Source organism: Coturnix japonica, chromosome 13 (assembly GCF_001577835.2).
Source record: "Coturnix japonica isolate 7356 chromosome 13, Coturnix japonica 2.1, whole genome shotgun sequence".
Lineage (NCBI taxonomy): Eukaryota > Metazoa > Chordata > Aves > Galliformes > Phasianidae > Coturnix > Coturnix japonica.
This window is the reverse complement of record NC_029528.1, coordinates 2,277,733-2,561,719: the sequence shown is the minus strand read 5'-3', so window position 1 is coordinate 2,561,719 and position 283,987 is coordinate 2,277,733. Positions and strand designations below refer to the sequence as shown.

Here is a 283,987-nt window from a genome sequence, read left to right as displayed (position 1 = left end):
CTCCACATGCTGTAAGAACTTCATGGAAATGTTTGTGCGCTCTACCTCTTCAAACACAGGTGCCTGGTAATGCCCATCTCTTGCCCCCTGTTTAGCTGCATAAGCATAGGGATGAGTGGTTCTCCCAAGACCAGCCATCCAATAAGAAACCATGAACCAAACTTCACAGAGAATTTAAATTGCAGTTCTTCCATCCTCATTATTTACTGGCAGAATAAGGAATAGCATGCATGTGCAACACAGGTAATAAATCCTTTTACTTAGCACAATCCCCTGCCAAACAAAGCCCCAAAGATCTACAGTGCTTGTGAATAGAGCCGAATGACTGCAAACAGCATTTTAAGTATCTTAACATGTCTCCACTAAAAAATGAGGGACTTTGAGACCTGTGAGTTTGCTCCAAGTAAAATATAGACAACTCTATAAAACACTTCCCACTGCCCATAGCCTGTCACTTGGGCACCCAAAGCATGATGGACCTGCTGATGCAGCACTGAGCCCGGGAATAATGGAGCAACAAGATATCGCCCATCTCTGCTGCATTTGACCCTCTGTTGGCTGTGTAGGTCTTGCCTGGGGGTACCTGCACCACAACACATTGTGCAGACTGCACATGTCAGGTATGGTAAAGTTTATCCCAGCAAAAAGAAAAAAGATTTGAAAGTCTCTCTCACAGAACAGTACAACTGTGCAAATCCTGATCCAAGTCCTCCAGCACAAGCGTCAGCGAGGATTTTTGGGCATGGAAGTGCTATTCCCCATTTGCCATTTAGAGTAAAATGAAAGGAGAGACTGTGATGCAGTGTGTTGCTCATGGATTAATGCAGAGAAAAGTAACTCGTAAAGTAAAAAGGGGGACTTAAAAATAAAATAACTTGACAAGGAAATAGTTGAGCTGTCTAAAATAGACTTATTTATATGTTTTGGCGAAGATCATATTAATTGGGGTTATTATTCACACGGGTCTGGAACTATATAATATTATCCAATAGTACAAAGAATCTGACAGTGAAACATGTCATAGGATACATTGCATTTGCATTTGCCAGACATGGAATCCTATAAATTGTTCTGTCTGATAATGGTCTGCATTTCAATGGACAAGACTTTAAACAATTTGCAGGGGATTATGGATTTCGACATCCAACATCCAGTCACGGTTATTTGTAATCAGATGGTCTAGTGGGAAAGGGAACAAGGCTCTGAGCACAGCCTGGCCTGAGACTCTGGTGAACTTGAGAACCACACCTTCAAAACTTGAACTGTCCTCCGGCACGAGAGCCTCAGCTGCTTGAACCTGCGAAGGAAGGCAGAGCTGATTGTAGCATCTAGGAAGGGACAGCACAGAGATCACGTTGCAAAAAGGCTTCAGAGGTGCAGAGCCCTGGATACAGAATCAACTGCATGCACGGTGCTGTTCCAGAGACAATGGAGATTGAGATTTTATGGCTGTTGCTCATGTTTCCTGTAAAGTTCAAAGCTCAAACAGAGTCTCCCAGAAGGAAGACAGGGGGAATCGCAATGTATTTCCCCTGGGAACTGGAGTCTAAATTGGAAAAAGGATTCAGCAGAGCTACTGTGGAACCAAAGAGCAGCAACAGAAACAGAAATGGAAATGAGCCTTGGGGCATGAGCCCAAACACCCAAAACTCCTGAAAGATTCAGTGAGTTGTGATACAATAGCTACTGCTGCCCTGTTTCCTGCAAGGACAACAGTACATACTGGAAAATAATCAAAAAAGGGAAGGTTTGAGTAATCCAGCACTGGAACCCAATGCTACAGGGTAGGAACCATGTTGTCACGACTCTGCAAGAAGGAAGCTCTCACCTTTCTCCCAGGATATGTCCAAAGCTCCTGGGGAAAAATGGCAGGGAACTCCCTGTTTTGTCTCATGCTTCTTTTGACTTAACCTAGCCTGGGTCTGGTGGACCTGATGGCTCAGCAGGGCTCCAAGGGGTGGTCACAGAGAAGCAGTCTGATGTTGGAGATGCACCAACAGGTTTCCTCAGCAGCCATGCCCAATTTGAGCAGTCCTGAAGTCTTGGTTTCAGGTAGGGAAGGCAGCTCTGGGACTTTAGTTGTGAGTTCAGTTGTGCTGAACTTCTGCTAACCATCATAATTAGGGTTACAGACCGTTGCCAGAGACGTGTGCAAAGAACCCAGTAAAATTCAAGCATGTCAGTCTTGGAATCCTGTCTTGGAGCATTTCAGGAAGAAAAAAAAATGCATTGAATGGAATGAAATGGTAGAAAAGGAGAAAAAAACAGATGTTTCTTTTATGCAAGATCTCTCCACACACTGGGAGCAATCAGCAAAATACCGATGACAAGATGGGTCTGTGTGGAGAGATGTCTTTGGAAATAAGAAGTTCAGCCACCTCTGATTGTCTTTGTTTGGTCCATTGCCTTGGAGCAGTGCAAAAGAGCAGCAGAGCTCTTGAATAGCCTTGAAGATCTTGAATGTCAGCCTGGACACCAAGGTTATGCTCAGTTCTTTCCAAAGTCTCCACAGGATCATAATCCCTTTCCCTTCTTTCTATGGAGAGTGCTGGAAACCACTTATAAAAGCATGTGCTGAATGTGTGTGATCAGACCAGAGCTTTCCAAGTGAACTGCGCGCTGGCAATGGAATCCAGGTTGAGTGCAATGGGAATTGCTCTGCTCCATTTAGTAAGAGTACAAGAACACAGCATCAGTAGTGCAAACAGCTCCACGTCCCGCTGCCAGGAATATCTGCAGGCAAAGGAAAGAAAGGAGAGGCTCAGAAGACTCCAGGAGTGCACTCATGCCCCATGGCATGAGGATATCTGGTTTAATCCATTGAAACGATTCCTTGTGAGTTAAGGGCACTACTGCAGGTTGACCTTCTGCTTCTCCTCAGGATCTTGCTCTATCTGTCTTAAGATACCCCCAGAGGGACCCTGCAAGCCCCACACAGTGCAGAACAGCAGAAGTGAGAGGTTCCCCAGCAGCCAGCAGGTAAAAAGCAGGAGCACCATTGAGATTGCAAGCTGGGGTGTCCATCCACACTCTGTGCTTCCAAAAACTAAATAAATTCATCTCTATAATTTTCATAAACCTGCTTTTTGCTAGCAGTGCTTAATGTTGCTAAAGCCATCTCAGTGCCCTGCTCCAATTGCACCACACACACATCTCCCAAACCTCAGATGTGAGAGCTGATGTCATTCACTGGGACAACTCGGATTTGATTCAAAGCAGGGTTTTGAACGCAGCAATTAGAAGTTAAAATGTACCCTGACAGTTAAAAAGAAAAAAAGAATACTTTTATCATCTGAAAATGAAATTAACCCAGCAGAAGAGGCGCCTGGGAGTATTCTTGTATCACCAGCAGCAGCGTTTTGAAATGGGATACGGCAACATCCATTTTGCTGATGGGCTCCCGAGGCAAAAAGGCAGAAGTGACAGTCTGTGCTCGCCAACCAAACTGAGGGCTCTGCAGGTGTAAAACTGCCCCAGGGAGCTGACACGTCCTCGCCTCCCCACAGCTCCATGGGGCTGACACCAGCACAATTCCTATGGCATCAGTGTAATTCCCCTGATGTCAGTGAGCCTGTGTCAGGATTAAATTAGTATTAGTGATATAAGAATTAAGCCTTGTAGGTTGAGGATTTGGAATTGTTATCTCTGTTCCACCTGCCAGCTCCTAAAGCAGCATAAAAATCAAAATAGTCGAAAAATATGAAATTAATCTTTTTAGCCAAATTTGCCTGAAAATAAGAAGTGTGAATGAGGAGTGCTGTATCTATGAAATGCTTCATGTAGGTCTTCTAAACAGCCATGGAGCTGGAGAAAAGCTTCAGCCCCCACAGACTTCCCCATAACATGGGGTGGCACGGAGGCTTACCTGCCACACTGCAGCCCCTAGAGGTGCCCAGCGGTGCCCCCATCCCCATTGTGTCCCTTCCAACACTCCCCATTCTGGGCGCACACACAGCCTGGAACACAGAGCTCATTTCCAACCTGGCCATAGAACTTCACTTCCTCCTCAGTGCCATAACAGCAAGGCATTCCTCATGGCACACTGCTCTCTGTGTTGTTTGAACATTATGAATTGTCTTCAGTGGCAGTTCTAAATGTTTGGTTGTTTCTTCTCCCAGATAAGACAAACATGTTTGAATGGAGCAAGCCTTGACACTGCACTGAAATAATGAGGGAGCCCTTCAATGCAACACTACAATACGTGTGGGCAAGTTGTTGGGATTGGAACAGTACAAGCTTGTCAGGTCACAGCAAAACTGTTCTTCTTGAAAGAACTGGTACAAAGGAAGAGCAGCATAAAGTATTCTGCTGTGCAAACATGCAGCTGAGCAAAACCTCTGGAAAATCAGGATACACGCAGCATCAAACTATTCTCTACACAAAGCTTGATGGCAATAGAATTCCCCACAAAGAATTAAACCTTTTCCTGCTTTGGGAAAAAATGTGAATTAAGTCCCAAATATCAGCAGATCCAAGTGCATACAATGGAGAGAGGATGAACTGCATGGTGCAGGGCAAGAAAAGCTCCTGAAATTAAGCAAACCCAGTGGTGGCTACTGCAGCAGCCACGCACACAGCATGCAAAAATCTGTGCCTAAATAATGTATATTTAATGTATATTTAGGCACAAATCGGTTATTTTATTTATTTGCTACAGACCACAAACCTGCAATCTACAAACAAAAAGGTCATAGAATAACTTTTGTTAAAATACTCATAGTTACAGCAAATTTAGGCAGCCATATGCTGAGTTACACTGCATACATCTCATGGGACCACAGCAGGGAATACTGCCTGTTTAACCTAGGTGCATTTCCAATAGTGTTAATTTACTAAACTGAAGGAAAGGAAGGTGTGACAGGAGCTCTTCACACTCAGTGTGTGTTGGATTGCCTGTGTGCACAACATGGGCAACCCATTTCACAAAGCATACAGCAGCATGACTCGCTTTGCCAACATAACTCCCAAACTCTGGAATTTCCAGGAGGTGCCAGTTTTGTTCTATGCAAAGAACATTCTGAATGGCAGCATACTTTCTGGGCCTGCCAGCTGAGCTGCCCGCAGCAACAGGTGCACTGCACAGGACTGCCAAGTGTCACTGCCAGCCCTCGAAGTCTGTGCAGCTGTGTCCTGCTCGTGCCCTGCTCCATGGTGACACCTGGTGATGCTGCCCTTGGTGGGGTGGAGAGGTTTGGGTTGGATATTAGGAAATATTTCTCCTTTGAAAGAGCAGTCAGGCACTGGCACAAGCTACCCAGGGGAGGGGGTGAGTCACTGTCCTTAGAGTTGCTCAAGAAACATGGAGATGTGGCACTTGTGTACATGGCTAGTAGACATGGCAGGGAGGGTGATTTTAGAGGTCCTTGCCAACCTTAATGAATCTATGATTCCTATGGCACTGAAAATATGTGTCTGCCTTCTCTAAGAGGGGGCAGGGACAGCTGGAGGTGCCCAGGCTGAGGGCTCCTCACCAACACACTGACATCAGCTGTCCCTTTGGTGGAGGACTGCCCTGAGTCCTTGTTCCCACCACACAGGGCTCCCAGTTGCCTGCTTGCTTTGGTCATGTCATCGCCGCAGGCCCTCTGGGTCAGGGGAAGATGATAGCTGCAACCCAATGCAGCAATAATTAACTGCAGTGCACCCAGGGGGAAATACCATGATGACTGCAATGAGCATCAAGGGCCTGCAGCCTGAGGCAGGCAGCTTGTCAGGAAGGGAGCAGCATCGGCAGGATGTCGGGCTGCCGCTGCCCTCCGCCTGCTGTCAGAAAGCAGCTCTGGGTGTGAATTTACACCACAGCGGTGGGCTGGGGGGCTGAGTTCAGGTTTCAGCTGCTGGGAGGTGTGTGCTGCATCCCTCTGCCCCTCGCAGCATCATCCTGCAGCTGCAGGCAGCGGGCGCAGGTGCTTGTCTGAATGCAGACACCCTCAGGCTCTTCTCCAGCCACCAGCTTTGATAATCCTACAAATAAGCTCTGCAGTTTAACATCTCCTCGTGGTGAGAAAACAAAGGCATGGTGAGACGGGATGTACGCACAGCTCGGCATGTCCCTCTGCCCTGGGAAGGGGAAACTGTGTCTCTTTACTGCCCATGCCCTGGGATGGAGGGTGGGAGCTGAGAAGGGATCTGGGAGAGGAGAAGTAGGATAGGCTGGAAACACAATTGCCCAAACACAGCTATGGCAGTGCTGGGAAGGGGCTGGGAGGAGCACAGAGCTCTGTGATAAGGCAGCAGGACACAGGCTGTGGGCTGAGTTCTAAGGAGAGATTAAAAGCACCAAATATGTGCAGAGATGGCGAAGGGGACATGATAACAGCCTGCAAGTATTTGGAAGCTGTAAACATCAAGGAGGGAGAGGAATTATTTACAGTTCTACATTGGGCATAGCTAAGAGTAATGGGATGAGATTAAGAAAGGAAGGGTTTAGTCTGAACATCAGGAAATATTTCCCAACAACGAGATGCATTAGGCTGCAGAATAATCCTTCCAAGGCAGCCACAGGAGCACAGCAGTTCAGATGGCTACAACTGCCCATGACTAAACCCTGGGCTATGTGCTGCCAGGCGTAATGGAGAATGTAATTCCTACCTCTGGCCTCCAAGGATATTTCCTTTCTGTGTCTACAGAAGGAATATCTTATCGAGCACTACGTGCTTCTAGCATGATGCTCCTTTTGTCATAGACCAAAGCTACTACCAGTTCCCTGCCCTGCCAGGGGGGTCACTGCTGTCAGACTGGGGATGCACTCAGCTCTGTGGGTCTCATCTCTTACCTTCGGGGCACTGCCTTTTCTGCTACACTCCAACTGAAATACTCCAAATACAAGCTGCACTTCAAAAAAGAAAGAAACATAAAAATAAAAAGAGTGGATCTGGGTAATTTTTGCATTGTTTGTAAATTAGATAGAATGAAATGGTGAAATTGAAAAGAAACTGATCCAAATGAAATGCTGAGGGAAATAAAAAGAAAACAAGAAGACAAAGAAGAATGTGAATCTTCCCAGCAAACTCACAGTATCCTTCTTCTTCCATTGCCTGTTTTGTCAAGAGAGCAACAGGGATTGGTCTCAGCTCATCTTCAAAGGTCAGAGCTGGGACATCCTTGTGCCGCACAAACCACTGACCCTACCCAGGAAACCAGATGCATGATCACTTCAATGGGAGAGTTTTCATGCAATCTCGATAGGGAAGAATCAGTCACCAAAAAGAAGAAGGCATCTGGAAGAGCCATTCACCGGGACGTGAGTCACTGCCTTTGCATTGTAATTATGGGATTGGGGATGCTCAGCAGTGTCAGGTGTTAACAGGACTGGAACAATATCACCTTTCAGAGCTATTGTGAAAAACGTTGGGTGCTGGGAGGGCAGCAGGGCTGGGACACATGGGTACAGTGGACAGAGCACTCCCATGTGCCTTTCCTGAGTGCTGGAGAGCCCAAACCACGCGGCTGTACTGCGCTTCTCCTGCAGGTCTGCTTCCTTCCATCGTTACACTGAGATGCCCATGCAATGAGCATCAGGAGAACAGTGAGGAGGGAGAAGTGTCACTGCTGAGAGCTTTGGAGCACCAAAGCTGGGACATTTTGGGAGGAGCAGGACAAGGGCACTCTAATAAATAAAAGGTCTTTAACACAGGATCCCAGGGATAATAATCAATCAAATTCTAAATGTTGCCCAGAGCAGCTCCCTGGGTTATGCACAGTGGGTTCCTTCCTTTGTATGAAATCTTTCATGTGTCCTTATTGCCCATATAGTATTTCACCGTATGTTATACCTTGTGATCTTGGCTTATAATGCACTTTAGAGTTATTATATGTCACACAAAGGTTGGAGATGAAAAAAAGACCAAACCACAGCTCGGCTTAGACACACCACAGCAGGGGTGTGAGTGGTTGCAGGCACTGTGGATTCCCCACCCACACTCTGTAACTGCCAGCAATTGTTCTGCCTGTGTCTTATGACCAGGGCTGCAGGAACACACGGTGACAGGAGCAGAGGTTTCTCATGGTGGATTGCAAGTGTGGCCAAGATGTGGTAAAGTCCACACAGCAGCAGGTGTGCAGATACTGTCTTTGAAGAGCTGAGGCTTTTTGGAGGAAGCATTTCCAACATTTCCTGGGGCCCTAAAGCCAAGCAGGAGGAAGGGGTATGGAAGCAGACTGGTGGGAGCTCCATGCCCAGCTGATCCTACAGCACATCTCCCATCGGACATGAGTCAGAGCCAGGCAGGACACCAGCCCTCGCCAACCAAAGATCCCATCCGGTTTGGAGAAGCCAAGCTCCCAATGTTTACATAAGCGCAAAGCAGAATAAACTCTCATCCTTAAAACTAAACATTGAAATGCACTCGCTAATCCCGAGGCATACAGTAAGCAATTATACAAACACACCTTAAATGTTTTCTGGCAATTTTTGCTGGTCTCCCAGCAGGACGTGTCATCTTTCAAAACATGACAATCAGGCCCCCTCAGGTTGGTGAGGATTGCTCTGCTCTTCTTTGGTGAATGAGGGAATCCCCAGCCAGGTGGACTTCACACAAAACCCCCATGTCTCCAAGCAACATAGAGGCAAAGCCAGCAGTGTGTGCAGGGCAAGCAGGTGGATTATGCCTGCAGGGGTGGAGGGAGAGAGAGGAATTAAGATATCTGACACTCACCTTGTTCTATGATGGTTTTCCCTCATGGGCACGTGTGATCCTTTTTTACAGAGCCTCCACTCTTGCCACACCACTGAATCACTGTTACATTCTGAAAGATTTTTTTTTCTTTTCTAAACCAAAAAACATGGGAGTAGTTCACCGAACTTAATGTCTTGTGGAGTAAAACCACAAAGTTTCATTCAGTCCTCATCTCTAATTATGGTAGACACTAAAAAAATCCCTCAAGAGCCCTGACACACACGGAGCCAGACCAGATCCTCCAAGTTTCCTCCATGCACAAATCCTCTGAATAGCTGATATTAATATATAGTAAATAGTAATTGCAATACTTAACACTTTTCCCCCATAGATCTCACAGTGTTTCACTGGGCTGGATGGATGCCTTTATTCTCTTGCTCACAGGCAAATGAGGACTTCTCTTCCGCGAACGCGTTCCACATGGGTGTGTAATTTTGACCTGGTACCCAGTTCTGGTGATTATCTTGTGATCAGCCCCATGGCTAGGAGGGACTCGGGTTAGTCTTCTGATGTAGATGATCCCATTGGGAAAGCAAAAATGCTAAGGGTATTTTGAATATATGCACAACGACAATTCATTGGTTTTCAAAACATGTCTGCACTCAAGCTCATTCACTTGAGATCCATGGATGCTTTCTCATTGCTGCAAGCATTTTTGGTTCAGTTCCACCATGTTTCAGCAGGACAGATCTCAGCCCTTTAATACCTTTAGACTTTATGTCTCTCTGCAGCTTCTTGCAAAGAGGTGTTCTGTGCACACTGGTGTTTCTGTGCAGGGGCAGCAAGGAGAGGATGCAGGAGGCAGAGCAGGGGACAAAGGCATGGCAGCTCAAGGCCAACACAGGGCAGCCTTTCCCCGAGCAACCCCTCTTCAGTTTAATCCATCCCCACAATTAAGAGGTAATGACTCTGGTGGGAAAATGTAACAAAATATTAAGCCATCAGTTCTCATTTGTATGAGGCCTCACGGATGAAGCGGTGTAACTGCTGCCAAATAAATCCTTGTCTTCTTGCCCCACCCAGACCAGATTGCTCACCTCTAAAAATTAGCTCCTGGCACCCATGTGTAGGGCAGAGGTAAGTTTCAGATGGTCACATGGCACTTAAATGGTTTTAGAACAACTGTAGAAGTCATTAATGGTAACGGATACAGCAGTGATGGTGCATGGAGATGGTCCCACTGGCAAGAGTTGAGGCAATTCTGCTCCTCTCTGCTTTCCTGCCCCCTGTCCCAGCTCAAAGCCTCCCCAGTGGGAGGAACAAAGGAAATATTCAGTGATAGGTCTCCCAAGATGGCACTTCTACGATCTCAGTTGCCACTCAGAAGTGAGAACGTAGTTACCCTTAAATGTATGTTTGGTCACTCCCTGCTAACGCCAAACCATGGTGGTGATGGTTGGACAGATGATCTTAATGATTCCATGGATCCAAATGTTTCTCAGCTAGTAGTGGAATTGAGTGCAGTGTCCCTTTTCCCACCAAGGCCTACAAAGCTGAAGCAATTTCCAAGGGCTCACAGGTGGCCCATGAAGACTCAGCACTGCACCCTGAAAGCATGTGAGCCACAATGTTGCTGTGCTGGCAAAGCACGGCCAAGCAATACACAGCACATCTGGAGCCAAAGGTAATGATACATTTTGAGAACATGGGGTACATGTTATCCTTAAGGCATACATGTCATTTATCAGCTTCCCCCAAAATCTATAGTGCATGAAATATAACTGCAGCAGAGATACTTGGATCAACATGTAGACCTTAAGTAACTTTTCACTAATGCTAAAATCCCCCAGATCCTGTTCTTTGGCAGCAGTAAGTGCTCAGACAGATCTCTAGTAAGTCATTAAACGTGTTGCAACTTAACTGGCAAGTAAACAGCTGACCACAAGCTGCAGAGTCAAAACTACTGCTCGTGCAAAGTGGAGAGATACAATTAGAGATGCACACTGACGTGTTGCATTGATTGAGATCAACCCCTGTTGACATCCCCACTGTGTAAGGAAACATCTCCAAATGTAACTCCCAAAGAATAACAGGCGGTTTTATTGGAGTCAATGTGGCCATCCCAGTTGTCACAAAAAGGGCTATAATTATTTTTAAAGGCCTAAGAGAATTAAACTAAGCCTTACCACCCTCCACAAAACTTTGTTTGTTTGTGTTTGTTTGTTGTGGGTGATCCCTGCTTTGCAGCTTGTTAGCGGCGTGTCACCAGGGGATAAACACAACCACACACAAAATCTCTTTCCCCAACCTCTTCTTCAAAGTCTTGCACGCTCTGCCCACTGCTGTTAACTGGTGATGTACACGACTGCTGCAGCTTTTGTTGTTCTTCAATAAATGTCACCATTAATAGTTGGGAACGCATAAAATATTGAGCTTATTTATTACTTAAAGATGACAGTGATGGTAAGTTTTATGACTGAAAGGAGCGAAGGAGTTTCCTCACCACAGAAAGTACTTTCTGTGCTCCAGCTCTCCACCAAGATCAGAATGCACCACTCATTTTGTCCAGGAAGAAACCAGGTCTATCATCATTGCTTCAGAGCACTGGAGCAGCTCTGCCCTTTCCTTCGCTGGCAGGGATGGGGGTGGCCCTGGGTCTCATCCCACTGCTCTCCATCATAAATCTGGGGAGGGGAGAACGCTTTCCATCTTATTTCATCAGGGAATAGGAGAGGAGTGAAGTGCTGGAAATATGACCAGCTTTGAATGGATGATCTTGCAGGTCTGACTCACAGCAGTCCCCTAGCAGAGTGAATGGGAGGGCTGCTGGACTAGGATTGAAAGGGAAAAATTCGGTATTGAGTGCCTTCCCCCCATATGGTTAGGTCTGACTTGGGAAGGACAACATTTTCCAAACAATTTGTCATTTTATTTTCTTCTGAGCTCTCCTTTCCATTTGGCTCCAAAGCAAATGTGCGTGCACAGAAAGAATCTTATTCCTTTACAATCTGCCTCTTCTGGGAAGTTTAGAAATGTTAGAATCATGTTCCAAACATCCCCGTTTCTCCCAGAGAAGCTGTGCAGCCTCCTAGACACTATTCCAAAGATGCACTAACAGGGAACAAGCAGTTTTGGAGAGCCATCTTTGCTATATTTGGAAATGAAGAGAATTTAATGAACGTTTGTGATGATGAAAGTAAGCACTTACAAGGGGTTCCTTTGTTTGCATAGGAGCAATTTGTACCACCACGCTTGGTTTTGAAAACCGTCCTTTAGAAAACAGCATGGGTTGGTCTGGAGACCATCTGATGCTCTTTTGGCCTGCAGCAGCAGTTCACCTGGCAATAAGGTGCCCAGCAGCAGATGAACCTTCCCATCAGCCTCCAGCAACCCAGTGTGACCCCCAGCATCCACCCCCATGTATTTTCAGCATCTGAATCCACCTGATGTTTTCACTAGGTAGGAACCTTGTGATGGCCATCTTTTAAACCCACAGACACAGTAATTCATTCATACATCTTCTGATCAAGCATAGAAGAAATGACAAGCCTTGGGCGCCTGCAGATTGATGCTTGCAGGTACCTTATTTCAGGTACCACATTCCAGGGCTCACTCCCACGTCTTGCCTCAAAGGTACATGTATTTTCTAGTGCCTGGAGCCTGCTGCTAGTGCATGGCCAGAGGCATCTCAGCCCTGCTGACCTATCTGAGCCTCATTCTATCTCCATGGGGGCTCAGCCATGCTCCCAGCCTGCTCATATCCAGCAAGGATCATCTCCTAGCCAAGGAGGCATGGGATCTCTTTACAACATGTTCATCTGCATAATCTGTTTGTTACAGGGAAAGGAACCCAGCAGCCCTGACCTGTGCCGAATGTGGGTAGGAAGTCTTTACCTTTCGGCATTTTCACCCATCCATAGCCACCACTGAAAACCTTGTGGCCATTCAGTACCCTAAAGGAGTTTCCTCAGCTCCCACTGGAAGACCTGGGCAAAGCCTTTCCCAGTGCCAGCCTTCCGCCAAGCCTCCCTGACCCTGCACTGGGAACACTGGGACCATCTGAAAAGGGGCATGGGGGCATCTCACCCACACTGCTCAGACACTAAGACAGCCGGGGAAGCTCCCTCCATCCTCGAAATGTAAACATCTGCTGGAGAAAGACTTATTCTCCTAATAACACATCATTAAACATTGATTTAAAGACAATCGTCTTCCCTCTCTTTAATTTCACAGCACCTTTAAAACAGCTGTTAGGCTGCAGCGGGGACGATCAGCCCAACAGGAAATGCATTGTTAGCTCCTCACATTAAAACAGTAGAATGCATTAATTTATGAGCTCCTACTCGCTCTCCAAACGTTTTATTATGTTAATATCACCTTGATGTGCTGGTAGGCCCCAGTGCCAAAGCCTCTTTCACACAGTGTGTGCCATCCTAAATTACAGGCTGGGCGCCTTCTGGAACTGCCTTTGGAAAACTGGAGTAAACCAGCAAGCACTAAAGTTAATATTATCTTACAGACTAACAACCAGCTAATGCTCGACATGTGAATCCCATTTACTTCTTCTCTCTATAACAAATGGCAAGTGTGGGACCGGACTGTTCCTGATTTTATGCTATTTATCTTTCTGATCCATTCCATATTCGTTGTCCTTGGTTTTCGGCTGTGTCTATGGGCCGGGTGTGTGTGCATGTGTATCCCTCTGTCCCTAGCAAAGCACAAGCCATATCCCCAATGCAGTGCTTGCCTGGTCCTTGCATAATTGGATGCTGCTCTCTTCAGAATGACCCGTTAGGCTCCCCAAAGCCGAAAAGGGGGGCACATATTGGCGGCAAAGCATCTGAAACTTCAAAACTTTCCCTTGGAAAATTAAAATGGGTAAAGGATTTGGGGAGGGATGTAGGGCTGCTGGGGCAGCACAGTGTTCCAGACCCATGCAACTCATCTTTGCAGCCCTGTGGCCTCTCTCCAGTCCCTGCTCCAGCTCTGTTTGCTGCCTCACCTCCATACCAAACACTGCAGCAGTAGCGTTTCTTCAGGGCTTCTCTCTGGGGGGAAAATTAAAAAAAAAAAAAAAAAGAAAGGAGGGAAAAAAAAAGTGGCCCTTGCTTTCCCTGCCCCCTCAGCCGAAGAAAACCAGCCGGGAGGAAATGAAGAGGGCAGGGGCCGTGGAACCCTAAGCACGGAGCCGCCCGGGGAGCAGCACCGAGCCGCCGGCTTTGGGGAGGGGGGGCCCGACCCGGGATGCTGCTGCCTCGGGACGGAGATGCCGGACCCGGAGCTGCGGGTTCCGCCGTTCTCCCGGTGCGGCCGGCCCTGCCCCCGGCCCTCCCCCGTGTGCGGCACCCTGGGACGGGGCTGACGTCAGGAGGAGACGGGGAAATCTCCGAAGAAAACCCTGGAGCGGCGGGCAGGGCGCGCACAGCGCCCGCCGGGCCCGGCACCCCGCAGCGCCCGGTAAGTGCCCCGGGACGGCCCCACGCGTGTCCCCGCTCTCCCGACCCTCCCCACGCGTGTCTCCCTGCTTCCCGCACGGGCGGCCCCGCGCTCCCCGTCCCGCCCCTCCGCGTGTGCTACGCGCCGCGTCCCCCCCAACGCTTGTCCCTCGGGTCGCGTCCCGGCCTCGTTTCCCCTCCTCCGAAGGTGCGGAGCGGTGCGGGGCACTGCGCGGTTCGGACCGGCAAACAAAGCGGGGCCGGGCCGGGCCGCAGGGTGGGGTGGGGGTCTGCGCCCCTCACCTCTCCGCGTCGCCGCTCGCCCCGCAGCACGGCGCCCCGCACACTGCCGCGGCCCCTGGCATCGCTCTAGCGCGTAAATTCTTTTCAGGGCCTCTGCGCTTCGTCAGCACTGACAAACACGCATGGAAACGCAATTCCAAAGGGGTTACCTCACTTTATTTCAGATTTTTGTCGTCGTCGTTGTTGTTGTGTTATTATTATTTTACCGTAAGCGCGCCGTTTTCAACCCCGAGCTCTTCTTCCGAGCAGCGCGGAACAGCGAGGAGCAAAGCACGGCCCCTACTATAGGATGGGGAGGCCGGATCGGGGTCCCGGGGGTGTCCTGCAATGGCAGCGCGGAGGAGCTGAGCCAGGACAGGTGGAGGGATGGGATGCGCTGGGGGCTGCGGGGGGCTCAGCCGGGGCTGCACGGCCGTGGAAGAGACGCGGGTGGAGAGAGCCAGGGCTGCCGTTCAATTAATTATCTGCTTGGGAAAAGAATATTCTTCCGTTCCCCTGCTTTTTTTTTTTTTTTTTTCTTTGCGAGTATGTTGTTGTTATTATTATTACTATTATTACTATTATTACTATTATTATTATTATTATTTACTTTCTGATTGAAAAGAATGAGCACACCTTCAGGAACCGCCGCTCTCCAGCAATGTCCCGCAACTCCGCTCCATCCAACGGGGGCGAAATTCTCGGAGCGGAGGAAAAAGGCTTTTTTTCTCGTGTTAACTCCGTCGAATGTACATGCGGAGTTTCCTCCCCCTCCTCCCCCCCCACCCCCCGACGGTGCCTTTGGAAGAATTTTCAGGTGTCACATAAAAAATCGTCCCTACGAGCGTTTTCTGTCCTTTCTTCCTTATTCCTTAACTTTTGCCAACCTCGCTGTAAGCGAACACAAACGCCGAGACGCGAATTGAACACACACACAAAAAAAAAAGAAGAAAAAATACATTGCGGGTAGTGAGGACCGAGACGCCGTTTGCTTCTTTCCTCACAGCCTTAAATACGTAGTTTCTGCCTCCCAAAACAAGGGGTGCGTTCCCTGCTCCTCTGAGCTAAAACCCGCCTTTCCAAATAATTGCTGAGAGCTGCTTCTCTTGGAGAACGTCCCCAAAATCCTTCTGGTGCCTGAAATATGGGCCGAGTGCTGGACATCCAAAACCGGAGCGGTGGCACCGTTCCCCGGACGCGGTTTAGTCGAACGAATCCCTGAGCAGGGCAGAGATTTCCCCCCGACGGCCGCCGTCGAACGGCCCGAGCTTCTCCTTTACTACTGGTTTTATTGCTGGAGCAGATTTCATTGTGAAATCATGTATTTGCCGGGCTCTGTCCTCTTACCAGGTGGAGAGAAGAGCGCGTTCCTCGGAGAAAATCACTGCGGGTTGAACGGTGCGTTATTTCCCCCCCTCGTCCCGAACAGCCCGCATAGATGCTGCTTTTAAATAACAAAAGGGGAGGAGAAAACATTCTCTAGTAAAGCCGAATTCCTTCGTTAGACCGCCTCCTAAACGTGCTAATAAAACTAATTCGTTTTATTTGCCCTGAACTTTTATATCTTGCCCCGTGCGCTGATTAGCGCAGCCCTCTGGAAGGCGGTGGTGTTCTCCTATCTCTCGCTCAGATGTGCCCGTTAAGATACGGCCGTTCCCACAATGAAACTGGAAAGAAAATTGTCCCCGCTCCTGATCGCGGGGCAGCGCTGAGCCTTTGTGGGAGGAAAAATAAGAAGAAGGGGGAAATAAAAGGGGGGAGAGGGAGGGGAGAGAAAGAAAAGAAAATAGAAGGGTGCTGAATGCACACAAAGGTGAATTGTTTCGCCGACTTTGCTTTTAAGGCAGGAAGCGTGTGGCCCTGCAGAGATTCACGGCTGTTCTGAGAACATTAAAGCGCGTTATTAGAATATTTCAGCGCTCCAGGAAATGTTCTGTTTAGGGGAAATGCGTTTCCCCCATCCAAATGCTGCAGCAATTAAGAGGTTGCTCGTCCGAAACAAGGTGAGGGAAACCCACAAAGAAACATAGCATCGTTGGTACCAAACGCAGCCCCTTTTCCTGCAGAAGAACGATCTCAGTAAAACGCTAAAGGAGTGTCCGGTCTTTAGATTACCCTGCACCAGAGGCATCTTTTTTAGTCCACAAACCAAACACATTTCGGACCTAAAGATGCATAGAGTAACATGAGCAGGCTGCCTTGCAAGAGCGGTGCCCCTTCCTCCATCAATTAATAAGAAAAGCATGTTCCCTCTGCTCGGAGAAGGAATTGTGGGACTATATGGCACTTTCCCCCTTTCTTTCCTCTCCCCACCGAAAGAAGCAGCCCCCGCACCCCGAGCTGTCCATCCTCTGGCCGTGGCATTGCTGATCCCACTCTGTTCAGGCTGCGGACAACCAGGACTAAACCTGAGAGGCTGCTGACAGCGGTTTCAGGTTTACTCAGAGTGTGGCTGTGTGCTCGTGGTCTGAGGGACGCGGAGAGGGCCACGGAGCAGAGCCAGAGTGGGGCTGTGCCGAAAGGCACATGGGAAAAACGGAGTTATCCCAGGAGATGGTTTAATTTTCGGGACAGGAGGGCCGAGGAGAATCCCCCACCCCGTTTGCTTCCAGCTGCAGAAACCCGAATAGGAAAACCCTTTCTCCTCCCGTCATTCGCCGCGTTTTAAGAAAGCCTTGGGGTATCATTTGTATCTGTCAGAAAACATTAAGCCTTCAACTTTTTCATCCCGACTTTTTGGAAGCGCTGCCGTTGGCCGCCTGCGCCTGGGGCAGCCCCGGGCCGGTGGGGGTCCAAGTGCAGAGGGGCTCCGAGAGGCACCGAGATGCGCCTGTTGTCACGGGCCGAATGCCACCAAAACATTCCGTTTCCCCCTCCCTGAAAAGGAAAAAAGAAAAAAGCCAATCAATTTCCCCCCGAAAACTGTGCTTTCCCCACTGGGTTTAATAGCGGTGGGGCAGGGCCGGCCAGCCCGAGGTGAGCGCGGAGCCCCGCGGACAAATCTCGGGGAGTAACGGGGGGCTTCGGGAGGCTCCGGGAGGCCGGGGGTGGAGGGGACGGCCGGGGGAACCCTGAGCGCCCGCGGAGCCAGAGATTGGCCGTGCCGGGGAGAGACGGGGATTGCAGATCCAAAAGGGGCTGATTTCGTTTTGCTCAGCTTCTTAGGAAAATTGCTCTCCTGGCTGAGTAGAGGAGGACAGGCCGGCTAGGAGCCAGCGTAATTTTCCACCTTCCTACCCTGAGCGATTTAACATGCTCTCTCGGCTGGGTTTCTTCCCCCTCTCCACTTCCCTCTGCCCGCTCCTGGGCACCCGAGGGGGACCCGGTTCGGACGGGGTGGCCGCAGAGCTTTCCGTGTCGGAGCTCGTTTCGTGCTCTCCGTTTTTTGGGGACTGCTCGGCTTCCCCTTAGAGCCGTGCTGGCGGGGGTGTTCTCAGCCCCAACAAGACGGTACTGGGCTTTTCCTTGCTCTGGGGCGTACACTCGGGTTTCTAGTTGGCTCTGTTAGGGTGATGCTGCTTGGGGCAGGACACACAGGACTTAGCACCGACGAACACCACCCCCGTTACACCGCGACAGCGAACTCCGTCCCACCGGCGCGGTCCGAGCTCCGCGGGGCACCGCGCAATCCGCGCATGCTGTGCGCATCTCCTCTGCTTGCTTGCTCCCAACCCCCGTGGGTATCCGTGGACCAGAACCACGCAGCAAAGGCTGGAGACACGGGCTGGAGGCTAATAATCGCTCATCTACTCTTGCTGGGGGCATTTTCACTGTCAGGGAGCTTTAAAAATGCCCCTGTCACAGCGCAGCCGGCTATGCACACAGAGGAGCTGTGCGCTTCCAGCGGCTGTCACTTCCCTGTCGCTGTCTCCTGCTACAGCCAGTGGCGGTGGCCCTTCACCACCCCCCGCACCTTCAGCCGGGCACTTTTGGGAGGGTTTTATTGTTGACGTTGTTTTCCTGCAGTCAACTCCCTTCCACGGGGCTTCGGGAAGGGTCGCCAGGTGAAGGTTGGCTGGTTTGCCTTGGCTTTGCTTGGGCTTGTTTTGACTGACTTTGCTTTGGATGAGTTTGGTTTGGTTTGGTTTGGTTTGGTTTGGTTTGGTTTGGTTTGGTTTGGTTTGGTTTGGTTTGGTTTGGTTTGGTTTGGCTTGGCTTGGCTTGGCTTGGTTTGGTTGAATTGGTTTGAGTTGGTTTGGGTTGGCTGGGCTTGGATTGGTTTGGATTGGGTTGGGTAGGGTTTGCTTTGGCTAGGGAACGTCTCCCTTATCCTGCTGCTATTTTTATTGTTATGCATTTGTTTGTTTGTCTATGTGTTTATTTTGGGAGGGCTTCACTCTCCTCTCGCCCAGAGGTGCACATGGGAGGAGACCCTTTCATTTTCATAACGATTCCCAATAATTTATAGACTGAATCTGAGTCCATACAATGCTAATAAATCTGAAGAGGAAAAGCTGGCGGAGACTTCTTAACTTCGCTGCCTGATATACGGCCCAGGTGGTTTTGTGTTGGCTACAAAAGCGGCCGCCAGCCGGGGGTGGGAGCTCCTTTCCAAAAGGAGGAAAGCTCCTGCAGGGTCTCTGGCTCGAGGCTCGTCCCGGGTCTATGGGGAGGGACTGTGGGCCCCTTCGAGACCACTGGGTGCTTCTCCAGTTCGGTCCTTCCTCATCCTCTTCTTAACGGAGTTACCACTGGCGTGGCCAACTCTGGTTTATTCATAAGAGCCGCGGCTCGTTGTTGCATTATTTATGGCAGGAGGAAAGGAGAGGTGTATTTGCGGCCCTGTATCCCTCGGTCGGGGGAGTCCCGGCTGCGTGGGCCCCGGGTCTGGCTCGGGCGGGCGCTGCGAGGAATTTTCCCAAGCCACACCACCACGGCCCCCAGCTCCAGTTCTCCTCGGCCCTTCCCACGCCCACGAGGGTCACGGCTCCCTCAGGGGGTGTCCCCGCGGGGTTGGGTGGGAGGCTGCCCCGTGGCTGCGGCCTCGCTTCCCTTCCTCCAGCATCAAAAGATGCAGGGCGTTACGTCAGGGGAAACGGGGCATGACGTCAAGCAGGGATGGCCGTGACGTCACACCTAGGGGAGAGGGATGCAGAGAAGGAATGTCCCCGGTGCCCCGAAACGGAGATGGCCTGGGTGGAGAAAGAGAAAAATGCAAATGTGGGGAGGACCGGTTTGTCCCGACAATATGTTGTCCCTACTAGAAAAGGTGGAGATATCACTGTGGGACAGGAGCCCTCCCAGCTCCTAAAGAGCAGAGCAAGAGGGTGCCCTGAGACCCACGTACGATATGCATAAGACATACATAAGGGATATGTATGGCATATATAAGACAAAATACATACATCTCCCGGTGTGATACTCTGGATCCGTATACAGGTGTGCAGTAAATGGCTTGGGCACGGATATACATGGAGAGAAAGGCAGGAACCCGGGCAAGGCACGGAGCTCTTCCCCTCCCCCCCTCCTGCCATGCTCATGCCCCAGGGGCACCCTCGGAGCTATCCCAGGAAAAGCTGCTGTGTCCTGGCTGAGCCTTTCCCTGAGCCCAGGGATCCTAGAACGAATTTTGAAGATGTATTTTATGGAGCAGAACAAAAAGTGAAAATTGGGCTGAGGATAAAAAAAGGAAAAAAAGAAAAAGAAAAAATGAAGGAAAAAAGAAAAAAAAAAGGAAAGAAAAGAAAAAAAAAAAAGAAAAGAAAAATTAAAAAAAAGAAGGAAAAAAATCCCGCCTCCGGTTTTCAAGCTGCTGTGAGCAGAGGGTTTAAAATAGCCAGAGCGGAGCAGCCGGGCTGCTGGCAGCCGCCCTCCAACACAGCAACCCTGGCTCCAGCCGAGAGCCCCCGGAGAGCTGCCCGGAGCTGCCCCTCTTCCGGCCCCGCAGAAATTCAAATAATAATAATAATTGAAAAAGAAAGAAAAAAGAAAGAAAAGAGGGGACCGTGAAGCGGATCGGCTGCGGCCCTGAGAAAGAAAGAAAATGGATAGAGACCTGAGTGTGACAGCACCTACCTGTGCACACCCTGAGCTGCAAAAAGGCTTTGGAGATCAGAGGTGCAGGGCCGGACGCATCAGCCCCGTGAGGGAGGAAAAAAAGCCCGCACTGCAGCATTGCTTCACTCCACTTTCCATAAAACAGTTCAAAAGTTCTCTCCCACATCTTTACTTGATTTGAAAGCAAAATAGAGTGTCAGGATGGATCAGTTAAAGTGAGCCGAGAAAATAAAGAGGAGAGAAGCTCCGTTCCCCGGGCAGAGCGCAGCCGAGGTCCCCTCGCATCCCCTCGCCCCGTCCCCCAGAGCAGCGCTGCGAAAAGGGGAAAAAAAAAAAAAGAATAAAGAAGTGTTAGAAAGGGATCAAACCGACTCAGACACAAATCCCTGGAGGCCGTTCCCAGGGCAACCCCCGCAGCTCGGAGGGATCCGTTCCTCGCGGGACTCGAACTCGCCGTGGGGTCGTTGCGCGGGGTGCGCAGGTTGCTTGGTAGGGAGGCGGGGGGGGAAGAAGGGGGGATGCGCGCGGAGATGCGCACGGGCGCAACCTGCGAGGGAAGAAGGGAGGCCCAGGGTGCTGCCAACCCCCCCTTACCCCCCCCCCCCCGGAGGCTGAGGGCAGGCAGAGGAGGAGGAGGGGCCGAGCCGCCTTCCGCACGGCTGGGAATGATTTTCCACCTTTCCATTCGTTATGAAATATTTTTGATACCTCGGAGAGGTATTTGGGGGAGGCGTTGGGGGGAGGCGGAGGGGGGGGGGAGCTGGGGGAGCACCCTCAGAGCTGCATCTCTCTCACGAGGGGGTCGGGAGGGGGGAAAGGGTGCGGGGCGGCCGGGCAAAAAGCGCGCAACTTCGGCGGGGAGCGAGCAAGCAGGTCCGCCCGCGCGGCCGGGCTGGGCGAGCGCTAGATGGGAGTGATGCATTAGCGAGACGGGGAGGTTTTAACCTTCAGGGGGAGGAGCCCCGTTTAACTACAGGCATTTGTTCTAGGGCAGGTCACTTTAATCTCTTTAGCTTTAAACTGTCCAACTCGCAACTCGCGTTTCTCTATAAGGGATCTTTACCACTTTCCTGCCTATGCGGCCGGACTGCCGTGCTTCTCCCCGCGCAGAGCCCGGCGGCTTCCAGGCGCTGCCCAGATCTCTTCTTCCGACACCCTTAAAATAATACTGTTAGTAATAAGTGGATTTGCTTTTTGTTTTTTGTTGTGTTGTTTTTTTTTCCCTTAAAGAAAAAAAAAAAAAAGGGAGAAAGAAAAAAAAAAAAAAGAAAAAGAAAAAGAAAAAAAAAACCTCCTTGTTCCTTTCTGTGTGGAATAAACACCTGCAAACTCCCCCAGGCAGCCCGGCGCCCCCGCCATGGATTCCTTTAAAGGTGGAATGAATTTGGAGAGACTGCCCGAGAGCTTGAGACCCCAACCCTCCCATGACATGGCTTCCAGCTTCCATTTGCAAAGATCCTCGGAGCCCAGAGACCCGATCGAGAACTCGGCCAGTGAATCCTCCGACACGGAGGTGCCAGGTAAACCCCCCCCCCGCGGCCCCGGCCCGCTCCCCCCGCGCCTCCCCCTTCCTCTCCGCGCTTTCCCTCCGCGGTGCCGCGCAGCAGCGAGCGGCGGTGCGGGCCGGGGGGCGGCTGTCCCCGCTGTCCCCGCTGTCCCCATCCCCTCCGAACCCCAGGAAGGGGTGAGAGGGACCCGCTCGGAGCGGCTGTCACCCGCGGAGAGGACACGCGTGGCCTCCGAGCCCCATCCTGGAGCTGCTTTAATTTCGTTTCTCTTTTCCCATCTTTTTCTTTCTTTCTATCTTTCTTTTTCTTTCTTTCTTTCTTTCTTTCTTTCTTTCTTTCTTTCTTTCTTTCTTTCTTTCTTTCTTTCTTTCTCTTCTCTCTTCTTTTCTTCTTCTCCCCTTCCCGCTTCTCTTCTCCTTCTTTTTGTCTTTTCCTCTCCCCTTCCTTTCCTTCCTTCCTTCCTTTCCTTCTTTCCCCTTCCTTCTTCCCTTTTCTCTTTCCTTTCTTCTTTTTCTCCTCTTCCTTTTTTTTCCCCCTTCCCCCCTTCCCCGCTTCTCTTCACCCCCTTCTCTCTTCTCTTTTCTTCTTCTTTCTTCTCTCCTCCCCCCCTCACCCCCTCTTCTTTTTCCTTCCTCCTTCCCTTTCCTCTTCCCCCCTTCCCCTCTCCTTTCCTTTCTCTTTTTTCTTTCCCTTCCTTTTTTTTCCCTCCTTCCTTTTTTCTTCTTTCCCTCCTTCCTCTCTCTTCCCCCTTCTTTCCCCCTCTTCCTCTCTTTTCTTTTTCCTTTCCTTCTTTCCCCTGGCCCCTCTTCTTCCCCTCCCTCTTTCTTCTTCCCACCCTCTCCCTCTTCCCACCCTTCCCCGGCCCTTTCTTCCTTTCCTTCCCTTTCTCTTCTTCCCCTCTCTTTCTTTTACTCTTTCTTTCCTTTCCCCTTTCCCTCTTTCCTTTTCTGTTTCTCTTCTTACTTTTCTTCCCTCCTTTTCTCTTCCTTCTTTCTCTTTCTTTTCTTCTTTTCCTTCTTTTCTTTCTTCTTTTTCTCTTTCTCTCTTCTCTTTCTTCTTCTTTCTTCTTCTTTCTTTCTTTCTTTCTTTCTTAGTTATTGAAGCAGCTATTAATTAATCGCTCTGAAGGGAAGGGTGCTTTTCGAGGAGAGCGCTGTTGGCAGATATTTGTGAATTATGTCAGTTCTGACCGGGTTTATTTTGAAGCTCGGCCGGTGCGACATGGAAAAAGATTTTACTGTCTGGGGAGGGGGGTGGGGGGAAAGAGGGAGAAAATACATGTAAAATAAGAAGTCCCTCGCAGAACGGAGGGAGCGTTGGGATTTGCGCGGGACTGAGCATTTTGCGGAGCTCTCCGCGCCCTGACCTTCGTGTGCGAGGGCTGCAGGGAAAGCTGTGGTTTCCCAGTTCGTATTTTGATTGTGGTAGCAACATTTCCAGGGTGACAAGGGAAGCTGGGAGAGGGAAACAAAAGCTGCAGGAAGGAGCCCGGTGGCCGTTCTGCGTTTCTCGGCAGGAGTTTCTCTCTCGTTTCACTTAATATTATTTTCTTAAATGATGTTGCTGCTCGTGTCGGTGGTAGCAGGTCCCGCCGCTGCAGCACGAGGCAGGGCCGAGCGGCACACGGCGATACGCAGCGCTGCGCTCCGCTCGGCAAACAGTGAGGGACGCCGGCGTCTGGAAGGGACTCCGAGATTAGAGGGGATTATTGGAGATTAGAGAGGGAGATTTGCTCCATTTTACCGTACCCCTCTATGTGACCCCTCGGTGCGGGGCAGGGCTGAAGACCTGCTGCTTTTTTCTTTTCTTTTTTTTTTTTTTTTTTTAATCTACGAGGAGCTACAAAATACCTTTCGCATTTTCTTTCTTTCTTTCTTTTTCTTATTTATTTATTTTTAATGAGGGAAAGGAAAATAATAATAATAATAATAAGGCGCAAATGCCAATTGAACCAAAAGCTCTCCCTGTTTTGAAATGGCACCGAGGCCGATCTAAGGGCCGGGTTTCAGCTGAAATCACGGCGGGGCTGAACGCGGGGCCGCGGCCTCAGCACTTCGCTCCACGCACCCACCCGGGATACCCCGCACAGCCGGCGGGCCCGCGAATGGGGACGGCGGCCCCGGGAGGGCAGTGAGGAAGGGAGGGTTTTGCTCTGTTTGCTCGGTGGTCCAGCGACCGGGGCAGCTCTGGGGCTGCTGCAGGCCTTGTTTGCTCTGCAAACCACTTAACGCCAGGAGAGGCCATCCGAGCTGCGATCGGCCCTTTCACCGCGTTGGGGTCTCCGTAGAAGTTCTCTCTCCCTCCTTTTTATTCCGGAGGGCTCCCAGAGCGAAGGGTGACTTTTCAAGGCCGAGTCCCCCGACCCCCCCCCCCAACCCCGTCAGCCGCACGCAGCCCACGATTCTGTTTAACCTCGCAGGGATTAGGGCTGCAGAAATGCCTCCTCACCGCCTCCGCCTGAGCCTGCGGGAAAGGCGCCCAGCTCAGCCCGGGGGGAGCGGACGGGCTGCGCACCCGCGCAGTTCCCCTTGGGGCAAAGGTGCTCGCATCCCGCAGCGGCGCTGCGCAAAGCCCCGGCCCCCCCCAGACCCCCGTCCCCGGGCCCACATCGAGCTGCTTTCAGGCCTCGCTGTGCCGTTCCGACACGGCCGAACCGGAGTTCGGAAAGAACCGAGGAGTGTGTTCCGAATGGTTCTGTCACCCGCAGCAGCGAGGCCAGGAGGGATTCCCGCATTCCTGTTTCTATAGTGCACAAATCCCGGTCGCCAAAACGCGACTGAGATTTTTGTTGTCTCTGTTGTTTGTGCTTCTTTCGAAAGTAGTTTTTTTTTTCTTTCTTTCTGCAGAGAGCTTTGCTCGGCCCGGGGTTAAAATAAACAGTCAGGTCCTAAAAGCAGCAAAAGAAGGGAAAGGAAAAAAAGAGAGAGAGAGAAAGAAAACAAAACAACAACAACAAAAAGTGGGGGAGTAAAGAGGGAGGGCGACTTTTGCAATTAATTGCTGCGGGTTTTACACCCCTGCCCTTCCAAAGTTTCCTGTCGCGGCCGAACACAACAAAGAAAACGGAGCAAAGATCGCGCCTTAGGTTTAAAGGAGTAAAAGAAAAACTCATGGGCCGCAGTGAGGGCGATGCCGCTGTTATAATCTGCTCCCCTCGATCCTTTTCGCCACTCAGTTCGAGCCATGCGGGTCCCTCGGTCTCCCCGGGCCGGGCCGGGCTGCTCTCGGTGCTGCGGTTTCGGTCCCCGTGGGTACCCCAAGCGCGGCTGCAGTGGGGCGGGCAGGGCCGGGGGTGAGGGGGTGGGGGGGGCTGCCTTTGTGTGCGTCTATTTGGGTGTGAAACAAACAAACAAACAAAAGAAAAAATGTATGAGAAAAAAATATATATATATAAATATGCCCAACCCCAACATCCCACCGTAGAAAAAGAGAGAAGCGGAGAGCAGAAAAACGAGGACGGGGCCGCCGACGACCCGGCAAAGAAGAAGAAGCAGCGGAGACAGCGGACCCACTTCACCAGCCAGCAGCTGCAGGAACTCGAGGCCACTTTCCAGCGGAACCGCTACCCCGACATGAGCATGAGGGAGGAGATCGCCGTGTGGACGAACCTCACCGAGCCCCGAGTCCGGGTAAGCTGGGTGCTGCGGGGCTCTGCTGGTCCGGGGGGAGCTGAGGGAAACGGCCCCTTTTGGGAGAGGGGCCGCGAACAGAGCCCGGCCTCTGTGGGATTGGTTTTGGTTGTTCAGATCGGTGTAGTGAGGTTGGAGAGGAGAAAATCAGCTCCTGGCTGCGGAGGTGAATTAGGGCTGTGCCGGGCCTTAAAAATGGAGCGGTGGGACCGGGCCGAGCCCGGGATGGAGCCGGTTTGTGGGGTGAGACCCCTCGGCTTGATCCAAACCCTCGGGCCCTTCGCATCGCTCCAGTTACCCCCATAATCCTGTTAATAACGAGGACCCCGTCCCCAGTAAACCACCGCTCCGCGGCTCCTCGGGATGGTGGCTCAGCCCTCGGGATCCGCGCGGAGAGGTGCGGAGCTGCCGCGCATCCCCCGCGGGGACAGCGCCGGGGGTGGCTCCGCTGTTCTCGGGACTGCGAGCAAAGCGAAGGACGGGGGCTGGGGGGAGACTGCCCTCCAAAGTCAATAAGCGCTGTGGACACATTCCTGTAAGACGAAGGCGCTGGGTCTTTCCACGGCTCCGAGAAGAGCCGATGCCATCCCGGAGTATATATAGCCTCGGCGGTTATTTAGAGAGAGATTTACGTGCTGCATAGCGCTGCAATGAACAACCAAAGCGGAACGGCTCGGGCCGTATCGATCCGCAGCAGTTTTTCCCACCTCCCCTCGCCTTTTCCTCCCGAGATTTTTCCCCCGCGTGGTTTCGGTACCGCTGAGTCCACACACGGACGGAGCAGAAATCTGGGAGAGAAAAAAAGGGAGTTTGAGAGTCACCCCTCAGCCCCTCAGAGCCCTTTCTGGTAATTAAACTCCAAATGATCCAATCGGATAGCAAACAATTCCGTTTAAAATCTTCCGTGAGTAAACACGCTCTGCATCCGAATGCATTGTACTAATTGCGTTTAAAACAAAACAAAACAAAGCCCGAGAGGAGACCGAACGGCATTAATATTGCTGGAATATTTCAGGAAGCAAATAAAACTAATATACGAGTGGCCATTAACATCATTTCGTTCTCCCTCTGTGTGGAGATGTTTTGGTTTGATGTTCTGAGATTGCAGATTGCAAATCTAACCTTAATTTGCTGTGAGGGCCTTCCTTTAAAATGTCTAGGAGCCATAATTAAAACTATTACCCTCATTTTCAGGAAATTCCTGTCTGGAAGCACCTTCCGAGGAGTATATTACAGGTTTTGAAAACGTTGCCTTTCGTTTCCTCTTCGTATTTAATACTGGATTCTTTTTATTATTGTTATTTTTTCAATTGACTCCGCCATCCCTTCTTCCCTCGCAGTTTTTTCCATCCCTATGAGCGCTGGTGTAAGAACGTTGCGCCATCGCTGAGCGGGGAGGGGAGGGCAGGGGCGCTGCGAGGAGCGCAGCCTCCGCGGGGCTGAGCGCAGTGAGGAGGGGGCGGCGGAGGAGGCTGGAAACGGAGCGCGGTGCTGCCGGGTTTAACCCGGGGATAGAATTTGGGAGCCGGGCGGCCCCTTCCTGCCCCGGCTCATGGATCCCATCGCGGGGGGCTCAAAGCCTTTCCAAAAAGAAAAGAAAAAGTAAATAAAATAGGAGAGAGCCTGGATCGGTTTTTTGCATCAAACACCAGGAGCGGCCCCTGCTCCTCTGTTCCCCAGTCAGGGCTGTAAATTCTCATTAGATATAAAGGCAGAGGCTGCATCCATCCAAGGGCCATGCAGGGACTGATTTTTTTTATTTTTTTTTTTTTTAAACCTAAACATACTAATCCAATCCCCTTTTTTATGATCTGTAACAGGGGACTTTTATTACACAGCATTAGCATTCGGAAACACGGCGGAGCCGGGGCGAGCCGGCCCTAATCAGAGCTGGCCGTGCCTTCTCCCCATGGCGAGGGGAGAGGGGCGGAGGGGGATGCGGACACCCGAGCAGCCCCGCTCGCAGATGCCGCTGAATATCGGCTGCGAGCGGAGATGCGCGGACAGGGAGCAGAGGGGCAGGGATCGATGGGACCGGGAGAGGTGGGACTGGGAGCGACTGGGGCCGTGCCCGAGCGTGGGGAGGTGGGGGACTGAGGGGGTGAGGGGGTGTCGGGAGCGTCTGAGCGCTACTTGCGCGCCTCTGCGCGGCCGGGAGCGCATCGTGCGCGGCGGGGCAGCTCTGACCGTGGCCTGTCCCTCCCTCAGGTTTGGTTCAAGAACCGCCGAGCCAAGTGGAGAAAGCGGGAGCGGAACCAGCAGATGGACCTGTGCAAGAACGGCTACGTGCCGCAGTTCAGCGGGCTGATGCAGCCCTACGACGACATGTACGCCGGGTACCCCTACAACAACTGGGCCACCAAAAGCCTCACCCCGGCGCCGCTCTCCACCAAGAGCTTCACCTTCTTCAACTCCATGAGCCCCCTCTCCTCGCAGTCCATGTTCTCGGCTCCCAGCAGCATCTCCTCCATGAACATGCCCTCCGGGATGGGCCACTCGGCCGTGCCGGGCATGGCCAACTCCGGCCTCAACAACATCAACAACATCAGCGGCTCCTCGCTCAACTCGGCCATGTCGTCACCCGCTTGTCCCTATGGGCCGCCGGGCTCTCCCTACAGCGTGTACCGGGACACTTGTAACTCGAGCTTGGCCAGCCTGAGACTCAAAGCCAAGCAGCACTCCAGCTTTGGTTACGCCAGTGTGCAGAGCCCCGGCTCCAGCCTAAACGCCTGTCAGTACAACAGTTGACGGACTTGACACGAACCACCTCCGACGAACAGCGCCGACAAAGCAAAACAAAAAAAAAAAACAAAACAAGAAAAAAAAACAAAAAAAAAAAAACAAAAAAAAGAAGAAAAAAATACAAAATAAAGCAGAAACAAAGCGACGTTAAACGGAAATGAATATATATATATATATGTGTGTGTGTGTGTGTATGTAGGAACCCGATGATGTGTAAAAGCAAAACCCGAGCAAGTGAGAGAGGGAAAGAAACAGCACAAAAAGGGGGGGGGGGGGGGGAGGGAAGGCAAAATCATAATGATAATAACGATGATAATAAAACAAAACCCGAAAGCTCTGCGGACTTCGATTGTCTAAAAAACCACCACCAACAAAAATGAGAATAAATAAGAATAAATAAATAGAAAAAGAGATCCGACGACACAACCAACAAAAGCAGCGCTTTAAAAACGAATAAGCCAATAGTAACCATTAAAAAAGCAAACCACCAAAATAATAATAATTAAAAATAATAATTAAAAAAATAATAATTAAAAAAAAAAAAGGGAAACGGACCAGAAAACTTTTTGCAAGAGACACCGAAATCTGGTACATGGATGAGTTGCAATTTTTCTCTGGATGATGCGGGTTGTATGTGTTTACTTGAACTTGCACAGGAGGTGGTAAGGCGGCCGCTCCCCGCGGCACAGCGGCCATTGGGGGCGGCCCGGGGGGAGCGCTGGGGGCGGCGGCGGCCGCGGGCGCACGAGGGTGGGGTATGGGGGGGAGGTAGGGGGGAGGATGGGGGGAGTTCGGGTGATGTTTACCACTGAGAAACGGAATCGCAGTCCAAAAAAGGGGGATGGGGGGAGGGGGAACAAAAAGGAAAAGAAATAACAAAAAGAAAAAAAATTAAAAAGATTTTTAAAAAATAAATTTAAAAAAAAATAAAAGAAAAAAGGGAGGGGAGAAAAAAAAAAAGATATAATTCGCAGAGTCGGTTCTGCGGGGGGAAATGGTTAAAATATTAGGTATAATAATGACAAGGGTCAACCACTTATATAAGGTTATATTTATATCTGCCGTTACGTTGTGCCGGCTCATTGTCCTTGGCCGTTGAATAAACTGTTTTTAAAATGCATGATTCTTGATGTTTTTTTCTTTAGTTGGAAGCTATAATCCAGTCATTCCCGATCCTAAGCAGCTCCAGGTTCCTACCTCTTCGTCCTTTCCAAACGACTGCAGTATCCCCGGGCGTGAGAGCGCAGACACCCTCCAGCGATGCGAAAACTCTCCAGCGTTTTCCCCATCCAAAACTCTTATCCTGATAATGAAATTATCACCCGTCTTTATTTAATCGCAGGGTTCCAGTCTTCTTTTATTATTATTTTTTTTTTCTCTTAAAATAATAATAATAAAGAACTTTAAGAGAATCTAAAGGAAAAAAGGCCAAAAATGGTCTGTTATGAAGCGAATCCAGATACTGCATCTCTGCTTGAGAACGGTGAGCTTCGGAGTCCGGAAGGGTTGCATGGCAAAGCCGAAAGCGTTCCTCGCTTTTCTAACAGTGAAAGGAAAACCAAGGAACCAAAAAACAACCCCAAAAGAGAAATCTTAAGGTGTTCTTATCTTAAGGAGTTCTTATGTAAATGTAGATAACTTTAACAAGTGCTTGTTGGCGAAAAAAGAAAGAAAAAAAAGGGGAAAAAAAAGGAACTGATAAATATGATCTTTATTAACACGCATACCAAACGCATATGAAGTTTAATTGCAGGCATATTTGTTGCTTCTCTTTTTGTTGTCGGTACTTCTTATTACCTGTAGATGACAAAGAAACGTAATATAAAATGCACACGGTACTTCTTTCCCAGTGTATTTCACACCTGTGGTAACGTTACGCTGGATGTTTCAGTTATGCTGTTGTGGATACGGATGCGGTATATATATTGTTTTATAAGTTATGTTTTGTGATTTTATTATTATTAAGTCCTTTTTTTTTTTCCTTCCAAAATTAAGAGCATGGGAATAATAATATTAATAATAATAATAATAATAAACAAACAAACAAACAAAAAAACCAAAAACGGTGAAACGAAATGTAGAAATGCCTTTAATGTTGTTTTCTGGGGTTTGAGACATGGACTGCTTGAAAGCAAAGGAGATTTCCTCCACCCCCCCTCCCCCCCTCCCTGCCCAGTGGTGGTATTTCGGGGGGGTCCCTCCGCTTCCTCCCGTAACTCCGCCGTCCCCACGACCCCCATCCCCGCCCCCGGCCCCGGGGAGGGCACACAGCCCTGCGGCCCCCGGGTGCAGCCCGGCCAGAGCCCCCCCCCCCAGCTTTACGGCGTCCTATCGCCGCTGCTCCGGTGGGGCAGTGGATGCCGCGTGGATTTCTGCTCCTCCGCTATAATAACCCCGAGCTCTGGGAGAGGTTCGTTTTTCCCCCCTCAAAAGAGTCAATCCTCGTCCTGAGAGGAACCCCCCCTCCGTGTAGCACAGCCCCGGGGCCCATCGATCCCTCTGAACCGTTCCTTCCGTTTTACTAAGGTGTTTTTCTCCCATATTTCTCGGATTTCCCAGATATTCTCAATTTAAGGTTTATTCGATGCCTTTCTTTTTTCTTCCCCCCAGCACCCCCCTTCGAACCCAAGTTGCCCCAAGCCCCACTCGCTGATATCACACCCGTTGTCGTTCCGATGAGATTTTGCCGAAAACGCCATCATTTCGCCAAAACGATCCGAGAATTCCTCTGTCCCAAAGCCGCTCCTGGTGCAGGGAGATGTGAGCTGCAGCCTGGCCCTGCCGAGCCCCGCGGGGTCCTCTGGCATCAGAGGGACACTGGGGGGACACTGAGCCCCGGCCCGAGCCCCTGGGTCTTCCTGAGCCCTCAGAGCCCCGGAGTTGGGGAGGCGGAGGGTTGGGGGGGAGGGCACCGGGCGGGGAGCTCACATTGTCCGTTATTGTAGCTGCACGAGCACGCACATCAGGTCAGGAAAATTCCTGCTTTTCCCGTCCTCTTTCCTGGGGGGGTTTATCTGAAAGCCCTCCGCTGTTATTTCAGCCTGGATTGGCTGCGTTGGTTTTTCTCCTGTTCCTGGAGGCAGCACCGTTAGCCCTAAATCAGGGCAGCAGCTACGGTGCTCGTGTTCAGCCCTAATTCTGCTGCCAGAGCCCCAAAGCCCCCCAAAATGCAGCTTGTGTGTGAAAGCCAGCGGCTACTGGGGTCTCTGCAACCACCATCAGCATCTTCCCCCCACTGCCATGTGCCAGGGGAAGCTCACCCACCACTGTGGGGGGGAAATGTGGGTTTCTTGACCCTTTTATGGCTTAGAGAAAGGAAAATTCCAAGTAGACATTGAGCAGAAAGCACCTCCTACAACATCCCCGTACATTTTTATGGATGTCCTGCTTCCAGCAGACTCCAGGTCTCCCCCACAGTGGTTACAATCAAATTAATGGGGAGATTTGGTGGGTTCGAAGCATGAGACCTCCTGTCCAAGCACAACTTCCTTAGGGATGTCCTCAGAGGACACCTCTGTCACAACCCAGGTGTGTGCCCAGCCCTGGGGGGGACATCATTACATGGTCTCTGAGCCCCCAGAGGGCTGCCCCCTATACATGACTCCCCGCCCCACTGCTCTTTGAGTGCTGGTTTTCAATCTCCCCTCACCGAAGCCATGTTGTCACACACCAGAAGTGATGCTTTTCTCACCCTGCACATTCCTACAAGTGGTTTCCAGCGTGGGAAGCTCATGCAAGGATTGCTGAGGCTGCGTCAGTCCATCCCCAGTGGGTCTCTGCCTTTGGCCGTGCTGTACTGAGCCCCAGAGCTCTACCCACTGCCTGCAGCCTCATGTGCTGAGGCGAGCGGATGCTTGGAGCCCGAGAAAGAGCTGAATCAAGTTTTCCATTCGTTCTGTGCGTGCTGGCTCACCTATTAGCATTCCCAAGGCCAAGCAGCCTGGGGAGTGCTCCACATACCTACCTGGGCCATGGCTTGGCGTGGGAGCCCTGCATGTGCTGAGTGGTCCCAAAGGCTGTTATGCTGCAGAGGCTCCTATTGCACAGCCCAGATGAAGTCCACAAAGCCCCAGCGCCTAAGACTGCGCTGTTCATTCCAGATTAAATGTCTTCTAATAAAAAGCTGTGGTCAGTTTAACTCTGTGCTGCATACTTCTCTTTATCTGTGGCCTGGAACTCAGCAAAGTATGCAAAGTCCCATTTAAATTAATGGGATGCTTCAGTACTGATTTTAATGGGATTTTGAATAATAAAAATAACACTTAGAAATGCCCTAACATTTTGTTGCAAACTCTCAACAAAAGTTGCTGGGACTGGGATCATAAAGTGCAGGCTTGACTTGGAACCTCTGAAGGTTTTGTCATTAACTTCAGTGGCACCATTTCAGGCCTTATTATTTTAGTTTACCAGTGTGGAAGTAAAAATTACTTTACCAATTAAAAAGGATCTGTGACAGCTTTTCCGATCCAGTCTGGCGACTTGTAGGTGGACATTCGGTTTGCTGTTTTCCAACCAGCCAAGGTGCTCATGCTCACAAAGTGCAGGATGACAGAGGATAAATAAAAGTAGGAGCTGCACATTCGTTTTGCTAAATGGGTTCGCCCGTCAAACAATGCGAAGTTGTTACTTGCAAGAAATACCTCCGATTCCTTCTTTTCATCTAACCGAGGGAACAGCTTTCTGCTCACCCCCATAGAAAACAGTAAAAGCCTCCTTCAAAGTGAAATATGTTTTAATTAACAGAGCTGCAGAGTAAAATCCACGCAGCTCTCCTCCGCTGCAGCTCGCCGTTGTGCGGCTCCCATTAACAAGCTGCAGGCTTCGCGCTGCGCCAAACTGATTAACAGGAGGGCTGCGGGCAGATTTCCTATCAAAAATGCCTCAGCAGCAGCCAGCCCGTGCTTCTTTGTTGCTGTTGTTGTTGTTACAGGAAAGAATCATTTGTTTATCCCCCAGCTCTGATTTCTCTAATGAAGGAAGCACGGGCACGGTTTGAAGAAAAGAACACGCCAACGAATGAAAAAAGGAAATTAAAGTTAAATTAAAAGGGGGGAGGGGGAGAAGAAAAAAGAAACTAATGAAAGAACATATGCACTTGGATTTTTTTCCTTCTTCAGCCAAGCGATTTCTTGCAAGAAGGCAGCAAACACCGCCGGGGCTCGGTGAGAGGCGAACCGATTTGCTCCCAACTCTTCCCAGGGGATCGGCGGAGCTGAGCAGACGCGCTGTGCCCACGGGCGAACCACAGGGATGTAAATGAGCCGCCCAGCAGCAGCTCCTCCCGACACCTCTGCAGGCGCAGCAGCGGCACCGCAGCACGGGGAGCTGCGCCCGACCCGCGCTCCTCATTCGTGTCCCGCATCGCAGCTTCAGGGCTTCCAAAAAACATCGCTGTGTTAATATGCAAGAAACAAAAATCTGACTTGGTGCGAGCGGGGACAAAGTAGCTGCCGTCCCACAGGAGCACCAAGTAATTTATTTTACAGGCTTCAAAGTGATACATGCCCGGGTATAGGAGATTAGCAGTGGGATTTTCAAAAGCCCTATGTGAGTGAGGAGCAGATTTTCAAAAATGATTCAGTGAATCAGTCCTGGTGTGAGATTTTCCTAGCAGTGAGTTAGGCACCTGGGATTTAGACACTAAGAGTGAGACTTTTAGAGGGATTTAGATGTCTGAAGATACAGCTGAGCGCACAGTGGGATCTTTATAAGCACCCAGTGCTGTGTGAATCTGAGGTGCCGTGCTGGTTGGATAACTGTGGGAACCCTGAAACCCTCCAGCGCTTCCCATGCGCATCCGGCATCCCATCAGCATCCAGTCGGGGGGGCTGTGGGCAGTGTTGGCCCCACAGAGGGCAGCAGGGCTGTCACAGCCCCATGTCCCTGCCCACGCCATCTGCTCGCTCCTCAGCACAGAGATGCTGCACAAACAGCATCACTGATGGAGCCCTGCTCACTGCCTGGCTTGGGTGCAGCATCCCCTGGAAGCAGGAAAATGAGAAGGGAATGCCAGTGTCAGGGAGGGTGTGCAGAGTTTGAGGAAACCCCATTGCTCTTTGTGGCAGGGAAGCAGGCTCACAACTCTCCCTGCACCTCACAGCACTTTGCTGGGTTGGATCCTGACCTCTGAAAGCTCAGCCTCACACCTGGCCCAGCTCACAGCCCCCACTGTGTCCCTGGTTGGCAGAGTGACTGCAGATGTGGTCCCAAAGCACACTTTGGAGGAAAGGTGAAGGGAGCTTTTGCTGACTGAGCAAGTTTCCGTCCCTGGTGCACCCTTCCAGGCCCCTCTGAGCTGCCTTTCCTCCCCAGGATCTGTCCATCCCATGCACTGATCTATACCTCCTCCCGGGGTGGACACCTCCATCCGAACACCTCTCTGCTGGTCACATTTGCAGGGGTCATCATTTGACTAAAAAGCAGAAACTGCTGCTCTGCAGCCCCATCTGCTCTCCTGACCCAAACCCAGGCTGTTACCTGTGCCTGACAACATCCATTGCTATTTATTTCCCAGCTGTGTGCTCACCTGTGAGACAGTTCCCCCCTCCTTCCTCACCTGCCTGCCCCTGGCTCCCCTGTGCCCACCTGCCCATGTGATGTGGCTGCCCGGGGCCATGCTCATAGCTTTATTTCTAACAGTTCTGTATCAGCTAAAGGCAAAATGTGCTATATATCGCTCCCTGCTCCTCTAAGGCACAGGGTTAAATTTAAGCTGGGGTAGGGCTGAGGCACTCAGAGGGGTCAGGGTTTGTTTAGAGTCAGGGCTGAGGTTGGTTTAGAGTTAGGGGTGGGGTTGGTTCTGTACTGAGGATTATGTCTGGGCTCAGGCTGAGCTAAGAGGGGACATATTAGCTTTAGGATAGACTGTGGTCAGTGGTAGCTCTTGGCTTGGGTTGGGGTGAGGATTTGGGATGAGGTTGGGTTGTGGGTTAATACTGTGCTCTTAGACTGCTAGGGGTTAGGGTTAGGTTAGGTTTATCGTTGCAATAGGACAAGATTTAAGGTTAGGGTTACATTTGTGTCAGCACTGAAAATTAGTTAGTTTTCGAATTGGGTGAGTACTCAGATCTCAGCATTCATCATGCGAGTTCTCTGTTTATTTCTTGTGCAAACAGCTCTTTCTCTCCCTTAGGACTGCAGACCATCTATTTCTCCCTCCTACACATCCACACATATAGGTGTTTATATTGGAGTTTCAGAACTCTTAGCAATCTGTTTGCCCCGTATATTCTCATTTACCTGACCTCTCTGCCTATCCTGCTTACATTCATGTCTCACACATTCAGTCTACTAACCCTCATCCTCTCTTATAACACTAATGTATTCGCCACTTCTGCTCTTGCCTGTCATGCCTGAGACAGCAAAGCAACTAATGCCATGATTAACTGATCCTTTTTGCAGTCTGTGCTATTACATACTCATTACACTAATGTCTGTGACTACTTACCTATCTCATCCATCTCATGCAAATTCTAATTCATCTCTCTGGATTTCCATAGCATACAGCAAATGATATATTTTTGTCTTCCTCCTTGTTCCATCCATATTCATCTCTTTGCTCACCCATACCACTCTCCTGAGCTTCCTGGTACCTACTCATCTCTATGTGCACCCACCTACTCCACCATCCATCATCCTGTCCAGGATTTACTCCCTTATTTAACATCCCTCTAATTCGCACCCTAATTTCACAACACTCCCAGCTCATGAATACTCCTCTGTCTCTTTCTGTACCCATACCCAGTCTGACCTGTTAGCTCCCTAATTGTTCTAAGCTTGTTTTTTTTTCAGCATAATCTCTTCACTTTGTATGCATTTTATATGTAATCTATTTACTCTGTGCCCATTTTACCTGACTCTTCCTTAAGTACTTTCTTGCCTTTTCCCATATCCACTTTTCTCTCGCATCTGCACACTTTATCTTTTCTGTGTCAGCCCAATGCTTCCTTTGCTCATCTGTCTTCTGCATCTCCTTTTTTCCCCTCCTCTGTCTACAAAGATTCACAGGCAGTCTGACTGACCAGCTACCCTCATACGGGAATTACTCATCTGTTACCCTATTAACTACTCATCTATTAACTCTGCTATTGCTCTTCTACTATCTGTCCACATTCCCCATAACCGATGCCCTATTCACCCTATCAGTTCACATTTTCTGCCTGTATTAGTCACACATTTATTCCATCATTCCAGAAGCCTTCCATCTCTTTTCCCAAACAACACGTGTTCTGTCTGCCATAAACCTGTCCATCTCAATCTAATCTCTTTCTCTTTTGGCCTTTAATTTATTAATCTGCCCTCTACACATTTATCTGATCAATCTTTCTAACCCGTGAAAGCTCAGTTAGTAATCCCTTTACTCTTTACCCATCTACCCATCCTTCCATCCAATTTTTACACAGCTGACCTAACCTCAGACTGCTCTCAGTATTTAAGGGGATCATCTTTTTGTCCACAATTCAGTTCCCACATTACATCTATTTGGGTCACTGCTGCTCATGTCACTTATATTTAATTTAGCTGAGAACATCTCTACATCTCTTCACCTAAACTATTTATTGATACACCTATCAATTCCTGCCTCCATTTGTTCCCCATCCCCTGCTAAGTTTTCTATTCTATCTCTGCTTATTATAGCTGTGTACATGTAACACCTATGTACTTGCAAAAGTCCATACTCCTTTATTTATTCTGTCCACGTTGCTCCTACTCAGCCTAACTTCCCAGCCACCCAGTAGTTACCTATGTTACCTACCCAGCCTACCTTTGTCTCATCCACACTTATCTAGTTCACGCCTGTTGAACAAGCTGATATGAGGTATATAGACACCTATTTGCACATTTTAACATGGCAATAAGGATTAAGTATACTGCAACCCATCCTGTGCATATTTATCTGTCTAACTAACTTCTGCCTTATTCTAAGCCATACTAAGTTTAATCTATACTATATAACAGATCATTCTTTCTCTCCATTTTTCCCTCTACAGTCCTCCCATACCAAATTCTACATTTTAACATATTTTTTATGGCAAATACAGCCACTGCCTCTTCTGGCTGTATATTCAGCCCAGAGATGCGCATAGCAGCCCATCAGCCCACTCTGACCTCAATCCACTGCCTATCTACCCAGCTCCTATCCAGACTTTCCACCCACTTGGGACTTGCTTTAACACCACCTATCCCACATCTATTCCAGATATTTTCTTATCCAATGAGTCCACAGTCACCAGGCCAAACCCCTGGGTAGGCTGTCTGTTCCATGTCAAATACATTCATTTTCCTTCTGTCGTTACACTGTTTGCATTAATATGGAATTACCCACCCTTTGCATAGACCCTCTATGTGTCTATACAACTATACCCTTTAATATAGTTCACCCATCTCCCACGTACTTTTCTGTATACCTTTACCCATTTATTCCCATACTGTTATCTAACTTGTCCATCAGTTTACATCATAAACTCCAGAAGCCAATCCAAGTGGCCATTCAGCCCATGTGTCCAACACACTCTCCCTCATTATACGAGAGGCAATTCTGTTCAAAGTAACCTTTAGCAATAATGCTCTTATCACTCACTCCTGGTGACCCAGCCTTGCATCAGACCAATAGGTTCAGGGATACGGAGAGCAAGGACAGGTATTATCAGAGTAAAACATCATGCAGTTCCATGCACCTCCAAGGAGAAATGCACCAGCTGCACGCAAATAGAAGTTTGCTCCTTGCACAGTGTGGGGGGTCAAGAATGCTATGTCGATAAGCCGGAGAAAAGTGGATGTTAGAAAGAGACAAAATAATCCTCTCTGTGAAATCCACGTCTGAGGTATACGTGATTTTCATGACATGGGACTCGCTTTGCCTGTTCTATGTGCTAACAGGGTGCGGGAGCTGTATGGGTGTTCTGTAGGTACATCATCTGTCATGGCATCTATCAGGATGAGGAAAGGGCTATCAGAAATTCCCACGTGAGCTTTTCATTCTCTTGTTACAGATCTGACTTCCTAATTTCTACTGCTACTCCAAACCTTCCCCTGACTACATAAACCTACACCTGCTCCAAGCAGAGTTCTGCCCTGCAAAATAGACACCACTGCCCTACCTCCCCCTTCTACCATTGATTCCTTCCTGCTAAACTCTGGATCCCAACTTGGGTCCAAACACGAGCCTCCAAGGGTGAACCTTCATGTCTGAGGGGGTGAAAACCTTTGAACCTCTGCGTTTGGAAGTGTTCAGACCCAGGAATTCGAGTTATCGGGATGCTGAGCCACACAATTTGGCTTTGAGTGCTTTGCTGTTACTTTATCTATTCTTAATTACCCTCCAAAATGCAAACTGCATCACTTTGTGCCAAATAATGTTGGGATCAGGGAATCACCAAGTAGCAAAGAGAGACCAAAGCAAGCAGCGAAGCACACCCAGGTGCTGTGGAGAGCCCAGTGGTGTTTGCTGCGTCCTTGCAAGGCACACACCGAGGGCAGGAGTCGGGAAACTCTTAGGAAAGTGTCATAAATACCTCCCGATATTCCCCCAGATAGCAGAGAGCGAACAGGCGCTGCTGGCCGCAATCACAGCCCCGGTAAGAAATTGTTTGTCTTGGTCTTTGTATCGGTAAATGCCCAACCCAAAGGCACTGATAAAAGCAGACACTAGTTAAAAAAAAAAATAGAAAAAACAATCCAGAGACAAGGTCTCCTCGGGCCCCCAATCAACAACAAAAAGGCAGCAACCAGACAGCCATTTAGTGAGCATCTCAAAGCTATCTCCCGTCTGCTGGAGGGGCTTTAAAGACATCAGATTTGTGTGTTTGGCTCAAGCCAAGCGAATTGGAGTCTAAAGCTTTTCCTTGAATTCAAGGCTGTGTTTACTGCAGTCAGGGCGAGGGAAGGAGGCAACCCCAAAGCCCTCCCTCCTCCTCTTCCCCCACCCTGCAAGCCCCAGGCTTGAAACTTGATTTAAAAAAAAAAATACAAGATTGAATTTCAGTTTGCAGGATTAGGGAGACGACTTTTAGGGGCTGCTTGTTGGAAAAAAAGCAAAGCAAAGCAGCTGGGAGGGATTAGGCTGAGCTGGCGTCTGCACTTTCAACTGATTCAATTTTGCTCCACAAGACATTGTATCTGAGCCTTTCTGGAGACTATTCAAAGCAAATCATTTTCATTTTACCATTTGGTAAGTGATCAGAGTCTATTTTTAGTGTCTTGGAAGCGTCGGGATTTTTCTCTCTCCTTTTTCTTTTCTTTCTCTCTTTCTTTCTACTGTTTTTTTGCCTCTTTCCCTTTTCTTCCACAACTGAATATCTGTATTTGGGGTATCAAGAACAGGCATGTTTTGAGGGAATGTATACCCCAGCCAGCAGCAGCTTCCATTTACCCAGAAAAAAATGGCACCAGAGAGAGCTGGAGGCTGACAGGTCCCTCCATCCACTATCAGCCAACCCAGGCTCTGCACCAGTTGGGGTTTTCCAGGTAATTCCTTACCATCTCAGCAAATGGAGCCCATTGCACTCAGGTCCCGCAGAGCAGAGTTGTGGGTCCCTGTGGGATGTGGGCTGTGAGCACTGAGGGTCCCCGCTGCCATTTCTCCTGTAGATCCTCTCTCTCACAGTGGTTCATTTGCTGACCCTGTAACGGTTTGTACAGACTGTGTTGTCTTTGCTATGTTTGCCCTTGGAAAAAACAACACAGAAAGCAGAGAATCTTAAAAATAAGGAAAGAAAGGAGGGGAAAAAAGGAAGAAAAATGTCTGTTGAATACTTGGAGGAATAGGGGAGAGGAAATGCTTTTCCTTACAGTTTAAATGTATGTTCCCACATTTTCCTTTTTCTTACATTTCACTTCTCTGAGCACTGAATGTTTGTGCAGCATTATTTTTATTGTTAGTTTTCTGCTTTCTTTACCTTCTCGGTCCTGATGTTCTGGTGCATTGCTCCACAGAGCAGAGGGGCACACAGCAAAGGTCCCCCAGCATCATCCTCCAGTCCTCTCCTTGGACTTTGGGTTCCCTCCCCAAAATTACTGCCTGAAAAAGGCTCTTGCAAGCATTTGTTGGAAGCATTTCTCTTGATACTCTATGCCATGGATTAATTGTGTATCTTAAGGGCAAGTTATTTATTCTCTTTGCATCTCCCCTTCTATAAAATGCCCATAGCATGGAACAGAAGATGATAAAACATGGGGTGTTTTCCTCCTTAGATTGCAAAAATTGCTCTGAGAAAACTTGAGTGCTTCTGCTGCTCCCTCACTGAGAGACAGCAGATGAAGGATGCAATATCACTGCATTTCCACATCAAAACGCCAACCCTTGGATGGAGTCCTCTAGGATGAATGATCTCCCCTTTTCTCTTTTTCAGGAGGTGCTTTTCCTATTAGGGATCTCTAATAGTGCTGGATTTGTGCAGCAGCCCACAGACTGCATCCCAAGCAGAGCAGGTGAGTTTATTTGCTTTAATCTGTCCGCAAAATTGAATAGGCATCGTCCATTCTGATGAGCAACAGGGAGGAAGGCATCAAACCACTGCCTCTGTGCTGGGAGAGGGCAATGCAGGAAGTCCTGAAGGCACAGGATCCAAAGCTGGAGCAGCCTTGCTGTAAGAAGGAACCTTAGGTGGGATGGCAGAATGTGCTGTTCCTTAAACACAGCAAACAGCCCTGTCCTGGCTGTGCTGGGCTGAGTGTGCAGCCTGGCAAAAGCAGAGCCAGGCAGCAAGAGCTGCTAGCTATTGTAATAGCAACAATTATTTATTCACAAGCTGGAGCAAAGAGGAATCTGCAAGGAGGGGGAGAGAATGGGGGAGTAAAACACAACCTGATCTTGTAAAAGAACGCCTTAAAAAGTACCACGCATGAAGGTCCTTGCACAAGTCTTTCATTTATCAGTCTGCAGTTGGAAGAGGAGAATGCAATAAGTGCGTGGCACACGGGGTAGGAAGGTCTTGTAATAAAAAAGAATGGGTCTGAACAAAGAAAAAGGTTCTGCTAAACTGATGGTGGCAGATGGCATCGGTCCCACCATGTTCCCTTTCAGTTGCGGGAAAATATAGTAAAGCAATTTAATGAAAACGCTTAAATAAGCAAACAGTGCAGTTAATTGAACCCATATGCATTAGGAAGGAAATCTAAAGTATACTGATTCATTAAGTTTTATATAACTGTAAACCCCCAGAACCTAGGAAAGAGTAAGAAGCCATGATGAAGTGCCAACTAGAAGGAGACCTTCCACCAAACTTCGCTCCAATCTGTTTTGTTATGACAAGAACAAGTGGTTTTAACAAGTATGCCATAAATCAGGGGCGCGCGCTCCAGCCCGGAGCCTTCCAGGTACAAACTCACATTCCTTTTCTTCTGGTGGGGTTTTTTATTTTCCAAGACAGAAAAAAAAACATGGAATTTGGATGCTGCCATCTGCAAATAGGCAGCGGAGGGCTGGTCCTTGAGGTCAGTATTAATAGTTCTGTTCAACACAACTCACAGCAGAATCCACATGATGCTGTCTGCATCTCATCTGATTGAAGGTCCACAGCACATCACACTTGGCTTTGTTCTGTAAGACAAAACCCTTTTCTTCAGTGACCATACCCCTCTAACCATGACTTTTTGGGCTGCTGTAGATGGAAAGCATGGGCTGGGAAAGGCACGGCTGTTTTGTTCCAGAGTGCTCCCACTGTACCTTCAGTCTAATAGCTGTCCAGAAGTGTCTTGGGGAGGAAGGAACATCGTCACCACTGGGTGGATGATGGTAACAAAGGCAGAATTTCATCTACAAATCAAAACTTTGGAAACGTTTGGTTCTAGGTTCTCCCTTTGTGGTTTGAGTCTGCAGGTGCCAATGTTGTTTCCCTTTCTTGCTGAGCTCTCATTGGCCCATGGAAACAGATTTGTTCAGCTTTCACAGCAACCCTGCTTGCTGCAAACAAAAACCTACAGGCAACTGACAGATTTGCTCCCAAGGCACACAAAGGACACAAGCTGGGAGTCAGGGCTTGCAGGGGAGCTGATTTGAAGAGGGGGTGAGCAGGAGGGGAAGCTCTCAGCCTCAGATCACTGTAACTGGAGGTGAAGGTTCCCTGCAGCAAAGAAAAGTCCAGTACAGCACCCAGGTTTGCTCAGGAGGTCACTAACAAACCTTGAAGACAAAAAGGTCTTTTCTATTCCTACCTGACTGCCCATATACACTACTTGGTGAACAGGGGCTGTAGTGAGAGAAAAGGCCACAAAAAACTGAAAATGTAGGTTTTCATGCAGTAGGGTTGGCTAAGGAGCCTAAACAGCTGCACAGTGCACCTTTTGGTTCTTAGGATTCAAACAAGCAGCCGACCTAATAATAAAGCACAAAGTCAACGAGAGTCTTAAACAAACACACTTCTGAAATATATCTTGATTAAAAAAATAAATAAATCCATAAAGATAAAGGCAGAGAAGAGTACAAGGGTGATGGTTTCTGCATGCAGGCACTGAGGGACTCTAAGGGGAAAAGAAACAGCAGTAGGTAAATACAGCCATCCCTGTTCATGTTTCCTGGATGTCAGGCACGGTTAATGTTAGGGAGACAGAGGGAGAGTTGAAGTATTGGCCCCAATTCAACAAAGCACTTAAGCATGAGCTTAACTCTAAGTACGTACTTAAGTTCCTCCTTATATAGCAGAACATATGTTAACGCCCCGCGTAAGTGCATGCTTAAAGTTAAGTGTCTGCTTAAGAGCTTTGTTGAATCAAGGCTGGTGTTTACTTCTAACAATTGATGTCTCCTGGAATATCCACATTTCTGGTTGCAAACCTGACACATCTGTTTTCTCTTAGCATTATTAATAGAGTCATTCTTTAAAAAAAACACCCGACAACACAACCCTTAAAAAGCTGCGATCGCTGCACTCAGGAGAGCAAATGACCAACAAGACCCAGCCACTTCCCTGGGCATCCCTATGGGCTACGCTTCCTGTTTGTTCCAGGGCACCTAAGGGGAAGCAATGAGTTGCAAAATGACTGGAGTCATCAAATCATCTGAATTTAGCTTGATAAGGAAAATAAGTGATACCAGTTTTAAGAAATTTTGAATATTTAAAGGTTGCTGGTGTGTAAACTCGTGTTGTGGTTTGGGTTAGGGTTAGTTAAGGCTTGTCGCAGCTGAAGCTCAGATAAATTGTAAACCAATATGTGATTTGTAACATAAGAGAGCATTGAATTACTGTATGCAAGCAAATATCATGTATCTAAAATTCTTCTCTTAAGTAGAATAGGTACCTTAGGAAAATCCTGAGTTATGATAGACTCTCGGAATTCAGCTTACCACCACCAATGCAAGACATCATGCAGACATAGAGATAATTCACAGCTTGTGTTCTTTTCAAAGCCACTTGCCCACTGCCGACAGGATCAGCCCCATGGAATCCCACTTGTGCAGTCCCACTGGGATGTGCTCAGGGGCAGCAGAGCCAGGTAAGGCACAGAGCAGTGTTTTGTGGCTCTATTCATCCATTACCTTTTTTTTTTATCATTCATTTTTGAGTGGTTTGGGGGCATCTCTCCTGCATCCCGCTACTCTTGGGAAGCAAGGCTCCATCCCTCCATTGGATGCGGATCCAAACCAGCCTTCCCAGCCCTGCCAGGCGGTTTCCCAGCAATGCTGGAAACTCAGACCACAATAGAAGGAAATCACTAAAGCTCAATTGCTCCAAGTAAGTCCTCAGCAGGGTTTGACTGGTAAATATTTAACAAGGAGAACTCCCTATCCTCTCCTGGTACGTATTAAACTAATACATTTATTTTAACAAGGGAAATGGTTTCCCCAAGCTCCTGCTCAATTTGAGCCCTTGACTTCTACAAAAGCCTAAGTAAGGTAGGCTTCCTGGGGCTCAGTAATTCACTGGGACTAAACGAGAGATGGCTCCGAGCCACGAACCAGGAGCACGGAGGTGACAGGACCTCCCCAGGGCTGGGAAGAGCTCGGTGATGGGCTCCCATCCCACCCATCTCCAGATAGGTCCCATCCCCACTTTGAGACATCCCTGCTGCTGCCATCTTCCCACTGCTTCAGCCATCCCATGGAGCAGGTTGCTCATAACCCATACACAAGGTTTTTTTTGTGCTGGAAACGGTCCCACATCTGCAGGTGGGTTTGGGGGCTGCTTTGAGGGGTGAGGCTGTGGGCAGGGATGTGATGCTGCCACAGTGCAGAGCCAAGCACAGCAGCAGCCATGAGGATCCAAGGCTGCAGGAGGTTCTCCTGTTCTCTTGCTCATCTTTTTTCAGCCTTGCCCTCAAGGAAACAAAAAGCTCAGAAAGCACCTCCCAGTTTTGCATCTATCTTTGCTCAGAGCCGTCTCATGGCTCCAGCACTTTCACTCTGACTCACGGGCAGAAGGGCAGGTTCCAACAGCTGTGGCCGCCTCTGCCAAGGCAATTACAGCTCCTGGCATCATGGTACAAAACTCCATGGGAAATTTTCCACAGCTCAGCATGTCCAGGTTGCCATACATGCATTCCCAGGATGGCAGCAGGCACTTGTTAGGTGGAGATGGAGAAGGTAAGCCCTACTACCTCAAAAAGAGCAGCCTGGTGTCACCAAACACCTTCACAGCCCGTGGAATCAGAGGTTTCCCTGCATTCCCCTGAGTGCTTGTATGCAGAAGATGCCTTGAGCATGGAAACATCCAGCCTTGGTCTGAGCACTTGATGCTTTTTCTGCTGCCATCATGGGCCAGCATCGTGTCTTACCTTTCATCGTCACCAAAAACTAACCCACGAGGCATGTCTCTTCCCCAGGCATTGCAGTTTGCCTTCAGTCCTTCACAACATTTAATAAACCTCTCTCTTGGACATGGAGCATCTGCACACATTTTCTCACCCTCCCAAGCATGCAGAACCCCTATCTTTGTCCCCAGCCCACCCCAGTTTGAAGCAGGCACATGGGTCTCCCCTACTACCACCAATATCAGCAAGAAAATTCTTTCTGCTCTTTCTATTTTTCTAGGGCTGTGATTCTAGAAAGTCTCACAGAAGCTTGGCAGTACAGAAAATAAGAAACAGATTTCCAGTGTTTTGTTTTACCATTTTCTTCCTCGTAGCATCCAAGTGCAGATTCTGAGGACACATAAGGTTTTCCCTCTGTATTGCAGAGCTGTGCCCATAGGTGCCGTGAATGGACACAGTTTTCCAGGCAGGCATCAGAGCAGAGCGTGCCACTTGGACCAGTAGCGTATCACATCAACACAACTGAGTGGACAAGTCTTCATAAGTGCTCAGCTCCTATGGAAAATAGACAAATAGATAGGAAACAAGGCCCCACGGATGGTAAACTATGAAATGTCCAACACAAACACATCCCAAGGGCCAGGGCTGCAGCCAGTTTCTGTGCTGGATTGAGCTTTTGCTTTGCTTCCCATCGCAGTTGTTCCCAGTTACATTGCTCCCATGCGCTCTCATACCTCTTAACACTGGATCTCAGAACTCTGGGACTGGCTCCTCTCGTGCCAACATCAGTCCAAAACAACTCAACCAATTGGAATTATCCCTGAAGCACTGGAAGGCAAGAGAATCATGAACAAAATGATTCATCCTTTAGTGAGGCAGTTACCTCTATTACGACAGAAACCCATTTCTCTGGCCTTTTCTTAGACTCCATCCAGCCAGACTCCATATTTGCTGACTTTGGGGAGGTCCCACTGAGGTCAGACCCCCCTGGGATGGTCTTATAGTGTGGGCAGATGGTGGCAATGGTTCTTGGTCTCGTGACATTGATATGTCAGAGCAGGATGTTACCTGTGATCTCTCATCAAATGCAGCATCCATCTGGAGATTACCTCTTGTGCAGGACTCTACACAGCAGAGCAGTTCTGGAACAAGTTTGGAGACTTTCAAGGAAAATCCCTCTGGGATAGGGTCATCTTGCCAACAAAAGGCTGATTCACAGATGAGATGACTAAGTACACCAAGCATTTCTAGGCCCTGCGTTACTCACAGGTCTTTTATCTGACGCCATGTCCCAGTGCAGCCAAAAGCCACAGTGCAGCCAAGTGACAGCAGAGGAGAGAGATGGTGGGGGAGGCCCCAGGTCCCTCCTCTGTCACCCCATCACCTGCAGCTACTGAGTTCCTTTCCCTACCCACCGAGGCCCCTTCCCTACCCACATCTCTTCAGCTTTGGAGAAAGACATGCTATGAGACCTGGAGGCAGCCAAGAGCAGTCTCTGGTATGTATGCAAAAGCCTCTAAATGTCTTTATCCTCATAAATGGATTTGATTATTTTTTTCTCTTAAATGCAGCATTTCACACATTGCAGATTAGTTTTCAGAATACATCAGAGTCAGTTAATGAGGCAGATTAATCTTACACTTGTTTCAGCTAGAGCCAGAAGTGGCAATAATAGCAGATCCAGCCAGTAAGTAACAGCAGCATGCCTCCAGGCACCCCTGGAATCTCTTGTGTAAGGCTGACTTGCAAAGTAGGCAGCTAAATTGTGTGCTTATGTGTTCTGTAATATTGGCACAAGGCTGTGTACTACACCACGTGGTAATCCCTGAGGATCACAGAGGCAGCACAGAGGCAGTATTTGGACTGGAGAGCTTCAAAGCGGAGTCTGGAGTCTGCAGGAACTGGTGCTGGCATGGTCTTAGTTCCCAGATATTGCTTTCTCCTCAATTCCTGATGCTATTACAGCCACTACTTAACATTGCATGTTAAACAGACAAAATCCCGTTGTGTTATAAGACAAAAGCAACATCAGCCTGCTTAGTAACTTAGGAAGTAATTAAGAGTTGTTTTATAGGTACAGGTTCCCACTGTGCAATAGACCAGTAAAACCCTGTCTGAGTCTTCTGATGGATGCATGCAAGGATGTATGTCATACACGGCCAGGCTTGTGCCACAGGTGTTCCTGTGCCTGCTCATCCTCAGTCAGCAGATGATTGGAGTGGTGATGCATTGGTGATGCAGTGGCACAGACTGCCCAGGGAGTGGGGATTCACCATCCTGGTGGCATTCCAGATTGTAGGAGATGTGGCACCTAGGGACATGATCAGTGGCACAGTGGGGCTGAGGTGGGGTTGGACTTGAAGATCCGAGGGGTCCTTTCCAACCTTAGTGATTACATGATAATGGGATGGAGCTTGTTCCCAAAACACCAGAACAAAGAGCAGTGATGGAACCACTGAAGCACCAGACCCTCCCACCAAGGGACCAGTCCTTGGCCAAGGCAGTGCTGGGGGCTTCAGAACCAACCTCTGCTCACAGTCCAAAGCAGCTTTTTCCCACACCAATTTAAGCCATTCACACGCATCTCTACAAACCCTCACAAGTTTTCGATGCCATGTAAACACAAGTGAACCAGAATCATTCCTTCCATGGCTGTTTAAAATGGGCAGTGCTTTCTCCAAATGGCCCCACGAGCAAAAGGCAGAGGGTGATGCTGGAGCAGCCCCAGCAGTGTGTGATGTTTCACCCCAGCACGGTCCGGGCAGAGCTTTAAGAGGCTCTGAACACAAACAGAGCTACGTTAGCTAAGTCCTGCTCTGAGCAGCTCTGAGCGTTGGAGACATAAACAGATCTCATTTGAGCCAGGCTTAATGTAACTGGGTTTACAGATTTGCAGCGGATGTCGACATACATCAGAGGTGTTGTGTATTTAGTGAGGCAGCGTGGTCCGCCGGCTTCGGATCCACGTCCCAACCCCACTGCTGACCCCCACACCCCACTGTAATCACTGCCCGGCCTTTATCTGCAAAATGGAAAGAGCTGACCTACGTCACAGAGCAAACCTGGAATCAATTAATGTCTAGCCTGCATTTAGGAGAGGCAAAACACTATATAAACATTATGTATCATTTGGCTTCTGAGGAAAAGCCATCGCCTGACAAAAGGGGCCTCTCTTCTATATTATGGAGTCTGGTTCACACCGGTACAGCTATCCTGACTTCTTTGGATTGCTCCTAATTTACACCAGGAGAAGCACACTCATGTACATATACATCAATTTCCCCCATTAATACAGAAAACCTCTTTGCTGAGAACCCCCATCTCATATTCTGCAGCTTGAAGGGCAGCACCGCACCATGGGGTGAGCACATCAGCGAGGCTCAGCCCTGGGCTCTGCTTTCTGACCGCCTGAGAAGAGAACTTGGGTCAGTCCTGGAGAGGAGGAGCTGCTTGCCCAGCTTGGAAGGCTCAGCTTATCACCATATGGCACAGAGGAAGGGGAAGCAGAGCTACAAGGCCCTCAAACTGCATCGTGCCCCCAGCACTGGGTGCTGTCCTGCAGCCCACATCTTTTACACATCGATTACCCGGCCCATCTGAGCCTTTCCTATAAACACAGGGAGGCTCAGGGTTGTTTTGCACATTACACATAAGTTTTATCTTGCCATTAAAATAATGAGAACTGGGATTACTGCCAGCCTGCAACCCACGCTGGGGCTGCCCACTGGGATGCTGCTGCAGATGACCCCAAATGAGCCAGTGATGCTGCTTTGTTGACGTCTCAGTCCTACCCACCTTACAGGGATTTGCTATTGAGATAAGCAAAATTCTTCTAACCTTGGCATTACCAGCTCACAGGACCCATCTCTAGGAGGAGCATTTTCTTCAAACCTGTGTATCAGTGAAATCCTGAGCGATGCACAGGGATGTACACAGGCACTGACCTGGGTTAACCCTAGAGAAAGGGAGAAAAGCCATTTTTAATACCATGTGAGCAAAAGAATCCATCTGGATGCCAAGATGCACATGTAGTATTTTAGGAGGGGTGGATGGTGCAGGAAATCTGTACCTGCACTCCTCCACTTGTCCAGTCCCCTGGAACAAATCCCATATAACTGTCAGAAGGAAGCAGGTTTTGATCTAGTCTCTCCCCCAAAATGGCCACATCGTGTATTATAGCACCACATGTGTTTCCATCATGTTGGGGAAGTTTTAGGAAGTATCCCTCATAAAACTCAAAATTATTACAAACGAGAACATGAAAAACAAATTGAGGAGGATCTGGTGTCGGTGGTTTCTCTCCAGCCCTTTTACAAGCAGCTCCCATTGCAGCTCCAAGCTCCCAGCACTGTGCTACCAGCAGACAGAGCCTCAGCCAAGCAGAGCTTTGCAAACCCAACCTCACCACTGATCCTGTTTGCAGGGCACAGTGCCTCCTCTCTGCCACCCTTGGAGTCGAGTCCCACCATCACAGTCACCATGCCCAGGCACATGATGAGGAGCTGTACCATGACCTGTACACTCTGTGCTATGCAGAGTTCTCCTCCTTCCTTCTCTGATTACTGAATGGGTGGGTATGCACTGAAATAGCTGTGTGGGTTCCTCAAGGACATCGGTTGCCATCCGGCACAAAAGGATCTGCTTTGCTCAGAGCCATTACAATCCACTGCTGTAGCACAGCTCAGCACGCTCTGACTCAGAGCAGCCCAGGGATAGAGGATCTCCTCTGAACGATTTGAACCATAGATGTGATTTAAAGGAGCACTTGGAGGGAAGGCTCTGGGTGGAGACACACCGAGCTTCATGTCTCTCTAGCAGAGGGAGACATTCTATCTCCAACTCATCCAGCAAATGTTCTTTTCTCATCTTTCTCAGTACATCAGTAAGTTCATGATAGAGGAGCTGCAACCTGTAGTGAGAGAAGGGCATGACATAAACATCCTGATAGCAGCTGGGTCTCTTCCAAACATCACACAAGGCAGATGGAGAACAGCACCCTCCTGAAACCCACTGCAAGGAGCAGTGACAAGATCCCACACATTCTGTGTCAGTCCCTTTTCTCTGCAGGACCTCTCTTGCATCCTTCTATTTCCTCCCACAGATCAGATGCAAATGGCAGAAGTGCAGCCTGGGGTTGGGTCAGCAACATGTGTATGTGCACAGTGTGAGATCTTCAGCAGTGCAGCTCATGGGGGAGATGATGTACTAAAGCTCCCAACAGGAACCTGAGTTGAGAGTGGAATGGGACAAAAGGGAACTTAGGCAGGGGCAGATCTGTGATGGATCAGTATCAGTAAGGATGATATGGATCAGGATCAGTATGGAAGCAGCTTTGCTTTCTTCCAGATCAGTCCTCACTGTGAAAAGGCTGCAGGACTCCAGGCCAGACCGCAGCGTTTTTAAACAATAGGTAGCAAGCTGTGATCATAGGCTTGCATTGCATTAAGGTTAACCTAAGACATGTAAAATCCAGCCTTCTCCTTTTGGGGGATTTGTGGGAGGTTTTTCTGGTTACACGCTTTAAGCTGACTGCTCAGGGTGAGTCCTTTCCCTCAACAAGATCCAGAGAAGTCCAATGCTGAGGCCAAGGCCCAGCAAGCCCTGGCTACAGCTGCTTCCCTCCCACCTCCTGGAGCTGAGCAGTGAGGAGTGGGGACTCTGCCAGCAGCGCACTGGTGATGGACTCAAGTCCTGCTCACTTACACCCCCAGCCCCTTCCTGGCACAGCTCTGCAGGTGCTGGGAGGTGATGTCAGCCCTTCTCCAGCGCATGCTGAATGCTGGGACCTTCCCAGGCACCCAGCACAACATCCTCAAAATCACTTCCAAAGAAACAACTCAGGGCATCAATATGTCATCATTCTGTAACTCACACCCAGCATCTCCATCATTACTGACCTCTTCATGTTGTGATCCTGTATGCTCAGGGCTGTCGTGTACAGGTGAGCAAAATGGAAGCTGAAACAAAATTCCTCTGTAATGATGATATCAGAGAGGCACGTCTTCTTTTTGATGTCTTCCACCAACTCATGGAACTCTTCAGACTGAGGGATTTCCTGGTGTGAAAAAGAACAAATCCAGGAGAAGAAAAATAAAGGTTGTTAGCAAGAAGGAGATGACACCAGGTACTGTCACCCTGCCAGCCCCCACTGTGGCTTTGCACCCGAACTGGAGCCACCCACACCTCATCCCTGTGTTCTGGGATAGCAGCCCAGCAGTCCCATAGACCCACTGCCATCCCAGCCTGCATGGCAGCCGTCTGTCCAGGCCTGGACCCAGCAGATCTCTGGCCCAAAGAACAGCCCAGCCATCCTGAACTGATTATTTTCAAATTATATTCGCTAAAAGCAACAAAGAGCAGAAGAGTTGAGGGAAAGAGGGAAGCACGTCGCTCCAATCATTTACATTTCAGTGACAGCTTTATGCACTTATTTCAAGCTGGCTTTGCAGAAGCCCTTTATCAAGCAGTGCAAAGCTCTCCTGTGGGCTCTGCAGTGTGGATCTCGAGCCCATAGTAATGTCTTGGATGCTGTGCTATGCGACCTCCCTTGAGCAGAAAACGAATCCAAGTCACTCCTGGACAGGGCTCTTGGCTGGACATGACCTGAAAGCATTTCTCCTTAACATCTCTTTGAAGTTAAACAAACTCAGACAAAACACATCAAAATCAATTGGGAGTTTTCTGAGACCTTTGCAGTGCTGTAAGCACGGCTGTAGTACATTCAGCTGCACGTGCAATGAACTGACCACACAGGCACAGATTCTGCAGCCTGCACTGGTGTAAAAAACAGAGAGAGGGAAGAAAAAGGACTTACCTTCCTCCACCAAAAAGCACTCATCCGTATCTCTCTCTATTACATTATGCTGAATATCTGCAACTGGGCCCAGAGCAGAGTGCAGCCCACCTGCTGCTCTGTGTCTTTGCTCCCATTTCTCCTCTGCTTTCTCTGGATATTTTGTTTTCTGGCTTAGACTGCAGCCACCCGAGCTGCTCTGCTGCAGTTCTCGTCCTCCTGAGTGAAGCCCTGCCAATGCAAACCACGGGGCTGGGTGAGCTTCTCCCACCCCCACTCCCATGTGCTTCTCTGGCCTTGCTGAAGCTCAGTGTGAACAGATTGAAGAAGACAAAAAAGCCCAGCAAGATGCCATGACGCTGTACAGGAGGCTGTGCTTAAACCCATAACCATTCGTCTTCTCCTGTAACTGCAACCAACCACCAACCTGCGAATGTATTTAGGCAGAGAGTTACTTCCAAACCACAGCATAACTCACCAGTCATATGAAATCTGTCTCTTCTTTTTCTTCCTTTTTGAAAGCTGAGCAGTTTCTCTGTTCCTCAGAGGTCTGGGTTGAAAGCAGAAAAAGAGTTTTGACAGCACAGAACTCATTGCTGTCTGCTTGAGAGATTTTCCCCTCTGAATTTGCAGGGCCAAGTAGGGAAGTTTGTCTATCAAAGCAAATTTTCCCAGGGATCAGGAATATGGAGAGCAGCTCACACTGTCCCTGCTGCAGTCACAGGCTACGTACAGGGCTTCTCCAAAACCCAGAACTGGTAATTTGGCTGATACAGAGTGGAAAATGCTGCAGCTCTGATGGTCATTGAAGTGAAGGCTGAGAGGAAGGAGGAGGAAAACTGGAACCAGTTTGTAGCATCTCTAGATTTGAAATTTCCATGCAATCCATGTCCCAGAATGGCAAACACTGATGTCAGGAAGTACAACAGGAATAGAATCACAGAATCACAGAATGGCCTGGGTTGCAAAGGACCACAGTGATCATCCAGCCCCAACCCCCTGCTGTGTGCAGGGTCACCAACCAGCAGCCCAGGCTGCCCAGAGCCACATCCAGCCTGGCCTTGAATGCCTGCAGGGATGGGGCATCCACAGCCTCCTTGGGCAACCTGTGAATAGAGCACACATCACTCTTTGTAGTGTCCAGACGAAGGACTTGATGAAAGACTGCCAAAGAGAGACTCCAAACCAAACTGGAAGAGCAGCGTGAATCCCAGCATGATGGCACAAGCTCTGGGCAGATGGCAGAGAGCTCCCGGCCCGGTGGGCGCTCACAGGGAACAAAAGCCGCTCAGCGCTGTGAGCAGGAGACATTTTTGCCATGTTATGTCACGGCGTCGGGCAGATCGGGGCTGGGGCACGTGGGGCTGAAAGAAAAACAGCCACCCAGGGCTGAGGTGACGAGAGGACCATAAAATGTTGTGCAGGACCGTCCCGGCGTTCCCATCGCCAGGGCTGAGCCAGGAGCCGGCCCGGAGTCCTCTGAGCTTTTATTAATAAGGAGTTTTGTGGTTCAAAAAGTCCATTTTTATTTTTATTTTCTTTTTATTTTTTCTTCTTCTTCTTTTTTTTTTCTTTTCTCAAGAACAACTCGGTGTTTTTAGAGTTTATTTTGAGATTGAAAGAAAGATGAATGGGGCCTACACTCGAAGAGGGATCGCAGCTAACAGAACGTCTCTGTATGGAATACAACAAGGAAATTATTTCCTCAAGGTGGAAATTTATTGCTCCGAGGTGGAAGGCAGAGTGTTTTAAAGAGGATTTTAATTAATAAAGGGAAACGTGCCAAGAATGTGTTGCATGTTTGAGCTCTCCGCATTAAATACTGCTAACCTGTTGAGGGCTAATTTAGACTTCAATTAATAAATTACTATACACGCAGAGTATAAACAACCTCCCACACCTTCAGCAAAACGCACGGAGGCGGCACTATCACATTCTAAAACAAATTTGGAGCCAAGAGGTGTCGTCTCTTGGAATGCCAAACGCCCAGGGCTCTCCTCTCCAGGTCAGGACATGGAGACAGCGCCCAGAGCCCCCGGGTGGGACAGCACAGGGCATGCATAGCGCCTCTGGAATGGGAAGAGATTGGGAGAGCCTAAAGGATTTTCCCTTTTTTGTATTTTTTTTCCCCAAACAATGCATTCTAGGCCTTCTCACCCATCTCAAGGGATGATTTCCCCCCTCCCTTAGGTGCTAAGAAGTCCCATCGACTCCCAGCAAAACTCGGTGTTGCACTGACCAGATTTTCAAAGGTGTTCGGGCCCTTAAACCTACAGATTTGTGCCAACTGGGATTTTTTTTCAAAGCACCTCAACATTTTAAGCATCTCGGGGGAGAACGGTGCCAAATCTCACCCTACTGATCCCACCCCTGGTCTCTGGATGCAGCATCTCAGGGCTGTGATATCCTCAAATGAATGTGCGCCCCGCAGCTGAGAGCAGCACCCACATCTCCAAACACAAACATCTCCCATTCTGCCACCCACCCTTGTATTCCCATACGGTCAGCCAACCCCTACAGGAGCATCTGATCCACCACAACAAAACCTTGCCTTATTTTGTGCACTTCCACACGCTGTCCCCTCTCCCAGCAACGCAGAATAATTAACATATAAAAGTCTGGTGATAAGTGAAGTTTACGACCCAAACCAGAGGAATGAGGGCTCAGAAGTGAACATTATAAGAGCCCTGTGCCCATAAACATCCCACTTCTGGTGGGCTACCCAGCCAATTAATCACAGGCAGAAATGCTGGCCGAGCATTCATTGCCCACATAAGCTCCTTGCTGAAAAACAAACCTCTGGAGCTGTCAGGAGAATAGTAAGGAGGAGATGGTGTGCTGGAGAGAAAAATACACACAGAGCAAGAATAGGACGTGACCTGTGTTTTACAGGGTTTTTTTGTGTGTCTGCTTTGCTGTAGTAAAAAAGAAAAAAATCCGTCTTCTCAATGGGGAAAGGAGAAACAGGGGAAATAAATGCTGGCCAAGTTACAGGCATCTCAGAAAATCAGGAATTAGCTGCTCTTCACTTTAATTTCTGACTGCTGCAAGCATCAGCCCCTCTCAGGGCAGCAGACCCCAACCCCAGGGGGCACGGTGAGGTGCTGGGGAGCACCCAGTTGGTGGTACTGGACTCAGCTCTGGGTTTTGTGGGGTTCACTTACATAAGGACACCCCAAAAGGAGGAGAATGACCACGGTTTAATCAGAGAGCAGTGCTTTACCTTCATCCCTCGCTGTGACCTTAACGATGTGGATGATCTGGAGCACGTGGGTCACCTCCTGCTGGTTGGAGCCTGTGGGGTGGATGTGCAGGCAGAAGGCAACAAGGAGGATGTCCGAGGTGCCACAACTGCTCTTCCTGCAGCTGATGGGATCCATGCAGAGTTTCATCAAGCGTTCAGTGGTATCAGCAGCAAGGAAGAACGCATCTGCCAGCTGCAGAGAGGAGCTCCCGGTTTCACATTCAATGTCACCAACAACCCGCTCTGACCCCAAGGACCTCTTCAAACCCAGTGACCTCACTTCTCAACGGGGTCCTGGCCACATCCCCACGGATCCCCTTCAGCCCCTGCCCCAGGGATGTGCCCTGTGCTCCCACACCAGCAGCTGCTGGAGCTCTCAGAAACCTCCGCAGCTCATGACAGGGTTTCCTGACGATAGCCAGGCCTGGCTATATATTATGGGGATATATAATTAAGGCGCAGAGGTTTGCATACAGTAGCTGGCTCATGTGAGACAAGGAAATCAGGGTGTGCGACCAAGTGGGATTTTCAATGTGAAAACTGAGTATTAAAAGGGTGCTTAAAACTGACTGTGCCAAACCTGCGGGGGGGGGGGAAAGGGCTACCACGGGGAGGACTGAACAATTGCATTTTGAGAACGATCATTATCGAATTAGCAAAGAGGTTTGAAGCTTGCCCCTGAAATGCATTCCCTGGCACAGTCCCATCACAGCAAAGCCCTGGGTTTCTACAAGCTTTGGATGTGCCACTGCTGGGTGGTCATGGGGACCGTGCCCAGCTGGTGACACGTGGCTACTGCCACGGATGTGCCATCGTCCTGGGGAGGAACGAGGCTGCATCTGTCCCCTCGTGGTGTGCTACCATGTCTCACCATGAAAAGGGCGCTCAGCTTCAGCTGGTAGAAGCAGTTGATCTCCACAGCCTGGAGAGTGGTGTTGGTGGAGGTGATGAGTGGAGGTGATGAGTGCCATCAGCCTTTTGGACTTGGTGCTGTCGAGCAGTTTGCACAGGGAGGCACAGAGCTTGGGATCCCTTCTGCCAGAAACAAGGGGAGAGCTGGAGGGGCTGAGCAACGAGGAGAGTTGAGAACAAGCAGCACCAATGGGCCCAGCTGCCCCCAGAGCTGCTGGATGGGATGAGGTGCCCCTGGCCATCCATCTTGCCTGTGGACATGCTGGGCAGGTGCAGCTGAATCCTGGTTCAGGTTCTCCTCCAGCTGCTGGCCCAGGACCAGCAGCTCCCACAGAAACAGCTTCTGGAGGATGAACCCGACCAACACACACACACTAACTCCAGCCTACAAGGAGCTTGCTCCATGCATACCTGAACTGGAAGAAGTGAGTGTTATCTTGTAGTTACACCACATAGAGAATAGGAGAATTTCATAAGAAAATTGGAGGTGGGTCACCCTCCCTGGGTAAAGCCTGGATGCTCCATTGCACATCATGGCACAGCAGGTGCCGGGATCTGCTGCTTGATGTCATCACTCTGTGAGGTCACCTCCAGCTGAGGAAACCCCACTACTGCAGGATAAACCGAAACTCTGCACTACAACAACAGAGGCTGGTGATTCTTAATTGAGTTTGCATTACTGAGCAGTTTAGGCAAACCATGCCTGTTTTGGCTAAAGATTAATGGAAATTATTGGCAAGGCTGCTTTTAATGCAGCCCTGCAGTAGGGGACAGACCCCAAAGGCACCAACAGCCCTCCCACGGGCTCTGCCTCCACTGGCCACTGGCATGTAAGTGCTTAAGCACTTCTGTGCCTCCATATCTGCCCGAGCCTGAAGCAGGGCTGATACCAGCTCAATGAGTAGCTTCATCACAGCACAGAGCTTCCCCTTGCACTGCTGTAGCTCCGTGTCCTGCAGCCCAGCCTGGCTCTCACAGAGCACTGCTGGCAGCCGTGCCTGGACTGCCTCCAAAGTCCGTTTGCAAGTGAGTTGTCAGCTCCTCACCAAAGGGTCCAACTCTGCAACAGATCTTCAGCACGAGCAGCACTTACATAAACACAGCCTTTGATGTCAGCGGGAGAACTCACATCCATGTTTGCTTTCTGCTGCTTTTTTTTTTCTTGAGAGAAAAGAGAAAGGGAATGAGCAATTGTTAATGGATTTCAATTTGTCAGCATTGCTGTGCCTGCTAGCCTGGCTGCTCCGTGAGCGCTTCTTCCAGGACACACATATGTTTGGCTCATCCTGAGCTGCAGCTTTGCTCAAGCCACGAATATTTGTTGCTTGGCGCAACCAATTGTGAAAAACTGAACCTAGCTCACGCTGAGGATCTCATTAGCTTCAGTTAATTGGCAACTGGCTCATTAACCTGAGGCTGAAAAAGCCAGAGGATGTGCACACACCTACCAGCTCAGAGCTTACAAAATTGATGTTGTAGGCTCAAGGTGCAGAAAGGGACGAGGAGGAGCCCTAGTGCTGGATGGGAGGTCACCTCCTGCTGCACTGGGTGTGCATCCTGCAGTTTACTGGAGCTGGGCTCCCACTCTGGGGATAGGATAACGGACCAGCCCTGTTCCTGAGCAGTCCTTGGGGCTGTCAGGACCTGAGCAGCAATCCCCAGCTAGGAGTGCACTGCAGGCATCCCTCATCCTCTGCATTCCCAGCCCTGTGTGTTTGGCTTTTAATTTCCTGTGGCTGCAGATCAGTGTTGCAGGGACTGCACTTCCCAGTGGCTGCAGGGTGGGTCGGTGGGGAGAGTGTGGTGCTGCTGCCATCAAACCTACCCAAAGAGAAGCTGATCAGCAGGGAAAGCTGTGAGTTGGGCAGTTGCTGGAGCCCACCTGCTGCATGGAGCCGGGCAGCTCCTGAGATGCCATCACCTGGAGAAGCCCCAGTGCTTAGTCCAGCTACTTCTGTTCAGAGCAGAGCCAGTGATGCTCCTTGCAATGCAGCCTCAGGCTGGGATTTCCTGGCTGGGATCCCATACCTGTCACTGAATCCATACTGTATAAATTACCCACAAAGCTCCAGCTTGGTCAGGGAGCCCTGAACAGTGCCCCAGCATCCTGCCCTCACCTACATGGGTGGAGGAGAGCTGAGGGGATGCAGGAGAAGGCAATGGAGCTGGGTGGCTCCGCCTGGCTCCCAGTATGGATTCACAGAACCACAGGATGGGGGTGAGAGACGTTGCAGGGATGAGGAGCTCGCTGGGGGTTCCCCACATAATTGGGCTGCAGCTCAGAAATGCCCCAGTAATAAACAGCTGAACAAGCACTGACCTGGAGAACACACTGCTGTGAGTGTTTTGAAGCCATGCTCCTCCTCTTGGGCTGGTTCTGCTCCTTCCTCAGGCTGGGAGCTGCGACGTATGGTGGCTGCACAGCTCTGTGCCATACGGACAGCGGCGTCCAGGGAGAAATTAGCTGGTGGGGATTTTTTCCTCCGAGTATGTAAATAAATATCAACACTTTAAACCAAAGACCACCCAGCGACTAAATATTATTTATCTTCAAACTAAACAGCTTTGTCACATATGTATAATAATAAAGAAACAAATTACAAAGGAGGAATTTGATTTTATTGGCTTGATGCAAAGCGTTGGCATTCTGTATCAATTTCTAACAGCAGAGTTTGCACCATTCATTGCAGACACCATCCAAACTTTGGGTGAGACTCGTTTCATTCCTCCACCAGGAACTGGAGACATCACAGCCCGACTTGAAGCTGAAATCCACCACTCCAGTGGGGAAAGGCACTATGAAGCAAAGAACATTGGAGCACGTTGCTTGAATCCAGGTCTTCCTTAGGTTTTAATATCAATATCCATCAGCACCAGTAAAGCCCAACACCTCCCATCTTGCCTCCTGCCACCAATTAGCACGTGATACTGCACTTGCTAAGCATTAACAAAAACACCATTCCTATTTTACCGACAGCAGTATCTGCATTTCAGCTACTGGCATTTTGCATCCCAAATAGCTGACAGACCACACACTGCACACACACCCAGAATAGACCCTGGCAGCTGCTGCCCCTCAGTGTATGTCTCAGTTCCCAGCCGTGCCCTCGGTGACCCCCAGCCGCGCTGCAGGCATTTCACAGGGGTCACTCTGCCAGTGCTGCACCCGAGGGGCTCGCAGGGCACACAGGGACTGGCAGCCACAAGAAGGGTGAGCATAGCTCCAGCTGAGCCCAGCTTAGCAAGAATCCTGCTAATGCTGCTTCCCTCACTGCCGGCACCTGGCCAGGCTCCTCTTCCCCTCTTGCAGGTACGAGCAGAGCTAACAGCTCCATCCTCCACCCAGCACTACACCCAGAGTTTTATTAACAGCACCGGGAGCTGAGACCTGGTGCTATTTGCTGAAGCAGCAAGGGGGATATGGAAGTCAGCACTGAAACTGGTGAGCACAGGCTCACAGGAGTCTCTCAGATAAAAGCCTTAAAGACAAACAAAGCTATGCCACTCTTTATAGAATACTTTGTCCCTTCAGGGGGGCTGTGAAATCAGAGTTACAGTGAATGAGGGACACCATTCAAAATACAAGGCAGTGCCTTAAAATGCTGTATACCTGCTTCATACGGAGGCAGCAGCCTTGTCAATGAACTGAGCCAGATTCAAGTCTCTCTTGGTCAGCCCGCCGCAGTCGTGGGAAATGAGGGTGATCTGAACCTGCCAAGAAGGAGCAGCAAGGTGTTACAAGGACGGTGTCCCATGGGGAAGCCATGTCTGCCCACCCACAGCTCCTCCAGGTGTATCTATGGGACAGCATGGATCTGCCAATACTGCAACACAATGCAGTGAGAAGCACCAGGAAATCAAAATGATGGGGAGCAGTGGTTCCCCCCCCCTCACACAGCACCTTTCTTCCAAGGGTTGCAGAGTGCATTCTAACCTCTGTAATAGTAAGACCAGCAGCAGCCAGGCAATGTTATACACAAGTTTTATAAGCTGCTATACTGAGACATGGGCTGGGGATGTTTAACAAATCCCAGTTTAGGCTGCCATCCAGGTACCTGCACGTTGCACAGACAGAAGTGAGAGCTGGTGGGCACTCAGAGGTTCCAGCACAGCCACTCACACAGGCTGCCTACAGAAGAGGTTTAAGGCTTCTGCTCTTAGCTCTCAGCCAGCAAGGCAAAGTGCCAGCCCCAAGCCACACGGCAAGCAGCTGCAAACAGCCGGATGTCTGGTGCCAGCTCACTGCTACCAATCACAGTATCTCTTTAAAGTCCCACATCTCTAGAGAAAGACACATCACCTCCCCATTCCCTCTGCTCCTCCACTGCACACAAACCACAGGAAGGGCACAGAGGACGGGCCAGTGCTTTGGTGTGTGTGTGTGTAACTCAGGCTGGTGGGCACGTTACCTTGCTGTAGACGTTGAACCATTCCGGGTGGTGATTCATCTTCTCTGCCTGTAGAGCAACTCGTGTCATAAATCCAAACGCCTAAGGGAGAAAGAACAGAGAGGAAAGCCTTCCTCCATCTGCTGGGATGTAGATGGCAGATGTTCTGGCAGCTGATCTGCAAGATTCAATCTGAAATCTCAGAACCTGCTGGAGAAATGTTTTTGGTCCTTGAGCCACCAAAGCGCTTCCTGACCTCACTGAAATCCTCCCCTTTGAGTCCTGGTGAATCACTGCTCAGTGTTACTTGCTCCAGGATTCAAAGCTGTTGCACAGGAACAATGATTTTACCCTTGGCACCCAAAAATGGTTTTTAACATCCATCCCAGCAGCCCTCACCCTCACTACATCTTTGCCAATGTGCTGTTTCCATCTAGGGCCCATGCCACAATATTCCCATACTGGACAGATACCATTCGCAGAAACACATCTCCTCACGTAACTATTTTGCTATTTATTTTACTTGGGGGGAGAAAGGAGGCAGGTGGCTTTGCCTCTCTGCTTTATGAGGAAATATTTTACCTTAAGTGAGTTAAAATGGGTTTCCCAATCCTCTGCCCCTATATTCTGCACAGGACTTTCCCCCAGGATGCAGGTTTTATCACGGGCTCAAGAAGAAAATAATAGCATGCCCTTGCCAAAATGCTTAAGAGCAAATCACTGCATTATAAAGAAAATGAGAATGTCCATGTAAATCAAGAATGCAATTATGCAGCAGGGTCCAAAGGGCCTCAGTGCGTGTGCAGAACGCCTCCAAGCCAACGGGCTCTATTCAAGCTGCGCTCCATCCATCAGGGTTGGGACCTAAATTAACATGCAAAGCAAAAGTAACATCCACGGTATAGTCTGGTTTGTATTAGAATGCAACGATCTCGACAAAGGCCTATCTGATTTAGGTAAGTTTTTAGCACTCATTTATGGAAGAGAATGTATATAGCCTGCATTCCACCAAGCGATGGCCGCTTCAAACAAACATGTGGTCAATGAATAACATATAATGGCTGATAATAGTTTCAGTCTTTTTTCCTCTCACAAATTACAAAAACCTTTAAGGAAAAGAAAAAAAAAAACCAGCATCGGTGCCTGGATGAAGTATGACTTTGTTACTCGCTTTGCCAGCCCAATGAATGCAAACGTTATAATCAGAGAAAATCATTCCAATGAGGCTTGTCATTTGGAAATCACCAAACTGTCAGCAATTAAAAAGCTTTTTTCCTTGACCCAAGAGCATTCCAAAATTCGGGAAATCCAACTTCCCTTGAAGCTCTCATTTGGTTTCATTTTCCTCGGAGCGAACAATTACTGTTAAAAGATGGCCCATGTTCCAGCAGCACGCGGTGCACAAAGCGGTACGATGTACATCAGCAACCAAATGCATCTGCATTAAAAGCTCTGAAACACTGCATTCAATAGCTCTGAGACTGCCCAGGGTCACAACAAGAATCAAACGAGACTCTATTAAGATTGAGGTCTTAGGGAATCTATTGACAACCCATACATTTCCACAGCAGCCTATACAGAGAGAAATTAAGACAGCATTGCAACCACTAATGCATTGCCTTTGTAGAAAGAACAGCAGAAAGAAAGCCAGATTAAACCTATGGAAAGCCCCACCAGGGTCTGTGCGTCCATCCAAGCAGCTCTGACATACAGACATACCTGGGTTATTGGGACTGGGGTAGCCCAAAGCCCACAAGGGATTCCCAAGCACACTGTGCACCCACACTCGTGCCCATGCCCCGCTGCTCTCCCTGACTGCAAACTGCTGAAGCCCCTCACTTTTGTGTACCAGCTCGTTTCAGTTACACACAAAATAGAAGCATCTCCCGCTAAGAAAATGAGCTACAGTTCCACCAAGCAATTTCACCAACGCAATCTCCATTACGGTCCTAAATACTTCCTCTGCTAATTAAATGAATTGGAATGCTATTGTTTGGAAATCGCCTTGATATTTGTAGAGCCGTAACCTCTCTTTGAGAAAATACAATTGGCTCTGCTAGGAAAAGATATTTAGACTTGATTAGATATGAAAACACTATTACATAAAATCAGTTTGGACATTTCTTCACGTCTTGAAACTTGATCGGTAATTTGGTCTAATTGGTGATCAAGGAAACTATCTTGTGATCAATTAAAGTAATTACCACATTCCGGCAACACAACCAACCTTAATTTGAGCAGGAGTCTGCACTTCTTCAACTTTAATTAAAAATAATGAAAATTATTAAGCAGTCTGCAGTGCAAGATCATTGCCAAGAGTGCAGCAGTGGGCAGAATCCATCAGCCCAACACACGCTACTGGGTGAAGCTAGGACAGGCTCTCAACGCCGATCGTGACCTTCACTGCACCAACAGCTCTGCAGCCCCTCTGACGTTAATGGGCACGTTTTCACATTTTTCCTTGAAAAACAAAGAGAGGGATGAGAAAGGATGCCTGCGTTTTCTAGAAGCCACAAAGAAAGGAGCCTTTGATATATTAACTATCATCAGATATTCTGGTTTTTCAGAATGAGAGGAAGACATTTCCAACATCAACCTTTCAGGACGTTTTGTCTGAAGTAACACCCGGATACACGGGTTACACCAAGCTTGATGCATCACTCAGGTCCTGGAAGATCACAGAGCCCTGCAGTGAGTCAGAAACAGCACCTAGAAAGATATGAGTGAAGCAACCCCGAGCAGACAGAGAGATCCTTGGGTGTGCCAGTACGTCTCTTCCCTTCATGTCTTTTAAGATCATGAAAGAACTAAAAGCGAAGGGTGCTTCAGATGTAATATCACTTCTAAAATGGTTTTTAAGCCATGCCATTGCATGCCTCTGTGTGATAAAAATCAGAGCTACTCTCAGAAGAACACATTAACCTCATAAAGTTATGAAAGAAAAAATGCTTTGAGAAGTGACAAAACATGCCATCAGAAAATGAGACTTAATGTGACTTTTGTTGCCAGAGAATGGGAAAGGCAGGGCTGGGCGCTGCGCTCTCAGCAGTGGGAGGAAAGCTGAAATTCCATCCACCGCTTCGCGCCGTGCTTAACAGCTTCGGGAGAATCGTGGGATCCTGGGGCTAATCTGCTATTATTCTTCCTTTCACACTTGTTAAGCAAGGAATCAATTCATCTTAACGCTTTTTAAACACGCTGCTTTTGTACGGCTCTTGCCAACATTATCTCGATGAGTTACACTTCAAAGCGGTGCGGGTCGGGGTGTCTCGCTCATACATCACCGAGCGGCGCGTCCCCGATGATGGATCACCGCAGTGCATCTCCTGAGCACAGCAGCTGACATGGCTTGACTCAAAAATGGAGGAACTCAAGAAAAACAGCCGCAAGGCCCAACGACGTGGCCGTACAACAGGCTTTATTTATTTGTTTTAAAGCGCGCGAGTTACAAAGGGAGTTACCGAGGCTTCCTAAATCCTTCAGATGCTCGGCCAAGGAAACCATATGCTAATCGCAAGTACACTAAGGGTTCTGCCTCCCATCTGTCATTATAATGCTGGAGGTAGCATTAACCTTGGCCCTCTGCGGTGTGAAGGCTACCTGTCTTCCCTTCCACATCCACCCGCGCTCCATCAGTGTCATTTATCAGTAAGAAACGAGCAAACAAAACCCATTACAACAGTGTTGTCATACACGGCAAGAGATGACCACTCTCAGGACGCTTGCTTTCCATCCACCCAAGGAAGAACCCTCCCTGTGCACAGCATATAGCACGTGCTCTCCTTTGCAGTTTGACACTTCTAACAACAAACTCGAATCACTGCGGTCCGTTTCCAAACTGGAGCAGCTTTCACACACCCAGCTCATATCACCACCTTCTAGTGAGCAACGGGTCAGCAGAGCAAAGGGAAAGCTCTCTGATATCAAGCTATACTGAGTTACATGCAGCTAGCCCTGAGAATTTAACTCAGCTCACAACAATTGGAGCTGTGCTCCCATGAAAACCCCACGCGTTGTTTCATTTTCATTCTCTTTGTTCCATTAGGAAATACTCCTGTTGTATAATTACGCAAAAATCACCTCACAACAAATAATGCAATCGACGTTTGAGAGGTAAAGGCAACACATGAGGTCTGGCGCTCATTCTGAAAGACACATTTCCACGTTGGGCTCATTGGCACCACTGGGCTGCCAGAACCACCAACAGGGAACCTGGGAAGCAGCGACTGTGCCATGGCCACGTGTCCCATCCCTCCATCCCCCACAGTAAAGGGGAGTGTGGCCGTGGAGCACTACAGACACGCTGGCATGCACTGGGACACCACTGCTGTCCTCATAAAGCAACTCAAAGCTGCATAAAACGAAGCACAACAACCAAAAAACACCATTCAGTACTTCCCTATCTACATGTTTCTGCACTTATAACTCCCACCCCATGTACTGAGCAGCACACATCCCTTACACAAACACGTATCATGCTCTGCTCTTTAAAAGAAGTCGCCTATTTGCATGCATATCGTGGCTGCAAACGCTGCCCTCCAAGTTCCACGCTGCCTATGTGAAAACCTTTACACTGTGCTCCACAAAGAACGCTGTTTCTGTCTCGCAGCACTTGTTTACAATTATGTCGGTGAAGAAACCAGCTAGCCAGCTCTATATCAAACATTTCTGACAGCAAAAGCACAAACACTGATCTATTCTAAGTAGTTTGCCACTCTATGTAATCTTGGAAAAGGCATTCCTGCCTTTGATTCTAAAAATGTTTATACTTCATACATTATGCAAATAGTTTTTATATATTAAGAAATAATGCAAGCAAAGCTCAAGTTAAATTAAATTCTTCAACAATAACCTTGCCAAAGCACTGATTTTCCTATAAAAAAATTATTCCAATTTGTTGATCTTACATTGGATGAAACATACTGTAACAATCTTCATAATTTATGTCCTGTTGGGACACTATGATTTAAAGTAACATAATACAGACCAGCATCACTGCTAATCTAAACCACCTGACCAGATAAACAACAGTTTCCCCTTCTCTCTTCATTGAGGGTATTTCTGTTTATTGTCATATGATTTACCAATTTGAAGAACACGAAGAATAAATGCAGGCAATCAGAGCCGGAGCTCTGAGGCATGGCCTTTATTCCAGGGGCGTTTGCTCATGCAGGTACCGCACAATGTCAAGCGCTGCAGGAGATGACAGACTGTGATTCCAGGAATTCTGTCCACAGGAACGCTGCTGGCTGCATGGGGAGGCTCATGTCCACACAGCGTGACCCAGGTCAGGTGCTGCTCCAGTGGGATGTGATGCCGTGCCATGCCTTGCCATGCTTTGCCATGTCTTGCACACTTTGCCATGCCATGCTTTGCCACGTCTTGCTATGCCACGCTCCAGTAGCCTTGCACTAGGGCTGCTTCCTCCATGCATGGCAGCTGACTTGCTCCTCCTGCTCCGGATTGACTCTTGCATTACACCCACCACATGCACAAGACCTGCACATCCATGACTGCTGGACTTGTTTTTCCTCATATTGGTGATAATACGATACAAAATGTTACATCTATTACCCTCTTCCCCACCACATATTTTACTTTTCCAGCAGCACCAAAGATCATTTTTCCTATTCACGTTTTTATTACAGTAAGTGATTGCACCTGGGCTTCGTGAACAGAAAGCAGATAATACACACAGTGATTCAACGAACAGACTTCACGCCCAAATTAATCACCTAATCCACCAAAAAGATTTATGAACTCGATGGGGTGCAAGCAAGGCGTCTTAAAGCAGCATTCCAACCTCCTCCTGAAGTTGTTCTTTCTTAAACAAAAGGTTCAAAGCTACTTAGACTCGCGGGACTCAATACAACCATATCACAAAGAACACTCATTTGCCTACAGGCACGTAAAATTAATTGCAGTTGTCCACAAAGTCTACTGCAAAACACACAGAAGCCCTATATTTAAAACCCCAGAGCAAGCAGTGACAAGGTCCTATCTCCACCACGGCCATGGCTGGGCTCTTCCCATTGCCTGATCCCACAGCCCTGGGGACTCAGAGTCAGCACAGCCAAGTGACAGGAGTGAACAAATTACAGTTCCTTCAGCATGCTGGGCAAACACAGCCATTGCTTATTCAGCAGTGAGAAGCATTCAGACTGTAGAGATCCCGTGCAGCTCATCACTTGGCCTTTCCTCAATGCCATTCCTTCTTACTCAACAGGGAAAGGGATGGAAAGTAATCACAAGTTCCACAATGGAACTAGAAGGTGGAAGGAATCCTCCAGCTCCAACAAGGAATGTAAAGGTTGCACTTAGGAGGTTTACACCAAATAAAAGGGCTATTTCACAAAACATGGCTTTTTAAAATGAGCTGTTTGCACCCAACCTTGAACCATTAAACAGCACAACGAAGCCCCCATTAACTGAGCACCTGCTAAAGCAATCAGTTACTTAAAATAATAACTCTCTTGGCAGTGCAACTGAGAGAACGAAGATAACAGAACTTGGTGAAATAAATGGTTGGCCCAGCATGAGGATGGAAGGGGCAACGGAATGACCACACAGTGCCCACCCTGAGCACCAACACTCACCTCTGCAGAGCAAAGGGAAACTTGTCCATGCAACGCCTCAACGATGTGTGCCCACATCTTCTTCTATGGAGCTTCAGTGCTTCGTCCCCTGGAAGGCTTATCCAAATTGGTGCAGAAGAAGAGGGAAGTTCATCAACCCATTGCATCACACTTTGGACAGAACAGACCTTGGCCACAGCAGAACTAATATATCCTTTTTCCCCCCCCAGTGCTTTTAACTTGCATGTGAAGGAATGATTTCACTCTGCAGACGCGAAGTTCTCGTGCCATACATACAGCTGATAACATAAGGAGTGCTCAGGCAAAGTTTTCCTTCGTCTTTCAGCCAAGATGACACATATTACCAGTTTAATATACAAAATATTCTCTGCTGAATATCCAAGGGCAAGCAGTCCCTGCCTATGCTAATCCTCTACATCTCTGCTCCTTATGATCCTAAGAAGACATCAAAGAGTGATAAGAAAGGTATCGCCTTGTGATGGATTAAGAGAAGCACCTGCCACTCTTATGACTACACCATCCTTCACTATTCTCTTACCACTGCACTGTGTGCAGGCTTTTTTAAAGCAGAGGACAACAGTTGACACATGCATCTTTTCAGGTAGGACAGAGATTTCAGGTGAACACATTGAACTCAGCACGAGGCCGAACGGGAGCACTGTCAGGCTTCTCACGTATAAGGCACCATAACATTCAACCAGTATTTTGCAGACATGCATTTCAAGTCCAGAAGTGACAAAAGGCTTTGGAAGAACAGTAGGAACAGGCATCTTCTCATGTTTCCCTTTGGGAATTCTCCCATCGTTTGAGAGAGGAAGGTTTTGAGAGGGTCCATGGGTTCTTGCTGCCTTTCTCCTACGTGGTCCTTTCCAACCTCAGCCACCTCATCATTCTGTAAGGGCTCCCCTAGGCAGCCCATCACATCTCCTGCTTTGCTGGATCAGGCAGGCACATGCACAACAGCCAGCAAACACCACTTGGTCACACTTCTTTCAGAACTGCACAAGTGCACGCTGTAGGGAAGCGCATCTGCACAGGTCTGTTTCTATATCAGAGCTTCTGCTGGCTGCAGGCACGCACTGCACACCATGGAACAAAGCCTCTCGCACCTTGGCCATCCACAAGCGTGTATTGGAATGCCCACTGCTACTCTCATCCCAGCACACAGAAAATCACACCTGTAATGAATGAGGAACCTAAGAGCAAATTCCACTTTCCTACAGAGTGATGAATAGGCAATAGCGGATGGTGCTGGTCCAGCCCCACCAAGCCCTTCCAGTCCATGGCCTTCAACACTTCAGCCCAACAAAACTAATGGAAGAAAACACAGAAGTGAACAGAGGGGAGGAGGAGGTTGGGAAGCTGCCCCCCAACCCCACCTGAAGCTGCTCTACAGCTACACTCGCATCACACTGATAAACCGCGGGTCTGCCAGTGGCTTTTCAGAGCAGATGTAACATTTTAGCAAACGTGATTGTTTGTGAAAGAAATAATTCTGATCAAAAAACGAAATGGCAGCCAGCGCGAGCGCTGGGCTTCGTCACTCTAATCCACCCTGACAGGAAGCAGCGAGTGGAGATTCCTACTGTGAGAGCTGCAGATGTGAAAGGTCAGCACCGGCCCGCGACTTCCAACCCGTTAACGTGTAAAGCAGGGTGCATGAAAGGACCCGGCCCGCCGCCGGTGAGCGGATGTCCGCTGAGTGGGGCTGATGGGCTGTTGGCAAGCAATGGTTAATTTTTCAATAGGCAGAGCTGCGGTTTGCTTTCAGTTGATTCTGCCAGCCAGAGTCCATTTGTAATTGCAATTGCAGAGGGTTGTATCCCGAAACGTGGCTTTCCTTCGTGCTCCCTTTTGGAGAAAGTGAGAAAACTGCGAAAGGCGATTTGCAGCTTGGAAACGTAGCCAGGCATTATCCCAAAAGCAAGGGGATGGGAAAGGTTAAACAAGCAATGCACAGAGATGTGCTTTTTGCACCTAATCAGCATCTTTCCAGCACCCCCATAAAAATAAATCTTAATGCACGAGGAATTACAAGACATGAGGATTCGTTAACTGCAAGTAACCCAATATTCTGGCTGAACATCTTTGGAAGAGGCAGCACCAGCATGCTTTGCCTCCCCTCAGAGGTGTGCAGTCGGACCCAGGGAGCAAACACAACCTGCTCACATTTGCTGCCTTTGGGTGCAGCTGTGGTTGGTGCAACGTTTGTTCCCTGTAACCCGCACAGAGGGAGCAGTCATGGCACACACTATGAATGGCTGAAAACAAGGGAGAAGCATTTCTTCTATTCCCAGAGTGCAGGATGGCTTGGGAAACCCAAATGGCATTTTGACAAATTAGTTCTTTTTGCACTTTCGGCTCAATGCCTGAAACAATGGTGTAATAATTTCTATTAAAGCGGTAATGAATCCATCTTTTCAAAGGAAGTGCTTGTACTGGAGGCAGCTGGAGAGCAGCCCAAAGGTCGGCTGGGCAGATGTCAGCATCGAGACACAACAGGTCTGCTCAGCATTGCAAACGCAGTGATGGGAAACACAACAGACAATTACAGGCAGCAAACTAAGGGTTCGTGCCCTGCAGCACAACTTAACTCATCCACAACATGAGCATCCCTAGCTGCAGTTAGCTCCTAAGGACAGGGGACGGCATCAGGCAGCAACACACAGCCGCCATCAGTACTTCCCAGCTTCCAGCACTGAGGATTTCATTTCTGCCTTGATGCAGCCCAATGGCATAGTTCCACCTGCTCTGAAGTACTGCTCATCAGGAGAAAAAACTGCTGGGTAGGTGGAAAGGTCACTGGAAGCAGGATGTGCTGACTGGGGCATCATCACCTCTAATGCCAGGTATAGAAGATGTTAAGATTGTAAATTATATGACTGCTAAGCAGGTAGATAGAGGAATGGATGGAGGGATGGAGGGATAGAGAAATGGAGTGGATGGAGGGATGGATGGAGGAGTGGAGAGATGGATGAAGAAATGGAGGGATGGATGGATGGAGGAGTGGAGGGGTGGATGGATGAAGATATGGAGGGGTGGTTGGATGGATGGGGTCCCAAACCCCCAGCTGGACCCTGACCCACCATCCCAAGGCACAGGTGTTATCCACCAAGTCAGTGAGGATCACAAAGCCCAGGAAGCTGTGCTATTGCAATAACACACACTTACTTCACTCTGTTCCGACACTCACACCGCCTCACTCGCACTATTTTAGCCCACAAGTTAACCTTTGCCAGTCCCAAGAATTTCACTATCAGTTTCTAATAAAAGCAAATGTCAGCAGGCAGATATGCCAGAAATTCATTATTTTCAGATACAAAGATTTTCTCAACTCTATAAAGTCCCTTGTAAATAACCCTGATTTATTGCAAATCAGTTATTGTATTCATAAACGCAAGGAAGTTAGTGAACAACATAACTACCAAAAGAAATACTTTCATAACTCTGCAGGTGCACAAATCATGGCATATGGGAGAGGACTCAAAGGATAATGGAAAATGAAGCAGTTTAGGAAAGAGTATATGAAAAACAGCACCTACCTAGATGGATAAAAAAACCCCATTGAGTCTTTTCATTCAACAGGCGGCCTAGCATGAAAGCCTAGCAGAGGGGGCAAGCAGACAAATGCAACACTAAAAACCAGCAAATTCCACCCAAACAAATGAAAAGGGGCTCGTCTTTTGATTGCCAAAGCTGCCAAGGAGGGGCTGGGGCTGCTCGATCCTCCAGGCTGAGCACCTGAAACCAATCAGTGCCCGGCTGCGTGAAGATTCACACGCGAGGGCTGAATTTGTGGCAAATGGGTTGGTTTCCGATCCTAATGCAGCCAACTTGCTTTATTCTGACCTCCATTTAACAAATCAACTTAATGGGCACTGGGAGTGCTATAAAACTTAACAATGGAGTGATTTTAACTTTTAAAATACAGTTATGAAGCAAAATGTTGGAGAGCTCCTTCAATACTGGAAATCAAATTAAATCTAGACATTTTTTAACAGTCTTGACAGATATAATCCTAGTTACCATGTAAATTTATGGTAAGCTGCTGTGATATTAGCCACAGGTGCTACTTTTAATATATGGCCCGCATCTGGCTGGGAATAACATTTCTCAGAGGACTGAAAATGACCTCACTATCAGACAATGGAGAAGAAAAAACGCAACCCAAAAAACAAGACCTCTGTGGCATATAAAAAGCTGGAGATGTGGCCCACAACCGAATATTTAACATAAAACTCATTTTAACTCTGCAGATTGTAGGTTAAAGGCTATTATGTTTTCAATACGCAGAAGGCGTGGACGTATTTCAGACAAACAGCCAAAAGATTATGTCTGTAAAGAGGCAATGAAACCCACAGCCTAAAAGCAAATGTTATGATCTTTGATCAACACAGAGGACAGAGCAGGAGCGGCAGCAACTCAGCTCTGCAGGTAGCACCAGGCATGCAAAATTGGAGATATGCACTTCCAGAATAGCTCGATGTTTTCTGCACATCTCTACCTAAGTTCTACTTCAAGGCTCCCCTGGTGCAGTCAAACACACGTGCTTCCATTCTCCCCATGCATTGCTCTCCAAAGTGTTTCCGCGCTGTCACCTCCACACAGGCTCATCCCTCACCTGTGTTCTGCATCCCCAAAACAGAAAACACATTGAGAAGTCTTGGAGCATTTGATTTCCTGTCATTTTACACGATGACATCAGAGGTCTCACGGAGACTTCCTATGTTAGATCTGAAAAAAACCAACCCACTAATAGCAACCCAACACGCTTAATTAAAAGCTCACCCTGTAAAAGAGGACAGCTGTAAATACTGAACCTGGCCATCACCAAGCACACCCACCCATGCCATCTCCCAGTGGCATTTTCTGCCTTGGTGTGATAACCAAAGCAAGGGCACTACATTGCCCATTGCCCCCCCAGCCCAACCCAGAGCTGCGATGTCACTGTGGGTCTGGCTTAAGGGACATGCAACCAAAGAGAAGCAAAGAGTGAGATGGGAGAAGACATGGGAGACAGGAGCATGGCAGGGCCAGAGGACCAAGCCCAACCCTGCGGTCTCCCTGGATGCACCTTGGCAGCAGAACCAGGTGTACCCAGCACAACGCAGCACCGTGCAGTGGGTGCCCACAGCACAGAGCAATCACAGAGCTCCCAGCCACAGCTTCAGGCTGCTTTCCAGCCCCTTTCAGAGAGCTGCATCTCCAAAGCCTATTTCCATGAAAATGTATCTTCAGACTAACAAACAGCATCAGCAGTTTCAAGTTCCATGTCACAAAGTAATTCCCTAAGCCAGAAGTGTCATTAGCTTGTCAGCTGTTAAAAAGGCAGCTCGGCTCTGATGGCTTTTAACCAAGCTAATCTCAGCCTGAAAGCTTCAGGAATCCAAATAACTCTCGTTTCACAGAAGTTTCATTTCATCCTCATGCTGAAAATAATATACATAAACCAAGTTCATGTCTACACATTTGCACGACTTTATAATAAAAGTCGTGTTTATATTCTTAACATCTGTTGACATATACAGACTTTGTAAACCTGGCATCGATTTTAAAGCCACAGAACTTTCCATGCATCACGAACATTATCTGTGAGGAGCAATAAAAGAGGCAACGAATCCATTAATCACAGCGATATCATCTGCGAAACGTAAATCTGGAGTACCTTTCATGTCAGCCCTGCTGCCCACAAACACACCTGACTCTGTGCCATCTGCAGGAGGGGGGTCACTGTGGGAATGGCACTTGTAGCGGACACTCACACTGTCAGCACTGCAAACAGAAAATGTGTGAACTGAAATAAAAGAATCTGTACCTCAAAGTTCTTGGTTTTCACTGAGGGATGACTCTCCCAAGCACAAGGCAGGTCCATAGCTTTGGATTTGCCCTTTGTCCCCTAAGTGGCATTTACTTGTAGCTATCAGAAATACAAGCACCAAGAAGCAGAGGTGCATCGCTTTGTTTTGTTGCATTACAGCAAATGCTCCCCTGCAACAGCAGGGCATGCTGTGCCCTCACCAGTAACACAGACATCCTCTGCCACCCCACACAGGGATATTTCACCCACCTTCCAGGACCTGCAGGGGACTCCTGCCCCTGGATGTCCATGTCAGCCCCCTGCCATGGACTCGCCCTGTGCTGTCTGCCACGGCTCTGCCTGCCCCACGTTAACTCTCAGGACTGAAAAGCAGCACCCAGGGCTTGGCATCCTCCATTCCCTCCGCATGCTCTGCTGTTTTCTGACGCTGTAAGAAAACCATCTCATCCCCACAGATGAAACATTAACACATTGCATCTCTCTGACATTGCCCAGAAGGAAAAGCTGCTGGGATCAGCAGGAGCAGCGATGAGGATTCACTGAAGAACCAATCGGCCACTGGCTTCCAGCTGGGAAGGTGAAACACAGCATTTCATTTACCCCACCTAACAAGTTCGGATTCAAACCTGATAGGGCTTGGCCCTACAAAGATACTCCCAAAGCTCCACTTACAAATGGAAATGAAAGCAATTACGTTTCCTCTGCATTAAAAACGGGATGTAGCACTAATTACCTGATTGAAGTTTTTGAAGTTGAACTCTTTGTAGATGGCATCTCTTTCACCCGACTCAGACCAGCCCGAAGCTTTGAGATCCAGCAGAACTTGGTTCCTCTCCTCTGCTGTCAGCCAGTGGGACTGGGAAGACTGTTAAGGCAAAAGCAGAGCACATCACCGCAGCATGGCTCAGCTGTTTGAGTACAACGAGAGAACCACGCCATGAAATCATGGCTACATATTGCAGAGAGGTAAATGCTTAAGATGCAAGAGGTGGAAAATTCACTGTACGGTGCATTCCTTTTTGTAGTTCCTATGACCATCTTTACTCCTGTCATTGAGAACAGCCCAGGAGTGCTGCTTCTATCGGGGCAGTGAAGATGGGATGGATGCCTTTGCACAGTGATGGGCACAGACAGCAGCACACCTGCACCCACACCTCCACCTGAGAGACCCAGATCTCTAACACAAATGAATTTCCTGCTATTCACCTTTGCTGTATGAGTAACAGATTATTTACACAATGCACTGGATGCCCAACTACAGGCTGAAAGGCACAGCGGGGCAATAGCTTCATTGTGAAAGGCAGAAACGAGGGAAGCAGATGGCACTGTATACAGCTTTACCCCTGAGAAAGACGCAGGAGAGAAGAAACTTGCTTGGGAAAGACCTATAAAGACCTACAAAGTGAGCGGGTGATGAATTTGACTCTATATGTGAACAGCCCGGTGTCAGGCTCACACTATGAACTCAGCGCTGAGACGGGAAGCTCTGTCCCTTCGGAGCAATGTTCGGATTGCTGCAGCCCTTACAGCCCCGTTCCACTTGCAGCACAGCAGCCCCGGCCGCCCGCCAGGTGTCGCCGTCCGGCCGAGCAGCGCAGAGCGGAGCGCGGCCCCCCCGGTACGGCACGGCTGGGGCGGACAACGAGACTTCCGCAGCGCTCCGGGAGCGGCGCTTCGCAGGGACAGAGCCGTTCACTGCCGTTATGCACACATAGATATCAACACTGCTACAAGCCATTGCCAGAGAGCTGCTATAGAACCACGGAACCCATCAGGCCGCACGGCTGGCGCTGCAGGGTCAACGCTGACAACCAACAGCAGGCAGCAGGGTAAACGCACGAGGAGCAGCACAACAAACCAGCGCAACGCAGCTGCCGTCGATGGGGCAGGCACGTCAACATCACACGCGCACAGCGCCATTCCTCCCTTACCAATGAGATCACGCACACGAGGCGGCCGCGCCCCCCGCCCCCCGGTCCCGCAGCAGCCCCCCTTCATTCACTTCCCTTCCATTCACTTCCCTTCCTTTCCCCTCTCACCATGGCAGCCCGGCTCCCTCCGCACCGCCCCGCTCCCAGCAGCGCCCGGCGCAGCGCGGCCCCGCCGCCCGGCATGGCTGAGACACGGCCCCGCCTCGGGAGGAGCGGGGGAGGGACCGTGGGGCGGGATGCGGGCATGGAAGGGATCCACGGTGCGAGCTGCAGGTTTGGGTCCATGAAAAATAAACAGGTCAGAGCACTTTAATAAATACTTATTTAGTTCATGTTTCTCCATGTTAGTTTACTCACCACTCTATTTACCTCGGTTCACTTGATATAGTTGGTAAATCAAGCTGATTTTCCATCAACATTATAAATTACAACAAACAAATACAACAGTTCACCCTCGGGTACTTCAAATCCACACAAAATCTGCGTTACACACAGGAAATGGTGTCCCTGTTTCAGCACCTCCAGTCACTCCTGGTGTTCATGCTCCTGCCCTGGGATCAGCCACCGGATGCTCTCAGTCCGAATGGTGGCGTACATGATAAAGCTGGCCACGAAGAGCACGGAAAACACCAGCAGCCAGTCCACTCCTTTTGTCAGGACACTGGGCAGAGGCCCCTTCCAGTCTTCCTCTGTCACAGTCACATCATTTTTAGCTTCTATACCTGGAAAAGAACGTCCTTCATCAGCACCTCTAATGATGGTTCAATACAGAACAGTTCTCTGTGTCTGCAGTTCTGTTCCCCTCCTCAGACCAAGGCACACATACAGGCAGAGCTAAATGTTTGTTGAGGTGGTTCTTAGATTTTAATAGGCTGAGTATATAGTTTGCTTATGGAAGACTGGAAAGCCATCAAGGAACTGCTGTCACCCTGCATGACACTGGCAACAATCTCAAGGTTCCCTTACTCCCAAATGAAAGATCTGGGCATGAAGATGTGCCCAATCCTTCTACCTTAAACCCCACTGTTTCCCTCTACATTGTAAAAGCAGCCCAGTCCATTCCTTGTTTCTCCATGCCTCAAAACTCAGTTCACTCAACAATCTCTGCTGGATCCTCTCAGGGTTTTCATCAAATTCACATTACAAAACAACATAAGAGGAATACATAACAATAATAAGAGGAAAGCTCTTATGGAGCTAAAACCCAACTATATAGATATCAACACTATTGATAATTCAGTGCTGCTTTACATACCTGTTTGATTAAAAATGAAGTCTTTCAGTGTTTCCAGCGTTCTGTCTGTATGATTAAATCTAGCCATAGGTTTAGCACCTTGGAAAAGGAGGATATTGGGTACAGCTACGGTTCCAAACCGAGTTGATAAGCTGGAGAACATAAAGCACATACAAGGCATGAAGGGAAAGAAATCTACTGAAGAAAGGAACAAAGGCAGCCACAGCACAAGTGTCAGCTTCACTAAATGAATCACTTCATAAGAAAATAATAAGCAGCCACTTCTTGCAGTATTAGGGATGCTTATGAATGCTTCATCAATTATGTTGATAACACAACATTCAGCAGTGGATGTTCCCTCTCCATACACACAGTGTTGTATGGATCCAGGTCTTGGTATCCAAGGATATAGAAGGTGAATGAATGATTAGAACTTCTCAGAATCGTGATACCCAAAAGGCAGCTAACAGAACAGCTTCCAGGCCAAGTAATCTACCAACAGAGAACCAACAGAGCAGCATTTCCTTCCTGCTAAGTTGGCAAGAGGAAGAAAATATGGTAAAGCTATAATCAAAAAGAAAACAGGAACAACATCTTATAATAAACAGTTACAAACACACAACTGCTTTTAAAACACAGAACTTGCTGTTGTAAATAAACTGAGACCAGAGCACAAGACCTGTAAGTTACCTGCTATGCTGCGATGCATCCAGTGCCAGGAAGCGAAGAGTGGGAAACGCTCGAGGTAAAGAATTGAAATGAGGAGCCAGGCTTACAGAAAAGCGGCACCACGGAGTATAGAACAGGACCAACGTACAGTCACTGCTGTTTGGGTTTAAGAACTCCATCAGATCCTTAGAGAGAGCAAAACAGACACAGAGAAACATTTAATTAAGTTGTCCTATGTAGGAGTGCATCGCTCAGCAATCATAAAATCATATCATAGAATGGGCTGGGTTGAAAAGGACCATAGTGATCATCATTTAAACCCCCTGCTATGGGCAGGGCAGCCATCCACTAGACCAGGCTATCAATTAGACAGTTGATGGTGTTTATCAAATAGAAACATATTTGTTTAACCCTTTTGAAAGAAATGACATTTCTTTCATTTGAAAGAATTTTTTGTTCTTAAAAAAAATTACTGAAATGAAGAAAAATACAACACAACCCCCCCAGAAAATCCACCATCTCTATCACAAGAGCCATACTAGATACAGTTACTGGTATTGGCTATAAGTACCACAAAACAAACCCAAAGATACAGATCTATACAGCACTAAGGCTGACAGCTCACCACAAGTGCACACATGAGACACACGTACTTGCAGACTGAGCTGTTGTTCCATTTACTCCAGCTCACAATGACGCAATGCACAGCCCTGCTCAAACTTTCCCCATTACACAAAGAAACCCACCACTAGGAGAGTGGTTAGGCCCTGGAACATGCTGCCCAGTGAGGTTGTGGATGCCCCGTCCTTGGAGGTGTTCAAGACCAGGTTGGACGGGGCCATGGGCAACCTGATCTAGTAAAGGTGTATGTTTGGTGGCCCCGCCAGGCAGGGGGGTTGGAACTACATGATCCTTGAGGTCCCTTCCAACCCGGGTCATTCTGTGATTCTGTGAATTCAAGCACTACAAGACACAGACACACACAGACCCAACGCTTCCCACACCCAATACACTCAGAGCTGCACGACGCCGCGGGCCGCTCACCTGGGACACGTTGAGGATCTGCAATGTATAGTTGCCGGTAGCGGTGCCGTTCCTCTCCTCGCAGCTCACCTTGGGGCTCTTCCCGCTCTCGGCGGTGCTGTTGGGCTCCTCTCCCGCTGGCAGCACGGTCTCCAGCACCACGGGAGGAGCCTCGGGCCCGCTCCCATCGCCGCAGTCCCCTCCTCCGGCCGCCGCCTCGCACGCCTCGGCCTCCCGCCCTTCACTCAGCTCTCCCGGTACCGCCGATAGCACCACGTTGTGCTGTCCGGCCGTTCCGCTGCCCAGCATCGCGTCGGCCATCTCCGCCGTCCGGTACCGCACCGCTTCACCGTCCGCACCAGGCTCCGTCACCGCCCCTGAGCCAGGAGGGAGAGATCAGCCCCGGGCCCGGAGAATCCACACCCACCCTCGTCCCAGCCCCAGCCCCAGCCCCAGCCCCGGCCCCGGCCTAACCCTCCGGTAGGGCCCGACACAGCCCGGCCAGCAGCAGCAGCCACCACATCCCACCACAGCTCTGCGTCTCCACGGACAACGGGCACTTCCGCCGGAAGTCCTCAGGCGCTTCCGCTACCGGTGTAATGCGTGCATACGTTAGAGGCGGAAGGAGACGTGCCGCCATTTTGACGCGGCTCCATCGCGTTCTCAGTCGGGATGTGACGCGATTTTGTGTCAGGGCTGCGGCCTGTGCCCAGGAAGGGACAGGACGGGCTGCTGGAGCTCACACAGCACTGCAGGGAACTGTGCCGTTCGAAATCACCACCCAGCCCACTCACTGCCCATATAATCTGTATGAGAATAAATATAGGAGGTACTTTAGGCCTTAAGATATAAAACTGAAGTTTGCATAGAGAACATACCAGAATAGCTGATAGAATAAAAACACACACACAGGGAACCCAAGAGGCTGGGGGGAAACACACCCTCCATTTCCAATTGAGATGTGGCAACCTTAACTTCAAGGCTATTTATTTCTGCTCTAAATAATCAACTAAACCTATATCTGCTCTAAATAAACCTATATCTGCTCTAAATAATCAAACCAGTCCAGCTCCAAAGCACAGCCCAGTGTCACATCAGACACATAAGTGGCATTACCAGGAAGATAAAGCCACCATAAAGCTTCCATTAAGGTCCAACTGGCACAGCTGGCAAACAAACAAACAGTGCTACTGAGCTGTGACCTGGGATAAATGAGCAGCAAAGCAACCTCCAAGGCTGCTAATAAGCCTGTACTGTGTAATTATGAATGTCCTCCATCTCTCACATATTCTTTGTGTGTTTTTAAGTCCACACAAGCATGAACACAGTGTGCTGGAGCCACTCACCTGAGCTTCATAGAAGCAGAGAACAAATCTGATCACCCGATTTTAAGCAACACCTGCACAAGCTGCACCACACACTTAACTACAATTAATTAACTTAACAATTCCTATTTACAGCAGAGATGGGTTCAAGTTATTGCTCTGACATGCTGGCACACACACACACACACACACACACACACACACACACACACACACACAAACCAAAAGCACATATAAAATAATCATTAGGTTTTAAAGTATTAACTTTATTAATAAATATACATCCATATGATGATGTAAATACAGATCATGAACACTACTCCATTCCCATACACATAATTGCACACGAGTAGCTCAAGTTCATGGACATAAAAACATACACAGTATCTAATCAGGCTTTTTACAGCAGAGGACAGGGTGCTGATACTAGATATTGAACAGATTACTGTATTCCCAAAGTAAACCTGTGGAAAAGCAAACGATGAAAGGTTAAAGTATCAGAAAGTGGTTCCAAACTTCAGAATACAGATTTATCTACCTGGAAAAAAAAAAAGTCTTAAAGAGAAAAGTCTAGCCTCTACTAAAGTCATAAATATATTTAAGCGGTGTTAAAATATATGCATTAAAATAGAGAAGAATAAACTTCTTTTGTGGTCAGAAATTAGGTCTGCAGTTCAAAGTATTTATGATTGTTATCACTTGTTTTAACTGTCAACTCTATAGGGATAGCATGAAATGTTATTATACATACAACAAAGAAGAGCAGAGTCTCGGTTAACGAAGCCAGCAGACAAATGACTTCATTTCACTCTGCCTTTTAAAGCTCTTCAAGAAGGGGGAAGGGAGTTTAATTCACATCTGAATTACTGTGTACTGTATGTAGTTCCAAGTAATTCTCTTCATAGACAAATTTCACTGACGAGGTTTGGTTTTGTCCCGACCAAACTCTCAGATCTTTCAGATGAAATGAAAATATATTCCTTCGAAACAGAGATCTTTAATGGCTCTCGATACGGAGTTATTTCGATTGAACTAAATCCAAGACATAAAGAGCGCTGTTTTAACAGCAAGGCTAACAGCTGATCTTAAACACACTGTACTGAATTTCACTGTTAGCCTCTTCTGATGGATGGTATCTGTTGGTTTTTCTTTCCTGCCAAAATATGGTGCTATCATCTTGAATATGTCCAGTGCAAGACTTTATAGTAGCAAAACTATTTGGTTTTAAAGTTTAAGTAAATTTAATCAGAAACAGAAAAGTCGTAACTCTATGTATATTAAACAGTGAACTCGTATAGCATCATCAAAGAGTAATAGCAAGTGAATACATTTCATTCATGTATAAATAAGACGTTAGAAACTTGATAATTAAAAGAGATCATTAAAAAGCAAACTTGACGTGTAGATCTTCTGAACAGTGTTAACACACAACAGTGATCCTAGCTTATGAATAGCTGAATTATGATATAGAATATAAAATAAGCAATTTACCTTACAAGTTATGTTTTCATACTACGGGGGAGGGGGGAAAAGTCCAGTTTTCCCACTGGTACTAGTAAAGTTTAGGCATTAACATGCTGCTTCAGTGTTTATGTGGAAAGAAAAGTGTTGTTGGGTTGTTTGGGTATTTTTTAAAGCACGTATTCTGCACATTATACATAGGCAAAGCAGAAGTATTTGAAAATTCCATTCCTCTTTCACTTCAAATGTCTTCCTTCCTTTTTCTTCCCCTCGCTGCATGGCGCCAGTCGACTACAGTCAGATCTAAATAAAGCAGAATGAGGAAATGCCCAGCAGGACCCTGCTGGTCTCCTTGCCAGATCCCAGGTGCCACGCAGCCCTTTGCAGAACACTTTTCTACTTTATGCTCCTCGTTTCACAATTGACAACATTAATTGCTGTTTTGTTGGTTTGTTTTTTTTAACTGGGATTACATTTCATTTGACATAATTAATAAACACTGTAACGAACAGAAGTTGCTTAGATGATTTCATTATTTCATCAGCATACTTGATTAAAATTCATTATACTAGCGGAACAGTGATACAGCTGCATTATCTCCTGACACACAGCACAGCACCATCGAGTAGATGCACGAGGGAGAAATGGAACAGGAGCAAACCAGATAAACAGAGGAGGTAAGTGGAGTTTCTCCAAGGTACAGTGGTGACATGCAACACGTTCCTTGCCAGCGAGGTGTGACGCTCCTGCAGGTTCTACATTCAGCTGAAGAGGACAGCTTTCCCAGCTGAGTTCAGGTAAGAACTTAAAGCAGTCTTTTGTTGAAAAATCATCTGATTAAAAACAGCCAATACAACACAGATCCTGAGGGTGAATGAACTCACGTTAGCATTTTGCATGTGTCAGAAGTTACATCGCTCTGAGAAATCGCTAGATTTCAGACTTGTGAGTTTGCTGAGGAACAGAACGTATCACTGGATCTCATAGCTTCAGCATGAAGAAACTAGTTTTAGTAGCAGTTTAGCTGCCGTTAATTCAGATATCGCCTAAGGAGCCATCCAGTACAGCTGAGGTTCATTGTCTTAGTTGCCAGTGCATACACAGTTCCCCAAAAACAATTCAACACACCTATCGTAAAGTACAGCATAAAGTCCAGCTCATTATGTGTTAGGCATCACTGGAACACCTGAAGGCTTGCTGCTTTTTTCCTGATAAAAAAGGTATGAAACATGACATCTGTTTCTTAAGTCGTCAGCACTGAAATCAAGAGCTCTCATCAAAATGTCAGCAGGCCAGAATAGCATTTATGTTAACAAAAGTTATCAGTTCAGCATAAGCACTAATTAACCCAATTTCTTTTGCTCCCCAGATCGCCAAGCTTTATATATAACCACCCCCTCCCCAGATGCATGAGCCTACAAATTTATCACCGAGTCACATTTTGCTTCAAACAACTTAAATAGGAACTTTCTTCCAGGTGGAAAAAGAAAAAAAAGAGCTTGGATTCCAGTAAAAATAAATTTAGAACAAACAATATGCAACATTGAGGATTTATATGGATTTTTTTGAAGTCTAGATTAAAGTATGCGCACATTACATGCACACATACGCTCTCTCACACTTAAATTAAGCACATCCAGCTGAAAAATGGGACATTTCTTTTGGAAAGAGGGAAGGCTTAAGTTTGAGTCAAGAAAGGTATTTATAGTCAACCAACAACATTTTTTTTCAGCTTGCATGCATAGATGAATTCCTATGAATTACTTCATCTCTGGGGTCTAGCAGTGCAGTAAACTGCATCCTGTTTGCATCAGCTATACAGTTTGCTTTTATAAATCATGAAAATGGTGTCCTTTGGTAGATACAGAACGTCCCGTAACTTAAATATAGCCTAAGTGTCCGACAATGCAAGAACTGTATTTCCAGGAATATCTGGCAAAACGAAGCCTGAAAACTTGGCAACAGTGTCTATTTAAAAAGTTTAATTTGTAAACATTATAGATTAATACTTTAAAAGCTATTAAACTGTCGCCACCTAAGCAGAGATTTTTAAAGGCAAAAACCAGTGTAAATAGATATTTACAGATTAAGGACGTACTGCTTAATATTAACCAAGTGTGTTACTAGAATGAACAGTACTTAATTTCTTATAAAATATTTCAAAATGTAAAGAACTATCTGTGGTTTGGTAAATATATTTAGGCATTTCTAAATTACATAGCAGGATCCTGTGCCAGCATAACAAAAAGAACAGCTATCACCTAAAGGCAAATTAGCTCGTGTTAATAAGGCGCTGTGACGCTGCAGCGCGCTGTGCCAACGCTCAGCTTTCAGCTCTTATTTTCAAAAATCATTTTTGGAACATGATTTGAAATTGACTTCGTGCTACAGCTCCAGAAATCAACACAGAAACAAAAAGAAAATTGGTGGGTTTTTTGGTTTTTTTTTTTTGGTTGGTTTGTTAAGTTTCTATGGATCTGTCTGAGGTCTGGAGAAGCTCCTGTAGAAATGCAGAACGTAGCTTGCTTTCTATTCCTTTTAAAAACACACAGGAACTCAGAAGGTTGCTGTTTTTACTAGTTAAACAGTCCCAAATAATTTCCTTTTCTTTATCAAGTGTGAACTCATCTGCACCAGTTCCCTATGGTGAGATAGGCCCCACTGGGAGCCAACAACCAGCTAATTCTATCTTCCTTCTTTCAATTACTTAATGCATAACCACAAAACTAGATTTACCCAAAACTGAATGTAAAACTAGGAACACGGATATTACTCAGGTGTAGACACCTCCAGTTCAGCCTTTCTTTTCAATTATGATTTAAAAAACAACAACTAAAAAGACTTTAGAGCAGTGCCCTCTTGACACTGCTTTAAAAGTTACTGAACTGCACCCGTAGACTGTGGCATTATTTGAGTGAAAATAAAATCTAGAAACTCAAACGTATGCAAATGCTACAATAAAATGCAAGAAACATGCCAAAATCCAGAGTAAAGCAGATTAGTAAGCAGTTACTACTTTCTTCCTTTCATTCGTTAGGCTGCTTGAGTTTGCTGCTAGTTTCACCAACAGCATGTACTCCTCTGTTATGCACCATAGGATAAGGAAAAGCTGCACTGCCACAAGTATAACTTAGATTTGCAAACCGGGATTGAGCTTTAATGCTACCTGGAGGTCTGCCTGGGCTGACTTTGTATCCTGCTGCTTTAGTTGTGCCCAAGGGTCTGCCTGGACTTGTCTTAAATCCAGCTGCTTTGGTGGTCCCCAGGGGTCGACCCGTGCTGGTTCGGTACCCTGCTGATTTTGTGGTCCCTGACGGCCTCCCACGTTTACCGGATCGGTTGAGGTTTTTCTTTTTCTTCAGTTCATCTTTTGTTTCTATATTCCTGCCACTCGTGGTCTGCAGGTGGGATTCATTCAGAGCATCTTGTCTCTGGCACACCATCGGTTTGTGGCTCACTGCATGGGTGTATTTACTTTGCTGCGTGGCATACAAGTCAAACTGGTCAGCAGCTCTCACGGTGTCTTCGTTAAGGCAAGAGCTCTTGCCCGTCCCGCAGAACGCTGCATTGCTGCTGGCAACAGGGTGCATCATTTTCTATCAAAAAGAAGAGAGAGAAATCTATGTCAATAAAAACCAACACTGCACTGTTCCACAAGAAAATCTTTCAAGATCTACTTTTATTTTCTAACACAAGTGCAAGCAATTTCCATTTTTTGGTGAACAGCATCAGTGCCAGCAAATTACTTTTTTAGATGAGAAGTATTAATAAGATTTCACCTGAAGGTTTGCATGGTAACCTTTAGTTAAAAGCAACCACTTAAAGGACATGCTATTCAGAAGCACTCAATTAGGGAAGAAGTGCATTAAAGAACTGAACAAGAGCAGTTCAGCCAGAAGATACACAACATCCGCTCACCCACTGCCATTTCAAAGCCCTTCTGACCAAACCTCATCCACCTTCTAGCTGCTATAGATGTAAGATTAGTGGAGATCTGTGAGTAAGGAGAAACACCACACTGTTCTCCTGGTTCAACAGATTCAGGCCAGCAGAGATTGTGCTGTTGTTTTAAAAGCAGCTAATTAATAAAACACTCATCAGTTTTGTTGTTTCTACAGTTATGTAAGAAACACAGAAACAGGTGAGATACTCTGCAAAGACAGTGAGGCCACTGTTGGGAATATAAAGCTACACAAGGGATCCATTACAAAGCAGAAACTTCAGGAGGTTATGAAGGTGACTCCCGTGCATGCTGCTTCATGCTGCCCCAGCTCCAGCAGACAGACAGACAGACAGACGTCCAGCAGGTAGGCACAGCAGCAGCCAACGAGGTGCTCAAAGAGGAACAGGATGACATTTGCACCCATTCAGCCTGTGTAACATTTAACCACGATTAACCCAATCAGCATCCAGCTCTTCAGAGCAATTCTGTGCCCTACAGTCACACCTGGGAAGACAAACATTTCCTGCTGTGGTACATTCTCTAGCAGGTAAGGTCTGGAATATTGATGGTATTTTGCCTCCTGTAGATAAGGAGTATCTCCTAAGGCAAACAAATCTACATTCTACCATTGATCACTGAATTTACCCCACAGTTGCAAGGGTTTCCTCCCAGCCAGAGAAACAGAATACCAGAAGCAGCCTATTTACCCAGGAGAAAACCCCCATGCGTACCCTTCCCTTCTGATTACAAGGGTCACACTCCCTGCTCAGACTCCCATTTACCTTGGCTCCACAAATGCATGTTACAGTGCAAGCATTACTCTTGTGCAAATGTATGAATACGATTTTATGTCAAATAGTGAAACTGGAATAGCACTATAGTCCAAATAATAGTTGGTTCTAGCAGAGATTACCCACATGCTACAATTCTGCACATTGAATGGGGAAACGGTGGAACAAGCATGAAACCACTGTTAGTGCACATGTTGGCTGGCAAGTGGAAAGAAATGAGAATAATTAGCAAGGCTGCCTTTAGCAGAGAACAGGCAGGGTCAGCACACAGTGTCCAGGGCAACCGCGCTCTGCAAACACTGCCTTCAGGTGGAACACATGCATCTGGTCATGGTCTGTGTTACTGCCATTATTAAAGTCATGACAATGTCAAGTAGTTCCCAAAGCTTGTGTTCTGTATTTTCTTTTATTTGAGACATATTTATGAGAAGTTTCCTTTAGAAAAGAGCTCTCTAGTCTACCTTAGTCTGGTGCGGACACTGCCAGCCTCATTTTTCTGTATTCACATTGCAGTAGGGAATGAAAGAATGAAGCAGGCACACTACATGAGTCATCTGTAGAGCAGAAGCAAGTGTTTGGGTGGGGGGGATATAACTGAGGAAAGCATGGTACAAAATCCAAAGCAATGCCAGCTTTAAAATCCCACTCCAGCTGTACTGCACCAGCAAATGCACACAACTCTGTGCCCAAGCATTCTTCAGCAAAACCAGCCTGAAAAGTTCCCAGTGAATCAGAACGTGCTTGTTTTGAGCCCATACTTAAGTATGTAAATAGAAATGTACAAGCTTGTTTAAATCAGTTTTAAATCTTGCTGAACTTCTCAACACAATAGTTAACACCAGGCACTGCAGTAAACTCACTCAGTGGCAATTTGAGAAGGTTTCTACTGGAGGCCATACTGAGTTTTCTGTTTGGATCCTTCTCTATCTAGTAGTCAATTTTCATTCAAATGATGGGGAAAGGAGGAGACAACTGAATAAACTAGCTCTGGAAAGAGGTAGCACAAGAGCTCCACACACAACGAAGCACAGAAGCTGCAATGCTGCTAGGAATGAGGACAGGGACAGGGCCATCTATCTGGGACCTGCAGGTTTTGTTGCTGGGGGGTTCTAACTGTGGCTATAACCCCACCTGTCAGTATACTGCTGCCTTACCACGCTTCTGACCTGGCTCAGCACTAGTGAGGTGAGCGTGAGGTCTGCCTTGGCTCACAGCTCTGTCTGTCAGTGAGGCTGCCTCTAAGCATCTTGTATTTCATGGTCAAACTTGACATTCTTTGCTCTTTTCTGCTGGGAGATGAAACAGAAATCTTATTAAAGCCAATACAGACACAGCAGAAACTTAATAAGTTTCACCTAATTCCTGTGATATTATAACTCTTGGTTAGGCAGAAACAGTGCCTCCCTCTACCGCAAATACAGCACTTTTCCAGCTTAAAGCTGCTGAAATACACCTGGAATCAGGGCCTTTGAACATTGGAAGCTCACCTACAGCTTCTCAAACTATAGCAGGAAAGGTAAACTCCTACTGCCAATACGGAGAATTCTGCTTTTAACGACAGTATATAAAACCCACTCAATTCCCTGCAATAGCTTCAGCAGTGCAGACAGAGCTGCAGGAGACATTATCAGCACATCTTCATCACCACCCAATCCTGCATAGAGCAAACGCACACAAAGTCTGCGACACAGCACTTAGAAACACAAGCATTATTTCTGTGCTAGTAGTCGGGACATCGCTTCTCTCAATTAGAATAGCTGGAATGAAGCACAGGACCAACTCTGTTCGAGCTCCCTGCATAAAGAAGGCTCTGTGCCATATTCAGCAGCACAGGGGCTGCAGGCTCCGTTTGGTTGCAGAGGGCAGTGTGAGAAGCAGACGAGTGTTCAATACATAACCAACGCCTGAAGACAGTCAACCAGTTCCTCCACACTGTGCTTACAAAACACTTTCTAAGCATTCATTGTGTAACACAGCTTTTCTCATCCGTTGACAGCAGGTAAAAACAAACTGAAATGAGCCAAAATATAAAGCTGCTACTTGCAATAATGCAAGGTTGCAAATCGAAATTGCTCCCTGAAATGTTCTCTCTTCTTTCTCCAGTTACTCTTTGTCCAAAAAAGAAGATGGAGAAACAAAGTACTCCCCAAGCAATGCAACACATTAGAAGCACTGCCCCTCCTGGAGCTGGAGGCGTCCTCCCCATCCCCAACCCCCATGTCAGCTCTCAGCTCAGAGGCGCTGCTGCTGCTGTTCAGGCAGTGCAGGTGCAGGGGCACTTTACTGGGGCCCAGACCCATTTCTGTCCTCGATGGCAATAGGTGAAAGCTGCTTTTGCGTGCTAGTAATTCAACATTCACAATATATAATGGAAGGAAATAAGACTTAAGACACTCACATAGGGAAACCGTCCCCTGGAGAGCCCGAATACTGGATGCCTTTGTATCAACACACAGCACAGCACGACGTGACTGCACAGCACAGCAAACAGGGCACCCTCAGGCTCTCCAGCCCCAGAAATAAGCCTGTCCCACCCGAGGGCAGTTTCAGTAGATATCAACACCAGCCAGACTTTTTCCGACAGAAATTAAGATCATGTAACCACGACAATGTGAAAGAGGATGCTCAAACGAGTTAGTACAGCTTCATGAAACCGAGGACCATGTCAGTAATCTAATTAAGTGCACCTCCCATTACGTGGACACAGCTGACGGTTTGGCTTCACACCCAGCAGAAACTACTCCAAACACACGTTTTTTTTTCTGAGCAGGATGATCTGCTGTTTCCTCTTTTTCCTCCCACTCCTTGTACCAACACTAACTGTTGTGCAAGAGCAGGACAAGCCAACATCCAGACCAAAGCCGATCCAATGAGAAAACACAGCGGGTGGCTGGCACTGGGGCAGGAGAGGAAGCACAGATGGACCAAAGCTCTTGGTTAGCCAGAGCCACGTTACCTCACTGTCACCAAATGCTCTGGCTCCTCCATCACCCACCCCAGTTACAACACTGACCAGACCTCACAGGGATGACTTTGTGATGATTCAGCCTAAAAGACCTGAACAAAAGGGTCTGATGAATCCCAAATGCAGCACAGGGACCGGACGATGGGGAAGAGGCAAAGTTGGAGTCAGGGCAGCATGGAACCAAGGCAGCCATGGGGCCAGGCTGTGCCTGAGAAAGTGCAGTTGTGAAACTGCGCCCTGATTATTCTGCGGTTCTGTAATTACCAAATTTCAAAGCGAGCCAGATATGCATATGAATGACAGAGCAGGTGGAGGTGCATGTTTATAAAGAAAGTATCATTAGTGCTTGTAAAGCTGCCTCCTCCTCTAAAGGAGCTGTTCCCAAGAAAAACAGAGGAGATCTCAGCTTGGAGATGGTTATTCATCTCTGCGGGTGTTCTCGCCCACCTCTCCTCTCCCCAGGGAGCAGCTGAGAGGCACGAGGTGCTCATTCATCTCCGTGGGTGTTCTCACCTTCTTCAGCCTCCTCCCACTAAAAGAGTCTAAAGCTTAAGAGAGGGATCAAACACCCCCTAGTCCCAGCGCTGAGCTCCCCATATGCACTTCCATAGGGTTTCTGTGCAGCAGGATTAGCACAGGAGGCTCTGACAACTACCAACATCCCCAGACACAGCACCAGAGCCAACATCCACCCACCTGCTGAGGCTGTGCCACAGTGGGCAAAGGCACAGAGCTGCTCTGGGTGCTCCTAACACTGAGGTGTAAATAGCACAGACAGAAACCGTAGTGTAAGAAAAACTCCACTACTTAAATACTGACATAGGAATACATTGCTAATTAAGAAACGTACTGACCAAGAGTTCCTTGTATTTTGAAAACAAAAACAGAACAACGTCAACAGGAAGAACAGAGATCAAATAACTGCTGCTTTCTTCAGTGACACCCAGAGAGAAACACAAACTGAAGGTGCAACCATCTACTGATCAACTACCCTGGAAGGACTAGGCAGAATTAAAGGCACACGGGGCTATTTACAGGAACACAGCACACACATGTTAGTGCACCAACAAACAGGGATGGGAGGGAAGCAACAGAGCGCTCGGCAGCCCCGAAATGCATGTGAGCAGGATGTGCACGGCTCGCACACCTCAAGGAAACACATCCATCCCCACCGCAACCCCACACGCCGGCTGGTGTAGAGAGAAGCAGAACGATCCCCAGCGGCTGGACACAATACGCGGCCCCGCACCTGGGATGGGGTGAGACCCTTAGGCCGCAGGAGGCGCTTCCCGCAGGGCCGGGTCTCACTGCGGCCCGGCTCCCACCCGCCTCCCCCGCATCCCGCTGCCTCCCCGCTCCGGCGGCGCCGCCTCAGGGCCCTCCCCGCCACAGGCCCAGCCCGGGCCCCGCCGCAGCGCTGCCGCCCGCCCCGCCCGGCCGTGCCGCGGGAGACGCCGCCGAGGCCGAGCGGGCCCCTCTGCCCGGCCCCGAGCAAATCCTGCTCGAGGGCCCCGCGGCGCGGCGACCACCGGGGCCGGCTCCGCACCGCTCCCCTCCCCCGCCGCCTCCATCTTGCCCTCCCGCCGCGAGGAGAAGGGCTCCGGCCCGCACCTACCTGCGGGGATCGGAGCGGCCTGCGGCGCCTGCGAGACTGGGAGCGGCGCGGGGCGGCGGGCGGGAGCGACGGGCCGCCTCCCCACACCCCGCCGGGCGGCTGCAGGGAGCGGCGCTGCGGCGGCGGGAGGGAGCGGGAGGGAGGCACGAGCGCGCTCCCGAGCGGGGCCGCGCCGCGAGACTGCGCGGGGCAGGGCGGGGCGGGGCGGGGCGGGACGAGGAGGAGGAGGAGAAGAGGAGGCGGCCTCGGGGGCGCCCGGCGGCAGCGCCGCCATTTTCTCCCTGAGAGCAGCCCATGTGAGCCCCAGCCCGTGCCCCATTACCACAGCGAGCAGCAAGCAATGCTGCCGCTCGTTATATTTTGCCCTATTTTATCCATCCGCGTTCTTAGGAGTTTATATGAGTGCAGGGGCAGTTGTTAAAAACAAAGCTTTGTACCTTTGAAGGCCATTCGGAGCCCTCACAGAGCTTGTGCGCAGTGCTCCCCACCACCCAACCTGCCACCAGTGAGAGGACACAGTAACACCCATAGGAGGTGTCTCCCTGGGTCTGCAGCACAACCATTGCAGAGTGGGAATCTACTTCCCACTTTCTCTAAGTTATCATTACCAGAAGTACAGTCACAGTATCTGTAAGGTAATGCAATGAAATGCAGCCTCTCCCTACATCTAGACCACAAAATCCCATTCTCCTGCACTGGGCCCCTCTGATGGATCCACATTTTCAAGTCCTGCACAAGTTCCTCCAGTTGCCATCAGTGTCACAGGAGCTCAGAGCTGCCCTCAGCTACAAGCTGTGAGAGTATAGAGCTGTAACTGCTATGCCCAGTGCTCTATTGAAGCACAAGTTACTGGAGCTAAAAGTTCGTTTGTTTGCTAACATACACAGGCAGAGGAAACGTAAGTTTTCATTAAGATGAAGGATTTTCATTCAGTGCAGCATTTCCCATGCTAAGCAGTTGCTTTCAGAGCAGCTGCCCAGTGCTATCTGTTTTTCTGAGAGACATGTATGTGCTGATAAACTTCATACTTAGAATGGTCAAAGTATAGAATAATAACCATGTGCTTCATAGTAAGTTATTAATAGCTGTTCAGCTCACTACAACTAGTAATTCCTGTGATATTACTTACTTTACCTCTGCTTATGCTGATTAGCTTAACAATTTTCTCTCTCTTAGTTTGGATAAAGAAAACTGTTTAAATCTGTTTCAGATGAGAAGTGATGTTTGGGTGGCAATCACTCAGCAATAGCCACTTCTTTTAAAACAATGGATTCTACTGTGGCTAAAAATATCCAAACAAATCTTCCTGTCTACCATCATATAAACACTGCACAGAATGTACATTTTGGGACTAATGGGAGTCCAGCTGGGCACCTTTTATCTTTACATTTTTAGGTTGTTCTCCGCCTCCGCTCCCCCCATGCTGGCACAGTCAGCTGGAAGCCAGAATTTCTTCTGCAAACGCCCAAGCTCTAAGAATACAAACTTGTTTAAGCCGAGACCATATTTGGAAGCGATCTGGGTCAAGAAAAATAATCAAAAGGAAAGTGCATTCCTCGGGCATCACGTGAGGTCAGCGTGCGCGCACACACACGTCCTGCCCTTGGGAAGGGACCGCGCACGACGCTCACCAATAACTCCCTGCGACTACACTTGTGGCAAGGGCTGGGTTTACACCAACACTGACAAGTTGAGACCTCAGTTCAACTCACAGGGCACTAACTTAGAAACAGCTGCATTAAGTTGTACAGCACTGAGTGTGTGCCTGCGACAGAGAATTAGAAATCAATTCTGGCAACCTCAGCGGGCTCCGTTCTTGCAAATAAACATATTTGTTTCTTTAAGCATGGCAGTAGATCTGAAATAACAGCAGTTTCTCGTGAACATAAGCAAAAACTTGTCCGTGACCCAGAACCAAATATTTCTTTACTTACCCACCCAAAATACCACTCCCTGTTTACTCAAGCACTGCAAGCACTACGGTAACTTAGAAAGCCAGGAACGCTGCACCTTGGGTAGGTAACGCAACACAAAAGCAGCTTGTTCTAACAAACAAATACAAGCCCAGCACTCCCCTGTGCTTCCAACAGCTGGGGACAGGAATCCGCCCTGGTCAGATTCCCTGGAAAGCAGTGAAACAGAGATGTTTATAAAGCTGTGCTCCATATCCTTGTGCACATACGGAAATAACCAAGCGCATTCTTTTCCAGTACTTAATTCTCTCTTTTCCCTGTTTTTATTCTCACCTCCACCTTGCATGCTTGTTAATTTGAGAAATTCCTTCTTCTGCCTTATATGCATTTGGCTCCTGCTTCCGTGTGTTCAGACACCTTTAACTGCAACTGAGTCTGATCTGCGTCCTACTGCATTTCTAGCAGAAAATGACAAGCAACAGTTACTACACATATTTTCCTACTCCAACCAGTATAAGGCTAACTCAAAGGAAACGTGGAAGCAAGTTGAGTGCATAAAACAGAAAAGTTATTCAAAAAGACTGTTTCTGAAAAATATACATTGAAATTATTGTTTTATTTTTGCTGGAATTTAAAAAACATAGGAATATTGACATTGCATTTAAAAACCCCAGGAAGGTGAAAGATTAGACATTGTTTGAGCTCTGAAATCGAACAGAGCAAAGCTGGAAATCACAAGGATGTTTCCATCACGCCCTTCTGTTTGTTTGGTTTTGGGAGATACCAATAAATGTACAAACATTCTGAAACAGCATTTTCAGAGAAGCGTCCGACCATCCGAACTTAAAAGTGCTCTTCATTAAATACATCAAAATCTGTTACTCTTCTTGGGGGACGGTGTCGAAAATGAAGCAGTTCCACAAAGAAGCTGTATGAAACGTATCGACATCCACTTTTTAACAGAAACAAACCCGATTTCTGCTTGACGTTTTGAAATGCATGATTGTGTGCTTCTCTTTGTTCTACCCAAGGACTTACTGGATTAACCTTGGCAAGTATTACATGATGGGTGTTTTTGTACTGAATGTATGCTGTTAACATCATCATTACTTCCCTTTCCTGTAGTGAAAGTAAGACACAGTCGTGAGAATAACACAAATGGAAACAGCCTTTTAAATTACCTGCAGATTGGAAACCAAAGTTGTAAATTCATACAGCCACGATGCAGACTGTACCATTTGTCTTCACCAGACTCAAAGCAGTCTATACACAGCTACTTTAAAATGACACCTTGCTTCTCAGCGTGTCGGGTAAGAAAAGCTTTCTACAAAAGTCCTTTTGAAAGTCATCATCTCTAAAGTCGTGCAGCTGCCAGAACAAGATGGTTCAATTACTGCTGTTTATGCTGCAAATAAGTAGAGTCAGGAAAGCTAAAGGGTGAGAGTCCATCATGAATACTAATGATTATGTGGATGAGACCTCAAAACGAAAGAAAGGTCTTGCCTGTCCCAGTAATGTGGTATCCTACTGCCTGCACTGACAGTCCAAATCTGTGGATCCAATTCATAAATATTGTTATCAATTTTTAAACCCATATCCTAACAGTAATAAAGACAACAACCCCCTGGACAATCACATTAAACATATATATAAGAACACTGTAAAAAATGTGACCAAGTCATATATTCATTACAAAAGAGGCTTCTCTCTTTTTTTCCTCCTCACTCCGAGTATTTCTTTTTAAATGAAACAGCTTTTCATTCTTCTGTCAGAGAATGAGAAAAAAAAAAGCAAATCCTAAAATTCTGATGCTTAAAAAAAACAAACAAGGAAACGATTTTCATCCTACAAAACATTTCACTTTACAAAACAGAAAAGGAAAAGAGAAAAAGATCGCTGAAGAGTTATTCTGTTACCTGGGTCATAAGGACAAAATGGGAGACAAAAGGGATGAGTTTAAAACTGGACATCAAGTATTTCCTGATAAAATTCTCTCTGACATTAGAGGGATATTTCTACAATGAATTTCTGTGTGTGGAACCAGCCAGAGAGATGCTATGGATCGATCAGGAGAAAATCCTGCCTTTATTTTGGTGTTTTATCATTATTCCAGTATAAATGGATACGGTGTGAATCCTCCCCATGGTATGAAGCAGGTACATACTAACAATTTCCAACACAAATCCCAGCACTGTTCAATTAGGCTTAACAGCCTGTCAGGAAAATTAAAATCATTTTATTTTATATTCTTTATGGTGTCAAGTCTATAAACTGCACTTTTAAATTAAGTCATGCTTTGCCAAAACTGGCCTGCTTTAAGACTGCTAACCTCAGTGGAAAGAATTAAGATGTCTCAGCAAATATCAATTTTCTGTTAAAAAATGTCCGCAAGACAAAATAAGAAGGAAAAAAAAATCTTAATTTACAATAAGCAGTGTAAACAGCAAAAACAACAGAAGCCACGAAGTCTCACACACCAGCCACCAGCAGACAGATTGCTCCAAGCACTCATAGAACTTTGTATCTTCCTTTGTTGGTTGGTTGGTAGGAATTTTGCTGTAAACAGAGGAGAGAATAAATCACGGTTAAAAGCAAAAACAGAGCAATTAATTGCAATAAAAGCTCACTCATAGTAAATCCACGCAGTCCATTAGCAGCCCTCCTTCCTCGGGAAAATGTTTGTATGCAGAGCTCAACAATTTTGAGAAAAAAAGTAAATCTATAAAGACTCCTTAAAAGGAAAACAGCCAAGGCATTAATGTAACACAGTCGCACTCGGGTTGTTTCAGAGGAAGCCACGGTTTCCCCAGCCATAGAACTCACACCACTATTTGACAAGACAGTATCTTACAGGGGAAAAAAAAGCCGTACTGTAATGCTATGGCAAACCAAATCTCTCAGGACATATAAAGGATTAAAATAAGGGGGATAAATTCTCCTCCCCCCCTGCTTGATGGTGCTGAAACTAGGAAATTAATGAGGAGCTGAGTATTTAGGGAGTATTTAGTCAAATAGCTCTGTTAAGGTGTTATCTCCATCTGGTGGCTGAATAACAGCCATATGTCTGGTTGATTGAACAAAGTAATGTATTTTCTGCACTGGTCAATCTTTTGTTTTTTGAACCTGTACAGGTTCCAGTCCTTGGTATTAATATAAATGTATGCCAGAGCACCAACATTTGTACAGGTCGATTTCCTAACACATTAGCTGAAGCACTCCCTCTCTGCATTCTGAACATTTCACTCACCAATCTAATAAGCTCCTCCTTTATAAGTCGCGTGATTTCTGCCTTTGCTTTCTGTACAGCCAGTTCATTGGCACCTGAAGACAAGAAACAAATGTGAAACAACGTCGGCTATTTTCACAAACGCTGTAAAGCCAAATATCCTCGGCTATTTGTTGATGAAACGCAGTATTGCATAAACTGCCACAACTAGTGACAGTCTGTTCTAAGGAATGTGCTTAAAACAGACAGTTGTTAATTACCATATTCATAAATAAGTGTATAAATACCATATTTATTTAAGAAAGATTCTACTTGATTACCACTAAGTTTGCAAAGTTTCTGTTATAGTAGTTGATGTAATTTCTTATTCTTTTAACAGCCAAAACCCATAAATTCATTTTTTTCTCTTTATTTCATGTGGGCACAAACATCTCTGTGCTTATTTTGATCCCCATAAATGTTTGCTAATGTTCTGCAGCGGGTCAGCCTTTTCAGGAGCAGCATCTCTGTGCTCCCCATCGATCATCTGCCAAAGGGTACTGAGACAAATGAGTTTTCTCTTACTAATTACATTTATCTGTCAAGTAACTACAGCAAGTCTGTAACTGAGCATCCAAAAACTCTGACTATAGAGATTCCATGCCTAATAATGAAAGTGAGTGAGTAGTATATTTCATAGAACTATTTAAAGAATGCTTACTCTCTATAGCCAAATAAATCTTTCGCTCTCCTTCCTTGGGTTCTTTGCCTGGAGGGAAATAAGTTCCTCTGATTGTAATAGCAGCTTCAGAATATTCACTGATTCTCTGTAGTGCTTCTTTAGAGGTAACTTTCCATCTGGCAGTCTGCAAGGGAAAGGATACAGGAGAATCAATAAGAAGAAAAGCATCAACACAACAGCATTTCAAAGCATAGTTGATCTTTTGGACAAACAACAGTACAAGAGCAAGACCCCCTACAGACCTTTAGTTTTACTACAGTGGAAGTTTAAAACCTGTAAATTTTTTTTCCTTACAGTTTTCCAAAACAGCACTGAAGTATTTTATTTAATACTTTTTGCAGGAAGAATAGACCACCAGGGCAAATATTCTGTGTGCTCCCATTGAACAAAAAGGAACGGAATCAGTCATAGACAGTCGTATGGCCTTTCAAATATAACTCTAGACAGTGTCAAAGGTTTGGATATGAGATAAGTCAGTAGCAGAGTGTAAAAAGATTTTTTTATAGTAAGGAATGATTGCTTTGGGGATATTCTCTGTAATACACTGTCCATAAGCTGTAAAGTAACCACAGATATACTGACTTCAACCAGAGTAAGAAATTGTCCAAGCTATACTTGCTAAATAGTGGCCATTAGCAAAATGTTTACTTGCCTGTGGGAAGTCGTTGATCTCTAATTCCTCTTCATATCTCTTAAAAGATTCGTTCTGTCCACCATCCTGTTTCTCTTCCTCCTGCTTCTCTATAGGTACATAATTCAGCTTAGCATTGATTTTTTCAGCCAATTGCTCTGCAATGGTCTTGGCAGATACTGTAGGAGCTTGAATTGTGCCTCCCCTAAGGATAGCGTTTGTAGCCTGTTGCATCACGTCCTGCAAAAACCAACCAATCAAAAACAAAAAAGAAAGAACAGGTTCATGTTGAAAACAATACAGACAAAACAAGTCCCACACAAACCAGCAAGGCTTTCATTAAAGCTTTCTACATATCATAAATGCCCACGTAACAAACACATCTTCAGAATGTCCTTGTGTACAGAAGATCTTAATTCTTTCATATCTTCAGCTCAAAAAAACCTTTGAACATACCAGACCACATTACCCTAAGTCCAAACTGTGCATTATGTGCTTCAGCAGATATTGTTCAGCTCTGCTATGCTGACAAAATCAAATTCATTCACCATTACTGATAAAATGACATAGTTGTTTTTTTTTTTTTGCCAAGGCAGACAGAGCATTTCCACTTCTGTATTAAATTAGCTCAGTTACAGAAACTGTAACTTACAACTGGGACAAGGGTGTAAACGAGCTCCATGATGCAGTATGACATCAGAGAGGAGAAACATCAGAAAACAAAAAACCAAACACTGTACTACTAATAAAAAAAAAGAGTTCTGTAAAAAGCTTACCTTAAAGTGGAAGGGGACAAACACTTGTGCCTCTGCTCCCAGATTCTTCTGGGCATTGATTCTCAAAGCCAATCTTTTAGCAATCTCCAGTTTTTCTGCATTACCAGCTGATGGTGTGGGAGCATTTGACGATCCTGGTGTTCCCATGTCTTTTACTCTTTTCTTTGAATTGAACATGCTTTCAATTTGTTCGTCAATCTGAACAAAATAAATATCATTAAATGGCTGCATTTACCATTAAAAATCATCTTAAAAACAGAAAACACTAAGGGCCATTTAGTTCACATGGTTTACATGTAAATCTTGCATAAATGACGGCAGCACGCTCAGAACTACAGGACAAACTGAACAGATCCATTAATCAGGAAGAAACTTGAACATGGCATTTACTTGCAAGCTCAGAGAAAGGAGTCTAATATTTGGAAAGAAAGACCTAGAAAGGATTTAGAAATAGAAAGAAGCCACTACTGTAAATTTCTTTCAAACATTACATGCAAAACAAACGTTTGTAATTGAGGACAGTTGTAGTTTGAGGCAACAGTTCCGTTTCATCTATGGAAGATTAGCATCAGCATTAACCTCTGTGACATCTGCACCACTACATATTTTAAGTATAAAATACCAGTTGGTTCTGAACAGATTTTCAAGACCTTCATAGGAGAGCTATGCATCTTTTTCTACCAAAGAGCACATACTCATCCACCCATGGAATTTAATTCATTAAATCAGCAGCACAGGACATGTAATAATAAAAGTCCATGCATTCTGCAGCATGCTCTGTAACCTACTGGAAAAAAACAGCACATAAATACACTGGAAATCCTCAAAAAACTTCAGGCACTTACATCAACAGCTGTATCCTCATCATCTGAATCTTGCAAGCCAAGAGCTGCCTTCTGTAGCTTCTTTCTTTCATTAGCCAAGGCCTGTTCTGTTTCATCAAATTTAAAGCCTTTGCCAGAGAATCCACTGCTTTTTTTAATCAGCTTTCCCTCCTAAAATAAAAAGTGTGTTTTCATGTAAAGTTGTAAAATCGGTTTCCAATAGTAATTAGATAACTATGGAAATGTACAAATAATTCAAGTTATTTCTTTAAAAAAGCAAACCCTAGGATGAAATCCCTTCAATGAAGTACAATAAAAACAGCTGTGTTAACTCAGCAGACAAAAGCAACACACTACTGGGATTCTGCACAAAAAGCAACCAAAAATCAAACAACAACAATAACAAAACCCAAAATCTGGACACCTCAGCACACATGTGTGCTCTCAATGAACTCAGCGACGACTCACAATTGTATAGAGTACAACTGGACCCACAGCATACGCATTAAACACAGAGCAAAGCGCACTATGGAATAAAGGATTACTTACAGCCTTCTGTTGCTCTTTGAAGTCAGCCCAGAGCTTCTCTAAATCAGCAGGAATTGGATTCCCAGATAACTCCAAAGCCTTGATGATATCACCAGCATACCGTGCCTGATCCTCGGTAATGAACGTGTATGCAAATCCCTAGTCAAAATTAATTGAAAAGATGGTAAAGAACAACCTGTACAGAAGCTTTACCTCTAACTTTCCTGCCCGTGCCCTTGCACAGATGCTGTAAAAGTAACTGTGGTATTCTTATTGGTTTTTTTTCCAATGTTATTATAGACTGAGTACTGTGATTTCCCAGGCAATTGATACTGAGGTCATCAACCAAGGATAGCAGAAATTGAACTCTTTCCTTTCAATCTTGTCATGGTTGTAAGTTCAGAAAAGAAAACATTTGAAAGTTAGCAGGGCACATTTCCAATGGTGAAAAACACCAAACTTTAAGCCACAAATGGAATTTAAGAGGAAATCCAGATGGCAGAAGAAAATATAAAACTCCAACTTTTGCATTGCTAAAAATTCAGAATGTACTTTATACATCATCTCTCAAAAACTGTAAGGGCACTCTAAAAGAAAACCTTATTCATATCAGTAACAAAATATTCCCTCTGTAGCTACTCTTTGAGAACTCCTTTATCAAGCAGTAAATAAGGCCATTTTTTTCAGTATCAACAACAACAGGCAAGTGATCACACTTACTTTATTTCCAGCTCGTCCAGTTCGGCCTGCTCGGTGCACATAATCTTCATAATGGTTGGGACAACTGTAATTGACCACTAGCATTAGTTGTTTTACATCCAAACCCCTTGCTGCTACAGATGTGGCCACCAGAAGTTTGCAAGTTCCATTCTTGAAATCATTAATTATGCTGTCCCTGTCATACTGATCAATACCTGCAGGAAACCAGACACATTATGAAGCTGGGCCTTGATTCATTTTTATTAACTATCTTCTGATTTCAACTCAGAAGAATTTGTATGTCAGTCAAAATACTCTCCAACTTCAAGCAACTCAAACCCTGTGGAAATAACATTCCCATAATCTTACACTCACAGGCAATATGAATTATCCACAATAATAAAGCTCTTAGTCTATTAGCCACAACAATGAAAACTTCAGTTTTTTCACTATAAATCCTATAAAAAAGTTTTGAAATAAAGATTTTCTCCTTGACTTCATATTTCAACTCAGATCTCATCTGGCAACTTTGTCTGTTTGCTAAAGGCAATGGAACACTAAACAAAATGAGGATAATTTTTCCCTCTTCCAATGCTGCACTACATGTACAGCGATGTTGTACTTACTGGTTACTGAATGTTCAAGAGCACTTACATTTAGACAAATACTCTGTGATGGACAACATCCTACAGAGATGGCCTCTTCTCACTGCTAAACTACTTCCATTCTATTACCTCTTGAGGGTAGAAAAGTGAGACAACAGCTGCTGTTATGGTGGAATTTTAAACAAAATCTCACATAATACCCCCTCAGCTGGTGTTCACTACTCTACATTACGGAGTTATTAATATTTCCTAAGAAGTGTTAACACTCACTTCACAACCCCGTTGTACTGAGACAAGATTTGGTATCTGATGACATCTCAAAGGGAACAAAAGAAAACTATCACGTCTGTTTCAAAATTAATAAACAAATATGTTTCCCCAAGTACAAAGCAAAAGCTGCATATGACAAAATATTCTAACCTGGTACTAGCCAGGCACTAGGCAAGATGCTTTTCTTCCTAACTACTACATATGAACATTCCAGCTTGGTGATCTTGGTGTGAGCCCCTAAAATTGCAGATTACCTCCATGAAGAGACAAGCAGGGGTAAGAAGCTCTCATTAAATCTTTCAACAACCCATCAGCGTGTTCTTGTTTGTCCACAAATATGATAACTGATCCTTTCTCCTGATAGTGTCCCAGTAGCTCTAGTAGCTTTAAGAACTTATTCTCCTCTTCAATCACAATCTGGAAGAAAAAAATAAATAAGGAAAAAGCAAAAAGGATATGAATTGTACCTTCAGACATTAAACACAGTCAGGATAAAAGGCATAAGAATAAAATTATAAAAAAAATCAGGAACAGGAGCTTGCTTGGAAAGCACAGTGCATCCATCACTAGTGGCAGAACTGCACAGCTCAGTGGGGCCAAAACAAGCTAAAAAAAAATTGATCACAATGCAGTTGCAGTTTAATTTGTGTTACCTTTTCAGTTCACGATAACAAAACTCACTGAACGTCTAAAAATAAAAGCTCTTCTTGTACTGCTGGAAATCTTCTGAAAGAAGATATGCAAGGTGGATGTGTGATACTTACAACGTGCTGCTCCACATCAGAACAGACAACACTTCTGCCTCCAACCTGCACTTCTATAGGCTTACTTAGGATTCTCCGAGCTAATGCCTCCATAGCTCTGGGAAAAGTAGCAGAGAACATGACAGTCTGACGGTCAGGCCTGACGTTGTCTACAATGCGCATAACCTGGTTCAAGAGAACATTTCCTGTTAGTAAGTTCTGTAATTGAAATTCATATACATAAAGAGCTGTCTTATTAAATAAGTAAGATATTGTATGGATTACATCGAATACAAAATATTTCTTTGCAGACTTCCTCTTGTGACCTAAGTGAGAGCACTGCAAGACAGGCTGAAGTGAACAGGAAGTTGAGTGGTAACGTGCCACCCTCCAGCAACCCAAAAGAAAACCTGAGAGCTGCTGCAGAAACAGCTCAGGAGACAATGGAATGGTTTTAGTTTTGGAGGACGATACAGCTGAAGAAAAGTGAAAGAGCCCTGGCTGCCCAAAGCTGCCAGCAACTATTGTCTAACATGTCTAATATATATAAAATAGAGAGAAAGTATGTTCTAATTAAGAAAGTATCAAAACTAAAGCGTGAGAATAATGCAATGAAAATGTTAGTTTAAATTGCCATCTATATACAGCACATTCTGTTATTGGTAGTCTAATAATTACATAGCATAGGATACTGCAAAATCCTTCAAGTGAAAAGTAGCAGTTCATGGCATTTAAGCACGTCATCAGTTACCTGAGGTTCAAAACCCATGTCAAACATTCTGTCTGCTTCATCAAGGACAACGTATGTGACTCTGCGGAGATTTGTCACCCGACCTGAGAAAGGAGAGGAAAAAGCACATGGGAAACAAAATCAAATAGAAATTTAGTTTCCCTCAGGAATTTATTTCTATATAGGTATATATGTATATATTTAAATGTTACATATATTCTCACTATCTTCCAAGAAATGCATTAATTACTTTAAGAAAATTCACTAGAAGTGAATTTTAATGTTCTCAATTTAATCTGAAACATTCTGGAAACGTGTAAAGTATGCACTAGGCCCTTTATTTTGTCAAACTCTTCTCTTGCATACCATCATAGGGCCAGAAGAACCTGTAAAATTCAGAAAACTGCCCTCGCCAAAACACATCATAAAACTAAGACTGAGATGAAGCAAGGAGCCACATCAGCCATAATCTGACAGCGCCACCTAGAAAAAAACATATTAGAGATTACAGCGCATGTGTGGAAGGCAAAGTCCAGTGCTAACTGTTGCAGCCTCAGAAAGATTCCTTTTATACATATTATCTGTAATGCTTCCTTGGAGCTAGAAATAACTATTTGAGGGTAATGGGTAATTCTAGTTAACTGCTAATAACACGCATAAAACAGAGCAAGCAGTCTTTTCCAAATGAATACATAAAGATTCAAACCTACCCAGTATCACTACCAGATTTAAAAATAAGAACCACCCCAAACTCTGGGACAGCTGGAAACAAAATGAGCAAGTTGTGTATCTGCGAACATTGGCAGCTGAGGATGAACGGGATAATTAACACCCTTCCCAAACAAATGCCTAAGAGGTTCCCTTTCATCAAAAGGATTTAACTTGAGGATTTAAGAATCACATTCTCAAAGTATATCAATATGTGGACATATTCACTTCCAAACAACTGCACAGTGACACTGCCGAGCGCTCTCAAAATGAAATATATACTTTCATATTCTCTATGACCAAGACTGAGGCTTCTGCCTATCAAACTACAGCAGAATTTGGTCCTTTCAGCTTCAGCAAATTGCAGCTGAAGCTTCCAATTACTTTATGGGGGTGATTTAGCGCTGCATTTTTTAAAAGGAATTCACACTTAAGTAATAAAATACATATTTAATAAAATCTACATTATCTATTTAACACCCTAACACTTCCATCCCCAAATAATAACTTCGTAAATTGACTTGGGAACAGCATTAATGTACCTACCTTTGACGATTTAAGTCTTGGAATCCCAGTTCTATATCTCTTGAAGGTACTTTTTCCACAGAAGTTAAATAATGTCAACAGTTTAGTAGAGGTTTTGATGTGGAATAATTTAATAATAAAACTTTATCTAGCAAGCATGCAATGGTTACACTAGGACAAAACCTCTTAAAGCTGCAGTGTCTCAATTTAAACCAACTTGAATACTGGATGCAAGGTCAGTTCTTTCACAATCACGTAGGGAGGGCTTTTTTGTCTGGTAGTTGGGTTGTTGTTTTTTATTCCAACAGTCAAATACTCTTCAAGTAAAAGCGAGTAACTGCTGAGCTACGCTAACAGTAATGTCAGACCAATGGGCAGACATAGTAAGTAACTGTCGGTTAACTTATCAAAACGACTTGAAGGTAAAAATTTAGAACATCATGTTTTATGTTTAACAAATGTTCTTAGAAACTCTTCAAGAACGCAACACTTCCTGTCCTCCCCCAGAAAAGCCAAGCCAATATATCACTACACCTATTATTAGAGCTGTGTATTGTCAATTGCTAGATAGTGCAGCCTGAAGAGATATAAGAAAATTCCATAAAAGCATCTAGCAAAATACATGATCTTTTGAATTTGTTAGAATTACACAATAAATATAAACAATTCTCCATAGGAAAAGGTTTTCTACTCACCATTGTTAGCTGCTAACATGTCAATCATACGTCCAGGTGTGCAAACAATAATTTCAGCACCTCTTTTGAGTTCAGCTATCTGATTTTAAAAGACAGTAAACTCCATTTAACAAACTATTAGTGTTGGTTTTTTTTAAAAGAACATGTATGACTTCACAAAAAAGCTACATACATTTTCAATGACTTTCGTACTTTTCATTAATGGAAACTGCTTACTCAAAAGACTTTACTTAGCAATTTCCTTAAACTTTTGAATTTCTTTAAATCATAAAAACTGCTTTCCAAAAGAGTGACCTCTGTCAAACTAAGTTACTTTCACTTCAAGAACTTACAGTGGGGATAGGACTTTCACTACAGTTCACAACCTGTGTGAAATACTGTGTGTCATGGAAGTACACATGATCCATTCACAGTGTTTAAAAGCCATGTTCCAATACACACAGGCAACCAAAAGATCAAATTTCCATAAATGTGGAGTAGAAAAATAACCCAGAAATTAATCTCCAAATTACACCGACATGCAGTATTTGGTAATGCAACCAACCAACGCCAACATTCTGGCTCTTGTTTGAGATAACTCCAGAGGGGAATACCCATAAAAATACAGCTTCTCCCTCATTGTCCAACTACCACATCTCAAAAGTAGTTTAATTATCGTTATGCTCGGTGCATATATAAAAAGAAACAGTCTGAAATATTAAAGACCACTTTTCAGAATTTTCAAACATATTGCTACGTTTAGAACTAAGTTACATGCAAACATTTAACCTTTTACATTGGTGCTGTTCATACAGAGAAAGTTCAGAATAAATGTTGCAAACATAATGGAATTTATGGGAAGGAGAACTAACTATATCCACTTCAAAAGTAGCATTGATTAACAAGAAGTCCAACAGCTGTTTGACAAGTAACGTATGTCTAACACATACCTGTTCACTTATTCCTGTTCCTCCATAAACACAGACAACTCGAAGTCCAAGGGTCTTTGAGAACTTCTTGCACTCCTTGGTAATCTGCAAGGCCAACTCACGAGTAGGTGTCATAATGACAGCTGAAATGCAAAGCATATCCATCATATGCTGCAATATAAGGAATGCTGTTATTTAAGCAATAAAAAATAAGCTTTTGTAATGAAGTTCAAAGCATTTGTGTGAAATATATGCAGCTCGCTCCCAAGCGTATTAATATCTATTATTTTAAAGATACAATTTCAAGAAAGAGAGCTATGACAGCATGAGAAAATGTGCTGAAGTTTCAAAATCAATCTAGGCCTCCCTTGCAGAGATACAGATATGCAAGTGCTCTTAATACAGCATTAAATAGCAGAGTGACCACAAGCAACAACAAACAGCATGGTGCTCATTAATGGATTATAGCAACAGCAAGCATTCACTCCCACAAACAAGAGAAAAACTGAAGAACCTTCCAAAGCATAAGAACGAGCTTTTGTTTACTTAAATAGCAATTCTGAAAACAAGAGCTTTGTACCTATGGGACCTTCTCCTTCTTCTAAAGCTCTCTGATCCATAATATGCCTGAACATGGGCAATAGAAAGGCGATAGTTTTTCCACTTCCTGTTTTAGCAATGCCAATCAAGTCGCGACCATTCATAATTGCTGGGATAGCTTGGCTCTGAATGGGCGTGGGTTTCTCATAGCCGTGTCTTAAAGAAGGGGAGAGAAACGTCAAAAAAAGAGATTGTAAGATCAAAATATGATTTGATGGACATATATCACAGTCATGCTAGAAGAAATGTGCACGTTCTTATTTACTTCTAAGCATCGGTGTCACTCTAAAAACATCTTAAAAATGAGCAGTCACATGATACAAATGGCTGAAAGAACAGTTTGTAACAACCGTTTAATACTGACTGCAAAATGACTGAGGACTAAACATGTAACACCAGCAGACATGGACACGTTGCTTTATGCAACAAAGAACGTTTTTCTCACTAACATATGTATGATAGAACAGAGTAGACAAAACCAAGCATGACTTGGGTTGTACATCGCTTGCTTACTTTTTGAGAGCAGTAAGAATCTTCATGGAAATACCACACTGAACCCAGGTCTTTATTGGTTTGGGGCAGCCTTTTCCCTTGACTGTTATTCCCTCCATCTCCAGTCGGTACACATTCACCTCTGAAACAGAGTTTGCATTAGAACAGAGTCAAACATGACATCTGCTACCTTGAGATAGCATGGGGTTATCGGTAATAGGGATCTGACTCATTTTCATTCTGTTGCTCAAAAAGAATCCCCTCTCCCATTCAAATTCTCAACAAAATTACTCCAAAGACTTGAGCTGTACAGCACTTCTTTGCTCCTTCAAGAGCACTCCACACTGAATCAGAATTTGCTACTTCCTTGCACACTAGAATGTGTTCTGCTCATACTTGTACTTACCCTCTTGTGTCATTTTAGCGAGTTCAGGTACTTCAACATAGAAGTTTTTCCTGAAGGGTTCATATTCTATTTTTCCATGATCCACAGGTTCTAGCAGCTTTCTCTGCTTGGTCTGATAGCCAGTCAGGGCAGTCTGAAGATCAACTTCCTCTTCTTCTGAAGAATACTGTATAGATTGTTAAGAGTGTTTAAGTTACTGTGAATGACATTCTGAGATGCTGTTACTTGTTTATACAGAAACTTGACTCAGAAGCAAAAGCTTTTTCTTAGCCCATTAAACTGGATACTGAAAATCTGCTCTCACTGTGAGAGGAGCCCATATCATTTGCTCATCAATTTATTTCATATTTCTTCCAAACCTTAACTTTCACTGTTCCATATCACTTCTATGACTTTATAAATACTAACTAGAACAGTCCCGTCATTCAGAAATAATCATAGCTATACAGTACAAATATTAAGAGAACAGTATTTAAAAAATAATAATTTGAGTGTATAGAATAGCTACTATGCCACTACATGCCACTAATTTGTCAGACACAAAATAAATAAAGAATTATCGTTTAAGAAGAGTTTTGAGACCTGGAACTTACAGTTCATTTGGAATTAAACATATTTATACTTACCTAGAAAAGAAACAGAAATGCAAACCCTCAGAAAACATTTATTTCATATTAGATATGTATTAGAACATGCAGGCTGAGCTGCCACATACATACTCACAAGACACTTCCATTACCTCCATTGCATCTTGATCATTCTCCATGAGTTCCCCTTTCTTCTTTTCTGTCTCTACAACTGCCTTTTTGGTTGTCACCACGGTTACCACTTTGGTAACAGTTGGTCCAGATTTCTGCAAAAAAGAAAAGAAAAAGAAAAAAAGTTAATAGAAATCATTGCATCACTCATAAAAGACATGCTGTATGAAATATACAGAATATTTCTACTTATGAACATATTACACTGTTTTTTCATACATCTCTTGCAGTGAAATTTTATGAGGATATTGCTATCAGCTTATTAATAACATCAGAAAATTCAAGGCAAACAATCACTGAATGGATCTAACCTATTTCTTCCCTTCTTTTTTCCAAAACCATTTCCATACTGAAACACAAAGCTACTTTCAATTTTACCTTTTCGCTCCCACCTCCACCCTTCACACTTCTCATATTGAACTTCTTGACTTCTTCTTTTACTTCTTCCATATAAGCATCCAAAGGATCTAATTCTTCATCTTCAACCTCATTGCCTTCCTTTTCTCCTTCTGCAGTTTCCTCATCATCATCTAATATGATTAAGAAAAACAGGAATAAAACAGAGAGGAAATAACTCTATGTTACATTGTTAGCCTGCCCAAATAATTACTGTCCATTTTTATTACTGTATCATTTTTCTTCATTAAAAAATCTCTCAAATTTGTTAATCTCAACACTACCTTAAAATGTTTGAAGCCGTGACAAGGTTTAGGCTTTGCTATTTCATAGTTCACTTTTTGAAAAGTCTTTAAATGCTTTAAAGATAATAAAAATATTATCAGGAACAAACGTGTTTTAAATGTTACATCTAAAATCAAAATACCATCATCATCTTCCAAACTCCATTTTTTCCCCTGTTTCATCTCCTCAATTTCCTTTTTCAGTTCTCCTATGTTCTCCATTGCCTTCTTGCGTTGCTCTTCCCTCCACTTCTCCACTCTTTCTTTTCGTTTTCTCATTTCTTCTTCCAGTTTGTTCTGATCAAAATTCTATGGCAAGAAACAACCAGTGAAAATTAATGGCCACTGGCATTTGTCTATTCTTCAGTCAAAAAGCCTTTCCAAACAAATGTAACTGAGCACCAAGTTGATCCATGGGCATACAGAAACCTATCACAACAGGAGTAAACAAAAAACACTAAAAGCAGCTACAGTGCTTTAAAATACAAAACTCAGCTGTTTTATTTTTCACAACAGTAGCACGTATACAATTCTGTAAGTAATAATCCTTCAAGAACAACAAAAAAAGGGACCCATCTATGCATGGGGAGCCCTTGCTGACAGCACAGTAGAAACAGAATGTTACTAATGGCAAGAATTGGAAGCACACCCTGTGACAGGAGTTATAGAAGAGAGTGGGACTCATTAACTCAGCAGGGATTTTGGCCAATCCTGAGAATAGTTTTTTTTTTTGTTAATACAGTAATCTATGGCTACCTCAGTTCCTTGTTTATACATTTAAAAGTTAGAAGATTATCCTCAGAGCTCCTACCTCAGTGGCCACAGTAGATGCACCAGCATCTTTATCCTTCTCTTCTTCCTTGTCATCTTTCTCTTTTTTCTTTTCTTTGGAAACTTCCACACCTTCTGTCCTTTCTTTAGATCTTGATCTGAAAGGTAACAGCAAAGATTTCTTAAAACATTTTTTTCTCACGGGGGAATAAACGTGTTGGATAGAAACAAAACCACGAACACACTGAATGGGGCTGTGTTTTCAAACATCTTATGAAGTGCACATTATCTCTTTAGAGAATCTTTCTCTGCTTTATGGAAACATGCCCTACACCTGCCAGAAATGCACAGCCTATTGCAATTCACTCATTCACATGCTCTGGTTCTATTCTCATTTCTTCACAGGGCCAAGCAGCAGCATTTACAGTACAGAACACTCAGTACTGTGGTTCTGTTGTTTATTCTACACCTCCTTGAAGGCAGCACTTTGAAAAAGAGATACTAAAAATGTCCTGTTTCTTCTATTTCTAGGAGAAGGTAAAGTGATCTTGCTTCCTGCTATGGAAGTCTGAATGTTCCTCTGCACACTACTGCCTTAAGGACACTGAAACACCTCTATCTGGGAAAAGCTACTTATAGCAGTACTTATATGTACTTATATATATAGTACTTGTCGTATGCAACATGCAGACTTCCATTTAAAACAAAACCCACTTATCACAGATTTTGTTATCATAACATGTTTCCTATTAAAAAGAAACGTATCTGAACCAAATGTTTGCTAGCTCATAACAATAAATGTAAAATTCACTTTAGCCAATTAAATCTCATTGAGATCACTTCACAGCCCACTGAAAGATTAATTCTAATGCCAGCCATATGATTATCCTGAAAGACTCATTCCAGCTGCTCATAATTTCTGGATTGTTGTCAACCTGCTTGTTCTCTATCCAGACTGCTGTTAGAACTTGTGGATCTACTACTCATCTTACAAAAAACATTCTCACAACAAACAGCATTAGAAATAATTATGCATACCCAGAATAGCATTTACGGCCCCTCAAGTAAGGAATATAAAAATACTTAGTCCTTCAAGGGACATTAAGCGATGGGAAATTACAGTATGCTAGGAAAATTCTCCTTGCTCTATACACAAAATCTTTGGTTGGTTTTGCACAATGATTCCTTCCAATATATCAGTATGTTTACAGTAATGAGTAACTATGATCCGGACTGTAACTACAGAACACAAATACCTGTTTTCTGTCTTCCTGTTCTTGCTTGGACTGGGGGATCGAGACCGTCTGCCTCTGCTTCTGCTCCTGGAGCGCCTTCTCTCTCGGCTTCGTGATCTTCTTCTCTCCCGACTCCGTTCCCTTTCTCTACTTCTTGAACGTCTGCCCCAGAACAAAAGTGTACTTACTCAGCATGTGGCAACAGTGTAATTTTGGCTTTTAAAAGGAATCCAATAATCACCAAGGATCACTAACAGCTTACAAACACCAGCACCAGCAACAAGACATTACTTAATAAGCCAAAATATTAAGTTCTATCATGAGCAACAACAAAGTAAACAGCTGTAGAGGAAGAATATCAGCACTGGATAGCAAGCATTCTTCCCTACTTTGGAGCTCATACCTCTGGCGCTTCCTGTCACGTGAGCGTGACCTCCTCTTGTCCCTGCTGCGCGATCGCTCCCGTCTGCGATCCCGATCTCTGCTCCTGGAGCGTCTGTCCTCACGTTTCCTTTTATCAGATGGAGAACGACTTCTAGAGCGGCTCCCGGAGCGTCCCCGCGACGCAGAGCGCTTCCGATAATGCCTGCGTTGTGAAGTCACAGGATAAAGATAAGCACAAGTTTGAGGACAGTTCGGGAAGTGGGAAGAAGCAGAGAAAGCAAGACCTCAAGTCCCCCATGTCCCTTCCCTTTTGTCACTGCCAACAGAACTGTATTACAACAGTGCTGGCACTAAAAATAATAGAGTTTATTTCAGCACATCGGTATATTTAGGTACCATGTACATTTGGAATCAGTGCAGTAGCAGCGTGACATCTATATCCTGCCTACAGCAGTATGACTGAACGTGGAGAACATCAGTCACTGTCAGATATCTCTGATTTCTTCCCATCTCAGCCCCAAAATGCCATGAGAACTGCTCCCCATTTCCCCCCAAGATTTCTTTTTCTTCCTCTACAACGTGTAACAAATCTGGGCATCTCATTTCAGTCTGATGAGTCCCTACAGCAACTCCAGGACCTACCCTGCCCTTCTCCACCCCCCACTCCCTCTCACTCTCACCATCTTTTAAAGCATTTTGAACACTATAAACCACGTTAGACAGCTGAGTTTGAAACCCCATATTACTTTATTGATTGATTGATTTTAATTGATACAACCCAGTTCACCATGCAGCTGCCCCACAACATAAAGACTTGCAGAAGGGGATGGAGCTTCTAGGAGAGCAAGGGATGCAAGTGGGAGCAGCGGGGGCTGCTTATACAATTAGAGCCCCGTGGCCTGCTTTGACAAACACACTGTGAGTGCTTTCTGCAGACTTTTCTGTTCAGTCCAACCCTAAAGCCCATCTAAAACCACATTATCAGAATGGAAGCTGTACTGAGGTAAGCAAAGGAGTCCTGAGAGATCCAAAGGCAGCACCAGGAGCTGCCAGCAGATTTTGTAGCCTGCAGACTGTTATCAGGCTGTTAACATTGTTTCAGGGTTAAAATCTGATGATAAACTAGTCAGTACAAATGTAACAACAGCATGAGCACACGGCACAGCTGGTTTAAAGCCCAACGGGTGCGAGCAGCTCCACAGCACCCGGCAGCACCGACCGAGACACACAAGGAGCGTGTGATCACATTACTGCTGAATTAGTTAAAACGCCCAGTGAGGTGTTTGTGTCAGCTGCGAGGACAAAAGGTCCAAGATGACGCTGAAACTTGAAGAGATACGTGCCATAAACGCCTCAACAACAGGAATCAAACACTAAAATCCCGATCTCTCGGCCCGGCCGCAGCTGCTCACAGCGGCGCAAGGACCCGCGCGGTCCCTCAGCGCAGCGCAGGCCGCTTCGTGCGGCCTTTGTTCCCACACGCAGCCGCCCGGCCGCTATCGAAGCACCCGCGGGCCCCGGAGCGGGTCGTGCCGCCTGTGTCCCCGTCCGTGTCCCCGCTGCCCTCACCTGGACTCCCGGCCCATGGCGGTTCGGCGGTGCGGGCCCTGCGCTACCACACGGCGGCCATTCGGCGCCTCAGCACCGGAACGACGAGGCGAGGCGGCAGCGCGGCGGGAAGCGGCCTGAACCACTTCCTGCCCGTCACGGCGCCGCAGCGCCCCCTGGCGGCCGGAGGGCGCAGCGCAGTGTGAGCGGGCGGGACAACGCGGAAATAAAACGGGGAAGAAAAGGAAAATAAAGTGTTTGTGGGTCGGGCTGGGTCCGACAGGAGAGATGGGATAAAATAACCCCTGCAGCACCACGTCCTGCTCCAGAGACCTCAGTGAGCACAATGCACGTCACCAGAGCGACATGCACTGCGGCTGTGAAGCACCAAGGTCACACTTGTGTGGTAGGAAACCAAAAGAACCAAAAGCACCAACGCTCCAGAAGCGATTTAACACAGCACGACTTGCTGGGCTGACAGATGATATTCTGACCACAAAGGAAGGGGGTAACAAATTTAATAGAAAACAATCGGTTCAGCAATAGACATTAAACAACATCCATCCACAAAGATAAGTTAAAACGGAATGAAGGAGATTCATTTCTTGGCCTAAGGTGAGGAGTTGCCCAGCAGAAGCCCCAACCAGCCCTTTGCCATCCCTCATAGACAACAGGTCCATGTTCCAGCCCCACCTGGAAGCCCAGCAGCTATTTCAATGTGGTGGGACTCCTGTCCATCTCAGGAGCTTTACTTCTATCTGTGCTAACGGGTTTAAGTCAGAACTTTTTCCAACCCAGCCTCGGACACCTGAAATACAACATTCATTGGAAAATAAAGAAACAAACAACTGTTAAAGTGATACACAGGCCGTCATGCCACAAATGTATCTAACATAAGAGCCTGAAGCCCAGTGCTGGCTATTTGGAATGACACCTCACCAACATCCTTACAATGGAAAACAAGAACATTCATTAACCTGCTCCTTCAGCCAGGACTCACTTATATCTGTTGTTTTTTCAGCTACACGGCTGGACACCCATAGGACAAATACACTTTCTATATGTGGCAGTCAATTAAAAACAGCAGTTTGTTTCTTATTTTACTCTCACGTGTAACGCGTGGGGTTTAAAACAGGGATAGCTAATAGGATTTCATTGGGGCAAAACAGTGAAGGGAATGGTTAGCAACTCAGTTACCATCCACAGATCTGCTGAATCAAAGGCCCTATTGACAGTGCTGGGCTGTAGGACGGTGGCACAGCAGTAGCAGAACTCCTCGGCAATGATGGTTCTGTTTACATGCAACTGGTTGATCGTGAACGTATCGAGATAATGAAGGTCATGTAGGAAAAAACCCGTCATAGGCAGCCCTGCAAAAAGCTATTTTTACATCTAACAAACATCTGACATTGCAGCTCGGTGGCTGCTCTGTCCAACTTCCCCCTCCTGATGTGAGTTGGTATTTCTGGTTTGTTTCCTTGGAAAAACAAGTGCAACAACAGGCTGCTGGGACTCACAGACAAGCTCTATTAGCTATATTCATACTAGATTTATATATATGGCTCTGCTGAAAGCAATTCTCTTTGCTCTCAGCAGAAGGAACAAAGGCAGCTTCGTAAATCTTTATGGAGGTGGGAAGGGCATCACCGCACTAAACAAATCATCCAGCAACACTTGCATTCTATGCTTCACATTTTCAGTGGGCAGACACAGTATTTACATAAACCAAACTAATATGACTGGCAGCCTGGGACCTTGCTGTTCCATCTCCCAGATGACTGGATTTAAGGCTCCTTTCAAGCATTCAAAAACAGGAAAGAACGTTAACTAAGGTTTCAACCTGTCAGATGTTAAAGGTGTACAGACCAGAAAGCTTTAGTGTAAGTATTGCATTGAACTTTACAGCCATCATGGTACTTCAGAGCCAAATAACAGAGCGAGTTCGTGGCAAAAGATAAAAGTAAAGAAATAGACACAGAGGTCTGTGAAAACATCTCCCATTTTGCTGTAGGTGTCCATAGAGCGACTGATCACTTCTGCAGGGATTCCAGACAGTAACAGAGCAGCAGTTAGTACTGTAGTTTTCACCTTCTTCTCACTCTAGAAGGAAAAACAACAGTATGTTAGTTCTTCTGCTACAGTCCAGTTCTGCTTAACATCACAGTTTCACATACCCAGACACCTCCAGATTCACTGGCAAGAACAGCGTGTTTGCACTGGTTCTCTCCAGGACTCACAATACCTTACTTAACCCAGCTACAAATTCAAGCTGTGGAGGATCTGAGGAGCTGAATGAGAAGCTCATTAACAGCAAAAAAACTGCATCATGGGTGTTATGGCAATCCAATCACATGGCAATCCAATCAAGCTGTAAAGCAGAGTTATGGATTGAGGATAAATACAAAGCCTCACGCACTAATATCTCATTTCTAGCTGTCATTCAAACTGGAACACAGAGCCCTTAAAGCCCAAACAACCACCTTATGACCACATCCACAGATTTTGCCCAGGAATCACATATACCCAATGGCTGCTGATAGAGACAACAGTAACCACAGAAGAGTGCTACCCTAGGAGAAAAGCAGAACCATCCTAAAGACATGAAAGATAAACTGGAATTTCACAGTCAGATGCTTTTAGTTATCTTACAGCCAGGTAAGCTGCTAGCCCATGTTTCCACAACAACTCTTAAAACCATTTGGACTAAATGTGGGCATACTGACAGCTGGCATTAGCTATGAGCATTTGATAATTCTCATTTCTAGAGCTCAAAACAGAATAAGAACACTCCCCATGCAACAATACAACCTAAGCAGGGGTTTAAAACATTTGAAGTTAATCTAATTGAGAAAAATTGCTTTACCTTTGGAAAGTACTTGGATAGTCCCATGTAAGCAAGTTGTAGAGTAAGAAATGGTGCAAATATTGACTGACGGAGGAAAAAAGAATATATTAAAGTTCAGAAATAATACATAAGAACACAGAAATTTAATTAACAGCACTACCATTGAATACAGACAAGTGATGTATCACAGGAGCATTGTTCCACCTTGCTTGCTTTCAGTCTTGAAACCTGAAATTGCACGACAGAGCAGTGTGTACTAACAGGCTGAGTGCTCCAGAAGGTGGCAGGCTGCACCAGTCATGCACTTCTGCAAGACGTGCCCGCAGACACCTGCACTACTGAGGGACTATTTTTCCTCAACAGGTTGATAAATGAGCAGGATCTGCACCTCACAGTGCAAGTGTTGTAGCTTTTACTCTGTTATTCTTTCCTAAAGAACAACAGTTGACTCAAACTTGCATAAGACTTAAGCAGTAATAATTATTCTAATGTTGCTTCTCCTCAAAACATTAAGCACCAAAAGCATGCAACTCCCAGCTGTAACTCAGCAGCTGTGCTAGATAATGCAGATTCTGACAGTTATCATCTCAAGGATTGCCAGAGTTGTTTGGTTTGCTTTTTTTCTTATCTTTTACACAGTTGACAGCATTGTAAAGAATGCCTTTAGTTCCCAACCCACTTAGCCCTACATAAACAGCTTTCAAGCCCAGATAAGTAGCGTTTTATATGAGCTGAGTCCTAAGCCTGTCATTAATAAGTCAAACAGAATGGGACTGGTTGCTCCGCTGAACTCACCAAGTACTTGCACACAAAGGCCCTCACTGCAATGGCAAGCAGAGCACATCCCACTAATCGAAATATGCGGAAAGAATCAAACTCCTCCACCGCATTCCCGTTCTCTTGGCTCGGCTTCTCATTCATTAGCTGGTTCCTCAGCTTCAGAGCTTCATCAAACCTGGATAAGTATTGTTCTAATCCATGCCTGGGTGGCCGTGCTGTGGCTTCAGATGGCAGCTCCCCTCTGTTACGGTGCCGGAGCTCACTTGTACCCTCACTGACAAGCTGCGGGGTCTTACTGAACAAGTCCTTCTCCCCTTTGAGGTCTCCCATACTGACTGCATGGTCAGTTGTTCCGGACACACTGGAGACCGAATCACCGAGCACGATTCGTTTTGAAACAGAAGGAAGAGGATGGGAATTCGATTTATCTTGTTCGAGTTTTGATTCTACGTGACTTTCATCATCTAAAGAAGAGAAACAAAAACACCGAGTTACACGCACAGCACTGCATTGCAGAGGTTAATGGCTGGGTACCCAAAGGCCCCGATGGACGGAGGCTCCTCGCTCACTGTGTCAGACACTGAGGGACCGCGCTCAGCGACTTTCTGTCACTGAGGTGAACGGGGCCGGGCCGCGGCCCCACACCTGGCTCAGGGCTCACCCTTGGCTGCCGCGGGCCGGTGGAAGCCCATGATGCGGTTGATCCGCTCCTCAGAGTTCATCAGCAGTTTCCTCCGCCGCAGCTCCGCCCGCCGCTGTGATGCCGACAGCCCCGCGGCAGCGGCGCCCGGCCCGCCGCCCTCCTCCATCCCCGGCACCACAGGCCGCAGCGCCGCACAAAAAGGGGCTGCGCCGCGCATCAACGCGCATGCGCCATCACCGCCCGCTTCCGGGAGCCGAAGCCGGCGGCACCATTTTAAATAATGGCAAAGAGAAGGCAGACAGCCCGCCGCTCTCCCAGCTGTGACGGGGCAGCGCAGTGGAGGACACAGAGCTGTGCCCTCAACAAAGATGGCCGCCGCAGAATCGGAAGTGACGTCAAAAGGCGAGAGGCCCAATCCCCATCAGTCTGACTTGCCACTATCCCATTCTATTCACGCAGTGTGACCCAGCACAGCCCCGCACTCACACCGCTGACAAAGCACTGAGGGACCTGCGTGAGTTCAATTGATTTTATTGAGTAGCCAAATCTGATAAATTAGCACAGATAAAATAAGCATTTGCATGTGTTACAAATGGCTTTTTGTTTTTTACAGGAATAAAAGAGTGAAAATTACAAACTGTAAAAAGGAGGACAAGGAAACCCTGCCTCGAGTCCAGAACAGGGGAAGATCGATCGTCTCAGAGTGAAAGATTTAATAATACAATATTATACACTACTGTACAACGGCACATTGACTAGTGGATGACATCTGTAGGAAACAGAAGCTTAAAATCACATTGAATGGTCCCTTATTTAACAGCCATTTTGCATCTGTTTATTAAATACTGTTAAGAAATTAAACCTAAATAAAAGAATCGTTCTAGTTATTGCAAAAACAACCTACGTGGACTTAAGACTCAAATATATTAAATTAAGAATGAAAGCAAAGTAAAATGGATGGTAACGACGTCGGCTGAACACTAATGGGTCAAATACAGGAATGAGTTTAAAAGAAATTCCTCAACTAGAAAAATAGAATATATTTGCAGTGGGAGTTGTGATGAGATCTAAGAACCAGAGCCACTCCTGCCTGTTTTTATAGTTCATCATCAGCATCATTTTTCCAGTGGTAGGTAAAAGCGAGGCATTGTGGATAGCTGCGTCCATCTGTCCTTATTGACCTTACAGCACAGCAGGCTTTTCCCATTGCCAGGGAATAAACTTCAAGTTCAATACAGAATTAATCTGAAGGTGAAAATCCAAAGTGAAAAAGGCATGTTCTGCTCCAAGAGGGTTCAGCTGAGCCTTGATTATGTTTTGTCTTATAAAACTTAGGGAATCCTACAAGTTAATTGCCACACAGACTGACATCTGTAACTGCTAGTCTGGTGTACATGGAACAGTCCAACATTTATTAGAAAAAAGGAGGGGCTACAATACAGTCATCATAAGCAGATTTGGATGGGCTGTTAAATGCAACGACAGCTCCCAGCATCTGAGTGATAATATACCCCAAATACAAGTTTTAAGTGATAACCTATGCAAGTGCATAGCTTCCATTTAAATTGAGAGACTTCTTTCTCTGGAAAAATAATTATCCGACTGTCTGAACTTAAAAAAACTTGATGCATTCTGACTAGAAACTGTGCAATCATCTGAAAAGCTGTTCAAAAGTAAATACACTCCTGTGTGCTACAGAGACAGCAGACAGGGAAGCTTAAATAGAATGAAAAGACTAACAGAACCTATTCCAGACACTGTTCTGAACTTTACCTTCTTGTGCTCAAATGTCCAATGAAACTCCTCCCCCGAGATAAGGCAACTCCTGACAAGTGTAGCTACAGCCTGCAATGGTAGCAAATGATTAACCTGTATGTCCTCTCACATTCTGTCACAAGATGTAAGCTAACCAGAGCAGTCACAGTACGTGCTTGACCTCTTACAAACATTTTAACTGTTCACATTACTTGCCCCAGAAAGATTCTGCAAGACCTTCATGTTTATCATCATTTAACAACAAGATTTTTCCTTAAGTATGTCTTCCATTTGTCACATCCCTCTCTTTACATTATAGGTGCACAGATACAGTAACAAATACTCTTTATGCCGCTACCAGTGATCTCCAATAGAGTTATTAGTATACTTTTATAAAAAGACAATTTTTTTTGCATATAAATTGTCACTTAAAGTCTGATGTCAGCTTCCACCTGTAGCTCTGGCAGGGATCTGAGAGTACATTTAAAGCTTCCATTTGGTGCATGCTGGCTTTGGATCTAGGTTCATTAAGTAGCTGCAGTAAAAAGAGATTAGGAAACTTCAAGTCTGCCTCAAGCCATAAACAGGTCTTCAAATACAACACTGTCTTTGGAAACATAATTCTCTTCCAATTTTAGAGTCAGAATGTGGGCTCAAAGCATTGTGTTCTATGTGCCATCACACAAACATTGCAGAAGCCTTTTGGGGGCCTTATATTCAGTTAATGTAAACAGGAGCAAAGTATATTAAATAAAAATCTGAGACAACCTTACTTGACCTTCCACTCCCACACCATTCAAAAACTGAAAGTAAAACTATTGTTTTACTAAAGAAAAATCAAAGCTACATAAGTCTACTTTTGCTGCCCACTCAGTCAGACTCGAATGCATCTCACACGAGGAGGGCTTGCTCCTCCATGGTTGTTCTTTTAATATCTGAATACTGACTTCCTAAAAGCTTTCATAAATTAAGCTATCTTGTCTAGGTTAAGCTTACCTTGAGTCCTATTAGCCATAATCCATCCCAAATACTGGATTCTAAGTTTGATAAAGTATTTGTTCGTTTCACAATGAACAGCTGCTTCATTGCTACTTTAAGCATTTCTAAGCTGAACACAGAGACGCTCTGTCTGTGATCACCGGATGCACTTACAAAGAACTTCCCTGCAAATCATGATCAGTATTGTGAGGTTTTATATCTAGCAGCAAAAACAAAAAACAAAAAGCAAAGAGTTACAGAAATATACATTTTGAACAACAAAGAACTCTTTATTTTACAAAATGTCTTCCACCTTTTCAGTATTGCCTTTGTGGATGTACTTCATGCTGCAACTACTTACAGTAAAAACATGATTTGCAGCAAATTAAAGGTGCTCAACCAGTTCCAATAGTTTGATTTTTAAGGTACAATATGTAGTTGCACATTTGATTCTCAGATGTGGTCCTTTATTTGCTTTAGCTTGTTGAAATCACAGTGAGAACCTCTCATCGACTGCCTCCAGCCACAGATTTCATGAAGGTATTACAAACAAGTGTCCTTTACTGCAAAAATCTTTCCGTTATGTGAGCCAAAGGCTAGTGTTTCATTTATTCACTTGCTGCTGTATGTGAAGGAGGAACTCATAGTATGATAAGGCTGATTCAGTTCTGTCTTCAATCATATTCTGCAGAAAGCTTGATTTCAGTGGGCTGTCATCCCTTCAAAATAAAAATAAGCGTTGAAGTTAAATAAATACTCACCAAAATGTTCAGTGCAGTACACTCAGAAGGTTACAGATCAAGTGTAAGGTACTTCCAGAGCTCAAGAACACATGAAAGAAGATCTCAAATAGCCCTTGTGAATAACCCCATCAAATACACTTCCCAGAACTCACTTTGTTCATCTGACAACCTCAAGATTTTTCTATGATGTTTTGCCTTTCTTAATCTGCAGAACTTCTACATCAAAACCAACTCATACCAAGTCATATCCACTGTCAAGGCTGTTAGGTACAGCATTTAACACTGATTATACTTGCATTAAGAAAGTGCAGTACACAATATCCAACTATGTATAGAAAAAGGTCCCAAAGACTTAAAAAAAAAAACAACAAAACAAACCACACTTACTTTATTACATATAGTATAGGAAAGAAAGGTCTCTGTTCTCGCAGCCAAGAAATAAAAGCTATTGTTCGGATGGATTCTGCAGTTTCAAGCTCTGGGAGATGAGTCTAAGATGCAAAGAATATCATTAATACATACAAGATGTTTTTCGGGGAGGCAGTACACGGAACACTTAAAATAGCCCAACCCCACCCTAATCAAATACAAAGAAGCCCCAGACACACATTGTGATGGGTAATTTTACTCTGATCTCTTTTGAAAGGACTTAAAACAGTCAAGGACACTGAAACTACACCTGCAATTGACTACAATAATGTTATGACTGAGTGACTGTCAATACTTGTTTTACTGCAGGGAGAGCAATTGTTATCTATTGCTATATCTAGCAATATTCCCAAACATATCTAGTTCACTGAGTTCTGATAAACGTCATCATTGCCAGTCTTAATGTCCTTTCATAGGAAAATTCAGATTAAATCTTTTGTCTGGAGAAACTCCAAGAGCTAACAATTTTTATTTCCTGGATCCAGATTTACAGTGACTACTAGAGGGCTAATATTTGAACACGGCATTCTAATGCCCATGCAGATGGTATTCTGGCTGCACTATACAAATAGAATACAACAAAGCTAACACGTACCATGTTCTGTGGTATTGAGCCGTAATTTGGAACTCCAAGGACTTGGCTGATGAAGCCCTGCCCACAGCTCTTCCCAATCCACAGAAACATCACCTGAAAGGTAAACAGGAATAACAACCATCTAAAGTGAAACTACACCTCAGCAGCCTAATACAGGTTTTGCGTTCTCAGCAGGAACTCAAGTCAGTATAAATTGGAATACTTAAAATCACCATCATGGTACTTACAGAGCCAGCATCCATAAGGTAAGCACCTTCCCTACTCAATTTCTCCACTGATAGCTGGAGAATGGGTGGCTGAGGTATAGTTCTGTCATTGATGTTAAGAGCTCCCTAAAGAAAGAGAAAAAACACCGTTCACATCTTGATGCATTGATCAGGCACAAGATGATTGTTGATGAACAGGCACAAGAGCAGATAGTTAAATAAGAAAAGAGTATTGAAGTTAGACTGTGTAGTTCCAATAACACTTCAAGTAAGTAATTTACTACTAAACTCGTTAACATTTTGAGAGGTGCACTTCATGTTCACCTTAATCAGCTCTACATGCTGGGAAAATGTGAAACATTTCATTTGAGCAATGTAGCTTAAATGTGGAGGACTTATGACTAGAATTGTCTTTCAGCTTCACTTAATTCAAACCTATGGGATCAGACACAAACAGGCCATGTAACAATGCAAGCGCTCACCTCATCTGTGAGATTATCAACTCTGTACAAACTGGGGTGCGTCATAAGCATGAGGTAAACAAGAGGCTGGTTTTTCACTTGACACATGCTAAAGATGCGCTCATCTAGACGAGCATTTGTCCCAGTTTGAAATGCTTTCTGCAAACAAAAACACATTTAGTTTGACCATTAAAAATTATAACAGACTCCAAGGCAAAGATGTTCATTTACCACCTGTCAGAGTATGTGTTATCTACTTAGATACAATAAGACACCTAAGAGAAAATAAACAGGCTTCATTCTACATTCATCTTTCTAGTCACCAAATTGCAGGGGAAAAAAAATTGATCTGTTACCTTGAGAGAATTTTCTTTGTACAGAAATATTCATAAATCTGTAATATCTCAATATTTCAACAAAAATATCAGAAAGACTGGTTTTATTAAGCAATCCAAATCAAACAACTTCTCAATTTTGAGTCCTATGAAAATGTTGGAAGATGATGTATGCTATTTTGTACCTCAACCACAAGCTCTTTCACTTCGGGTTGACACGCCAAGCACAGACAATCATCCTCCCCTGGCATTGCTTCCTTTGAACTCTTACCTGTTTTAAGAGTGCCAGTACATAAAGTGGGAAGAGCCGCAGTGAACTGGGGGCCATGAGACCAGGCTGCTGAATGCTCAGGACTGATGAACGGTAAGCAGACAAAGAATCTATCACTGCATTGACCAAGGCATCCCGAGCATCACTCAAGGTAGCAGAAACTGATCGATCCACAGCTAAAAAAAAAAACAAAACAAAAGTTACTTTAAATACTTTCGGCCATGATGATAATACACCAGACTACATTTAGGTGATTACATACAGCTTCACTTAAGTATTAAAAACAGAGAGAATCATTCCTTCTAACATTATCATCCAGAGGATCACTGCTGAAAGCTTTAGGGATATCATCCATATACACCCAAACAAGTTCTTTCTGTGCTTACCCATATTGGCTAACAGCCCAGTGATAGCCTGTACATCTGCCCCCAGGTAGACATCACTCAGTGTTGTTACAACAGGTAAGCACATAGTGTGGACACGAATTCTCCTCTCACCTGTAAGAGAATTAAAAACTAGCGAGTCCAAATACTCCAAAAACTTGTTTTTTGAAGCAATTAGAGAACTGCTGCTATTTACTTAGTAACTTTTGCATGCTTGCATAATTGAATTACTTGGATAACTTCCCCATTAACACTACCAGCTGTTCTGTGTTCAACCAAACAGGCAATTCCATTTATCATACAAACAGAGAAAGAGATTGTTTCTAGTAGCTTTTATAAATTGTTAGTTCTCAGTTTCTAGGATTAAGCCCACCTATTCACAGACCAGGGGAAGTTCCTCAGGTAACTTTTTCGTCTGGAAGAAGCAATAGCACCAGCATGCAAGAATATATCACAGCTGTGATGTTGACATAGATGATATATTTGTATAAGTTACTGCAACTAAATTACAGCTTATAATTAATCAAAATGACTTAACTGAATATTGTACCTGAATATAACTACTTTCAGCTCACAATATATAGATACCTTACCTTTGCTGGATGTGTACAGGAGAGCTGACTGAAAAGAAACAACCTGCATATCAGTAAGACTTTCTTCTACTGACATTTGCACAGCATATCCTGCATCTGGGTTTACATTGGGTAATGACAGCAAGTCTGTAGACCGCACAAAGAAGTTCCCATGGAAGGTATGAATGGAAAGACCTGCAAGATAAGCATTAGGTTTAATCACTTTTATTTATAGTCAGATGTGAAATGCAGACACCATTTACAAATCCAACATCACTGCTAGATGGCTTTGTATCAGAGTGTTAAGATCCCTCTCAATAAAATAAAGTGGTAAACATCCCACACAGATGATTAACCAACAGAATCCGCAATGCTTAACAGAAGCCAGGAATTCAGAAATGAAGTTGATGTAGAATAATAGCAAGTCTTTATGCTATAAAAGCAGCCCGCTGTTGAAATAGTGATCTGGCAAGACATCCAGTATTAATACCATCATAAGACGTAATATATTCCAACTTCTAGGTTCCAACTACTGTCTTTAAAATGGTTTAATTCCTGGCACTGGATTTTACTTTTCTTATCTCTGCCTCTTAATAACCACTTAAACTTATACTAGGTCAAAATACCAATCAATCACTCCCAAACAACAGTGAATACTACTCCCCCCATTTGCTCCTGCCCACAGATAAACACATTCAAACCTTTGGTGCATCTTATCCTCATGACAGCTTCAAATCCAATCTTCCTAGTTAAATATCGTTTCAATTCCTTTTGCAATTTCTCCACCTGGACGGGGTTGTGTTTATGATGATAAGACTGGTAGTAATAGACACTACCTGCAGAATATCTTGATATACAACCTGAAACAAAAAGATATAGTGTCAGAGCATCTACAGCTGCTGTTGTTTTTAAATATACCAGAGGAATGTGATATACCCTTTAATTACTACACTGTTCATGTTTGAAAAAAGCTCAGCTGCACAGAGACATGCACACAGAGAGATTCAATTATACATTCAAGTATGTATATAGCCATGGCCTGAAATTAGAGTTACTCAGTCACTTCAAAGTTTGGTTAAATGGAGGGAAAATATTAAAAGTCTGCTCTAACAATAGTTACATCATCTTACAATGATGGTAGAAGGCAGAAAAGGAACATTTCAACCAGGACCACAAAAATCCCTGATCCATCTGATAAGGGACAACGTGAGAACAATGATGCTAAATCACTTAAAGACTGCATTCTACTCACAGTGTTACTGCTCATAAAGGACGAATTTGCATCATGACATGCAAGACTTCCTCAGATCAGGTCCAAATACTAAATGCTAATCTCACTGACAAATACACAGAATCTCTAGAGTTACCTGTCACACAACTTCATACAACGTACCTAGAGAAGCCAAGTCAGAATACTGTCCGCTAAGAAGAAACAAATCCACTGCAACCTGTTGTCCTGAGCAGTCCAAGGCTAACTTCTTGTAAAAATCAGTTGATGGTGTCAGGTGTATGTCCTGCTAACACAAGGGAGTATTACAATATACAAAGGAAAAAAGATTCATATTTCCCTTGCTTATTTTCAGGGACACTAATAATAATTGTTTCTTTATCACTATTTCAATAACATCTTTAAAAGGATGCAATTCAAGAGCCTGTATGTACAGAACAGGGCTGTCAGTTCTCAGCCTTTTTTGCTTTCCTAACCTTTGCAGTTGCTCTTTGGTTTGGTTCTTCTCGAGATTTCAGTGCTCCCATTCCCAAAGATGGTAACTGAGTTTGAAAAACAGAGATTCTACCTCCAGTAGGGGACATCAGTTTAAAGGCTGCCTGTAACGCAGGCCCAAGAGCGCTCTGAGTTTCCAGGGACTTGGTAAACATCTGTGGCAAGCTCTTCAACAGATCCTGAATTAGCTGCAAGTTAGAAAACAAAATTAAGATTAAAATCTTTGGAGTTTCCTTCTTTATCAAGCTTATTACTGACAAATATGTATCAATACTTCCAATATTATAGCAGTAAATTAAATAAATCCCAGCAAAATTCAACTACTGTCTTGTTTTAGATTGTTAAATGCTTAAAGTCAAGCAGAAGTTAAAAGACTTTTCCTGACTTCAAACTTGACATTTAAACTTCAGATATTAAAGAGAACTAAACAAAACCATAAGCTATCAAGCATATCTTGTTACATGAATGCCATTTTTCACCTAATGTAGTTCTTACCTCTTTATTTTCATTTAAATTTACTAGTAAGTTTTCTGGCATTGGTATAAATACATCTAGAAGAAAAAAAAAGGTGTTAACTGTTTTTAATGAGACAGAACAAAGCTTTCCTAAGTTTCATTTCCCAATCATTGTCCCTATTAAGAAAAAGCAAACTGTATCATTGTGTAAATTCATACATTGACCTTTTTCCCCTGATAAGCATACCTGTGGCTAGACTGCCACTTCAGAATAACAGCTGGGAGTGCTGAAGGATAGGAAAATCCATTGAATAAAAATGCATGAGAAGATTTTCAAGAAAACTAACTCTGCTCCTTCACACAAGTAAAAAGTATCTTGAAAATACAAGCAGAACATCACTAAACATCAGTCACTGGGAATTTATACCAATTTACCAGGCATCATCATTTCAGTTTTGATTGTAACAGAAATTTGGGTAGGTATGCAAGTAAAACTAGATGTTAAGAATGCTGTTTTCATGTTTTAAGTCAAAAACAGCCACAACTTGCTCAGATATTCAGAGCTTCATAAAGGAACTACTTACACAGGAGAGAGGATAATGACCTGATCTACCAACTCCCACCATACATATATCGTACTATCAAAAGCAACAGTCATTTGACATACTGAACTGTCATTAATACGTACTAAAGCTATTACTACATACCTTCAATATCTGAAACTATAAGCATCTGAGGCTGAGAAAGACCTTCTTGAAGTCTGTAAAACTGAACAGTGCTGTCAAATGTTATGAATCCTATTCTTGTTCTAGTGTTCCCAGGAAGCCTAAAAAAGTCAGACATATGGTGTTCAATAAGATGAAATCTCATTTCTGCAAGGCTTTTTTATTTCTAAATACATTTCACTGCACCTGTCTAAGGGTGTTAGCAAGTAGCCAGCTTAACAGCTACAGTGCAAACACTGCAGATATGTCAGAGATAAAGTAGCAGGTTGTAGTAGAATCACTTAGTAGACATTCAAGGATTTTTTTTAGAGAGAGTATAAAAAACAGATGAGTAACATTTAGAAAAAGGTTCCCAACCACAGCAATAAGTGCTTGTTTGGTTTGGTTTTGTTGTTTTTAATTTCAATTAAAACCTTATCTTAGAGTCTAGCTTTTTAGAAGAGAAGCCAAAAGAGCACCCAGTGCTAAGACAATTGTCCTACTTAGCACTGGACTTCAAAGACTTCAATTGTAGCACCCTTTAGAATTCCAGTATTGCAATCCTTTCAAAAAGGCACCTGAATTATTCTGAGTTACCTTCCAGTATTTTCCAATGCTGCTCAAGTAGAAAGATGGATACCTACCTATATTTCAGCTTTTATGAAATACAATTCAAAAGACATCATTAATACATGTACTTATTTCAGGAAAGACTTAGACTAAGAAATGCACCTTGAAGTTGCTTTATATACTGATGCAGCTGTGACAGGAAAACAACTACAGCAAACTGCTAGGCAAAAAGCAGTGTCATGTTAATGTCTATCAAGTTCCATGAGAAAAAAAGAGAACATTAAAGACAAAGTTACTTACAAGTCAAGATTGTCCAACAAGGTCTTGCAGACTGTATTCAAGTATCCTGTCTCTATCGCATTATGAGAGACATCAAATACAAAGAGGTACACAGGTGGCTGAGGTGGACGTAGCTAAATAAGGAAAAGATAACCTTTAATTTTCAGGGTGATTTTTATTAGATTGTGATAATTCCACTGCAAGTACAAATGATGCCAAAACTTCTAAATACATTTCAGTTATGTGGTAACTCTGTAATTGTGGTTTCCTTTCAAAAGGCCCACAAACACCTACATGTTCTAAACAGAGAACACTGAGATCATAAATGACAATCTAGTTGAAGTAACACCCAAGGCTTCTTAGATGTACTCCTCGAAGCAGCAGTTACTCTACTGAAATGGAAAGCATCCTCTGTGAAGAGAATGTTTTTGTCCTGACTTCCCCGTGGAAATAAAAAAGGGAGAGAATAAGTAAAAATAAAGTCTCACCATGTATTCAGATGGAGCCATAAATTCAATCGTAGCGTTCTGCACTTCAGGCCTTTTATGAGGTTCTCCATAAACTCTTGTCACAGGATTATACATGAATTCTTCAGGAACTGTGCAAATAAATGAATATATTACTACTCCACAATAGTATTAGTTGTGCTACATTTTAAAATGTCAGCTCATTTCAGCTGGTTGGGCAATGCTTCTTGTAGAACTAGATTAGATGTGGCAGCAACTTTGTCTGCAAGGGTACCATCCAAGACTACTTCAGACTCAGTGCTCATGAAGAATGTTTCTCAAGTCCACAGGGCACAACAGATGATGAGCCAGTAGTACTGAGATGGACAAAAACATGACTGTATCAAAGGATGAGGTACGAAAGGTCAACCACAGCAGTTTAAAGCAAATACATTTCAAACCTACCATCATTCACTCTATAGCACAAGTTGCATTTCCATCTCCTTTGGTCTAGAAAGCTGACAAAAGGATTAATATATGTCCGGCAGGAACGACATCTCACAATAGTACTTGAAGTAACCACTGGCAATTGCTGGAAGAGAAAAGTTTCCTATTTTAGAACACCAACACTACAGCCATTCACATATGATAATAATATACACTGCAGTTCCTGAGCTCTCAAAGCATACTTCTGCCCATTTCTACATCCATGCAGCACCCCTATGAATTTCCTTAATAATAATACCGGACAGAACCCAGCTCTAATATTTTTGGCTTCATATTCTCCTTCAAACCTCTAGAGTGCTAAATTTTACACTGATGAAAGATCAAGATCTACAGCAAATACAGAAATATCAGAAACAACACCACCATATTCGGCAAAATCCCTTCTGTTGAGGAAAATAGCAACATTCAAAAGATGCACTGAAAATTCAAAGACTTCAGTATATCTGAGGACAGCCAAACCCCTTCAACTTTGCTAATGCTTAACTAGCATTAACATCCCAAACCAATGCAGCTGCCATCCTTCTGCAATTCATTCTCCAACTACAGTGATATTTCAGCATTTAAGACTTAAATGTCATACCGATAAGTCTTTGAAAGGATGAAGCAGGAGCCCCAAAGGAAGTTTGGCTTTATTCAGTAAGGCCTGAGTTTGAGGAATGTTAGTCAGGGTACAGCGGAACAACCTACAAAGAAGATAGTTATTTTCAATGACTTTCAGATAATTAAATGGTTATTTCAGTAGAACATAACACCATTCACATTTTCCAGAGCTGGAGATGGTGAACATCCGCTTACAGATAAAATACCCTCTCTCCAACTGTCATTGTTTTGCTTTAGTCCAAGCTTAACCCACAGTACATATTTTGAGCTCTTGCATTACACTGTACACACGTTCTTCATACAGCACTAACGCTAATTTAGTGATTCCAATCAAAGGTTAGCCCAACAATACGCTAAGTTTCACCTAATCTTTACACACAAAGCAGAAAGTTGAACACCTTTTTGAAATGGCTGTATATACCAATCTGAACCAGCAAAGTTTAACACAACTATAAACAACCACACCATTCTAACTTCAGAACTCAGTGGTTCTCACAAACTGCAGATGTACACAATCCTTTTGCAGACCTGGCACAGTTTGTTTGTGTGAGCCACTTCTCAAAGGTGCTACTTCCTTGACCTCTCAGAAAAGGTTTGCAAAGCAGGAGCGCCTGCTCATACGTGGTTTGGTTGGTTTGCTCAGTGAGATTACTCCAACTACCACCTGACAGCCTCTTGTTTGACATTCCATTCACTCCATTCTTTTAAATGGTTACTTTCAGTACAGATGTAAGCTGATTCTGCATTCACAAACTTCTCGATATACTTCACTCGAGTAAGTTCACTTTTATTTCACACCTCCTCAATCACACTCGCTGTCAGCTATATGGCAAAGTTTTTGCATTGTACCTATTGCTTGCAAGGCAGCTATAAATGTTTTCCATTGTATTTTCTACACAATTTCCTGGTGACACAGGTTCAGAAAATGCACTTAGTAGGAGCTAAGAACCCTGACAGAAAGACTGTGAGGGTTATGAGATGCTTGTTATAGATCTGAAGACAGTTATTGAAACATGTCCTAGACAGAAACAAAAATAGCAAGCCATTGAAATTCTGGTGACTGCACCAGAAAAGGGTCAGCTCTGCCAACCGCCTCAATCTTGAAACCAGAAAAAGGAATATGAGTCCACGAAATCTGGCAAACAGTAATGAAGTGTTTCACAGATAGAACTACCCAATGAATCCCATACAATTATCTTTAGATTTCCAATGAAAGGCAACAGCAATTGTATATGCATGCTTTCAGAAGACCAGCAATAGAACACAGCTGCTTAATGCAATGTTACACATTTAAACACCATATTTTGACAACCTCTTAAGGCCTTGCAAACATCTCCCAGATAAATTCTCTAAAAAAATACATTTAAATCTTTCAACTTATAAAAGAGCTTACAAAGAAGCCCCAGCATTTGATACCACATTCAAGGGAACCAATGGCATTGGTTATACTATGATGTGAGAAATTAAGGGAGTTTGAAGACTACAATATCAACAGCTAAAAACCAATTATCAATGAACTTAAAAGCGTAATAAATACATTCTACATCATACCCCTCACTTCAGAGCTTCAACCACTTGCCACTCTTAACACAGTGAAGCCTATTTTCAATCTTTTTCAACTCATGAAGTTAAAAAATATTTAGCAAAGTTACATTTACAACCAGTTATTTACTTCTTTTGATGAATTACAGGAAATGGATAATCTTACTCTGGGTTACAATTGAGCTTCTGGATATCCTCATGCAAGTTTGGGACAGGAGCCTGGAGGATGGTTGTAGGAAGAATATTTCTTTCTTGAAGGAGATTCACAGGTCTTAATCCTTCTTGTTGTAAACTCAGGCTACCCATAGCTGCATTTAAGTGATTAGTGCCTAGGGGAGGCTAAAGTTGATATTTCACAAATTAATACTGATTATTTGGATGAAACACAGTCCACCTAAAAAGCAAGCACTATTCTTTCAAATTTTGTGTTTATTATAATTGCTTTATGTTTAGAAATGATGCTTAAGTTTGTAACACAAAGGAAGTTAACATTATCATATGCATGCCATAAAACTCTTGAAATACAGAAGCCTAGCTGGTAAAAAAATTGGTCAGATTAGCTTGAAAGTAGAGGGTAAAAAAACAACATTTCAGCTGCAATACTAACATAAGGGATGAAAAACATGCCTATGGGATGCTTTAGAAAACTAATAATTTTTGAAGAGTGCTGTTCTAAGCAGATTTAAGACGACAACACTTCAGAAAGAGCTGGCACCACTTTCCCAGACTGCTATCAAAGTGACCAAAAAAGCATAAATTTCTGGCTACATCTGTCGTCTTCAGCAAACTGCATAACAAGCAGTGAACCATAACCCCACAGAGACACAACACAGATCACTACGCTTTTCTTTATTCAAGTGAAACAAGAACTTCACCTGGTGGAAATGTTTTGATCCATCTGGATACTGCAAAGCAGATGCTTGCACTCCTGGTGCTCCAGGTGGAGAAGTATTTTGGTAGCCTGGCGGCAATGCAGGATAAGAATAGCCAACATTTCTATTCACCTTAAGGTTTGCAGGTGCAGAAGGATGTGGGGTTGCTAGAAGCAGGAAAGACATACCTAATGTGAACTGCAGCTTGGTCAACTCATTATCAAAACATTAACAAAAAGAAGGATTTTCTGTTGTTTAATTTCTAAGTGTAAACAATCGACACATGCCATCAATCTTACAAGATACTAACTACTTTATAATTCTTACATGTCAAGGTCAAACTGTCAATGCCTTAAATAATCACACTTAGTTTCATGTCAGACATTAGATAAGACACGTGTGCCTTAACACCTAAACTTTCATCTTTGCCGAACTCTTAGACAAATTATATAATGGAAAGTATTTCTAAATTCCCAAACCTTACCCATGAGGCCACCTCCTTCTATTGCATCATAGCTGTTTTGGACCACAGACCCATCGCCAGCAATAGATGTAGCGTCACCTATTAAGAAAGAGTCCAAGTAAAAGCTTTTAACAAGTTACAAACAAGTTGAAACAAGGTAAGTGAGATGCAATTCTCTTTGCTGAATGTATATTTAGATTAGCATAGTTTTGATCTACCTTTGACTCAGGGCAAAATGATTAAGTATACACCTGCCCCATTTCTCACATGCAGTTCCCCTGCTGACATGACCTCAAAGGACATTCACAAAAACCTACAAGCTTTCTCAGGGAAAACATGTAAAGGTCTACATTATTGGTTGAATGACCTGCTAAGGTTACCTTAGATTAAGTATTCTTCATAAATTCCAAGCTAATAGGCAGCAAAATATCAGGGAACTTCTCTTTCTCATCAGAGGAAGGCTCTGTAAGCTGGCTGCAGTTTCCAAAGACTCTTGGAATTTAGGTACCAAGTTCCCTGATCTATTTTTTCCACTGATATCACATGCAAACATCAAATTCCTTTCACTTTTACACTTAGTCCAACACTATTTACAAAACATCAACAGTTCTAATATGGTCACACAAATTCCACTTGAGATAAAAGCAATGAAATTGAGAGAGTGCCTCCAAAGGACAACCGCGCTGGCTGACACCAACTATCTAGACCAGGTTCTGCTGAGCTCCATACAGCCTGGCCTTGAACACCTGCAGGGATGGGGCACAGCTGCCAAATGCAAATTCAACAAGAAGAGCAAATTGTTTCTTACCTTCTTGATTTGTAGCTGAATGTAGCAGAGATTGTGTATTAGGTGCTCCTGCTGTCACTGTGGATGGCCTAATTAGAGGTGGACCACTAAGGGGAGGAGGTCCCAAAGGTGGCCTTGGGGGAGGGTGGAGAGGTGTTAAAGGCTGAGTCACAGGTGGAGGTACAGATCCTGTAAATAGATTAATTTTTAGTAACCCAACTGAAGAAGACAGAAGACTCTTCTTAAGAAAACACACAGATTGAACTCTAGATAAGTCTCTTTATTTACACGATACACAGCATGAGACAAACCCTAACATGCACGTAGAAGATTTTACACCTTCAGACCGTTTCTGCCATGCTCCCAGCATACTGTGTTCATGTAGCTGTTAACTGTGATCCTTTCAGTTTCAGGGTTTTATTTTTTTCCCCCACAATTCTTGGTAAGGTTTTTAAGAGGTACAGAAAGCACCATGATTTGAATTACAAAGTCTGGACATCACAAAGTTTAGAACAGCCTCAAATCAGACAGCATATAACAGACTAGAAGTGTCTAAAACAGATTGCTTCTGACAGGAAGCTCACCTTCCACTTCAATAACCTGATGCAAAATAGCAACGTACAGATTCTGTGTCTCTAAGAGGCTGCCAAAGGCTGGGAGCACAGGCAGGCAGCTGGCAGACCTTCGTTTGAAGGATGAGCATAATCAGCAGAATGAGCAAAACTCATTTTAAAGGGAGCACCATTCCACTGAAACACTACCAGGGAAATTGCTCAGGAAGATTCATCATCCAGTGGAAATAAGCATTCTATCTCATAAGCCATTTAACAAGATTTCTCATTACTCACCATTTTCACCGCTAACTCTGAATGAACTGTCATACAACTAGCTAGGCATACATCAAGTAATCAGCATCAAGAAAAACATTTAATGAAGCTAATTAAGCATTTCAAAAGATTTACTTTAACATGGAAAATAATTCTATTTCTATGCTTAGTTCCTGCTATCATGCTCAGAAAGTGATTAAAAATAATAGCATACTATAGTTTGGCAAAGTGAAAATTGAGCTTTAAGGTGGGTTCCCCACAATGCAAGGGTGATACAGGTCATATTAAGTAATTATAATTCGTATTAGCAAAACTTTACACTTCAGCACACATGAAGCTAATGCAGAAAGCAGGCTGCAAAAGGACCAATTTTTTGCATCTTTCACTGTCAGAATTCTTTCTGAAGGCTGACAATTCTTATCCAATTGTAAAATCTGAAGTTGTGACGAAGCTTTTCTTTCAACTGGCCTCTATTTCAGCAACACAGGATGCTTCTCAGTTTTCTTACCAGGCTGTGCTCAAGTTGGTTGTCTCATCCATAATGAGGCCATTCTGAGAACTACCATAATCAGTCCATGAACAGAAAAGCTAGTGAGACTGTAAGCTGCAGAAGACCACACTCACTATATGCAGCCAATTATGATCTGGGAAGTCCAGAAGCCCTTGTGTGACTGAAGCACACAAGCACTCCAGCACTCCAAGGAAAAATAAAGAAAGGCAACAGAAACAGCCTTACCCACACACAGCTTCCCAAAACAGAAATTACCTGCTTCAGCCACTCATACAAAATGAAATCCCACACACCAAATTCCCATTCCTTATCCAAAGAAGCCATCCCAATATTTATGATGTACAAATCTTCAAGCGTTGGACAACCCAGTTCCACAAGCGAAAGTCAACTGCAGAGTGAACTCTGTTAACATCACTTTTTTGAAAGGACACAAGCAGGCACTGGCAGTCAATTAAAGAACGGTATCAAAAAGTTATGATTACCTGGCTTCATATAGCTGTTCTGAAGTGAAGGACCTCCTGGAGAAGCAGCATACTGATAACTTCCTGGAGGATTTCCTGATAGCAGTGGTGGAGGCTGAGCAGTCCCTATCCCTGCCACAGGAGCTGAATGGCTTGGCTGAGCAGCAGCTGGGTGGCTCACAGGAGCCTGGCTGTACTGCCAGTTGGGATGCATTGATGGGCTAGCTCCAGGAGGAAAGCCACCAGCAGATGATACAGCAGCTGAGTTTTGCAATGCGGGTGGCAGCACTTGTGGTACAGGACCTGTTTGTTGCACTGGTGACCCAGATAAAGGTGCTGCTGGTGTTCTATTGAGAGTCTGCCCAGGTCCTTGATAACTGTTGTATTGAGAAACATTCTGAGAGCCGCTGTAGTTATACTGTCCAGAAGATGGATGCGGAGGAACCTTTGACGGCGTCTGATGTGAGTATGGTCCTGGAACTGATGGGCTGTATCCCTGGGCATCTGATGAATGCATCATTTGATTTTGAACAGGACCTAGAAGGAAAAAAAACCTTAAGAAGTCTGCATTGCATATCGCTTCTGAAAATAAGACATGACCATGGAATTTTCCTTTTATTTACAGTAACTTTACAACCATACAACCCACAAAGCAAGTGACCAAACAAAATCCATGCCCTTTGCAATTCACACCCAGGGCTATTTCAGAAGCACTCAGAAGGCCATCAGCCATGGAGGCACATGCTTGCACACAGCTGGCAGCAGAACCTGCCCTTACATCCCAGTTTAAGGACCAGCACTGACTGAAACCTCAGCTCACAGCAAAGATGCTAACAGGTTCAAATCAAGTCCCAGTGCTATTTCTCAAGTGACAGAGCTAATCCACAAAAGGTTCTGCAGCTAATTTTAGTAAGAGAGCTTCTCATACATATACAGCTCACATAACCAACTGGTCAGGAGCGTGGACAGAAGGATAATTTATCGTAACACAACTCACCCATCAAGAAAATAAAACTTGATGGGTTAACAGTGCTTCTTATCTACTGGGTGGTACAGCAGAACTAAGCTGTAATTACTTTAAGAAACAAATGAATAAGCTTAACTCAAAACAGTAAACAGCACCGGCAGAGCATCATCAGATGTTTAACACAGTGACACAGAGTCCTGTGAGCTTTCCAGTGTGTTAAGAGCTCCATCAAGGATGCTACCCCAGGTTGTTCATATTGCTGCCACAAAGGAACATTCAGAGGGGAGACATTTCCAAGTGAAATCCTTCCAGCAGAACACACTAGATAACCCATGCCACAGCTAGACACAACATACACACACCAAAGCACTTTCTAGGGCTGTATCATTTATATCAGCCAGTCACACTGCTGCACTCCACCCCTAAGCACAGTCTGAATGTTGGAGGCATTACATGCACACAGTTACATGCCTGAAATCAAGAGATCCCCATCATGATTTTGGCATACAGTTCTTCTTTACTACCCTGTACTACATCCCAGATTTCCAGAATTACTTTTTTTTTTTGGGGGGGGGGGGGGGGGGGGGAGGAAGACCATAGAAAACAAAGGCCAGAAACCACTGCAAGATTCAATACAGGCGATTTCAAAAGCATGCCATGAAGATGAGCATGTGGACGTATATTTTGCATACAGGTAATGGGAACAGTTGCCACCAGTATCACAAAGTTTCATTTAATGTCAAAATAACAACAGCTGGTTCCTTAGCTGTCTTCGCCTACTGGAACGTTCCAGTTACATTTAAAGAGTGGAGGAAGTTCACATTTCCTAGTTAAAATAACTTTGAGCTCAGGCACACATGACAGTAAAATAAGCTAAACACAGAACACATGGAAATACCCGAGTTAGGACAAACACCGTGACTGCCACGCAGCTCATCATTCCCTAGAAAGCCCTGGGGTACAGCTCAGAGACAGCTGTCACCTCCCTGAATGCTACATCTCCATGCTAAGTGCACAGCCAAGGTTCTACAACAGCTCTGGTGACCTCACCCTCACTCTGCCTGTTATTTGTGCATAAACAGCACATACATATTATTCTCCAGCCATTAATCTCAATACGCTATCTGCCGTTCAGTTAGGAAATCCAGTTATAGCTCATTGTCCTTGCAATGCTGCTCATAAATCTTATTAGTTACTAATGCTCTAAAAATTAATGGTAACTAAACAAAAAGCCTGCAAACAAAAATTCCCACAGTTATGACTCACCTTTGAAAATTACCCTGCAGCATATCAGATGGGCTTTCAAAAACTGATTTACAAAATGAATTGTAAATTTAACTTGCTAGCTGTACAAATGACTAAGGTTTCTTATGTAATGCCAGGCCCCCAACTATATCACATGTACATTGATAACGCTGCAGTATGTGATATAAAAGATATTGAACAAATAGTAATTAATTTTATAACTTGATTATTCGCCTTAGGGCATGACTCTGTAGCCTGGTCAAGAATCAAGAGTATTTTGCTGTTTTTCCTGCTTGAGGGATAAGTCTGAGGATAAAGCAATGACACTGAGGTGAAACCCAAAAACAAGGACCTGATGTTTCTGTGGCACTTGGTGATGAATTCCATTTTGGAAGCAGTGTTTTAAATTTCAACTTCTGCCTTCACAAAGTAAAAATGGAAGCACAATGAAAAGCCTCAATAACCAACACCAGTGGAATCCCCCCATAGTCTGCAGACTTACAATGCCATAAGCCAACAAGGAAATCAGTGTGGACTGAGGATCTAAATCACAACAGCAAAGCCACCAACACTGAGGATACAAGAAGAGTTAGTAACACAAGAGAGGCCCCATACTTAACATTAGAAGACAACTCTATGCACACAAATCACATGAAATTTCAAGGGGATTTGGAACAGCACTGGAACACACGTGATTGCTGCTCAGTGGTTTTATAAAAGCTAAGAATGAGCACAGCAGGCTATGGGAGCCACACGGAACCTCCGTATCACTTCTTTCCAGGCCCACCAATGAGCACATTGCTCTCACCAGTCACAGCTCCTCCAGCCCCAGGTAGAGCAGGGCTGAATACACTCAACCACATGGCAAGGACCCCCACCAGCACCCCATTCCACAGGGCCTTACCCACTGCTTCCAAGCACACCCAGAGCAGGCCAAAACCAAAAGCTGCTGAAGCTCTGCATGGCTTCCAAGCACCATGCCAGGATATCAGACTAAGCAACAAATCCTAAAATAATTTCTCCCTCTTGCTATATTTCAGCCCTATTAGCTACACATTACTACTTTGCTTTTCAGTTAAGTGAAAAGAGAATACCAATCCTACAAAAACAACACAAGTGAAGTGGAGGAAGGCTGTTACTAAGCAACCCAATGCTTGCTGCTAAACCATTTCCAGGTCAGCATAGGGTGCTGCTGCTACAGCCATTCACTGCGGGGCCAGCACGCGAGCTCAGGGAGTTACCTGCAAACAGGAAGGTGAGCAACAGGTTGAGAGGAAGAGCTGACACCCATATTACAGTTCATCATCCTGCTGGCAGCTCTCTTTCCTCACTGCCCATTGTAAATAGCGTAACAGCACTCTCAGCATGCCCTAGATTGCTGTTATGGAACGTTATTTTTTTCCTGAGGTAGCCTTGGATCACAGCACCTTCTCAACATATTTTATACATACATGCATATCTGTATACTGTAACTGCTGATTAATTGTATTACCCTGTGCTTGCGCAACTTGAGATTTTATCTCTCTGGTTTTCATACAGCTGTAGCCTGAAATGTCTTCCTGCTACTCCTACCTTGCAAGAACTTGTACTGTGTGCTTAGCCTGACTACATAGCAAACCAGATGATTCCAAATCATCCCACGTGTTTACTCCATTAGCTAACGTTCCTTCTGTACATTCTCTGCTTAGACCATAAGCTCCCCAGAACAGAGGCTCTCTTTTCAGTCTTATGTATCCACAACCCACACTGCTGACCCTGTGAGCAGCCATACAGTTGTTTTTAAGATGACGTTTTGCAGATGACTTTCAGAGGTTATAAGCACTGGGAAAGAAGAGGGGGGTGACAAGTGAAACCATTTAACTACTCAGCCAGAAAGCAGAGAAATCAAAAGATCTTAGTTGCCTTGATGCAGCATAACCGCTAAAACACATAGCTAACCACTTAAGGAATGAAGTTCAGAGGATGCTTTAAGTACATATGAAATCAGAACACACTTCCCAACAGCACAGATTTCCACACATGTAAAGCAGAGACAAGGCTGCTTTTGTGCTTCCTTCTTTGTAGCTTAGAAGGTCAGCCAGCTATTTGGTTTCACTTTCAGCATCTGGCTTCAAAAAGGGATATATTTTGAGTAGAATAAAGCAGTCAAGGCTTTCCCAGACCAGAGTGTACAGAACAAGATAATATTGGCTTTACATGACAGACAAGATAAAACACAGTGAGTGAGTGGCTGCCTGAGCTCAGCAGGGTCCTCCTCCGGGCAATAACCAGTGCCACATGTACAGCTCGGTTCCAAAGGGCCAAGCTCGCTTGGCCATCGCAGTGTTATCACAACCGGGGACACAGCCTAAAGTAATGACTAATACAAACCATTTAGAACAGAACATTTGAAGCTAGAAGAGACCCACAGAGCTTGCTGGGTCCAACCCCCAGCCCCACACAGGACCACCAACAAAAAACACCAAACCCTGTGGCTGTGTCATCAAAATGTTCCTTGAATTGCAGCAGCTCAGGGCTGTGCCCCCTGCCCACGTCCAGCTCCCTATGGTACAGGACGTGTCCCTAACCCCCAGCTGACCCTCCCCTGTCGCAGCTCCATGCCGTTCCTCGGGCCCAATCACTCTTACGAGAGAGCAGACCTCAGCGCTGTCCCTCCACTGCCCGTGAGGAGCTGCAGACAGGCAACACGCCGCACGTTTCACCCAGCTAACACACAGATCTTCCGAGACGCCCTCGTGTCAGTTTACAATGATGTTTGTGTCGCTAAAACAAGTGGGAAGCGGGTCACTTGGCCCCATAACGACTCGTAGACCCGCACCGAGCACACACAGCGCTCCGTGCACCCCGACCCGGGGCCGCTGTGCAAGATGCAGCCGGCCCGTGCCCTGCTATGAGCTCCACACAGCGCGGGCCGCCCGGCGCCCCGGGGACGTGGCAGCACTTAGGGAGGCGCCGGGCGCCCTTAGGCCTCGAGGCGGAAGCCGCACCCCCCGCCTCAGCTCCTCGGCCCCCTCCCGAGCCCCGCGTCCCGCCTCACCGTTGCTGTAGGGCTGCTGCCCCGCGCCGTTCTGACTGCGGTAAGCGGCGGAGCGGGCGGGCTGAGCCATGGCGACACGGAGCAGCGCCGAGCCGGGCCGGGCCGGGCGGGGTTGGGCGCGGGCTCAGCGGAGCCGCCCGATGGAGGCGCCCGGCCCAGCGCGGGGAGAACGGGCGGGGCCTGCACACACCGGAACTACCCGGCTGCGCGCGCATGCGCATTACGTACACGTGGCACTTCCGGAAACGGCAGCGCTGCGGCAGGTGGGCGGGCCGGGCCGGCTTAAAGGGCCGCGTTGAAGTGGAGCAGTGGTGGGAATGGCGCTTGTAACACAGGGGACACGGGTTCGAATCCCCCTGTGGCGCAAGTGGTAGAAGTGCCGCTCTGCTACACAGAGGCTCCAATCCCGGGGTTGGACTCGATGATCTCTAAGGTCCCTTCCAACCCGCACCACACTGTGATACTGTGTGACACTGTGACACTGTGACACTGTGATACTGTGACACTGTGATAGTGTGATACTGTGTGATACTGTGATACTGTGATACTGTGACAGGAGCGGGGCGGGGTCCGGCCGTGCGTGGTACCGTGCGGGAACGCCCCGCACCCACGGGCTGAGCGACGTGTCGGGACAGCCCGGCACCTGTCAGGGCACGGAGCGGGCGTGTGAAATACGGGGTCACTGGTACAAGAACAGCCCGCTGTGAGGGTGCTCCAGCCCGCACCACCGGGACACGCACCGAGTGCGTGACGCTTTCCCGCTGTGATCCGTCCCGTCCAACGCAGCAACCGCGGATAAAAGGTGCAGAACGTGAGGAGACACCGCCTCCATCCGCCGCCGTGACGGGAACGTGGAGCACGCGATGGCCCCGCGCTGTCCCGGAGCCGACACGCGCCGCTCGGCCGGTGGCAGCGGGGGGAGCCGTGGGGCGGAGCTGTGTGTGCGCTGTGCGTGCTGCCACACGGCCGGGCCGGGCCCGGAAGGCGCCGCGCGGGGGCGGAGCGGGGATCGGCCGCGGGGTCGCGCTCGGTGTCGGTGCCGGCGGAGCGGCCGGAGCTGAAGCTCGGCGGTGGTGAGCGGGGAGCCGGGGAGCCGGCGGGGTGAGGCCTCGGTGCCGGTTGCGGCCTGCGGGGCTGCCCCGCGGCGCGATGCGGGCGGTGGTGAGGCCGCGGCCTGCACGGATCGGCGCCGCTTGGACACCGCGGGTTCCGGCCTAGAGCGGCCTGTGCGGGGCGCGCTGCGGGGCGGCCGGGCCCGGAGCGTCGGGACCGAGAGCGGCCGCGGGGACAACGCTTCAGTGCGGCCGGGGCTGAGCCAGGCCGCGGGCGGTGGTGGTGGTGTGGGTAGGGCCGGACGGAGCGGGCTCGGAGGGGTTTGATCCGCGCCGGGTGCCCCCCCGTCAGCTCGGTGTTTCCATCCTCGCAAATACCGCTAAAAATAATAACCCTTGTGGGGAGGAAGTCGGTGAATTTTGCGTTTCTGCCCGATGCTTCCCTGCTGTCGGTTTTGTCCCCGTGCTCCTAGCAACAGAAACACCCATTGTTCTCTTGGTCAGCGATGCTGAGCTGACAGCTCTGAAGGCTGCGATGTGGCACGGTGTGACTCCTTCGGGCTCTCACGGCTGTGTCAGGCTGCTTAGGGTACATTCATCGCTGAATTCTCATCTGGATTTATGTGCCGTTGTCACGTTTCCCGAAGGGAAAACAACCCACAGCCCTCTTGCTTGTAGATAGAATTAGAATTGGTTTCCGCACTATCTGAAACAGCCTATAGCTTCTGAATGCTGTGAGTCAAAATCCCAGTCACCCCTTATGCTCCCTCCCCTCACCTGCCGGCCTGCAAGCATGTGGTTTCATTTCCTTCCCATTTAATTTCCTCCTCTTTTTGCTCACTCTGTGCAGAGCCCCTCTGGAGGCTCAGCCCTCTCTATGGGGGGCTCTGCAGACTCTGATCTCTGGCTCTGAGATACCCAGCCCTGTGCCTCCCATCCGCTTCATGAATCTTTGATGATTATTTGGCAGGTTCTTTTTAGTCCTGTCTCAGATTTCACTTTGGTGTTTGTGATTTCAAAAAGCGTATTGTAATACGATGGACTGACCTGCAAATGCTTTACAACTTTCTCATCTGCTCGTTCGGCACTTTGTAATGGACTGTCAACGTTTGTTCTGAGCATCATTTCTTCAAAAACAGATCGCGATGGATCACCTGGCAGATAAAAAATAATTACATATTCATGCATCAATACATCAATATGTTATTTATTGATGGCATGTTTTTAAAGTAAATACAGAAATCGCTCTAGTGGGCCCCACTTTGAGACTGTGATCAGAGAGCAACTTGTGTAACTTAGACTGCGACTGAAGCACTTACTCAGCTGCTTTTAGGGCCTCATGTGCCTGTTGCAGTGCTGCCTTGACAGATAAACTGTGTACTTTGCAGTTTCAGATGTGCTTTGGATCAATGCTAACTTCAAATATATTGCCTCATAATAAAGGATGCAGTAGAGCTAAGTATATGTCACGCAGTTCATAATCTTTGTTATTCAGCCCATTTGGTAGCAGCACAGTGATTGCTCGTTCTGAAATCTCAGAGATGACTTGCTATCAGAAAACTGATTAAAAAACCCAAAGAAAATCCGCTGTTAGCTCACTTTCAGGCTGTGTTGTCTGATAGAGTGTATTTGATTGAGGCAGCAGACTGTCCTTTTACTCGCTGAACTGGTTATAGAATTCGATTCTTGTTGCTGTGCAGAAATGATTGAGATCGTTCAGATGATCTTAGTTGAAATGACCATTCGGGTGATTGTTTTTAAGATTATAGTTAAAAAAACCCACAAAATGAACACGCTCATAACAGTGGGTTTTAAGCACTGGTTTGCAAATTGTGTTCAGCGAAGCGTCTTCTCGGGGTTCCTCTGGTAGCTCTTGGTGCAGTGATTCCAGCTGCACGCGGTGTGTGGTAGGATGCAATTGGCTGCTGCCTCCTGGTTATTCCGTACAGGGATTGAGAGCTGTATTTACCCTGCTGTCCTTCCTCTCTTATCTGAAGGTTTGCACAGTTGAGAAGTAAGCGTTAGAATTCTGTTTCTGGAATGCAGTCATTAGATTTTAGCCAGGAAAATGCAGATCCAAAGTAGGGGCAAAAATCTTTGCTTCTCATAGGAGAAAAAGAAAACATGGAACAGCTGTGAGCAAGTTTGCTGGCTTATCCCTTATGTCAGCAGCATTTTGCAGAAGATGGGCTGGAGGGGCTCCCCAGGTGACACAAGTGACACTTTGCTTGTGGAATAATGATAGCCAGAGTTGGTAGAGGTGTTTGGAGGTGGCAACCATCTGTTGTTGACTCTAGAAAATTGTTCTCATATTTCTGAGAATCCACAATTGGGGATGATGGTGCTGGCTGTGAACAGTCGGTACCAACAGGTTGGCAGGTGTCCGTAACAATTTCTCCTTGAATCTGGCTCCTCACCACTCGATACTTTCAAGTGAACTCTTGAAATAGTCCTAAGACAGTTTTCACTGCTCTGCTTTAATCACGAGGGGCCGGAAGGTCAGAGTTGATGCGTGCTGCCTGCATGGCCCAGCTGTGCAGCGTGCTGCAGGTTGTTGTGCTTCACTGCGCCCTCAACTGTGTTGGTGTTTTTTCTGTGCGATAAGAGTAGATTTAATATCTCTGTTCAAATAGCCTGAGTGTGCTTGTGCAATTTGCTGTCAATTTCTTTCCCATTTTTAAAGTAGTATTTCCCTTTAAGGGCTGCTGGCTGATACCAAAGCAGGTTCTGGTGTATTTGGAACCTTGCCTTGTTAGAGGTTTCCAGCAGTGAGTGAAGATTTCCTTCTTTCATCCATAAGCTCACAGAAGGAAGTGGTTAATACAACTAAACTCTGTGAGGTTATTCTCACCTCGGTAATCCGAGCGCTGCTCTTGCATCACGCTGTTTGCACTGATTTGTGAGTTACTTGAGCAGATCATTTTCCTAAGCCTCACAGAGGCTTTTCTCACTCGGTGTTTTGTTCAAGCAATAAATAAATCTGCTGACGTGTCCATCCTGCCATATTTGCTTATTCTTGACCTTTGCTTTTTAGACATGTAAGTGACAGTTTCAGCCATGACGTTGTGTAACTGGGTGTTTATGCATTGACAAGCTTATTTGTTGCTTAAAATTTGCAACTGTCCCAGTTGGTCGGCAGGGAAGGGTGGCAGGGTTAGTCACGGGGAAGCCTAACGCTTCGTCATCCTCAATCAGGGAGGACAAGTATGGGCTGAACAGATTTGGTTCCTATGTGAGCAAACATAAATAATGTTTCATCCTCTTTCAGTATTGCTGTGCCGTCCCTGTTGCTGTGCGGAGGAAAACCTCCATGTGTTGTCATGAGTGCGATCAGTGGGACAGATAGATGGATTTGGGTCTGGTGCTGACCTGTAGTTTGAGTGCTCTGTGCTGTGCTTCAGGTTCAGAACTGTCCTGAAGCCATCCTGCAAGCCCCAGCACACAAATACTGTACTGGCACTCAGGGTGTGCTGCCCTCAGCTCAGAGACCTGGGCTCCAACTTCCCCGTCTGTTAGGAGGAATTAAGTACTGCAGCAGGGTTAGCTAGCTAATGCTCCTAAGGAAGCTGCCCTTTGGTCTTGCAAAAGCTTTTTCTGCTAGGTACTAATTTGCTCTGTCCAACTGGTGCTCTCGGTGTGACTACCCTCACTTTAGATAATGAGGAAATTAAGATGGAAGTTAAGAAATTAATTGCTCTTGGCTGCACAGCGAACCTAGTGACAGCATTCTCACACCTGAAAAGGTGCACTTGGTAGTGGTGGTGATGGCTGATCTTAAGGATCTTCTCCAGCCTAAGTGACTCTGTGTGGTCCTGGCCTGCATCTCTCTGTGCTGTATGTATTCTCCAAACTTTCAAGGTATGAGGTGTCTCGGAGGCTGCTGCTGTGGCTGGCTGTGTGCTGCAGGCCCAGCTGGCCGCTTGCTGCCCCCCAGGGGCTGGAATAGTGTTGTTTTTACCATCCTAGAAAGAAGGGGATCTTGCACAGTCCCAGTGTACATCCTGTTGTCAAATGGCATCTGCCCCACAGCTGGTGCCACCCTGAGCAACCTCACCTCAACCCCTCTGTTCCTGAGCCTCGTCCAGAAGAAATGGGGGAGGAATGCGGTGTGCCAGAGTTCTGCTTTGAGATGAGTTTAAATGTTTAAGCTGTAGGTGGTAGAAGTCTGTATAAGACATTATTGGGGGTTGCAGCCATAAGCGATGGATCCAGTGCCATGGACCCATTGCAAGGCAGACAGGCAGGAGGAGTGCAGACAGCAGTGTCCTACCTGTGGAACGTCTCAGGAGTCAACCTGAGTAAGCACCTCACAATGTTCGGTGTGCTGTTCTAACAGAGCATTCTGTTTTCTGTTTATTTCAGACTAAGAAATTCAGCTATGTCCTTCATATTTGATTGGATTTACAGTGGTTTCAGTAGTGTATTACAGTTCTTAGGTAAGTTTTTCCTACTGTTTTTGTATAGCATGTCTACTAACCTACCTTCAAACAGAGGGATTTGATAAAGAATCACATTTGTTTTAGTGTATGTTTGGTATCACTCAAAAATAAGTTCCACATATCAACACTGAGTATTTCTATAATGTGTTCTCCACTCAATCTTACACTAATCCTGTAACCTCCTGAAAATTACTTTTTCTTTCAGGAACATAATAAGCTTGCTTTGTTTTTTAATTACTACATTTAAGCTGGTGTGGTTCAGTTCACTTAGATAGAGCTTCCCCTGATTTTGTTTTTATCTCTGCTTTAAAGAACCGGTTATTTTGGTTGAATTCTTTTGAGCGTAAGGATATAAGGAGAAAAAAAATGGCACAAGAGGAAAGGGAATGTTACGGTACTTAGAAGAGGACCAGAAGTTGCAGATAAAGTAGATAAAAAGGGCAGTTTACAAGTTCCAGGGATTCTAATAAAGTAAATAGAAAGAATTTGTGATTAATGGGTCATGGCAGTCTGTGCCACCTGCATTTTATCAGTTGAAAGTTTAAACTTCTTGGCTTAATGTTAGACCCTTGGCCTGCCATTGAGCTATTAGTCAGTAAAACTTTAACTGAGTTGACTAATCTTTCTTATCTCCTCTTACTTAGCCAAGCAGTGATTGCTGCACGCTAGCTTGCTTTCCTATACCTGCTCATACAAAGTCTAATTCTAGTGAGATGCTGAAGCCTACAGTAGAAAAGAGAATTGCCCTTTACATGTCCCTCTTATTCTAAAAAAAGACATTTTTCATTCTCATGTCCAGTGACAGAGTGGCAAAACATGCAATTATTTTACTATAGTTTAGTGGTGTTTCACTTAACCTGTAAGGTAAGTACAAACTGGAGTTTCTTCTGTGATGTGAGTTTGTATATGGAAATGCTTGTTCAGTTCTTTCCCTATTGACATCAGTACTTTCACCTCTGTCCTGTAGTTTAACAGTTAATGATATTTGGATATTTGAGAAGGTGAGCTGGGAAATAAAGAGTTGTGTTTGAAAAAGAACTATGAAAACACTCTACATTTCTTGTAGTAAAGAAGGTTATTAATGAAATAAGCTGAGGAATATGAAAGATTATTCTTCCTGCAGGTTATGAAGCATGCCCTGGTGGAATGCAATTCCAGAGATTAGCTTAAAGGGGGGGGAAAGGTGAGCAAACAGCAGCAGTGTAAAGGTCAGGCAGATAGAGGCACATGTGACTGTGAATTGCTGCAGCATCCACAGATGGCTGAGGAACCCCCTGTGTAACAGTGCTATTTAAAATCTGACAAGAATAAAGTATGTGCAAGGATAGTGTATTTGATAAAAAGTCACCACCACACTTGATCTCATCAGGCTTGAACTGGGGAGGACCTTTCTCACTAGAAATCTTCCTCAGTACGTTAAGTGCAGCATTTGTACTTTTTAATCAGTATTGTAAATAGTGCAGAAACTGGACAGACCTGTGGCTCTGTAGCAGTTCAGATGTGGCTGCCAAACAGGCAAGGCTGCGTGACCATGGGGAGATGCAGTGGAGCGGAGATCTCAGGGTGATCTGCACCTATGGAAAAAGGGCTCCAGAAACTCAGTTGCTGGGTCATCAGGTACGGAGCAGGACACTGCTCATAATATGACCTTTGAACGTCTCTAGGGCTCTTATTCTTGTGGCATTTGCCACAGCCTTTGGCAGTAGGCAGGATTTTGGGGCATAGTTTGCTGATCAGGGGAGTACATTGTTAAGAGGGAGGATGTGTGGGTAACTTCCATGGTAAAATGTACCTCACAAAGTATTTCTGTGTCATCACTATGGCTGGAAAATAAATCTTTCTTCAGTGCCTGCCACAATACTGTGTCATTATCTAGTTTGGGATTTTTTTTGTCATAACAGGGGGGAGCTGAACAAAACATACACTTTTCCAGATCCAGGATTATTGATATTTTAGAGTCCACTGTTAACACTGTATCATAGACAAGCTTAGGCTGAAGGGGACATTCATTTGGTCAGGGCAGAGCAAGCTACCGTGGCAAGGTTTAGTTGAGTTTTCTTTTAGCTTTGCCCAGATAAAGTAAACGCAAGTATGTGTGACACATGTACATCAGTCATGTGCCTCTCTCCCCAGATGCCACTCAGCATCACATAAGCTGTCTGTAGCAAGCATAGCTGTGATAAGCACATGAGCAAGTATGAATGTGGCTAGTACAAGTAGGAGAGTGCTCACTGATAAAGGGCATCAATAAAGTGCACTGTGGAGCTTGCCAGGCCTGTATTTTGTGCCATGACTGTATGACTTTTCTCCTGGGAGCAAAGTCACCTCTAGTGTTAGAAATAGTGACTGCATGTGGCCACTTTAGTTAGCGATCACACACCCTTTCTCTCTTGACTGTTAGAGCTTTGCCAATAGAAATCTGTAGGACACACATGTAGGAAGGTGTCTTGGTCGTGCTGGTTAGCAGACCACACAGGATCTGAGGGAAGCTTATGCTTAGGAGTGCTAGAATATGCTATTGCTGTCACTCTAAATCTTTGTATTTCACATGTATGTGATGTAGGCTCCTGTTGGGCAGTGCTGCTCGAATAATTCTCCTACTGATAGAACTGATTATTCAGCAGGTTATTCTTTGTTACAGGACTGTACAAGAAATCAGGAAAACTTGTGTTCCTGGGCCTGGATAATGCGGGCAAAACCACACTGCTGCACATGCTCAAAGATGACAGACTGGGACAGCATGTCCCCACACTACACCCCAGTAAGTTAACATTCCTAGTTCCCTTGCTAGGAAGTATTGCAGGAAACCTGATTATACATCACAAAGAATAATGGAATTGAGAAATTCTGAATTGCAGAAGCTGTGAGAAATTGACACTTGATTTGAGAGCATTTGAGAGCAGCTTCTCTGGATAGCTGGAAGGTTAGCATTTACATACACTCTTTGGATTTTCATTGACTCAAAGGTTGCTCTGTGATTGTTACTGTGGTAGCCTTGCAGGAAGAAAAGTTCAACAGAGGTTAAAAGTATGGACTGGTGAAGTCCAAGGAGGAGGTGAGCAATTAAGCAAGGACACAACAAGGAGCGACCTCTGACAGCACTGCATGTGAAATTCCAGCTATGTGGCAAACCAGATGCCAGAGCTACCTGTTGTTTTTGTAATGGGGAGGAATAAATCATATGCAGACAGACATACTCTGGTGTTCTCTTAACACTGTAGATTTTTGACATTTGTTTTAACCACATTCTGTTGTTACACAAATGTTACTGATTTTGAAAAATATTATATTGCTCTGACAAATTTCTTGAAGAAACAAAACTGGAAATAACAAGATAAAGTAAAATCTGTGCCCTGAATAGTCAGGATAATAGATGTAGTGGAATACTGTGTAGTATGTGTATAATGAGATATAATCTTCACAAAGAATATAATTCTGTGTATTTGTAGCTTCAGAAGAGCTGACAATTGCTGGCATGACTTTCACTACTTTTGATCTGGGTGGACATGCTCAAGGTAAGAGAATACATTGACTCATTTAACTGCAGTGAATTCAGGTTGTTTACAGTCAGTTTGCCTCAGATCAGAAATATGACCATACTGCAGAGATCAGCTTCCCACACTCTCTTTGGTAGTGTTAAAAACATTCACTGCTCTGTTCCTGTCTATGCCACATACTGCACTCCCAAATACAATTTAGGCGGGAGCTGCAGTAGAGCAGGATTTTTTGACTGATGGCATTTTGAGGAGGATTAGATAGTTTTTGTTTTAGGACATTGAATTTCTTGTGTATACCTTTAACTTCTGTGCTTTGAACTAAGATTTGTTGATGTCATTCTTGGGGAAGCACAAAAAGGTTCACTACATCAGTGTGTGCATGTGAGATAGAGTGGTGATAACAGTGGAGGGAATTATGCATTTGCTCTGTTATCTTAAGCTCTATGAAACACAGGGTTGCATCCTGAAGACTGATAATATATGCTAAGATTTCAAAAATACATGTGGCTTCTTCATTACTGAGGTGCACTGCTCTAAGTTTGGGGATAATTTCCACTGGTTTTGTTTCATGTCTTCCCTGTAGCTCGCAGAGTGTGGAAAAACTACCTGCCTGCTATTAATGGCATTGTGTTCTTGGTGGACTGCGCAGATCATGAAAGACTGCTTGAATCAAAAGAAGAGCTCGATGTAAGTTTAACTGTGTTTTTGAAAGCCTGGATTCTAATTTCTAAGGAATAAGCTCAAATTCCCTATGTTCAAGAGAGCCCTCCTGGTAATCTAGCAATTTCACCTTTAGCATCTTCATTCCCATCTAGTTGTATTCTGTTAACCTCTTAATCCTATTCATTACTATCTGCACTGAAGGTAGATCAACATTCTGTTCTACCAGTTGAATTTCTATTTCACCATTGTAAGGTGGAATGATACAAAGATGATAACAGATATTCAAAAGGTTATTTATAAGGAAAAACTCACAGATACAGATGCCTTCGCTGGGAAATGCTGAGGCAGTCTCCACCAGGAAGCAGTCTCCAAGAGATGCTGCCTTAATGGTGGTCAGCCCTTAAATGAGGTTTAGAGGAGGTAGAATCGAGCTCCACCCCTTCTGGGAGCACAGCTAAATTACTCTCACCTGTGCTCCCACAGCTGACCCAACACTTGCCTCAGCTGATTAATCAGAGGTTCAGGCTGTGATTACCAATTTCCCATACAACCGTTTATGATGTTTTCTATGTTGTGAATGGGTAATATAATTTCTTTTATCCCAAGCATGTTAAACAACTCCCATCAGTTACTTTCATTGCACCAAATAACAGTGAATTTTGCTACTCTTACTTCTTAGAAAGGCGAAGTTTCACCAAATGACTTAATTCCATTGTTAACATTTTATCTTAATGTAAAACCCTAAATCAAACAATATCCTAAAAAAAACCCTTTAAATCAGACTATATCCTAAAATAATCTCTTTCCCCTTTCTCCTTTCCTTTGTAGTCACTAATGACAGATGAAACTATTGCTAATGTGCCTATCCTAATCCTTGGTAATAAGATTGACAGACCTGAAGCCATCAGTGAAGAGAGGTTACGAGAGATGTTTGGTCTGTATGGCCAGACAACAGGGAAGGTAACGCTCCTTTTTTTTTGTTAGAGCTCTCATGTTTACCCTACAGTTCTGTGTTGATTCTGGTCCACTGAGCTACACAAAATAAATGGTTTTAATTTATAATCTACTTAGTAGGTTTATATGAAATGAATGCCGTGTGTGTTAGAAGCATCTCTACTGCAGCTTCTGTTCATCATTTCCAATAACACACTTTGCCAGGGAAAATGTAGTTGTACTAAGTATAGATTTCAGTACTTGAACTACTTCTGTGCAGTACTTTTAAAAGGTGAGCATGTTTTCAGAGGCTACAGTTCTAGTGGGATCTGTAAGAGAAAACTCGAGATATCTTTCCAGTAAGTGATTTTTCTCATTTGAAGTACAGATTTAATGCAATTTATTATTTAACATATTTAACTGAAGTTTAGAAACAGGATTATGCTGCTACAGAAATCTGAGTTTATAGGTTGTGGAAAAACATTTCTACTTGCAGATTTATATTACCCATCTTTGTGATAATTCATCTCTCCTTGAAGGAAACACCGTGTACTACTTGTAATGGAGTTTTGGGTACAAGGAATTAAAAAGAAATTACATAGAAACAAGAATTGCGTGGGTTAGTTTTAGAATAGGTGTAATGGAATATAAACAATTATTAGTCGTTTCTTTTTATCGTTTTGTTTTGTATCCTGCTCTGTATTTTACAACACCACACGCAGTCTGTGAAGTCAGAATCCTGTCGTGAGCCTCCAGTTGAGCAATAGCTTTGTCACACTGTGCTGCTCTTGGCAAGAAAGCAACTTGCACTCTGACTGCGGTCAGCCCTACAATTTGCAGCAAATGCTCTTTTTATCTGCTTGGAAAGCTGTTAGAAACAGAGCAGGGAACCGCTTCTGAAGACTGAGCATAAGCTCTCCAGTTCTCAGTGCTTGCTTTTGCACTCGGGTGCCATACACTTTATGCTCTCTGAATGTGGCTGCACATGAAAATATGCTCAGAGGCTGTAAGCTTGGCATTGTGTGCAGAAGTTTTATAGTCATTTTTTTTCCCCAGAAATTCTAGCATCAACCGTAAGTTAAAGGATGTTGTTGTATAGAAACAAGTGTCAGTGCAAAGCAGCTGCCTCTTTGTAAAGGTACTGTAATTTGGAATACTTCTGTCTCTTTGCAGGGCAGTATACCATTGAAAGAACTGAATGCAAGGCCTCTAGAAGTGTTCATGTGCAGCGTGCTAAAGAGACAAGGCTATGGAGAAGGATTCCGTTGGATGGCACAGTACATTGATTAATGCCAAGATCACATTAGTACATCCTGTCCCATGTCTGAATATTAAGTCTGATCCTTATTTGATCACTCAGTGTACGCAATTTGGATTCGTTTGACTGTTTAGTTATAAAAGCATACATTTTTACATAATTGTATCTCCTATTCTAAATTGTAAGTGTGAGGATTGAGAAATTCTTTCAAGCAAGTTTGTAAGCTGAAGTACCACGACGTGTTAGCTTTCTAATCCCATACAGCGTTCTTTTGCAACCTTTAATTTAACAAGTCTCCAGCACCATTTTTGGACAGAGCGACTTTCCAGTACAGTATGTTTGAATGCACTTTTTAACAGCTAAAAACTGCAAACATGAAAAATATTTAATGCTTATCATGTTAAATTTTTTATGTACTTTTTTGAAACTGGTTTTATAACTTTAGAGTATATAACCATCTTTCAAGGAATAATAAATAATTTGCTGATGGATAATTGCATGATGCCTTACAGTTTTCAATAATATACTTTCTTATGCAACGTCATGCAATAAATTTAAATCCAGTTTTTGGCAACTTTAACGGAAAATGTTTCATTTGAATGTGTCTTATCTAGTGAGGCTGTCTGACGATCTGAATATGGGGGATGTTTTCCTGAAGCACAGAAGGCCACAAAGTACTTCTTTTGTATATTAAAGAGTAAGGTGTTTCCTTCAGACTACCAAATTGCATCTCCTTTAGGATTTTACATGAATAGAACACGAATCTGATGCCCTTATAACTACCACCTTTAAAAAGTACCAGAAGTATCATGGAAATCAGTTGTGCCAATGTAGATCTTGAATCAATGTAAAAAGTGGTCTTACTCAACTGGTACCTTGACTTATACCCCTGAAACGACACAAAAATCACAGTTAACATCAGTACGACACTAAATTGTTCTGTTCTTGGTTTAAGTAGATTTGGATTCTGCCAGAAGATTTGCCTGTGACATTGCCAGGAAAAAAAAAAGAATTGCTGTTATTGCTTGTGAAAATTTATCAGCCCACACCTAATTGGCCAACTTTATTTTTGGTGTTGTGAGTCGGAACGAGATGGATTGTTTTCTGCAGTTTTGCCCTGAAGCTTAGTCAGAATGGCAGTTGTTGTGTGCCCAGGTGGTTTGTTTCTGGGGTAAAATTTCATTATCTTCAGTGCGTGTTTCCAGACTTGTGACTGTTTTTTCCCATCTCTCAGTGCATCAGCTCCCTGAGCAGGTTATTTTCTAAGAAGGAGTGGTGACGCACTGAATGCATCGATGCCTTGTTGACACTTGCTGACATTGCCATGGAACTGTGACTTGCGTTTCTGTGTGCAGCAGGATGCTTTCTTCTGTGATGTAGCTAATGAAGGTAGGGCTTCAGCCCACTGCAGTGGGTTTGGGTTTCACCCTTGTGCTTTCACTTTGCACCAGGGTGAAAAGTATGAACTGCTACAGATGTTCTTTATAGAATCCCAGGACTGGGACTACTTTTTACTCACTGTTGTAGACCTTCTCTGAAACGCTTTAGGCTCTATTTCTTCAAAATCCATAGCAGCAAACAGATGTCTGTGTATTGGTTTCATAATTTTCTCTCTTAAACCACTGAGTTTGAATCTCAGATTTAAAGCCTACAGACTTTAAATGTGAGCCTGTAGTCTCTAAATAGGCACATGGTGAATAAATGGGGTGCATTCCTTGCCCAGGTTAGGGCTTATGTAATTAAATAATATTGATGGTTTCTCCTCAGTCCAAGGTTGTGCATCTGAATCAAATGAATTATCCACAACCTAACGAATATAGAAGATAACTGGCACTAGTTACAGCACGATCTTGCAAAATGTTAAGCCTAGTTTGTGCGTGTTGAAGAACAGAAGTGAGGCTGTCAGGTAGATTGACCAGCATGAGTTAATTGCGCATTTAAACTAGCTCTGTGCTGCTGAGCAGTGCCTCCGTGTTGCCTAAGTCAAACTGTAGCTCACCTTACAGCTGTGTGGACAACATGTGAGTCTTTGCTCCTTCCAGCAGTTATGTTTGAGGAACATGAATCTTTCCCCACCCCCCAGATATTTCTGATAATGGTTATAATGCAACACTGTAAATATTAAAAAATACTTCTTGCAGTCACATAGATGTGTTGAAGGGGGGACACTTGGGACTGTGCTGCCCGTGTTGATGGAAATGAAGCTGTAAGTGGAGATGTGCTGCTCTTGTGCTCCTCCCTGGAGTGGGGAGTGCCTGCAGGCTCCTTCCAAAGGCTGAGCCATTCCACGGGTGTTGGGTCCTCTTCAGCTGCCATTCAACCAACTGTGAATAACATGAGCTGTAAGGAGAGGGATGATAGTTTTAAGAGCTAAACAGGAGCAGAGACGATGCTGCTTTAAAATTGTGTGCGAAAGGTAATTCTTGGTGTTACAGAAATACTCAGATTTCATGTTTCATACCGTGAGATGCTAGTTTAAATGTGGTTGTAATAAGGGCATGAAGAAATTTGGACCTTTTGTTTTCTGTCTGGGTATCGTAATGGTTCCCACTGTGGGAGCAGCTGAACAACAGTCACCAGTAATCTCACTGTTCATTCAGGAGAGGAAGTATTTCCTCTGTAGTTTACATTCTGTTGTGCACATGAATGTGAATGGGTGTTGTGTATCTTTGTGTGAAGACTTTATTAATAGCAAAATACACTTGTGAGTGTTTTTCTGGTGGTTTTCATCCCCACCACCTGTGCATCTCCCATACCTTTAGTTCTGGAGGTTGCTTATTCCTATGACTGTGACCAGTCCTACCTACTTATAAAAGAAGCAACCTTCACATCTGGGTCTGATTTTGTGAATTACTTTTGCACTCTTGACTATGCAGATTTCAATGGAGCATCGCTTAAAAGAATGTGAAAAAGAAAACTCGTTAATAAATACATTATTTGTGGAGAGTCTCTAATTTGTTTTTACGCTGCAACTTTAAGATAAACGAGTGCAGATTTCAAAGATATTTATAACAGCATCAGACAAAACAGCCCGTATTTCACTGCGGTGACCCCACATGGAAGCATCTGTGAGTTGAATGAGGTTTATTTTGCTTGAATTTAATTAGACATTGATTTTAGAATGTACTGTGTAACTGAGGGGCATTGCTGTATTTCAGTCTTGGTTTAATACATTTATTTTAACAACAGTTATTGGCATTGGAGGTGGGAAAGATCTTTGTCTGTTCTCATTTATCCTCATCCAGACCAAGGCTATTTCATGAAGTGTGTTATCTAATGCTGTACTCAGTGTTCAGGTACTGTCTATGATGTGCCAAAGATGACCCATGGCATTCACTGGAACATAATACCTGCATGTATGCAAGCCTTGTCGTGTTTTAATACATGGAATTCAGCAGCAAATAGAGCATTTGACATCTGCTTATTTGTAACTAAAGTCAACTCAGAAAAACAATGTTGTTGTTCTTCAGTCCCAGTGAATTAACAGGTCTTCTTCATGTAGAATTGTTCTGTCCGGTTTGTACTGTCAGCATATTTGGTTGTCACCAACCAAAGTCCAATATTTCTATCAACTACAACATGCTCAAACTCAGTGTAAATAATGTAATCGTGAGTTATGGACTTAGGAGACGCATTACAAACAGCCTGATCCATTGGCTGTCGGTGGGGACGTGTAATTTATTTGCACTTAGACAAACCACCTTTGCACTAGTATCTCAGCGTGGAAATATCCATTTTCTGTTTTGAAATGTGAGTGCTCTAAATGTTTCAAAGCATAATTTATATAATAAACTGCAGAGGAAAAACTAAAGATGAAAGCGGTCTTAAAGATGTTCTTAATGCGGTGTTTCTTATTATTATGTTATCGCATCCCAGGCTTGAAATTGAAGCATTGGGAATAGAAAATAAAGTTCTGTGTTGGAATGTGAAGAAAAGGAGTTCTAAGCAGGTAATTCTTAGTTACATTGTCCGTGGACAAGCAGAAGTGTTGTGGCATAGCACACATTCTGATAGTGACTGGGGGTTTCTTCAGCTGGCTGTAATGGCAGCTCAGCCTGTTCTTCATCAGTGTTTCTGTTCATGTCTGCACACAAGCAGATCCTTAATGCAGGAAACATCACAAGAAGATTATATTACCTGTGTTGTGATGTTGAAATGGGATAGGAGAGTCCAGTTTTACAGACAAACAATACCTGTCTTCACAGCCTTCGATACAATTTTCAGTCCAGGATTTTTCATTCTGGCTTCTTACATGCAAATGCTGCCTCACCATCCTTGTGCTGCAGAGGGCTCTTGTCCTTGATTAACCGTGAGGAAAACGAGGTCCAGAAGGAAGGTGTCATACCTGGTCACTGCCTGAGCAAAGGGAGAGCTCAGAGCCACCAGCAGCAGCCTGGAGCAAAGCAGTGCCTCTGAACCTGCACCCTGCTTGTCCGTGTTGTGGAGAGAAGAGGAAACATTTGGTTTGCATTTGCTCTTAGTGATTTAGCTCTGCTCCCAGACCCCAGAGTCCCCCGGCAGGGATGTGCTGTGACAGCTGTTGCTCTGGGTCAAGATCAGTCTGGCTCTTGCGGTGCTGTGTCCTGGTGGAGAAGCTGAGCTGTTGATGGCTTTAGCTCCTTGGCAGCTAACGGCTGGGGACAGCTGTGGGATGGAGGAAGGGAGAATTTATCTGGGTTGAAACATGGCCCCTTGTCAGAGAGCAAAAGGGGAGAGCGTTTAAATGGCCCCAATGGAGCATCCCAGTTGTGGGGGCATCACTTCGAGCTCGGAGTTTCTGACCAGAGATAAGCACAAGCTGCAAAACATTGGACTGGATTTGGGGCTCTCCTGGCTGCTGGCGCTCAGAGCTGGGCTTTGAACTCAGCAGACGTTCAGTTCCAGCCCAGGGCCTGGATGCCATTTCCTTACTGCTTTCCTGGAGCAGGATCCTGGTTGGGTTCAGCTCCATGGAGCTGTGGAAGGAAAACCTTGGTGTGCCACCACTCTTCTGTTCCTTGCTGTTGGTGCATGTAGAGCATCTACAGTGTGTCAATAGATACGTATACATACACACAGAAGGAATTTAAAACAAACCTTTGGAAGCATTGTCACTGGGATGCATTAGCACAGAATTGCAGAGGACATCCAGTGAAAGTGCTCAGTAGGTCCTAAAGGGAAAAAAATTGGAGAGAAGAATTTGCAGAGGAGAGACAAATCTTTAATTTATTGTGAGTCAATACATGGAGGAGAAGTGGAGATGTGCAGCCGCAGCAGGAGAACAGCTGGAGCTGTGGGTGCTGCTGGGGGCACAGTGCTGGGCACAGCAGGAGGAGGCAGAGCTCATAGCACCACTGTGCTTCTTTACAACTTATGCTTTGTTATGGGCATCTGAGATGCTTTTAGAGCTGGTCTAAGGATGCTGGGTGTTCCTATGAAACCAGCCATCCCGTTGGCTGCCTCCCACCCATCGCTCTCCAGCAACTCCAGCACACATCCCTGGGAGAAGGAGCAGCAATGTGATGGCTGTGCCTGGAGGTGTGTCTGCACAGAGAGCACGGCTCTGATTTGCACTTGGAACTTACTCCTCTTCTAGTCCTGCCATCTGCTGTTGCTCCTTCTGAAATGCCATTTTGTCTCCACATCTCTAACTTGAATTGCCTCTTCAGTTTAAAAAGCAGGATGACTTTTTCTTATTCCTTCCCCCAGGCTGCTTTGGGGAGCTTTCATTTCTCAAGATGTTTCTGCTTGAAATCCCAGGTAACAAATCTGCCAAAGCCAGAATCCTGCTTGTGTTCTCCTCGCTGCTGTCAGACAGAACACGAGAGAGAGCCAGGGGAAGATCTGCACCGTGTTTGCTGTTATCCTGGGGGAAGCAAGTGAAAACCAGAGAGCTGCAGTCATGGTTAGCTGAAGTTTGCTGAGGTCCTGCAAGTTTGTCTGACGGCAGCAAGGAATGTGTAACAGATCCGTATGCATGTGACTGCTGGATGAATGCTATTTATGTCTCTGTAAACATGCAATTATGAAATGAGCTCCATGTGATGATGCCGGTGTCGTCCCTGTGTGACCTGGTCAGCTGTCCCTGGGGTTTGCTTGGGCTTAGCTTGTAGAACACGGTGCTGCTGGAAGGTGTTTGTTGGAAGGTGGTCAGGCAATGGGACATGAGAAGCAGCAGCATGAATCACAGAACCAGTAGGGCTGGAAAAGACCCCTGGGTTTACCAAGTCCAATCCCAGCCCATTCCCACTGACCGTGTCCCCAAGTGCCACATCTCCACATTCTGGAACAGCTCAGAACATCCCCCCCACTCCCTGGGCAGCTGTGCCTGACCATACTCAACCCATGTTAGCAGGTAAGAGAGAAGGCACTGTGTGAAGTGGATAATTTGGGTGTTGCCCTCCTTTGCCCTGTAATTTCAGTGTGTTTGATGTGTCTTGGTAATAAGCAAAGAAATTTCCTACCCAGTAGAATGCTGGTTTCAGGAAACTCACCAGTCCTGGCTATTTCAGCAGCAGGCAGGTATCTCACCGTACAGCTTTCCCTCCTCAAGCAGCAGGCAGCCTGTCAGCAAGATGCTCTTTCTTCATGAAGGAAGACCATGGAAGCAAACAGATACCTGCAGTGCAGGGCTGGGCTGGCAGGGATGAGCCAGAGTGCAGCACCTGCAGCCTGAGACATAGAAGCTGTCGGCTGCTGCCTGCTTGGAGCCTGTGTACCCCTGGGGGGCATGGCAGCTGGTGATGCAAACGGATGAGTCACCTTTAAAACAATGGTTTCTTCATGCACAGTGACTCAGGGTAAAAGAAAAACAGGTTCTTCAATAAGCTGAAGCCTGTAAGATTGCAAAAAAGGAGTAAAGCAAGGGGGCATTTTTAACCCTGTGCTGCAAGGATGACACCTTTTCCTAAAGGTAACACAGTGCTGGCAGGGGGAGTGGAGTGGGGCTGTGTGCAGCTGCCTCACCTGTGTGCCCAGTCTCCCCATGTCCCAGCACACATGGATGTGTGTGCAGAGCAAATTCATCTTCCATGGGCCAGTAGCACGCGGTGCAGTTTTAGTGCAGAAATTATCAGCAGAGCAACCTGAGCATGAAGCTGCACACCTGAAAAAGATCTCAATACATTAGAAGAAGAACAAGGTGAAAGGGAGGATAAGCTATGGGCTGTCAACGAAAGCAATGCAGCCAGATTAACCAAGCAAGCTCCCAGCAAAAGTCCTTTCCTGTACTCCATGTGTTTGCATGAGGACAGCAGCCCCTCTCCATCCATAGGTGGCAGCAGCCCTCACATCTGTCACCTCACAGCCGCTGGTTTTTCCTGCAATGATTTCCAGGCCTTGGGTGCACGATGCTGCCACAAGAGGAACGAAGCATCCTTCGAGCTGCTCGCCTGGTTTTCTATTAAGACAAATAGCAGAGTCAAACTTGATGGTTACAGAAGAGGAGAGTTTTGTTCCAGCACAACGTTGTGGTCTTTTGCTCCCAGGTTACAGCAATAGGACAGGAGGTGATGGCTTCACATTGTGCCAAGGGAGGTTCACATTGGGTGTTAGGGAATGCCAAGGAGCAGCGATTCATGGGCACAGGCTGCCTGGGGAGTGGGGGAGCCCCCATCCCTGGAGGTGCTCCAGAGCCATAGGAATGTGGCACTTGGGGACGTAATCATGGCAGAGATGGGCTCCATCAGCTGCAGGCAGGAATAGGAAGGCTGGAGAGCTACAGGCCAGGAGAGCACCTACTGCAGGAGGCAGTAGGACACTGGCTGCAGCACTGGGGGATTGTACAGTTTTAATTATACAAAGGTAAAATAAATGGACAGCCAGAGGTTATATAGGAAAGACTCACCGATGTTGAAGCTCATGATAAAGATGCCCATCAGTGTTGAAGCTCACTATAGAAACTCCATACAGGAGCAATCTCCAGAAAGATGTTACTTTAGTGGTGATCAGCCCTTAAATGAGATCTAGGAGAGGTGGAGTCAAGCTCTACCCCTTCCTGGAGCACAGCTGAATTACCTTCACCTGTGCTCCTGAAGCTGACCCATCACTTGCTGAGGATGGTCAATCAGAGGTTCAGGCTGTGATTAACAGTTTCCCACACAGGGATGTAATGGGGAATGCCATGAGCACTGAGGTTGGGTGAGACCGGAGAGCAGCAAGTGTGGGGCAGGATGGGGCTGTGCTCTTTCAGCATCTTCAGTGATTCCCCTCTGTAGGAGAACAGAGGTGTGACCACTCCAGCTTAGGCTTAATTGAACTTTTTTTACCTGCAAAAATGAATCCTTCCTTTAATTGAATCAGGTATTCTTCTCTGCCTGAAGGTATTCCTCCCTTTGGCTGAAGAGATGTTCCTGGAGTGATGGTGGCTGTAAGCCACCAAAGCAGAGGGGTTTTTGTCAGAGAGAAACAATCCTAAGTGAAATCTTTCAGCCTGTAATGCAGTGTTTCTTTAGGTGGCCAGGCTGACGGGTGGTGTGCTGTGATGGTCACCATGTTGAGAGGCTGACACATCTGGCCTCTCCATCTTAGCATTCCCCATGAGCTGTTCCACGCCAGAGCTCAGATCGAAGCCCAGCTGAGTGTTAATGGTGACAAGCTCACACTGAGGGCAGAGTTCCCCCTATTTTGATGCTTCAGAACCCAGCAGCAACAAGACTGCTTTTACAGATGAGCAGATCCTCTCAGCTTGTCCTTGACAGCTGCAGATAACAGGAAGATGAGGGCTTAATTACTTTGTAATTAAGCTCACGTTACCATCTTACGTCTGTTCAGCATCTAACACAAAATGAGCTCCTGATTTTTGGTCTTGTTTGCAGTGGTCGTTCATTAGGAGGCAGCAGCATGGGGGGACACAGATGGGTGAGGATGGGGATGGGGTCCTGCGTCTGGATAGAGGCCAAGGAACAGCTGAGCTTTGTGTGCTAAGGTCTCCTTTCCTCACTGGGAGATACGCAGGGAGCAATTTCCATCTTGGAGATGCTACAGAGCAGCAGTTGGTTGCTCCTGCAGCACAGAGCTCAGGCTCAGGCTGTCACTGTGCTGTTCCAGCTCCATCTGTGCCCACTGCCATGGCACACTGAGTGCCAGCAGGTCCTTCATGAAGCAGTTCAGTCTTTGGAAGTCTGCAGTTCCTCCTGGCTTGGGCTGCCTGCATTCCCATCCATGGAAACGGTTGGTTTGGTAATTTGGGACCATTGCTGCATGTGATGGTGTGTGTGCAGAGCACCCTCCCAGTCAGCTGCAGGGAATCTGGGACAGCCATTAGAGGAGCAGGGCGAAGAATAGTGCTGGGTCAGGGCTGCCGTTGTCTGGGGTTTGCCTTCAGCTTTAAATCTAAAGACATCACAGGATGGAAAGCCAGCTCCTGGCAATGCCATTGCTCTGGTCATGTTCAGATCAACATGAAGGCAATGAACATCCCTGCTGCAGCTTTGCAGCTTCAGCACTGCCTCCATCGCAGGGTTTTGTGTCCCCTCACCAGTTTCACTCTGACTGTTGGGCTGGGATGAATCAAAACTCATAGCAGAACTGAGACGGCAGCGCTGTGCTGTACTGTGGGATGGGGACAGCTCTGATCTGTGCCCCTGGAGACCACATGCACATTGGACCCCATCTGCACCCAAAAATGGGGCCCTCATCTGCTGGGCTGCAGCATGGGAGGCATCACAACATCCCTCCCTTTCAAGGCAGACTTCAGGTGAGTGCATTGCAAAACCTCCTCCTGAGGCCAAACCCAGGGGAAATGGACTGATAGCATCACCTGGAATCAACCTGTAACGTTTTTCCTTGTGACTGCCGGGCTCGTCACATGGAAAACAACCCTTTCTCTTTTTTCTCCATTGTAAAACAATCCCAAATGCTCAGTGCATGTTTGCCATGTGCTCATCCATCCCATGTGCACGGTGACGTTCCTCATCCTTCTGTTAGTACAGATGCTGCAAAGGCAATAACCCTGAAATGTCACAGCTGCAGATTGGTAGCGCACAGATAAGATGGGGTGCTTCAAGACGGTATCACTCCATACTTAAATATTAGCTGGAAGACAGCAAAATCTGCAGGAAGAGAACAACGCATCACACCGCACCTGTATGCTCTGTATTGCTGCTTCACCTGAGGAGCATTGAATGCCCCGAGATGGGCAAATGAATGGAATGTCATTGGGAAGGTTGGGGAAGTGGGCAGGCAGCTCATGGCAGTGAAGTGCACAGACAGGGAAATGCTGAGTGCTACACTGGGATTTTCAGTGCTGCCCCTCAAGGCAGTGCCACCTCCTTCATGTCAATGCCACCCCAGTGGGGTACCCCCCTCCTGCCAGGCACAGCCCAGCTGCCCTTCACTGTGGACGTGTTATCTGGCTTTTTGAACCACCTTTCTCTCCTTGTTCATTGATCAGACCATTCCAATCCCATCACAGGGCTGCTAATGACTGCGCTGCACCAGCAGTGCTTTAACCTCCATGTTTTCTCCCAGCATTCGCTGTCAGCTTTACAAAGTGCCACTTAAAATACATGTGGTCCATTATTTGAATCTCCATTGCATCTCCTACACTGAACCATGCGTGTGATGCTCAGCAGAGCACTGGGACACACCCAGGGCAGCCTGACCCCCCCCAGCAATGCAATCAGTCCCCCCGGTCTCCATTGCCATCTGCTCTGCCCTCTGCACAGACACAGCCCATGGGTGGGCAATGGGCTCGGTGAGGTTGCATTAAAACCATCCTCATTCCACATGTGAGTATTCTGGGTTTTGCTTTAGGAATGGGGAAGATGCTGGGAGAGCAGTGGACGGGATGGGTGAGAGACATCAGCAGCCCCTGGGAGGTCTTTGGGGCAGCAGATCACAGCCGGCTTCTCAGGCTGACGTTGGATGTTTCCCTCATTTCATGGTAAGTCGGAGGGTTGTTTATTATTTTTTTTAGAGCTTTTTATTATTCAGCTGTTGCAATCACAGCAAACGCATCATTTCACAGCCCTACATGGAAATCCAAAGCCAAGCAACTATTTTTAGAGTGCTAAGTGCCTCCCCTCGACGTATTAACTTTGGAAGAGTAAATACTAAAGGCACTCTTGTCACATCTGAGGCAGTTACGCAGCAGCACGGCAGTGGCTGTAATGGGGAAAGAAAGCGACGCTGTGCCACCAGCACTTCATTAAACACAATGAAGGAGACCCTACTGCGATCCTTCCAGGGGAAGCTGAGGGCAAATTCATTCACTTCCACATCCATCGCTGTAGATTTATGGGGACACCTCCACCTCATTGATGTTTTAGAGTCATTGAAGCATTTGGGTTGGAAAGAGCTTGCAGATCCTCCCTCCAACCCCATCCCTCCACCATAACCACATCTCCATGGGTTGGGAGCACCTCTGAGCACTGATGCCCAAGTGCAAACCCTCTGGGCATAGACAGCCACACAACCCAGTGGTACAGAGCACACCGATATGCACGCACACGTAAAACACTGCTTTATTGACTGCATTTGCCAACACACTGAGGAATGCAAAGGTTCTGTTGTTTTGTTTTGTTTTGTTTCTCTCATAAGCAATGGGCCATGGTCCCAACGTGTATTAAAGCATACACTGTACCTAAACAGGATGAAAGTAATGGCGGACAGAGCTATTCCAAGGCAACACAAAGAGCATGCAGAATACAGTCTCACACAGAACGAGTCTGATAACGTTATATTGCTTTAAGGATTAACTAACATGGAAAATGTACAAAAAGGAGAAATAGGTTTTTGCATTAATGAAAAATACATTTTTTTCTTCTCTACAAAGGAATTTCTAATACAAGAAAATAAATATTGCAACATAAGCCAAAAATAATTTAAAATTGCTCTTTTCAATATATTTTCAATATTTCTCTTTTATATTAACAAATGGCACATCACGTTCTTTGAAACAAAGAAAACAGAAGGGTTTTTCCTCCTCCTGCGACATTCATATCGTTTCCTGTGACTGACGTGGGGTGGGTCTGGGCTGTGTGCGCGGATGGAGCAAACGGGGAGACCCGGCGGAACAAAACTGTGCTGTCCCTGGTGAGAGGGGAGGAGGATGAGCGGGGCTGGGGGAGCGGAGCTGGGAGCAGGGGCTGTCCCAGTGCTGCGCTGCTGCCGGGGCTGCTGGATGGGGCTGCCCCGCTGCCGAGGCGATGGGCGCTCTTACAGTGCAAAACTGCAGTTTATACATCTGAAAAGACAATATATATATATTTGTTTTTCCTCTAGCAAAATAAACCACTTAGATTCTCTTTCTCTTCGTCTCAAAATACATTTTACAGCATCATAACAAAAAAAAAAAACAAAAACAAAAAAACAAAAAAAAGAAAAAAGAAAAAAGAAAACCAAAGAAAAAGTAATATGGCCCTTGTGCATCGCTCTCATCACGCAGCCCCCGGCTCCTCCCGACCTGGTGCCAAACCACGCGCAGGGTTCCGCAGGGTCCCCCCGTTTGCTTTCCTGTACTGAGAAGACGAGGAGTGCAGAAGCCGATGAGTGGAGCTGTGGACAGTGAGAAGTTGTGGATTGCTTTTGTTTAACCATAACTGAGTGAAGCACACGGAAGCAAGATTCATTAAAAGGCAGCATATTGATTATTGGTATGACTCTTATACTAGGATACTGGAGCTAAAGCTAGCAAGCCTGATAAGATAAACTAAGTCCTATTTACTGTATTTAACATTATCTGAACATACCGAGCCTTAATTAATGAGCAGATTTCCATTCCCAGCCTCGATGGATGGATTTCTAAGGGAGGTGGTTCCCGTTTGGCCGATCCATGGTTCTGTTCCCCGCAGTGCAGCTGTGCTCTGGGTGCTCCATCCCAGCCAAGGGGGCACCTGGGGCCGCGGGCTGCCTGGGGTCAGCCGGGCTGCAATCTGACTGCTAATAAGGACTCTCTGAAGGCCGATAAAAGCTGATCTACTCTAAAACACCGGGACAGTCGGTTAAAGGAGTCTCAGAGTATCAGAAGAAAGCTCACAGTGAAATGAGCAAAAAGCACTGGAAATCAAAAGGGAGGGGCGCGGGCTCAGCACCCCTTCAGCAAGCTTGGAACCTAACGCCGCAGCAGTGTGCATGAGTGTGTCGTTAGTCCTCGGGTGCTAAACAACTCCAACTGTTCCTAGTGAGAAGTTTCCGGTTTCTGGCTGTGCTGCTTGACTTGTCAACGTAATTCTTTGGCATCCACAAGGAAAGATTTGACTGCTCTGTTGGACAACCGTAGGGTTTCCTGTTAGAAGTGATGGGTTTTAACCAGTTTGCAGAAGTGTCCCAGGTTATTTTGTTTCTTTCTTTTTTTTTTCTTTTTTAAACATTTTTTTTTTAAATTATTCTTAAAAAAACAACAACAAAAGTTTCAGTGAATTCCTTTTTTTTTTTTTTTTTTTTTTTTTTTTTTGTCTTTTTGTTCCCTGAGCTCACACTGGGGTCACTCCAATAAAACAACGTAACGCGACTTCACTGTGACCTTTGAAGCCAAAACTGAAGTAATGGTGCAATTAAGTGCAAACACGGAAATTCGCCTGCCTCGTCGGTAACGTGGGCTTTGAACAACATTTAAGGCTTATTGGGGGACGTTTTATGCATTACATTATTGTCATGGTTGATAACGTCAGCTTCTGTGAATCACCCTCCACACAAGGAGTCAACAGCTCATAACCATGATTTAAGGAATTAAAAGAAAAACAACAACAAAAAAGGATCAAGGATGGGGAGGAATAAATTCACCGTTTCCAATGTAGCGTTGCATTGGAAAATCAGAGGGCAGAGTGTGCTCCTTATCCCCCCAGTGCAGTGCCTGGGGCTGAGCACACTGCTGTGCAGGGGGGCTCAGCTGGGTGTGGGGCTGCCCATTCCCCCATTGCTCCTAAAGGGTTTTTCCCTCCCTGTCCTTCCCTATGCCTCCATCCCAGCTTGCTGGGTGCTAACCCATGAACCTGAGCAAACTGCTTCTGAGGGCCGCAGCCGAGGTGCCGCCTTGGGGACAGGGATAACCCAGGATGGTTTCTGATCAGAAGGGAAAAAAGCAATGATGGAGGTTCTTCTACAAACACGAACACAAAGTGGCTCTCTCCCGCCCCAAGCGCTCCCCCCCACCAAACTCGTTGTGCTTTTGTCGTTATTTATTTTAGCATCATGTACTTTCCTCCCTTGTCAATGCACGCGCCCATGGCTGGCTTCCCTGCTCAGCTCCCGGCCCCTGCCCTTACCCCGATACAGCCCAAGGAGGGAGATCTGCCCCTCTGGAATAATGCCCATTGCGCAGCCAGCCCTGCAGGGAGCAGGCCGGCCGGAGGGGACAACTACTGTCACGGCAATCTACGTCGGTGAAGCTGAAGCTGTATCTCAGGCAAAAAGAGAAGAGAAAGACAACGGTGCCGAATTTCCAACTATATATACAGATTAAAAATCCCCCTCTCGCTGTGATACTAGGCAGAAATCGGACATGGCAGTTGTGATGGGAGGAGTGGGGTGGCCACGTGCCGTTAGGAAGCCAGGATGCTCATCCGCACAATCTCCTCTCCGCCCGGCTCCAACTGGCCCCGCTGCGCCCGGCCGCCCCGCTGCTCCCCGTCCGAGTCGCTCATCTCAGCGTCAGAGAAGTATCCGTCCGTCTCGGCCTCAAAGCGGTGCAGGTTGGGCCCTCCGGGGCCGTCGGTCTTGGGAGGCTGCGAGCGCCGAGTCCCTCGGCTCTCCTTTGGTAATTTGAACCTCACGATGGTTTTGGGGCTACCTACAGGATCAGGCACTTGAGCCGTGGGGTTGGGCTCGGGCCGAGTGCCGTTGGCCGCCACCACCGCCTCCTCTCCAGCACAGCTCCTCGGGGCCGGCGGGTCGCTGCCTTTGGGGCCAGGCCCCTTCCTTGCCACCCTTTTTGCCTCACCCGATCCCCTGCGGTCCGTGGGCCTCGCCGCCCCTTTCTCTGACCTGCTGGGCCGCGATTCCTGGGCACAGGGCTTGGCAGCATCGTCTGACAGGTCGCTGGTGTGGTTAGTCCACTGCTCCGAGCCCTCCTGCTGGCTCCTGAAGACAGCATTCAGGCTGCTCCGGGACAGCTTTTTCTTAGTGTTCGTTCTCGTTTTGCTTTTCACTTTCTTGGCAGCCTCGCTCTGTTTGAAGGGGGACCTCAGGGAGTGGTCCATCATGAAGCTGAGCAGCGTCTCCTCGTCCTGGAGCAGCTCCTCGGACAGGCCGGGCGTGCTGTCCTCGTGGTGTGCGTTGTTCAGGGACCACTCGCTCATGGCCATGTTCTCGGCCGTGATCTGCACCGACTGCGCCAGCCAGCTGTTGAAGAAGGTCCCGTCGATGGGGAAGGAAGTCGACAAGCCTGGGAAAACAAAAGTGGAGGACTGGCTCAGGAACCAGAAGCAGCTCTTCCCGTTGACTGAGAACACACAGTGCTCAGCAAAACTCCCTGACACGGGATAAACTCAGAACGGCAAAGCGCAGTGTGCCATGTGGGGAGCCAGAAGGGGGGGTTTGCTGTAGCAATGAATGGTGAATTGGGGTCACACCACATACAGATCCGAGCAGAGGATCTTCCTGCAGCACTGAAACACAGCCTGGGCCCACAGTACAGTGTAGGGGCAGCAGGACAAGGAGGGCTCAGCATTCCCTCCCAAGGAGCTGCTGCACAGTCCTGCCCAGGGAACGTGTCCTGCCTGACCCCCCCCCAGCTGCTGCTGCACTGCCCACAGCACTGCACTAACACAGCTCCCAGCACACTCCTGAACAGGCAGTGAACCCTAATGCAGTATGCCTTGGGTGAGATGGGAGGAGGGTCGGGGAGCTCTCTCTGAGCACTTGGAAGCATGAGAATCAAAGAGCGGCAGCAGAGATGACAGGCTGGAATGGAAAAAGCTGAAAAGCATCCTAATAATTCTGTCTGAGAGCAAGAGTGAGCATGATGGGCTGGGACGTGCTGAAGCAGCAGACCGAGAAGCAATGCTAAAGGCACACAACCAACTTCAATCCCTACAACAGAAACCCATCAGTCCGACATCACAGCTTCCTTCAGGGCTGGGGGAAAAGATGAGATCTGACTTTTGCTGTGGGTGCTCGCCTGTCAAAGGAGCAGTGCAGAGATGGAGCAGTGGTGCTGACTCACAGCATGGCAAACACATCCCCTCCACAGTGGTGCATGACCCAGTGCTGCCTTTCTGCCATCACAGCAGCCCCGAGCAATGCCTCAAGCTCTTTGTAAAATCCAGCACACTGCAAGACCCTGGTGAAGCTTTAAGACCTCGCTCCTCTTCTCTGCTGCCTGGTTTTCCAGACTGACTGAAGGGCAGTTTCTTTCCACAACCCTGTAGGACCCATTCAATAGGACAGAGTTTGCCCTGAAAACTCCCCCTGCTCTGCTGGTGGGGTTGAAGCTGATGAAGCAGAGCAGGATGTGGGATAAGCATCCGCTGGAACAGCCTTGATGGTGCTGAAGGTACATGCAAGCAAAATGGCACAGAAGATGTACAGGATCCGCCCTGCTTTGAAGTGGGTAAGTCTGATTTTATCACTGGGTGCAATTGCAGTTTTTCTTGCATGCTGTGCAACCCCAAGGCTGTTTAATAGCCTGGACCCAGCAGGGTGAGGTCTCTGCTGCAGCACTGTGGCCATGGCATGCTGGGGCTGATCCCACATGGGATGGGCTGGGGGCTGCACCGCACTCCTCAACGCTGCTCCCCAAAAGCAGGAGCCTCCAGAGAGCTGCCAGCCCACCAGAAGCTCTGTGCCCATAAAATCAGACTTACCCAGTTGTCCCAACACAGTTTCGTTGACTGATTTCCTTTTTTCTTTCTTCTCAGGGCTATTTTTTCTACCATCTCTTCCTTTCCTTCTTGGATCACTTTTCTTACCCTTTGTCTTCTTCCCAGTTTGTTCTGGCATTTTTTAGAGAAAAAGGAAAACTCTGTGTGAGACAAGGCACCAGGGTGAGCCAGCTCCACAGGGCACACCCTGCAGGGACGAAGGCTGTGCCACTTCTTGGCCAAAAGTAGGCTCACGTCTCTATAGGTAAAGGAAACGTGAATCCTGTAGGCTACATAAAAGAGGTTTGGGCTGTGGCACGGCCACAAGAGCAGAGCCACCAAAGGCAGAGAACTTGCTAGAAATTGTGCAGCCACCAAGGCACCCTCCTGGAATGGGGTTCTGGGGACTGCAGGGAGAAGCAGAGGGGACACCCCCCAAACTCTGCTCTGGAAACGTCACAGAGACCAGGAACAAGCCCAAAGCCTGCTGTAAAACCCACTGGGAGATGAGAAATAACCTCAAACTCCATTCAGAAACCCTCCAGAAGAACAGCAATGCACCCAGACCATTCCAAAGCCCTCCAGGAGACCAGAGACCCTCCAAACCTGCTGGCACATCGTAGAAACTGCCTGTGCACACCCCAGGCGGGCTGTGGACACAGCTGCAGAAGGAACTGAGCTGCAAAGTGCATAGCATTGGCAGTGTTTTTCAGCAGACCTTGGTGTGATTTTACCTTTCAGCTGTGGTAACTGTTTAAACTCATTACAGACAGTGGTGGAAAAAAACAAAGCTATAAAACCGGTGTATCGAACATGGCTAAACAGAGGAGGAAAGATGAGCAACGTCACCTATGGAAAGGCAGGAATGTAACTGCAAGCTATGCAGCTGTTCAGCTAAAAATCAATGTTTCCTAAATGGTTTCGAATTTCTACTGGATTTATTCCTCTTGGGTAAACAGGACAAACACATACCCCATAAAAGTACAACGTGTATTGCCAAGTGCAATACTCCAAAGGTTTTTAGTTACTCTCTCAGGCCCAGAGAAGTCTGTGCTAAAGCATCCAGTTTGATTTTTGAAGGGGGAAGGACATTGCTCTTACACCAGCATCTGGGCAGCTGATGGAGGTGAGCTGATGGAGGTTGTCAGCCCGACCAGCAGCTCAGACCTGCAAAAGCCATGCAGCTACCAAAGCAACAATGTTAAGAACTGGAAACTGTTGCTGATGCAAGTACATCAGATTTACTGTGTTGGATGGGGGCAGCACAGAGAAGGGCTCCTCTTCTTCCAGCTGGGCTGGAAACATATCGGGCAAGCAGAGGAGGGCATCTGCACAGCACCTGCATGCACAGGGGAGTTAACAGTCCCAGAGCTGCCAGAACCCCGCACAAGCACAGGGCTCACCACAAGAAAGAAAAGCAAAACAGGTATTTGTTGCATTCCTGCCAAATAACAGGAGAAACAGACACATTTTTCACTTTGCTTGCAAAATAAAAACATAACTTTGTTTGGACAGCACAACGGATCTAAAGAAAAACGTGAACGTTACTTTGTGAAGAGGGACCTGTCAAAATAGCAGCCATGTTTCAAAGCCAGGCAGAGCTTTCTTTCTGCTTCATGCAATAAAAATAAGGGAGAGAGAGATGGGCTCATCTTACATGGGCAGTTCTCACTGATTTTATTAAAAACCTCCTGCTGAAATCACCATTTATCAGTGAGAAAAATAAACCCCTCAAGAATGGCGCTTCATAGAGGAGCCATTCCAAAACTAACCTGAGCTTAAACCATCTCTGGGATAACCCCAACAGACTTTGGTTACAGCTATAATGAAAGCAGATAAAAACCAGCTTTGTCCATGCAAAACAGTGCAGATTTTCTTCTTTCTCTGAGGAACTGCAGGCGTGCAGAGCAATCCAGTCAGGAGCAGCACTGAGGATTGCTACAGGGACCATTCCCCATTGACTGCAACTCACTCAGCCACTAAATCACTTTCCAACCACTAACGATGCAGAACACAGCAGCATGGTATCCATAGGTTTGGTCCTGTGAGCTGCTGAGGACCTTTAGCTCTAAGGCACCTGAAGCGAGGAGAGCCAGCAAAACACATGGGTGCTGACAGAATCGTGTAGGATGAGGGCACTGAGGATGGGAGCAGCGTGTAGGGTTGAAGGAAGGATGGCCTGAGGGATGGGATGTGCTACCCCACAGCGGGGAGCTGTGCTGTCAACAGAAAATAAAACACCAAAGTGCTCTTTGACTCATGGAAAGAGCACCACGGAGGCCACCCAGCAGATGAACAGCAGCTTGGCTCAGACAAGCATATGAGCACAAAGCTCATAGGCAAATGCAAAGTGTTTGGGGCTACATAGGAATAGCACTTGCATCAAGACGCAATTACAAAGCCTGCATACCTATCTGCTGTATCAATCACCCCACAACTACAGTCCTCCAGGCAGGCCAAACACTCACAGGTGCTCCAGTTCCCCCCAGTGCACACCTAATGCCACTGGGAGCTCTCACCCCACGCTCTGGTGCTCCAGTTCCATATGGTCCTATGCTAGAAGGCGAGTTCCCACCCTGCCAAAAGCCTTCCTGGAAAAGGACCAAGCTGAAGAAATGGGTTCAGCCAGCTTCCCCAAAGAGCCGACGTGACAGCAGGCTGTGCTCCTGAAACAGCCCTTACAGTGAAACCTGCTAACCAGGGGAGCAGCAACCTGCCCCTGCCATCAGCCCACATCCCCATTGCACACCCTGGGCCCTGTGCTGCCCAGCCCCAGCCATGCAGGGCAATCTGCACAGGATCCAAGCCCCACACGTCTCAACACACACACACACGTCTCAGCCTCCAAAACTTCAGTCAAAGGAAACCTTTGTAAAGGAAAGCTCAGCCCAGACAGTTCCTGAAGAAACCCCAAACATGTGATGGCTTCAAATGCAACTCCAAAGCCACAAACACAACAAGAGTCGGATGCGTTTGCCAAAGCTCCAGATGCTGCTTCTGGAAAAAGTGTTCTGCAGCCACAGAGCCTGGTCCTGTGCTGCCACTGGAAGAAAGAAGGAGGGATGCAGGGCTGTGGGTTTGGGCAATGCTTGTTTAAAAGAGGAAAAAAAAAGACAGAAGGAAAACAACTTTATTTCAGCTCCTTAACAAAGAGGTGCCAGAGGTTTTGCAGGAAGTACGTGTGTCATTCCCACTAGCCAGTATAACGGAGCAGGAAGAACTACAGGCCACAGAGCTGAAGGAAGTAGAAGTCATCCCATCCACAGCTTCACTTCTGACACAACCAGAGGGAACCAAACAGACCCCAGAGCTGCTTCACAGGGCCAGGCAGTGCTGAGGAGCACAGCCCCGTGCTCAGGACTTGCTTTCAAAGCGAGGAATGGAATCAAGTGCTACTGCAGTAGCACCTTCACGTGAACCCTGGGATTCTGTTTTAGCACCAGCACCTAACAGTGGTCATCTGAGTGAGGATCAGGAGAGATGTGTGACAGCAAGGACTGCTGGCACCTCGGTCCTCCATGGTAAGGCATCACTGCACACTTCAGAACAAAGCTGTCAATGTTTGATGAGTCAACATAGGAACTGAGCTGGAAGCAGCCAGCAGGGCAGGGGAGGCTCTGCCTTCCTCTGCTGGGGTACTAAGGTTCAGAGGGCACTGAGCAGATCCTGCAAGTGGTACTGACCTGGGTAAAGATCTTTCTCAATGAGTATCATCTGCAGGTGGAAGATCTGCTCCTGGAGTTTGCAAATGGTGTGTTTCATTTTCTCCCGCCTCGTCACCATGTAACAGAGATTTCTAACCTAAAGAAACACAAGAAACAGTGTCTGGTTTAGCAGGGCTGGAAATGAGTCCCCAAGCTGCATCACTGTTTTGCTTCCTGGGGACAGCTCTGTGCCTGGCTGTCCATCCTCTCATCCTCACCCAGGCTGAACACAAACACCCAGCTTAGTCTGTAACCTCTCCTTCACAGGCAGAACTCACAAGCAGGATTCACACTTCTGCACCCATACTTTCTAACACAGCTCTTGGGCAGGAAAACGTGGCCAGGGCACTGCCCTGAGCAGTCAGGGTTAACCTGCAGCGCATCCTTCAATCTGTTCTGCTGAAGAACATTAATGCATAAAGAGAGCAATACTCACCAAAAGGGAACAGAGCTAAGAGAACCCCAGGTACCTTACCAGAAACCACGCAGCAACAGTGTGGATGCGCAAACTGTTGTAATCTCCCATTAATTGCTCACAGGCCTAATGATGCAGTTAATGTTTCTAAAGCATTATGTAGGTCTCAGAGGTTGGGACGCCATGGGAGCAGTACTGTAATGCAGCTGGGGGCTGGGGCATCCCCTCCTATCATGGAGCACTTCACACTCGACACAGGGACTCGCATCAGAAGTTGTGGGGCTATTGGAGAACTATTTCCACTCTTATCCATCAGTTCTCCTTTTGCATCCAGCATGGAGGTGAGCAAGGAGGGCAGAGCCAGGCCCCAGCTGTGCTGCCTGCATGAGCCATGCAGAACTGCCCACTGCCCTGCAGTGGGTGCTGACGGTGTACAAACAGAGCAGAACACACAGCTGACATCAGACTGCGCCAGTAGCCACGTGCAGATGTGGCTGTCCTGACCCACAGCTGGCCAGCACCTTCCCCTCCACACACTGATTCGTGTTTGCCCCACAGGTACCTGCAGTCTCACTTCGTTTTGTACTACAGCTCACGACATTTTACTGAGAGGGAAGCTCTAAGTGCAAGCCACTGAGGACAAGAAATAAGCTTTTCCCTAACGCTTCCTTCCCCATCCCCAGCCCCCCAGGACAAGCTCCCACCAGCAGCACATCCATCATGGGGCAAGATGCATCCCCCATTTCCTGCAGCTCTCATGCAAACCAATGGTATCACAGCTGCTTCTCATGGGCATGCAGCTGCAGACAGCTCCATTGCCAGCCTGGTGTCACGGCTCAGTGCCACTGTGTGCAGCATGACTGGGGCAGCCCAGCTCTGTCACCATGGCTGCAGCCATGCAGTGGTTCCCCAGGACATGACTGGTTTTGGTGGGGTTAGCCAAGCTGTGAACCCACACATGGGCACAGTGAGCAGCCTGGGGCCTCACTGCCACCTGGGGACAGTCTGGGAACACTCAGGTGTACAGGACAGAAAGGCTTTTTTCCCCCTCCATCTCCTAGCTGTAAATATACAGCACACTGCTCGCTGCTTCATATTTTACTACATTCTCTTTTTTTTTTTGTTCTGGATGGAAGAAAACATCAAACTGAAATTTCTTTATGAGGAAAACAACTGCCTCTGGCAAGCAATATATCAAAGTGTTTGGCAATATCTCCTCTCTGCAATTTTATACTCCTGGAAGAAAGCATCACTTGCACTCTGCTTAGAGAGACTGCTGGTATTTACACACACTTAGACAGTAAGACAGCACCCGCACTGCTTCCCCAGCCAAGCTGAGATGCTGGGATGAAAGCCTGGGAACCATACAGCTTTTTGTTACAACTAATTTAAACAGCCAGCTCTTGGTAAAGGCTTTAAACAAAAAGGGCCAAGAAGAAAAGGAGGAAAAGCGGGGAGGACCACATCAGGATATCCAGGAAATGGGACTGACATATTTGCAGAGCTAAACCTCAACCCTCAGTTCATTTCTAAACACTGCCTGGAGAGCTGCTGGGGGCTGCCATCACCCCAAATCCACCCTGAGCCTCCTGGGACAGGTAAGCATAGCAGTCTGTAAAGGGATGCACAACAACCACCCTGATGGAGCACATGGGTTTGCCATTACAGGGAAAACCACACTCACCCTCTCCAGGTCTTGCCTGAGGTGTGTGAAAAGCTTCAAGCGCCGGTAGAGAACATCCTGCTCCTGCTGAGCCAAGTTGTCCACTTCATCCGTTTTTGGTGTCAGCAGCGGTTTGTTGGAGTTTGCTTTCCTCTTCAGCTTCCAGTACTGATAGACAAAATCCACCAGCGACTCACTTAAATCGAGGTTTTCTGCCACCTCGGAAGGCTTCACGAGTTCATAGAAGTCCTCCTCCAGCTGCTGGAGCTTTTGTTTCCGCAGCGTCACCTTCTCCAGGTCCAGCTGGGCTTGGTCAGGTTCTGTCCGTGCCTCCTCGGGTAGTTTGGTGGCACCGGTGCTGTGCTCCAGGCAGAAGGACTTAAACTTCACTTCATCGTTGTCTGCTAAAATAGTCCGCATGTCGAGGTTGTGGTCAAAGGCGCAGGTGACGTGGAACGCGGTGACACAGGCGGGCATGGAGCACTGTGGGGAGAAGGACAGGGCTGATGGTGAGGGCACAACAGGATCACAACACAGCTTCACTAAGGGAGTGATGCCCCCAGGGTGACAGCACCCACCCCCAAGCAATAGATGCTCCATAACACTCTGCTCAGGCTGCATTGCCCCAGTCATACACACCAGTGAGGGTGGGCGCAAAAATCCCCAGCAGAAGGAAGCCAGGGCTCACCAGGCACCTCCTCACCTAAACTGCTTGTGTTCTCTGCAACAAGCCCTGAGGCCTTTCACCTATCGTAAATATGAGACTCTGATGGTTCTTCCAGCAACATGTCAATAACACATGGCCAATGGGATGCCCAAAGATTGAAAGCTGATTCATCCTGAGACATTTCCATCCTGATTTCATCCTGCGCCCTACCCTATGCCACTCCTATGCCATTGTTAATGACAGCAATCAGGTGTTAAAGTTTGTGAGGGAATGTATGGAAGAAGGAGCCAATGCTCCCAAATCACAATGCCTTATTCTTCTGGAAGTTATACAGACCTTAATTAATTCCATTTAAAAAAAAAAAATAGGAAAGAAAAATGAAATTCACCATATAGAGAGCAAACATACTCTGTATGTTCATGAAATAAGGTTTGAGAATTGGTTCAGTGTCTAGACTTAACAAATGTGCCCCAGATGAAAGATCTGACCATCTCCCTAACTTACCTTACACTTCAGTTACTTGAATCTCACAGGCAGCAAAACAGAAGAACCCCAGACCTGGTTTCCTACAGATGAAAAGCAACCCACTGCCATTGCAGCACCCATACCCGTATCAGCACAGTCTCCCCCTCTGTTCATTAACTGTTTTTTAATGGTTCATAATGTCAGGTAATTGCTTCAACCATAACCCATAAGAAATCACTCTCCTCCAGCTGCTAATGACCAGTTTAACTGCAATAATGAGGCATTTTAAGTGACCTATTACTGTAGGCACATCATTTCAGCATTATGCAGGGACTGCTCTGGCAGGGCAGCGTGGTGCAGCACCAGCCTGGCCACAAACCTCCCCACATACAGAACACAAACCACCAGGATGTTGTAGGGTTCCACCAGGGCTCTGCTGTGCTGCACTTTGATTTTCAAATTAATAGAAATGTTGGTAGTATCTGAGGAACCAGAACTTGGATTGCCAAGCATTAGTACACCCCAGGGGTGGATGCTGGGCACCAGCTCTCCCAGCAGTGATATGCTGCTGGTTGCACATGGCTCTGCATCCACCATACTTGCCGTGTCCATCCATACTCACATCTCCAGGTGCTGACACGGAATGCAAGCAGCTCAACTCACTCTATTCAAATACATCCTCTTGTTCCTAATTTCAGCCCGGAACTGCATGTGAAGGTGGCTGCCAGCTTTTGGAAGAGTTAATATATCATGTGCTGGCTTCTAAAGTGCACACGCTCGCTCCTGCAGTCACGGAGAGAGATTTACTACAAGGAGGAGATGCGATGCCGTTTGATGGAGTCCCTCTTCCTCACTTTAATGGCACATTAAGGTTGGAAGCCTTTGCCAGCTGTAAGTTCCCTTGATTGAGTTTTCTTGTCTGGTAGCCAAGATGGTAATCTTACTGAACAGAGATATACAGCCACGGACATACTCCATTGTGTCTATTTTGGTGTAACAGCTGGGGGTGCTTCAAACTAAATCATCAGGAAGAGCTCTTTGTGTTGCAATGCACATAAATACCTACAGAGACAGGGACACAGCAGGCGGAACTGGGGACAGCCCACAGCAGTGTGATGTCACCGTCAGCACATCCAAGGCTCACTTGGACAGCACCAGGGGCAATCACACTTCAGGAATAAAGCAAAGTGAATGACATCCATCCCAGATTCCTCTTCCAGCAGATGGCAAGCAGCAGTTGTCAGAAACCGTGCCCGAAAAGCAAACAGAAAACAACGAGGCTGCTCCAACGACATGGCAACAAAGGAACATACCTGCTCAGCAGCAGCTCTCAGTGACCTTGTCTGAGCTAAAAGTAGGCACACATCGATCCATCCCAGCCCTGGTGAGCAGAGTGGTGCAGGGATGGACTCGTCTGTGTGGGTGCTACCACATGGAATAGCCTGGGCATACATAGTGGGCACCCCCTGGCCCGCTCTGCATCCAATCCTGCTCCCACTGTGCCTTTAGCTCCAGGATTTCAGAACATCTGCTGCACCAGGTAGAAGCAAATCCATTCCCAAACACAATTCTTAGACGGTGAAAACTGCATCAGAGATCAACGTGGGCTATTAATTAGTCCTCAAACCAGTCTTGGTGGGAAGAAGTAGAGGGATGGCTTTATTTGCCCATGAAATTCAAACACTGCTAACCATGAAACCCAGCAGATGTTTAACAGCTTACAGTGGTGCTACACTGTAGTTCCGAGGCAGAAGTGGAAGGAAGTGGCTACTCCATCAGAACTGTAAGGGAAATTTAGGAAGGAAAAACCAATTACCAGTGCTGAACCCCAGCCAAGCCATCAGATATGACACTTCCACATCCTCACAAAGAAACACCATGTAATTTTTAGTGACCACAGATGGGTTGGTTCCTGGTGGCACTTTTCAGACAGAAAATGCAGTTTCAGCCCCTGTGTCCTTAGGTGATGGCAGGGCTCCACTTCACACTGGGGCTCAGGATGTCAGTGAGCACCCACACTGCTCTTCCCCTGCTCCCAGGTCTCAAGTTTTTGGATGACGTCAGCAAAAGATGATGTCCTTTGCAGAAGATTGCCACCAGTTAACAGAGATGCAGCTTTTTGGGCTGTCCTGAAAGTTAAGTTCTTCTAGAAGAGACAGTTGCTGTTCCCATTGAGGAGGGCAGCAGGTTCCTCTGTCCACAAGAGTGTCAGGACACGGGCTGCACAGATCTCAGCTCCTGGCACTCCCTCTTGCAGTTCAGCAATGCAAACAAGAAAATTCCTGCTGGATACCGAGTGCTCCTTGGTATATCCTGATGTCTGACCACAAGAACCACCACATAAAGTCATGACTTCCCCTTAAGAGGGGATGGAAAAAGGGTGTTTTCAGGGCTGTATTACTTACGCCCAGCACAAGGGAGCACTGGATCAACTACAGCAGGTTTACAGCTTCCTACCAGAAAAACAAGAAAAGTAGCAATGTGCAAGCAGAAACAGCAGAGACACAGAAAGGTGCAGAGGGCAGAAGGTATATGCTTCCCTTTTGGTGGTCAAATCTGGATGGGAAAAAATACCTCAACACACAGAGATGCCTCACATTGGTCTCTGACAGCCAGTGAAGGCTTCTGAAGCAGAATTCTGACTGTTGTTACCCCTCTGCCTGTTGGGTTTGACAAGCTCCTGCTTTCCAGCTCCCTTCCAGACACATTGCCTTTTGTTCTGGCTGAGCCTGGTTCCAGTCACTCAGATAAACCTGCCCTGGAAGCAGTGAGGACCTTCTGCAGCCTGCGGGCACCTGGAGCATCAGCTCCTGCTGCCAGGAGTGTAAGCTGAATGCTTTAACAGCAAACAACCCTCTCCTCTCAGAGCTGTGTCATAAACCTAAAACGCTGACAAAGGTAGTTAGATTACACCTGTATAAACAGGCACTAATCAAAAATATGCTCCATAAACATCAGCTCTCAAAACACAGATCTCTACCTCTGATGCATACAGAACGTGTTTATTTATCTACAAGTGAGCTTGCTGACTTACTCCACAAATCCTCAAACAAAGGCACTGCTTGCTTCTTTCTCCTCCTTGAAGCAAAATCCACCTTGAAAGCATTCAGGTGGCATCAGCAGACACTCTGCTGACAGCCTCATGAAGTCACATCGGACGGTAAAGCCCCTGTTCCATTTCAGGTGACATTTAATGCAAATCCATGCAGTCCCATGGACTGCACTGCTAACACGTAATGCCAGTGCTGCGAGGATGAAGCCCTGGAGGAGCTGAATTTTCTTTGATGCTGCCAAGCCTGTTTGCCTCCTCTCCCTGCCCTTCCGTTCTTTGAAAGCAGTTGCCGCTATGACACAGTATCTCCATCTGGCAGGGTGAATAAGCAGATCCACCCAGAACCATCAAAAAAAAGAAGTGAGTCAACACTAGAGATTTAAAGAAGTATTGTGAGGTTTCATTTCAAGCTAAGGGGATTGCTTTTAAATAGCTCCCTTTAAAGTATTAAACCTGAGGCAGTCACACCAACGCAGCAGAGCCTGTAGCCCTGTTCCATCACCCTCCTGCCACCAGCTCTGCTCTCCAGTACTTACTGCCACACGCATCCACCTCCATGGTGCAGCTCCCAGTGCTGTACAGGAGCTGATTAGCTGAGATTGGGACGCATCCAAACCTTTCTCCCTATTTTTCAAAGCTTAATGGCTATTCCATCTCCCTGCTGCATGCCAAGACTGCTTCCACGTCTGGTCTGCCAAGGAAAGCATGAGCACCAGCACCATACAGCTGCAGATCCCAGCCCATCCTCTGGGACCACCAGAGAGAAGCTTCATGCAAGAGACCCAGCAAAGCTCCTGCACTGAGAGCACAGCCCCAAAGCTCTGTCCCACTTTTGTAAGAGAAGAATTCTGAGCTCCTGCTTTTAGCTGAACGCCTCACCACCTCGTCAGCATGCTGCTGCTGTGGGAAGAGCAGGAAATCGGATGTCTGCGGTGCTCTGCTTAGGTGCAGCAAAACAGGAGAACAGCTGGGAATGTAATATGCAGTAAATACTCTATTTTGCAAGCCAGCAGGCTTGGGGGTGGGTGGGGAGAGGGGCTGCCTGATCCTGAGGCTTCCTGCTGTCCCCCTCGAGAAAGGCTTCACATCCAATCCCCATAAGCTTGTGAAATGCTCAGGCTTTAAATCCCATGAGAAATGGGCTTCCTGACAGCCACGTCAAGCCCTTCCGCTGGGGGTTCCTATCTCCAACCAAGGTCATCTGCTGTCCTGGTAATTAGTGTCACCACAGCAACATCACTGTGTTACGCAAAAGAAAGTTAATCTAGATTCCTGGCACTCAATACATTAAAAGATTGCAAGCAACAATAGCTAATGATGTCTGATTGGTGTTCATGCTTCTTGTTAGGTGTGCTCTTGGGACTCAGGCCAGGAATGAACCCAGCCTGGATATCATCCACCAACAGCTCGAGAACCTCTGGTGGCTATAGGCACAACCAACGGGCCTGAATTTCCTCACTGCTGATTCACATACCTGAATGCAGGTTCCAGTGCACTCCTTGCAGAGGCTGCAGGACAAAGCCCATCTGCTCGCTGGGATATGTGAGATCTTTGTAATGGGTTCCATTTTTTCAGGACATCCAATGCTAACCTGGTCACAAAACAGAAGACATAGTCAATACCTGTTACCACCCCAAATCATTTACAGGGGATACCTGAGGCAGTCAGAACGAGGGGTGGATATTTTGTTTCTTATTTTTCAAGTCACTCATAACTTGGGTAAAAAAACAACATGAAAACCAGAAACAAATACAGGTGATGCTCTGGCCTTTCTTTTGTATCCATCTGCCTGCCAGTTTGAGCTGGTGTTTATCCTTATTGTTCTGAATGCTGGTACATCCCTGCCTCACTGGCACTCCTCTTTGCACCTCACATCACGGGAGAACAAAGTGACACTTCACAGACTGTTCCAACCTCACCCCTCCTCGGGGAGCGTGGGTGCTTCCCATGAGCAGGGCAGCAGCTTGCACCCTCCAGTTTTCTTCTTAACGGGGAGCTGCTTGGCTGCTAATTAAACACTCAGCTTGGAGCCTGATGGGCATCGTGACTCCAACCTCAGCTTGATAAGCCCAACAAGAATTAGTCTTGATGGATATCTGAGCTCAGACCTGGTATAGCGCTATATTGTGATGGAAAGTACAGCAATAATAGTGGAGTAGCAAAGCCCTGAGCTACAGCAAACAATGACAAGCCCAAATACAGCATCCATGGAAAAAGAAATGAAGGATGAAAGTCTGCTTACCTTTGGAAGACCTCACACAGGCAGGGATCTCCAGCAAAAGCCACTTGCCTCCACTGCCAGCCTTTAAATGAGGTCTGGGAAGGGGTGGATCCTGGCTCCAGCCCTTCCAGTCACTCAGCTGCACTGCATGTACCTGAGCTCCCCTGGGCTGGCCCTGCCTTCCCACCAGGTGCTCCATCACTGCTTCAAGCTGTGACTTTGCACTTCCGCTACACCTGGAAATCATGTCTGTGCCATATTTCAAGAGAAGGCTGGAAATCATCTTACTTACTTCAGGTATCCATAAGGCACAGCTAACGTGGACCCATTTTGTCCCGCTCCGAGTGGGCTTCAGTGCTCCCCCTCTCTTTGGGCACAGCAAACACTTGGGCTGGACGCCGAGGGCGCAGGTCCGGCACAGCCAGCTGCCAATGGGGACCTTCAGGATGCCATAGCATGCCTGTGAGACAGGAGTAAGGTTGGTTAACCTGACCATCCTGCAGCGAGCACACATCCCATAGCATGGAACAAGGTCTGATCACTACAGCATCTGGGTGTCCTGGTAAAGAGCAAAGCTGCTCTGCAACCAAAGCAGATAGTTTAAGTCCTTCCATCCTTGTCGCGTTCTTATTTTCACATGGCTACTCATGCTGTATCAGTATGTCCTGGGTTTTAGTTAAAAACTGAGTGTACAAATGTGTTTTATATCCTGCAAACGGGAGCAAAGCAGTGAGAGCAGCTCCGCAATACGAACATCTGCCCACGTGGGGTTTGCAACAACAGCTCTGTGTGCACAGGATGGGCAATGAGAACATAAAACCAACACCTTGGGCTGACCAATCCCACGAGGCATGGGGTGGTGAATCTACCTTGAGAGTAAATGAGGGCTGTGAAGCCACAACCCCATGGTTGGGAAAGATGGCCACACTGGTTAAACACCCAGCACAGACCAAAGGGGGAAGTGAAAACAACTGCGTAAAAGTAAAAAGGGGAAACTGACAGTAATGAATATAAATCAGAAGGGAGGAGCCTCAATGAGAAGGAGTGATAAACCCAAAGGACACGAGGACATATCTGTGGCCAAGACGGTGGGAAGCAGAAGAGAACAAAAGGACTGTGCTGCCTGCAGAGCCAGCAGACCTGCTGCGATAACACACGGCACAGACAAGCCAAAGGGCTCAATAAATATTTCTCTTCCGTACTTGGGGAAGAGCCAAATGATAAGCTCTATCATATAATGATAATGATAAAATACTTTCCACTTCAGCAGTAACTTATGATTGTATTAAAGAGCAACCACTAAAACTGGACAGTCTTTAGCCAGCAGGTCCCTATAACTTGTACTTAAGGAGTTTTAAAGAGTGGCAGACAACTGCCTTGGCCACTGACATGAGGCTGCAGGATGTCTCACAGCAATGAGGGTTTCTGAGAGCAGTAGAGAAATTCATGCCTGTGCTATTATATCACGAGAGATGATTAATAACAGGTAATTACATGAGCATGGCACACGAGCATGGGAAAGGGGGATGCTCAGCCCTCATGGTCAGGGAGAGACTTTGTAGCACTATTTTAAGTTGCCCCAAACCACAGATGGACTCTGATAGTTGTAACTTCCATGGAGCAAGAGTCACTTAATGAACATGCTACTGGGGAAATGAAGTATTAAAGGAGGTAGCATGATGGCTGCAGGTCTACATGGTTCACAGAGACTTAAATGTGTTTCACAGCACCTCCAAATTGGACAGACAGATCATTACTATAAGAGATGTTTATAAAACACCTGGTTTGGTATGAGGCAAACCCAAACAAACAACCCCAGCATGCACATCTGAGCACAGCCCCTCCCCGGCTTGGAAGCTCTGGATTTTGTTGCTATGTGAAGGGGGACAGAGGTGGGATATCTAAAAGCTTCCAGGTGGGTGCTGGGGTTCAGACCTGAGCGCGTGTCCCAAAAACAAGATAAAATCACCCATTTTTTTTCAACAGCCTTTAAATCCAACCCGCAGCATCTCCTTCTGCAGCATCTTGCTGCTCTCAGTACTAAGGCTGCTGCCGGGTCTGTCTGTCTGTCCTGATGGAGCCTGGCCCCCACACTGCTGCACAATGGGTACACGTCAGCCCATGGCCAGAAATTTCTACTTGGGTTTACTAAAAAAGAATCACCAAAAAGAAAAAAAGAAATAAAGAAAGAAAAAGGAAGAAACCAACCCAAAACCATCCCCAAATCATCCTGGTATTTTTGTGGTATCTGATTCACTGATGGAAACCATTCAAAACACCCACCTCTCTCAACTATACATATCTCCAGCACTCTCCCACCTCCAGGAAATGCTGATGGAAAAGCTGCCCAAAAGATGAGAAAATGCAGGGGGAAAAAAAGGCCAACAAAACACCCTTCTCAGAAAGGAGACTGAAAAGTGGCTCTGCTTTATACTCTCCAGGCCATGGGGCTGAAGCTGACATCCAAGGGCCCCACTTTCCACTGGAGCCCACCCAGCAAAGTGTCCCTGGAGCTCCCGCAGTAGGGATGGATGCTCAGCAGCAGGATGCATCCCCGCTCCAAGCATGTATGCACAGGAGCCCACAGATATTGCTTCTCTTCTTTCTTCCTTCCAGCAAAGGCTTGAAGCCTTTACACTCGATTCTGAAAATAAAATGTTTTCCTCCAGGCAGTGAAATAAAATGAAATCATACACTCATAGAGTAAGGAAGCTGGGACAGAAGCCCCGCGATGTGTGACAAAGCTGGTGGAGCTGGAAGGTCCTAATGGCCCGATACAGAGTACAGACTGAAGGGAAGCCAGCAGCCACGCTGCTTGTCCCGAGGTGCTTAGGATCCCACAGCTTGGCAAGGACAAGGAACAATGAGCACATTTATGGGGGAGGAGGAATAAAAGGTCTCAGGGTTGAAGGAAAGAGGAGCAGGAGCACAGCTCAGGGAAGTGGCTCTTGGGCTGCTGCTCACCTGGTGCACGCAGACATTGCACTTGTCACAGAACACCATCTCGTTGCCATCCTCCCCCTCTGGCGAGCGGCAGACGTCACACACCACGTCCTCGTCGTACTCGATGCCCAGGCCCTCCTCTGTTTCAATGGCAATGTTCATGTTCTCGTAGCACATTGTCTCCAGCTCCTCCAGCACTCTCTCCAGGGTGATCTCATCCAGCTCGGGCTTTTCTGCAAAGCACAAAGCAGAGCTCTGATGGGGACACGGCACCCTGAGAGCACCCACAGCACCATGCAAGCTGGGGGGCACTTGAGACTTCAGCTCTAATCTAAACTTCAAATCCACCACAGTGGGAAGATCTGCGATTCAGAAAACGGCTGCTTCTAACTCAAGATACAGTTTATGTTTCATAGACAGTAACAAAATATTGCTGCTGGCTGCGAGGAGAGAAATCCATTCAGCTGAACCAATGCGGATAATTAGGTCTGACAGCTTAAACGTTCAAGGAGACAAGTTCTGCAAAGATGCTTTCTGCAGTGAGGGCTCAGACAAGCTTTGGCAACACAAAGTCAATGCTTTAATTGCTAAGACTGTGAATATTGACCCTTTTAAGGCCAATTAAATGGAACTGTAAAACAGAAGCCAAAGGTTGGAACTGCGGACAAACAAGTGTTTTTAACTGGCTGAGTCCAGGGGCACAGGGCCAGACCTGGAGTGGGGGCTCAGACCGGTTGTGCTGCCTGTTATCCCCACCGTATTGGTACCTTTAATGGAAACCAGCGGTGGACACATGGACCTCTCTTGCTACAGGGCAACAGAAGACAATATCTCCTTTATGAACAGAGGAGAAAAGGGATCGAGGAAGAAATGATGTGCGGTTATTAGGAGTACAAGGAAATATTTGCCTCGCTGGGCTTCTGCTGGGCTGCAGGGTGCAGTCCATGTGCTGGGATGAGCTCTGCAGCGGGATGAGGCTGCTGAGCTGCTCCTTTCCCCCACCAATCTGCCAAAAAATCTGAGTCAAGGGGCAAAGGAGACCCGCAGGCAAGACCAGCAAGCAAACGCACCATTGTCTGCCTCTTCCAGATCTTCCCCAATGTTTTGCCTTGGCACGATTTCCCCTGGCTTGACAAGTCTCTGCAAACACCCAGCCTGGCACTGCACACATCTGTGTCGAGGCAGAGATCCCATTGCCACAGACAGCGCTGCTCCCTATCGCTCCCCATCGCTCCCTGCCAAGTGCTCAGCAGCCGCACTGCAACACACAGCTGGTCCAGCCTGTTTTGGGAGCCATGAGCCCCGCCAATGGGCTTTGTGGGGCTTGTGGGGCCTGAGGAGCCCCAGCCCTGCTCACTTTTTCCCTCAGCAGTTGTCTTCATAAACACACCATCCCAATGCCCTTGCTGTAGGAAGGAATGTTATCAATGTTATTTCCATAAAATCATTGCATGGTTTGGGTTGGAAGGGACCTAAAAGACCATCTAGATACCCTGCCATGCCACCCTAGTGGCTGCCCCCCACCAGCTCAGGCTGCCCAGGACCCCATACATTGCCTTGGGCACCTCCAGGGATGGGGCACCCACAGCCCTCCAGGCAACCTGTACCACACATACATATATATCAAATTTACTATTCCAAATCCCATTCCTCCCCACATTTCAAGCACCAGCAGAAAACAAGAGAAGGAGGTTGTTGTCTACCATACCCCTGCTCAGCTCCCATTCCACACTGAGTGGAAAGGCTGCATCCCAGCGCCGTGTGAAACCATCATCCACAACAGAAGGGCTTTTCTCACCGGCTTACAGCAAAGTATTTGCTACGTTGTCACACCAAAAAAATATAGATCACTCCGTCCCTCCCGCACACACGCGCTCTCACCCTCCGTTTAGATGTAATTACATTAGGAATCCGTTTGCCAAGCGCCATTCAGAATACCTCGGAGCTTATTGAATTGACAATTGCACTTGATGGGGATGAAGCGATTAATCGCTTATGAAACACTAAACAATGGGGCCTGAGGGTGAAGTTCCTTTCCCATTTGCGCTCCATTTATCTCCTTCTGCATCATATAAAGCCACCGCTATTAAACTCCATTCATAAAATTGTCATTTTTTTGGCTGAGAAAACACTATCTGTATTGATCGCGGCCCGTCGAAAAGCAAAACCAAAAACACTTCACCAAAACACTGCCTGTGCAGCATGCAATATCAGTGTTACCTGCTCCAGGCCATGAAGTGCCAAGAACCAGACTCAGATCCACTTGGTTATACACTGGCTGACTCCAGGCGAACAAGTGCAAGGAGTAAACCTCAGCTCACAACCTTGGCTTGAGCTGTAACCAAGACTGTGGACTTGCAGCATCCTCATGCTCATCACTGTGGTCCAACACGTTTCATAGAAACAACAATCACTCTCAGATGTGGCTCTGAACCTCACCAAACCTGCGGGTCTTCCTATCTCCCCTTACACCCAGCCACGAGTGGCTCAGTGCCTCGGCAGAGGGACAGAACACCCCACTGAAATGCTCCCAGCATAGATGGCACCTGGGTTAACAGCAGGAGATGAAGCTCCTGGAAGGTCCTTCAGATGGAGATGTGGCTGTCACGCTCTATAGGGCACGAGGCACAGAAATGAGAATATGCTCATTATCCCATATACTCAGAAATGAGGCTTTCCTATCCTTTTCCCTAGAAAGCGATGCTTCCTTCTGGCTCCCGCTGCCTCCCACATTTCCAGGGACTCAACACCAGCCCCAGGAGGAGCTCCCACCCCGCAGGGAGCACAGGCACCAGTGCAGCCACCGCGGGATCCCCACTGGGACAAACCCTCCCCCATCCCTGCCCCAGAGCTGGGTGCTCGTGGGCAGCCACCCTGAGCATCCCAACACTTCCTCTGCATGCTCCCTACCTCCGCTATCATTATTTCTGCAACGCCATAATTTATGTGGCATGAAGGAGCAATATTCTACTAAATGAATTCTCAGCTACTCCTTATCCTGGTATGAGCCTATTCACCGTGCAGGGAGGAAAAATAGCTGGAGAGCCACCTCTCACAGAACAGAGACCTATTTCTGACTAAACTGCACTCTGCTGAAATCAATTTGCCGAAACAATAAATCCTTTTAGCCTGCATAGTGTACCTGGAGATGAAACAGCTCATGAACAAAGACTCATCAGGGCTGCAGGCTGGGCCATTAGTCGATCCACAAGCCTTACACCTCGAAGTCTCTTTTTCAGCACTAAAATGCATAAACAAAACTACTGCTCCATTTTCAAAGAAACAAAACAAACCAAAAAAAAAAAAAAAAAGAAGAAAGAAAAAAGAAGAGATGTCTTTGAAACACAAGGGGCAAAAAGATGCAGCTCCTGCCCAGCTCCAGGGCTGTGTCCCAGGGAACCCCACCAGGGCAGGCAGTGACACAAACCCCAATGTGTGCTCCTTGCTGCTCCCCAGCCCTGCAGCCGCTGCTGGTGAACCATCTGCAGCCCCGCTGTGCCTTCCTGCCCTGCACATCTGCAGCCCAACAGCCTCCCACAGCCCACACTGCGTTTGGAAGATGGGTCCGTTCTACATCCATCTCGTATCGATCTTATTTACAAACAGAGCCAAAACGTGGTGTGGGACTGTCGAAGCGCACAGCACCACGCAGCATGCGTGAGCTGAACACAGGCAGTGAAACTTGGAGATATTTTGTTACAAACATAGCCCGCTAATGCACTTAAGAGATTTACAGGAACCAATTATCACCCTTTATGCCACCCACCGACATCAATTATTGCTCAAATTTAAGACGATGACAAAATGTTTTAGAAGCCACTTCATAATCTGCTGTCTCCCTCCGCTAATGCTGCGCACTGACAGAGCTGTCCTGGAGCACTTTGATTAAAGCCTCTTCACCCAGCAGCAGCACGCTGAGGATTGCTGGGAACTGCTGCAATTACTGCAAGGAATTTATGGAAACAGCAGAACAACGGCTTGACATAGAAACCGATTGGGTTGAGGAACGTGAAGGCAACACGAGTGGTGGAAAGCTCAGTGAAGCTTTTGTACATCAGCTGCCCCTCCTGTTTGTCGGATGTGGGGAGACACTTGAAAGGGGAAAGCTGGGCTGTTGAGTAGAGGAAATGGAACCCACTAGAAAAGGGACATCCTGTGCACATCCTCCTGTGTGATGGGCTTGGGAAATGCCCCCCGGGGACAGGCAGTCCTTTGATGCTTCAGAGGCCCCATCACGGCAGTCCCATCACAGTAGTTCCATCACAGCGGTCCCATTAGAGTAGTCCCAATCACAGTGGTCCCACTGCATCAGTCCCATCACAGCAGTCCCATCATGGCAGTCCATCCGCAGTAGTCCCATTGCAGTATTCTCTGGCTGCACCAGTATGGCACTGGGTTACTTCTCTCAGCCACAGCACGGCAGGGAATTGTGTCCGAAACATTAAAATACCAAAACAGCTTCACATGACAGATACTGGAGTAGCTGTGCACACAGCACAGTGATGGGCACCTACAAGCAGGTGGCACCAGCTGGGCACAGTTGTGCTGTGGTGTTGTTGGAGACGTCCCACCTGCAGCCCTGCCCTTAGAACCCAACACAACGCCTTGAAGAAAAAGGGTCCCACATCCTGATGACAGCCCTGGGCAGGGCATCCCTGCTCTCCCGCAGTACATTAAGCAGCAGTCTCTGCTCAAGTAAACGTGTCTTCCCCACAGCTCCTCTGCCAACCCGGGTTTATTGCACATCTACTTGACCAACTTCACCTCCGCTGAGGGAGGTATGATCTAATTAGTACACAGACATATCTCAAGTATGCAGTGATGAATTCCCCCTGGAGCTTCAAAAGCAATAAATGTGACCTTTGCATGTTCCTGCCATAAAATAACAGGAACACCTCCAGCTCCCAAGATAGAAACTGTGGTGGGCATATGTGAGCAGCATACACCATATGGATTAAGTCAAGGGAATACTTAGAAACTTCTATTCTGCTTTCAGCAAAATTGATTCCGGCAACGTTTTTAGCAATTTCTTTAGGATTTTCCACATGTTTTTATGAAGCACTGATCACTGCAAAGGGATCTTTCAGCCCAGGTCTTTGAAGTCTCTCTAGCCCCACTCTTCCCACAGCTTTGTATTTAACGGGGATCGCAACACGTAGCATAAAATCTTAATGAGAATAAAACAAAGGCTCAGGGCATGGTTTCACCCTGAAAGGACAGCCCTGTGCTGCCAGCAGTGGCGCGTGCATAAACTGGTTCAGGGTTTCATTCATGCAACCTCAAGACCCACTTCTTGTGCTGTCTCCTATTGCAGCAGCAACAAATAAAACATTCAGGCTCACTTAAATATTGATTTTACCTCCAGCACTCAGAAGTCCTTTAAACAGGGCATTTCCATCAAGTACCATCCCAGCTACTGAAACACGTAACTGGTGGGGATGGGTTTGAAGTATTTAAAACCATTCTATGTGAAAAAGACTTTCCCTTTTCAGAGAGGCTGCCCACCTAACTCAGAACAGAGCAGCAGCGGTGGATAGCTGCAGCTATCTGGGGGTTTATCTGATCCCAGTGATAAAATTCCACCTCGGAGGTGACCTAAAAAGGACTGGAAAAGGCATGTGCTGTGCTCGGTGATCAGCGCTGCCTTGGGATGAGCTAATAGGTGTTTTCCAGCTCTCCTCCCCACCGCTGCTCAGGAGCCAGTCAGAGATCACGCTCCTTCTTTGTCACTGAATACTTTGTGGATGACACACTGTGCCCATGAACTGCCCAATGACAGCAGCTCAGCTAAACACCCAGGAAGAATTTCAACTTCTGCATATCTCTTCAGGCTGGGAGATAACTTCTGACTTCTCTGAATTTGGGGAGAGGCTGCAGCTCTCCAGTTAAGTCATGTCAATGATCTCAGAGATTAGCAAAGCTGGTTTGGAAATCTCAGCATGTCATTAATGTCGAGGGCTTCCGGGAGAAAGCGCTATTTACGGATCACCTCCAGACCACCCTGCGCACGCTGCAGCCCTCTGGGTGAGGTGTTAAAGGGCACAAAAGCTCCATTTCCCACCTGGCTGAACACCCCATGGCCCCTGCCCTGCAGGAAGCAGAGGCTGAGCCCCAGAGGGACTCAGAGCTGTGCCCCTCAGGTGCGGGGCACTGCAAGAACTGCACCAGAGCCAGCCCTGATGTGCAAAGGGGAGAGCTGGGGATGGGGAGAGATCGTACGCAGCTTTGGGCTACAGCCACATTTGCAGTAGATTTCACACAGCAAACACTGTTTTCCCAAGCTGCCAGCATATTTCAGGCTCACACAGTAATTACAGAGCTCTTATAGCAACAAGAATGGACTGAGGAATCAGCTGATGGGCAGTGAGTCTCTTCACATTACCACTGCTGCAATCCCCTGGGCTCATTATTACCATCCACAGTTGTTATTACAGAGAGCTCACTAGACACTGCGGTCCCTGTTCTGTATGGATACCCCCCCAGGACTGCTCTTGTGAAAGCTTACTGCCTGATGAATGACAGAGCTGCAGGAACAAAATGCAGCTAGCTCAGAGAGCATCACTGGCAATGCACTGGCTGCATCCTGACATCAGCTCCAGGTGCATCTGTCTGTGTGCTGTGTCTCCATACACATGCAGTGCCAGCCCAGCATGCAGCCTGCACAGAGCCAGGTGCAGCACTGGAGCTGCTCTGGGTTGGTACCCATCAGCCTCATGGCACATACATGGGAAGGATGTGGCCAGCACACATCTGGCTCTGCTGGAGCATCCCCGCCCCGCTTCCGCGGCACCAGCCCCGGCTCAGCCTTCAAGTGATCCATCAACCAGGGAGCCCCACATCTGAAAACCATTTCAGGGATTGTGTTTGTAACCAAATACTCTGAAGAAATAAAACCAGCCAAGTTTAACCCAACCGAGCTGGACAAGGCAGTTCTCTGCCCGCCACCTTCCTAGAGGCTAAAGGACTGTGTGCAACGGGAAGTGGAAGTAGAGACAGCCCCATCCTGGAGCCCAGAGATGCCTCTGACAGCCCCTCAGCTTCAGTAGGGGGGGACCCACAGAAATACCACTGGGGCACTGAAGTGCCAGCGGTCAAATTCCCAGTCCAGTTACCTGTGCTCAAACAAAACGTGCTGATGATTACTTTAAAAGACCCAACGCCTGCTCAGCGGACAGCCCTGCAGGACTCACCCATCTCCTTGAGCTCCATGTTCACAAGCTCCAACCAGCAGGCATCCAGCTCGTCCAGGTCGTAGCGGCTCACACCCTGCAGGTACGTCCTTGTGGCTTCCGAAATCTCAGAGCCTGGCAGGCTGCTGGGGGACACCGGGGAAGGCAGGTTCTCCAGCTGGGGTATGATCCTGGAAGGGAGGAATGAGAGGTTGAGAGACAGCTACAAAGCATCCCACTGGGAGCACAGAGGCCATGTTTGGCCATGAGGGTGCACTTATGGCACCGATACTCTGAGTCTACAAATGAAAACACATCTCATGGCAGGAGGGAGATGAGGCACTGCTGAACAGGAGAAAGGAATCAGCAGTGAGTAACTTAAAGCGTTCATTGCTAGCTCCTGAGGAAGGAGGACGGGACCTGAAGGGCTGGGGCTGCTTCCACCAGCAAGAAAACAGCTCTGGCTGCCGGGAATGGAGCTGTGTGGCTGCCATCACATCAGAAAGAGGAGGGTTTGCTGCATGCCAGAGTAAACGGGACACAGCACCAAAACAAACGGCTCAGGCTCATTTTTTCATGAACAGTTTTGATGTCATCAAAGAGGAAAAAAAAACCATGAAAAACCAGAAAAATATCCACTTCTGACTTTGATAAACAGTTTGTTCCCATGGGCAGGGAATCTGCACTTCGCCTGCCTGCTCTGCCCACACAACACTGCGCCAGCTGCAATGACCATGGGGACACAGACAAAAAGTGCCCCTATTTAGGCTTGTACAAGCACAGCTCATATAGAGAATTTGCTTTTACTGATCTGGGAATGAGGCTCGTTCTGCTGGCTCATGCCTCCATATGCCTCAGCCTCTATCAGTCAGTCTCATCACATTGACCTCTACAGAAATAACACTGGCACCACTGCCACATTCAGGCTTTAGCATCACTCCTAAAGCCCCTTGGATGCTTCTCAATGAGAACCAACCTCTCCCCCTCCCCCTCCCATGGTGCAGCCCCACGGATCACAGCCTGGATCAGCAGCCGGGAGGCTTTGTGTCGGGGTCTCTGCGGGAACCCTCCCACTTTGCAGGAGTTACATGATTACCCTTCATGCTGTGAGAAATTAAGCCACTTTTACACTTTGCAGGGATCCTTGCTCCCTCTCCGCCTCACAAGCGCTGCTGCACGCCTGCTGCCAGCAGCCTCCCACGTGCATACTCCAGTGCCAAGTGAGCCAGCACACCCATCCTCCTGAGCTGGGGTTTGCCCTCTGTCCCTTCCCAGCACCAAGCAGGCAGCTGGGGCTGGACTGGAAACACCAATGTTGACCAGCTGCCTGCCCAGAGAGCCAGTCCTGGTGCTCATACAGCACCAAGAGCATCTGCACGATGCAGCACTGAAAGTGTAACTCAGCCAACCATGGGAGAAGTGCCCTCAAAGGTCATTTCCCTTTGCCCTTACAAATTATATCCACGATGAGCAGCTTTCCTCATGGCAATAGTTTTCCCATTACTGCTCACTGACTGGAGCACAATGAGATGGGATGCTGGTGCTGGGCTGAAGGGGTGAGATGCTCAAGGGCAGTCCTACTTGCTCTGTGCAGGCCTCCAGCTCCTGTCTCTGCCCTGGTTTATGATGCCTGCAGCCCCATGCCTGGCCATGGAGATGTCCCACATCCCATGTCCCACATCCCATGCTGCTCGGAGCAATGCGCTCTAAGCAGCAGCAAGCACACTGCAGCAGCACTGGCTGCAGGCTTCCTGCCCAGCACTCTCTGTCACTTCGCCTGCGCTTCTTGGCAAGTCGGCAGCAACATGGATGACACTTGCCATGCACACGTCAACAGTGTCACATGTAATGACATGCAAGCAGAGGACGAGCTGGAAATGAGAAGCAGCCTGCGGTGCCAGATGACAGATCTCCGCAAAGCCGGGAGCTGGAGCTTGCTGCTGTATTTGCACAGCTCACGTTTCTGCCCCAAAATACCACCTCCCAGCCAGATGTCAACACAGAAATGCTGCAAAGAAACACAGCAAACAGCACCGCCATCCCTTCCCAGCTGCTGCTCTGCCTGGAACAACAGCCGTGCAGAGCCTGGGGCTCCCACCCTCCTTGCACCACCACCATCAGGTTCTGCAACTTTCCATGACTTGCTGAGATCCTCAGCAAAGCAGGCAGCCTCCTTTGCCTTCCTTTCCCCATCAGTGGATTGAAAATAACCACACGTCTCAACACTCTGAGGACAGCTCCTCCAAATCTCAGCTGAGGATCTGAAAGTAAAGCCATGAAAGCACCGCTCTGCGAGTCTCCAGATTTTAAAATGAGCTCACTGTAATCTAGGACAGGGCTTGGGGATTCAGCGATGTCTGTGTTTAATGTATTTAATGCAGACAGCAGTAATAACACTGAAAATATGCGTGCACCCAATGAGCTTCAGGAGTCTCCTCCAAGGAGCTCCCAGCCCCATTAAATACCCTGGAGCAATGTGCTCTCAGCAAAACTGAAACTCTCTGTCCCATGAGCCACGATCAGGGTGGTTTGCAGAGCAGCAAGCCCTGGGCTGAGCAGCAACAAGCTCATGGAGTCAAAAGCTCTGAGCAGTGGGAGAAAAGTCACCCAGCAGCACTGAGCATTCCTTCAGAGCTGTGCCTCCTGACCTCCTTAATCCCCGTTACACAAGCAGCCGGTGGCACAGCACTGCAGCAGGTACTCAGAGTGTGTTGCCTGGCTTTGCAAAGAGCTCAGTGATGCAATCACAAAGCTTCAAGTGAGGGCTGATGCTAACAGCACTGCTGCCAGGTATACCTGGAGAGTGGCTTCTCCCAGTGTTGCAAAATGGAAAGGGTCTTCTGCTCATTGCAACTTACAGAGCTGCTCTCTGCTTCTTGTTATTAACACCAAGTAAACGAAGACACAAAGACCTAACGGTGCCCCACATGCTTGCTCAGCAGCAGCATCTGAAACATACCTGGAGCAGCAGTGCCAAGCACCTCCCAAACCTGAAGAACGGGTCCTGTGGAGCTCATAGTCAACGGCTGCATCCATCACTCATTGGTCCCATAGGAGAGAGCACTGATATGGAACATCTCTTACATACAGTTTCAGCGGGTGAAACAGCACTCTGAAGAAGCACATTCCCTCCTGATATGCTGACATACATGGCAAAGAGCTTCTGGGTACTCACAGAGTCATAGAATCACTTGATTTGGAAGGAACTTTTAAAGGTCACCTGGTCCCCTGTAATGAACAGGGACATCCACGGCTCAACCAGGTCCCAGCACCTCTCTGGGCAACCCGTAACAGTGCCTCACTGCCCTTAATGGGGCACCTAGCAGAGTGAGATTCTTCATGGAGCACATGGACACAGCCTGGACACAGCAAGAGGTACAGAGGATGCTGAGAGGAGAGCATGGAGCGTGACCCCGGTATGGAGATGGAAATACCACCATGACTCATAGCCAGAGTCACAGAGTGCTCCAAAATGGGAAGATGGGCAGGGGATGCACAACAGCAAAGCAGGAAACAAAAATGAAAGCACGAGCAGGAGTTTATGCCTTTATTTAGCAAGGCAGCATTTAAAAGTATTTGTATCAATCAAGAGCTTATTTAAACGAAGGGCTGAAAATTGGGATCAGCCAGAAAAGCACAACAAACCTGAGGCCATTAGTCTGCAAGTGGGTCTCAAGGGCACTTGAGGGAAAGGAGTAAGTGGACCCCAACACTCTCGAGGATCACATCTATCCTGGGAGAAGATTATGTGGTAATAAAACACACTCAGCCAATTCCCACGGTTAATCATCTCTGTAAACGGAATGCTTCATTTTGGCTTAAGGAAGATGGCTTTTTTTCCCCCCTATATTCTCCCTTTTAATATACCAGATAGAAATAATAAATAACCCTGCACAGTGCTTCCCTTCCGAAAATGCTTTGCTTTATGACAATGAAGGCTTCAGCCACTCATCTTCTCACTACCTACATTCCAGTCTAAAATAGTCCTGTCCAGTGTCCATAAATAAATCAGCTTAGGAAAGTCAGTGGAAAGATAATTCTGCCAGCAACCTTCAGAGGATGCTGATCCTGCTATGCTGCCAGCTCTGCTCGCGGGGGAATTCTCCTGCAGCACACTCCAACTTTAAAAAGGCATTCTACAATTTAAAGGGATGATTTTCATTTTCTGTTTATTAAAATAGTATCCAGAAGGCAGTCAGACCAGACACCCAAGCTTCTTACCAATGTAAGCTCATGGATTGTATAAGCACTATTGCTTCCGAATAGCAGAGTGAAAGGTGAGAGAAAAGGAGCACAATGGAGAATGGGTGGCAGGGCAGGGGGCTGCACCACAAACAGCACTCTGTGACCCTCTGTGTGCCTGAGCCCTGATTTACTGATGGTTGTTATGCCACCTCTATGGCTCCTCTGAAAGCCTGTAAAACCATAAGCCAAAAATGACAGTTTGAAAGCTCAGTGCAAAGAAGAAAAGGGGAAATCTAAGGAGATATTACAGCAGTCAGGCTCTACATGAACTGGCCTGATGTTGAAAGCAGCACACAGGTCAGGGGGGCGGCTGAAGGAACATCTCTGGGATGTGGGATCAGGTCCCAGCAAGTGGCTGAGGATGCTGCCCCAGCAGCAGCACAGTGTGTTCAGTGCTCCCACCCAACTCCCACTCCAGGGGACTCAAGATTTGGCAGCTGTCTTTGCAAACACACAAACACGTAACTGAGAGAATCAGGATCAGCTCAGGGGGGCAAAGGTGGGGAATGCAAACCCTCAGCTGTGCTCCCCCCTGCTGTGATGCCAGCCTGCTGCCAGCACCTTACCATATTTAAAGCAAAAGATCTTTCCACGGAGCCCTGCCTGGTACATCTACATAAGAGGGAGCAGCTCCCCATAAGTGCATGGTTTGTCACTGCTGCTGATGGGCTGCAAGGCTGTGTACCTTCAGCTCCAGCCCTGCGGTCCCCAGCTGACTGAAATCTGCACTGCAACTGAGGACTGCGGTATTTTTCCTTTTAGCCTCCCTCCTGCTTGGTATAACCCAAACCTTCAAGTAAAGCACTTGCTCTAAACACCTGGGCACGGTTAAACGCATGGCTCAGAGCTGAAGCTCCTGCCTGGCTTCTTACTGCTGTTTCAGGGGCACAAAGCAGCTGGATTTAGCCCCTAGTGGATGCACCAAGCTCCTGAAACAGCAGCTCTGCACCCAGAACCCCCCCAACCTCCCCTTCATGACTACACAAACGCCAGTGGCTATCTCTCAGCACAGCCATGGTCCCTTTGTGCTGCCCAGGCTGCTCAGGAAGGGTTAACACTGCCTGCAGCATCATCCTGCCCTCCAGTACAGCAGCCAGTGAGCGTGGTTGTGGGTGACGTAATGCCCGGCTGGCTGCGGGATGCGCATCATGTCCTGCATCCCATCCTGCTGGGGGGCAGCCAGGGACCCCACCGTGCCAGGCACCTCCATGTCCCAGCCAGGTGGGGGCCAGCCAAGGCTTTTCCCAGCTGAACTCCCGGTGCTCCCCAAGCAGGGGTTGCTATAAATGAGCATTATGGGCTCTGAAAACATTTGCAAATTTACAGCGATTGCCACTGCGCAGCTCTGCAGGTACATCCTGCACAGCCTCTCCTCTGGCAGCTGCTGGCACAGGGCATGTCCCAGCTGCAAAAATCCTTGTTTTGGTTCTATGGCTCTGGCCACAGTTGGGCTGCTCAGGTTTGCAAATTCCCCTCTGAGAACCTCATTTTGTTACAAATGTCAGGGAGTGGTTGGGTGGTCCTTAGGATGCAGACACTGCACACAGGTTCTGTAACTTGTCCTTGGATCTCTATGCCACAGTTAACAGGGGCCATCAGGAAAACACTCCCTTTTGCCTTCTGCATCTCAAATATTCTCTGGTAGCAGCCTGTGAGCAGAGTAGGTCCTTCCAGCCCTCTGGAGTCATGCAGTCCTCCCTGGAGAAAGCAATTCACTCCTCTTTGATGTGTTAAAAAGAGGAAAACAAGGAGCAGGAGGAACCAAAGAGCCATCTTGTTAAGCCCAGACAGCTCTTCCAGTTTCGTTCTGGAGCTGTTTATCACCATATAAAAGCCCGATACACAGCAGACAAGATGAAGACTAGAGTGCTGATGTTCCTGTCTCTCTCTCAGTTATATTCCAAGCTACATCTCCCCAAGATTCAGCTCAACAGATGAATTATTCAGGTCCCAGCTCTGATTCCAGCAACAGAGTGCAGCTGTTTTTCTGCTTGACCAGAGCATGGCAGCGTCTGGGTGGGAAGCAAAGTAACACAGCTTAGGGCTGCTACCAGTGAAGGCAGGGAGACTTATATGTACGTCTGCTGAATACAGAAAGACAAAAAATGTTGCTTCTTCATGTAACTTCAGCCATGCTACTAACATTAAAGCATCTGGAATTAATTGTCTTAGGCAGATAATGCTTCCACAGTTATTTCAATAATGCAATAGCTCAACTTTTATTCCTAGACACCTACAAATGGAGAGCAGAGGAGGATGCTGTGAGCAATGGCAGCAGTCCTGCATCTGCTGTTCTGCAAGCAGGAGCTTCCCGGTCCCAAATCCTAAACCCACCCCATGTAACCACCAAGGGAGTGCAGCTGAAGCTCAGACCAAAGCTGGGGCACAGGATTATGTGTTCCCATGGGTAGCACCATGCAGGCACATGGGTCTCCTCTGTGCATAAACTCATCCAAGTGGAAGCAAGGCTGTGAGCAATCTGAATGGGCAGCAGCCACACTCTGCAATGCACTTTGAATCACTGCTTGAACACGGAACCCTGAAACACAGGAGGACAGTTCCAGCTCTGAGTCACCAGAGGCAGAGGGTGGCCAAGAGGAACCCTCACCTTCCCACCACCACACTATTGTGAAGCGACAAGTGCCTCAGCGCATCCTCCAGACCTTCTTCAAACTCACTGCAAAAGCTCCAACCTAGCACCAGCTCTCCAGGTGCCATGGGCATGGTCCTGCAGGCTCAGCTTAGCTCGCAGAAGTGCAGCTCTCACCTCAGCTCCATGGGATGACCAACAGCAGCACCAGGCACAGAACAGCTGATCCTGTGCTGGATTAACAAGTTTCCCTCAGCAAACTAATAAAAACTGAAAGCATACCTGAGGATTTGTCAAGCAGGCTGGAAAGCAGAAATGATTAGAAGTAACAAAGGAAGGCAATCATGCTCATTTCCTCTCCAAGCACTGGATACAAAACCAGTGTGCCCCAACCCATGCTGATGCTCCTATGCTTTTCTCCCACGGTGGGAACCCCAAAACCTGACAACTCCACTGGGGCTGCAGCTCCTGAGAAAGGAACCCGCTCACATGGACCCGATGGAGCCCTGAGCTCACACAATTCCACCATAGGCTGGAAGTGGGTGGGAAAAACAAACAAACAGAAAAAAAAACAACCCAGGCATCTCATGTTAAAACAACAGCGCAGCTCCAAGAGATACACAGAGTGCTGCAGAATCTTGCTTGCCCCTTCTGCAGCAAAGCCCGAGGGAAGCTGCTGATGAGTCAACAGGCAGCAGCCGGCTGCGGGGAGAGGGAGGGATGGGAGGAAGGAGGGAAGGAAGCACAGCCCCAGCTGGGACACAGTGTGCTGGCTCCACAGCCCAATAGAACCGCGGGAGATGCTGGGACACCTCCTGGGTTCAACACCTGGCAGCCCCACATCTTGCCCAGCATTCAACAGCAGCACCATGCAGCACAGCCAGAGCTCAGCTCCACCTGCAGCCGTGCTCCTGGAGGAGATGGGACAGAGGGGACAGTCACATCACTGCCCGGATGCTGTGGCAGCCATTCATCCCCTCCTGCTGACCCCCCACCAAGATTTGTGCCTTCCTGTTGCCACAGCACTTTCTGTTTTCTGTTCAAACAGGGCCACAGCAACGATGCAAGGAGAGATCTGCGACGCCAAGAATATCTGGGAATCCTGCCAGCAAGAAGCAGCCTTCCTGCTCGTCCTCCCGCTGTGCGCACATTCACAGGAAGCAGAGTATACAGCACATACTGATGGAGCTTAATGTGAGCTCCCAGAGCCGCCTCGAGGTCCTGCCCGCATTGCTGTCAGCTCGGGGAAGGGAGATGTTAAACGATTCAGTAAATAAGGAACTAAAGGCTTACAGGTGCACAGCACCAGGGATAGGTGCCAGTGCCGCATGGAGCGATGCTCCCAGTGCAGCAGTGCGAGCTGGGGTCAGGCTCTGTACCCACTGTGAGGGAAGATCTGTGTGGCCCCAGATAAACCATGCAGAAAGCAAAGAGCATCTTCCTCCAGAGGTCATCATGGCAAAACTGTGTTAAGGAAGAGCTCATAAAACCACAGAATCACTGAGGTTGGAAAAGACCTCTAAGATCCCCAAGTCCAAACCCAGACCACCCCACCATGCCCACTGACCATGTCCCCATGTGCCACATCTCCATGGCTCTGAAACACCTCTAGGGACAGTGACTCCCCCCACTCCCTGTCTCTGTGCCTGAACCTTCCCTGGAGCAACTTAGGTTATTCCAAAGCTTCTTGTTCCCAGCTGGTATCTGAACAGTCCCCACACTCCAATGCTCCCAGACCATCAGGATAACTGCATCCAGTGCTGTTCCCTTACTTGCTATCCCTTAACCTCAAGCTGTGATGGTCCCACTCTGCATCCAGCACCCTGTAAATGTCTGTGCCAGGGTTTCCCCATCTGTGAACCCATCCTGGGGGCTGCACGGCTTAGCCATGATACTGGGCAGCCCAGAGCACCTCCTGGCTAGGGAACTCACAGGGATGGGAAACACCACTCTTGGGAGAAAATAACTCCTCATTTTCCTGCTCACATCTGCCTTCCAAAGGTTTTTAGAGCCAAGCTTTGCCCTCCAGGCTGTGGGCAATTCCCAAGCAAGCTGCTGCATAAAACGATCCTCCTTTTAAGCACCGATGAGTCAGATTTGTGGTGAGGAAGCACACAATGTCCTGCACTGCCCAGCAGCCCTGCTGTGCAGGCAGCACCCACATGGCTGGTGGCATCCAGCCCCGGGCACCAGAGCACAGTGACAAGGGGCCAAAGGATGCTCTTCTGTGGCTCACACCAGTCTGCAATGGACTCCATGTTAAGGTGGCTCTCAGCAAAGGCATTTCCAGGCAGCTGCTTTCTGGGAAAAGCATGCCTTAAAAAGAAAGCTCCTTCCTCCTGCTTCACCCACAGCTTTGACATTTCAGAGTTCCAGCAAAATAAAACGTTTCAAAATCTCATTTTCAGCTTTGGATTCGCACAACCTAGAGGCAAGGCGCAATGAGGAAGAGCGTACTTCCAAGCACACAGGCAAGAGATTAAAAGAGAGGCAGCTGTCTGCACTGCACCTCTCAGTGCATTTCCCCTTAGTTCTATGGGCAATGCTCTGTTACTCCACTCTGAGATGAGGTACAAAGCAAAATGCTGCCCCTGGCAGTGCTGCACCTGGGGCTGTGCCAGCTCTTGCCCTGCAGCAACAGCCATTGGGCTTGGAACCTCCAGCCTGCAAAAATCTCCGTGCATCACCAGCCCACAGCATTAACTGATTTGGGATGTAGGGCACTGATGCCATCAGAGGGACAGAGTCCCCCACACCATGTGTGCCACCCTGCCAGAAAAGGCACCTGCACAGCCATGAGCTCATCTCGCTGCAGTGAGAAACATGCAGCTGTCCTCTGGGCAGGGACCCACACAGAGACAGAGCAATGTGAGCAGAAGGCCTTTGTGATTTGGTTCTGGTCTGCACAGAAACCCCACAGGAAGCAGGACGGAGCTGCCAGTGCTCAGGAGCCCTGGAAACAAAGGGAGGGGAGCAGACAGAGGTGTGATCTGCCTGCAGAGCTCACAGCCAGCTGCCCAGGAGCAGGCACAGCACTGCCATGCAGATGCTGCTGGGGTCAGCTGCAGAAGGGCACCTTCGGCCAGGCACTGCCAAGCTATCTCTTCTCAGCTGGAAATAGACCCAGCACGATCCTCAGCTGGGGAGCAGAGCGCTCACGAGCACAGACTGCGGTTAGCTATCAAAGGCAACTTAAAAAAGATACTCCACTCACTGTTTCTTTTTTTGTTTTTCCTTTTTTTCTTTTCTGAAGGATTAAATCAACTCAACAGCCCCCTTTACAACTACCCTTTTGATGTGTTCGGATTCATCCAAGTTTCATTTCTTTCTCTGTTTCCCCTTGGGGAGAACTGGGGGGGGATGGGGGACATACGCAAAAGTTTGCATCAGACCCAGGGCTGGCAGCTGCAAGAGCAGCTGTGGACAAATGGAGCCTTGATGGGACCAGTGCTGCCCTGAACCCCTCTTGATGAGCAGCATACGGCCCCAGCCCACCCTACAGCAGCACATGCCCATGCCATAGCTCCCCATACTCCCCATATGGCATCCTCAGCCATTGCTGTGATGGGGCAGTGGCTCACCCACGTTTCTTTTGTGCCTCAGCAGCTGTTTCAGTGTCTCCTTTAAACTCAGTTCCCCATTTTAAAATAGCTAACGAGGCACCAATCTAGGCCAATACAAAGTCCTGCAGATGCCTGGCTAATGCTGGGCTCCCCAGCCCTCCAATCCCTGCATCGCCATCATATTTTCAACACATTAGAACAGTTCACAGCTCTTAATTTAGGGGCCAGCTCCTGCACCCCCACATTATGACATACAGCTCCACCACAGCCATAGAATGGGGCTGGGTTGGAGGAGACCTCAGAGCCCCCCCAGCATTGGCTGGCTGTCCCCTGGCAGCTCAGGCTGCCCAGGGATGGTGCATTCACATCTCTGCAGAGCAGTGCCAGTGTCTCCAGCACTGGGTAAAGAATGTCCTCCTAATATCCAATCTAAATCTCCTTTTGTTTAGTTTAAAGCCATCAGCCACTTGTCCTGTCACTGTCCATGTAAAAAGTCACCCTCCCCCTGTCTACAAGCACCCCTTAAGTTCTAATGACTGCACTGAGGTCTCCCTTCTTCTTGTCTCCAGGCCAAACAGCCTGAGCCCTTTTCTCCATAGGAGAGGTGCTCCACATCTCCGAGCACGGAATCACATAACCATTACAGTTGGGAAAGACCTCTAAGATCCCCAAGTTCAGCCCAACTCACCCCACCGTGTTCAATGACCACATCCCCAGGTGCCACATCTCCATGTTTCTGGAACACCTCCACCAATTCCAATGCCTGACCACTATTCCCAAGAAATCAATCTTACTATCCAACCTAGTATCATCCTCACGGCCTCTCTCTGGTTTTCCCAGCTCAGAACCCCGCAGCCATAAGCACACAAGGTGCAGGGATGCTAATTACCTGATCACAGGCTGAGGGATGGCCTCGGCACTGGCCGGGACCTGCACACCCTTCTCCCACTCCTGCCTCCAGGGGTCTGCCAGCACATAGTATTCATCAGGGTTCAGCTGGAAGGAGTCATGTAACTTCATGGCAGTTATCAGGTCCGTGCGGAAAACCTGCAAAGGGAAAACACCAACAGTGGATGGAGGGCAGGAACTGGGGCATGGCTATGGGCAACGGTGTGGTAGATAGATGTGCCATGTTGGCCTGATGCCGTGATGGGCTGCACTCTCCTGGGTGATCGGTGCTCACAGCAATGGGCTTCCTAACACTTCCACTAGGGCAGGAAATGTCCCCCTCATTCTTGACATGAAAGGAGATGAGCAGCTTTTGCACACCCACAGGCATGAAGCACAGCCCACCTCACTGGGTGACCCCGCCCCAGTTTTGGCATCGCACACTGGCAGGTAACTCCAGATGTTACTGGGGTCAACAGAAGGCACTGAAAGGGATATTTATGGGAATAACTGACAGTTATAACTGCTGAAGTGGAGAGCATCAGCATCAGAGCATCCCCACAATAATCCTGCAGCTCTGCTGCTCTGGCCACAGCTGGAGCCATGGCAATGGAAAGCCAACCTGGCTGAGTCCAGGGTTGGGTGAGTAGTTTGGAGCTGGTGTGTTAAGATGGGCTCCCAGCCGCCTAATGGGCCGGTGGAAACACAAAGGCATTGCTGAGCTGTAATGGCATTTCACATGCTCATTGTCTCCCTCATACCCGAGGGCAAAGCTGAGTTTACAGTCTTGGAAAAAATCTGTTTGCTTAGTGAACAGGAAAATCTCTGGCTAAATGGTGATATAGATGCCTATGTCCATGCCCACAGCCAAACACACAGGGGTTTTTCCTGACCCACTAAACCCGCTTGGAGACAGACACAGAGCCCTCCCTGCGACAACCCCAACTACTGGGCAGGGAATGGGCTCTCTCCCATCTCCCATTTGGCCCTGCAGAGCCTTCCCCCAACGCACTGCGATGAGAAAAGCATTCCAAAATAACCCACTGCGGTAAATAAGGTTTTCCTTCCAGGGGACTGCCTGACAGCAGCGGCGCGAGCAATCCTGTCTCTTGCAGGGTAAAAATAAATCGTAAATGAAAATGGATGGTTTCTCCTCTCCACCATCTGCTATTAGCTGCAATGATGTCAATGGTGCCAGCAGCCAGACTGGGACACCACCGAGCTCCAAGCACTGTGCTCCTTCTGCAGAGCTGGGACAGACCAGGTGTTTCCTTCGGTGCTGATCTGCCTGTTTGCAGTGTCAGCCTCAGATCAAGATCTGCTTTGTGAGAGCCACAGTAGATGCCACAGGATGGTTTAACACTTTCAGTTCAATGATAACACTCCATGGAGTGTTTTGGAAACTACATCAGCTAAGAGGCAGGAAACTAAACATTAACTAAGACCATTGAGACCAGGATTTAGGTCAGTTTGTTTAATCCCCAGAGCCTCAGCTGATAACCCAATTAGAGTTAAATACAATAAATGACCTTTTCAATGTTGGGATCTCCTGGAACTGTGCAGGTACCTCCTTCTCATCACTGCCCACACTCATACAAAGTGGATCTGAGCCACCCAGGCACAGCCCCAGTGCATCCCTCAATGGACACCACTGACAGCCTCCATACTGCAGTCACACAGGGGATCCACATCTGAATGGGGCTCCGTGTCAGAAAGATCAAATTCCTCTAAGCCCCTCAGTGCAACAGATTCCTTGCTACAGGCACCACGGTAACGTTTTGCTATGCTGCCAGTGCATAAATAAATAAATAAATAAATAAAGATTAAGATCAACGCTAATTAAGCACAAGGAGTACACAAGAAGTCATAATCCTCGCAGAGCCGCGTGTTGGTGCACCAGGCAGCAAGAAGTAAACAAGGTCAACTCGCTGCAGCTCCTGCTACATGCTCCGGTCAGGACACAGCACACACACCTCCCCACTGCACAGCCCTCCCTACAGATCCTGCCCCATACACAGCACAGGTTCTTCCCCAAATCCACCCCTTCTGGCTCTTCAGCCCACATCCCCGAAGAAGCTGAGTTTTAATTTTAAGCCAAATAAGCACGATTGTATCTATTTCCCCAAAGATGATAAGGCGCATCGCGGGCTGGATGTGCAATCTTACCACTTCATCTATTTAGTCCTTCTTGGAAAACAGATAAGCTCACACTTCCAAAGGCAGAGAGCACGCCAGCACTTTATCACAGCGATGCCTCTGTCTCTTCATGAAGAACTGGAAACGCTCAAATTATTAACTATCAAAGCAGAACACTTTAGAAATGATAGAACGCCAGAGAAATTGTAAAGGAAAGCAGATCAGTTGTCTGGAAATCTCCCAACAGCTAATATGCACAAATTGTAATCTAAATGCCTTTTTGTTTTGAATTGTCTGGGATTAGGGTTGGGAAAAGACTCAATTATTCTACTCAAACTCTTCTGAATTATTTATGAAAACTAAATAAAGGACAAATTGGGCACTGATGAACTGAGGACCTGGCGGTGAAGAGAAAGTTGTGTACCAGAAAACAAGCAATTTTCCCTCAATAGCACTGTTTACTGTTTCCTCCCTCTTGCAGGAACTCACAGTTTGTCTCGGCAGCCCGGCTGCCACCTCCCCCCATGCCATGGCTGTGAGGCAGGGACTGGTGGGTGCCCATCTCAGTGGCACCTGGGGCCAATGGCAGCACCAAGAGGGACAGAGTAGCCAAACTGTCATACACTATAAGGAACCAGCAGTCAGAAACTGCAGATGTGAATTATTTCCCTTTGCTTTCACTGTACTACATGATTCCAGCAGAGCTATTACACCCAGAAACACTTGGTCAACATGACCATTGGGTTACAGGCTCCTGCAGCTCTTGTTAGTTAAGACAAGTCCTGCCATACACGTCCCACAGATGAACACACAGATCATCAGGAGCACGAGGCACCTCTGGATGATGCTCCTCTGAACGATGTGAAGAAGCCGCATCTGCCTCCCCCCACGTGCTGCCAAGAGCTGCCCGAGAAGCACAACAGCTTCTCCAGGAAATAATCCCATCATGGAGACCTTCACCTGTCCTGTTCCTCAGCTTCACCACTGGGTTCCAGTTGACCTGCAGGGCACCCAACCAATGACTTCCCACAGATCAGGTCACTTGCTGCCCACTGGACCCTTATCACCTGCCTCTGCCACTTCCTCATCCCTTCAACACATAACTCTGGGCTGGCAGCTCACCCTGAAGGTCCAGAAACACGAGAAGTCAATGCAAAACAAGAGCCATGACATTACCCAAGGATATATCCATCCTTGTCATTATTTCTGTAGTTAACTGTCGTGAAGCAAAAACCACATTGATTTCTCTCAACTAAAACCAAACACTACATTAATGAGAAACAAAACTTGTGATTCTGACATCCTGATTTCTCACTTTGCCTGGCTCCAGAAGGGTATTCCTGTGGCTGTGACAGCAACACAAACGTCCCCTCCTGTGACCTGGGGATGCAGCCAGTGCTCAGCTCAACGTGGGACAAAAAGCATCCTCCTCCAGTTCTGCACTTCACTTCCTTGCCCATCAGCCCCGCCTTCAGACCTCTTCACAGCCTCTCTGAGATCCCCATATCAATTTCAAGGTCCTCTCACTCACCTACAAACCTCCTCAATACAGCAATGCGCCGAGCTTGTCACTGCTCAGCTCCACTTAACACAAGGACTGTGCTTTTAGAGGGAGTACAGCGGGGCCAAAGCTGCCACTTACCCCGCCAGCCCCACACACCGACCCAAGAACATCAGATTCACATCCTTTACTAACTGCTTTCCACTTATATGAGATCAGCTGCTGGGCGAGAGCCAAGAAGCTGAATCTGTTTTGGTCTTTAAATCTAAACTAAAGAAACACTCGTCTCGCGCTGCCTTTAATTAACTCTGAGAAGCGCAGTGAGCCCGGGGACCACACCAGGTCCTGTGCAGTGGTGGCAGCCCTTGTACATGTACATCATGTTTGTGCATGATGGTGTTTGTACCCCCCAGAGGGTTTGCAAAAATGAATCTCTCCAAAGTGCTCCACGCTGCAGCACTCTCTGATACCCAGCACCTGTAGCAGCATCCCTGCAGGCTCCACAGCACCACCGGGAGCACTGGGCACTGTTTCTTCCATGGCTGTACAGTGATGGTTCACAGTGTGAAGCAGTTCTGGAAGCTCAGACAAAAGGTTTCCTTTGGATTCTGGTCCAACACCACTCCTCCCACAAGGTCTCACCCATCCCTGTAGGTCTCTCCTCCCTTCGGCGATGCGATGAGCCCTTCATTCTTTCAAGCAGAAAATTGTTTGCTGTAGCTCATGAGTCACAAGGATTTTGAGAGAAAGAGAAAACAATGAGAACAATGGGAGCCCTGGGAATATCTTCTGGTTGGACAAACTGTCTTCGTATCAGCTGGAGCTGGCACCTCTGTGGGTCCAGCCCTTGGCCGCCCACCCGGCTCCCTCCCCATCTCATTTCCAAGTCATTCTGTCACACTCTTCTGGCCCGTTCCAAAAGGAGCAGAGCAGCAATGTGCAGCAGCAGGGCTCAGAAACGTGGCAGTGCCTGGTGCATGTCTGTAAGCCATGATATTATCTGCCTGTGGGGAGAAGAATACTTACTCTCGTGTTCATTTGGGATCTAGGCCGCTATCTCTTAATCTATTCTTGTTTCCTCTTGAAATGCTGAATGTTAAAAGACCCAATGAACACGAGAATTTAAAATAGGAACTAGAAGCATTTTTGTCCTGCCCTTCTCAGCATTCAAAAGACAATGGCTTTAATCTGTTAGAACCACGCTGGCTTGGGAAAAGCGACAAAGGCACCGCAGTCCAACCTTTCAGCAGTGGCATATTTTCCCTTAATCCAGCACAGTAGAAGTACGTCCAGCCCTGCCTGGCCATATGGCCTCTTACAAATGTCTTTCTTAGAGCACAAAGAGCCCAGGGACTAAATTCACAGTGCCCTGTAGCAGTTTGTACCAACTGCAATGGGAAAAGATATCAACAGGGAGAGAACTGGTGCAATAACAGTTGCTTTCCAGAAGGTAAATGATATAAAAATGAGAGTGTTTAAAAAGGGTTAAGTGCTTATAAAGAGATGGAAAAAGACATCTTTCCCAACATGGAAGTCATATCTAAAGGAGGAAAGCAAAAAATAATGTAAATTGTATAAATCCACAATTTCCCCCTCATCCTCAAGACGGCGTGCAGCTGCAGCCCTGAGATCCCCAACAGGATGGATCTGAGCAAGAGGGGCAGTGCTGACACTGGGTGAGATGAGCAGCAGCTGCACGGGGAGAGCTGAGAGCAGAGCTGTGCCAGGCAGCAGGGTGACCCGGAGCAGCAGGTACCTCTGCCCCCACAAAGCATTCCAGCAGTGCAGCTCGTGGCAGCGCTCTGGATCCCGAATAGTTCAGAAGCTAATGACTAACATCCTGGCTAACGCAGTGACTCAGATGTAGCATCCAAGAGAGTCCCCAGGCCGCTGACGTCTGGGAGCTGCAGGATGTAACCAGCAAGCATCATTACACACTTGCCTTGTTCTTATATCCTCTGCTTAGACACTGACAACTGTTCACTGTCAGAAACAGGACAGAGGGCTGATGACTCCCATCAGACCCAGCAAGGCTTACGCTGGCATCCCCGCAGCCCTATAGCTGGGGCAGGATTGCACTAGCATGCTGGCACGAGAAGCAAGAATCCATACTACAGGCGCATCTCAACTCTGTTACATATTCAGCATCAAAACCAGGAGGAGCTGAGTGCACATCGTGCACCCTGCTGCCACCAGCAGCATCCCTGCACCACACAGAACTGGCTGGGGCAGCAGCACTTGGGGTTGCAGGAACCCCCGCTCCCTCCAGGCCACGTCCAGGGATGAATGAGCCCTAATGAGATAAACGCAATCAGAAGATTAACGCAATCAGGCACTGCTGATGCAAGGAGCTGCCTGACTCCATCCTCAGCCCCAAGGCTTCCCTGCCAGCAGCCTGGTGGGCACGGGGACAGCTGCCACCTTTGTGAGCTTTCACAGAGCCTGGTGTCTGGGACACATAGAGAGAGAGAGCCCAGGCAGAGCCCTGTGACATGCACAGATAAATATAATCACCCTCCCTGGCAATGGCCACCATCACGGATGTTTACAAACAGCTCAGTACTTTTCCATGTTAAGAAGCTTGTTTTTCCAGATGCCTCGTATCGGGTGGTTCTTAATGTGCATAGTTAATCCCTTCTCACAGAGTCTTTCATAATAAACATCACCCCCTGACCCAGCTAATAACTGTGTAACACTAATGCTTCTGATTTTTTATCTCCTGTGCATGTTGCCAGGGGAATGCAGATGGCAGCACGGCCCCCAGCCCTCCTGCAGGGAAACAGGGACACAACTTTGGTAGGGACAGCAGAGGTTGGAGGTGATCTCCAGACTGTCCCTCAATGCCACTGCCCCTGCATCCCAAGCTGTACCCGAGCTGCCTGCACTGGGGAGCTGGCAGAGCATAGAGTGCTGCTTGGATCCAGAAACCTTGTGCAAATCTGAGTTTGGGCTGGTGTTTGAAATGGCTACATCGCCCCAAAATGACTGAGGCAGGCTGAATGGCAGGGTGTGATGTCCATTGTGCTTTCTCTTGCTACCTTCTCCATTCTCAGTACAATGATCAAGGCATCTGGCCATTTCACATGAAGCAAGTTCAGCATGTTGAGGGTTTTGGTCTTCTCCACACTTGCCATTCCAGGACATGATGCCCACCCAGCTTTGCACCCAAAAATCTCCCTGCACGAAGCCCTACAGCGCTTCCAATGGACAGAGGCAGGCACTGCTGCAGCTCCGCACCAAGCACAGCATGCCCAGGGTGCCACGACCACAGCAGGAGATGAGGCAGCTGGGGATGGTTTGGAAGATGCTGCTGTAGGGGGAAATCCATAAACCAATGCTCAATGAGGAGACCTCCACACCACTGCTGTGTGCCTTGGGCCGTGCCGATGACGCTCAGCCAAGCCCTTGGCTTCCACCCAGAGCTGAACCCGGCTGGCACTGCACCCAGCAGCCACAGGGAAGAAGCAAGACAGGGGACTCCAGCCGAGATCCAGACAGCTCACATCTGCTCAGGTTCCCACTGAACTTTTATAGTTGGTTCGTCAGCTTCAGTGTCCTGGCCCAACTCCAGCACTGCGTGTTGCCTTTCACAGGTCCCCTGAGGTTCCAGTTCCAATGTGCTGCTGTGGATCACTCTGCCCCAGCTGTTACATGAACCCAGAGCAGTTCTCCAGTGTTGCACTGCCAAGCTTTGCTCCACTTTGCCTGCTACAGAGCTGCATGCTCTGAACCTGGTCCTGGCCCTCACACGTCCTGCTGGGTGCCCCAGACACAGCCCAGTGACATCCCCAGGGTGCACGCCCAGCTCACCCCCCATCCTTAGTATGATCTCATAGGGGTGATGGTGTCCCAGCAGGAGGAGATGCCCCAGATGCTGTCTCAGTATCGGGGGCTCAGCTCACAGAACCCCCATCATTCATTTTGAGACACACATTGATAACCACAAAGTGAGATTCCCAGCCCTGGCACACCTTCCCGGCAGTGCTGTCAGCAGGCAGTGACACCTGTTCTTCTTTGTTCACTGGAGAGTTCCCAAGTACCTGAGCAGTCACAGCAGCTCCTCAGCCCTTAAGGCACAAGCAACCTGGGCTTTTTATGCCCCCATCCACTGCCAATACATTAGATACATCAGTGTAAATCTGTTACACAGATAAAAACTAAGCGCAGCTGTAACTCAGGCAGTGACCACAGGAAAACCTCAAAATCTCTGCTCAGCTCAAAGCAAAGGGGGGGGATGTTACAAAGGTCTGTTTTCACCGGGCCACAGCCCCAGGAGCAGCACAGCATAGAGGCTCAAGTCAGGATTTACTGCCTGCATTCAGGGAGGCTGCAGCCCTGCCAGCTCCACCTTCAGCTAAACTTAGCTCTGTTTGGACACTGGTCTGGATGGAAATGTGTGAGCAATGTCACTCTGGCTTTGCTCACACTGCTCTGGGAATAAAGATGACTGCCACTAAACAGAGAAGTTGCTACAACAACAGCTCGCACTCAGTATAGTTTCTATGTCTATTGGAAACAGAACTGGGACCCGTGCAGAGGCAGCAGGGCACAGCCAAAGGGCACCAGGTGGGCACCAAGCCTGGGGTGCCAGCATAAGGCCACCTCCAAACCCCATATGAAAGAACAGGACCCCTGAGAACCAGGAGATCAGGTCATGGGCAACACTTCACACTACATACCTCAGAGGGCTTCTTCTCCTTCTGCCGGGACCAGCTGGATTTGGTGTTGGGGATTTTGGAGCATCTGGACGCGGACGTGGTGTGACCTGCAAGGAGGCAGAAGAGACGTCAGCCAACACAGAGATCCAAGTTCTGCCCGTGTCTGTGTCACTGTCTGTGTCACTGCTGCCCCTACAGCCCCAAGCCAACCCTGGACAATGCTAGGAGGTGATAAACCCCAGGGTGGCATTACTGCTGTGTGCATTTCAGGGTGCTCCACCAGAACAGATTAACATCGCTTTCCTGCTGCAGATAATGAAACACAACCCCTTAAACTTAAGAAAACTGTTCTCAAAGGGAGATATTACAACTGCACAAAGCCAGAAGAACAAACAGCTTCCATGAGGAAGGAAGCCAGGGCTTAATGCTTCTGAAATCAGGGATCTCCTGGAATCACCACTTTGGGAGGTGAGACTGAACTGTTCCAGCATGGGTGCTCCCATTGAATGTGCTGAACCACTCAAGGACTTCAGACTCCAGCAAAAAGAAATATTGGCTGTAAGTGTAAAACCTCCTCACCAGCAGCAGGATCAGTAACTTCCATGCTGTGTGCAGCTCAGCAGCCCCCTCTGCACACAACAGCACATGTCAGTAGTAGGAGAGTATTTGCTGTGGGATCTGGGATTGCTTTACTCTGAGATTATTATGAATGGACTCTCACTGTCCTGACTCATGCAGTACTACCACTGCTGCTGCCACCTCCATGAGGCAATAGCTGCTGGAGCCTGAAATGCAATGGGAGCTCTGTTATTAATTCCTATTCCCAGCTCACCTGTGTTACTATTACTGCTACTGCCAGCACCACGAAAAAAAGATGTTAGTAAATGATAAACTAATTGCTGGTAGCATCTTTTGTACAACCGGATCCCTCCAGATGCACAACAGTATTTTGGGAGCACACCAAATTGGCTGCTGATTGGTCTACTGAGCACTGCTCTCACCACTGGAGGGCTGAACCACACTGTGCCTATAAGCCAATGCCAAACCAGTGCCATGTGGCACTGCAGTCATACAGGCTTAGATCACCACCACCACCACGTTTCCTGGGCAAAGGCACAGCAAAGAGGTCATCCTTCTGTTTACAGTTATCCTGCAGGAGAGCATTTGTCAACAGCTTCAGTATCACCTGCAGCACAAGTATCAAAGTCCAACAGAGATAAGGGCACGATGTTTTATGCCAGGACTAAAGATGCCTCAACCCCCAACGCGGTTCAGTGGTGCTGCTGCAGCGGGCAAAGCCCTGAGATAAGTGGGAGAGGAAAGCACTCTATTTATAGCCAAAATTCAGCACATTTGCACATATTTATTGTTGAGCACATGCTTCTGCACTCCACCAAATGAGGATGAAGTGAGGTATGTGCTTGACAGCAAGCGTGGGCTTGCAAGCTTTGCTGGCTTGAGCTCTGTCCCTTTTCCCCCCATCCCTCCTCAGCCCACAGGAAGGGCTGGGGCTTCACCCTGACCCCAGCAGGAGTCTCCCTGCCCCCCAGCACAGCTCATTTGGGGGCTCATGGGGCTCAGCTCCCTGCATGAGTGGGGGGCTTCCAGCAGAACGAGGAGCCCACAGCCCAACATCTCCACTGCTAACAGCTTCTGTTGTACCTCAGTGCTGCATTTCTGACAAACCCAACCCCACGTGCAATTCACTGTGAAGCAAATCTCCAGCAAATGCAGAAGACGCAGCTTCCTCAGCTCTTTACAAAGTAATTATTCCAACACTTCCCCTGCTGGAGGTGAACCACTTCAGTTATCTAGCCCAAAGTCTCAAATTAAAGGTCTTACTGTCAGTGGTGTCTGAGTTATCACTGCTGATGGAGTACTTCCGTCGTTTTTCTTCCATCTGCAACAAGAATGAACAGCACATTACAGCCCATTCCCAGATCCCCCCCTCTGCACCCTCACCTGCCCGCCCCAGGTGCCACCCCTGGCTCCAAAAATGGACATGTGAAATCCCCACTGTGTTTTCATTTATCAGCACGTGGCTGTTTCTCTCCCAGCTCTCCCCACTCCCAGGCAGTACAGAAACACACAGTGACTGCTCAGAGCAGTGCTCTGCAGCACACACAGCCCCGGGGCCATGTGCAGCTCCACGCCGTGTGGTGCCCCATGAGGCTGCAGGGCTGGAGGCTGTGCCCAGAACTACCGGGCTGCGGTTGTGGGAAGTGCACAGCTACAGGAATGGAAACTCTGTGCACTCTCCGTATGCCTGCAGGGGAAGTCCATGCAGCACTGAGTTCAAGAGGACCCCTGTGTGCAATGAGCCCGGGGTTTTACCCTCTGAGTCATCTTCCCACTCGGACTGCACTGACTTCTTTTAAGAGCTGTGATGTATCCGCAGCCTGAAGCAGGCTTCCCACAGCCCAGACCTCCTCCAGCACTGCTGGGCAGTCCCTGGCTGCTGCCACAGCACTGTCACCTCCTGGAGATGGGCAGTGGGCACCCAGTGCAGGGCAGAGCTGCAGGGGGCTCAGAACAAGGCAGGAGTGTCCAATAGCAGCACTTCCTCCGCTCAGGGACTGAGCAGGCAGAGCTGAAGGGCAAGCACTTGTGTTAGCACCTGTGTTAGCAGGTGCTTGGAAAAAAGGCAAAAAAGAAAGGAAAAAATGAAAACAAAAGCAAAGGTTTTCACTTGAGAAGAGCTTGGTTCCTCAGGGCGCAGCAGGTGGTGATCAGCACAGCCCCACCTCCAGGGCTCGGATGGAGCACTATGCATGGACCACACTGCTGAGAGCCAACAGCACCTGCAAGAAGTGGCACCAACCCCACAGACACCTCCCTGGTGCCTTCTGTAAGCACATTCTGAGGCACAGAGACTCTGTGATCCAGGGAAAGGACACAACTGTCCTGTGAGGGTCAGCAGCAGCACACCATGCACACCGGAGGAGGTTCCACTTGTGCACAGTTCCCCACTGTGCCCTCCCAGCACCTGTACCCAACAATCTGTGCACTGCATTTCACACCAACAGAAGGGACAACAACACAAAGCACCATCAACATTTTAACTACGGGGGCTGTTGTAAGGCACTGCCCTGTCAAAACACCATTAAAAACGTTCCTTGAGAATATGGCAATGCTAATACATTCCTCCAGTGATTCCCAGGGAAGCAGCTGTTATTAAGGCAGCTGTGTTCCAAGCAGCCGTTAGGTTCTGCTTGGGGAAGAGGATACTGAAGGCAGATTTACCTGCAGTTTGCTTTCTTTCAATGGAAATCCTACCTGAATGCGTGGCTCCCACTGGCTGGCTCTTGGAGCATAGAGATGGAGCTGTGCTTACTGATCCACGGAGCCGCCCAACACTGACACCCCATAAACCAACACCAACAGGGAAAAGAACCACCTGAACTGGAGCAAAGGAATGCTACTGGGGCCCAAAGGCATTTCCAGCTCTCCTATCTTTGGCTTTGTAGCAAGACAGCACAACTGGCATCACTGTCCTACCATGGGAAAGGTGCATCTCCAGTGCCCAGCACAGGGGGGGTCAGGGCTGGGGGCTGCTTGTAGCTATGGGGTATTTGTGGGACGAGTTTGTACTCACATACAGAAGTAACTCAACACCACAGGTTAAACTGTGGCTCCATTTCAACAAATTATTTTTGTTTGTCCCCGGTGTGACAGGAACCAAGAGACCGTCCTCTGAACTGAACTGCATTTCAATTGCTCTGAATGAAACCCCTGACAGAGTAAAGTATAGACCTCTCTGAACACAGCAGCACTGAAATGCAGCCCCAGCCCGGGCAGGGAACAGCACAAAGCATCACCAACCGCCTGCAGGAAGGGAAACACGGGCTGAAACACAAAGCTCGGGCAGACCTTTCAGAAAGTAACTTCCAGGACACAGCTTCCTGAAGGACTCATCTTCCAGAGCCCTCCTAACAGCAGTAAACAACGCGGTACTCAACAGAGGAATTTACCGTAGAAAAAGGGTAATTGGGCAATTTCCCCATCTGGAGCTCAGGGCTATAAAGTCTGATGGTGGCTGGGCACCCTGCTGGCATCCCTCCATCCCTGCTGCCCACATCCCCGCACCCCCGGAGCTCTCTCTGCCCATTCCTGCCCCGCACCAGCCTTCAACTCCGGGCTCGGCTCAGCCGGTGTGTTACAGAGCCATTCAAAACCTCCACAAAACGCAGCGCGTTGCTCCAAAATTAATCCTCCGTTTACATTAGGAGCTAATTTCACCTTTAACTGACCCGTTCCCCACATGGCATCATTATTAAAGTCATAAACAAATACCAAAAAAATTTGTAATACTTTGAAAAGGTCGCTCTTAGGTCAAACTTGGCCCAAAATCTGGCTTTGACAGAGCCAGAAACCAGGAGAAAGGTTTCTATGTATGCTCGCTTAAGATTCAAATAGAAACAGATGTGGGTTTCTTTTATAAACAAATGAACATCCCCCTGAAGTGTCTGCAACTCGACTGGACTGAGCCAGTGCCTGGAAACGCGAAAACCGGACTGACTGCGAACTAACACATGCTCAGCATCGCCTTTGTTCCAGCTGAAAAAGGCAAATAAATGCAAAACCGAGGAACGCGATGGGCAGCCATCAGCCTAAACAAATTCAAATCGCCAGGACCCGGGGCGAAACAGCCGCGGGATGGGCAGCAGAGTGGGGGTGGGCGGCGGATGGGGATGCTGCCATATCCCGTGCCGCTGCCTCGAGCATCCCCCTGCCGGAGGAAGCCCCGGTGCGAAGCATCCCCATCGCCACTGTGAGACGAGGGGATGCGGTTTTGCCCTGCCCACGGGAAGAAGCAGAGGAGCGGAGAAGTGGAGGCAGACTCAGAAGCACCTGCCCAAACCCTGAGCTGCCGGTCCCCAGGTCCCGTGTAGCCTAGAAAGGGCTCAGGCCGGCTCCTCGCCCTGTGCCAGCCCCTTCGCTCAGGGGAACCACAGAGGTTTCCCAGCTCCCTGCGAGCTCCTCGCTCTGCGCATCACACGTGCGTTCAGGGGATTCCCGGTGGCACCGCGTGCGGCGGCCCTTTGGGTCACTGGGGGAGCGGTTCTGAAGTGGGACAAGAGAAATCCGCGCAGGTTAACTGCTTCTACAGGGAATATAGCACAGAAATCCGCACAAACGGCAGGAGAAGCCGGGCTCGGCCACCGAATCGCGGCAGCGCTCGGGGATGTGCCGCGCTCCCCGCACCGCGACCTCCGCTCGGTGACAGTTGAGCAACAGCGGCTGAGATATGCGCTGTGTTTGTGAGCTGCAATGAGACTGCAGAAAACCACTTCCCTGTTTGTTCCTCCGGCACAGAAATAGGAACACAAACAGAAAATAGTGCCCCCAGCGGCACGCGCACCCGCCCGGCTTCGGACCGGCGCATCCCGGTGCGCCCCGGCGTGTCCCGGCGTGGGGGGGGGGGGCACGGAGCCACGGGGCGGCCCCCAGCGCTCCCCCCGCATTAACCATTTCCCGGCTCTGTCTTGGAAAGCGGCGCGTTGTTAGAAAGCTGCTCACGGAGGAGTAGGGCTGGGGAGGCGGTGGGAAGCTCCCAGCCCCGCTCCGCTGTCCTGGCGGCGCTGCCTTTTCTCATAACCGACCGGGGAGCTCCGGGCGGCCCCACATCCCCGACGGCACGACGTACTTTCCGACCGGGGATGGCCCCGCAGCGCACCCGCAGCCCAGCAGCACGTGTGGGCTCGCAGCCCCGCGGCTGGGGCGGGGGGAATCAGCGCTGCTCCGTCCCGAACCCTCCGGGGAGAGCAGCACAGCCCCGGGCAGCCCGAAGCCGGCAGCGGGACATGGAGGGGCGCGGGTTATAAGGGCTCCCGGCACAGCCCCGCGCCCAGGTGGAGCCGCCCCTCGCTCCAGCTGCGCCGCTGTCTCGGTTCCCGGGGGCACCATTTAATCTCATTTAAATTTAAAACAAAACAAGCCTTCGTTTACTTCCTGTGCTTTGCCATTTTTTGCCCCAAATCTAGTAGGGGATTTTCTTCTTTTCTAACTTTATTACTCACATTTCTAACTTTCCTTTCCTGACTTGTTATCCCCTCATTACCCGTTCTGCCTGCAGCATGCCCCGACACAGCACCGGCAATCAGCCGGGCCATCCCAAGGCCATCCCCATCCCCATCCCGCACCTCCGGAGCACAGCAAGGGGCTGAGCCGCACCGGAACCCCCGCACCAAACCCCGCACGCAGTGCCCCGCTCCGGCCCTGCGCCCTCCTCTGTACGGGGCCACCTGCCCGACTTTCCGAACTCGGTGCCCAAACCCCATCAGCAACCACATGAATTTCATCTCCCCGCTTAGAAATCTCGCATGTCCCCTTCCCACTGTGCTCCAAGCCTTCATTTTTAGAGATCAGCCTCAATTTTCCTAAGGAAAACAAACGTAACCTTTGATGTAACCTTTCTGCGAGCTATTTTTGCTCCCATCTCGAGCTTATTTTAACCTCGGTAGCCAATAAACGCTTAAAGGTCAAACCCCGTTCCTACGATCTCCTCTCACTCCCGGGGGGAAGCCGGAGCTCGCTGATGTATCCCAAGCAAACCCCTTCTCTCCCGGCCGTCCCAGCGCCCCTAACTCAACACCGCTCACTGCGGTGCAAGGGGGGGGATGAGGGGGGCGGGGAGGGTTTTCCCTCCGGGATGCCTTCAGCCCCTTCCTCACTCCGCAGGCTCCCGGGGTTCACAGGTACGAGAGTTATTCCCACCCCCTTCACAACCCCGATGGCGGCAGGTGGGGAAGGGGCCGGGCGGCCCCGGGGGCGGCGGAGAGATGGGGAGGGCGGGGGGGAGGAGGCGGCCGCCACGCCCCCGATCCCCGCCGGGCACAGCCCCTACGGCCCCCCCCGACCGGAGCTCCCCCCCCCGCCCCCGGTAACGCGCAGAGCCCCCTAGAAACGCGGAGCGCGGTCCGTCCGCACAGCTATTGCCGCAGTCATTAATTTCGGGGAAATACGAGGGGAGAGGAAGGGGGGGGGAGGAAAAAAAAGAGAAAAGAAAAAGCCAAAGCTGCGGGGCGAACCTGGAAAAGTTCGTGTTTACATCCCCGCCGCTCTCGCCTCGCGCACTTTAAAACCGGGGAAGGGACCAACATGCGCAATCCGCCCCCTGGAAATGCCGCACATCCCCCAGCCGGGAGGAGGGAGACGAGGAAATAAATAAATAAATAACGAGAGGAGATAGGAAAATAAATAATTAAAACAAAATAAGCCAAGCGCTGCGAAATGCCCCCCCCCCTCAATCGACCTCCCCCCCCCAGCCCCCCCATCCCTTCCCATCCGCCTCCCCCCGCGCAGCCTCACCTTTGCCGGAGCAGCGTCCGCGGAGAGTTGCGCCTGGCAGCGGGGGGCGGCGGGGAGGGGCGGGGCGGGTGGGATGGGGACGGGATGGGGACGGGGATGCGCAGAGCCCCCTCACGCCGCTGTCATCGCCGCCGTCCCGGCCCTGCTCAGGGGCGGCCGCCCGGGAACTCCATGGCTGCTCCCAGCCGAGATGGCCGCTCGCAGCGCGGCCCGCCGAGCCCTGCCCGCCCGCGGGTGCGCTCTGTTGGGTTTTTTTTCAGCCCGCACTTCCTCAGGATCTCCTCGCCCCGCCGCTCGGGCTCCGGGAGGAGGGAGGCGGAGAAGCCACTTTCGGAGCGGGGCCGGATAATGGTGCTGCCGCTCCCCCCCCCCCCCCCCCCCCCCCCCAACCCCCCACCCTCCCCTCCCTCCCGCCCCAAATCTTTTCCCCCTTAATTTCTTCCTCCCCCTCCGGGGCTCCGCGCGGGTCCAGGTGTCTCCGCTCCCCGTTCAGCCCCCGCCGGGCCGCGGGGGCCCCATGGCTGCGGCCGGAGCCCGGCGCTGCCCGCACCGCCCCGCACCGCCCCGCGTCCCGTTCGCGGCCGCCCCGCACACACCCCCCGCTCACTCTTTACCTTCTCTTCCCCCACCGCCCCCCCCTTTCCCCGCTGCGCTCCCCTCTCCCCGTTACGCACACGGTGCACACGGGGCTGCTGCTGCAACCTTAAAAAAAAAAAAAAAAAAAAAAAAAAAAGGAAAAAAAAAAAAGGCTTATACTTAAAAAAAAAAAAAAAACACCCTTTTGGCGCCATATTAATGACGTACTTAAAATTTGCCATTTCTCCTGCGTCAAAAAGACGGTTCTTGCCCGGCGCGGAGCGGGCGGGGGCGGCAAAGCGGAGCCGCTTCAACCCCCCTCCTCCCCTTCCACCCCCCAACGCGACACTTCCCGACGTGCCGCTGAGTTCCGCGGGTGCGGAGCGGGGCTCTGCCGGGGGGGGAGGGCTGCGGCACGGCCCCCCCCCATGGGGAGCAGCGCTGCGTTGCGCGGTGCCCCCGGAGATGCGGAGCGATGGGTCTGAGCTGCCCCCATAGCGCGGGGGGGTTGTTGGTTGTTTAGAGGTGGAAACGGGGAGCGGGGATGGAGCGCTCCGTGGATGGGAGCGCACGGTGCGGGAGGGGTCCGGCAGTGCTCTCCAGCGGGAGGTGAAAATTCGGCTCCCCATCCACGGGCGCCTTTAGCGGGCAGCTGTACAACCCCGAGCCGCCCGCTGGGACAGCAGTGGGACCACAGCGAGCATCCCTCAGCACGCTGCCCGAATTGCCCAAACTTCCATCAATCCGGCTGCGGTTTTCTCTCTCGGGAGCCTGTGCTGGGCATTTCCTGATCGTTTTAAGCCCAGTAGCTCTTCTGAGGATGAAGACTGAGGAGGAGAAGAGCACTGCCTCGGTCACAGCTGGGATTGCTGCATTTAATGATCATCTTTTAAGGATTGTAGCTCTGGAAATACAGCCCTGAATTGAAGCACGAGGCAGCCTTGGATGGGCTTTTAGATAAAGGAGCCCAGACTGGTGGTGTTGGAGGTCTCTCAAAAAAGCAGTTTACAATGCGTGGTGTGAACACGCTGAATCCTGGCTGCTGGGATCTCCTAGGAGCTGCTCTGGGGGCACCTGCAGCCCCAGGCACCTCGGATTGGGATGAGGATGGAAAGGACAGTGAATGGCGAAAGGGGGAGAATGAGGCCTGGGGGGGCTGGGGAGCAGCAGGCAGCAGATGGGCCTGGAGGTGCTGGGGGTGGCCATGGGGCATGGTGTGGGGAGACTGGAGGAATGAGGGACGTTTCCCATTTCCCCATAGATGGAGCAGCACTCTGCCTATTTCTGGTTTGGAAATAAGATGTTGTCATCTTCTCTGGGGAGCCTGCTTGCTGGGATGCGGCCCCAGAGAAGAATGGGGACCATCAGGCACTGGTTAGGAAAAGCCTTTCCTAGCAGCAGGGAGCAGTGGGACCTCAGCAGGCTCTCAGAACCCCCGGCACCCCACTGCTCCCCTCGGGAAGTGAAGTCACTGTGCCATGCAGCCAGAACACTGGGAATGCCCAAATTGAGGCATTCTGTACAGAGTTTGTTGTTGTTTTATTCTCATAATCCTAATGCAGTTCTGAGTTACTCTGTCACATTCTTCCATACAATGCCTGCACATGCTGGACCTGCTCTGTAGATAAGTCAGGAAGGAGACCCAGAGTCACCAGGTCCCATCTTATCTGCTGAGCCAAAAGCTGCCCCAGCAGTGAGGTGAGAGCTGCAGGGCACAGCTCTGGGACTGTCCCAAAGAACAGGACTCTCCTTGCCCTTGCCACAGGGGCAGTGCTTACAAAGTCATTAAAACAAATGTGGAGGTGCTGAGGGTTGCGTAGCTTGAAACCGAACTGCTGACACCCACTGTAGTGCAGCTGGAAGCAGTGGGTGCTGTGCTTGCATGTCTGAAGTGCTGGAGCACGCTCAGCGCTCTGAGAACGCAGACACTGCTGCTCAGGAGTGCCCTGAATTAGTCAAAACTGACCTTAATCCATCCACGTGTCATCCCAACCCATCTCCATAGCGGGTGCCTGGGGAGGATGAGCAGAGTGCTGCAGCACTGATGCTGTGTAGTGGAAAGCACCATAGGAGAAGAAGTGGGAAAATGAATAATTCTGTTTTCAGGGCAGCCTGCTGGCTTCCTTGTGCAGACCTATGGTCCCATAGCCCCCCTGCTGGCCATTTCTGCAGGGTTTGGGGGCAAAACCACTAAAGGATGTCCCAGTATGTCAAAATGCAGAGCTGCAAAGCAGAGCAGGCTGGTTGAGAACCATGGGTCTGGTGTGTCCCTAGGCATGGCCTCAAATGCAGATCATAGAAGCACGGAAACATTGAGGTTGGAAAAGATCACTAAGATTTCCTTGTCCAACTGCTGACCCCACACCCACTAAGCCACCTCCCTGTCCATAGGATGAGCACCTGGTTTTGCCCTAAAACTTCCCACTGAGATGCTGAAGCTGCATTTTCTGTTGCTGTGAGCACTGTAACATGCTGAGCTAAGGCCTACGACTGTATGCAGAGCAACTGCAATGCACCCAAAGTGCTGAGCCCCTCAATGTCCATCCCACGCACTGCATGACCCAGTGGCACAGAAGAAAACCTGCAGTGAAAGAGTTCTCTGCTGTGATGAATGAGCACCATGGAGCTGCACCGGCACCAAGAATCCTCACACTTCTTATTTCTGAGTATCTGATCACTGACCAGATTTTGGTTACCATATATGTGCATTGGTCCCAAATTTGTATATGAACCTATATCTGTAACACATACATACAGCATACTCAGAGCTTACACCCCGTGAGTGGTTCTGCTACGGGAAGGTCACAAGCATTACTTACATGATGCTCCGTTTCATAGCATGCATGCCATGCACATGGCCGTTACAGAGAGCTCTGCCATGGTGTTCTCAGAGAGAAACCTAATAATAAAAACAACAAAAAAAAAAGCATATGGGGAGAAATATACTGCACAAATCCTCTAAAGGGACCGAATTGTCTACACAACAAAGGCTCAGCTGATGGATGCTAAAATAAGCAGTTATGCAACAAGTAAGAAATACGATCTCCGGGGAAGGAGCCAGCAAACTTTTCCTTTCATCTTCACTCACCGGTGCTTATTTTTGCATACCTAAGAGAAAAATATAGACAGCCTTTTGACAGTGAGCACCTATGTTGAATTATCAGATGTTTAAGTGAAGGAACCCGCAGGGCTCAGTGCTGTACCTACAAGAGTCCCCTGAAGCACCGCGATGCTGCTGCTTCCATCGCCTTGGGGCTGCTGCTGGGATGTGGAGGGAGCAGAGTGTGGCACAACCTGCAGGAAATACATTGATTTCATGGGTGAGCGGGCTCACATACAGCTGTGATTATAGAGCTGCTCGAACTTCTGAAGAAAAGAGTATATTGTGGAATCATGGAATGGCTGGGCACAAAGAGACCCTGCTGATCCCCAGTGTGCTGCTCTGGGCCAGGTGCCCCCAAAGCTCAGGCTGCCCAGCACCACATCCATGGCCTTGAGCACCCCCTGGGATGGGGCATCCCATGGAAGAGTTCATCTCAGAACACTTGTGTTTGGTAAAACTTGTCAAGAGGACGTGAGAACCCTGAAAACTCCTGTGCTGATGGGAGAGGAGTGCCTTGCTGCCATCACACTGGGTTTCTGCAGTATCTGCTATGCCAGCCAGGTCCAAGGGAGCATGAGAGGTCCCCAGATAAAGTGAAAACTCAGTGTTATTTTGGAGACATTGCTAACGATCCATTTACCCCTATGTTAGCTAGTAAAAAAGTGCTGGGAAAGCCCTTCTCCTCACCTGCTGCATTCAGCTGGCACACTGGAGAACCAGCTCTGGTGACAAAGAGCTCATGGAGACGTTCAGAAGCTCATGGCTGCTCACTTACTCCCCTAGATATCCCCTTACAGTAGCCAAGAGAATGCAAAGTGACCCCTTGGCCACTTCAGCTCCTGCCAAGGAGCAGAGCAGCACGTGGCTGTTCTGAAGGGAGCACAGAGGTGCACATATCTCACTGCATCCATACCCCAGGTGGGGCTCCCTGATACCCCAGCTGTAATCGGGATATCTAGTTTTGATTAAGATGTGTTAATTTGGAGAATAACAAGCAGATGCAGTAGAAAGAAAAAGAGCAAGCTCTGTTCTAAATTATAATAATAATCGTTCCCATCTTTGATAACAAACTACTACAGAAAGATCAAGGGCGAGATGGCTGCTATGGTCATTACACAAACGAATCCTTTTGCTTTGTCAGTCATTCTGTATAATTCTTTTCCTCTCTGAAGCTAAGGAAAAACGCTGCTCGTAGAAGGGAATTTGATTTGGCATATCAGTGGATAGAGAGATTTGGTTTGCAGTCTCGATTACCTCCAGTAGCTGGAAATTTGGCATCAAAATAAACCATAAACAAACAAACAAGCAAAAAAAACCACAGATACAACATTAAAAAGTCCATCTCTTGATGGAGAGCTCAGGATTTGCTGTTCTAGCAACAGCTGCTTTAATATATTCCAGGGAAATGGCCGGCTCCCTCTGCCCAGAGGGGCTGTCTTTAAGGAATGCCTCCCTACGTGGTTTTGTGTAGGGATGCTCATGTTCTTGTGTGCTGAATTTCTTCTGCCAGATAGCAGGATTCCCTTCCGGTTGGTTACTCTGCTTTCTGTAGTTTCTGTTCTGTCTGGAAGCACATGAAGTATGGCACACTCTTCCCAAGGAGCCCCAGGCTGGTAGAAGTGTGGATCACAGAGAAGCCCTTGAGGGCAGAGCATGTTTGGAGAGACAGCACGGCAACACAGAATGGTTGGGTTGGAAGGAAACTCTGCAGGTCCCTTGTGAACCCAAACCTTGAGGTGGGTTTGGGGTATCTCCATGGAAGGAGATTCCCTGCCTCTATGGGCACCAGTGCTCTGCCACCCTCACAGACAGCAGTTCTCCCTCACACCCCAGGTTGTGCCCTGTGCCCCCTCTCCTGTCGCCTGGCTCCTCCTTCCCCTGCTCCACATTGCTCAGCACTGCCCAAAGCCCCCCAGGTTATCCCTACTCTGGTCCCATCCCACACTGAGTGCAGCAGGCAGCCCCTATCTGAGTCACAACTCAATGCACCATGTGAGCACACAGTACACATGCTGAACAATACCCGCACCGAGGCCGCAATTAATCCACGCGTGGTGCGGATTCCCTCCAGACACTCGGTTCATAACCAAGTTAGCTGTTTCACTGTGTGCCTCTGCGCTTGGAGGGTGTGAAAAAGACATTTCCATTTCATTGACTAAGTTCCCAAGGGGGGAGTTTATGAAAGTGCAAGTGCATAATTTACTGCCTGACAGGATAAAGATGGTATCTGGTTCTTAAAAAAATAGGGTACCCTGGAAAACAGAACCGTTCCAGCAGACATTTGTTTTCCATAAGTGCCGTATTTTAGAAGCATTTAATTTAGCTTAGAAGCGCCGTAAAAAATATATGCATTGTAAATTGCAGCTGCATAACGTGATATTTATCAGGTAATGTCACCGAAGAGTCTCCTGTTGCAATATAAATGCCAAGGCACTTATAGAAAATAAATGTTGAGGGAGAGAGCTTTCTTTTCAAAGTGGAAAACCATTATCTCATCCCAAGTTCATAAATAAGAAGCTGAGGGGCTGCTCATGGGGCCGGCTATGAGCACGCTGTGCACTATGCTGGGGCAGTGCTGGGCAGGAAAGGAAGGGATGAGAAGCAAGATGGTTCTTGGGACTTACAGGTTCATACAGTATTTATTTTGGAGAAAACCGATGGGGTCTGGCTACAGGCAGGACGTGGTATGATGTGCTGGCTTTGAATCCCAGTGATCTCTGCAGGGCCTGGATCCAGGTGTACACAGGCAGTGCTGTTTCTGAGGGCAGGGGTGTAAGGGGCTGTCAGAGAGGGGTGGTCAATAAGATCTCAGATGCAGGATCTCCACATCAGGCTCCTCTGAAGCATGATGCTGCTGATCTTGTCTGCTCAGCCTGTGCCCCCCACCCCCCACCCACAGCTGCCACTGAGACAGTCCAAGCTGAGAGCTCAGGCACTGTGCTTCCAAAAGGAGTGAGATACCCATATTGCTCTCCTGGCTTCATGAAAGCATCCTTCTGAGGCTCTGCTCCTCTTCTAGCTATGGTCTGCGCTGCATTGTCTGCTCGCTTCTCTCCCTTCTCTGTTTTCTCCCTCTGCTGCTCACTGCATTTTCTTTTGGACAATCTAACCCACTGGTCCTCTGCAGCAGCCACATTCACAGCAAATTGCTGTTTATTTCCTCCGCTCACCTCCCTCCATTGAGCAGCACTCTGCAGCCTGCCCCTGTCACATCACATCCCAGGCGGCACGTCAGAACCTCACGCTGGATGTGCCGAGCTGAGCTGAATTATTCCTTTTTCTCCTCAGAGTTCTCTCTGCTCACTGCCACCATCAGAGCAGCCATGCACACCAAGTGCTGCTCAGGGGAGCTTTTGGCAGAAGTGTTTTAAATGACGAATGTGAGCCACATTGGGAACACACAATTCTGCAGGTGCAGCGTGTAAAATAAACAAGTTCTACCTAGAAGGAGCAGCTGGGTGGCTGAATGAACAGGCAGGGCTGCATTCAGAATCACAGAATCATGGAATGGTTGAGTTGGAAAGGACCTGACAGCTCAGCCAGTTCCAACCTATGGGCAGGGATATCTCCACCAGACCAGTGGGCCGCAGCCCCATCCACAGCCTCAGACACCAGCAGGGATGGGGCACCCACAGCTCTGAGCAGCAGTGCCAGCACCTCACCACTGCTAGGAAGGATCTCACCCTGAGTGCTGCCATCCTGCAAGCACAGAGGACTTCAGATTGTAAAATAGCACAGCAAGGACAGGATGAAAACTCATTAAGTCAGCTGTCCTGTAGGATAGGATTACAGCCCCTTTGCAGCCATTGATTTAAATTTACCTTTGCTCTTTGGAAATAAGCCTCTACCCAGCACTGCTGGGCTGCTGAGCCCTTTTCTGTTGAGCTCCAGAGATGACAGACAACCATCAAGGCAACAATTGCATGCCAGGACTTTAACAATTGCATATGCAATGCATTCCCCTTTTACAGCAGTTATAATCTTCAAATGAACTGGAGCTGGCAATGGAAGTTTAACATTAATAACTTTCTTATTATGGATGGAAAAACCTTTTGGAGCTAATGAGCAAAACAGGAGCACTTGGCTCCTACCTGCAGAGGTGACTCCATGGTCACCACTGGTGCTGGGAGCAGGGCTGGGGATGGTTGTGCTGGGTGCACCTGGGTGCAGGAAGGGCTACAAGGATCTCAGGGAGAAAAGCAGCCAGGAGCCCATCGTGCTGCCCCTGCCAGGTGCAATGCCTCCTGCAATAAACGTTCCTGGGAGCAGCATCCAGACTGGAACAGCTGTCAAGGTGTGAAAGAGGGGAACTTCGGTTTTAATCTTCACAGCCAGTTGAAAACACGACCCGACAAGTTTCATGTTTCCTTTTGAAGCAGATCCCCTGGGTGCACAGAAGAGGGTGATCAGGGGGGCAGTGTGTGCCCTTGGGGTGTTGGCATCTGCTGGACACACCTCAGGCGCACAGTGCCTCGCTGCCAAGCGAAAATAAACAAATGCAGCGAGCCATGTAACAGAGCAGCATGTGATGGGGACAGGTACTTATGCAAATAGCTGTTAACACTCAGCCAGACAGAGCTGATAAGCTCCCGGGCCAGCTGGAGGCTCCCGCAGCCCACTGAAGGGGGAGGAGGAGGAGGAGGACAGCTTTAGGATGACAATAGGGGACCTAAAAGCAGGAGTGAGGTGCAGAGCTGGGAGGGCTGCATGTGGCTGCATTGCTTCCTTACTGACCCACTGCAGCCCTGCATGAACATCACCCCACTCCCAAAAGCATCCCTGCTCTGATGCCCACCAGGGCAAGCAGTGCTATCCATGGCAACGAGGAAGAAACCCTCTGCCTTGTGAGGATGCAATACGAGGAGCACAGCAGGGTCCCGCAAGGCTTGCACAGTCCTTGCAGTACTGGCCAAGGACCCCAGGAGCACAGCTGAGGCAAATCCTCCTCCTGTGATGCTGCTGGGGATCCCCCTGGAAGCAGCATCTCTGCCCTGGCTGGGCTGCTGGTAATCAGATAGAAGGGGTTTAAAATAATCATGTCTAAGCAGCTGAAATCCACACTGGAATAGGTAATGGGGTCAGAAGACAAGTGGTGCAGCCAGAGGAGCTGGGGGGCACCAGGTGGGGCACAGCACATGTCGGAGCCCGGAGCTCACTCAGCACCCTGCTCCTCCAGCACTGGGCAACTGGAAACCTGCAAGGCAAACTCCATGTGTCCTGGGGTCTTGCTCTTAGAAAGACCTAGAAGGAATAAGGAGGAGGAGAAGACAACACACACCAAGGCAGGGAGCTCCAAGGGTTGGGTTGCTTCTTTTCTCCCCATTGCATCCAGCAGCATCAGCCTCAGCCAGGCAGGATCCTGCTGCCTCAGAGCTCTGCTGCTCTCAGGGCTCAGTCCCAGCAGCTCTGGGATTCAGGAAACCCTCCTGCTCCTGCAGCATCACTGCACACAGGGCCCCAGACCACAGCCCCAACACCCGCTTCAAGGAGAGGGGAAAGGAGCAGGAAGGAGGGCACAACCAGCAAGTGTAGAGAATGTTTGCTTTGCAGATTTCCAGCTTGGGTTAGTGACATAACGCCGTGATGCTGAGAGGCTGGAGCTGGGCCTTCCTGTGGTATTCCCCTAGGAACAAAACATTACTGCAATATAAAACTGAAAATTGAAACAGCCTGGTGATTCACCAGAGAAAATGCCTCTCCCTTTTCCCTATTCGATGAGGTGCAGACGAATGTTGTGGGGATTGAAAGAAGAACTAAAAAAGCCGTTAATTAATCCCCGGCAGCTAAATTATGCCAGATATGGACAGGATTCCTCCCCTGGAGCAGGGATGTGGTGCTCCAGCTGCAGCATGGGGCTGGGGGGGCTGAGGCTGCTACTGAGAGAAGCTGCTGCTCACAGGGACTTTTGGAAGTGCTACCTGCCCTGGGGAGACCTTCCAAGTTCAAGGTCAGGTTTGTTTGTCTTCCACCCTGACAGACACCAAATGTTTCGTCATATTCAGGAAGTCCCTTTTATCAGCTTCCATTCAATTTATAAGATTAAGAGGATGGAAAAACAAATACAGCTCCTGGATGGAAAGTGCTGGCAGTGGCCGGGCCAGCACTGTGTTTGTCTGAGGACTGTTAATAGGGCATCTCCTGCTTCCCCAAGCCAGGAGGGGCTGGCTGCACAGTGTGCTGCTTCTTGTGGGAAGGGCTGTGCTGGGGATAACGGCTTTGTTCACTTAAACCCGATGTGCAAAACGATGAGTAAAACACAGAGCACCGCAGCTCTCACCAGAGGCTGAAGGCAGAGCTCCGTGCTCAGAAAGTGCACTGGAAAAGAGGAGATAACTTGTAGAGGGAGGACAGCACGGGGTGGGACCAAGGCTGGGCTGAAGTGTGTATGGGAGACATGAGGTCCCCGCAGGAGGAGACACATAGATAGAAATTTCAGACGAAGTTAAAACATAGTAACAAGGAGCGACGGAGCTCAGTGACTGCTGGGGGAGACCTGAAGGCCTGGAGGGATGCTCAGCAATGCAGCTGTGGAAGGGAGCACAGAACCTGTGCATACAAGTTCCTTTTACTGATTGCTTTGTGCAGAGCTGCACTTCTTGAAGCTCGGAGCTGCAGATTGCATTTAATTCTGATTACAGAGCGGCAGTAATTAAACCTCGGGAGCATTAAGTTAACGAAATGCCTGGATTTTATCACGATGTGAAATTGGGAGTGAGATTCTGATCTTCACAGTAACTCAAAGCTGTTGGCTGTTTTGCAGATGACTTATTTCCCCAGCCTACATATGAGAAAATCCTCCTGCAGTTTGTTTTTCCTTTGTGCAGATGCACACATTCCTCAGGGAAGTTCAGCAGACTCACCTCCAGCCCTGCACGCTGCTCAGCCCGCACAGCAACCACCTTCAGCACAGCCCGGCTCTTTAATACCACCTTTCAGGACCAGCGTGGTTATCTCCTGGTAAGAACCGCAATTAGCAGCACTGCGCTGTCGGAGCAGCACGAGCAGGAGGCAGCGAGGCTGCAGGCTGTGCCCGCTCCGTGCAGGCACCGGTGAGATCAGTTATTCTGATAATCGCACAGTTGCTTGTACAGGAGATTGGGCTCCGTCACTTTCAAAGGACAGATGTTGCCACACAGGCTTTCATCGTTAACTTTCTGAGTAAAGCACGTCCTCCCAGCAACAGGTTTACCGCAAAATCCTTCCAGCTCTCGACCTCTGCAGAGCAGGTATTACTCACCCAGTTGCCTTCTTATGCAGATGTGCCGGCTGTGGGATCGCGGGATGAACCGTCTGAACGCGGTGCTGCTGGAGATGCCCATCCCTCCGTGCGGTCCGCAGCGAAGAGCTGCCTCGGGGCTCCGGTGCTGCGCTATGGGCAGACGCCGTCCCTGCAGACCTGCCCTGCTGGAGCCCAGTGGTTCAGTGCGTCCCTTCACCTTCATCACACTCACTGCAGCCCCAGCCATCACAGCAGCTGTCACAGCCTGTAGGAGCACACATGAGTACACAGCCACTTCTGCAAGGTATGGGGAGAGCTTGTAATCCCACAGTGCTGCCTGGGAGAGAAGTGCCAGGAGGAGATGCAATGAGTGCACAGACCCACTGCTCCCTGCTAACACCCACTGCCTGCCCGTGACAGCAGAGCGCCCTGTAGGACCCCATTGCTGTTCCCTGAGCAGCACGTGCACTTTCTGGCAGATGTTTCCCACTCCAGGTGGAGAGTTTGGGTGGTGAGAGTGCATCACTCCTCAGTGTCTGTCCCACCTGCATGGGAACACACCAACCCCAACGCAAAGCTGTGATGAAGGGCTCACTGCTGAGAGAAAGGCGGTTGCTGCTGGGGCGGATGAGAGTTGAGACAGTGTGACGGTGGCTTTCAGTTTGAAGAGAATCAGAAAGAAGGAGCTGCTTTGTAGACGTCTGCGTTTGCTCCTGAAAGAATCGGAGTTATTCTATTACTCACATCAAACGAAACCTGAAGGAAGTGCTGCTGCTGCGCACCCAGGATCTCACACCTCCCGCACATCCCACCGTGCTGTGATGGGATGCTCTCCCAGTCCAGCTGTTCACATACGCAGACCCAACTCCCCCATCTGCATCCAACGCTTCTACATCGCATCTTTGAACTCTCACATGAAAGCAATTGATATAAAAGGAAAATCCTCTCAAGAAATGAAGGCAGATGAGAGTTCTTAACATTTCTAGGTTTGGGGCGGAGGAAAGGCCAGCTGATAATCGGCTGCAATTGACAGGACAAGCATAGCAATCTTTGAGAAGCCCATCTAGGCCTTATTCTGCGTTCTGGCATTAAGGACAACGTTACTTGATTGCGTCTTTTCTCAGGAATGGGCAGCCTGGTTTGGTGGTTTGGAAAAATACAAGCAAGCATCTATCTTTTAATTATTACTCTTTTTTCCACAACCCGCTGTCATTTCTGATCTGAGTGATGGGCAGAGTCAGAGAGCACAAACCACCGCAACACCAGACTTTCTCATCATGGTTTTCTGCTAGGAACTTCTGGAACTCTCATCTGATGAGATGCCTCATCTGTGTGAAGCCACTGTCAGATGATAAAGCATTTGGCAGAGCACAAAGTCGGGGTACCACCCACGCTTTGTGATGCCAATTGGTAATGACATCAAAGTAAATAAACAGTAATCAAAATATACACTAGACAAATACTCCAATATCCCCCAAGGACTGCAGCAGAGCTACAGAGCAGGGCAGCCCAAATTCCCACTGCCACCTTCCCGTGTTGCCATCACGGCAGTCTCCCAGCACTGGGCCCAGTGGTGCTCTGGGGCTGTTTGGAGGAGCGCAGGGACATGGATCAGCCACCCCTGTCTGCAGAGAGCCCGCAGCATTTGGGGTTTCTGTGCCCCCAAAGCTACACAGCGCTGCCCTTCCTTTGCGCAGGTGATGGATGGGCTGATCCTCTCCTGCCTTGTTCTCAATCTCTGCTCTCGGCAAAGCATTACTCACCATGACCCAAAGAAGGTCTTTGCCCTCCATCCCTTTATATCCCCATCCCCATGGGTACAAGTGCCTGCAGAACTGCAGGGCTGTCCTTCTGTCTGCTTTCAGTGAGCACCTGCAGCTCAGCTCCCAGCGAGGCCCTCTCATGCCCACGCACTGCTGTGCTCCGAGCCCTCGCATCTCAGAAATCTCTCCCTTTACTTCAAGCAAACTTTGTTTGCAGCAGAAACTGCTCCTTCCAGCCTTCACCTCTAAACCAAGCCTGTGTTATGGGAGCTGAAATGTCCCGGCTAAGTTAGAGGAGGAAGCTGTGCACAGAGCCACGAAGATGTGCAAAGGAAAGCAGCAGAGCATTCCCATTGCAGCATGCCGGCAGTTGGGCCAGCCCTGAATTACATGCTGGAGTGAGAACTTCCCTTGTGGTCACACAAAAAAGAAAGGCTTTAAAAACACCATTTTAAATGGTGCCCAAGGGTATATTTAAAGAATAGCTAGCCAAATTCCACACTGCTTCAGGCCGCTGGAACACCGCCGGGCTGCGGCAGGGCTGCAAAGCAGATAAGAAAGCGCAGCGCTTGGCCAATTAGTTTTAACCATCATTATATAATATTGATGTCATATTGAATATACGTATATATATTCTGGCGCAGAGGCTGAAATTAAATTGATTTATGAAGTTGATACGGTGCGCTGATGCCAAGCTACCAGGTAATTGATCAGCTGCCTCGAATGAACTCCAACATGTAATTTCCAGCGCAATTTGACTGATCAGCAATACCATAATTGGTTGCAAATGTCCTTCCTTCTATTTGTTTTGTTAAGTGGCTTTTTCATTAACGCAGCGGAGCCAAGTAAATAAATATGACTTTACTATTGGACTGAAAGCAGACAATAGTTGAGAAATGGATCCAGACCGGGACAGGGCTGCACGATGCTGCACAGCCAGCTCTCGATTTTTATACCCTCCCAGTTTTGCTGTTTTGTGTTTGCTTTAGAATATAATTCCTTTTAGCAAAAGGGACTTGGCTGACAGTACGCTCTGCAAAACACGGATCTATTGGATTTATGCCCCCAAATGCCTTAAGTCAACAGGTTTGTTACAAAGCCAAGCTCAGCTTGTGGCCCTTGGATGGCCCTGCAGAGAGAGCACACTGAATCAGGTCCCCATGAAGGGGCTTGACGGGCTGTCATACAGAGCTGGCAGGGCCTGGGGTGTTCTGTTGGAATAGAAAGGTGAAATACACTGCGGCAGCACGGCTGTCCCATCAGGTACAGCATCAGACAACTCATGTCATTCCCAGAACTTGTCCAGAACATTGCTTTCCGAGTGTGTAATTCCTCAATAAATACTCTGCAATGCTTTCCCCAGCTCTTATTTTATCCTCTCCTATCAATTACGGCCCATTTCTGGCTGTATTCTAAGCACTTGTAACCGTGTGAGCCTGGGCGATGAATTGTGGCTATCTGGTGACTTCCCAGCAATGAAACGTTATTGCAGACCTTTCACTGAGTCACCACAACACATTACAGGAGCACGGGCAATAAAAAATCATGTCTGAAGGAATAAAGGCGTTGAGTCAGGAGAGAAGAACTAATCCGTTATTTCCAACTGCTCTCAGCAGTTCAGGACTTTATATCTGTGCCTCTTTTTGTCCACCAGACTCTGCCAAGCAGAATCATTGTTTTACTTCTGGTAGCTCCTTGAATGTGTTCAACAAAGGCTTATTCCAGTGCGAGGACATGCCAGGCTAAGCTCCTTACTCACGGGGTGCTCTTTGGCCCTCCCATTTGGACCTCCAAGACAACAGTGTGTTGCAAAGAGGTACTCTCCATTAGTGAGCCTCAAACCTACCCATAAAAGAAACTGGGATGAAGGCAGTTGGGATGTTATCCCTCTCCTTTTGCCTGTTGCTACAGTCCAGATGGCAGCTCTGCAGCACAGTGAGGTTTGAGCAAGGAGAAGGACAGCACCCGTCCCTCCGGAGCCATGCAGGCACACATGGTTCAGGGCTGAGGTCTGGGATCTTGCGTTTGCTTTATGAAGAGCTCAACACAGCCATTACTCAGCAAATAACAGAGAGAAACAGGTTTATAATTGGTCTGTTCAGACTACAGTCAATTATTAGCACTTACTATGGTCTCGTGTATGTAAAACCCAGGCTGAATGCTGTCATGTAAGGGCCTGTCCTGCAGTGTCTGCTCTGGGTATGAGCTCGGCTGAGCCAGGTCACAGACAGCAGTGCATGGCTCAGCACAGAACCCTTCCCTGTTTGGGCTTTGAGAGCCACAGAGTCACAGAATGGTTGAGTTGGAAGGGACCTTCCAAGCCCATTGGGTCCCCATTCTCTGCAATGAGCAGGGACAGCCCACAGACCGATATGTGGGGAAGCACTCCAAGGGCTGCTGAATGGCAGCAAAGGACACAGCAGCGCTCCAGAATAAAGCAGGAGGTTTCTCTAACAGCATTTCTTGCTTCTGTCACCGAAGGCGCTTCTTCCAATACCCAAATCTCAACTTCATCAGCCCACAACCTGTCTAAAATCTAGGGCAGAGCTCTTTGCAAAGCATGTAGCAGAACCAAAGCTTGCTTTTCATGTGAAGAATGAAGCTGGTGCAACCCGGCTGATTGGAAGGGTTCGTTAATTGGGTGTGGGGCCATTTCCCCCATAGCCTTCACAGAGGAAGGCTGCCAGCAGGAGCAGTTGAGGGCACTGGGCTGCCTGGGCAATGGGGTGCTGGGCTGCCAAGGCACCGTACAGCATCCCTCCCTCACAGCACAGCACCGGTGCCAGTGACTAAGCAGTTTCCACAAATCAAGCTGCAGCAGATTTCAGAAGCCTAATAATAACATGGAGATGTAAAAATAATAATAATACGGCGGTTTTAACGTTAAAAAGGTCACAGATAAGTGTAATAGGCATTCTGGTGTTGAGACTTGCAGCTTGGTTTTGAGCAATTTTAACACTCCGTTTGATGTCTGGTCTCGGGGAGTTAGAAACTGGAATTCAACAATGCAATTAAAATGCAGCCCTGATGTAATCTGAGCCTCCTTCTACTGCTGCCCTCCCTGCTTCACCTTTTCCTCCTTTGCATCCCACAGGTCAGAAGCACTGGTTCTGCACTGCAGGGCCCTGCGTGCCCAGGGGTGCCCCCAGCCCTGTGTCCCGCAGTGCCTGCTTGGAGCAGCAGATGCCACAGAGCCCACAGCCCCGAGTGCTGCCCAACACCTCCAGCCCTGTGTGCCCAAAGCTCCACAGCTGGCACAGAGCAAACACTGCTCATTGCATTTATTGCAACTGTCCCGCTCCTACTCTATCAATACAACGTAATCCAGCTAATCACCATCAGGAAACAGAGCACATTAAGCCCCTGGCCATAGAGAAGTGTTGCACTGCACAGAACATAATCCTTAAAGGGTCTTGCATCTGTACCTCCCTATTAGAAATTCTAAGTTCCCATCTGCACAGCACATCTCCACCAAAGGCCTCCCAGACCTTTGATGTACACGTGCTGGAGCACAGCTCTGCAGAGCAGGCACAGCTTTGGGCTGCAGCACTGCTGGAGCAGGCACACGGCTACACGTGTGTTCAGTACCAGCAGGACAACATGCAGGGGCTGCGAGCTGCAGGCATTCCTATGGCAGCATTAATGGAAACATTATGGAGCACCATCTCTGTATCACAGCAGCTTTGGTTGAACTGGGGGAAACCATCTTCCCAGAGTTCCATATCCAGGAGAAAGCTGAGTTCCATTCCCACTGTCAAGTTATTCTGTCAGTAGGGGAGAACACTGGAGAATTTAACTCCTACGCTGCAGCATAACATCATCACAGCACCATAATGCAAAAGAGCATCATGCTGGTTGCACTATCAGGGTGCGAGAAAGCAATTAGAGTTAGCAGAAAGCAATTCAGCTTTGTACCACTTCAGCCTGCTGGTTAACCTGTTACAATGCAGCCTTTGTGGATGGGGAAACCGAGGCACAGAGCAAGGGCTCACTCACATCTGGGGCAGCTCACAGCACTGTGGGGCCAGGGCTCTGCTCTGGGTTATGGGAAATCCAGCAGAAACGGCTGCATCTGTGTGCCCTAATTCCACATCCATGGAAAGGGGATAACAATGCGCTCTGTTGTGAGGTGCTGAGCCACAAAAGCTATTATGGGAGCTGTGTAAGTTGCTATAAATACCTGAAGAACGAGGACATTCGGTGTTACACTACCAGAATACAAAGTCCCTATGAGCCTTTGCATTTGGAGATGAAGGTTTGAGATAACACCAGGAAGCTGCAAAATCTCTCTCGGACCTTCCCTCGCAGCACTGCTGTTCTCCGGAAGGCTGAGGGCCATCCCTGTCCCTTACAGATACTGATCTCAAGAGCTTTCAGGATGCTCCTGGCTGAATTAACTTGCACAGGGAGGAGGTCACTGCTCGAGCAGTGAGCAGCAGGGCTCCAGAGCTCCCTTTCAAGCTCCAATCAGGCCAGCGCCGAGAGGTCACAGACCATTTTACCCCTCCTGGCTTTCTCCTGAAGTCAGGTTGCTTCAAGGGCCTTTCACATCACACAGAGGCTTTCCCCTGCCTGCTCTGGTCCTTTTTCCACAGCAAAAGGTGCTCAGCCCCTGCACAGCTGTGACCTCCACTCTGAAGAGTTCCCTGCGAGATCCAGCAGACGCAGACAAAACAAAGTGCAAACCTTAAGGCAAGGGGAGGAGAAAGACCTGCCCTGCATGGGCAGTAAAGCTCACACAGAGCAATGCATCTCCCTGTGGGAGGAAGCATTTGTTCCTGCAGCAGGTGGGCTTCCCACAGCTCCCTTTCCCAGCCTCTAGGAAGGAGCCCAGGGACACCTCTGCACTCATTGCTCACTGTGTAGAACAGGACTCCTGCAGGATCAGGATTTCAGGGCTAATCCCCATCCTCCCCCAGGGCAATCCCCAGCCCTGTGTGGGTCAACTGAGCAAAGCACCAGCAAAGGAGCTCCATGTTCTGCAGTTCCACGTGCTGTGCAGTGGCTGTGATGAGAGGGAAGGAGTAAAGGAGCAGAGAAGCTGTCAGTAAGCCCATCATGCTGCTTCTGCTCCCAGACAGACAAGGTGTTATGTTGACAGCAAGAAAGAGGTGCCTCAGGCAAAAATAAAGTACCACGGAGTGTGTTTTGCCACCCATGGCCTCATCAGAACGTTTGTTCCTGGGCAGATGTTCCATTTCTGATTCAGCTGTTTTCAACAAATGGATCCACACCTTTTGCTGAGGACCCATGAAGGTGGAAAACTGGCAGAGCTGCAACAAAACTGTGCTCAAATGCATCTGTTGAGCCATACGGGATGGGGTACACATCTGTGCCACGAGGTGCAGAGCCTGATTAAAGGGTGCTCTCCTGCCCACATCACCCAATGGAGCTGGGGAACAGAATGTGCTCAGAGCAGGCTCCGGGCACAGGACAGGATGGAGTGCCCTGGGGAAGGAGCAGTGTGTGCTCCTACCTACACCAGTGCCATTCCACTTAGAGAGCTCCCATTTAACACACTTCAAGTTTTTCAGTAGCTAAATTTTCACATTACCATTTCTGTTTGCAAGAGATGGCAATGAGAACTGGAAGCATTGGGCAGAGCTGCCCTCAGACTGGTGGAAACAGAAACGTCCATGCAGTAATGCACCTATACGCAATGGTCAACTGCCAACCTGCAATGAGAAAGAAAGGATCAACTAAATGATCATTCCCAGTTCCATACATACCTACACAAAACCAGGAACAGTCTGCACCTATTGCATTAGGACATGCTGAAAACACTTGCTCCAGCAATGAACTGTGTAAGAATGGGCTGGTAGCACAGCAGCAGCCCCGCTAACACAGTACAAAACGGGCATTCAGCTTGGAGCATCCCACATCAGTAAAGCATGAAGTTACTTCATCAGCCTTTGGCATTTACAAGCAAGAGAAATAGATATTAGTGCCAACTACATCGTAATTCATATTAAGTATTTAGAAACAGATGTTTAAAGGTGTGTGGACACTGCAGAAGCCCCATCAGCCTTGCCCTGCGTGCTCTCCAACCAACACCAGCAGCTCTCGGCTCCCCAGCAGTCCCACACTGCACCTGACATCTTATCTGGAACCACAGCCACTTCCACCCTGGCACCTGCTGCCAGGAGCTGTTTGGCCACATCCTCAGCCCTTCTGGGAACACCCTGCTGCTCTCCACTCGCTGCTTGTCCCAGCACATGGCATCGGAAGGGGACGTTCAGGCCGTGCTGTTCCATTTGTGCAAACAATCCTGCTGGGCTGCCACTTCTGCAGACAGCCTTCAAGCACAAGGCTGACCCGTGCATGTTGAACACAGGACGTGCCTTGCAGATGACATCCAGCAGCTACAGACACAAAGAGCAAAGGATGATTTCCTGAATGTTTTCACACTCAGAGGACATCTCTCAGTCTTCCTCAGAAGGGACAGACCCATTCCATAACACAGCTTCTCCCACACTACACAGGGATTTAACTATGCTGCATTTTCCTGGGGCTTCATGTGCTGGAACCACTGCAAAAATACAACAAAGATTTCTACTTAATTCTGACTAATTTGAGTATATGACTGTATAAAGAATAACTTCACTAGTACTGATTAATTAATCAGTGTTCATTAAGGTGAAGAGACAAACTTAGAACAGATATGAAGTGCTGTTAGATTCGGTAGGAGTGAGTGGTTGCTGGTGGTCATAAACTTCTCCTGCACATCTCCTGCACCCACAGCCTGGAGCTGCAGGAATAGAATGGAGCTGGCTGGGGTGAGTGCAGTGCTGGGAGCTCAGTGCCTCCAGCTGGATGTGGCTCTGGACCAGGCCATACTGCATCCCACCCAGCCTCCCCAGGTGCATTTTCAAGCCTCCAGCACAAGCTCGTTTCCTTTCATTTCATCAAAGCTTTGCATTTCATTCTGGTGACACGATTTGTCAACACATTCAGTTCGTAACAGAAAAAAAGGGCTGATCAAAGAATAGCAGCTAACTCTTATTTACCGTGTGAGAGCAAACCAAATTGCTGCAATAGCTCTGTATTAGCAGCTCTGCGCTCTGTGCCTTTTTCAGCTGCAATGCACTTTTCAACTCAGGACAGGCAATTTAATAACCAGAAGGGAGGGAAATTTCCCCCTCAGACAAACAAAGCTCAGTGCCAACATTACAGCACAGGGAGCTGCAGGCTGCAGGCGGTGCATGGCCCCAGGCACAGCTCTGGGCTCAGACCTGGGGTGGGATGAGCAGTGCATGGCTGTGCAGCTATGCTACAGCATAGTAGGTTCCGGATGCTTACGGTGCTGCTTCACTTGGTGAAGGAGCTGGGGAGAAGGAGAGGGCTGCCAGTACCAAAGAAAGCAGCGACTGGTGGAGTTTGTTCCAATTTAGATTCAAATTTCAATTTGCAATAAGCCCCATGTTATTTAAATTCATCACTTTGTCCAAGCTGGGATTTGAATGTCATTGTTTCTGCCTCCATTTGGGCCCAGCTTTGCTGCAGGGGGACATCACCCCTGTGCCCTCCTGCACGCCCAGGAAGGCCCTGGCATGCCCCATGGTCTTACCCCAACATCTCTCACACTGTGCTATTCCTGTGGTGTAACCATTCCTATCACTTACTTAATCTTCATTTCCTGCAGACTTCATAACTGCCCCAAGCACTTTGCTCCCCACAGCCACAGCTCCTCCCAGCAGCCCGGAGCTGCACATCATACCCCATATTGTTGTTGTTCTCATTCCAAGCAAATCTGTCCCAAAGTGCTATTTCAGGGCCAAAAGTGTCCACTTGTGCCCTCACCTGACCCTTGAGTCTGTTAGAATGAAAAAATCTCCCCTTCCTTAACAGCAGAGTAGATATGACAAAACATATACTGTGCTTCAAATTACAATAAACCTGGCCTGGTCAGGATTAGCAGCGCTTTGTAAGGCTCTGCTTCTCATTTTCTCTATGAGCTGTAAATAAGGCGGCAGGGCAGGTACCTGGGAGGGAGCAGAGCCATCACTGTGCTGCAGCACACGGCCACCTCCTTGCTCACTGCTACATCAAAGGCAGAGCCCTGCCTTCAAAGGCAGGCAGAAGGCTTTTTTTTTTTTCCTCTCCTGGAGAAATCCACACCTCAACTCCTGAGCATATGTGAAAGGGAGGGTTTTTCAGCTTGTCACTTGAGTGACTTGAAACAAATCAGATGTTGAACCATATGGCTTTGGGGCTTTTGTTAGGCTGCATGCTTTTTTTGTTACAGATGAAGCCAATGGTCCCCCCAGGGACACCTCTGCACGCAGGTAGAGCCAGGCAGAGGCACGCAGACTGCTGGCTACATTGCAAAAGGTGATGGAGTGATTTTCCTACTTCCTACTTCCATACTGCATCACCTCCGTTTTACAAACCAGATCGTCATGCTGAGGGCATGTAGTGACAGGACAAGGGGAAATAGCTTTAAACTGGAAGAGGGAAGATTTAGACTAGATATTAGGAAGAAATCTGTTGCTGTGTGATGAGTCACTGGAATGGGGATGCTCCCATCCTGGAGGTGTTCGAGGCCAGGCTGGATGGGGCAGTGAGCAACATGGTCTGCTGGGGGGTGTCCCTGTCTATAGCAAGGGGGTGGAACTAGATAATGTCTCTTCCAACCCAAACCACTTGATGATCTTCCAGTCCCACCTGTTTGCCACTCATACCTGCAAGTTCCAGGGGTCTCCATTGGGGGTACTCAGAACAGAGCAGCCAGGAGCCATGGGTTCCCCCACATGTACCTACAGCTGGTTGTGTGCCTGCACCTCAGCTGCCAGCATCCAATGGAACAGTGCGAACCAAAGCAAGCAACCTGAGGAACCTACATGCAAAGGAGGGTTTAAAGGGGGAAATGCTGCTCATCTCCTACCAGCCGAATAGGACTGCAACAACAAGAAACTGCTCCAGGAGGCAGAGGGAAATATTCAGCTTTCCCTCCATCTAGAATTAAGGCAGAGTCTTTCTGCACTGCAGGACTGACAAGAAACCACCTCTCTACCAACTGCAGAGAAAATTTATGGTATCGGATCATCATAAAGCAGAATAAAAAGTGATTGCTGTAATTAAGCATGACCAGAAGTTGGCTGTTAAGGAGAAAAATGTCCCCGATGAGCGTTCCAGTGCTGCTGACATGCAGATGCAATGGAGCGGGAGTTTGACTTCTCACAAACCACAGCTCTCCTAAGTCCAACAGCACTTACAGCACACCCAGTGACAAAGGCCAACAGATGGCATTTTGTTTAAGTATCACATCTGCAGCCTGGTTAAGGAGCAATAGAGGCAAGCAAAAATGATGTTTTAAATTTTGGTCCTCTCTGCATTTTGCATTAATTCTTTACGCTGCTTCTCCAACAAACGCAGCAGAAATCTGCCCATCAATGCCCATCAGCCCTGCTGGGTTACAGCCAATGTCCACATGGCACGTCACGTTGGATTCTGCTGCTCTGGTCCATTCAACAAAGGAATCAGACATAAGAAATCCATACTGTAAATATTTGGAGAAGTACAAGGTGCAGGCACATTTAATAGCACTTTGGTAATATCCCATCCTAGAGTCTACATCATTTTGGCAATGCATGGATGATTCATAACTGAGACAAGTAAACCCAACCCTTCCTAAAAAGGGCCATATATTACAAACCAAATAGGTGTAAAATCCAGCACTGAAATGTCCAAAATGTAGGTGACTGTTTGCAGCACATGGCTGAGAGAAATTACAAATGTAGGTCTGTATGCAGGGCTTCAAACTGTGGATACATTATCCCTATCATTTAAAATGACATTACGAGCCTTGTGAAGAAATTAGCTCATTTTTAACATCCCAACCTCAGCTGAGCCAGGAAAGCAGCACAGGAGCACCCACCTCCTTAGCAAATGTTTTGTCTCCAGCTCAGCCTGCTCCCGTACAGCCCATCCCAGCAAGGAGAGCAGCTGGAGCAGGTATTCATTCAGAATGAGACCCCTCACTCTGCACTCTACCAACATGTGCCAGGGAGGGGACATGCAGCAGCACAGCTGACCCCCACCTTACAAGGGGAGCAACTGCCCAGCCCTCCAGCACTGCAAGGTGACCTCCACCAGGGAATATTCTGAGAACACCTGGAAACAAAAGGCTCCTCTTTTGCTCCAAGCAAAGCACTCCTCTGTGACTCTCCCATCGCCTCCACAATAAGCCATGGGCCAGCTGCTGTCTGCTATGGCAGAGGTCACAGCATCCCAGCTGCTGAATGCACCAGGAGGAAAATTGCTGTGCAGCTGTGAAATATGATTACAGATGTAACATCTTCATTTCCTTCCCTTGATTCCTTTCTTCCAGACAGATGAGCTGATGCAGAGGAAGGTGCTGCTCGCTGAGGCTGGCTTGCTCAGCATCCTGCTGCGGGAACAATTGTGATGCACTCTCTGTGAAGGCTGATGAAATGCAAAGTGTCTGATTCGTTCTGCTGCCTGCCACGGGAAGGGCCAGGCCACGAGCAGCTGCCTGCAGCACAGCACTGCCCAGGTGAGGAAGGAGCAGGGCTGCCCTGGGCAGATGTGCTGCTTGGAGCTGCCCACTGCTACCGTGGTGAAAAGCAGCAGCCTCTGGGGGTACAGCTTTGGGTGTAGGCATTTCTTGGATAGTAGATTTAGAGGATACAGGCTGAAGGGAAATGGCAACCTTGGCACCACTGCAGAACTGGGGCACCCCTCTCAGTGTGGGCTGCGCACCCATGGCATTGCAGAAGCCTCAGGGGTCCTAGTGATGAAGAAAAACACCCATCACTTCCAGGCAGTGCCTTTGGGTTTCAGCTACTGCCTAGAGGGTCAAACACTGCTCCAGGTGGGTCTGCAGTGGAGGATGCCTTATGGCTTGCTCCCTTCCCTGTACTCACTGACTGCCAAGACACAAACACTTTGTCACCTAGGAGGTGATCCGAGCCCCCAGCTCAGCTCTTGAGAGGCAATGGAAGAGCCTGCCATTGCAGCCTTCACAAGCTCTGAGGCTCGACTTGAGCTTTGGACATTGGATCACTAGGCTTAAAAGGATCCTTTAAATTGGGTAATGCCCAATTTTGATTTCCCTCTAAATTATATTTCTAAAAATACACAAAAGAAAGGAAAACGCTGCAAGGGGTCAAAACCAAAGTACCAGCAGTGTCAAATGCCTGACAGAAGTCAATATATTTGACATCTACTGTTTTCCTTCTCTCCACACGGTCTGTTAGTCTTTAAACTGAAATTAGAGTGTTTTGACATGATTTGTTCTCAGTGATTCTGTACTGGCTGTTGCTCATCTTATTTTCCAGGGTGGTGATTATTTGTTGCAGCAGTTTTCTGGATGTTCTGGGTAAGCTGACTGCTGTATCACTCTCCTGCTCCTTCTCCCCTCACCTCTCCCACCTTTCAGAGATAAGTAATACATCAGTTTTCTGCTATCACCTCAGCCCTCCCGTGAATTCAGAGATACCATTAACAGTTCTGAGATTACTAAAGCCAGTTCTTCCAGCACTGTAGGATTAAGGCAGCCCCAGCCAATTTAAAAACCTCTGACTTATCTAAGAGCTCTTTAATCTGTTTTTCCCCTAATCTAGACTGGGTTTTTGTGTGTGTGTTGACATTAATTGTGGCAGATGCTTATACAACATTTACCTTTTATCAAAGACCGAATGGAGAGAACACAAACACTTTGTTTTCAATGATTGGGAGCTTTTCCTCTCTCTGAAGTAACAGACAAATCTTGAACTTGCTCTCCCTCGTGTTATCAGTGGGTTCAAGAACCATCTCTGGTTGCTCCCAAAGCCTATTGCTGGCTACATTGGATTTTCTTCATTCATGCTTTTCCCTCACAGATTTGAGCTATTTCTTCATGATCATCTGCAGTAATCTTACAAACTAATCTAACATAGTTCCTTCCTCTGGTGCCAATAAGGAATTTAATTCAGGAGACCAGCTGTATCTCCTATATTTTCTCTGCACTGGAACAGCTGCCATTTTGGCCTTTTCTCTCCCACGGAAGCCATCAGCTCCCCAAGCTCAAGGAACTCACCCATTGTGAAGATCAGCTTCCTTTTCCTTCTATGGACCATGAACACTGGAGTTCTATTGGCAGCATCACCAAACAGTCTTCCACTTTCAGATCTTCATCTCCTTTCTTCTCACTACTTAAGGTGCCCAAGAGCCTTATCTTCAACACTTCTGCTCATCTTTTACACCCATAAGTCTCAGAGAAGGCTCCTTGATCCACATCTTCAGGTGCCGGACCAGGTTGCTGTGGGTCACTGTTTCCGTGGTGCCTTTGAGCTTGGGTTGGGGTTTTTTCTTTGTAGTATCAACTTCATTGTACAGAGCAGTTCAAGATGCAGAGCACAGGAGCCAGAGCCCCCTTGGTACACTTCCAAAGCAGCTTCCAAAGTGGCAGAGATGGGCAGAGTTGCCACTCAGCCACTGGGTAAGCACTGTGCTACTGACTCCTATAAGTGCTCATGTTGTGAGAGTTCAGTCTGAATTTGCAGCTCCCTGGCTATCCATCATTTTTTCCAAGGGTCGTGAAGAAGACATCATTGAGCTGGCAGCGCTGATCCGAGGACACACCAGGGATTTCTCTATAGCAGGAACTCAGCTATAAGTCTGCTTTACACATCTGGAGCAATGGAAATAGCCTTAATTGAGGCTATAAAGCAGCTCACAATGACATTTTCTGCCAGTTTTGCGTATCACAGAGGATATCCATACACTGAAAAGCCTTAAATCATTTCTGGGCTGGAACATAAAATCGATCTACTTAAATATGTTGTTTAAGAGTAGAGGGTTCGCTGAATACTGCCTTCCACTTTCACAAGTAGGGACTCAATGGTGCATATTGATTTATCCTCCGCAAAGTGTTTTCCCCATAGGTTTTCCTTTAGCTGCCTCCATACCCAAGTTTGGAGTGCCCGCTTCACTTCAATGCATGATTTCCAGCGGCTGGTGTCCGCAGTGACTTGGAGGCAGGCTGCACATCAAAGGCTTTGATCTCCATTCATCTCCACTTAACTAAAAGGAAGCCACATCTGGAGAATTTATCTTGTTCTGCAAGCTATAAATATATATGGTTTGGGTACAGAGTAATTAATCAAAAGGCTTAAACAGAATACACGTGGTGACCTGCGAAGATGCTGGATTGCAAACTATGGAACTGATGAAGTATCTCCTTACACACATTTCTATGTACATCCAAACCACTCCGTGTTTCACACCTTGTCTTTGGTTAAGGCTCAGTACTGAGGACACGTCCCTTCACAAGGCCTGAAGAGTTAAGTTCGATCCATGGCTCTACGTAAAGCATGGTAGCAAATAGTTCCCTACACAAGAACACCAAAGTGCCCCAACTTGCAGGATGTGGAAACAGAACATGGATCCTGGTTTGGTTTTGAGTCTGAGTTTTTCACTCTCAAAATCTGGACCAGCTTTACATGCCTGGGTCCCATCTCTGATTTTTTCCCATTTACCCCAAATCAGCCACAAATGGCTCCAAGTTTAATCTAATCAGGCAGCACTCTTTAAAAAGGTAATCAGGCTCCAGTGGTGACTACCTGCTTTATTCCACTAAATACAACTGATTTGATACGCAGACAATCGGAACTCCTGATTAGCTGAATCTGCCACTTGTGATTATTTTGATGCTCACATACTTTTGCTGCAGCTCTTTCAAGACTACGTGGTTGCTCTCTTTCAAGGCTGTACCTGTAAGCCATGGAATACATGCAGCTGTGAAGTTGGATGAAGCACACACTTGCAGATGAATGGCCAAGGTCTGTGCTGGGAAATGGATGGGTTGGCAGATGTGTGGTCTGCTTGGGAACCAGTCCTGGCAGTTCTGAAGACAGACTGGAAAAATGAGAAATGCGGATCATTGCAAAGATGCTCCCCAAAAAACCAGCAACGATGCAGCGTGTTCTGCCACTGCCTGCCAGCTGTGGCTCTCGCTGGACTATTGCTTACAAGTATCTGTGTGGCCTCCAGCTGGCAGAGCCAACACCAAATGGCAAGAAAATGAAGCTCAGGGAAAGACTTGTCTTTGTAGTCATGGCTGTCAATGCAATAATTGCTCTCTTTTAAAATTCATTTTCCACAGGGTGGGGGGAAATAACTGTAATGAAAGGCAAATACCGAGGAGCAGACTGGGGCAGCAGTATCCAAGCAACACAGATACTCTCATCATTATTATTATGATTTCACCTTTTAAAGAAACTCCTCTCTATGGCTAAGTTCCCATAATGGGCTCTATTAATATTAATTAAGTCTCCCAAGTCCTGAGTGATGTAGCTGAGACATTGAGACAAAAAAAAACAGAAAAGTTACAAAACTGAAAAAGGCACAAAGACTGCGATGAACCCAGAGGGAATCCACCCTCCTGATGACCCAGTGCTCAGGATCAGGTGAACACGAAGCTGCTAGGACAGCTGCTGCTCATGTTTTCACAATGAGTGGGTAAGGTTTCACCACCACCACTAACCACCTGCAACTGCGATGCATCCAAAACCAAAGGCACAGAGGGAACAGAAGCACCCCGCGAGGCCGGCACTAAGAACCATTCTATGATTCTAGAGTTGACTGTTAAGGTCCCTTCCAACCAAAGCCAGTCTCCCAAGATTCTCTAAGATTATCCTTGATCTATAGAACAATTCTAGAGCAAGATCAATGAGACCAGTTTACAAAGCAAATCACCTTCAGAGCAGCCCTGCTCACTACTTCTACCCATGCCAAGTCCTTGCTATGGGCTCCAACAAGAGGCCTTGACCTCATTTCTCCAATGACATGCTCTGAAGTAGGTGTTTCTCAGGAGAAAGAGGGGAAAAAAAATGCAAAGGACTGAGTAGTGCTTACTCATTAGACACCCTCCTGGGAAAGCATCTCCTCACCCTGCTGCCATATTTAAAGCAGGATACACGCAGGTCTCATACTGGTATTCTGTTGACTCAGTATTTTTGCCTGTTCACACCCATCGCTGGGTAATGGAAATTTGATTACTGACAGTTTGCACCACAGCATAATGCTCTCACATGATACGCACGCATGGAGTCCATCCATATCACATTTTTCAACACCTGGTTTAGAGCAATTAATCATTATGAAGCCTGGTGTGCTGAGTTCGGGCGGCCACTGTGAGCAGAAGAGAACAGTGGTCAGTGAAAGCCACACGTCAGAGCTGCTCACTGGGGCTGAGCTCACCGGATTCTGCATGGTTGGCTGACCAAGTCTGCAGGGGCAACACAGAAGGTTTAGCTCTACACTGATTTGAAAGAAAACAAAGATCTGATGTTCTAAAATTCTCCCCAGGGTCGCAGAGAAGAAAGTATTTCATTTGTATTGGATGTTTAATAATTAGTAACAAGTGACTGTAGAATCACCCCATTGGTAACAAGCATCCTGCACCAGGGAAAGCAAGTGTGATGGAAGCACTGCAACTACAGGTACCTCACGAATATACTTCCTTTATAGTGCAGTTACCAGACAAAAAAACAAGGCAGAGAAAAATAAAGACGACTGGTCCGTCTGCATGGGTGTGTGGTGAACTGCACTGAAAAGCCCAGAAGAAAAAGGCAAAGCATCCTTCCACCAGATACCATCAGAGAGTCAGCTCTTACAGATACATCTGTCTTGAGATGATGCTGATGTCTGACGGGCCTAACTTCAGGCATAACCGCAGCTGCACTCGGCTTCCCAGCCTCCTGTGCCAGGAAGCAAAGCTTCACTCCTCGTTTAATTACAGCCTGCAGGAGCTGTGGAGCTGGAGGGAAGAGCTGTCTTCATCTCCCATCCGTGGTTTCACTCAAAGTCATTCTGCTGTTCCAGGGTGGACCCAAGGCTGCTGATAACGCGTCTTCTCCATATGCACAACAAACCCTGTCTGGGGCTGAACCCCAGCAGCAAGAAGGCAGCTTGTCCTTCCCATAGGGAACCACTGAGTCCAGTGGGAACACAGCCGGTGCAGCCAGCAGGAAGCAGCCCAGCAGCCTGCCCAGGCTCCTCTGTGTCAGGCACAAAGCATCCTTGCTAGGTCTTGCACTGTGTCCATCAGCAGGAAATGGCCAAAGGAGGTTTCTGCTGCTGGGAGCCTCCTGGCTTTGCAGAACCATGACTCCAACCTGCCTGGGAAGCTCTGGGACCCTGTGCCCACCACCAGCCAATAGGACACACCAGGTGAACCTGAAGTTAAGAATCGAGGTCTGTGATTCACTTGTACATGCTCATCCATGGGAAGAAACATAAGATCCACCAAAGCAGTACAGACAGCAACCAGCCACTGTATAACTGCCCATCAGCAGCCCTACAACCCATCAGCACTGAGGTGCTGTTCCTGGCAAAGGGAAAAATCCCAGCAGCAGTGACATCCACGTGGCTTTTTTAAATCTAGCTCTCAAACACCACTTTACACCACATGGGCACATGTCCCCAAACCAACCCCAATCCATAGCAGGGAGTGATGCCCACAGAACGGGGCTGTTGTGAGCGGCTCCTGCAGCCCCAGTGCTCTCACTGCTGGGGAATGATGCTGCATTCCAGCTGCCATCAGACTGCGGGTGCTCAGAAACCACCCTCACTTGAGCTCTGCACTTAAGGGTACTTCAGTTTATAGTTTAACCCTTCAGGGATAATGAGCGAACAAGCACACTACAAGCAGGGCTCCCCGGGGGAATCCAGAAGAATCACAAGGCATTTACTCAGAGATAACCCAAGCATACACACATTCAAGCAGAGCATTAAACATTTCCGGGCACTTCCAGGCCCTTCAGATCCCATGCCATCACTCAGCTCTCATCGTGCCGGATGCCTCCTGGGCTCCCTGCTCACAGGTCCTCCAGTTCCATTGCCCTCAGCATATTTGCACCCAGCAGCCACATCCCCTCTTAACAGCACTTCAATTTGTCTCTGCTCCTTCCTGCTGCAGATTTTCCATCCCTTACAGAGCACAGATCCAAGTCATTACACAGCAAGGCAATAGATAATACAACAGCTCCACAAATACGGGCAGGATTCATACATTTGATGCAAACAAATATCCGAAACCTTCACTGCTTATTCCCATGACTTGTTGTCCAGCACTCTCACTGAGGGCCCCATCCATCCCTCACACTGGTCTGCAGTCTCTGCAATGTGACTATCAGCACTTCATGGCACCTCTGTGAAATGTCCTGCTAAGTTTTCAGACAGAGTAAGTCAGTTACACATCGTACCATTGCCATGCATGCGTATGCCGCTGCATAGTTATTAACTGAGCAGCCAGTCTGGAGCATTTCAGCCCTGATTTAGGCCATACACTAACTAGTAACAACTTGGAAACGATTCACAAAGGTGCTGTCAGCTGACACAGCTGCAGAGACGGCATCTGCAGGAAGGAGGGGAGCTGGGGAGATGGATCCATCAAGGTGAGACAGAAGGAAACCCTTCCCTGAGGATGAGAGAGACCAGGAGCAAATGGAAATACTGATTGAGGGGAGTAAATGACACCAATTCCTGACAGAAGAACTGTTTCAGCCATAAGCCGGGGAGGAGGTGAAGAATTGCCATCCAGATGAAAAGTGCTACAAGCAGCAGAAACGCGTGCAATGAAAGCTTTGCAATTGGGAAGGAGAAAGGAAGGAAAAAAATGCTGCAGAATCTTCACTCTCAGCAGAATTTGAGGGAAAAACCCAACAGGCTCCGTTTAAAGAAATCATTTACAGTGATTTTCTTTACTCCTAAGTTATAGCGTGCATGCTCTCATTCCAGATGAACAAGGCAGCCCTTTTGCTGATGCAGAACACGTCTCACCAGTTCATGGTTGGCACAATGCACAGAGAATTAGGTGCACAATTCCCGTTAACAAGAGTGGAGATTGCACACATCTCCTTCCTTCCTGCACATCATGGAATAAATAACCACGAGTGTGGGGCAGGGGATGCCAGGCAGATAACTCTGCTTTGGTTGCAGGGAGTAAGAGGGCCCTGCTAAGGATCCACACTGAACCAGAGGAAATATTTCTGTGCTGTAGCTGTTCCTCCTATCTACCATTTACAAGACTGATGACCAGCCTCAATATGCAGCAGTTGAATACAAATCAGCCTTCTGGCTTTGTGCAAAAACATGACAAATAAATGCCTGAGTTTTACCTTCTCGGGAAATAACGCAAACACCAACACAGTCACATGTCTGGCTCCAAGTATAGCCTCAATCAGGGCACAATTCAGATCTGATGGGCTTTTGTAAATAAGTAGCTGCTCTTTGAGGCACATGACATGGACTTCAGCACAGCCCCACAGCCTCCAGTCTCCAATCTGAGCTCCTGCAGCACCCAGGAACTCATGGGGTTAGGAACAGACACCTGCAGAGCTGGGCCCTGGGGATCCCTGCATCCCAGCGCAGCATCCCTGCAATCAGCACAGCTGCAGCCCTGGGCTGCCCACACCACCCAGCTCCATGCAAAGGCAGAGCTTGCAGGCAGTTGGTTGGACAGAGATGGATGATGCTATGAGCAGTGATATCCCACACCAAGAGGACATTGCTGTAGGGAAGTCCTGTAACTCCAGCTTCAGAATCAGAAAATAAACTGGGCCAGATGAATTCTGGAATCATACATTCTAATATTGAGAGGAAACTGCTGTTGGTGTGAAGGTTCAGATATGGAAAAGATGTGCAGCAGAGAGCGGACAGAATTCAGCTGAGATGTGCTGTACTTCAGTTTGTCACCAAAAGCTGCTTCTGTGGCACATCCACGTGTTTGCACAATCACAGCACTGGGAGGCCATGCCAGCTCCCAGCTCTGCTTCCCCTGCAGCTCCAAAGAGGAACCATTTCGCCCAGCACCAACCACATATCCCTGCCTGGAGCTCTGCTTGGAGCCTCCCATGCAGCTGCAGGCAGCCCCGTGCTCACCTAACCCAGCTCATTGCACCACACTTCCCTCCGCTGCCTTCCTGGTTGTTATAGCTGTCACCATGACTCAGATTTCCCCTATCAGATTCTCTGTGCGGGGAGATTCCCAATACGTTATATGGCATTGTGAAGCTATTAAGCTACTTAGGTTTACATCACCTAAGCTGCTTAGGTTGATATCACCAGAAGCGAAACGCTTTTGAAGATCTTGACACATCAAGCAGTGTAATTACAATCAAAGGTCTCAGATTCCAGCCACTGAAGTTCACAGAGAGGGTCTCTATCATTTAGATGGCAATATTGAGGGAAAATATCCAAACCCCAGATGAGTTTCACTCATTGAGCTGATGGCAAACACAGGCTGCACAACCAAGACAAGATTATTTGCCCCACAGAGCAAAACCCAACAATGAAGAAGGATGTCAACTAGATGTCAATTTCTCTGCCAGCCCCTGTTTTAATAAACTGCTACATTTCAGGCTTCGTGGTAATTGCTGAAGTGACTTGGAGCTCCAGCACCGACCTAATCTTGCTTTCCAACTCCTCTAATGGCATTACTCATGTACTCATCAAAGCACGGGATGTTTGTACCGGCAATCTGCAGATAACCTGCTCACTCTGTGCTGCTGCAGAGAGCTGTCAGGCCCTAATAACTCATTTCCTGAATAAATCCTTCAGAGGCTCCATACTCTGAACGTGAAGGGAGTAAAATATTCTTTTGATCATTCGTTTGAAATATATTCTTCGTCCTTCAGAAAGAAATGTAACAGAACGCAGTCAGCAGGAACACAATTAAGTCAGATAAACTGATACACGGACATTTATAATGATGTGCTGCATGCTTTACAGTGATGCAAAATGAAAGTGTTCCCCTCTTCTCCTGCACACCTGAGCTCAGTGTCATTGCATTTGGAGCTGACATGTCCCTGCAGGTGCTATCTGAGCTTCCCACCAGCCTTAGTGTCAAGTCTTGTAACCAGCATGGAGGGTCCATCCCTCTGAACAGACCAGAACATCCTCTGTTGATTTAATGCATAGGGTTACATGACAGATCAATACAATGGGAAAGGCATTATAACAGAGGTGTGATGGGGGAAGGACCAACATGATAGAAAGGTGCTATGAAGGACGGAAAGAAGATCACCCATATCAGAAGATTCCAGGTTTGCAGGGGAGAGCTTCACCAAGGAGGGATGTCCAGAAAGAGCCCCTTCCCCAGCAGCAGTCAGCCCTTCAATGAGGCCTAAGAGAGGTGCAGTCAGGCTGCAGCCCTTCCCATCACACCTCCAATGTGCTCCCAGAGCTGAGTCCTTTCCCCAGGTGCTCAATCAGCTCTTCCCATACAGTCACCATGCACACAAAACAATGAGGCAGACATAATTACAAGACTTCTGAGTCCATCCTGCTCTAAGTGGACACGCAAACTCCTTTACAGGCAGAGAGAGCGCCAGGCTGCTTTCATGCTGATCCTCCAGCACTCATATCTGCGTGGTATGAAAGTACAGCTTTCAAGGAAGAACAAAAGCACGCAGCAGTTTAATTTCCAGCACTCCAGGATGCTTCAGAGAGTCCTTTTAGAATTACAGAACAGAATGAAAATAAAGGTGGAAGGGAGATCCCCTGGTCTAGGAAAACTGCACTGTGTAGGTTGCTTCTGGAGCTGAAATTCATGCACTGAGGGCAGCCCAGGTTCTTCCTCCAGGTGTGCATAAACTCTGTATGGCTCTCTTATTAAGAGTACAGAATGCTATAATGTCATTATGTGATGGAAAGTATAGAGATAATAGTGGGGTGGCAAAGTCTCTGGCTACAGCAGATGAGGACAAGCCCAAATGAAGCAGCCACAGACACAAAGGGGAAAAGCTGTGTACCTTCGGAAGGCCCCAGGTAGGCAGGAACCTCCAACAAGATCCTTTCACTTCCACTGCCAGCCCTTAAATGAGGTCTGGGAAGGGGTGGATCCTGGCTCCAGCCCTTCTGGTCACTCAGGTGCATTGCATTGCATTGCATTGCATTGCATTGCATTGCATTGCATACACCTGAGCTCCCCTGAGCTCTCCCTACCTTCCTACCAGGTGCTCCATCGCTGCTTTAAGCCCTGACTTAGCATTTCTGCTCCAATTGCCAAGCATTAAGAAAACAACACACACAAAACCCACAGACGTTAAGAATCAGGATAGCTGATTAGGAACAAGGAGGCCACCATCCTCCTTGTCATCCTTATCATTTTGTTCTTCTCTCGTGCTTCTGTGTCCTATGGAGTTTCACCATCTCCTGCCCCACACCCCCACTGAAAGCCCTCAGGAGCAGCAGCCATGCCCAGAGCCCACCATCATTCCAATACCATATGCTAAAATAACCCAACATCACACACTGACAACGTCTTCCCCTTGCTTTATAACAGCAACACACAAATCTTCCCTGCGGTGTTGCTTATATTGATGTGTTTTTATCAAGGGAGCTAGGAGCAACAAGTAGAACCCTGAGATGGTTAAAGCATGCTTCAAATTCATTTAAAATAATGCGTTCTCTCCCTAGACTCATACATCTTCACAAAGAAAATGGCAAGCAATCCAGAACATGCAAGGCATAACGACGTTCAGATGTGTACAGCCATAAATAGCAACTTCCAAACCAAGAATTTGCCTCTGGAGCTTTTTCAGTAGGCTGTCAAATAGGAAATATTTAAAGGGAGGCTATGATAGCATAATTTCTCTTTGTTTGAGGCAAGGATGGAGTGAATGTGTCATACGGCGCTAAGAAAGAACAAGAGAAATCTCAGTGATCCAAAGTGAAAGGACTTCATTATAGAGGAAATCCTCAATCCATTTAAACCAACCACAAATCTGTTGGCTTCAGTAGTTGTGGATCTCGTGACAGCCCCAATGACAAACAAACACATAAAAACACAATGCATTTCAGCACCGAAATGCACAGTTTCAGTCCTAAATAACCGTGCTGTGTAGGAACACTCAGGGTCTGCACCCACACGAGATGCAGGAGCTGGCTGTGGGTCAGCAGCAGCACATGGGCACACCTCATCCACCACTTACTGGGGGCCTCCTGGCAGCTGCTGAGCTATAGCCCAACCTTCCAGAATGGAAGAACTCCTTTTAAATGTGACTATATTCGGGATTTCTTTGTAAATTATTGGGATCTTGTTAACAAGTTGGAGTGGTTTAACAAACTGACGTTGTTCAAAGTGCCCTTAGGAACACGTGCTGCAGTGTTCAGCACCTTGCAGTGCCCAGCTGCAGCCCTGCTGACCTCTCCTTAACAGAAGCAGTGTCTGAAACGCTCCTCTCGCATCCAGATTGCAGAGAAGGCACCAGCAAGGAGCGAAACAGAGCTGCCCTCGCCTGCTGGGTTATTGCTCCGTGACCACAAACACAGCCTTATCTCCAAACGCAGCAAGGACGAAGCAGATGAATCACAGTGCAAATATCTGTCATTTCTTCTGGTTTCCTTTGTGCTACAGAAGGGCAAGCAGGCAAACAAAACCAGCAAAAACAAATTGAGCTCTCCGGTCTGCTTCTTATCCCACTTAATAAAGGGTATGCTTTGCTACCACTTAATTCAATGGAAAAATTCCTTTAGGTCTCCATGGGAACGACATTGGGTCTATAATACTTAACCATAAGTACCAAATTCTATAAGCTTTGGCTGCAACTTTTTAGTGTCCTTTTAAAGATCTCTGTGGATAAAGAACGTGAGGTTCTGGAGTCAATAAAGTGGACGAAGCAGCTTTCACAGGCATTGAAAGTTCACTTCCAAACTTCTCTACAAAACAGTTACTGGAATTTGGGGGAAGCGAGCACAAAGAAAACACTGTAACAACACAATGACCCTTTTAACAAGTAAAGCGAGCAGGCTTATTAATGAAATTGGACTTACAGTATATTTGGACCAGACAGTGAAAGGAAATCTCTCAGCAGCTCATCACAAGGCAGACAACGTGTAAGCAGATAACAGCAAGAGCCGTGTGCTTCATCATTAATTCAAAAGAGATGGCAGCTCTGTCTCCTTGCTGGCTCTGGTCAGTCACTGAAGACAATCTGCCTCAGTCTGGGTGAAGTGCTGCATTTCAGAACCAAACTCCGCTCTCATCAAAGCAGCAACGATGAACTATAGCAACATCTACATTTACTGGGCATTAGGACTGTGTGGGCAGAGCTCTGAACACCAACCTGAGCCCAACCTTCTCACCTTGGGTGTGAGGACTGAATAAACAGCAATAAAAGTAAAGGAGTAAAATGGTGATGATGGCAATGAAAAGTTATTAATGATCTGATGCTGAGACTGAACAGTTCAAAGTTCAGCTCAGGCTTTGTTCAGAGATGGCTTATCTCGGGTAAGACCCGACGTGGGGCTCAGAGCCTGGGCTGACCTGGCTGTGACAGAGAGGTCCCCTCTCCACGTGTCCCTGTGCCCGGTGCAGATGTGCTCCTTGCTGGGGCTGCAGCACCCCGTACAGCTCCTCCTGTGGCATGTGTACCAAATTGGCAGCTGTCAAAATTATTCAGCTTGGAAATTAATCAGACACGGCGGTTAATGAGCCCAAGTTAAAAAACAAGGCAAGAAACACACCATCTTTTCAGTGGTGTGGGTTGAGGGCCGACTGCTCCATGCTACAGGTGGGGGCTGAGGGAGGCTGAGCCCATCCACCTCCAATGCTGCCGGCCTCCGCCGCGCGGCTCTAATAAATCAGTCAGCACCATCACTCCATAATGCCGCCTTTATGCTGGGGTTTGACCCAGCCCTGGCACACGTTGAAGGGCAATAATAATTTATGACATCACCGAATTCCTGATTAAAACATTCTCATACTGGGGTTTTAAAACGCACTTTCATTGACTAACATTTTCACTAGCTCCGACAATCCCACGCTACGTGCCTTGACCACATCATAAAGAAAAAGGCTTCGTTCTGGATGCTGCACAATGCGCAGTGTTTAAGAGCAGTCTGTTGACTTTCTGGCAGGATACAGCTTTCACACAGACCGGCTCAGAAACACGACACTGATACAGGCATTAAGAATGGATTAACACTGCCGTGCAGGCTGCAATACAACCGCTGGTGGGACAGCACCAAACACAGCACGGATCCTGGTTGGAAATCTTCATATCCAGCACAGAAACATGAGAGAACGACAAGAAACCTTTAGGGAATACTGCAATTTCCACAGCCTTGTGATGCTAATTACAGTCATTATCGAGAGCCTAAAAAGTTCTGCGTGTTTTTTTGTTCTCTGCTCACGGCAGCTGTGCAAGGTGCAATAACAACCTTCAGTGCTGCTCACACACACTAAAAGAAAACCCTGAGCCCCGCCTCGTTTCAGTGTCACCACCCAACACATCCCTGTTAAGACTGGAACACAATCAGCTCAGAAAGCTTCCTGCTCTCCTACGTACACACACACATCACCTGGGGTTTATTATTTGCTTAAATGACAACCTCAGTCCATTGAATTCAGTGCAGTCTCAGAAGGGGAAGCTGATGGTTTTGTGATGGGTTTTCTGCTTTGCTTCTTATAGGGCTTTTCTTTTTCGATTGAGCTTCTTTTTCTGTTGCCCTTTATACCATTTATCTTTCAGCATCGAGGCAGTGGATTCTTGTATTTGCTTCCTTGTTTCAGGATAGGGAAAAACACATGAGTTATGTAGAGATTAGCTGTAAAGAAGGTTTATGTTGAACAAAACTGCCTGCAGACACACAGTGACACGCAGTTCTGTGTCCATATTCTCCTGTCTCTTTGAGTAACTCAATGCCAGCAAAACAAGCAGGGAATCCTCCTCATTCTGTAGGTTCTGCATTATGGAGCTCCTGACTGGAGGCATCCGGAGCTGTGTCTGTTTGACACCTTGTATGAACTATTAACACAAATGAGGCAGCACAGAGCACCTCACGCTGCTGCAGTTACACACCTCGGCCTGCACCACAGTGCGGAACCTGGCGCTGCGTGCACTCATAATGCGATGTTATCTGTGAGGATCTGCGCCTTGTGACGGGTTGGGGCTGGATTCCGCCATCACACTCACACTGTGCTTCACACCCACCGCACACACCGATCCGCTCCGCCCGGGCGCGGCAGCACGCAGTGCGCCTGCGCGGCAGCCACTCCACTCCTCCAGAGCAGACGAGGCGCGGGGCAGAGCGGCCCCAGGAGCCGGCATGCAGGACAAGGCCTTCCGGTCCCGGTGAGGCCGCTTCCGGTGGTGGCGGGGCTGAGGCCTGGCCGGCAGCGCGGGGCGCAGGGAGCGCTGAGCTGCACAGCGTCTATAGGAACTGAAGGGTTGAATGCGTGTGTCGTGTTGGATGGAACTGTGACAGGCAGCAGATGGAAGGAAAAAATCAGTCCTAATTCTGTACTACAAACACCCACCGTGATTAAAAACACAGGGAAAAACCTCAGAATGTCCGCACTAACAATGACAAAGCCAGGCTGCTGTAACAGCTTCAGAGTGTTTAGAACTTGTAAAGGCCGAGTTCCATAGAACGACATTAAAACCGCTATTGCGTTCTGTTCTGTTTGTATCAATTACTTCCCTCGCCAAAGGGAAACTAACGGGATACTGGGCTAATTGTTAGAGGATCTACAGGCCTATGTTACAGCGTCAATATATGGACAGAAGCCAGATTGAGCTGACAGTAATTGACAGTTTGGTAAAATACAATTTCCCTGAAGAACAGAACACGTCCTTACCAAACACACAGCACACGTCCTTACCAAAGCGTGGTGATGCAGGGCCTGCTTTGTGCTGGAACTTACAGCCAAATAGTTACGTTTCCCCATTCACAAAGTGGCAGCTGCCAACACTTCTCTTTCTCATACAACTGAGGAACACGGAACCGAGCCAAAGGCAGCTGCAGCTGCAGGGATAGCACAGGGGTGGCAGCTACATCAGGGATCCACTTTGCTGGTTTTAAAGTGCACGGTATAACCGGCATGTAGCCAAGGGGAAAATGGGCTCAAAATGAGCCTTTGGAAAGAGATACAGAATGAGAGAAGAGTGTCTTGCGCTGAGGTTATGTATTTAACAGTTTTACATGAAATATTTATATATAAAAACTTTGTTAAGTGCTTTTCTCCAATTTAAAAATCTAAAGGATTCAAAAATAAGGCATTCGATATTTGAAAAAGTACAGATTTACAAAATGTGTATATTCTGTCATGAAAATTCCACACCAACATTATACACTTGGAAAAAAAATACAAACAGGATATATTACAAATTTATGTAGCAATAACTTAGTTCATACCATGCAATAAGAAGTACGTTAATCAAGATACACAAGCTTTTATGTTTCCTAAACTGGAGGGCTTAATTCTGTTTGCAAATGAGTTTGTATGCAAATTCTTAGAGCTGTGGCACTTGAAATTCTTGGTAGCCTTTCTATGGAGAGTTAAATTGTACATAATGATTACGAGGATGGAGAGCAACGAAGCGGCTGTTACGAATCATTCCAACTTTGTTCGACAATAGCTGAAACTCTTTTCTCATATTCACGTTTGTTCTCCTGGTAAAGCTGTGCTGCCTGACTGTTTGCTGGGCTGTTTGGATTAGGTTCATCAAGCAGAGACTGGAAAAAAGGGACAAACAAGAAGTGAGACAAGACAACGGTTTATAGAACAGAGAAAAACAACAACTTTCTTATCTAATGCTTCAGGAAGCAAACATGATGCGGGAGAGCCCACTTAAAAAACAAAACACAATAAAACACATTAAAGCTAAGATGAGGCACCCCTAATGGAGCTGAACTTCCAGCTATACATTCTATGTACGTTAGCACTGTATACATTGTTAGGCTCCTCATGTCCTTACAAACAGACACACGGCCATTTGTGCCAGTTTGTAGTATGACACCAGCTGATTATTTGGCATTTACACCGCTAACGTCATGCAGGACCAAAGAGAGGCGTAAGTCACTTCTACAAACCTCATTGTAGATATATCAAAACATTCATCCAGGAGGGGAAAAAAAAGAGTTAACTTTCAATGTGCCAAATCATTTCTTTTTAAGCCAAGTAAAGCAGATTTCAGCAGCACCTGAAGTGACAGACCAAGGCTTTGTGAAATGGTTTCAAATGTTACATTACACAAATTACCTGACTGCCCTTCTTCCCAAATCTGTTTTCTTGGGAAAATTATCCAATGGCCATTTTGCAGCTGAGAATCAGTAATTACATGGGTCAGCACTTTCTGTTTATTTGATCAAAGAAGCTATTGCTCTGCCTGCAAGTATTGGAAGTTCCTGGACAGAAGTACCCACCAGTTTTGTCACTGAGCTGTGTATTCTCTAAAACAGACTTGTAACAACATCCTTAACTGCTACAGCAGATTTAAAGTTACCTGAATTGATGTTAAAATAGATGAAACATCGTATGTTGGACTCCACCGGTTCTGAAGAATATCTAAACATATGCTGCCATCCGCGTAAACTGTGGACACAACACACACATCAGTCACCATTTATCAGACTTCTCTCACATTCCATTCATTTAATACAGTTCAAGCATGAACTACCATATCAATTTGGCCTGCATTCAAAAAATGCTGTAGGACAGATTATAGCAGCTATGGCTGACTATCTTATGTAATTCGATAGCTGGTATTTTGAAGGAGATGTATTACTGGAAGTAACAAAACACCTAAGAGGAAGTGAAGGAAGGTCCACAAACTCTGGCAATAGCACAGGAACAGGTAGACCGAGATGGAGCTTCTTGCTCCTCCCGTGTGCTTGGCCCGGATTCAAGTCGACGTAATGGCTCTGAGCAAGCAGAGACATTTGCTGCAGGCATGGAATGCACTGCGCCAGCCCAGGAGCTCAGTCATCATGCACTGCATGGGGAAACTCAGCACTGTGTTTTCACACACTAGGAAGGACGCTAAGGCAGACAATAGGAAACACTGCCTGCCTGAAATAGTACTTCTGTCTGAATATAAGAGCCTGTAGGAAACTGAGATTTGTCATGCAAACTTCTACATGCTGTTTTTCTAGCCTGTGCATCCCAGTAACGAAATAGAATAAAACAAAATGGTCAGAAGCATATTGGATTTCTTGTTATGTGACAGATGAATGGTTAGAGAGTATTGCCTATGAATACTGCCTAAGCCACAGAACTGTGATTAAAGCCAGCCTCTGTTCAAGGAGGGCTCAAGCTACAGAAAGTGCTGAAATGGGTTCATGCTCCAAACCCTTGAACTGAATCTACAACCCTTTGTAACAGAGGGGATTGGGAAAGAGAGGCGTGGTTTATGTTTTCTGCATCCAACAATCAGATAAAAGCTATGGACAGCTGGAGTGAGAAGCACAGCACACCATGGCTGCCCTCCCACTGAGGTGGGGGCAGCCCCCTCCCCTTTGCTCTCCCCTAGGAGTGCACTTTCTCGCCTGCCTCCCACTGCCAGCGCTGCTTAGCACAGGAAACCCCATGCAGGTCAGCTTGGCCGAGCTCTCACCTGACAGAAACAAGTAACATTTGGCACCATCAGTTCCCTGCTTGGATTCATGATGTGTCTACACAGATAAAAGTGCTGTTAAATGGAAGGGGGCAGGAACCTGGAGCAGGATTGCCCCTTTAGGCCAACTAAGTGCAGCCATAGCTGAAAATGCTTACAGATTTTGTTGTCACATTGATTGGAAAGAGACAGATAGCTGCTACTTAACAGCACCGCAACGCTGAGTTCTTCCATCATCCTGAGACAAGCACTTAGCAGGTAGCAGAGCACAGAGCAAACCGTTAAGCATTCTGGAGCTCTGCAGAGTACATGACCACACCATAATAGTTAGTAGGTATTACGGTTAAATAAAAATTATTTACTCACCATTTGGATGAAACATTTTAGAGACAAATCTAACGGTAGGAGGCTTATTTGGATATTCTTCTGAAAATTCTATTACTAGTTTGAAAGTACCTGTCCAAAGAAACATAGATACAGTCAGATGACCACCAACAAAAAATGCACCAGGACCAAACAAGGCAAGTTAATTCGTGCACTCCATAATTAATATTTCTTCCCACCATTATGCAAACAAATCACATGAAGTTTGCTTTCTTTTCACATATTTCAAATGATAATGGAACTACAGAACTAATAATTACTAACAGCAATAAAAACAGCAGCAGCAAGGTCCAAGCATTGAGACTCACTGTACACACAGGGAAAGCAGCTTATATCCAACATCAATCACCCCACTGCCATCCCTCCCTTTTCCCTGTGACCAAATATGCCTGTACTACAGACTTCAGTGACTTTAAGGTGTTTCATTAAGAAGGCCCTGTGGTGCCAGCAAGCAAAAACTGGAATTCCATCATCAGCAATCTCAGTCTTTGGAGCTCATGACTGATTCACTGAAAACCTTTATTACGGATCAGTGAATAATTTACTGTACTCCTCCAACCCAACACAGAGAAAAACCCATCTGCTGCTGATTACTGCAATAACGCTATAATTATTAAACTCATTACTCCTCATACGCCATGGGGAGATTCATTACACATCAACTTTCATGCTTATGTACAGATCTGGTATTCCCCCCTCTCACTGAGTTCTATTTTCAGAACAATTCAACATTTTTCACCTGCTCTTAGTTAGAAGAACAGAAATGAATCAAACATGCCACAAAGATGAAGCCAGGAAGGCATCCTGCTCAGCTATATTGCTGAGCATAGCTGCAGAGATGTGAAAACACATCTGGCAGCATTAGACTAACATCCCCCACCAAGAGCTCAAATGTGCTGTGTCTAAACAGGTCTTGGTATAAGCATGGCCTCATAGCTTTGTAACTCACCATCGACCACTACAGCAAGACACCGCTTACACAGATATACAGTATTTTTGTAGCTAACCTGACCTTGAACCATCAGTCTTTGCTTGTTTAGACTATTCCAACCTACGTAATACTAGAGCAGAATAATGTTAATACTGACAATATTCACAAGAACGACAGGGAATATAGAAATGTGCTGCTTACCATCTTCAAAAGGCGTCCCTTCTGGGCTGCAAGGTTACAAAACATAAACTCCAGTTAAAAACATTCACTTCAAACATGCATATTATTCCTTATTCTCAAGACAGACATAGAGACAATCGTACAGGTATTAGGGAAGTCTCCAAAGGCAGCCTCTGGGAGCTTTGTCACTTCCAGCAGACTTCCCCATAGTCAATCTGATAGTGAAGATACCTGCTTAATTATTATCACCCCAAGCAGTGCAAGTGCCACGTTTCAGACTAGAGCTGAATTAACGAGGAGTTTGTTAGTAAGCTGACTTCATGTTTATGAAAGGATATTACCAGGGTTCCTCTTCTGGAGGACACACAACGTAACTTCCTAGATGGAACCTGTGCCTCATTGTACCGGGAATCAATCCAAACACTGCCAATGCATCTGGATTTGATGGCCAAGAACATGTGGCGCTCTTATGTACCTTTAAAGAGCCAGCCTGCTTTCTCATAACTCGGCTCCTATAAAACCTCTTCTATTTATTGAGCCACATGCAAACATCATTAAAAGAAAAAAAAGACAGTGAATATATATATATATTTTTTCCCTAGACGTTCCTTATTACCCCTGAAAGCAGCCTCTTACTGTGATTGCACACTTGGTCATCTCTGTACATTTCCTGACTTTACATTCACTAAGGTAAAAAAATAAGGACATTATAAAAAAGACCATCCCCCACCTCCCTCCCCCCAAAGAAAGGGATGTGATAGTGAGCAAAATCTCTTACCCAAATATCACCGCATTCCACTGCATTATATTATTCTCAGATGGTGCACCACTGACACCCACAGGAGGGTCTTCTTGCAGTCTAGAAATGACAAATATAGAACAGCAAGCCTTACGTAAGTGAAATGCTTCCACCTGCAAGTCTGATTCAGTAGCAACATCCACCTTTTTACAAACCTTTTCTCATCCCACATCATCGAAACAGACAAAGTGTTACATGCAGGTTAGCAAAGACACCGAGATTTGCTCCTGTGTTACATCAACACGCTATGACAGCCCAGCAGGTTGAGGCAGGTGTGCAAAGAACTGTAAGTATCAATGCTGTAAAGCACTACATATAGCTGGGATGGATGTGCAGTGACACCCAGATGGCTGAGGAGGAGCAGAGCAAGGAACTGCTGCTGGCTGCCACACTGAGACAGAGGATAAACCACAGCCAGAAACAGGAGCTGAGCACAGCACGACAACACTGACAGGACATACTGGAACTAAGGGCAAAGAACTGTCAACTGAGCTTTTCCTGCATCCCTAAGTCTGTGCATGATGCAGCTAAATTTGGTATAAGCCTGCTCTGGCTGGTGAGCTGACTGCTTCAAAAGGGAAGAGGCAGCAACGGGAAACCTTTGTACTGTTCCCTGATAGCAGTTCAGCAAATGTCAATATTTGTCTCCAAAGCAGTAGTGGGAGCATTTAAAATTCCTTTTAGATCCTTAATCCTTGGACTAGGGAAAAGCATGTCGCCTACTGAACGCTGCATTAACTCATGCCAAGATGAATATAGACTCTAACTAAATAATAGGACCCAGATTCCCTCCTTCTGCCCATTCTGTGTGTTTCTGCTAAAGGATCAGACCCTGGAACAACATAAAGCAGGAACCTCCCACAGCACTGGGGACTGCCTGGGCAGATCCTTCTGTGACAGCTCCCATCCACTGCACATGCCTGAATCATGCAAGAAGAAAGAGAATGAAGCAACTGCCCTCACTTTGAAGCAATTGTTCAGTGTTAACATGAGATCTGACCGCACAGCACAATGACACTAAGAACAAACCCTCACTGGAAGCCCTACAGAATGAAGGACAAACTCTAAGTCAGTTTCAGCCTGTTTGTGCACACTGACTCAGGGCTGACCCAGGCACATTGCCAGCAGCGACGCCTGCAAGTCCCCCCGTGCCTCTGTGTCCACCCCTGACAGCGAGTACAGCTGCTCCTGTACACGGACACCAGCAATGACGCTGCCTGCACAGCCAGGCTGGCAGCTGGGCTCTGCCTGCTCGCAATCCAGATCCCCTGCGGACTGTGTTTACATCCCTGCTCTGTGAGCACATGCAGTCCAGACAGCTTAATTTGAACAGCATAAACCACCTACTATTTTGGTCAGGGAGAGCAGGAATGTGTTTTCTTCCATGGCAGACTGCACGCTGGTAATAATGCCCCAGCACTTTGCCTGATAAATGTATCAGGAGGACGGCTTCGGGTTTTAGAGCTGTTTTAAGAGCTCACACACCCCGCTGTCAAAAGGTCTAAATAACTACAGGTTGTGGCAAGGGCTGAATGCCAGGCTGGTCTGAACAGGGCCTAAAAGTCAGTAAGAATTAGGGAAAATGGGATATTTGTGAGCCCTTTTCTAACCATACCTACACACAGACAATGCTTATACATAACTATACACAAATATAGGATAATTAACATTTCTCTGTTGGTTTAATGAGGTGGTACGAGACACTGCTCCCTCTCCACTACTCCTGGCAATTACAAGATGCAAAAGGAGTTTATATTTAACCAAGTGAATCAGAGCTCACAGCACAGCCTGCTGCTTCACAATGAGGTAAGAGTAACACAAGGCTGAACAAAAATATAACCGGGGGGAAGGAGGGAGGGGAAAAATGGACATGAGATAGTTATGTATGTTTGGGTACTAAAGAGGTTGAATATCTGATAACAAAATGGGAGTGTGTTCCATGTTTTGCTATGCATGCTCTTCAATGTATTCTCCACCTTCAGCTTTAGGATTATCAAGCCAGCCCTTCCAAGATCACAAAATCACAAGGAAAGGTCTATTCGCTGTCCATAAACACTGCTCGGCCCTGCACAGCCCAACGAGATGAAGGCAGCCCGGTGCTGGGATGGAGCGGGACCTGCCCGGAGCCCCGACCCGAGCTGAGTCACCTCGGGCTGAGGAGGAAACACGGAGCGGTGACATTTACACACATAACAACAACCCCCGCCCCGCTTTCCCTCCGCTCCCAGCGCTGACCGCATCCACAGCTGCCATAGGAAATAAGGCAGCCCTTATAACGGTAACACAAACAAGGGGCGAATGGCAGCTCCGGACACTCGGTGTGTGTTATACAAGACTCGGGATGGAAAAGCTGGTGCAGAACCGCATGCGCACAGCAACATTAAAGGGCATTTCGGTTCTTACATGCGGGGAACGAAGCTCTCGCTAATTGCTGCGCTTATGTGTGTGCATATTTAGCACACACACACACACACACACACACACACAGACACTCACACACACACACACACACAGCACGGCCACGGCCGGAGCTGCCGCCCCAACTTTCACCTCAGGCGCCCCCGGCCGCCCCGGGGGGATGGGAGGAAACAGAACCGGCCCCGGGGAACCACCGCCGGCCGCACGGCGCCCGTTACAGGCGGAACGGCTCTGCAGCACCGCCCGCAGCGCCTCGAGCCGCCGGCACCGCGGGAGGGTCGCCCGGAGGAGCCGGGGGAAGGGCGGGCGGAGGCCGCGGCGGTTGTGCGGAGCATGGAGGCCGCCCGTCACCCGCCCGTCACCCAGCACAGCCCCCAGCCCGGCCCCGCTCCTCTCACCTCTTGAAGTCCCGCATCAACCTGCGCCGCGCCGGGGTGGACATGATGGCGGCGGAGCACCGTGCCCCGGCCGCAGCACCGCCTCCACACAAACAACCCGCAATGGCGGCTCCCTCCGCGCCGGGCGGGGCCGGACGACGTCGTGGGGGCGGGCGGGGAAGGAGGGCGGAGCGCTGGGCTCGGCTCGGCTCGGCTCGGCACTGCGCTGTATGGGCGGCACAACGCGCCGTCCGGGGAAGCGCCTCGTCCCGCAATCAGGACTTTGTGCTGCGCCGGGAGCTTGTGCTGAGCTGGGGCGGGTTGTTTGTTCTAAGTGCCGGCCGGGGCTGGTGCTCAAAGCGGCTCTGAGCGGGAACAAAGAGCACAGCCCGGCTCCGGACCTGGGTCGTGCTGTCCCGAGCATGGCAGCAGCACCGACTCCTCCTGGAGCCCCGTCCCGGCAGCTCGGCGCAGAACAGCGAGCCCACGTTCCTTCAGGTGTTGTCAGCAGGTCGCAGCCGGCGCCATCCTCATCCTGCAGCGAGAGACAAACACCGCGCTCATCCTGCCCGTCTCACCCCCTGCTGTCCAAGCGCTCGAAAAGCATCGATGCTGAGTTACTTTTGGACGGAGCCTGCGAGTGCTGAGCCCTACGGGGACCTCACCCGAGTGCTTAATTCTTTGCCTGGCAAGGACTGGAATGCAGCTGATGGCCTCGACGTGCAGCCCCCAGACCCACATTGCAGACCCACATTGCAGACCCACATTGTAGAACCCGCAGGCGGCGCCGTGCTATGGGACCGCCCGGCCGCTGGGGGGCGCCCTCCGAGAGTCGCCTGTGATGTCACAGCAATGCGCCGCCCGGTGCCACAAACAGAGCAGGGATTGTCTGCAGACACTTCCTTGTGGAGCGATATGTCGGCGTTGTAAAGCACAGAGTCACACCGAATTGTGAGGGCTGGAAGGGATGTCTGCAGATCCAACCCAACCCCTTAGAGCTGGGGACCTGCAGGAGAAACACCCTGATGGGTTTGGAATCTCTCTAGAGAAAGAGACCCCACCACCCTCTGGGCAGAAACACGTGAATGTGACCAGAAGAAGACAATATATTTCAGAACACATTATTTTTCCTATTGGTACAGCTGAATGTGTCAATGCTGCTTTGTAAAGTACTCTAATTAATCTAAATCCCATTCCATTACAGCCCACAGCCTTAGCTCATATGGTAACACAGCCAGCTTCATTGGGAACATCCACACATGTAGAGCATCAGAAATTGATAGTTAGAGAAGCTGGGAATTTCAGAGGTGCCAAAGAGATTCAGGAGCAGAAATGCCCGTCCACTGTGCCATAAAGATCCATCCAGCTCATTGAAACTGACTGATGTCACAGGCACCATATTCACTGAATTGCACTCAGAGATGCTAGTGGTTCTACAAAAAAGGTTCTGTTCAGACACTGAATCTTGTTTCCCCCGATATCAGTGGGAAGGGAAATGGATTTGGGCTTTGCCACATCCACATCCATTAAGAAAAATAAAAAATCCAATAGGCAATTTCCTGACATAAAAAGATTTGAGAGAGAGCAGATGGAGGACGATTAATGCAGTTGTGATGCACTTTCTTTTTTTAATATCTCATTCCGCTTCATTTTTAAAAGCGTACCTAAAATGTACCCTAACACATAGAAAGCTTATTCATTAGATCTTAAAAGAAACGATAAAGATCTCATCTACAAACCCACAATGCTAGTGGTGCTACCAGGCATCGCTATTAGCGCCACAAAAACTCAAACAACAAATACAAAGTGCTTGTTTAGCACAGCCCAGTGCAGCCTTCACCAGCAGGCTTTTCTGATGCACTTACACTGGCCATAGCAAGCGAAATGAAGGTCCTCATTCATTCATGGGGAACACAGAAATCAAAGGCTGGCAGCCAAGATCTCCTTCAGTGGCTGAATGGCAGCATTTGCAGAAAGGCTGCTGAGCTGCTCAGAGGGCACTACAGGATAATTCTGCCTGGTTCTCTTGTGCCCTTTAAAATCTGATGTCCTAGTGAGAAATCTGCCTGAGTCTCTGAAGTCGTTTCTCTTGGGGATGTGAGGATGTGTTGACTGAATCACAGATACATTTTCAGAAGGTGTCCAGTTGGAACAATTATGTTTTTTACTTGAAATGCAGCTTTAAATTGAACTGTATGAGTGAAAGTAAAATAGCCAATCTGTTATGCTGTTAGGATTCCTCAGAAGCATTTTTAACCCTTCAAAATCCTGTCACAAACATTTAGAGAACTTCCTGCAGGACTGATTTGGTTTTGGCTTAGTTGTGTTTATTTGGGTTTCTTTTAGGAGAACAGACAGCATGAAGGGACATTACACAGTGACTCACTTCAGAACTGGCTGCCATTATAAAGCTGTGGCAGCTGAAAGCAACAGTGGAAATTGATGGATGGAGGATAATCTTTCAGAATTATGACAAGATTTTTTGGTACTAACAGGGGTATTAACCCATCTATTTCAGCCATCTCATTTATTTAGGTAGGTTAGAAGAGTCTGTTCTTCATCTGAATGATGAAGGGAGAGGAACAGAGACCATCAGAAAATGCTTCAGGTGATTCTACTTAAGCAAGAAATAAATGCTTAAATCAGAAGTTCTGAATTAGTGAAGGATGAATGCCTCTGTTGGTATAGGGTTCCTACCCTTCTCACCTGGCCTTTTTCACTTAATAAGCACAACTATAGGAACTTCAGTCTTTTCTTGTGCATGTGAAGCTTAAAAAGAAGTGCAGCATACACAAATGCAATCTGGAAATAAAGATATTGGCTCTAGAGAGAAAGGGGAGCTGAACAAATCTTGCATTGGTGTATCATTGCCACAGCTACTCTGAGAGTCCATTCATAACCCCATCTAACAAAGCAGAGGAGTATTCTGGGACAGTCTGCAGCCAGCAGCCTGCTCCTAAAGGGAATATTTTCTCCAGCATAATTAGATAAAGCTCTAGGGCCCTTACCTACCCTAGAACTGGGAGCTAAAATAATAACTCACCTTCCATCAAGACCCTGTACCAATTCGGTAAGATGAGCCAAAAAAGAGTGAACTAGGTTACACAGCAATAGAATAAGATCCAGACATCCCAGATGATATTGAAGGAGGTGGGACAGCAAAATAAATAAATAAATAAATAAAAGAGAATTTAAGTAGAGAAGAGAAACTGAACAGCACCAGATGAAAATTCTTTATAACCCAGCAGTGTGCACCTTTGAAATGAACAGATATAAGTTCAAGTGACTCCTATAGACTGCAAACCGACGTGGGTTTGTTTCTGTATGCGGTAACACACAGCACTACTCACATTTCGGCGTGCTGTCTGTACAGCTCCCTGGCAATACTGGCTCACTAGGAACCTCATGCCCTGTGCTCAGCTGGCCGGCCAGCAGGAGTGGCTGTAGAGCCTGGTCCTGCCTCTGAAACAACTGGGTGTCTTTGGGCTGTCAGTGAACGGATGAGGATGAAATCTCTGTGACCATTTCTAAGAAGGATATATTAACACTGCAAGCTTACTTTCAGCATCAGAAACCCCAGGGCATGTTCAGAAGCCATAGCTGTAAACACGACTGCTACATACGTGGGAGTCCTTCATGACTGTAATAACACTCAGTTAGAAAAACGAGTCTCAGAAATTTCCTGAACTGAAATAGCCAAAATGATTATTTTTAGTTCATGTTTTAATGTCTTGTCAGTTTAAGGGAAACCAGTTGCCAGGTGAAAAATCTTCCGTACAGCTTGAACAAAAGGAATTTTCTCCTGTGCAAAACTTCAAATCTATTTTGACAGATAATGGCTCTGCAGCTATTTCTGGTTTTTAGGTTTTCCAGCCACAGCATCCTTAACAAAAGTAAAGCTAATGTACAAAAAAAGTTAGGAGGAATATCTTACCTAAAAGCTATTTTCAGCATGGTGCGGTGAGAAAATCCCAGTTAGTGATCCACCATTGGCCATGAAACCCCTTTTCTCCTAAAGAACACTTGTGAGCTGTTCCCTGGTGAGCAGGATGACAGGCATGAAAGATTTAAAAATATTTACTTAGTATGATTTATTATTAAATATCTAGTATTTAAATATTCACTGTTTAAAACCTATTTAGAACACACACAGTCTAATTCTGTATACGTTTATTCGGTATAATTAGAAGCCACTTTTAGCTTTGGCTGTAGCCTTTTATCCTAACAACTAAGCACGTTTCATCTACAAAGTGTTCTGCAGCTTTACTTCAAAACTGCTTCAAAACAGACATTCCTTACAGCTTGATTCATGTCTTGGTCTGGGGGGTTTGTTTTTATTATTTTTTTCTCCTTTTTTTGCAGTGCTGATGCTTGTTTCTGGTCCCGCATCTTTCCCTAAGCTGTGCTGGTCAAATAGTTGGTGGAGTTGTGCAGTGAATCTGGTGAAGGACTCGATCTTGACTAGAATAACGTGACCAAAGATGCATATTTTGAACTTGGATCCCTTTCCTGCACAACAGCCTCACAAAGACTTGGTATGGGTGCAGCAATAGCCTGCAAAGGGAAAAAGGGCACAGGGAAAAGAGAGGCTGCTGAAAGCAGGGCAGTGTGCTCATAAAACTGCAGTTGTGGCTTCACACACTGAAACACCAAACAATGACTTTGGCTCGTTCAATATCTAGTGGGAAAAGAAGCAAATAATTTCATAGGAATAATACCACACTCATGTTCTAATTAAGTTTCTCCAATATTGATGTCTAAATTAATTGAATGCACTGTGAACTAATGACATACTACAGAAATCAGTATACATAACAAATGAGGAATCCGTATAGTAGTGAAAGATCAGAAAAAACATGAGTGGGCACTTGTGGGAGGAACAAAAAAATCATACCATTAAAATTAGGGCACATCTTAATTTCTTCTTATTTCATGTTGCATTTTGTGTTACACTTAAGTATAAGAGCTGTGTGGCCCTTTTGGTTTTGCTCTCTGGCCTGTGACTTGCTGCCAGGCTGTCTGTGCAGGAGCAGTGCCAGTGCTGTGGCAGGATTAACCAAGTGCTGACTGACAGAAACAAACAGTAGCAGCTCTTTCCATGAGCTGAGATTCACTGTGTGCAGCACACACACACGGGTGAGAAAAATCACACAGGCCCTCTAAGAAGGCAGATTTACTGTAGTTAATGAGAACTTCCGTGTGTAATAAACAGTTTAGAATACTTCACAAATTTGTCCTTATGAAGAGTATATGCTACACACAGCTCTTCTTTATCAGCACTAAGCTGGTACATCTCCAGGCCTTGAACTCAAATACTGGGACAATTATAAGAGATTAAATTGAGATTTAGATGCCAAGCTATTTTTAAAATCTCTTACTCTACTAATGCGTATTCCTGTTTAATCCTATCTCAAAATTTATTTTGAGGGCTCAAAGTAAGTAGGAAAATGGGGGCTTAATGTAACCAAAGCCAGAAAAAGCCCAGATGAGCTCCAGGTTGGAGTTGGAGCCGAGAAAAGCAGATTTAATTCACTGCATCTCAGCTCGGAAGGTGGGAGAGAATTCTTGGAAGAGCTCACAAAGAAAAGCAGTACATCAGAGGCTCCAAGATAAGACGTGAATGGTGGGCAGAGCAAATTCTGCAGATCAAAAAATAAAATAGATTTTATATAAAGCGGCAAACTGGATCTGACTGTAGCCCAGGAGACATCTGGATCATGCTCCTTCCTGGCTGTGCTGCTGGCCGAAGTGATTTGGGGTGAATGAAGTAATCTTATTGCTGAACACGTCACATTCCTCATCTGTGAAGTGGTACTGACTTCTGAAAGGCCTCCTGAGAGCTACTGATGGGTAATGCTAGCTAGGATTGGTATTAAAATGTGATGTTTTCCCCACAGAAGAATGACATTCTTTTAGAACCGCACTGAAAAGGAGCGTTTTAAAAGGGTACACAGAGATGATAATCAAATGAGTTCTGCTAAGTGCTTTGATACCAGGAAACTATGATTTGTCTGCATGCTGCACACCTCCACTGCTCTGCCCGGTTAGCAAACGTGACACCATTGAAATGGGCAATCATAATGCAAGCAGGAACCTCCTTACAAGAAGAAAACTGGAAAGAGAGGGGGGTAGTACTTCTACAAGTAATTGGAAATAACTACCCTGTACAGAAACATCTGTGGCACTTACTGTTGCAGTTGAAGGCATAGTTCCTATGATTATTGTTTGTTTTTCTGCAGAAAATACAAAAAATAAGTATTGATTGCCTATAAATGACCGTTTAAAAACATGCCACTGCTGCTCAACTGCTGAGATACCTCTTCCAAGTGAAAAGACTGATTTTAAGGAACAGAGACTGAGTTAGACGAGCTCCTTACATCAAGCATTATTCTGAAGTGCTGCAGATTTCCTCCCATATTGTCTGTGGGGTAGTGCAGTTCTGACACAGTAAAAGCTGTACTTTGTAATGCTCTGTTCAGCAGCGGTCTCTAAATTTAATGGAGAAGATGTGGCAGATGTTGAGACAAAATAGTTATTTTCCCAGCATAAGTATTTTAGGCTCAGTGGTTACTTTTTTTCTATTCTTGTTACAGAAAACCTATATAGACTGTGACAAGACAGAATTACATGGAACATATTCAAAGTTCAAGGAAAGACTGGACATTGTGTTGAGGGACATGGTTTAGTGGGAGCTATTAGTAATAGGTGAACGGTTGGAATGGATGATCTTTTAGGTCTTTTCCAATCTTGATGATTCTATGATTCTATACAAACATCCACTCAAAATTCAGAACTCGAATCTTCCCTTGAGGTACTTGAATACAGCTGCTAATTATCTCACAGACTGCATTTCACTGCAGTTTGAAGACCATATGATGCCAAAGGAAAAAGCATTCAGTAACACCACATAGTCTTTAACTGTGTGAATGCTTCTCAAAAACAGAAGCCTTTCTAAGGGGGGAAAACAGTAAGGTAAAAATTTCAGTGCAAAAGTGAGAAACAACCATTGTAGGGGATATTCCTCCATTAAGAGTTTATAGATGAAATACAGATGACGTTCACCTTTCTTGACAAAGTAAAACTGGTTGGGAGGAAAGAGAGCAATTCTCCTTGTTTCATGTAGCAGGAGGTGCACCAAGTATCAGGCTCCCTGACAAAATCCACCCATGTTAAAGTATTGTTCTGCTTTTGTTCTGAGAGAGATGGAATGCATCAGGTTCTCAAACTATGGTCCATCCTGTTCTTCATTTCCATACATTGTACCAAGAAGCTTCATCACATTCAAGATAATATTTCAGTATTTGAATGCTGAAAATTTGAAAAACTGTGATCCCAGTAAAAGATGAAGGTGTGCATTTAACAAATGTATCATTATTTCAGTATGTTTTTGAAGCAAATGCAGCATTACTGAAGATGGAAACAATTTTGTTGATATCATTGAACACACATAAGCCAGAATGAAACATAAATGTCCACATAATCCTCTGTGACCTCTCAACTATTTGCACACAGCACAACAGCAGTTTAACACGTTCTAGTGAAGAGAAGCATAACTCAAACTTTCTGTGGCACGTGTGCGTGTCCCTTTGACTTTCTGATTTGGTAATCACTGAGACAGATTAATTTGCAGTGTGTTTTAGCAGCAGTAAGAGGTGAAGCAGAAATACCTTTGCCCACTGTGAGTCAGTGTGTTCTCTGTGATGCATTTTCCATCATGATTGTGTCTCTGCCACGGTGCCTGATGATCAGAGGAAAAGTCATTGTGTGCAGAAGGCAATGTATTGGTTGCTAACCATGGCGGAGTTGTGTAGGATACACTTTGTATCTAAAGCTGGAGCTTGCTAGAACAAAGAAGGGCCAGTACAAAACAATTGCTGTAACTTCCCATGGATTAAAAAAAAAAAAAATCAGTAATATATAAAATCCCCAAAATGCAGCTTCATTCAAATATTTATAACTGAGTGTAAATATATTTTAGATTTAGGAAAGCCAAGCAGTGCCCACTGCTGCTCAGCCTCTGCCCAGACTTTGTTCATTTTAACCACAGTAATTAAAAAAGAAAGAAATGAATAACTTTCTTCACTGAACTTCTGAAACTGGCTGCCATCCAGAGAGCAGCATCTTGATTCCTGAAAATGGCAAAACATTCACCAATTTCTAACAACATCCGTGTTTGATTTGGATTATCTGCCTTAACTCTACCTTTCAAATCACATCAAACCCAACTCCATTTGTTACTCAATTCTTAATACCAGGCCAGCCAGCTTTTGCTTCTTAGCATCTACTCTTTTTTAAACGTATGCAATCAGGCCACAGTGTGTCCCTATGGTGTTACATAAACCCACAGGTGTACTGTCAAAAAAAGGTTCACTGTAGGGTGGCAATGGAAACATATCGGCATGAAGAAACGCCCTCTTTAACTGAGCTGGTCATATGATTGGCATTTGGCAGAGACTCACAGCATGACTCAGTGAAATCTTTTAACAGTGAAGCTTTTCATATAGTAAACATTCCCAAGCACTCGCCACTACAGTTTTATTTCACTGAAGCAAAATCCTATTATATTAAATTATAATGTGGAAACATTCTCTGTTTTAATTTAATGAATACAGCTCTTTAAGTCTTTGCCATCTGTTCCACCCTTTAATTACAAAAACAAAAAAGAACGTTCACAATCTCATCACAGGAAGAAAACTAGAAGTGATCTGGATACACAGGTAAGTATTATACCCTGAGTGCTAGCACCTGTTACATACATGCTTTCACTTGATAGTAAAGCCATGCGTTGCTGGTATTAAATACATGCACTGGTGGTTTCAGATGAATAAATGGTTATTCATTCCTTCACTTGAGAATCTTATTCTCCAGCACTGTATCTTTCATTTTAGAGATAACTGCTTTTTAGGATAAGTGAATCTATCTTTGTGCTTGTAAACCATTGATCACTTACAGCCCTCTGAGGCAAAAGATGACACAGAAAGACAGTAAACAGAAAGCCATGTACAGCTACTCTATGCCAGCAGGTGTTTGGTTCATTGATTTTTATTTATTTATTAACATCATAGGCTCACCTCTGTTAAAGGAATATTTACATGTATTTTTTCTGGATGATCATGTAGAAAGCATCCACATTTACAACACACACAAAGAAAGGCAAGCATTTGCATTCAGTGGTGCTGCCCAAAAGCTTGTTCACTTGTATCATTTACAGACATAAGAAAATAATAAGTTTGTTCACCTAATAGTCACCAATTTCCTCTTAAGGATAACTTAAACTGAAATGCACTTTCTTTGAAGTGTAAGAAAAACCAAAACCAAACAATAAACAAAACTACTCAACCAGCAAAATTCCTGTAACACCTCACAGAAGGGGAAATGAGAACTGATACAAGAGACACGTTCCATCTCCTGACCCGCAGCCCATAGCACCTCCTGCTATACCAGCTTCACAGCACAGAGTAAAAGCAGGAGTTATTTTCTGGAAAACAGAAGCATATTAAATAGTCACACGAAACCAGAAGAACTTGTTGTGAAAGAAATCAGTCCTATCTCAAGGCTACTGTAATGTACACAACTTTATTATGGAAACTCTTTCACTCGCTATATTACCCACACATGAATAATTCTTGTTCCATTTTGGTACGTTTGTCTGCTGCCTCCAATTGGCCTTTGTCAAAAAATCAGAAGAGTAGTAGCTGAACCAATTCAGTTGCTTGGAATACTAGAGGTACAAATATGAATGATTCTCCTTTGTAATAGATGCTATTTTTTAAGTGAAGTTTATACTGAGGACAGAGAGAGCCCTTCATGAAAAGGTACGTTGATAGACTACCATCTAGAAACAGCTGCAACACAGGATGGTAGGTTACACACAGATATGCAGCTGAGAATAGTTTATAATACAGTTTTGATGATCTGGATCTCTGTGTATCACAGTAGCAAGCAAGGTTATTACTAGCTTCTGCTTTTGAGCTTGAAACTGCTTTTGGATGCACTTACTGCCTATGAAGAACATTCAGCTAGTTATTCATCTAACACAGCTCAAGAGCAGCATGAACTTGGGCAGAACGGGCCTGTAAGCTTCCAGGATTTGATGGCCTTGACTTCTACCAACTGCATGTTTGCAGCACCTGTACAACAGACATGCAACAAAATGTACCGGACATGGGTACTCCCAGGTTAACGAAAGGAGGGTGCTATTTTGTTACTGAATGTACTCAACAGTTACCACCAATGGTACATCTATAACAAAGAAAATCAGACGTTTGGTTACTAAGATTCCAGTTCCAATTAGTAAATTGTATTACTCAAAGAGAAAACATCAGGGTTTGCTGTTACAGCTATCACTGGGAGAACTGGGAAATCTGGTGTATATGAAGGAGGTATCTTTTGTTCGCAGGACTGACCACTGCCCTTCCCAGTCATTTTTTACCTTTCCCAAGTCATGGGAATTTGAGAGAGATGATGAGAAAAGGTGGCCCAGCTCAAGGCTGCAAGGGTAAATAGTTTTAGCTAGGAAAACTGGAAACAATATTTCATGTAAGAACACAGAGTTAGTAATGAAGAAACTCAGGTTTATCAAGTGTAGCTCCATCCACCCGGGGATATTCCCTCTCCAGGTAATTTACCATTGCTATTTCATTTTGCATGTTTATTTATTTACCATTATTGCATACGCAAATATTTTGACTGGCAGGGAGATGGCATGACTAGGAGTTTCTGTTTGGGCAATATAGGATTATGAAGAATGCTTATGCTAAAGACTGAGAGGTGCTGACAACACATGATTTTACAATGCCAGACCTGAGTCAGTCTGTGCACCTTTGTTTTCATGAATATTAAACTGGTTCTCTAACTTTCTTTGAAAAAATATGTATTCTATCCAGGCTTTGCATAACTGAGCTACAGTAGTGCAAATAATTTCAGGTTACTGTAGTATGTTCTTCAACCCAACCGTTAAAATAAGGCTTTTGGTGAGAACACAGTTACGTAAGACTGCAACGAGATTCAGAATGATAATTATTATCCAACTTGCCGCCTATTTTTAACATCTAAAATGGAAGGCACTGAAATTCTTAATGATAATATTCAAAGATTGAAGCACAGCAGCGAGTCTATCACAATGAAATCTGATTCAGTATTAGGTTAAAAATAAGGTCAGGTTATTATTTGTAACTAGTGATCACTAATAATACACTTGTTAACCCCAGTGAAACAATATCAGGGTCTAAGAATAAATGTTCCTATGCAGTGAATATAACACAGTTCTCCCTTGTCCTTTAGCACATACACAAATAGATTTCAAAAGAAATTTTTCCCTCCTCTGTCTCTCTATTCAAAGCAAGTATTTAAAGCAGCAGCCAGGACACTGCTCTGCTGAGAAGTGACGCTGAGCTGAGTGGCAAGGCAATAGTTTAGCACGGCACCTGTAGCAGATTGTGTGTACCTGCTTTGTCATGCAAGACATCTGTGGTATCTTCAAAACAACACTGGTATAGTATTAATGTGCTTCTAAAAGTCATGGGTACAAACCTCCCCAATTGGGTTCATGCTTCCTGTGCTTCAACACACTGACGGTGCTACAAAGAAAACATACATTTACCTGGCAGGAAAGAGGGGGAGGAATAGCTCACATTTCCTTGCTCCAATCCTTTTTGCACTTGTTATAGCTGAATTCTCCAGTTGCTTGAGCCAGATGAAGGTCAATAGGACAATCACTGTAATGTAGCACTAACTAGAGAGAAATAACCTGAGAGAAGAAAGAAAGAGAAAAAGCATTGGCTATAATGCAGAGAATCTCCCTCATTCACTCAAATAAATAGGCTACAGAATGACTACACTGGGTAGGTGTTGCCTGTCTTAAGTGTAACTGGAAATCCAGGACAAGAAAAAGCATCACAGGATAAAGGTAAGAGTCCTTTCTGTTGGCTGAGCTGCACTGTGTGCTTCTTCCCCATTATCACAGCACTTCACAAGGGCACAGTCAGGCACAGGTAAAATATGTCAGAGAGTCCAAGTTTAACATTCTTAGATCTGCAGGTAGGGAACTCAGTTCTCTGGATTTATGGGCATTGAATAGAATTGTAGCCTCATTAAAAAAACAAACAAACAACAAAACTAACTAAAACACCCAGTCCTCATAATCAACCCGAAGGTTCCTGAGCCATGTAAGCCAGCTGCCTTCTTTTGGATTAGTTTCCACATTTTCCCTTGAGTCTGTGTACTAACATGAGGAGACTAAACACATCCTGCAGAGGCTTTAGCCGTAATTCAGTTGTCACATTGTGTGAGAGATCTCACAGAAACAAGCGGAGCAATCCTCTGCCATGATGTTGCAACTTGGGAAAAAAAAACAACACAAGCACCTCTTACAAGTCCTGCATTTTTTGGATTCCCAAAGCAAATCATTTAGAAGGCAGAGATAGTGGTTACTCCATGGTATCCCGGCACAAGAAGCAAAGATAAGACAATAAAAACCTTGATTTACATCTCCATGACAACTGATTGCATGTATTAATTATGCATTGTGTTTCTGAGTGATTAAACATAGTTTATTGAATCAAAAGGCTCAAGAAAAGGAAAGCTTTCCCAAACAAAACCCTTGTGATGTGAGTTGTGCTGATCTGAGCATGACAGGAGCACCAGAAAGCCTCGAGTCCTATGGCAGAAACTTAGCAGAGCACTTCATGGATGTTTACAGTATTGGTTTAAAAGGAAGGAATTTAAGCATGCCCCCAAGTCTCCACTGAACTTGACTCTAAATGCTTCTGTCATGTTAACTACTAGCCCCTCAGTGGGGCTGAAATCATGTCTTTGTCTGTCTGGCAACAATAGCTAAAGGTCTGTCCTGGCATGGCAGCACCTGCAAAGTGCCCTAAAGATTTTAACACCTTACAGTGATGTGCAGTGTTTTCAGAACAACTTTTCCCTGGGTCATTTGACTATGAAGTATCTGTATTTATTGATCATTGCGCTTCACAGAAGCCATTTACGGGTGGAATCAGTGCATGATAAAATCGCTGACATACTGCGTGGACTCTGGAGTGAGTCAAACAGAAAGAAGTTCCATTTGCTCATGCTGACGTACCAAATATCCGACACAAATAGCTTTCTGTCTAGCTCCCATCTTTTGCAATCATTCTGCTAAGAATCACAAAGCTTATCTAACCGAAGGGGACCAATGAGACAAAGAACACACTGTATTTTGTTGCAGGAAGAGGCTGATGTCTCAACACAAAACATGTATTTTTGGCCTAATTTGATCAGGAAAGCCCATTTGCCCCCAGAGGCAGATGACATCTACAGTGAAACATCAACTTCTGCACTCATTGCTGACAAAAAACCCACATTAATATTAACTCACACATTAACCCAAGAAGTTAACCCTGGATTATAATTCTGAGATAGCACCTTTAGATAACACAGCATAGTATTCCAGCTCTGCACTTAGCACTGAACACCATAGCAACAGACTCTTCAGATACGCACTGGCAGATAACTCGGATCTAGTAAAATATTCACATAGAGTGCATGTAGACTGTAATGGCCAATCAAAACTGTGTTCACTTTGTTGTATGATGCCTCGCAATATAAACCTGCATAGTTTAAACACTGATGTCTTATACTGTGAAGGAAACGCTGGTGTTACTGCAGTAAGTGACAAAACAGTTGCAATTGCTAACATGCATGTGAATGGATTGGAGATTCGTACTAGTCTGCACTACTGTAGATGGTTTTGTAAGGAAAACAGAACCAGCTGAACACTCCATCCATGTGATGTGTGTGAGCACAGCTTTGGCAGTAACCCTTCCTAAGAAATGCCATCAACATGAGACGCTCGGCAGTGACTCAAGAGCCAGGACTGCACATGGCAGCACGGACAACCCTTGACTCATCACAGCACCCACACCCAGGACATCTCCTTAGCTACAAACCACACACATACACACACAGCAGCCTGGCACAAATAGTCAATACTAAGTATTGTTCCTACCTTGCCATGTACCTGAGGGACTGCCAAACCCCCAGCTGATGCAATGTGGCAGGTATTCTTTCATTATTTCCCTCTCCTTTGAAGGTTCTGATAACTATCTGGGAGAGAAGCAACCACAATTCACTGAGATATTGATTATGACTCTCAAGAAGGAGGAAGAGATCTGACATCTGATCCGAACGCAGTTTATGGGCTGAGACAACACAGGGATAAAGAATAGAGCAGGTTGTTTTAGATGGAACTCCAATTGTCTCCCTTCTATGTGAGCACCTGAATAACTGGATCCAAAATACTGCTGTGCCAAGTCCTCAGTTCTCTTCTAGTCAACGGCACAGCTTCAACTGCGAGCAAGGAACGATGAATCCCCTACCTCATGATGCTGAGTTGATAGCTAAGAGCTATGACTGCCTTTTCAAACAAGGAACCTTTCCATAGCAGAGTAACCCTAACACCAGGCTCCCATTAACCTATGGCAGGTTTGGGAGCCACCACAATTGCTTTAAAGACAGCAGCAATCACTATTGCAATCCGCATGGAGCACTGCCTAGTGCACATTACACGTGTTTTCTCTGCACATATCAGATAATACGTCACAGGACTTTGGTTGCAGTTTCATAAGCAAGTTAAGATTTTCCTGCTACTGAAGCTTTAATTTAAGAAATTTAAAAAAGAAAAAATCAGAAAGAATTCAGAACCTGAGTTTCACCAGGAATTCCTCTATCTCTATGAAAACAAAAGCTAAATACGGTCTTTAACTTGGCTAGTTAAATAAGAGAGGATTATTGCCTTATGTTCTTTCCAGTTGCTTGTTCAGGATTATTTGGGAGGCAATGAAGCAGTGCCACAGAGCAGATTCTTGCCATTTTTCAACAGATAACACCTCTCCTTTTACAGCTTTAAAATACAAAACCAGAGGCATCTGAGGATGCAAAATAGAGCCCCTGAAGAAAGGCATGCCAAAAAAATGCACATCTTATAGAGAGAGCATGACATGGAGGAACCGAGACCGACTGGTTACAGCAAACATTCCTTCCCCTTTGCTCACTATTTTGTTTCTTTGCCTCAATAGCAAGCAAAGAATTTAACCCTTTCCACTCACTGCAAGGCAAACCCGGCTGGAGACAAGTGACTCCTATTAAGCAGGAAGCCTTTGGTAAGTGGCTAATTCCAAAAGGGCACATTGGGCCAAATTCTGACCCACTTTATTGATTTTGTTGTTCTTTTAACTGATATTTCACACGCTTGATAAGTTACTGTAAGGAAATGCCACACCGGCAGCCCCGTCATTTAGGATGAAGACCACTGCAATACACGTTACACACACCGCACAGCGTCACAGTGTCACAGTGCGGTGCGGGTTGGCAGGGACCTTAGAGATCACCGAGTCCAACCCCGGGATTGGAGCCTCTGTGCTGCAGAGCGGCACTGCTACCACTTGCGCCACAGGGGGATTCGAACCCAAGGCCTCCAGCGTTGCAAAGTAGCGTCCTTCAGCACTGCGCCCTCAGTGTCACACCCCGCTCCCCCACACACCCATGAAGCCGTACCCCACACACTGTACAGCGCTACCCCCTATTTCCCCACCGCTCTCCCTCAGACCCGCCCACAGCCGCGCCCTGCACGGGCGGGAAAAGCTCATGACCCGCAGCTCCTCCCGCGCATGCGCACGAAGCCCCTCACAGCGCGCAAGCCCCGCTCCCCCCAGCCAGCATGCGCCGCGCATGCGCAGCATAGAGCTCCGTCTCTCCGGTCGGGCAGGTCCCGCCCATGTCGCGCATGCGCGGTCCGTCCAGCCTACTGCGCACGCGCCGTCCCCTCCCATGGCGGCGCCGTCCCCTCCCCGCAGTGTAGTGGGGCCGTGACGTCAGCAGCGGCGGCCATTACACGGGCAGAGCGAGGGTCGGAGCGCTCTGTTCGCTGCCGTGCGTTGGGCGCCGCTCCGCCCGCAGCTCCACGACCCGCTGCTGAGCCGCGACCACCGGGATCGCGTCGTTGGGGCCTTTGGGGGGAGCGGCGGCAGCTGGTGGTGAGGGGGAGGAGGAGGCGGAGGAGGAGGGGGCGAGCGAGCGGCTGCGTGCGGGATGGAGGAGAAGGTGTTCACCAAGGAGCTGGACCAGTGGGTGGAGCAGCTCAACGAGTGCAAGCAGCTGTCCGAGGGGCAGGTGAAGAGCCTGTGCGAGAAGGTGAGGCGCGGCGTGGGGAGCGGAGCGGCGGCACGGGGCGGGGCGGCACCTCCGGGGTTGGGCACACGGGGCTGTGAGCAGGACGGATCGGAGCGGTGCCGGGCAGTGGGTCGGCTCCACACATCGGCTCGGTGGGTCGCTCTGTTGGGCTCCGCTGGGCGCTGCTCGCTCTGCCCGGCGCTGGATGAGCCGCGGCCCCTCGGCGGGCATTGCCGCGGCCTGGCCCCGCCTCCCGCCTTTTCATCGCCTCCTAAAATGGCGCCGCTGCCGGGAGCCGCCGCCACAGAGCACGAGAGCCGCCGCCGGGCCCGGCCCTGCCGCTCCGCCATCCGTGCGGTGCTGTGCGGTGACACGGGGAGGCCGTGTAGGGCAGGGAGCGTAGGGCGCGGTGCGGGGCTCCGAGCTGCTGTGAGCACGGCGGATTATTCAGTTATTCATTTACCATACAAATATAGGATCGCGGTTATTTCTAATTGAAGCGGAATTTTAGATCGACCTGGGGAGTCGGGTTTGTTTTTTGTTTTTTTTTTTTCCAGAATAAAATGGCGCTTAGTGACATAAAGCTCGTGTCGCTGTTTATTGCTACGGTGACTGATGGGGATCCGCGCAGCACAATGATGTGCTGTGTGTGTAGTGTAGGAGCGGCTTCACATCGGCAACTGTGCTCTAGGAATTAAAGGAATAATAGCTGCAGTGGTACCCGGTTGTATTGTCCGGTTACAGTCTGTTTCTGAGCGGAATTAAATCCTCAGCCATCATGAGCCATTATTTTCCCTTCAATTACTGGAGGTTTTATTTGTGTGCACCTTTAGATTGAAGGAATTGCCTTTTTTGGGGGAGGGATCTAGAAATCAATGCGTATGGAGGTTATTGATGCCCTCGGTCCTAAAGAAGGCTGCGTGCCTATCACAGGAGGAAACAGGGGTATTTTAAGGTTGGCACCATGCCTTCAAATAGTACAGCGTGTTGGTTTAGAAGCAGATTGTTTCCAGAGGGTTGTATGTGGACTTAGAATTAACTTGCAGTGCTTTTGGCCATACAGGTTCTTGTTGTGTCCCACATTTCAGTCGCCTCATATTCCAGCAACTCAAAATCAAAGCCGTTAGATATAGTTTGTGTGTTTAACGTGGTGTTCCAAGCAAGTAGCAGGTTAGGGATTGTTTCCCTTGTGTGTCTTTAGTGCCAGCACTCTGACTTTTTCCTCGTGTCCCATTTGCCATCACTGATGTGCTGATGGAAGGGCTGAATCCTGGCTGGGTATTTCTAATGTGGTTGTATGGCAATCTGTAAAAACCCGAGGAATAAATGAAATTCTTTGCATTTAGTGGATGCTGTGGATAGGTGAGCAGTAGACATGCCAATAGAAACCGCACAAAAGGCACCATAGTCCTGTTCATAATCTGTGCGAGGATGGAGGTGTCTTCATTTTTTCCTAATGAAGAATTGAATTAGTCTATTTCTGGCTGAGCGTGTAATGTTCATCACCAGAATAGATTCATGACACTAGGAAAGAAAAAGCTGTTCTAACCTGAAACGATTCTGATAGGTTCAAGGCAAGGAATCACGAGGCAGGTGGGCTCTGTAGGAGCAGCAGACTCTGTTGGAGAGGCTGGAGGAATGATAGGTGATGAGCTGCAGGAATTGTTTGGATGAAGGAGTTGAATTAGGTTACAGAAAGCTGCCTGTTCGACTGCTGCATTGAGATGAAAGGCTGCAAGGACAGGAGAGAGGCTGATGTGAGAATACCACTGAGCAGCAGGGATGGTTTGCCACAAGTTGGAGCCAGCTCCAGACCAAAGGTGGAATGTCTTTGGGCAGCATGACACTGTGCTTGAGATAAAGCTCCCTCTCTATTACTCGGTTGAGGTCAACACTTTGTGAGGTACATCCAGGCTGTTTGTATTAAGGGTGATAACTACTGGTGGATTTACCAGCCCCTGTTAGTGGTAGGTGAGATGCTGTGTCAAGCTTTCCATTGTCCTGTCCCCCCCATGGGTTGCTGTGTTCCCAAAGCAGGGCATTAGTTGAATTCTGTGCCTGTCTGCAGAGGTTCCTCATTTATCCTGTTCCCAGGCTTCCAGCACCAGCTCTCTGCAGTACTGAATTATGATTCGTGTTTTGATTATTGTCTGCAATCACACCCAAAGGTTATGATTTTCCATAGAGAGCTTAGATGTTAAGGGTGGTGTCAAACATAGTCACTGTTTCAAATGATGGGTGCAGACCCTATCTGACAGAAGCTGTCATTCCTCACTGCTCTGAGCTGTAGCTACGATAGAAAAAAGTAATCCCTCTTGTGAAGGCTTTTCCCCATAACATGCTGTTTATTAGGTGATCTTCTGACTGGTATTTCTGGATCTTCTGAGGCTTCGTGTGTGTCTAGTAAGACGAAGCCTGAGGGCTCTGTTGTGTTTCAGTATTGATAGCAGAAGAACACAACAGCTATTTGCAGACACAGTGCAGTGCAGCACAGTAACTCAGTGTGGCCATTCATGCATCGCAGTTACTCTCAGTGCATCCTGTGTTGTGCCTTATTACCTTGGTGATGGTACCTGGTAGAAATGTCTTCTAGAGCCAGGAATAATTTGTAGCCACAAATAATAGCGACTTTCACAGACCTGAAAAAAGTCTGAGTGACAATTAGAAGAATTTAATGTGAATATTTTCTATTAATTTTGCTACACCAGTGACAGGTTTTATGTGCTTTAAGTATTTCTTAACTGTTAGCTTTGAAGAGTTGTTATAAATATGTGCCTTACTCAAGTATATGGCATTTATAATATTGGCCACATTTGTCCTGCTGAGGCTGAACTGTTCGCTGTCTGCTGTCTGTGTACAGGAGAAAGGAAGTCCTTTATGGCCAGGTGAGGTTATTTTCCACTGCCCACTTAGAACAAGGCTGCTGTTCTTTCCCATCCTTTGTGGGAAATGGTCTCGATGGGGCTGTTGTGATGTGCAGCTCAGGAAAGGTGGGCTGGCGATCCGGAATGGAACACAGGGATGAGCAGAGCTGGTGGATGCAATCCCCATTGGTTATTACAGATTGTATCTCCCTCTGTGTGGAGATGTCTGGGAATGTCTTACTGGGAAGAGCTGGGCCGAGTGGGTTTGAACACAGCACCCAGTTTCCTGAGGTTTTACTGCTGACTGCATGGATGGTGCTGCCATCTAGAAATGCCTTAACTGAATGAAGTTCTTGTATCACTAAACCCTTTTCCAGAAGCCTCGATTGACACCTTGTCTCTGTAGCTTTTGATCGGTAACAAAGTTTGTGAGCTCACTTGCTATTTTGTCTGTCACCATTGCTAACTTCCCTAATATAAGTGTTCCTGGGCCCTGCTGATTTCTGGTATGTTGCTTGTCAGTGGTGGCTTTTTTCCTCCTGTTACCTGCCACCTTTAACACCAGGTCTCAGATTTTCTGGGACTAATTGCCAATGAGAACAAGCCAAACGTGTACTTGCTACAGCTGTACGGACTGTTTGAACTCCTTCAGCTTTCTCTAAGCACCGTGCTTGTAGGAGGGCAGTGTGTTACTGATACAGCTCGCTTTTGGGTCAAAAGAAAAACCTGTGGTCAAAGTTCACTTCTCATGTAGTACAAGAGGAACAAGTTTTGTGAAGCACGCTCTGTTTCAAGCTGTTACTGCCCTGACATCTCTGCCACACTTGTTCAGAGGCACTGTTCCTTTGTCTCCTTGGTACTGGCTTTGTTCAGGACATGCTGCCTGTCCCTGCGCTTCTGACAGAAGAACAAGTGTGGAATGCACAGTGTTTCATGTCCTGTTTGCTGCCACATTGGCTTATGGAGTCAGTAGAAAAGAAACTGCTGGTGGCAGGAGGGCCCTCTTCACTTGTTTCTATGGCCTATGGGAGGACAGAAGACTGGGGACTCCTTTGTTACTGCCTCTAGTGTAGCTGTTGATGCTTCAATCTCTGGAGCATTACAGGTGAGAAGGTTTTTGTGACATTTTAATAACTGCTTTAGGTTATTGAGGAATGCTTTCACAAAGAAAGAAACTCCCCGTGTTCTTACGATAGCATTAATATAAAATGGAAAGCGTTCCCTTGCACAGAACACATTGGAAGTGTCAGCCTTGCTAGCCTTGTCACCTAGTTCTGATTACAGTGCTTTGGTGATGTGTGAGAAATCTGACTGATGCACATTGCTTCTTGTAGCACCAGCAGCTTTCTCTTCAGTATTCTGTGAAATCAGTCGTGCTGGTGTTAGTACTCCTTCCTTTTAATTAGTTTTTACTCACCGCATTCGTTGTAATCAGATGGAGTGAAAGATATCCCAGCGGTGTCATTTTGGGCATAGCTTAAAATAACAGAAGTGAGCGTTTGTAAGTCAGAGCAAGTTTGTACTTGAGGTTGTACAGTGTAAGGATAACGACACAGACAAGGCTGTAGATTGATGTCCCTTTTCCAAATCTACCTCTGGTAAAGCTGCTGCCTCCCAAGATCTGATGACAGTGCTGCTCTGTGGTTGCTCCCGGGCTGTGCTCAGTTTAAGGCAACCCTGATGACTAACAGCATAATAACCTCACCTGTCTGGCTTTGGCATGAGTTACAGAGGCCTTGTGCATGGCTCTGCTGAGAGCATGGAAGGAGCAGTGATAACATTTTCCTTTGCACTTAGGGCCCCTTAAACACTACACCAGCATTCAATAACACAGTTGTTACTGTAGACTTCTTTCTTTAGGCAATACGTTAAGGTGGAAAAAGCAGGTAGTTTATCCCTGGCTAAAGAACAAATAGCAGAGCTCAAGTCATCAGTTGAGCAACTCTCGGATATTTCTGCAGGGTATATAGGAAATACCTTCCAGTGCAGGTGTTGAGTCCTTGCTCACTGGTTTTGAAGTACATCTCTTTGGTTTGACACATGTTCCTGCCCAGCCTTCCAGCTGATAGCACACTGCATTAACAGCACTGTGCCCAGCTGGGGATGGGGTTATTTGAACAAAAAGTTTGAACAATTTTTGAATTTACCACCAGCCAGATTAGCTTCATTTCTCAGACACACTAGTAAAGGAACGGCTTCAACCTACTTCTTTTTCTAATTGCTGGAGTGGTACAAAATGAATTCAGCTTGCTCCTATGGATAGGGTTGAAGATTGTCTCTGTAAGTGGTCAGCTTCGTGCATTATTACTGTTACTCTTCTACTGGGATCTCCAATATAGAGAGGAACCCATCTGGTCTTCCTGATTTATTTGACTTCTTGTACATTCCTGAAGGTTTTTTTTTTTTTCCTAGAGTGTTTAAAATTCCAAGTTTAAGGCACAAAGATACCTTGAATATTGTGAAATGATGATGACAGAATTCTTTGGGGGATGCCCCTTCCTGTCCTCATTTTCTCTCTGGTCCACTGCTGTTATTAAAATAGCACTTCCTCTTCTCCTGAATCCCTCTCCCAGGGAACCAGCATCCTTTTCAGTTACTATTCAATATCTAAGGCTGCTAATGTTTTTTGCAAATTGAATTTGAGGGGAATATCAAGACTGTAGAAAGTGTCCATCATTGTTTTGCATTACAAAGGAATAGAGAATTACTTGGCAGAAGTTTACTGCCTGCACTCATTTTTACAGACCTTCTAGAATTCACAGGAGAAATAAAGTGATTGTCTCATTCAATCTTGCATGCAGTGCTGGCGTTAGGATTGCTGTCTTGGTTGGCCAGTGTCTTGTTTATTCACTTATTCTTCAAATCAAATAGAAGTTGCTAAAAGAGTGAGGCAGCAGATGTTGCTCTGCTGTAGAGTGGCAAAGAAAGGTACTTAGCTGTGTGTTGTGAAATATTAAGCTGGTTTGTGTTAAGCTTTTTGGGTTAGGTGTCTGTGGTTTGCATACACAGTCATTGAGATAGAGGCCGCTATTTTGTACACTTGGAGTTTAAATACAACTTCTGAGTTCATTTGTTAGTTCTATTTGCCCAAGCCTGAGAAAACTAAGGGCCATAAATAAGCAGTGAGTGCATTGTGACACGT

The 283,987-nt window shown here is 47.1% G+C and overlaps 11 protein-coding genes and 3 long non-coding RNA genes across 31 annotated transcripts in view; 4 read left to right on the top strand and 10 right to left on the bottom strand.

Moving 5' to 3' along the window:
* The first annotated feature begins 20,956 nt into the window (after positions 1-20,956).
* On the top strand, positions 20,957-28,261 carry PITX1 (paired like homeodomain 1). Its single transcript, XM_015875599.1, has 4 exons — positions 20,957-21,049; positions 21,671-21,852; positions 25,264-25,469; positions 27,678-28,261. The coding sequence occupies exons 2-4, from the start codon at positions 21,690-21,692 to the stop codon at positions 28,215-28,217; spliced, it is 909 nt and encodes a 302-aa protein (XP_015731085.1). The 5' UTR covers positions 20,957-21,049; positions 21,671-21,689; the 3' UTR covers positions 28,218-28,261.
* An 11,031-nt stretch (positions 28,262-39,292) lies between these two features.
* LOC107320239 lies at positions 39,293-45,261 on the top strand. The gene is made up of 3 exons (XR_001558188.2): positions 39,293-39,381; positions 40,562-40,640; positions 41,374-45,261. It is a non-coding gene; the product is annotated as an uncharacterized LOC107320239 (long non-coding RNA).
* Positions 45,262-58,443: 13,182 nt separating this feature from the next.
* Positions 58,444-74,819, bottom strand: PCBD2 (pterin-4 alpha-carbinolamine dehydratase 2). 2 transcript variants are annotated; one of them, XM_015875767.2, is made up of 5 exons: positions 74,688-74,819; positions 73,382-73,513; positions 60,256-60,336; positions 59,457-59,557; positions 58,444-58,642 (listed from the first exon to the last, which is right to left on the bottom strand). In XM_015875767.2, the coding sequence occupies exons 1-4, from the start codon at positions 74,760-74,762 to the stop codon at positions 59,462-59,464; spliced, it is 384 nt and encodes a 127-aa protein (XP_015731253.1). In that variant the 5' UTR covers positions 74,763-74,819; the 3' UTR covers positions 58,444-58,642; positions 59,457-59,461. The 2 variants fall into 2 exon arrangements, with proteins under 2 accessions (XP_015731253.1, XP_015731255.1); XM_015875769.2 differs by lacking the exons at positions 73,382-73,513; positions 74,688-74,819 and adding an exon at positions 66,831-69,759.
* A 53-nt stretch (positions 74,820-74,872) lies between these two features.
* TXNDC15 (thioredoxin domain containing 15) lies at positions 74,873-78,160 on the bottom strand. Its single transcript, XM_015875763.2, has 5 exons — positions 77,980-78,160; positions 77,527-77,882; positions 76,504-76,667; positions 75,835-75,965; positions 74,873-75,301 (listed from the first exon to the last, which is right to left on the bottom strand). Exons 1-5 carry the CDS (start codon positions 78,143-78,145, stop codon positions 75,105-75,107), a joined length of 1,014 nt encoding a protein of 337 aa, XP_015731249.1. The 5' UTR covers positions 78,146-78,160; the 3' UTR covers positions 74,873-75,104.
* A 915-nt stretch (positions 78,161-79,075) lies between these two features.
* On the bottom strand, positions 79,076-89,767 carry C13H5orf24 (chromosome 13 C5orf24 homolog). Of its 3 annotated transcripts, XM_015875766.2 has the most exons (3): positions 89,606-89,763; positions 83,458-83,887; positions 79,076-81,499 (listed from the first exon to the last, which is right to left on the bottom strand). In XM_015875766.2, the coding sequence occupies exons 2-3, from the start codon at positions 83,882-83,884 to the stop codon at positions 81,459-81,461; spliced, it is 468 nt and encodes a 155-aa protein (XP_015731252.1). In that variant the 5' UTR covers positions 83,885-83,887; positions 89,606-89,763; the 3' UTR covers positions 79,076-81,458. The 3 variants fall into 3 exon arrangements, with proteins under 3 accessions (XP_015731252.1, XP_015731250.1, XP_015731251.1); XM_015875764.2 differs by having other exon boundaries at positions 79,076-83,887; positions 89,606-89,767; XM_015875765.2 differs by lacking the exon at positions 89,606-89,763 and adding an exon at positions 86,192-86,307 and having other exon boundaries at positions 79,076-83,887.
* A 2,348-nt stretch (positions 89,768-92,115) lies between these two features.
* On the bottom strand, positions 92,116-111,137 carry DDX46 (DEAD-box helicase 46). 2 transcript variants are annotated; one of them, XM_015875772.1, is made up of 24 exons: positions 111,003-111,137; positions 109,453-109,635; positions 109,071-109,211; positions 107,855-107,972; positions 107,187-107,352; positions 106,742-106,893; positions 106,345-106,458; positions 105,606-105,771; positions 105,221-105,341; positions 104,688-104,863; positions 104,129-104,250; positions 103,200-103,278; positions 101,293-101,375; positions 100,563-100,727; positions 100,053-100,215; positions 98,945-99,138; positions 98,246-98,383; positions 97,718-97,867; positions 96,873-97,070; positions 96,118-96,336; positions 95,445-95,589; positions 94,766-94,839; positions 93,996-94,074; positions 92,116-92,637 (listed from the first exon to the last, which is right to left on the bottom strand). In XM_015875772.1, exons 1-23 carry the CDS (start codon positions 111,017-111,019, stop codon positions 94,027-94,029), a joined length of 3,132 nt encoding a protein of 1,043 aa, XP_015731258.1. In that variant the 5' UTR covers positions 111,020-111,137; the 3' UTR covers positions 92,116-92,637; positions 93,996-94,026. The 2 variants fall into 2 exon arrangements, with proteins under 2 accessions (XP_015731258.1, XP_015731257.1); XM_015875771.1 differs by having other exon boundaries at positions 92,116-94,074.
* A 345-nt stretch (positions 111,138-111,482) lies between these two features.
* Positions 111,483-115,541, bottom strand: CAMLG (calcium modulating ligand). Its single transcript, XM_015875773.2, has 4 exons — positions 115,268-115,541; positions 114,622-115,070; positions 113,845-113,910; positions 111,483-113,081 (listed from the first exon to the last, which is right to left on the bottom strand). The coding sequence occupies exons 1-4, from the start codon at positions 115,464-115,466 to the stop codon at positions 112,890-112,892; spliced, it is 906 nt and encodes a 301-aa protein (XP_015731259.1). The 5' UTR covers positions 115,467-115,541; the 3' UTR covers positions 111,483-112,889.
* Positions 115,542-115,764: 223 nt separating this feature from the next.
* Positions 115,765-138,162, bottom strand: SEC24A (SEC24 homolog A, COPII coat complex component). Of its 2 annotated transcripts, none has more exons than XM_015875823.2 (23): positions 137,974-138,162; positions 132,746-133,261; positions 130,947-131,114; positions 130,160-130,237; positions 129,679-129,842; positions 128,970-129,142; positions 127,242-127,344; positions 126,620-126,746; positions 126,197-126,306; positions 125,730-125,842; positions 124,863-124,981; positions 124,196-124,251; positions 123,682-123,888; positions 123,371-123,494; positions 122,679-122,837; positions 121,999-122,172; positions 121,409-121,519; positions 121,023-121,198; positions 120,438-120,575; positions 119,977-120,081; positions 119,750-119,842; positions 119,113-119,216; positions 115,765-118,701 (listed from the first exon to the last, which is right to left on the bottom strand). In XM_015875823.2, exons 1-23 carry the CDS (start codon positions 138,041-138,043, stop codon positions 118,587-118,589), a joined length of 3,303 nt encoding a protein of 1,100 aa, XP_015731309.1. In that variant the 5' UTR covers positions 138,044-138,162; the 3' UTR covers positions 115,765-118,586. The 2 variants fall into 2 exon arrangements, with proteins under 2 accessions (XP_015731309.1, XP_015731310.1); XM_015875824.2 differs by having other exon boundaries at positions 118,257-118,701; positions 123,371-123,491.
* Positions 138,163-138,607: 445 nt separating this feature from the next.
* SAR1B (secretion associated Ras related GTPase 1B) lies at positions 138,608-152,757 on the top strand. 7 transcript variants are annotated; one of them, XM_015875797.2, is made up of 7 exons: positions 138,608-138,775; positions 143,388-143,461; positions 146,106-146,225; positions 146,914-146,979; positions 147,545-147,648; positions 148,453-148,584; positions 149,731-152,757. In XM_015875797.2, the coding sequence occupies exons 2-7, from the start codon at positions 143,404-143,406 to the stop codon at positions 149,845-149,847; spliced, it is 597 nt and encodes a 198-aa protein (XP_015731283.1). In that variant the 5' UTR covers positions 138,608-138,775; positions 143,388-143,403; the 3' UTR covers positions 149,848-152,757. The 7 variants fall into 7 exon arrangements, with proteins under 7 accessions (XP_015731283.1, XP_015731285.1, XP_015731280.1 ...); XM_015875799.2 differs by lacking the exon at positions 138,608-138,775 and adding an exon at positions 138,907-138,921; XM_015875794.2 differs by lacking the exon at positions 138,608-138,775 and adding an exon at positions 138,928-139,046.
* Positions 150,761-157,765, bottom strand: LOC107320173. Of its 2 annotated transcripts, XR_001558151.2 has the most exons (4): positions 157,641-157,758; positions 157,094-157,193; positions 156,761-156,899; positions 150,761-156,629 (listed from the first exon to the last, which is right to left on the bottom strand). It is a non-coding gene; the product is annotated as an uncharacterized LOC107320173 (long non-coding RNA). The 2 variants fall into 2 exon arrangements; XR_001558150.2 differs by having other exon boundaries at positions 156,761-157,193; positions 157,641-157,765.
* Positions 157,766-161,235: 3,470 nt separating this feature from the next.
* JADE2 (jade family PHD finger 2) lies at positions 161,236-216,095 on the bottom strand. Of its 5 annotated transcripts, none has more exons than XM_015875775.2 (12): positions 215,728-216,095; positions 210,259-210,316; positions 208,438-208,523; positions 200,123-200,280; positions 188,857-189,026; positions 181,688-181,899; positions 179,016-179,183; positions 177,977-178,093; positions 172,340-172,801; positions 170,220-170,337; positions 166,540-166,668; positions 161,236-165,119 (listed from the first exon to the last, which is right to left on the bottom strand). In XM_015875775.2, the coding sequence occupies exons 2-12, from the start codon at positions 210,314-210,316 to the stop codon at positions 164,278-164,280; spliced, it is 2,520 nt and encodes an 839-aa protein (XP_015731261.1). In that variant the 5' UTR covers positions 215,728-216,095; the 3' UTR covers positions 161,236-164,277. The 5 variants fall into 5 exon arrangements, with proteins under 5 accessions (XP_015731261.1, XP_015731260.1, XP_015731263.1 ...); XM_015875774.2 differs by lacking the exon at positions 215,728-216,095 and adding an exon at positions 215,448-215,616; XM_015875777.2 differs by lacking the exon at positions 215,728-216,095 and adding an exon at positions 211,693-213,793.
* A 38,192-nt stretch (positions 216,096-254,287) lies between these two features.
* On the bottom strand, positions 254,288-261,991 carry UBE2B (ubiquitin conjugating enzyme E2 B). Of its 2 annotated transcripts, none has more exons than XM_015875883.2 (6): positions 261,848-261,991; positions 259,011-259,091; positions 258,254-258,279; positions 257,104-257,193; positions 255,628-255,716; positions 254,288-254,857 (listed from the first exon to the last, which is right to left on the bottom strand). In XM_015875883.2, exons 1-6 carry the CDS (start codon positions 261,889-261,891, stop codon positions 254,729-254,731), a joined length of 459 nt encoding a protein of 152 aa, XP_015731369.1. In that variant the 5' UTR covers positions 261,892-261,991; the 3' UTR covers positions 254,288-254,728. The 2 variants fall into 2 exon arrangements, with proteins under 2 accessions (XP_015731369.1, XP_015731368.1); XM_015875882.2 differs by lacking the exon at positions 261,848-261,991 and adding an exon at positions 261,582-261,803.
* An 8,861-nt stretch (positions 261,992-270,852) lies between these two features.
* On the bottom strand, positions 270,853-277,625 carry LOC107320240. The gene is made up of 2 exons (XR_001558189.2): positions 275,820-277,625; positions 270,853-273,575 (listed from the first exon to the last, which is right to left on the bottom strand). It is a non-coding gene; the product is annotated as an uncharacterized LOC107320240 (long non-coding RNA).
* Positions 277,626-277,682: 57 nt separating this feature from the next.
* PPP2CA (protein phosphatase 2 catalytic subunit alpha) overlaps positions 277,683-283,987 on the top strand; it is a 15,518-nt gene continuing 9,213 nt past the window's right edge. The window contains exon 1 of the mRNA XM_015875864.2: positions 277,683-278,002. Within this exon, the coding sequence (XP_015731350.1) occupies positions 277,901-278,002 (102 nt within the window). The 5' untranslated portion in view covers positions 277,683-277,900. The remainder of the gene's footprint in view (positions 278,003-283,987) is intronic.

What these genes read in the sequence shown, in the direction of transcription:
- C13H5orf24 (XM_015875764.2), bottom strand. Translation starts at nt 83,884, where the DNA reads ATGATGCACCCTGTTGCCAGCAGCAATGCAGCGTTCTGCGGGACGGGC.
- TXNDC15 (XM_015875763.2), bottom strand. Translation starts at nt 78,145, where the DNA reads ATGGCGGCACGTCTCCTTCCGCCTCTAACGTATGCACGCATTACACCG. An exon ending in GATGCATCGCAGCATAGCAG is followed by an intron (nt 75,966 to 76,503) that starts GTAACTTACAGG and finishes TATGTTCTCCAG; the next exon opens with CTTATCAACTCGGTTTGGAA. An exon ending in CTTCATTTTTAATCAAACAG is followed by an intron (nt 75,302 to 75,834) that starts GTATGTAAAGCA and finishes GTTCTTTTCCAG; the next exon opens with GTATAGAAGCTAAAAATGAT.
- CAMLG (XM_015875773.2), bottom strand. Translation starts at nt 115,466, where the DNA reads ATGCGCGGCGCAGCCCCTTTTTGTGCGGCGCTGCGGCCTGTGGTGCCG. An exon ending in CCTTTGTGTGCAAGTACTTG is followed by an intron (nt 113,911 to 114,621) that starts GTGAGTTCAGCG and finishes TTCCTCCGTCAG; the next exon opens with TCAATATTTGCACCATTTCT. An exon ending in TATCCAAGTACTTTCCAAAG is followed by an intron (nt 113,082 to 113,844) that starts GTAAAGCAATTT and finishes TTTTCCTTCTAG; the next exon opens with AGTGAGAAGAAGGTGAAAAC.
- PITX1 (XM_015875599.1), top strand. Translation starts at nt 21,690, where the DNA reads ATGGATTCCTTTAAAGGTGGAATGAATTTGGAGAGACTGCCCGAGAGC. An exon ending in CTCCGACACGGAGGTGCCAG is followed by an intron (nt 21,853 to 25,263) that starts GTAAACCCCCCC and finishes ATCCCACCGTAG; the next exon opens with AAAAAGAGAGAAGCGGAGAG. An exon ending in TCACCGAGCCCCGAGTCCGG is followed by an intron (nt 25,470 to 27,677) that starts GTAAGCTGGGTG and finishes TCCCTCCCTCAG; the next exon opens with GTTTGGTTCAAGAACCGCCG.
- PCBD2 (XM_015875767.2), bottom strand. Translation starts at nt 74,762, where the DNA reads ATGCCGGGCGGCGGGGCCGCGCTGCGCCGGGCGCTGCTGGGAGCGGGG. An exon ending in GAGGGAGCCGGGCTGCCATG is followed by an intron (nt 73,514 to 74,687) that starts GTGAGAGGGGAA and finishes TTGCCTTAACAG; the next exon opens with TCTTCCCAGTCCCACTGGCT. An exon ending in ACTTCAAAAACTTCAATCAG is followed by an intron (nt 60,337 to 73,381) that starts GTAATTAGTGCT and finishes TTTCTCCCTTAG; the next exon opens with GCGTTTGGATTTATGACACG.
- UBE2B (XM_015875882.2), bottom strand. Translation starts at nt 261,784, where the DNA reads ATGCTCCGCACAACCGCCGCGGCCTCCGCCCGCCCTTCCCCCGGCTCC. An exon ending in TGGAATGCGGTGATATTTGG is followed by an intron (nt 258,280 to 259,010) that starts GTAAGAGATTTT and finishes GTAACCTTGCAG; the next exon opens with CCCAGAAGGGACGCCTTTTG. An exon ending in AGGGACGCCTTTTGAAGATG is followed by an intron (nt 257,194 to 258,253) that starts GTAAGCAGCACA and finishes TTCTTTGGACAG; the next exon opens with GTACTTTCAAACTAGTAATA.
- SEC24A (XM_015875823.2), bottom strand. Translation starts at nt 138,043, where the DNA reads ATGGCTCAGCCCGCCCGCTCCGCCGCTTACCGCAGTCAGAACGGCGCG. An exon ending in CCTGTACACATCCAGCAAAG is followed by an intron (nt 121,520 to 121,998) that starts GTAAGGTATCTA and finishes ATTCTCTTACAG; the next exon opens with GTGAGAGGAGAATTCGTGTC. An exon ending in ACCTTATGGATGCTGGCTCT is followed by an intron (nt 119,843 to 119,976) that starts GTAAGTACCATG and finishes TTTACCTTTCAG; the next exon opens with GTGATGTTTCTGTGGATTGG.
- SAR1B (XM_032447381.1), top strand. An exon ending in TAGTGTATTACAGTTCTTAG is followed by an intron (nt 143,462 to 146,105) that starts GTAAGTTTTTCC and finishes TCTTTGTTACAG; the next exon opens with GACTGTACAAGAAATCAGGA. An exon ending in TGTCCCCACACTACACCCCA is followed by an intron (nt 146,226 to 146,913) that starts GTAAGTTAACAT and finishes GTGTATTTGTAG; the next exon opens with CTTCAGAAGAGCTGACAATT.
- JADE2 (XM_015875774.2), bottom strand. Translation starts at nt 215,519, where the DNA reads ATGTTGGTCCCTTCCCCGGTTTTAAAGTGCGCGAGGCGAGAGCGGCGG. An exon ending in TCAGGCAAGACCTGGAGAGG is followed by an intron (nt 170,338 to 172,339) that starts GTGAGTGTGGTT and finishes GTGTTTCTTTAG; the next exon opens with GTTAGAAATCTCTGTTACAT. An exon ending in TGAGAAAGATCTTTACCCAG is followed by an intron (nt 166,669 to 170,219) that starts GTCAGTACCACT and finishes AAAAAATGCCAG; the next exon opens with AACAAACTGGGAAGAAGACA.
- DDX46 (XM_015875771.1), bottom strand. An exon ending in TCAAAGAGCAACAGAAGGCT is followed by an intron (nt 97,868 to 98,245) that starts GTAAGTAATCCT and finishes TTTTTATTTTAG; the next exon opens with GAGGGAAAGCTGATTAAAAA. An exon ending in GATTTATTTGGCTATAGAGA is followed by an intron (nt 94,840 to 95,444) that starts GTAAGCATTCTT and finishes TCTTGTCTTCAG; the next exon opens with GTGCCAATGAACTGGCTGTA.